General features: G+C 37.2%; 15 protein-coding genes across 23 annotated transcripts in view; 7 read left to right on the top strand and 8 right to left on the bottom strand.

The window, feature by feature from the left end:
• Window positions 1-783: 783 nt before the first annotated feature.
• On the top strand, window positions 784-1,365 carry LOC135470874 (uncharacterized protein K02A2.6-like). Its single transcript, XM_064749923.1, has one exon. It carries the CDS (start codon window positions 784-786, stop codon window positions 1,363-1,365), a length of 582 nt encoding a protein of 193 aa, XP_064605993.1.
• A 91,277-nt stretch (window positions 1,366-92,642) lies between these two features.
• On the top strand, window positions 92,643-103,798 carry LOC135470873 (orexin receptor type 2-like). The gene is made up of 6 exons (XM_064749921.1): window positions 92,643-93,008; window positions 97,646-98,015; window positions 101,639-101,756; window positions 102,439-102,557; window positions 103,260-103,421; window positions 103,785-103,798. Exons 1-6 carry the CDS (start codon window positions 92,643-92,645, stop codon window positions 103,796-103,798), a joined length of 1,149 nt encoding a protein of 382 aa, XP_064605991.1.
• Window positions 103,799-109,239: 5,441 nt separating this feature from the next.
• Window positions 109,240-121,497, bottom strand: LOC135470336 (translation initiation factor eIF2B subunit gamma-like). Of its 3 annotated transcripts, none has more exons than XM_064749206.1 (12): window positions 121,383-121,497; window positions 120,115-120,288; window positions 119,586-119,743; window positions 118,721-118,889; window positions 118,213-118,318; window positions 117,784-117,873; window positions 117,292-117,440; window positions 116,652-116,842; window positions 116,119-116,202; window positions 114,837-114,985; window positions 113,892-113,995; window positions 109,240-110,208 (listed from the first exon to the last, which is right to left on the bottom strand). In XM_064749206.1, exons 2-12 carry the CDS (start codon window positions 120,260-120,262, stop codon window positions 110,156-110,158), a joined length of 1,401 nt encoding a protein of 466 aa, XP_064605276.1. In that variant the 5' UTR covers window positions 120,263-120,288; window positions 121,383-121,497; the 3' UTR covers window positions 109,240-110,155. The 3 variants fall into 3 exon arrangements, with proteins under 3 accessions (XP_064605276.1, XP_064605279.1, XP_064605278.1); XM_064749208.1 differs by having other exon boundaries at window positions 109,241-110,208; window positions 117,304-117,440; XM_064749209.1 differs by lacking the exon at window positions 121,383-121,497 and having other exon boundaries at window positions 117,304-117,440; window positions 120,115-120,284.
• Window positions 121,498-121,576: 79 nt separating this feature from the next.
• Window positions 121,577-124,291, top strand: LOC135471743 (sterile alpha motif domain-containing protein 15-like). The gene is made up of 4 exons (XM_064751068.1): window positions 121,577-121,955; window positions 122,468-122,566; window positions 123,249-123,336; window positions 123,851-124,291. The coding sequence occupies exons 1-4, from the start codon at window positions 121,797-121,799 to the stop codon at window positions 124,054-124,056; spliced, it is 552 nt and encodes a 183-aa protein (XP_064607138.1). The 5' UTR covers window positions 121,577-121,796; the 3' UTR covers window positions 124,057-124,291.
• A 4,465-nt stretch (window positions 124,292-128,756) lies between these two features.
• Window positions 128,757-137,703, bottom strand: LOC135470541 (coiled-coil domain-containing protein 25-like). Of its 2 annotated transcripts, none has more exons than XM_064749548.1 (9): window positions 137,599-137,703; window positions 136,782-136,829; window positions 136,403-136,442; window positions 136,077-136,128; window positions 134,613-134,688; window positions 133,818-133,921; window positions 132,697-132,899; window positions 130,467-130,512; window positions 128,757-129,943 (listed from the first exon to the last, which is right to left on the bottom strand). In XM_064749548.1, the coding sequence occupies exons 2-9, from the start codon at window positions 136,801-136,803 to the stop codon at window positions 129,911-129,913; spliced, it is 576 nt and encodes a 191-aa protein (XP_064605618.1). In that variant the 5' UTR covers window positions 136,804-136,829; window positions 137,599-137,703; the 3' UTR covers window positions 128,757-129,910. The 2 variants fall into 2 exon arrangements, with proteins under 2 accessions (XP_064605618.1, XP_064605617.1); XM_064749547.1 differs by lacking the exon at window positions 137,599-137,703 and adding an exon at window positions 137,053-137,199.
• Window positions 137,704-144,724: 7,021 nt separating this feature from the next.
• LOC135470872 (pikachurin-like) lies at window positions 144,725-156,175 on the bottom strand (the record flags this gene model as incomplete). Its single annotated transcript, XM_064749920.1, has 12 exons — window positions 144,725-145,442; window positions 146,114-146,217; window positions 146,698-146,928; window positions 147,242-147,320; window positions 147,822-148,002; window positions 148,955-149,183; window positions 150,637-150,874; window positions 152,809-152,934; window positions 154,041-154,233; window positions 154,364-154,508; window positions 155,338-155,539; window positions 156,034-156,175. Coding segments are annotated over 12 exons (2,019 nt in total), but the record flags the coding sequence as incomplete, so codon positions are not given.
• On the bottom strand, window positions 156,040-167,738 carry LOC135469626 (uncharacterized). Its single transcript, XM_064748145.1, has 3 exons — window positions 167,262-167,738; window positions 156,952-157,062; window positions 156,040-156,573 (listed from the first exon to the last, which is right to left on the bottom strand). The coding sequence occupies exons 1-3, from the start codon at window positions 167,386-167,388 to the stop codon at window positions 156,176-156,178; spliced, it is 636 nt and encodes a 211-aa protein (XP_064604215.1). The 5' UTR covers window positions 167,389-167,738; the 3' UTR covers window positions 156,040-156,175.
• Window positions 167,739-169,224: 1,486 nt separating this feature from the next.
• LOC135469625 (putative ferric-chelate reductase 1) lies at window positions 169,225-189,624 on the bottom strand. 3 transcript variants are annotated; one of them, XM_064748141.1, is made up of 15 exons: window positions 189,549-189,624; window positions 181,830-182,077; window positions 181,013-181,173; window positions 179,580-179,783; window positions 179,196-179,405; window positions 178,863-178,964; window positions 178,031-178,196; window positions 177,651-177,773; window positions 176,685-176,800; window positions 175,805-175,891; window positions 175,242-175,310; window positions 174,601-174,700; window positions 173,429-173,575; window positions 172,723-172,793; window positions 169,225-172,253 (listed from the first exon to the last, which is right to left on the bottom strand). In XM_064748141.1, exons 2-15 carry the CDS (start codon window positions 182,038-182,040, stop codon window positions 172,161-172,163), a joined length of 1,860 nt encoding a protein of 619 aa, XP_064604211.1. In that variant the 5' UTR covers window positions 182,041-182,077; window positions 189,549-189,624; the 3' UTR covers window positions 169,225-172,160. The 3 variants fall into 3 exon arrangements, with proteins under 3 accessions (XP_064604211.1, XP_064604213.1, XP_064604212.1); XM_064748143.1 differs by lacking the exon at window positions 189,549-189,624 and adding an exon at window positions 185,704-185,778; XM_064748142.1 differs by lacking the exon at window positions 189,549-189,624 and adding an exon at window positions 183,725-183,897.
• A 2,627-nt stretch (window positions 189,625-192,251) lies between these two features.
• LOC135470871 (periostin-like) lies at window positions 192,252-208,028 on the top strand. The gene is given in 17 exon segments (XM_064749919.1): window positions 192,252-192,689; window positions 193,410-193,535; window positions 197,283-197,411; window positions 198,217-198,311; window positions 198,994-199,232; window positions 199,447-199,569; window positions 199,571-199,654; window positions 200,151-200,301; window positions 200,712-200,749; window positions 200,751-200,850; window positions 201,484-201,696; window positions 202,210-202,346; window positions 202,884-203,054; window positions 203,490-203,588; window positions 204,878-205,024; window positions 205,543-205,618; window positions 207,034-208,028. Coding segments are annotated over 17 exon segments (2,487 nt in total). The 5' UTR covers window positions 192,252-192,414; the 3' UTR covers window positions 207,318-208,028.
• A 4,781-nt stretch (window positions 208,029-212,809) lies between these two features.
• On the bottom strand, window positions 212,810-222,477 carry LOC135471118 (uncharacterized). Of its 3 annotated transcripts, none has more exons than XM_064750186.1 (12): window positions 222,113-222,477; window positions 220,824-221,105; window positions 220,444-220,599; window positions 219,686-219,875; window positions 219,202-219,270; window positions 218,226-218,357; window positions 217,291-217,407; window positions 216,226-216,356; window positions 215,812-215,877; window positions 214,949-215,045; window positions 214,583-214,666; window positions 212,810-213,504 (listed from the first exon to the last, which is right to left on the bottom strand). In XM_064750186.1, exons 2-12 carry the CDS (start codon window positions 220,982-220,984, stop codon window positions 213,460-213,462), a joined length of 1,248 nt encoding a protein of 415 aa, XP_064606256.1. In that variant the 5' UTR covers window positions 220,985-221,105; window positions 222,113-222,477; the 3' UTR covers window positions 212,810-213,459. The 3 variants fall into 3 exon arrangements, with proteins under 3 accessions (XP_064606256.1, XP_064606255.1, XP_064606254.1); XM_064750185.1 differs by lacking the exon at window positions 222,113-222,477 and adding an exon at window positions 221,897-222,086 and having other exon boundaries at window positions 220,824-221,065; XM_064750184.1 differs by lacking the exon at window positions 222,113-222,477 and having other exon boundaries at window positions 220,824-222,086.
• A 1,916-nt stretch (window positions 222,478-224,393) lies between these two features.
• Window positions 224,394-231,699, top strand: LOC135469742 (tubulin beta chain-like). Its single transcript, XM_064748322.1, has 4 exons — window positions 224,394-224,580; window positions 228,960-229,068; window positions 229,465-229,820; window positions 230,021-231,699. Exons 1-4 carry the CDS (start codon window positions 224,524-224,526, stop codon window positions 230,843-230,845), a joined length of 1,347 nt encoding a protein of 448 aa, XP_064604392.1. The 5' UTR covers window positions 224,394-224,523; the 3' UTR covers window positions 230,846-231,699.
• A 3,225-nt stretch (window positions 231,700-234,924) lies between these two features.
• Window positions 234,925-242,781, top strand: LOC135471935 (tubulin beta-2B chain-like). 2 transcript variants are annotated; one of them, XM_064751379.1, is made up of 5 exons: window positions 234,925-235,166; window positions 238,264-238,372; window positions 239,231-239,586; window positions 240,248-241,103; window positions 242,646-242,781. In XM_064751379.1, exons 1-4 carry the CDS (start codon window positions 235,110-235,112, stop codon window positions 241,073-241,075), a joined length of 1,350 nt encoding a protein of 449 aa, XP_064607449.1. In that variant the 5' UTR covers window positions 234,925-235,109; the 3' UTR covers window positions 241,076-241,103; window positions 242,646-242,781. The 2 variants fall into 2 exon arrangements, with proteins under 2 accessions (XP_064607449.1, XP_064607448.1); XM_064751378.1 differs by having other exon boundaries at window positions 240,248-242,773.
• Window positions 242,782-243,437: 656 nt separating this feature from the next.
• LOC135471936 (tubulin beta chain-like) lies at window positions 243,438-250,963 on the top strand. Its single transcript, XM_064751380.1, has 4 exons — window positions 243,438-243,714; window positions 248,384-248,492; window positions 248,714-249,069; window positions 249,389-250,963. Exons 1-4 carry the CDS (start codon window positions 243,658-243,660, stop codon window positions 250,205-250,207), a joined length of 1,341 nt encoding a protein of 446 aa, XP_064607450.1. The 5' UTR covers window positions 243,438-243,657; the 3' UTR covers window positions 250,208-250,963.
• Window positions 250,964-269,465: 18,502 nt separating this feature from the next.
• On the bottom strand, window positions 269,466-279,931 carry LOC135470326 (uncharacterized). Its single transcript, XM_064749191.1, has 3 exons — window positions 278,323-279,931; window positions 274,380-274,541; window positions 269,466-272,293 (listed from the first exon to the last, which is right to left on the bottom strand). Exons 1-3 carry the CDS (start codon window positions 279,125-279,127, stop codon window positions 271,701-271,703), a joined length of 1,560 nt encoding a protein of 519 aa, XP_064605261.1. The 5' UTR covers window positions 279,128-279,931; the 3' UTR covers window positions 269,466-271,700.
• A 4,292-nt stretch (window positions 279,932-284,223) lies between these two features.
• The window catches only part of LOC135471198 (F-box/LRR-repeat protein 2-like), a 6,674-nt gene continuing 2,539 nt past the window's right edge, over window positions 284,224-288,358 (bottom strand). Inside the window, exons 4-9 of the mRNA XM_064750310.1 lie at window positions 287,782-288,358; window positions 286,989-287,160; window positions 286,129-286,292; window positions 285,307-285,393; window positions 284,785-284,899; window positions 284,224-284,338 (exon numbers count right to left, since the gene is read on the bottom strand). The exon at window positions 287,782-288,358 is cut by the window's right edge and continues 371 nt beyond it. Of these exons, the coding sequence (XP_064606380.1) occupies window positions 284,231-284,338; window positions 284,785-284,899; window positions 285,307-285,393; window positions 286,129-286,292; window positions 286,989-287,160; window positions 287,782-288,358 (1,223 nt within the window). The 3' untranslated portion in view covers window positions 284,224-284,230. The remainder of the gene's footprint in view (window positions 284,339-284,784; window positions 284,900-285,306; window positions 285,394-286,128; window positions 286,293-286,988; window positions 287,161-287,781) is intronic.

Here is a 288,358-nt window from a genome sequence, read left to right as displayed (position 1 = left end):
GGGTCTGTAACGCTCGTCATTTTCAAACTGTATCTAATACCGCTTAACCTGGGGCTAGAGGCCGTAAAAATAGTCATGCACATTACATCAGCATGATGCCTTTATGAACAGTTGCAATTAAAGCGCGACTGAGATACTTGTTTAATTGTTATTTGACTTGGAACTCATTCACGGACTACGAATTCGAACTTTGATATGGAATTCATGTCTGGATTATTCATTGTCTACCCGGCATCATTGAAAACTGATCACCGCTTCTCTCTTGTGTGTTATAGGCTATATTTCTTATTTGTATAATTTCTTACATACCTTTCTCTTTGGGAGTTGGTGTTAAACGTTGTTTTGGAAATGGATCTTGCGATTATCGACTTGGAACGCCTTTTACGGACTACGAATGGTATATGAATATCGGACTTGACGCTTATATCTAGAATCCATCCTGAAAAGGCCATTGGTGACTGTCCCAAAACGCCTACAGCGCATGCCGTTAGGACTCCAGCAACATGACTATACGATCGTCTATAAGAAAGGCAACGAGATGCACATCGCCGGCACTTTGCCTAGAGCATACCTGCCTACTACTGAAGAGCCTGAAGGATCAGGTGGATGTCATAGCGCTCGCAGACAACTCCCCAACCGAAACTGATCTTGAATCCATCAACATGGTCGAGTATTTACCAATCTCGGAACCTAACATTGCCGAAATTCAGAGAGAGACAAACCTCGATCCGACACTACAGAATTTGAAAACCCTCATTTTAAATGAATGTCCAGACCATAAACATGAAGCTTCCAGTGCAGCTGTATAGGCCCTACTTTGATATCAGAGATGAGCTGTCAGTCCAGGACGAAATCATTTCTCGGAGACCAAGAGTAGTCATTCTTTTTAGCATGCGGAAAGAAACCCTCAACCCGATACATCGTGCTCACACTGGCATTGAGTCGTGTAGGGCACGGGACTGCGCGTATTGGCTTAACATGAACTCTGAAATATCTGATGCCATCTCCAAATGTGAAACTTGTAGCACGTTCCAGAGAAAGCAGACAAAGGAACAACTTATCTCACAGAACATACCGGACAGCCCACGGTCTAAGACTGCTGCCGACCTTCTCACATGTAACCAAAAGGAATACCTGGCTACAGTCGATTATTTCAGCGATTTTTTCGAAGTCGACCAGATTACCGACAAAACTGGAAAGCAGGTCATCACCAAACTGAAAGGACATTTTGGTAGGCATGGAATACCAGATACCATTATCACCGACACTGGTCCTCCATTTAACTCCAAAGACTTTGCCGACTTTGCTTCAAACTATGATTTTCGACATATCACCAGTTCTCCGGGTTACGCCCAGTCAAAATAGCAAAAGGACTGCTCAAGAAAGCTAACTAAGCCAAAATGGATCCATATCTAGCAGTGTTAGATTATCGTAATACTCCAACAGAAGCGACTAATTCCTCTCCAGCTCAACGTCTCTTCAACAGGAGAACGAAAACCCTGCTACCTACATCACGACAGCTTCTACAAACAAAGCTTCCTGAAACGCAACCGAAATTTATCAAGAAATTTACCTCCCGTGCAAGAAGGAGATAAGGTCAGGATACAGCATACAAAGCCTCATGATAAAGTGTGGCAGCCCGCCATTGTGATTAACAGGTGAATGTGCGATCATACCAGGTTACCCGCAACGACGGAACGGTTGCTAGAAGAAATCGACCACACTTGAAAAAATCTGAATCCAACCCGGAAGCTGTGCCAGAAAATGAATCTGCGAGTAAACTTAACACAGACCAAGTTGGAAGTAACTTAAACCGCAGTCAAGGCAATCCGAGATCGTCTGTCCAAACGTCAATCCCATTGACAGTGACCAGAAGTGGACGTGTGTTCAGGACTCCACTACATTTGATTGACTTTATAAAGTGTTCTATAATAACCGAAGGGAAGAGACTTGTGAACCGAACAGCTCTTTATTTCTGTTGAATTCGGACACTAATTACTTTAAACATTTATCTAGTTAGGCTTGACTATCAGTTAACTGCATGTTCAGTAACACAGCGGACTATTGATTGAGACCTGCTACTTCCGGGTAAGATATAATGCATACACCCAAAATAGCATGAATCATAAGTATGAGAGATGAACTTAAGCCAAATGAATACATCATTCCACAGCAGAATCATACCAACTGAACTATACACAAAGGACTAGCGAAACCATATCAGTTTAAACTGGTGAGGAACAGTAGTTCAAACAACAGAAATTTAGTGGACATGTTATAGTAAAGTCCTGGCCTTGTTTGATGTGTTGCTTAAGCGGCTGATAATACAAGTGTTAGTTTTTAGTGATCGCAAATCATCTCATGACTTGTGGGTCGATATGAGTGGGTCGGCATGACATCTCCATGCATCTTTCTTTAAATCAATGCTAATGAAATCTTTGTTAACCGCTGACGCGTTTGAGAAATTCGTTGACAATATGTGGCTAAAATGTTTAAGGCTTAGTCCTTTTGTACTTTAAACCTGATCGAAGGTAGCATAGATTCTTATAAGATAGTCACGTGTCAGCTTAAGTTCATATGAAGACAATGTTGCTTTTTTTCGTGGAATCATCAAAACGGATACAAAAAGATATCGAGCGTATAATGACGTGAAGTCTTCGGTTGAAAAGCTCCAAAATTGTGTTCAATATTTGTGTGGGATGTCATCACATTGCTAAGACTTCCTGGCAAGGGACATCGTTAAGCACAAAGTGACATTGAAAAAGTATTAAAATAGGTTTAAACGGGTAACTCCAGTGCAAGCTACCGTGGATTTTTTCAGCTTTAGTTAGAAGAGGAGTAACAATCTCAATGGAACAAAAAACTTAATACACAAAAGAAGATGTTAGGCCGTCAACATTTTTGCAGACGCCTCATCATCAAGCTCTGATGATGAGGCATTACAGCCTTTTGGTTACCCTTTATGGATGAATTATTACCTGCAATATTCTTTATCTTTTATTTTCTATCCAGTTTCCATACTCAATCATTACCCAAAGAGAACACGACAATTGTAATGGGTCTATCTACTATTTATTTTGAAGGCATATTTTGAAGATGACGCGTGGTAGTACAATTTTGGATTTGACTCAAGACATGCTTTCAAAAAAAAGGAGAAATATGCTCTTTCGAGTATTTCCAATAAGTCTGTGTAATACTGCCTTTTTTCTCTGAATAGGTCTTTGGATCTCCACATACAAAACGTCATGTTCAACGATAGTTCCGCATTAGACATTTCGGCACCAGTGGAGAAAAGTCTTTCTAAGTAACATAAGATTTGAAATTATATATTTATAAATTTATTTATTCGATTGTAGTTTAACGTCATACTTCAGAAGTAGTCACTAGTGACGATCAGTTTTATGGAGAACGAAATCTAGTAACTGACGAACTTTACCACGTGTGACGTGCAGATATGCACATCATCTTGCTGGAAGACTAAGTGGTTTGCAACGAACGTTAGATTGCACAGATTGCCACACAAGCGTCCTCGAGATCTTAATGTGACCAAGACCCCACAACCTGAGAGAGGTGGAATCCACTAATTTCATGTCTACGGCGACTTGACATGGACTCTCTTTAACGTAACTTTATACATATGACAGTAGCTCCCTCATTACATGCAACACCGTTAATGCAGATAAGTCATTGAATATAAAATAATACAGCATAGAGAATAGGACTAAAGCAGCGACAGCAGTGGGATAGTTGGAAATGGTCACACTTCACTTGACCGTGGTCAGCATTATGGTGCGTTCGATAGTCGAATGTTTTTTTTTTATATTCTTATGTGTGTTGTGAAAATTTCTGCGCTCACACTATGTCAGTGCAAACCATGGCCAAACCTTGTTTCCCTTGGTTAATTCCAAATATTCCGATATAGGACATACAGATTTTTGCATCTCTATTCATGTAAAGTAAGATTTCAAGGGCAAGGCATAAAATTAAGTACAATGTCAACCACCGTCATCAAAGCAATGGCACATAGTAATGATTTAATCGTCCACGTTCATCGGGCAACCACCATAATGAAAAAGCCAAGTGCAGAATTGCTGTTCGATAAGTCGTGAGCTTTAAATAGCTATGTCCATACTCGTTAGCAGCATTGGTGACCGACAGCAGAAACACTGCTCACTTTGGAGTTATCACTCATTGAGTAAATCGTGAAAAGATCTGCCGTATAAATTATCGAATAAACCGTCTGTCGCTGCTTTGCGTATTGACAAAACTCTTCAAAGCACTCTGTGCAAATGTCACGAGAAGATCAGCCACTTCACATGTGACAAATTCGTAGGCATAACGTGCGTTGATGGCAAACTATACATTAGCTATTTCAAGACGGCGCACAACGCGTTGAAATAAAATGCGGACAAAGTTTAAGTTGACCACGCCAGAGATTAAAGTAATTAGCACCAGTTGGCAACGGACATGGGAAAAAAGTATTTTGCACTTTCCATTAATAAGGTCATTTACCCTTCGGTAAATACAACTTACAGCCACAACGACTACATTTACACCTCTCTGGTTCACAGGAGGATAGAAACATGTTTCAGAGAAATTTCATAAAATACCTAACAAATCTTGCATAATCGTTTGCTAATAACTTGAAAACGAATCTGTCGTACATTCTGGAAGGGGAAATAGTCTTCTATTTGAACTTTTCATTAGTCTTTGTTACAAACCCCTTAACCGATTCTGTATACTAAAGCTATTTTCAAAATCCATTTATGGAAAACGTGACGTTTGAGCAGTTCGGCTACCCAATATTTATTCTAGACACCCTTTAAACGCAGACTCCATATCATACATAGGACAAAGTTTTATTACAATTTTACATCCTTTCTGAGAATGAGACTGACACAGCTGTTCAAACATTCATAACGGAAACGCAACAGGCTCGACGAAGGCAACGGGTCGATGCTTTTGGAATGTTTCTACAGATATGTGCGTCAGAAACGCATATTAGTTAAACATGGTGGAATATTACACTGATTAAAATATGGTTCCTTTAAAACAAGGCTCCTTTGTCATCCCTTCTTTATTTGATTATTAAAGTAATGGAAATAAGACGACCAGGCGTTTAGAAGAAACGTCATTCTGAATCTAACATATATAACAATGATATTAAATGTCAATACATAGCTCCCGAGTTGTCTGTGCTTATTCATAGCTTTCTAGCCAACTGCCTAAAAATTTGCTCAAACTCCCAACTACCAACTGTATTCTACAGTCATAATATAAATAGTTTGATTGTACTGAATAGCTTTTTTTACTGAATAAGCAAGTGAGATGCGGATAATTAGGCAAGTAAGTTGCCGATAATTATAGAAAGTACAAAAGTGGGCATAATATAATATAGGTCAGTCATAATATGGTACAGTTTAATGGATATGCGGCTTCTGAACACACTCTTCCGAGGAAGGTACAGAGTACAATTCTCTTTGTGTATATATGTATTTACTCCTTTAGCCTGGTACAATGTATAACGGACGATGTCTTGAATAAAAAGGTGCTCAATCATGTAAATATTTGCAATATAGCATTCGTCAACATTCACAATATCGAGAACTCCTTCGCTTCTTATCTTTTCATGACAGGAGTTCCAATGTTATGCAATGATGTTTATACTTTACGTCGAGATGCCCAAGCTCCTAGTGTATGGTACATATTCAAATCCACACATTAAAGAACAAAACTGGTAACTGTTTATAGGCATTCTCTAACCGTTTTATATAGATTTTGTAGGTAATTGTTATCAAGTTTAAAGTGTATATAATTTCTGTTGAGAAGACACCAGTTAAGTGTTGCAGCCAAGAATGTGTTTGATTTGGTCCGTTACCAATGAACTCACCTGTGGTGAACCACATATCATGTGGGAAGACTGCCATGTTTAAACCCGAACTCCACTAAATGGGTTATTGGATTCGAACAGCCGTTATTCAACGATTACTTGTCTTTAACGCGGCATTCCACACAATTGGTTTTCATAAGACAAATTCTTGCGCACGCCAACAGGCCCTAGTCTGAATATTGCGGGGTCCTGACCAATTATTCATATGAGAAAAAAATTCATAGAATATAAGTTCTTTGAAAATTGAATGCTTTAACGAATAGACTGTAAATTGCAGTTGACATTTGTGTAGATTGAAGCTGGGAATCATTACATTATCTTGTCGATTTGTGTGGCGGTCAGGCGCCAACATTCAGCCCGATTAATTGGCAGCGGTTTCTAGCTGCATAAAAACTCTAGGTGGGAACCCTTTGTAGGCAGTGTTTGTGTCAGAGTAAGTCTATTACTGATCTTTTTCAGTTGAATCCAACCAAGAAGAAATAAAAATTGCTTTATTCCATCAAAATTGCTTTATCCAATCGAAAACCGTATCCAGTATAAGATTGAGGACATAAAAATAGGTGTCGGGACGGGACAGTCGTGTACAAATAGTCGGTCATGAAAGGGAAACATCACGTCACCAACCTGAAGACCTGCTGCGTGACCAACAGCAAATATAAGACTTACAGCTTAGAGAGTAAAACCATAGCAATGACGACAGTGCAATTGTGGGCAAATGGCCGCAAATGGTCGGTGAAATCGAGCCTTAGTTAACATCAATTACTGTTTTAAGTTTACAATGAGCATGGTTCTCTTTTGGATGGAGTGTCCAGGGTCTCTGGCATTCTGCTTCATTATTGCCCCGCTTAACCGGGGGCTGGGGGTTGTGTATTCGTCGTGTTGAAATAGATCGCCACGCTGGATATACGAACAGTTGCAATCAAAGCGCAACTGAGATACATATTTTGTTATCGACAACTGATATTCTGGCATGGTGCGCTGTTGATTGCTGATTTCGCTTAGTCGCCTGAAGCTTGTCTGGCGTCTTTCCAACATCATTGAAAACTGTTAACTGCTTCCCTTTCTGCTTCTCTTTTCATGATTCCGTCCTATTTTCGTATTTTATATACTTCCTTAGTTCTTTTGAGGCTTGTGTTTTACGTCGTTTTTGGGAATCGCGACTATTGACCTAGAACGTCGTTATTGGTTGACGGCTGGAATGTCTGTTTCGACGCATTGATTCATATGAATGCTTAAGCAGTGGGAACTGACACCATGGCTTAAGCAGAAATCAATAAGTGATGTTGATTGTAATTTATTAGACGTCACTGGGTATAGAAAAACTCGAAATTCTGTGTTGAAATCATAACATCACACAGCAAACATCACACATGACACATATGTATTTGCGAAAACGAAGACATCCGGACCGAATGCACGAAACAAGTTTTGACACAATTCATTACTTTCCCTTGCGAAAGTACAATACTTATCAGTATACCGCCACCAGTTATCCGGACAAAACGAAGGTGAACATTGAAACAGATTGCAAATGAAACTTTTGCCCATATTTACTAGTAATGGTGTCGTAGTTATTACCTACAACAAAAAGAAAAATAAAAGCTTACAGCTTTGGATCGAGTGTCCTAACTCATTCTGACGCTGAATGAATCATCTGTCTAACACATGAGCAGTGCACTCGGCGATTTACATTCAGGATGGGTAATGATAAAAAAAAACACTCCATGGAATAAAGCTTAAATATAAGCGGTAACTTCATGAAGTAAGTGTACACACAGACACCATAAATCAAGCATGATACCAAGACAAAACGCGAGAGTATCGGAGAGTGATTTAGCATAGCATCACACTTTTATATATTTATTTATGTTCTTATTTATTTGATTAGTGTTTTACGTCGTAGTCAAGAATATTTCACTTATTCGACGGCGACCAGCATTATGATGGGAGGAAACCGAGCAGAAGGGAAACCCACGACCATCCGCTGCTTGCTGGCAGACATTCCCACATACGGTCGGAGAGGAAGACAGCATGAGCTTAACTTGAAGTCATAGCGACCGTGTTGGTGGAAGACTTCAGGGTTATTGCTCAACGCTGGCGTGCTAACCCCCTCAGCAAATCGTAAAATGTTGTTTTAGACAGGTTAATTTTCAGAAATTTAAAGGGTGTACGCATGTTAATAGTTGGGAATAGAACTGTGATAAGCGAACAGGGAACTATAGTCTCAGTATTAAGCATGTGTTAGAGCAGTGTTTGAAAGCTGTGAATTTGTTTTTCATGAATACTTTTCTCAGTCTATCTAAACATGATTAATAATACAAATACTTATATTACAGACATATATAAGTTCAGATGTATGAAACAAAGGCTATCGTTGTTTCAGCGGTAAGTCTTGTTTATTAATGATTAGCGTACTGATGACATTTATTCTTAGTCGCGACGAAGAGGCGTTTAGCCATAATCACTCATTCATGTATTCTATGTAGCATACCTATAATCTATAATTAACACAAGCACTGATAATTCGTACATCTGTTCTATACTTTGTACTATTCAATCTTGTTTATTGCGGATATATGATCTTATCTTTTCAGTGAAACCATCTCCGACTCCAAACGAACATACAACGTAACCTCGAAGGACTGTTATGAACAGCTTTCTTGTAAATTCACGCTTGACTAGAATGAATCTGAACATACAATCACGCAGCAGGCTATGCACTGTGCTCCTGTATATTGCACGTTTGTAGTTAGACCTCTCACCACTCGCTAGAATGGTACTGTTATGTAACACCAAACAGGGTGTCCGCTGGTGAAGGCCCAGCGTATGCATTAATAAACTAACGGTAAAATCCACTAGGTTGCCTACGAAGCAAGACTTACATGCACAGTACAATCGTAGAGCTGTTGTACGAAAACAGTTGGCGAATCTATGGTGTGCCAATCACAGATAAAGGGTGAGTACATATTTCAAGTGTGAAGCTCTTTTACAAATATATAGTGCTTGCATGTCATAATTTACACGCTCATTTAGAATTTAACTATATTTGTCTTGTACGTTTTGGATTTTTAATGGGACGAAAGCCCTTTTTTTGAAAAAAAGGATCGAGTACATATGGAATAGACAGGCTTTCTTTGCCTTTCTTTTTTCTTGACGGCGGTAAAGATAGAATGTAGACGCATCTTTAATCGTAAAGGTACATTGCCATAAATAACGTCTGACGCGGTAATTTGCTTTCGTCCGGTTCTCACAGATGGTGTTTGTGAAATTCTAAATGTTTTACACTGATTTACCTCCACTGCATCCGATACTCTTCTGCTTCATATCTATTCCCAATACTTCGCGTCTCATAATATGTAGGAAATCACAATAAACTCACTTTTAACAGAATGTGTTATTGTTCCTATCCGTGCGTTGAAGTCTTGCCATCGAAACAGGGATCTCTCTGTCGCGCATCGTTAAAATAAAAGCTAATCCATTGGTGTATAATATACATACAGGTTATATTTTTCCCGAATAGTCATCAAATGTCAAGTTCAAACTGTTCCTCATGTCACATGTTTTCTCCTCAGACTAGGATATGTTTATTGTTGGATATATGAGTTATTTTTTATCAATTACTGAACCACTTTGTATGTAACAGAACTTTTCGCGAGAAATAAGATAAGATTCGTTCACTCATTTTGTGAGACAAGGCTTTCAAATACCTCTCCTGTAGGGGACACATGAACGCAAAACTTCACAGAGAGAGTATAGAGAACTGTACTCATTGTAAGATGTAGGAAAGGGTGAGGGCGTTTGCAGGAATAACTTTTGACGATGATTGAAATCGTCAAACAACACACGCTGAACAACGAGATATGTACACATACATCAAAACTTAAACTCCTCTCGGAATGTTGGGGAGACATTCATTTAGTAAATCACGATAATAAACACACGCGCAGGGTATCAACAATGGAATATCCTTCGTGTCATTGTGCGTTACATTGTAACTTTGTAAATTACATTTATGCAAAACTTGAGCTCATTACATGAAAAGTTTTTGGAGATACTAACTTTAACATTTACCATAACACTTAATGAACCAGGACTTGGTACATTTAGCATTAGGTTAGGGTTGAAATTTGTTAAGAAAATATAATAATCTTGGATTATGCAATTGCTCTTTGAATCTTCATTTCTCTGAAGCATTTTTGGAAATTGTTGCTTCTTAGGTAAGATTAGATGACCATGCAGTACATGTGGTGAACTACTCCTTTTAACTTTATTACTTGTTTCGCGCCGAACAACCCCATATATATGCTATATATGTTTGAAATTACAAACTTCCAGGAAAAAATAATTACTGTGAGAGGCATTCAATAAATATTACATATTGTTATTGCCAATGAGAATGGAAATGCCCCAACAAGCATTAAATTCATCGTTTGAGAACTGAGAACTTGAAGTCTGGTCATAGATTGGAACTTTGGCGTTGTCCGTTCTTGGTTCATATTTATGCCGCAGTATATTTACTTCTGTATAGATATATTCCGTCTCTAAATTGGCATTGTACTGATCGGAATTAAGGTTTTAAACTCAACTACCTCTGCGGGAAAACAGCTAGGCAGATGAGGATGAACTATGGCAGTAAATCTATTGTTTTAGTGGATTGAAAGTAATTAATGCGTTTATCAGAAGCCCTTCAGGTAATACATTGTTTAAACGGGTTATAATCTTTGTAACTGGGACAAGTAGCTAAATCTGGACATTAATCTTTTTATCTGTTATATAGATCGAATTTTACCATTCGTATTCCAGTATTCCACCCATGGACCATAAAGGGACGCTTCCAGTCAAGTATCGCAAAACACATTTTCAAAAAAAATCCATACACAAGTGCCCCATGGAATATGTTAGAAATAATATACAAATAGCAGATAAACCTGATAAGATGTAGGAGAGAAGTAATCAGGAGAGTCCAATGATTCAGGTCATACCACTCTCAGGGCACGATCTACGTTCCCGCTGTACTTTGTACAGTCAAGCTTATTAAAAAGATCGTTGAAAAGTTAGAGTACCATACATTCAGTTCTGTATTCCAATGAATAAGGCTAAGGCTTGTGCTATTTTCCAAGTTACCTCATCTTTGTATCGCTCTTCCCTAATCAGGCTAATCGCGTGCCTACAGAATTTTATCGGTTGAATTAGCCTTTCTGAGGAAATATATATATATATCCAAGTAGCGGCTTTGATTCCAAACGAAGCACATACAGGAATGCTACTTATACTACTGTTGTGCCATTTACATGAACTCGCATCTATGTTGCATTTATATTTGTTTATATTCATAGATATACAAGAAACAAGGCACGTTTCATTCAAACTACTCTATTCACATTTATAAAATCTGTGTGAAAAAAAAAAAAATGCACACCAGCGTGACGTGATTGTATTCACAGTTTAATTTATTCATCCTTTTTCTTCTCTTCTTCGAGTTTACACACACTCCCGCTTTTCTCCATTCGCCACTCTTTCTCTCATAATCATTTAAGGGATTGTGGTTACATCCTGTTGTTAGATACCGTATCATTTGGTGCATTGTGATGTTATGCTTTGTAACGAAGAAGGCACGGTACTTGAGCTGTACTTTTATCTTCGACAAGGCCCTCAGTTTTATTCCCGGGGTTTCCTTTTTACTTTTTTTTTTCATAACGCCCAGACGTAATCCTCACTTGAGGAGATAGGCGTATTCTATGATTGGCGGTCAAGTAGGCGCAACATTTAAGAGCTCTCACTAGGATCTCTGATGCCTTTAGAGTCACGACCGCGGTCGTTGCCCAAGGGCTGTACAACTGAGGAAACATGGCTTATCGACCCGTACCGATATGGATCCGCTGGGGCTGCTTACATCACCGACGAGTGAGGAATGTCATGATAAGCAGGCCATGTTAGGAAATGTGCTCCACGATCGATAGGGACGGATACGTAGAAAATGGAACACGGCAAAAGTCGGATAATGGTCATTACGGAGGAGTTTGTTTTCTTCCGCCGTCTGAGGTCGACCAGTTACCAACATGTCTCCTTCACATATTATAGTAGTCCTACATGTAGAAATATGCCTTATTACTCTGCCGTGAATACCAGGAATATTACCTTCAAGCGATGCAATAAACTCAACCATCATGTGCTATCAGTATTTTCAGAGATATTTTGGCCATACACATGTAAACCAAAAGCATAAAACTGCTATTTATTGTATGAAATATTTCCTTCAAGCTTATAAATAGATTAGGTGTGTTACATCTTTCTGTCAACAGAATTCAAGTAAACTGCACATACTGTATTGTAGTTCTATTGGTCTAGTTGTGTCTTTGATTGACTACTAGGCCGCCAAGATATGGTTCGAGTACCATCATTGTGGTGCCATGCCATAGTCATACCTTTGCTCGTCTTACTCAATAACCTTAAATTAAGCACGGAATAACTGAACCAAGATGAAACTTATCTGTGTTCAAAGTAATTCCTGCATCGAGATTCATCAGACATTCCGAATATGGATGTAATGTCGTTCATACTGAGGAGCCACGTCATAACATCGAATCATCGAATAGCTTGACACTTTGCAAAACGTTGTAAATAATAGTCGACACACAGTAGACTGTTTCGAGGATGATCGATTTCTCTGGCATGAAATGTCCTATTTCTAAATGTCACCACATACGTAGGGAGGTTTCTGTTTACGAGGTGGTGGGTGCCTACTAACCGTCTAGAAATATTATGCCATCCACGTTGTGTTGATACCTGACGACGTATTACATGTGAATACGGTTGTAAAAACATATTTCGTGATTATAATCATAATTAAATTCATGATTTACAACCACCTAGCAGGTATCAAAGTCGTTTAATACTCTGCTAACGTCGGTTTTTTTCTCGTTCTGCAAAGCCGTGTGGCTGTCCAGAAATAAAATATTGCAATCGTTGACACCACAGAATTTTGTCATGGCACGTCGCAGATGGTTTCATAGGCAGGTGGATACACACGACAGGGCTATTTTCCTTTATAAAGAAAATAGCACCCAAGGCCATCAAAGATGATTAAGCTTTCGCCAAATTGATGCGGTATGGTTTCAATTTAGCATGACCTGTAAGCAGCCGAGATAAATGTCGACAAGTCTATACACATTAAGCTTCTGGGATACACAACGAGTTGAGACAAACCATTTTGCAATGGTGCCAACTGCACATCGATCACACAAATTCTTTCTATCCTTGACTTCTTTCTTACAATTGTAGCATTTTAAGCTGTAGTCTTAAATCATTGATTCAATTTATAAGGGGTTTACTGTCTACCATAAGCAGCCATGATGCATGGTTTCTTACATGTGAAGACGTTTTATAGTTATGTATAATACATACAAAATGTGTAATTAAATTCTTGGGCAGCTAATTATAAACCTAAAACCAACAACTGTTTAGTCAGTACTGCACTAACCTAGTTCCAGTTTGGTTTGTTTAGGTCATTGGCACAGTAAACTCCAAATCTTCAGTTAGGTTTCCAGTTAGAATGAAATTATAGATCTCGTATATTGTAAGACACATACATATCAAAGATTATATCTTTGAGAGTAAAACCAGAGAAGGTCGATAAGCGATAGTTCTTTATGTAAAAGCTTAACTAGCAGCAATTAAGCAAATGTAATGCTTTAGAATCCGATAATTACTCAGAATACCATCACATCTATTAAACAATAATATGAAAACAATGCAACTTGGCCAGACCTCGGGGATGCTTGTCCATCAGCAGAATCCCGGTTTACGCAGGAATGCAATTAAAAACAACTACAGCATATAGAGTAAAACCAGAACAGCGGCTAAAGTGAGGAAATAGATACACATAACCGATGAAATCTGACCTCTTGTCAATTTACCTCAGTTCTTTGTACTTCTTTATCAAAATCGTACATGCGTCTTAAACCGTTTCAACAATTCGGTCTTTCATTGCACTAAGCACTTCTGCTTAATAACATCACTCACAGACTGACCAGCCTGAGCAAATTGGGGGAAATCAGACAGTGCTAGCTCTACTACCCAATTTTAGCCACTCCATTATCTACCCATCGACATCATTCCCTTACACCAATTTGACAATCAGTATATAAAGTGAAACGCTTCCAACAGAAGTGGGCCAATGTCAAGAGCTGATCCACCAAATATTTCATACACTTCATTGAATTGCTTTTACCAATAACTTCTTTCTCAGAGCATACACCGCAAAGCAAGGACGACACCTAAACGTGGAGGTAATATAATTTGAAAGTTGCACGACAGAAACATAGAATGATGAATTTCATAGGAAACCCCCTTTTTAACAACATGTAAGACTCTGTCATTCAATTCACCATATACAGAAACTAGTTTTGTGACCTATGCTTTCCAATACATTAAATATCATCCACAAGGTTTTTATACTTGGTTCACTTCGTTTGACCCTTTAAGGGACAATTGCAGCCGGATTTGCTCTAATAAGAGTTGATCAATATTTTTATTCAATACGACCGACATTGTTCCAGGACGTAAGCTCCAATAATCATCTTAGGCAGAAATAGATTTAGCTGATAATTTCCTACATGACATATTCACATAGAAATCGGATAGAATTATGAACATTGCAATTTACTGAACAATTGCTTGATGAAGTTTAATTTTGGAGAATACTATTACATATACAGCTGAAAGGGGAGTCTACGGTGACAATGTTTATTGATGTGCAGAGTAAAACGCCAGATTTTCAGTAGTTTAAAGTGGTCGCCTCTAAGTAACAGAAGGGTATGTTTGTGCTGGTTTGACTGTAGTTTTTGTAGGGGAGATTTATCGGCTACCTACTCTTGTTCCCTTTCTTGTTCATTGTACACAATTTGTTACCAGTTTAAGAACACAAAATAAAGTGGTGATAGTTTGGACGAATAATACATTTGTATCTCATGCTGTATCTTAAAAAATCTTCACTTTTCAGTCACTGAATTAAATGGTCGAATGTTTGGAATGGGTTGTATGGTTGAATTTATGAATTATATTGAAATATATGACGTCACACCGACTTTTCTCTTGCCCTAGTTTTTCAGATTCGCTGTTTTCTGCACATGGGTAAAGTTCACAAGCATTTTCTTCAGACCTGAACATAAGTGTGGCGAATGGCGACATATCTTGCACCATATTGCTGGTCGCACTATATTTTATAAGTGAAATATTCTTGAGTACGGCTTAAAACACCAATCAGATTAATTAATAAACAAACATATCTTGCTTTATGTTCAGCCCATGGTACAGTTCATACATTCAACTGACCAGGGTTACACTGAAGATAATCCCAGACGGAGTTTGAATTGTCTCTCAAATGATGCTTATTTCATTCGTTTTTTTCTTTCCCTTTAAATAGCAGAAACCAGATGCCTACAAAAGTCTTAATTAGTGATTTCTGCGGCTCAGTGAGGAAAATGATTGCTAATTCCCAAGTGTCACCCAGTTACGATAAAAGAAGGCATTAAACATCCAGTCTGGCTATTGTGTTTTGCAACAACGTTGAATGTCAGCTTAAATGCTTGTAATAGATATGGAAATCATATCATTGATAAAATGACAATCTGCCTATCACGTCTGTCTTATAACTTATTACACACATGCCATGGTTTACTTCTGTTCTTCAAAACGTCCTCAGATGTCAGTCCAAAGCGATAATATACTGGGTTCCCAATTATTGAAGACGACGTGTGATTTCAGGCCGAATTAATACCTTTCTCAGCTACGATCTAAAGGCTAGCAGATCTTTAATAAACACTCGTCTTCCTTAGACGTATATTCCGTATATAAATAGTGTATATTACTTTTCCTGATTTTACATCTCTTATACATTTGGATAGGCAAAAGTTGTCTGCATAGATTCTTGCTTTCATTATCGATTCTAAGCACGTTAATAGGCATGGGCGGCGAGGCACAGTGACAGACTAACCCTCGATGAATAACGAGACTGACGGTCTTCTGCATGGTGCTGAAAAGGCACAGGCTTAGACTTCCACGGATCTTTTCACCATTTTCTGTCAAATTCGGAAAACTAGCTTTCTTCAGAGGATCAGAATCAAAGCTAAAATTTATTGCCCTTCTCGATAAATGAGATAACAAAGGGCAGGTGGAAATAGCAACGAGAGCGTGGCAAGATTTTGCCCGAACTCAGCGTACGTGTTATCACTCACGTAATTATAACTCGGAGGCCAGATAAAAACCCCAGATACCTGTCTGTCGACAGTCGAAGGACGCCCTCAAACGACACAGAAGGAAAGGGTAGTTTCGAATGTCACACAGCATACAATGTACAGCCAGTGTTGCAATAAAAAATGTTTCTGAAATCAAAGTTAAGCTGTCTTTCCTTACAGATGGTTCCACGTTCAAGAACACTTCAGTAGAGGCGTTGGTTGGCATTTGTTTTTCTGTTACTGTAGGCGTGAGGTTGATGACGGCGTTGAGTGGCCTTTAGTTTGAAAATGAAAACACGTTAAAGCTGTACTAACTGGTGAATAGCGTTAGTCGTTGTTTACTCACCTATGTGTTTTCAAGGCGCATTGTATTGATGTGTCTTGTGACCATGTGTTAGGGCTATCATTCAAGTCGCTCTACCTTAATTTAACTAGTAACAGCTGTCAGGTAATTTCTTCCTCTTTGCGTAAGAAATGCATCAGTTTCAGATATGTTCCTGTTACATATCGAAAACAAACTTGAGGCGCATAAAAGATTCTGTGGACTAACGATAATCAGGCAACAGCTGATGATTTTCTTATGACAATGTGATCTGTTCTGAACTTACACATGAAAGCTTCACGGAAGACACAGTGTATGCAGACAGAGCAGCTGTATAACTTGCATTCTCACAAATGTGGACATTTGTGACACATGCAGCTGTTTCGAACTCGGAAATGTTGGGGACATTTTATTGGGAATCTTTATTAGATGCCATATTAAATCGATTACGTGAAACATAATCGCTTAGAAAACACGCTTAGAAAAACCAAAGTAGATTCATTTTATAACGTAGAGTAATGGTCATCCAGACAGAAAAACAAGTGGGCTGGGTTAGCTACCTAAAATAAGAAAGGACCTAAAATTCGTTTATAAACATTAGAACAGAGCATTCCAGAAGATAGTTTCAAAACTCAAAGGACTACAACTAAATCTGTTGGTTCAAAATATTCGACCATCAAAATTGTCTACTTTGATCGATTTTATGTTAATATTAATATTGCTCTTGTCAATTTTGGTTAACCACACGTAAAAGACAATTCTATTTTGTAGACATGTGTTTGTAGCGGATAACTTATGAAACAAGACGGTCAAAAGCCCTAATTACTTTGTGAACCGTATTTGTCTATCCAAAGATACAGATACAGACAGTTACCTTTATTGGGCCACATACGGGACATTTATATAGATTTGACTATTCTTTAGGTGTAACTGCAAAATCTGCTGGTGACTAGACCAGTTTACATACAGTCTATCTGTGTTGTTTTGTAAGAAGATGCGCACAGATCCACGCGCTCTTTTCTCCCATACACGACATAAACACGTTCCCGCGCTTATAGGAGAGGGTTATTTCCGTAACGGGAGACAAATCTATCAGAGGGAATAACTTAAAATAGACGGTGTTCAGAGTAGATAAAATCAACTCACGTCTCAGTTTTCTCATTTTCAAAAGCTGTAGGTCATCACTACCACCTTGTCGGGTAAATATGACCATACAATATCTTCCCTTTTCGCCTAAAGTTAATTTTCTCTACCCCAAATTGCTACATACCTTTATCTTGCTACATATCTTACATATGGCCATTGTCTTAAACCGCCTTATTTTCCAAGCGGATCTTGGTTCCTTTGCGACAAGCGGTCGACGACACTTGTGTTAGCTGTACGTCCATGTGGTGTCTAACGTTCTTTAAGCACCAGTTGTCTTTCACCACTACGGCGAGCTTGTCTGCACGTTGCACGTGTGAAAATTCATCGGTAACTTCAAAACTCAGGTTGCCTCCATCGATGGTGATAAAGAATGATTAAAAAAGAAAGAAATAAAGTCTGCCGTTCAACTAATTTCTGTTTTACGTCTTTGATTTAAAAGTAGGACCTCTAGAATTTCTTCATAGATACATGATGATATTTTACGCTCTTCGGTGTCACTTTGCTATTACATTTTAACACTACGCACCAGGTGATAATCGTCCATAGATAGCGTGTAAGACGTTCAGCACTGCTCCACAATATATGCGCACTTATAACTATAATGTATGTTAACAAATTTGTACCTGGCATAGATAAATATCTGTTAGTTATAATCCCGGCCCGGTCACAACACTTTTCGAAAATCAGTGATATGCCGATATAGAAGTAGTGTAAAAGTCTTTAGCGTATAGAGTCACTTTCCCGCTCACTTTGGCGCAAGACATATAATTTCTCAAACAGTTAACCTAATATGTGTCCGTTCGTGAATATTGAACAACTTTATGTATACATGTATACTGAGGCAACAAGTAACGATGACGGAGTTCTAGCTATTATTGGAATATGGTATTATGTATTTATCATTTTCCTAGGACCATATGCATATGATTTATTAGCACCTCTGGTGTTTCTCAGGCCCATACATTAGCCAACTGAACGCTGTGATATGTCATCGCTTCAGGTTTCGATGACGTCACTTTTACTTGCATTTTTTTGGCTTGCCTAATTTTTCTTCTCGCCTTGAAGAATGGTGTTCTTCCTATCATTACGGGATCATTTGTAAAGGACCTCACTTCCGGTTTTGATGATACTATCTACAGTCTTTTAAAATATTTATATTCAAGCGTATTTACAGTTCTTTCATCAATCTGAAACAATTTTCTTTCCTTCAACCACAGTGGTTTTGCTGCCATTTCATTGGCCCATCAATATGCGCCCACAGATAAAAAAACTGTCTGCCCTGTGTTTTCTATCAGCTGTAGTCTTACAAAAAAAACTACAGCAGAGAGAGTAAAACTCAGAGCTGAGATGACAGTGTGATATTAGACCTAAATGGTCCGGAACTACTTAAAATGCTTTGTCATCACATTTAATGTACAATAACATTACAATTTCCAAAAAATTAAATTCAAACTTCACAGCAGACTAATTAACGTATCTATTGAGTGTAGACGACAGAGGGGTCGCAGCTCGTCCGAATTTATAAGCTAGTGCCATACACTGCACATTACTGGAACATGAATCCCGACCCGGTTGCACGAGAGAAGGGAAACTCTAAATAATTAGATTGCTGGCTTTTATAATAAATATTATATTACACAACTAAGTTTGAATATCATTAATATCGTTCTCAGAGATTATCACTTCCATCTGTCAGTCTATTCAAGAAAATTCCTCCGTTCCCATTGCTTGTGGGCATTCGTGGCAATAAGCACTCGACGGTGCTGGTATCACGCTTTGCACAGTCCAAGGTTAGTTGACGACCACATGTCTTTCACAAATATGTTGTGCATATCTGCATAACACATGTGAGAAAGTAAAAGGCCGACAGTTTGCCCGTTTCCTTCATCCATAAAACCCAATAATGTAATGGTCACCGCTTTTATTCACAAAAAGACTACAAATTAAGTCTTTGTGAGTAATAGTAGCACGGAGAGTAGAGAAATCCCGAGTCGATGTCCTTACACATGTTTACAAGCTAACAGCTTAAGCTTTTATATTTCGGGCAATTTTTTTTTATATTCATGCGTTTGTATGAAATGAATCTTTATTCGAGTACGTCTTCCCTTATGTCATTTACAGCTACCGAAGGTACTATTATTATAGTGAGTGAGTGAGTGCTTGGGGTTTAACGTCGTACTCAACAATTTTTCAGTCATATGACGACGAAGGAATCATTAGGGTGCACGTACGTGTAATGTAATGTGACAGATTTCCACCGCTCTTTTATTTAGTGCTGCTTCACTGAGACGACTTACCGAAGGCAAGTAAGCCTCCCCACCCGAACCATTATACTGATACGGGTCAACCAGTCGTTGCACTATCCCCTTCATGCTGAAGCGAGGAAGTTACAACTTCGTCTTTTAAAGTCTTAGGTGTGACTCGATCAAGGAGTGATCCTGGATCTACCGGGCCCGAAGCGGACGCTCTACCAACTGCGCTATCCGGGCCGGTACTATAATTATAAGATGTAATATAAGCATTACTAATTCTTCCATCCTTAGATCAGGTTTATAGAGTAAAATTCAGCTGAAGTTACCTCTTGAAAAAAAGCCTGGATGAAATGAATATTTAAAGAAGTGAACATTAAATATATAACTATATACACATATACTAGAAGAAATTTTAGAATGCGTTTTTAAACTATCCGAATAGCTTTTAAATGACCGGCGTTTTCCTGTATCAGCGCAAAGGGTTTAACATTCGATCCTTGCAGCACAAAGAAAAATGAAGAAAAATTTTGCCTCCACCATACCAGCTTTGATGATTAAAACCTTCTACACTCCAGCGAAACCATAACGTTCATAAAATGACGAGCTGTAACAGCGAGTAAATCATGATCCACTTCGATTCTTCTACACTTCTATAGACGTCTATCCAAACTGATAGCAGCTGACATGCTGTGAAGCTTGTTGCTTATTTTTTTATTACAGGCCTATCATGATTTAGTTCGACTTTACTACACACCTATGGACGTCAGTCCAAACTGATAGTATGCATTGTTATTTTAGACAGTGTGTGACTTTAGGTCGAATTTATTCCATACCGATTCCGCAATTTGATAGAACATTGACCGACATTTAATTAATGCCATTTTCCTTAAGATGTACATCGTATAATTATAGTTGTAGTTATCAGTTTGCCTGATTTTATATCTTTCATCCATCTGGACGGACAAATATTGCATAGATGCGCGCTCTCTTTATCAGTGACTACCATGTAAATAAACATCGAGCGCGAAACGCAGTGAAAGACACACTTGTACGGGAGTTTTTACGTGCTAATTTTCTGTACAAATTTGAAGAGAATTACGCTTCAGATCATCAAGATAATAACGAGCAGGTAGAAATAAGACTGAGCGCGTGACTCGTCCAGAAAAATTTAGAATTAGTTTATGACCAAGTAAGCTTTTGTGGGTTTATAAGACTACGATCATATCCATTAGGTAACAGCAAGAACATTGCTCTTGTACAAGGATTTCCTTGTTAAATCGGCTTATCGCTCCTGTGTTGTATACCCCCCGACAAGAGCCTTGCCCTTGTTCTTGCTTCCCTTGGTCAAGGTAAAGAACATTTCTTTGATGAATCTGAAGGCAATGCTCAAGAGGTTTGCCTCCCTGCAAGCTTGTACGCCAAATTGCCGACCAGAATGTTAAACTAGATGTAGTCAAAGAAACAGTGTGAATGCGTTTAAGCGACCGTGCAACTAGAAACTGGTGTATTTGATAATGCTTATGTCAGAAGGATACGTTTGAATTACTTAGATACGAGAGATTGAGTTTAGAACATATCGATGAACTGTATTTAACTCTATAACTTACGTTCATTTCAGCTTGTTGGATATCGGGTAAAGCAAACACAATACTATAAGTTATGCGTGTTGAGATGAGTAAAATGGGATTTAATTTCTGGGTGTGAAATATTGAACTTTCGTCGCGGTTAGAATTTTACCCAGGGCATTATTGCCCATATACATTTCTCTACACGCGTTTGCATCCGATGAAAGCAGTTAAAGAAACTGGAAACTTCAGCGTTCTGGGTGGTGGGCAATATGGTTATACGCCACGTTTTTAAATCTCACCCCCTTTCTCAGGAGAATGGAGATTATCTCTACCGTTCCGTCACACCGATATACCACAACTTCCTGGATTGCAAAAATAAATTCCCCATACCAAACTCTTTATGAAGACATTGCAAAAGATAGTCATTTTGGAAAAACTATTGATGTGCTGTTGTCAAAAATTCTCTACTTTTTATTGCTAATCCTGAGAGACCAGATTGATAAAATTTCAACACTAGTTGATACAAACGGGCACTACTACATTATACATTAATGTCAAAGGTAAGAAAACATCATTCAGTCCACTATTGTCATTCATCGGATGTTTCGTTAGTCATCGAGTTACTATAATAACTCGAACTTCTGGTTAGTAATACTAGTATCTACGTGAAATTCGAGGAAGAAATATGTACAGGTATTTCATTGGGTACAAATGATGTCTTTTGGCTGACCTATACTTGTTCTAGTATAAATATATGCAGAAATTATTAAAAAGGAATCTTACTCAGTATAATTCTCTGGAACGTCCTGTTTGCTTGAAAACTCATACACCGATGTCTATGCCACCTAGGTTGTAAAGACTGGAGTAATTTAGTTCCAGTATAAATTTACGGGCCCTGATAGATCGTCCGCTTCGGGAGGCCATACATCCAGACTCAATCCTGGGTCAGGTCACACCTAAGTTGTAACTTCCTCGCTTTGCGTTAAGGGGATCATACATCGACTGACTGACCCTTATCAGCATAATGGCTCGGGCGGGGCAGCTTACTTGCCTACAGTAAATCGTCTCAGTGAAGCAGCACTAGATAAAAGAGCGGTGTAAAATCCGTCCTGCGCCATATGACTGAAAAATTAAGTACAACGTTAAACCCCAAGCACTCACTCACTCACCAATATAAATTTGATGTCATAATATATGGTTATTACATGTCGTGTCCACACTTGCTATCTAATAATAAAAGAGAAACCCATATTATTTCCGTGGAAGATTTATTTGATGTATTTGTCTACGGTGACAACACAAAGCCAGTGACAAACGGTTGGATTTCCATTAGACTATATATTTTGAAGGCATCGTGACAGACGTCGACTGATTATCGTCAACAAGATCCTACCAACAACAAAAAGATCCAAATTCCTTGTCAAAGACCTGGTTCGAATCCGCACCTCGTGTGTACTAGCGATAGAAAGACAAGCGTCTTAGTCACTCAGCCTCGACACGCTCACCAGTAAGTATTACATCATCGTGTTAAATACATACATGTAAAGGGAAAAGGGGAAACTGTGAAGTCGAGCAATTACAAAGAAAGTGACAATCATCCCGACCAACGTTGGACATACATTTTAAATCACAGAAGCTAATGGTACACCTACAGGTTGCAATAATAGGAAAAAAGATCTTGGGCTTTAATGGCGAGGCCCAGCTTTATTAAATACACCGTCACCAGACAAATTACCTATTAGACTAACAGTTTGGTCGCCTTGACGGACAAAGTGTGGCTAAGTATAGTCTTTATCGATGTTTCTCCAGACAAGCCAAGAAAGAACAACTGACCTTTTGGCTTCAAGTTAGTTTGCAGTCTCTTGTAAGGTTGTGTTGCCGGACTGGAGCAATTAGAATAGCCAGGCAAATTTTGATAAATAGTTTCCTCACAGATGTTACTGGCCACAAATAGTCTACCCTCCTGCAATTAGCACCCACCTAGTTTTCGTGGATAATAACACGAAATCTTTTCAGCACAGCAGGAGTCACATATAACCGGAGCAATTCGCAACCTCCTTTTGGCTGATGTTTGTATCACCGATGAAGAGTTTTCCCAGTATCGGTTGATAACTGGCCGTCTAATGGGCCACCGAGGAGCAACTAACACACATGTACATATTCAAACTATGTTACAAGATAAACACAAAGTTTTGCTATTTTAACAAAGGTAATTTCCACCACACGCTTTGTTTTTTCATCATAAGCTAATATGAAAAAGCATAAATCAGGCTGCAGTATCCAGCTGCTTCTGAAAATACTGTCCATCAGGAGGTGCATCCTCAGTTTCTCTAACCAAATTTCCTCATACCATATATCACTGCCATTATTACCTCTTTTGATCAAATTTCATGTAAACATCATTTGAGTCATTTCGTGCAGAAATCAAAATAAAAATTTCATAATCAGGAAAAAGTACCGACGGATATGTCATCATTTGAATTTTGATTTGAAGTCGTTGTACATTTCCTGTCACGCCGCCTTCACGAGAACACGGGTAGTTTCAGTTTTGAAATTTATTATCCTTACTTCTATAGCAATATACCGAAAGGCATGTTTTGCCTTATAGAAATTGTAAGATCTTGTGTTTTCACGATTTACACAAACGTCAAGTTATTACTATATATCTTGTAAATAAATATGGACGAAGTGGTCGAAGTACCGGGCGTATTTATTCTGCCTAACCTGAGCTAACGGCTATAAATTAATCGTGGTAAACTAGATTTGTAAATGAACAATTGCAAACAAAGCGCAACTGAGATTGATGTTTTGATTGACAACAACTTATGAACTATCATGGATCCCCGTGAATAATGGTTAAATGTATTCACTTATACCATTCTTTGTGCTTTTTATCGTCATTGAAACCTGCTGATTGACTCTCTTTGTATGAATCCGCAGTGATTTCCTACTTTACAAACTCTCTTAGTTCTTTGATGGATTGTGATGAACGTTGTGTTGGAAACTGGTCTTGCGATTATTCACCAGGAAAGTACACTATGATTGACGGCTGGTTCGGGAATGCCTGTTTCGACATCTATATTACAGCATAAACAGAACACCTGAAAGGTTACTATTGTAGACACAAGATATATAGTTCTTTTTAGTCTCCATACCGTGGAAGTACACTTTACTTCTCTCGATGTTCTGGTTAAAAGGCAAATTATATTACGTGAGTATTCTTGACAAATCCAAGATCTAAAATAAATATATAAAACCAGCAAGGACGATAATGACAAGGAGTTTATGTGATAGATCTAGGACTTCTGTTGTTTGCAACGCCGTGAATCTTTGCCTGAATTAATCGAACTCTGTTTCAACAATGTAAGCGTTTGGCACAGTCTTCAGGACTTCTGTTAACACAAAACCGAATAGATTATCGATAATTTCCTTTGTGATTAGGAACGTCTGACTTATTTCCTTGGTTGGCCTTGTTGGATAGATAACATAACCCCTGAAGTTAGGTTGGCCTTCTCAGCAGTTGGCCTTCTCAGCACTAGGATTTCTTTGGAGTGTTCATGTCGATACTTCAAGTATAATATTCAACAAACTCACCGGCACGATGTCAAATAGGAATAGTTATGTTTTTGTAAAGATCGCTGTAACTTTTCATGTAAATTTTCTATAACATCCAAACCATCTGGGAGCCGGGAAACTTTTATCCATTCATGCCAACATTACACGTACATAACAGCTAAGATGTAATTTTCGTCGCTCTTAAGTTTATAAAAATGATCCCTCAGTAAAACTCAGAAGCACCAGAGAGACGCAGTACTGCATCCTGAAATTCCCCATTCGATTATTTTCGCCTAAGAGTAAACTTTTGTCGATATTTGGGCGATTCTAACTATTGTGATAGTTTAAAAGACAATCAAAGCCAGGACTCCGCCTTTAGAAATACTTCGGCTTATTTTGATGGAATGATATTTTTCGATAATGAACCAGTCTTCCCTGAAAACCTCAAGACTTAATTTTGGGATTTAAGATGTTTTAGCCAGAGGATTTGTGCGTAACCGATGTTACCGGCAAATAACAAAGGCATTCCGTAGATGATCGGACTAAGTTATATTGGAATTCTGACCAACCTAAGGATTGCCTGTTGCAGGTGATTAAACTTAGAGCCATCCTGTATGATAAATAAAACCTATTGAATAAATTCATGGCTCGCATTCTTAGAATAGTTAAATTTTGCTACTTTTTCCTGCGTTCATTTTAAGTAAAGCGAGTTGCACCAGCCTGTGAAAAAATACGACATTATGACAAAAAAATAAAAGAAGTACCTTTCAATTTTAGGCAACATGGCTGGAAAATTGTGAATGCTTCAAAACCTCTTTGCACTTAGACTATGGAAACAATCTCCTTTTATTCCACGATGGCTACCGAGGATTGATAGAAGATTACTCAGAATCCTTGTTCTTATGATATAATTTTATAAAGAACAAAATACCATGAACGCACATTTGCCAAAGGATATTCATGCTGTCGGAACATCGCAATGCAACGACTACACGATATAAAAAGATTATACACCATGGAGTGTAATCCCAGCGACGACAGTGTGTTATTTGGCAAAGGGTCACACGTAACTAGTAAATTACGGCCTCTTGCTAATACGGCCCTGAATTATGGTGGAATTCTAACTGTTTAATAGTAGCAAATTACACGAACAAAATTAGGTATAAAAACATGCAGTGATGTTAGTTGCAATAAAGTGGACATCACTGGTTTGAAATTTACTAAAATGCAATATTGTCATTATATTTAATATAAAACACATAAAAGCAAGTGATAGCATCAGTATTAATTGTTTTCATCATTCCTGTTTCTCTTTGTGTGATCGACATGTGTTGGAGATTATAGTAATACAAGTCACTGCGGACAATCGTGGTTCAATAATTCACGTTCTAAACATTTAATATTGACTATGATTCACAATTGCAAAATCACCTAAATGAGACATGTCTAATGCTGAGTATTGTTGAATGGAGTTATGTGAAATTGTGCTGAACACTGCTGAGGAAATTTATTTAGGTCTTCCATATCCGGGCCTGATGTTTAAAGCCCGACAATTGGTATAAAATGCAGGTTTGGGGTAAGAAAGAAAGTCATTGCTGTAATGAACCATTCGGTTGGTTGTCATAAAGCATTAATTGAAAATGATTACAGCTTTATTTTCAGGCATATGTATTTGCATTATACAGCACAAGCCTTCATGTTTTAAGATAATGCAGCACAAACATTCATGTTTTAAGAGCACCAATTGATGTTGACATTTTAGGTGTCGTACATCAAGGCATTATGTCAAACATTACCCCACTGAATTGTGCTCTATTAAATGTCATGGCTGTAAATGAATGATACATTTGATATTTTCTGAAAAACAAATAGTTATTACCTTTGACATCTGTTCAATCATAAACTCGTCTTCATAGAAACGCATATACTGACTTATCTTATAATATCATACTTATGTTTATTTCCAGATTATGCTAAGATAGGTTATCATTGAGTGATCCCGTGGCACCACAGCTCGATCCGAATGAAGTCAAAAATAATTAGTGAACTGTTTATATGAAGAATATAGCGTTTCATTTTGTGAGTACATTCGCCGGTTGAAGTCAAGCTGCTGGGTATTGGCACTCAAGCCACGAACTAGACGCCTTGAAAGATTCGTTCGCTTCAGAGTCGCACAGTAGGTCTCCTGGAAGAAACAAGGACAATGCCACTAAGCTGCTAATAATCGAGCACGGTGTGACCAAGGTTTGTTATAAGAACATAAATCGTCAGGAAAATCCGAAACGGATCACCTGGGGTGTTTTAATCAACACGTACCTGATGGCAGCATAACGGTACTGCTGTGCTTTGTATAGGCTTACTGCTAGTGTTATCACTTCCCTAGGCGTTGAGAAATTACTTTGCTGTTAAGGGCCTGGTGGTGCTACTGTTCATAGTAAAGGCAAAAACACGTCACAAATACTCCCAAATATGAATACATCTTGGAGAATCTATGTACTTCCAGCATGCAAAACAAATATGAACCATGCTTTGAGTCGCCATGTAAGTTTAATTAACAACTGCCTGTAACAGCATGGCTGCTCAAATAAGAAAGAAATGGTTTGTTTGACCTGTGTTTGTATAGGTCAAAAAGGAGACTTTGTAATTAGGCAGGAAATGTATTCATCAAAATATCTGATGCTAAACAGTTGCGACTTTAATGCTTTAACGACAAGGGTCTTACCCCAATGTTTGTTTTAAAACTGATGTACGTCCGACATAGAATTCATCGCAATTATAGAATCAAATTTACGCTTTTAAAACTTAACGAAGTGCACGTCAAATGTTTCTTCCAATGCCTCTATGCGGACATTCCAGTTCAGTTAATACATACGCAAATAATGCAGAGATTTAGATCCACATATTCGCGTTATCGGGTTAAAGCGATAGCGAAACGCATAATAAACGACGTAACAATTTGCCTCAAGACATGAGAAATTTTATATCATGTTTCCTAGTTTATACATGTATATGAACATCTCCAACAAAATCACGTTACATGCAACATTCGAGTTTTTGCCGGCTATTAGCTTGACATCGGCTATCCGTACATCTGCTTATGATCTAGAGATTTTCAGTGCTTACGAAAGACGTAATGCCAATCACATTGTACCATTGTTTACAAAAATCAAGCGATAAGAATAAGGCTATTTTTATAGTGCTTTAGCGGGCCTATGTTTGAATTAACAGCCTGAATGTTGAAGTTAAGTTAGCGCCTCACGGGGAGTAATTCACTTTGCTGTACAGACAGGAAAGAAAACTACAGTTATTCGGGGAGTACTTTTGTCTGTGAACTGGCCATGGGCATGTCCGTTTGTCTCAAGTGCATTTATGTTCTGGTTTGCATTTTCTCTACATGTATAATATATCTCCTCAACACCGGAGTGACGTCAATTTCGGTGAATAGTATAGAAATTGTAATTATCACATAACTCTGGTTCAAGGATACGAGAGACATCCTACAATTATGCGACGCCAAGGGACGTCAGTCCATTGTAACGTTACTGAACGTTACTTACGTTACACCGTTCAGATCGCATGTAATGTACAAGGGTCATTTTCCTCGACCTTCACAAGGAGATATATAGCTATCCTCTAAGAATTATAGTTCTTTAATGCGACGTCAGTAGTGGAGGAAAATCTCCGTGCAAAGTATTTGTTGCTGTATATGATAGATTTTCGGCGCAGTCATATAGGTTACATTGATAAGACACTAAGGTATCAGGTATAAGGCAATTGTTGAATGCCTTGCTTATACCAACCAAAGGAAGCACATGCTCAAACATATAATCAGTATTATATACGTTCTTGCTGCTTGCATAAATCTATTTATAATGAGTTAAGTTGATTGGCAACATGTTAAAAACGTATATATTACCCTGGTGGTTAACTAGGTAACGATCGCTTGGTGCAAAAGGCCCCTGGACACCATCCTTCTATGTTCTTGTTAAGTTACTATAAGTATATTAGCATATTTGCATATTATTTTCATTTGGGTCTACTGAAATTTGAGCTGATGAAAAAAAAAATGAATGTTAACGTTTGTTCACATTTTCAGATTCCTCAAGTTAGCCCAGTTGTAACCTTTTCTGATATGTTTGTATAAAACTCTGTACAATCCTAAAGTAATGTCAGCCTGTTCATTAATGTCATGTCAGCCTGACCATATTTGATTTGAATATGGTTTCCATTAAATTATTCTGTAAAGTGATGTATGTTATGTTCATCTTGTGGATTAATTTACACTCCCCCCCCCCCATGTCCATGCATCTCCCCCCCCCCCCTCACCAAACTACTGTGCCGATTTTGATGAAACTTACCATGCATCTACATAATAGGCACATGATCTAAACTTGTGCATGTTCCAGTTTCATTTCTGTCTAGTAATTATTTTGACAGTTACCCTCATAAATTACTCAATCTATTTCGATGAAAGAGCAAGCATCTTCCTCAACATCTACACTTATGCATGCTTTAATTTAATTACAATAGGATAATCATATTCATAGTTACTCCAGTTCAGGTACTTTGATAATAATGAAGTTTCATGTATATTTTGATGATTTTTTGATTTTGTCCATGCAACCCCTGCTAAAGTATTGCACCAATTTCCCTAAAACTTTGTGTATATCTGTTACACCGTGTAAACGTTTACATGCTTGATTATAATGACAGTCTGATTATTCTTTTTATTTTCATTCTTCATTTTCCCATATTCTTGGAAATGTTGGGAAAGGGAGTATTTCGGACATCTGGATTCTAGTTTATGTACACATGTTTGTTTTACTGTTGAAGAGCCCCCATTGTGGCCATTGGGCTGTGCGAAATGCTCGAGAAATAAATCGGGAATGGAATTAATTTAAAATGGTCCATCTTTGATCTCAAGCAGTATCTTAAAGTTTGTGTCAATATTTTTCATCGAAAAATATTTAAGATCGCGAAACTCACTTAAAGCAAACCGTTCTATGTAATTTGCTAATGCTCCTTGTTGCTTATCTGCAAAATGCATCGTTTTCATTTTATCCTCGGATATCCGCCATTATGAAGAAATAAAATGATAACTATAAAAACTGGAAAGATACGACCTGTACCAAATTGCTGCCCATCCCTGTAAGGGACGTAACAGCTATACTTACGATTGTTATTATTAAGTTTCCTTGTATGAAAACTTGACAGTTTGTGTTCTTATTTTTACTGTTAGACATACTTGTATATAACATGCTTAAATATAACTGCTTGGATTCAGAATCGTCATTTAATGCGTTTCAGAAATACTAGAGAAAAACTGCCTCCAAACAACATTCCTCTGTCCTTTTAAACCATATCCCACGCATCAAAAGTTTCCATATTTGAAGGCGTTCTACTATACAGCTTGATCAAGGTAACTTGGCTTTAACATGCGTCTTTTCAAATTTACTGAATAGTCCTTAAAGGTTATTTTCGTAGTGTGTGTAAAAGATATCATTAATAAAGTCTGTATATGTAAAGCCACTTTCAGACAGTAAAATATCACCAAAAGTTTAGTTTTCTGTGTAAATAGATATTTCTCCTGTGAAAAAAGCAACAGAAAGATGGGCGCACCAAAACGGAAATTACGTGTGTGGACTCAACAATGGATCTTTTCCTGAATACGTGAAATATTTTCGACTCAAAACGGCTTCCATGTATATCTGAGATGAAGGAGTGACGTAGAAAACTTGTCATCTGTAGTCATAGGTTTCGACACATAGATTTTAATTGACTTTAAACAGAAAAATCCGTTATGTGATAATATGTGTGGCTATGGTTGTCTTAGACCAGCATAACTTTAAAATGTGTTTGCATAGATAGCCAAAGCAAAAACTACAAACATCACTCCTGCAAACAACAAATTAATCCAGTATAATAAAAAAGCATGGTATTAACAATGCGACAGGTACATGGGAGAGAAGATATGGTTACAATGACAGCATTAGGGTGTGTCATGAGTTTCTGCTGTGCTCAGAACATAATGACTGAAGTGAAATTGTTCACAGAACAAAAGTAAAACATTATTTAATAATTTCAGGACACCGAACATTATTGTGTGAGTTCAAAGGGCACTGGTGATAGTGATAAGGTTTCAACGTGAAACTCATGAAAAAGGAATTTTTTAATTTGGATAATGATACCGAAGTTTTCAGGCATAAAAGCTAGTAACTATAGGCATGTTATAACATAAACCTCTGGCGGGATTTAGCTGGGAATGTCAAAAAAGCCCTTCCCCTCTTCGACAAGGCTAGCAGATGGCTGCCATTTTTATATGTGTATATGTCAAGCAAAAGCACTACACTTTTACAGCACGGATGTTTTAATAAAAAAAAACATTTAAAATATGTGATTCATGAAGAACAAAAACAGGTATATAACAACACTTACTATGCTCAACATTAAATGTCTCCATACAAACCTATATAAGCGCAAAACATTCTGAAGAAAACAGAACATAGCTTAAATAAAATATAGACGTGCGTTCAGAAATTTCCAAGAAAATTCTCATGAGCGGCGACGTTCATCGAAATTATGGCAGGTAAAATTAGAAATCCCCGTATGATATCAGTGAGTTTGCCCCAAACAGAGTATTGGGACGCATAGGTATTGGGTTACGGATGAAAGCTCTTGAAGTCAGTGCGTGTGGTGTAAATATACAGCACTGTACTTCTCGGGAATATTTACCCTATTATGGAAAAAATACTAATGACAAATACATTTCACTGGTAAACAATTCAGAAATTTAGGAAGATTTTTTGTTATTGATTGTTGTTGCAGCTGTAACATTTCGCGTTAGTTTTAAGAGATGTATGTAATAACAGGCAGAAGAAAAAAAAACGATCACGAGATTTCACAGGTCTCAAACAACACTTTGTCTCGTATCTACACATTTATGTAGCCTTTCCAGACGGTGTCTGATATATAAGTTGAAAGATGTCACTTCTGTTCATTCCATGTGTTCGATAGATAGGCCCTTCTTTCTGTTTTTCCCTTCTTTGACAGCGTGGGTCGAACGAACGTAATTAAAGAGTTCCCATACCCAATACTTTCTATTAAGATACAACGATTTTCTCCAAAAAGCGAATAGATTTCGTGTTTGATTTGCCGGAGTGTCTGTAAAACGAACAATGACTGGTTGCCTCAGATTGATTTTAGAGTCAGTTTAGTTTGTCCAGTTTGCTCCGGAGTTGACATATAATGGTGTACTAGACATCCCATAGGCTTGGCGAACAATAAGAGTTAATGAACCAAGTTTCTCTTTTTCAACAAACCTATAATTCATACGCACGTATGTACACACACACACATATATGATCGCTTCGGTCACCTAATGCTCAGAGCGTCCACCTCGAAGTCGAGAGACTTGGAATCAAACCCAGGTCAGGTCATACCAAAACTTTACAAATGGTACTTGTTACTGACTGACCATTCCACAGACATTCATACATTTATTCATTCTTGTGTATGTTGTTCAGCAAAAATGCCATAATAGGAATAACAGGTCGGCGCAGCCTATTATTCAACCACAATATCAGTCTTTTAGAGCGGTTCGTGGCCAAGTGGATAACCTACATCCTACAAACATATTTTACACGCAAATTCTACCAGTTGGGGTTAACGCTGGCGCCACTCGAAATATTTTAATTAATTAAAACAGACACTGAAGGAAAAACATCGATCCAATTATGGACAGTTCTACTAGGTAAATATGATCGCTTTTTCTTTAACTTTTTCACATGTAACAGTCCATGGTAGAAATTGTTCAAAAAAGAGGCTAACTTTGATATATCTATGTTTTATCTCACCCTTTGGAATTGTATTTAGACAACGAACTTTATAAAACTGTCCACAGAGTTTGCGTTGCTACGATTAATAATGATCAGTATGAGGTCTACTGTTAATATTATATTTATGTTTCTGGTCCCAAATTAATCACATACCAAGAAAATCTGTTATATGTGCATCAAATGGTATGGGTTATATGCATATCTTCAGTTCGAGTCTGATCGGAACCCGGTAGGAAACTGATTACTAGTTAGCTATATCCTTTTGGAGTCTGAGATTAACACATGCATAAACAAATTTCTAGTCAGGTCTCTTGGGTCACTAATATTCGCGCGGCTTGCCCAGGGATCTTCTAAGTTTCCCCCACCTCGACGCCATCGAGATAGTGAAATAAGCTTGAATCTACACTGCAAAACACTAACTAAATAAATAAATAAAAATTCGCATGGCATGTGAAAAACCCACACTAGACGTGGTTTTTCTACCAAATGTGGACAGAGTGTCCAGGATCTGTGGCTCTCTGTTTCACCAATGTGTCTAATTCAGCTTAACCCGGGGCTGTAGGGCTGTACATTCATCTTGTTGAATTAGATCGCCACGTTAGATATCTGAACAGTTCCTATCAAAGCGCAACTGATATACATATTTCCATCATCAACTAGGAAAAAAACTGGCATGGTATACTATATACTGGTTTCATGCACTCGTCTCTTTGGTGGTTTGTGTTGAAGGTTTTGGAATTTGGCGTTGTGATCGGTGGCATTTAGCTGTACATAGTGTTGTTTCTTGTAAGCTTTCATGAATTTCGCCGAGGACAACTTACGTTTCAGCAACATGGTATGTTACACATGGAAAAGTTCGACAGTATAACTTATCACAGTTCGGTGTTTTGTCCCATGCACTCTAGTTTTCTCCAACCATACCATACTGGCTGCCTAAACCGGGTCAGGACATACCAAAGACTTGGTAAATGACACCTGATGCGCCGCTTTGCGATCAGCACTGAGAGGTTAGAGCAAAGGAAACAGGACTGACTCTTAAATCACAATCTGTTCGGTTAAGGTCTGTAACGCTCGTCATTTTCGAACTGTATCTAATACCGCTTAACCTGGGGCTAGGGCAGTAAAGGCAGCCATGCTTATTACATAGGCATGATGCCTTTATTGAACAGTTTCAATCAAAGCGCGACTGAGATACCTTGTGCAATTGTAATTTGACCTGGAACTTATTCATGGACTACGAATTCGAACTTTAAAATGGAATTCATGCCTGGAATATTAACTGTCTGCCCGGCATCATTGAAAACTGATGACCGCTTCTCTCTTGTGTGTTATCGGCTATATTTCCTATTTGTATAATTTCTTACATACCTTTGTCTTTGGGAGCTAGCGTTAAACGTTTGTTTTTGAAATGAATCTTGCGATTATTGACTTGGAACGGACCACGAGCGGTATACGAATGTCGGACATGACGCTTATATTAAACAACAATCAAGCAAGTAAACCAATCAATGGCAATATTCGGGTACTTTTCCGTGCTTTATACACCCATAACCCATAGTATTTCAATGAACTACATGATCACCATGCATCAAATGTTGAAATCTTTTCTGAGTAGATTTACGATTGTGGCTTAAATTGTCGCTCAGGCAGTTTTTATTTATGCTCTAAAGGTTAGGGTACACACCTCAAGGTTCCACGTGGCTCTGCTATTTGCCCAAAGGATTTACAACGATCAGCATGCAACAAAGCCGTTTGCTGGGAATGTGGATACATCCTGCATTTAATATCTGATTTACTTTGAGCAAAAGATGCCATCTCGATGTACATGATAATGCAAGTCTCAACAATTTGTCTGCTGCATAAAGTTATTAGTGTACATTCCACTGAACCTTAACAAGTCAACGAGAGGTTCGGCTAAAACGGACTCTGTGCTTTCATGTATATGGATGGAGTTTTCTAACCGCCCTGTTGCCAAAGTTATTCTAAACGTCTCCCAGTCGTTATAATGGGCTGTATTAAATGAATCAGTGTCCAGACGAATCGAATCGTCTCAGTTTGTCTAAACATATTATTTGGCCTGGTCAGTCACAGTGCCGTCGGTCAATCATTTTCAGTAGGCCAAACCAAACAGACACCCATGCCAAAAAAATGTATCTTTACGAAAAGTCACAGTGGTATCAGACTGGATATGGAAATCCGGTTTTCTGCGCAACAATGCCACGCTAAGGTTTACTGTATATTCCTGATGGATACTTAGTGTCAAAATACTTCCACGTTTCATTGAGTTGACTTTCATTTGTGAGCACTACAAACCCAGTCAGTAAACCCACAATGTAGTCGTAATCTTCGCTGACTGGTTCACTGTATGAAGGTATGGAATTTCAATAAATCATAAATAAAATAGGCTTAAAAGAGGATACCTTGTCTGTTGATTGGCTTCAAGGAAAACACTAATGATGAACAGATAAAATAATGTAAACGTTATTTTGGATATGTAAGTATTATTAACATTTAGAACTTATAATAGCTTCAAGATACTGTGAAATACGAAATGTAATAATGCCCTATTACTTGAAGACTCTATCCTCTGTCTTTCGCCAGCATTGGGCCAGAGTCGAACAGGTTTCATAAATATTGTGTTCAATGCACTCAACATCATATCCTCCATCCTGTGGGCGTCATGTGTTTTTTTTTCACTCCCTTCACCTCTGTATTGGTAGCAAATTACCATTGAATGCATTTAAACTCACGAATGTACTTGTCAATGGCTTCTATAGAATGGAATACAGCCAATGAATCCTTGTCAAGGCTGTCCATTTGATGTCATTTTAACCCAAATCGATCAAGGAGCTCGACCATGGCTTAGTTGTACCTGTTCTGGGAACAAGCTGTGTGGCTTCACCTTTGCGCTGAAGAATTTCAAATTGACCCGTGTCATGTGCCTTTGTTCCAAGTTTGATTGGAGCGCGGTGTACCTCTAAACAACTTTATCAAATTCGCGCCATATTAATGCTTTTCCCACAATGCTACGGACGTGATTTCTGCCGGGCAGCTTTTTCTTCGAGCCGCCGCAGGGAACATCGCCTCAACCGGCTGGCAATACCCTCAATTGTCAGTAGATTGCGGCGAGAGATATTGCCGTGGCACTGTAAAATTTAATAAAAGCTCACCAATATATTCAATCTGACACAAGGGATGAAGTTGACAGATCCCGGGATTGATTCCTTGCTGGAAGGGCTTGCACACGTGACTTGACCGTTATCTCATAAAAAGCGTCCGCAGGGGGTATCCGGCCAGCCTAAATTATGGCAACCATCTACCTGCCATAGATATATAGATAACCGATGATGCTTGCTAATGCTTCAATAGACGCACCAGAACGTCATATTACCAAGCTTGAATAGCTGGGCTTAAGCGCTGTACATGCACAGAGCTGACAGTTCTTCTGATACATCAGTTCTCCCGTTAAATTTAAGCAGCCTTAGGGCAAAAGAGGAATATCGATATATAAATATTTATTAATGTACCAGGAAGAACTGACAAAGGAGAAAGATGCCCTTTTTATGTTATGCGATTGTCAAATATTATAACTCCAGGGATTTGCAGAACTCATCAAATGAGTTAGATATAATAGCATCATCGTTCAGTCAACATTATAATTAGTGTGATTGTTAAGTTTGGATAGAACATCTTTTAATATTGCCCTATATGTTGTCTTATTAGTCCGACAATAAAAATTCTTTCCAGTCATTACCAGTCAACCGTTTAGAAGATACTATATCTTCTATTAATAACGAACTATCATTAAGGCTTTTAAGCAGGGTTTCTTAAGATGTAGTTCTGGGCATGAGGCTATATTTTACTGACATAATAAGGATTTATTGCTGAGTTGTGTCAGATATAAACAAGTCGGTGCAACAGGCTGAAACAATTGAGTTCATATAAGCTGATAAACTTGCCTTTCAAAAATGTTCTTGGAAGTTTAATCTATTCAATCAGATATTCATAATTTAGTTATATCACTGAATGCAGATGGAAAAAAATCTTTTTCCACTTTGGTGTTATTTTTTGTCAGAAACACATCTGCTTATACAGCTAAAGTGATATACTTTGAAATGTGTCATGGCTAGTGATCCCAAAAATGAATTAATACCTTTGTGTGGAATCTCAGAAGCTATCAACAGTTTTTAACAGAGAGCGGAACTTACTTCAAAGTTCGACCTCCTTTGTGATTGTTAACTACATTATGGCCGATCATATTATGACAGACATTAGAATACCTGCTGACCGAAGGTTTCAGTGACATTTAGTACCGTTGATAACATTATATGGAAACGCGCCACCACCCTTTTGACTAGGTGATACGTGCGGTATTTTAAGTTTATCTGTGTAATATCGTCAAAAGCTCTGGTAAGTGTACACCATAACGGTGAGCCCATTTTGGAATGACCCTGCACGTGTAAGTGCAAGTATAACAGCTGAAGTACAGGAGAACCCCGAGTAACAAATCTGTTTCCAGCCTAACACGATTTTACCCATAACTTATTGTCCTATTCCTGACCTCAGATTCGAAGTTCGAAGCTAAAATTATGGTATGCCTAAGTGGGATATATGGGCCTGGGGCAGATTGCACAAAATTATTACTGACAAATCAAAATTTGAAACATAATTTCAAAGCTTATTTTCATGGGTTCCCTTAAATTAAAATTTCATTCACCACTTAAATATGACTATGACATAAATGTACCAAAAGTTCATCCTCAAGTTTTCAATTTTCACTTAGTCCGAAATGGATTTGAGGATTCGGCCCGTGAATGTTGCGCTCAAGTGCTAATTCTTACGTTCAGAAACCGACTTTTAGCCCGAATATTCTCCAGGGCAAAATAAATCTTCTGAGATTCTTGTGCCAGTATTGTTTGTATACATACGGGATTGCTATCCGGACATACTATCGGGTATTTACAAAAATATCCAATCGAAATGGAAGTATTGGCCTCCTCTATATTACTAAAGGTGTGATTTGGGCGTTGGTACGTTTTTGAAAGAAATCCAAATGCGTCGCGGCAAATTAGTGTGAACACACGGAGTATTAACTAATATTTGATGTTGAAACTCGATACTCGTTATAAGTTTCTATCTTGAAGCTATCTATGCCAAAATGTCTATCTATGTCTGACTCCAGTCTGGCACATATTCTACAAATTTTTAAACTCTTGGAATTTTATATGTGATCTTTATTGAGCTGGGTAAGTTTGGTTATTCTACTTATCTGAAATAAGAAGAAATCTGTCAATCGTGTTTTTGGACAGAGGCGGTGGTCATACTTCAAAGACACTCTTTGTGAGATAATTGCGTGTGACTTTATTCTTCTGGGGAGTCCCCAAAAGCGTGGACGAAACATGATCTACTTGAGTTATTTATGGTTCATGTTATGTACGTTAAAGGGAGCTGGTTGTATGGTTTCCTTTGTCCGACTTCTAAAGGATCAAAACGGTTTCTGATTACCCGGATTGCATTAAACAAACAAACCTTGATCATAATGATGAGCGTGTCGTGAATATCGGCTAGCAGCTCAGACTCCCCAAAGATGGTAAGCGCCAGAAATGAATTAGCTAAAATAAGAAGAATCTAGACATTGGAAAAAAACATTATTCAGTATAAACATTTAATTACATTGAATATGTTTTTCACTTCGAGATGATATTATTAAGGCTTTGACCTATGGAGATATGAACAAACAGTATTACGAGACGTCGTTGTGCGTTGCCTTATACATATGTATGTGTCTTGGGTATCAGGTCTTCATGATTACAGAAGACAACTCAAAACACCACGGCCATTTACTTTCCCCGAAAATAAATCATAATTTACTGTCTACATTTTAAGGTTTAGAAAGAATATTTTGATGAAAAACAGTCTTAGACTGCCTATTACATATATATGTAGATTCCATCAGGTGGTGAGTCAACTCATATCATTTAGGTACTGTTCTGGTGCAAGGACTAGATTGCTTCTGATTTACAGCCCAATTAATGTGTATTAATCCCCCGTGGTTCCTATGAGAATTGCTCTGTACGGATACACATTAATGCTATCAGGCAACAATACTGTCTAATCTTACTGAGCGAGAAGTCGAAGCGCAACGTAAAGCACCAAGGGAAATTACATTTTAAAACTTGGGAGTACAGTTATATGTAGAGTTGCAAGACAGTTGTAATCAGGTGGATACCTTCATGATCGATAAATAAATGGAGTACCTGAGCTATATGGATCTTTTTGTGTAACACTGGATGCTTCTTTTATTTTGAGTGCAGCTCTACTGTTTCTGTTATAAAACATCATCTCACTGATATTGTTATCACATCGTGTTGTTCCATGTCCCTTGCGTTAACCCGCGTTGCGTTCTCTATTTCATCACCACTCCACATCAGAGACTGTTAATGCATCGATACGACCCCTTATGATATGAGATTTTTTTGCAGTTCAAAAGTAAAGTTATATTTATAACCATTACTGGACTGTAAAATATTTAAAGCGATGTACATTGATACATTGCACTTATAAAGACGCTGCCTTAATGATATTTTTAAACGTTTCTTTAACGTGTCTAGCGTCATACCTTTATCTGTGTAACTGGTGTATTCGCATAAAACATCGGATACGACATAACACACTCGACACTCTTAAGTGACGTTGCAACATACAGTCGATGTAATGGTTAAATCATTACCATTGTATCAAAGGTAGCCTGCGAACAAATCTCTAGTGGCCGTGGGAATTAAACTAGGGAGAGGCTTTCGAAAAAGATTGTCTTAATGTTTAAAGTAAATGCCATCAATGTAGTATAGAACGTTATAAAATGGTATTTTTTGCCCTTATTGTTTCAAACTTTCTCCAAGTATATTTTCACCAAACAACTCATTCAGGGCCATCTGAGAATTGATTATTGGTGTTGTGAATGTTGCGTATACACTCTCCTCAAGATGTGTCACATCACGATGTTTTGAGTGGGCTTCGCACTCTTTAGTGAAGTGCTTGTGGCAAAAGAAAAAATATCAACCTGCTGGCATGGACATAAAAGAAAGATAAAACACTTTCTGACACTTATCTTTAGTTTCAGACATCACCTTAATGGTAAAAAGTGAAGACAGCCTTAGGTGGAGCATGATCTATGACAAATTGTAATGGACTAGTAAAAAGTGGCGTCTGTCGTGAGCACTGTGTCCATGACAGAAGCTGCATGTTGGTCGAGGATCTGTAACAAATCTCTAAATAATTAAGGTGTTTGTAGGTTTCTGACTGGATGTTGAGGGTAAAAAGGTAACCAACGCCCGGTAAAAATGTTTATCCCTACAGACCAGCGAATTTCGCACAGATGTAAAGTACTGTAGAGTGCCACTATTGATAAGAATTGTACTTGAAGTTAATACTGGGACAGGTCAAGACTACCGCTGCGGTATGGCGGCTCACGTTGCATATATTATTCCAATTTATTATCACTCAACAGGAGTTAACTAACTCGGTTTCTTTAATAAGACAGTGTTGCACTTTATTGTGTTTTTGCTTTTTTTGGATCAACGTAATTTTTCTATGCTATTACAGATTGACCATATGAGATTCTACCAATATAAGGACCAAGCTTAGGCCAGTGTGCTTTGTTTATGGCTTGGTTTCACAGGCTTCACTGCGCACCGCCAAGGTCATCGGCTGATTCAAGTAAAGGACCGGAAAAAAAGCGGATAATGGGACATTAAGATGACCCATAATCGGTCAAATGGAGTCAAGATGGAGCTCATTTATTAAATGTTACACAACATTTGCTGTCTAGGTTAGTTGTATTTGGAATTTCTCTGTTCCGCACTACATAGTTTTTATCTTTCGAATCACGCATGGAGAAAATATCGTTATTCATCGCACGCATGTAGCTAGTGTCACTGGTGACGCCGGTATAAAGGTGAATTGTTCGTGTTATATCAAGAGTGAACAAATACACAGAGGAACAGTAACGTTTAAAGATCCCTGGAGCCAAGCACTAAAATGTAACATTAATGTCCGCAAAAACATTTGTTCCTTCTCCATTGTGTGTAAATAATTGTTTCCACATGTGATAAGAATGTTTGAACACAAATTTTACGGGCTCAAGCACCATTCCTCGAGCGTTTTGGTCCCTGATAACATGAACCTGTTCTTGATTTTGGTAATCGCAGCGATCAGATTATGTGGCAAATGTGTAGTCTTTCGTCACGAAATCATAAGTTTGTGACATATCACAAATCAGATTACACAGGCTTGTCGTTTTCTCTAACATCATGAACTTGGCAAAGCCTACTCTTTTTACAAATAAAACTTTAAATACTTTCCGCTGTGTACGTTCGATCTCCCGGATCTACGCATCGAAACAGACATTCGTATGCCAGCCGTCAACCAATAAGGAAGGTTCCAGGTCAATAACTGCAAGGCCAATTCCCAAAACGACGTATAACACAAATCACCCAAGAACTAAGAAGCTATATAAAGTACGAAAACAGGACGGAATCATGCAAAGAGAAGCAGCCAACACTTTTCAACGATGTTGGATAGACACAAGGTATGTTCAAGGCGACTAAGTGAATTCAGTATTCAAAATCGTGTACCATACTAGAACATGTTATGGAAAACAAAATACCTATTTCAATTGCGCTTTGATTGCAACTGTTCATATATCCAGCGTAGCTATCTAATTCAACACGATGAATATCTTGCAGGACACTTCGGTACATATCTGTCCAAGTAAGGATAATTTACAATATCAAAATTGAAGCTACCCTCTTATCGTGAAGTCTGCGAGGGAGGAAACCGTTTTGATTTTTGTACAAAAATAGGTCCAGATAAGATGTACCACCTGTACCATGTTGAAAATAAATAAAGCAACGTTTTTTAAACGAAAGACGACAATGTCTTACTTAACTCTGTCCGAATAATATTTAAAGCATGGTGGTGTCACTAGATGAATGAGTAGATTTATTTTAAAGGCAGTTGGCTGTTGATACATGAAGAGAACCTTTACTGAAGTAACTAAAGCCCATTTTGCGGGAGGGCATTTTCCAGTGGGTAATTTTGTGATTCAGTGGAAAACTTTGAAGTATTAAAACTTAACATGAAAACTCTTGAAATGAGAAATATATTTTTGGAAAGATTTCTATGACTTCCTGTCTGATCTACTTGGACAGATGCCCTTCCACATGTGTGTCAAGGCCGTTTGATTTCACTCGTTGGCGAATTTCTGTTTAACCTCAGTCGTACCCGGGATCACAGATACCCGAAAAGCGTGCCCTTTAGAATTCCTTGGGGTGTTCGTCCTTGGCCTATTACCCTCATTAAGTTAGTCTGCTAACTCCGTGGTTGACAGTGCCAAAAACAGCCCAAATGAAACATGGAATGAAACTAATTTGTCCAGATGATGAAGACATGTTTCCGGGGCCCTGAAGTGGAAGAGTTCGTCCACCAACAGTTGCCTCATCTACTCCAGGCCTTCGCCTCTATTCAAGTGCTCATCAACCGACAGGGAAACCCCCAAGGAGGAGCGGATAGCTCAAGCTTCTGATTAAAGAGCCACGTAACAGCTATCGACTGCTCTACATTTTTTCTCTTTATTCCTATAAACGCTTCAAGCAGCGATCATCCATCCACTGTACTGAAGTCAATTGTGATACTTAATCTTGAACAATATGTTGTGGTTGATGGGGAGGGTATACTTTGTCAGAGTTAGAAGGAGAAGTAACGTGTAGTTTTACGATTTGTTCAGTTTTAAATTATTACATTAGAACTGTTTCAATATGGTCCTTAACAAACGATGCTCAAAATATTGTCTTTGCAATATTTGTGAGATTGGTCACTTTTGAGACAATCAACCCATGACCTTTGAGGTCGCAGGTTCGAATCCCCATGTAGTTGGGTTTGGGTCAGCTTTTATTAAGGATGTTTGTGAGATATTTACCCCAAACACTCCTATTCCTTTCACCCATAACCTGACCGCCGTGGTACAAAAGAAAAGCTCTTGCGTCCAGCGTATCTCTTTACGTGATAACAGTGAATGGCAACAAGTTTTCCCACTCTCTCCTGTAAATGAGTGTCGTATGAATTCTCATGTTGTCTTAGTACGTATATAGGATTTGTAACTTATTCACACATTACCCAGATATCATGGTGTCAGGAATGTCAGATGTATGCGTGGCCACAGCTTTATCGCGACTATTGGCATGTAATGGAATATATCTTCCATTGCTAACACCTGATACTCTATGTTGCCTATTAACACATTTATATTTTGCTTACCAAAGTAACATGTGAACACGCCAGTTTGAATGTGATAATGCCATACCTTTGAAATCGATCGAAGGAGACCACTTTAAGTAAACCAGTGGAATATCGGAAAAAGGTTGATGTTATAAATGTCATAGTATTCAGGAATTTGGACCAAGTCTAAATAAGTCACTGATACTTTCAAAAGCCATGTGGTTAAATCTGAAAGCTGCTCATTTGTCTTTTGGCTTGTAAGGTTACAGAAGCCTATCGGTTATTTTATGGCATACGAGTGTGTACTGAAAATGGTGCAAACAATGAACAATGGATGTTGTTCTTCACAAAAGATTACCTTTCACTGCTGTACGATGCCAGTACTTACACACATGCGTTTTATACAGCTTCATAGAATCGTACAGATAACTAGATTGTGGAAAATGTTGTTTGGCTTCCTTCCATTAGAGACAATCAGATGAAAAGATGCAACAGACTGTAGCAAGGAAAACAAATTGAGTTACTCTCAATCGTCGTCTGGGAAAGTTTCTATAGAACATACAGTCAGTTAGGCCATGTGCGAAATGTGCATGGCGACTTTTATATACCACAAGAGCTATCAAATGAATATTATAGCAAAATTGTATGGAATAAATCTTTGATACAACCTGGTAACCCTTTCAGTACTGGGTTCCATTTATTTAATTCCAGGTCCGCGTCATGTCTCGATCATGTCTGAAGTATCATCTGCGATATTTTTGTTAAACCAAGCCTTTAACTTGATTATTGGGACTGAGAGGCCAAAGCCATGGCGAAACATTTATTTTCTGAAAAATATCTCTTCCTACAGATCAAAAAAAATCAATGTTCAAAGACAGCAGCTAAATGAAAACCACAAAGCTCGGTGCCATACATTTAAATGCTATCTTATTAACATTATGGTTTTCTTAAATTCCAGTGAAGCTTTCTTGGGGTTTGCCTATTAACTCCATAATGTCAGTTTTGAATATGTTAAGGTTACAACAGGTCCTCCTGAATATGGCATCCACACCACGTAATTATCCTATCTATGAGACAGACATTCGTATGCCAGCCATCAACCAAAATAGACGTTTCAGGTCAGTTATCGCAAAAATTGTGTGTCAGAATATCATACCCACAGGATTTTTCGTAATGCCGCTGACACCCAACAACAGCTACACTCCAACATTAGGCTGGAAGAACTGAACTGACAAGAACTTACAAAGTCTTAATTCATAGGTTGCTTGTTGAATAACAGAGTGCAACAGCAGTTTATCCGGGAAATATGGTGTCAATACGGTGATCAGGGTGTAACTACACATGATCAAGGATGGTCAAGGTTCGATTCGGATCTGCGTTTGAATATTTGACTTAAGTCTTATAACGCTTGATTAATACGGGCCTAGGTGTCGAATCTGTGGGGGCATCCGAGGCTATGTGTAATCACACCGTGCTAGACAATGAGACAAGATAGCACGCGATGCTTATGATCCGAATTCAATGTTAACAAACATTTTCCTATAATTGTGGACAAATATTAGCTCAAGTAGGTTTATCTATGGTCGTTTAAGTCCAGCTTGAAAGCCGTTGTAATACCTACTTTGTGGCCCATATCATACATTGGGATAGATTTATCTTGCCTTTTCTTCTGGGATACGCACAAACCATAATAACAGGTTTCAGATACACTGAGAAGTGTTTGTGGAAATGGCCCTGTTAACAGTCCTTTCATTTAGCACAGTAAAGGTCCTCTGTTAGTCTTGCTTGAAAGGAGGATATGATGAAGAGGTATATTCAAAATATAACAATTATAAATGTGAAAACATCGTTTTAACTTATGTTATACAAAACTTCATGTAATGCAACATACGAATAATAAATACATACAAAGATATGAATAGTTACGAGTTTCGTTTCGGACATTATAAACTTAAGACGATGTAGAACAAATAATATTCAGCATCGTGTAATGGTATGGTTGTAAATGGTAGCAGTTATATCGCAAAAAGAGAATATCTGCTCGGCCATTTTCTTCATGAGGCTCATGAAATTGAAACCCTAAAATCGGTTGGGTGGTCAGAGCAGTCAATCGTTACACAATAGTCTCATATGCCTTGGGACTAATCCTATTCCTTCGTGCCATTTAGCAATCTCCACTATCCTAGAAAGAGGATACAGCTATTGCTGCAGTTCCAAGCCAGAGGATTTCGTTGTGGTTCACTGCACGTCTGCTGGGTTATGGTTTGCAACCCACATACCACCATTTAAAGAGCATATTTGGTTTGGGGCAATGTTTTTTTACAAGTGGAGATGGCCAGTGATTAACTCTCCTCATCGCAAAACAACAGCCGCTGACTAATGTTAAAATTTACATTTGTGTACTACTGCTTCAGCACGCAAGTTTATGTAGAGTATTTAATGGTCCTTTTCTGGGATATGAAAAATGATCCAAAAATGCGATGTAAAGTAGTGAAAGAACATTGTCCATGCAGTAGCTAATTAAAACAACACTGCAGAGATGTAATGTTTTCGTTGTCTATAATTAAAGAAAGACTTACTAAATGAGAGCAAAGATATGAAAAGGAAATTCTGAACGCTCGGACCTTGGTAACTGGTCATAAAAAGTGATGACAAAAATGTCGTTAACATACAAGAAATAATATACAACCAAGAAGCAGCGTAGCAGGTAATGCGGTTCTTCAAACATAACTGGTAAACTAGATGCCTAACCATTTAAAATTACGACTGTTTCCTAGATGTCCACATCACATGGAATATATTAAATAGTGCGAAACATGTAGCTCTGAATACACCCTGGTTTGAACAGAATGAAGTAAAACAATTGTTTTGTTCAGGAAAACGCTTAGTCGTAATGTAAACTAAAGTGTTTGTTGTGGGGTAACTTGAACAGAAACAAGACTTAATTCCACAAATAACTTCCCGTTTCAGGACAATTAACACCAGCTCAAGTCGCATTTTAGGTAAATAAAAGACAATAAAAATATAGTTGTCACCCTTTGATATGACAATTCACAAAATTATCTAAAAGTAGCTTAATTTTTAAAATATTTTTAATGCAGAGCATTAATTCAAATTAGTCACACAATTCAAATTTCAAGCTGACGGCCAGTTCACTTTTTCATGTTGGAATACAAATATAAGTATGTTCAGTGAAGCACCATGTTGATGAAATAAACAGGAAGTATACTCTCCCAAAAAAGAAACGCAACATCCCCCCCAAAAGATCAATCATAAATTCTTCAAAAAATTGGCGTGATTGAGACATGACAACTTGATCATATTATAATGTAAATGTACGATAATTGAATTTAAACACCAGATAGTGTCTGTTGGTCACACGTGACTTAAGGGTCGGCCTTTGTGTAACGCTGCGCGAGGGATTCGTAGAGAAAAACTTAGGACAGTTGCACCTGCGAATCATGCCGTATTTTTAAGCGGATTTAATGGGTATAAAAGACACATAACCGTTCCGTTGAATTCAGTCACTAAGTTGCTTCTCCAACCTGCCAAGATATGCCAAGACTAGACACCGCTACCCGGAACATCGTCATTGGTCGACTCCTCGCCGGTGAATCACAGAATGCAGTCGCTAGACTTTATCATGTTCACCGGAGCACGATTTCCCGGCTCTGGTAACGGTACCAGCAATCCGGTTCAACAGCTGACCGTCAACGTTATGGCCGACCTAGGGTCACAACAGCAGCCCAAGACCGTTACATCCGGTTACTTCATCTCAGAAACCGAACCGTAACAGCAACAGAAACAGCATCAAATGTCCCAGGTCTCCGACGAATATCGGCACAGACAGTCAGGAACCATCTCCGTGAAAACGGCTTACGTCCCAGACGTCCTTACTTTGGCGTAGTACTGAGACAACAGCATCGACGCGCAAGGGTACGATGGTGCAACAGATTAAGGGACTGGAATCTGCGAAATTGGAGGCGAGTCTGGTTCAGCGATGAATCCAGATTCATGCTGGAGAAAAGAGATGGCCGTACACGCGTCTACAGACGCCGAAAGGAGAGGTTCGCAAGGAATTGCGTCCTTGAAGTCGACAATTTCGGTGGAGGAAGTGTGATGGTGTGGGGTGCCATATCATACGCCCGAAAATCTCAACTGGTGCACATCCCAGGCAACCTTAACGCCGCTCGATACAGAGATGAGGTTTTGACGTCACACATGCTGCCCATAATGGACCTTCGTAGGGAAGTTTTTCAGCACGACAACGCTCGGCCGCATACAGCTCGTGCTACGGTTGACTTTCTGGAGAACCAGAACGTAGCAGTGCTGCCCTGGCCGTCCAAATCACCAGATTTGAACCCAATAGAACATTTGTGGGATGACTTGGGAAAACGCTTGCGCAGTCGTCATCCAGCGCCCCAAACTCAGCAAGAAGTGCTGCAGGTTCTTGACCAAGAATGGAGAAGAATTCCGCAAAACCGTATTTGCCGATTGATCATGTCTATGCCGAGACGGATTCGCGCTGTGTTACGGGTTAATGGTGGGCATAGCAGATATTGACTTTGCAGTGACGCCATCTGAGTGCTATGGACTTTAATGTGATAAATTTTGACATTGTAATTAATTTCAGTGTGATGTGATGCTTATTTTTGTATTTAAGATGATGTTGAAAAATTCATATTTGATAAAACGAATCGGATGTTGCGTTTCTTTTTTGGGAGAGTATACTTAAATCACAATTCAGGCCGCCAACCAGTAAATCATTACCTAAAGTCAAATTTTCAAGACCTGTTTCATTAATAAAGTTAGTATCCCAATGTCTCACACAAATATAAACGCAAAATTGAAGATAGTCACCTTCAAGTACAAGTAGTCAACACTGAGTTTCCTGTGATGTGGAGAGTATCAGCGCCATGTCCGACATTCGTATACCATTCGTAGTCCGTAAAAGGCGTTTCAAGTCGATAATCGATAATTTCCAAAACAAGGTTTAACACTAGCTCCCACAGACAAAGGTATGTAAGAAATTATACAAATTGGAAATGAAGCCGGTCTCACACAAGAGAGAAGGTCATCAGTTTTCAATGATGCCGGGCAGACTGTTGATATTCCAGGCATGAATTCCATTTTCAAGTTCAAATTCGTAGTCCATGAATGAGTTCCAGGTCAAATAACTATTAAACAATTATCTCAGTCGCGCTTTGATTGCAACTGTTCATAAAGGCATTATACAGATGTAATAAGCATGGCTGCCTTTACTGCCCCTAGCCCAATGTTAAGCGGTATTAGATATAGTTCGAAAATGACGAGCGTTACAGACCTTATCTGAACAGTTTGTGATTCTAAAGTAACTGACGATTACGTCTTTCTCGTTAATATGTAAGGATATCATGCTGGGCCTGTATAAAAGCTGTCTACAAGATAGACGGTTAGATATGTACATAAGGATAACAGCGCCATCTATGTGGCTGATCACAATGCAGATCGCCAGAGATTCTGAACGCTCTGTCAACACCTGCCAACGAGAGTGTTATACTCATTGTAAAATTTGAGAAACTTAGAAAGAAGGCGTTTGATGGAGTATCCTTGACAAACTAGTTTTGGAACTAACAACTTGCGACGCAGATTAAAGTCATCACAATTTACACAAAATCTGACAAATGCCACAAGGCGAGATATGTATACACCATATGCAAGGTATATTTCACATAGATGTTATTAATGAGAAATTCAAGTAATTCAATAAATAATGTAACATCCCATGAGTGGTAACCTTATAAATAGTAGAAAAAGAAAGCCTCATTGCTTCTGACGTTAATGTAACGGTGACCTGTTTTAGCAAATACCGAGACAATTGACGACGATATTCTTTCAATAAGATCTTTGTGAGGAATTGTAGTATAGAGAGTAGAGAAATCCCATGTGGATACGTCTTTGTACGGCATCTGCATCTGAGCATCAAGTTCCTCTGTAAGACATTTGGAGTTGTTAAGAATCCACACCTGAATTTCTTGTTATGGCACAACAATACTTATTCCAAAATGACTTTACTTCTTGTAACGCTCTCGTAAGTAGGGTTGATTAGAGTTTTCTTGAACCTGCAATAAATTGAGCCTTGTATGGGGATTTATGCATTTTTAGGAACCCAGTAAAGTTGTTATATTTCTTTATAAGGGTAGGTATATTTAGGCGCTTTTCTTTAAGAAAGGTTTTGTGTTTATTAAATAGTTCCTCCAGAGTACATGTAGTAGCAGAATACGTGGATGCTGTTGTAGATGTACATAGCTCTTGAACAAGAATTTGATAATAATATTTCTTGCAAATAAAGATGACACTATTAGGAGTCTTGTCTGCTACAGTGATGACAAATTTACTATGAAGGTCAGTGAGTGTTTCCTGCAGGGAAAGAGGGATCCTTCAGAACCTGTTTAACTTTAGGTTAAGCATCAATGTCTATACGGTGTATAGCTAAACTAACCTTCTTTTTGACAAGCCAATCGTTAAATACCGATGAATCCACTTTCCCCCGTTTTGACCATTTTTTAACATATTCCTCAAGCGCAGAGAATATATTTTTTGTCAGATGGAATGTTGACATTTCTCTTTTCTCTATACTTAAGACCTCTCACAAACAAATTCCTTAGATTATGATTCTTAATAATATTAAGGTCACAAGCAGGACAATACTTTATCTTCAGAAAGAGTCGATCGTGCTGAGTTTCAATTGTAGTTACAGGGCGATGCAATCGAAAATAGGATATGCCTTGACATGGACGTACAAGGTGAGGTGGAACATTAAAATTGTGTATGTTATTGGATGCGTCTTGGACCACCTGGTTTAGCAAATTCAATGGCTCTACTGTGCGTAGAGCATGCATGCTATTGGTGTCATACGACAATCCTACTAAATAGCTAACTGTAACGTGTTTGTGAATCATGTTTCTATCGAACTTCCTCCTACCATGACTGCAAGGTCTACGTTTATAGTATTTGAATAAATTTGTTATGATGGAGTGATGTGGTTGGCTGGATGGTACATTGCCGTTTCCCATAACGATGCCAATCTCTAGCATCCAGAAAAGCTCACGGTCACGGATTTTACGTTCAAATTCGATATATGTTTCATTTGCTGATGGATAAACCGATTCTATTCTTTGAATGCTGAAATGGTCCCTGTCATGGTCGGAGGCAGAGAAATGTTTGCCTATTAGCAATTGTTTCTTGCGCACGGAGTTACGGTGACTAATCATCCGTAGATATAGTTTCTGGGTGGTCTTCCCTACATACTGCTGACCAAACTTCTTGCATGTTACCAAGTAAATACAGTTGGAGGCTATACAACTTAAGTTATCGTAGGAATTAACAGAATAGCATTTACCAGTCAGTGAAGAAATAAAAGTGGCGGATATATCAAATGATGGACATTTAAGACTATTGGTATGTCCACCTTTGGAAATAGTTAAATGTTTGCTGTGGGAATTCGGTGTCAAACAATCGTTCAGTTGGACAGAACAGGGTTTGGTGGAAATACCATGTTTAATGTTCTCAAATATATCCAATATTTGGATGGAAATGGCTCTTAGTGCATTCATTGACCCGCCCTGGGAACATGCAACACTATCCCCAGCGTTAGTCGCATACATTTTGTTGTAATTCATAGTACTTTCTTAGTTAGGCATCTATTGCAACTGTTTATGTAAACATAGCGGATATATTAAAACTGCACAATGTTTATACAGCCCCTAGACCCGGTTTACGCAGAACTGGATAAGTATATTTACAATGCAAAGTGCCACATATCGTCCACGTAATGATTATAGTTAGTAATTAATGACTAGTTTGTCTGACTAAATTTAAGAAACTGTGAATGGAAACGTTTGATAGTAAAGCATTTACATAGAGGTTTCAGCAGCAATGTTTTATAGCGTGGATTGATATAGTCGACATCAGTACACGCTCAAGGATATGATCTGTTTACACCATACGCAGAACTTTCTGAGATATTGACATCCATAAATGGGCAGTAAACAATGTCGAAATTAAAGTTATCTCTCTGGTCATTCAGTTAACTCTGCATAGAGTCTTATTCATATGTGAATAGATAAAGGTCTAAGTAAATAAATAAATAAATAGGAGAGCGTTGCTAGTTTTCGTTGGGATTATCATATGCTGTTCATGTGCCAGGAATTGAAGTCGCTCTTTAAATGGTGCAGCATCACAAGAATGGTAATCTGAATTGGGTTTCGAAGTAAAAATACATTGTGAGCTCTGACATATATAAAATGGTGTCCTTTTTGAAAACACCAAAACAATCCGCTTACTAAGGTCCTGTATTAAATCTTCATAAATGATTGTATTGTAGAGTCGAGAAGTCCGATGTGGATACAGGTTTATACTGCATTGGATCTTTCAAATAAAGTCCTTCGGTCATTATCTTCGAATTGTTTATTATGCACATGCATTTTGTGTCCGAATTTTTTCGGATAACGAAACGATGCTAACAATGTTTTAACGTCCAGTAGGGTTTTTTCCTAACAACGTATAAAGGCGGTTGGTGGTGCATTGTCTGGATCCAGCTATAAATGTGGTCTTATATGACGTTTTGTGCGTATAGGGTATCCAGCATATTTTTGGCTAATCTTCACCGTGTCACAAATACTCCTTGTGAAGCACGTGGTGAAGCACGTGTTATCAAATCTGTTCCCATCTGTGCATATGATTATTGCTTTGTCAACTGGGTGACATGGAGCCCTAGAACGTCTTGCATTTTTGTTCGAACTGGGGAAAAAGGAAAAGGTGGATGGTTTCTCTCTCCTTCTTTTACTAGGTCTAGCCAGTCACGGAGAACAGATGTTCCAGTTTTTTCTCGTGTAGCCGAATTCACAACGCATTTATCAAACTGAGTCCAGTATTATATACGTCCGTAGTCCCTAGCGTAATTAGATACAACTATGACACAGAGCGCCGGAGATCAAAGTCCTGGACGCTCTGTCCATATTTGTCAACACACTGAAGAATTTAAGAAAGTGAAGGCGTTCGACTTAGTATTGTTAAAACACTGTTTTCTTTTTAACAAATGCCGTAGAATTAAATCACACCTTACGCATGATGTAACAAATTTCACTTTGCGAGAAATGTATTTGCCCTATGCAGCACCTTTTTGGTATGTTAATATCCAGAATTATCCCTATTGTTATAAATGCGGTATGAGAGGAGATATTGGCCATCCTTGAGCAGATTTAAGCTCAAACAAGATGTACCGTCAGGACTGTCCTCCGTCTACTTTAAATGCAACGAAGGTGCAAACAAGATGACGTCTCATTATGTTGTCTTTTGTTTTAAAATATGCATGTAACAGAGAAAGTTTTCAACCTTCTAATGCCAAGTGCGTTTCTTACAAAGTTTAAATTCGAATTATTACCACCAAGCACTATGGTTTAAGCAGAAATAGGTTATAAAAATGCAGTGATGTTCAGGGTGAGTAGTTAAATGCCACTCGACTAGAAACACTCAAAATGCTGTGTTGTCATCACATGTAACATGCAATGACATTAAAACAATGCAAAGGCACTAGGCCTCGGAATGATTATTCCACCAGCAAAATTCTGGTTTATGTAAGAATACCATATAATAAAAAAACTTAAAGCATAGAGTAAAACCAGAGCAGCGACTAAAGAGTGATGATTGGCAAATGGTGAAATGACCTCTAGTCAGTTTACATCAGTTCAGGTTACAGTATGTGTATCAATGTTTGTTGGTGTCATCTACTTCCGCTATGGTTCGATGGTGTTTACCACAGGTAACTTAAAGAATGATCTATGAAATCTTAAAGATAAACAAAACATTTAACAATATTTTACTCCTCTTCTTTTAGAAAGCAGGGAACTGTGAAAAAATCCATATCAGGAAAGAAGTATCTGTACCTTTGGGACCTTAAGTGCCCTTTGCCTTCCCTTTTGCCAGGAGGTGGCACTTTCTGGCCAGAAATTAAGAGAAAAGTGCGGTTTATGTTGGTAGTGGCTGATTAAACTATCTAGTAATTAATTAAACTATTGACCTGTGTAGTGATTGAAGAGATGTACAGTTTGAAACAGATGTACACTGTGGATTTGTGGTAACTGTGATGATTCTTGAAAGTGGAAACGTAAAAAAAATCTTCAATTTCAATTCACCATACCGTGTCTAACAAATTGAAATAAATGTAATGGGTCATGTACATTTTTACAAATCACTGACACGTGTAATTAAAGAACGTGTCACAAAATCCATGGATCATATATTTTGTTATAAAATTTAACTTGTTTACAACTAAATTCCCGCAATTTTCTCGAGGATATTTTGCTGCATATAGAGTCATAGGTTCAAATCCCAAAGAATTCTATTCTTAAATATGCTTTTATTATCTTCGTTTTTTCAATAAACACCACAAAGAGGAAGGTCTGCATTTATCGATTTCTCGTGGCCTCATAACAGTGACAGCACTGCACTTATGATTTCGCCATATTTCGTATAAATGTGGCTCACTCCTTCTTCAATAAGACGAAAAGTCTGCACTGCATGATAATGTAAATAAATGGTACGATAAACACTAGGAACCTCTACTTCGTTCCCAGATTCTAGAAAAGCATTACTGAAGATAGGAAAACTAAGATTTCGGTAAATAATATCTACAAATATATGTATCTTAGCAAACTATATTATTAGGCATTGACATTTTCGAGGCAGGACCTAAGTCTTCGGCTGATATTGAACTCCCTGCTTTATCCCAACGTAAGAAAGTTGATTGTAACAAACTGTATCACTGTACCGGCCATTAGTAAAGGGAGCTTAAAAGCCATTGTATACAGCGTAATTATAAGTTTTGAAGGGTGTTCACATCATATCCTACTGAAGAAAGCTGGTAATAATCTTTGAAACCATATAGTTGTTTTATTTCAGAATGAAGATGATTCAAATATAACAATTTTAACCTCAAGAAACTATTTCGAAAACAGAATATAAATCTTGCCCCTAGGAAAGTGAATTTTAAATTTGCCCAATGCAACCAATAAAACAACTTTGAAAAGTCACTTTGATCTGATCATCGGAAACGTCACACTATTTCTGTATAATTTTATACCTAGATACAGCAATGATCTTATTAAACATAAGATATCGCAACTATGCTTGTTAGCAACTATGCTTTGTGTGCGTGCCCAGCATTAGAATTGAAAGGCGTCTAATATTTTCCCATTGCCAAATCCATTCTCAAACATTTCCAGCTGAAAGAAAGAGATTATGTATACTAAAACGGTTAACAAGAAACTGAAACATTTTAACTGTCATCCTCTCAAGAAGGGTTTTAATTTCTTAGACACGCAATCACTTCTATAAATTTGGAAATGTAATTCTATTCTTTGTAAAGATTATATGTTATCGAGTACTGCACAGCCAGATCACAAAATGAGCACTTCAGTTACTACCACGCATGGTTGTCATCATTGCGAAACGCTGATAGGTCTAGAATTTGTGTACTGTGATTGGGTGTGACGTTATATGTGTGGTCGTTGCCACGGCGCTATAAATACGCAGCACTATAGATACGGTAACACTGGAGCTATCCGCTTACAAGGAAACTAGACCAGAATATTAAATCCAATCAACATTAAAGGCCATGTTAAGGCCATGCCATTGTGATATGACATAGTTTGGTAATTAATTCGTTCATCAATACCGTCGTTTGTCTGGAACGTGTTACCTAGTTAGGCTTGCTGTTCGACAGATGATTTCCTCAGAAACACTACACTACTTTTTTGGTAATCGGAGAGTATCCCCATAAAAAACTCCTTTCATCAGTCCCGTTAACATGGGTTATATGTGAAAATGTATATAAAAAAGGAAAGGAAAGGAAGTTGTGGCAATAATGGTGAGAGGTGACATTAGTCTTTCCGAGGAGCAGTGTTAATGGTGGGAAATAAAACAGATATGTGGAAGACAGATACCCCTTTGGTACTTAACAACTCAAATCATTTGTAAAATAAGAGACAAAGATAAAATTCTTACTATCAGTTGTTCCTACGAGCTACTTGACGTAGAAGGAGCTACATGTACAGACACGAGGACCTGAGGTTTAGCAGTTTGTGAGTACACAAGTCTGGAACCTATCATGGCCAAGTGGATGAAAACTAGGCTAACGATAGAAAATATAAACAGTCTGTGCGTTTAAAGTGGTACGAGTACAAGAGGTATAAGCAAGTGTGCACCACGTTTTGGAAGACACGTGGGAATATGTATAAAGCAACTCTGAACAAACAAGCTTTTTACATACATCGATCAGTTTGGTACTTAATCCAAAAAGTCTTTACTTTTGAACATTGTAAGTGTAATTTGTTTCCAGCCAGTGTTGCTAGTCGGGAACATTAATAGAGAACGCTGCATGGCATAATGCCGGCACACTACCCAGCCAGCTAGTCTCTGTCTAGCCTTCATTAGGAACTAGGTACCCGTCAGGTCTCATCTAGTCTATAATCTTCAGCTCTAATGGCATATTAAACAGGAGCCTATATATACGCCGATGACCGAACCTTGCAACCCCTTGTGTATTACCCTAGTGAAGCATCATGCTCTTTATGCTAGATTTAAAATAACGTGACCCATGCATACTAACAAGGTTAGGAACGGTATACTCTCAAGAATCAAACCCGCGTGGTTACAGGTTAGACTCTCACACTTTACCATGTGAAACAGGTTCTTTTTTCATGATATCCCTGTAACATACATTGCGAGAGAGAATATCAGTGAGTGATGCCTATTACCTTTAGATGAGTTTTCACAGGTCTGTCTGCGACTATGTAATTGTTATTCTCTAATATTCCACCCGAGCATGTACATTTACACACCATCCCTTTGTCTAGACTAACCAGTTTAAAATGGGGTATCAGAAAATGATATATGTGAGACATCCCCGCGAATGGGTCAGAGGTTTTAATAATGTCCGTAAAACAACGTTTTATCCGTAGGACATATTCCAAATTCTTAATAGTTAATAGGTTGAGCTTTTGAAACATTACTGATTGTATACTCAAATGAGCCCGAGTGAAATTAAATCTACGTGCTTATTTGGGTATCTCTGGATCATCTGTAGTTTGGACAACAATTTTTAGCAGACGCAACTCAGTTCATATTATTCCGTAAATCTTACACAAAATTGTCATACTGCAGTAGCGTTCCTAAACCTATTATTTTCGTTTAGCCTAGTATAATATGTTTTCATGAAGAAAGACTTTCCATTGCCTTAAGTGTCTAGGATTTAGATACTGATTTATAGTGGTTGACACAATTTCTCAACGTTTAGTGATGCACCCTTTGATGGCAAATTATGTAGACCTCAATGTTTTGTGTGTTTTTAGTTCAACGTTTTGGTTAAAAATGAACATTTTTACCTTCACTGTGAGATTTATCACCACGCCTTATCAAACTGTATAATGTTATTTTTTTAGTATTCAAATTAAAAGTGGAAATATTCCAGGAAAAAGAGATTTTGTACACATGTCAGCAATAGATGATTACCTGTAACTTATTGTGGAGAGAACAGAATTTTGGCAGAATAAATGAAAGAAATTTATCTTGTATACAATAAAGTATGGTGCACTATAAAACATGCCTGAATGGCCTCCCAATCATTATGCCCCTAAGCAAATAGAGTGTTATGGAAAAATATGTAAACCAAGATTGGTTTGTGACAAGTCGGTCCCGGCGTCGATCCAATTTCTTGACGTAGATCTGTTTATTCAGCTTAAGGACATGACTGGCTTCTCAAGAAATCTATTTTCTTTGACCTTTTATATCATGTTCCATAATTTCAACCACACTGGCTTAACTCTAATCTGGAAAATGTAGTCCAACCTTTAGAAAATACTTCACCAGTATAAAAAATATGCACAGTGTAGATCTTCGGTTTCCTCAAAGTAAATTACTAATAATTTTTGTTTACGTATCATTACGGGAGAATGTACGTAACTGTGTTATAACAAGTAAATATCCTTGGTCTAAAATTTAACTTAATCTTAATAAAGGAAACTTAATCTTAATAAAGGAAATCCTCTTTTTTCGACCATATCTGAAGAATAAATATTTATACAGGTCATTTAATAACGTTAAACAAAATTGGTGCCATGTGGGAGTTAAAGACAAGTTTGGAGAGTTCAGAGGAAATCGCCTTGAGTCCAGAGGAATACCTTTCCAGATACACAACAAACTTGAGTAGTCAAGGGCTAGAGATCTAAACTGCTTGGACAACTAAACACATTTCCATCAGTGTAAAAAAAATTAAATTTGCTATTTGCTTTTGATACATGTGGATATCTGGAAATTTCTCAAGCATATGGGTAAAATAAATCCCCGGCAGTTCGGTTAAAAATCGGCTGACACTGTTTTGTGCTCTTGAGCAATTACACATTTTAGATTGGTGTGTTTCCATGGTTTATAGTCGCCGGACATGCTCGGTTTCTGCAGATGTACCTTTCGCACCATCGATGGGTTTTGCTGGGGTGATACGTCAGGAGTGATGCAATATGAGATTGTATGGGCCAGACGGCAATATGTTGGGTTCGTCTGCTAATTTACCACCGGGGTGAAGAGAACGACCATATCGTAAAGGGGGGTAATTGTGCAAGGTGATGGCACAATCATCTGGGAGACGAAGCTTAGTGGGGATGTATGTTTATTTATACAATCAAGTGATATGTAACATATGCATCTTCAATCGCTTTCCATGTAGGCGGTATGGCTGGTTCCAGTGCATGATGCCCTATATTATTATATCCCTCCAGGGACTTATTATCTCCGAGACACGAGCTTGCTATTGCCCATTTCATGTTTGGGTAAAAGATAATTTACATCATGAGGCCTGGCGGACCAAAGTGTTCGAAGGGTGGGCCGTTGGGAAATAATACTCGCACAGACAATGTCATTATCTTTATATGCACAAATTAGTGAATGGAATTTAAATCTAAAAATAACACCGGGCACTTTTTATATATACTATCAAATTGGAAGAGATTTCGTTACCCTCAGGCGGAGAGAAGCATTTGACAGGCGTTTCTATTTTCATTTTTTTTCTTGTCGTCCTTTTGAATGTGACATGAGGGTCGTCGACGGTAAACTGTGGATCGTGAATCTGACACCATATATGATAGCCGATGCGGAAAGACAGTATGCACTCAAATCATATCCCTCATCACCATTTCATCAGCACAGGAACATTTCGTGAGAGATCAAATAATTGATTCAAATACAAACAGGATTGTGACGCACGGCTCAATTCTATATTGAAGATTTAAACTACATTACAATCTAAAAGAAAGAACAAAGAATTATTAGACACAGGTCGCTTTTTCTGGAATCCGATTAAAAAAGAACACAAAACAAATCGAAGTCAGACCATCAAAAACACAACGTGAAGCCGTAGTTGTTCACATGATATTGCATCAGTCTAACCATTAGACCGTTCTCTTCGAATACGGAAGAGTTGAGATCAAAACCGGGATACCAAAGACTTTAAAATGATATTTGTTGTTTCCTCGCTGGGCACTGAGCTCTGAGAGGCTAGAACAGAACAGGGCAGGTCGGCCCAGTGTCAGTATAATGTGACTGCATCTGTCATGATGCTAAACTTCAGTCGCAACACCTTAGCGACAAGGACCCACTCTGCTACAAGACACAGTATATGTACACCCATCTAATGACTCCTCATTAACATATGACTGAAAAATTAAGTCCGACGTAAAACCTCAAACATACGTACATTCACATGATATCGCGAAATACGGGCTTTCCTTTAACAAAGCCGTACAAACTTGACTTATCATTTTGTTCTTCCCTGTAGTATGTCTCACTTTCTGGTGTATGTGTCTCACATCTTACAAATGTTGAACGTGCAGTTGGCATGCTCAAGGCGTGTTGCACGTGCCACGATATGCAGTAGACGGACAATTCACAACCTGAGGATACGTCTGCATCAAATGGGCACAACATCTGATAGCCCAATGTCAGGAGGGTCACGTGTGAAGACACATGCCGAGGACAATAAAATTCGGTTACGTCATTTACGTCATCGTTTTACGACCGCAACATCAACCAGTAACGCAATGTTTAGAGGGTGGCTTTACTGATCAGGCCGTACCATCTTTGTGCCAGACGTTCTTGTGTTGGATCGATTCTGACAAAGGTAAATCGTAATGAACGACTACACTAAACACAATTTCACATGTCTTGAATCCAGAGAAAATAAAATAAATATGTGCTTAACGGGTGTTGGTGTGGCGTGGCTATCGAGATCACCTGACATAGAACACAGATGCTCTTGGAAGAAGTGAGATGTCAACCCGAGAATGTTCAGCAGCTGGTCGACATGTTGGTACAGCAATATCAGAGGTTGCCTAATGCTGTGTTATCAGGTGTCAGTCAATAAGACGACGTTGTGTTGTTGATGTGAATGCGTGGCGGTAACGTACACGGTACTTTAATACAGATTTCTAGTCCATGTGAAATCAAAAAAATACCCCATCATTCAACTGTTGACATTGGGGGTTGCACCTTAATGACTAATCCTGTCTTAGTGTACGCTCGTTACATCCGTAAACCAGATTTTTCACAATAAAGACACTTTGTCCTATGATGGTATGTTTGTAATATGTAAAGTTTCTATTTCTTTTTATTCGGTACATTACCATAATACTCGTTTTTCAGAAAGGTTTCCTTAATGGGGCAGAGGTCAGAGGCTTCCTAGCTTTACAAAAGCTTGATATCATGCATGTATAGCTCAGATCCATTTCTCTGATACATTTCATCGTGTTTCAAGACAATAATAATGTGTATGTCTTGTGTATGCTATTAAGAATTATTAATATGTATTCATTCCATCAGAAGTCACCAGAAGGAATAAGTAATAATTTATGATCTTGAACTGAGTAACTTTTAAATGAATGCGCATGCGCAGTTCTTCTAAATCATCTAAGCTGCGGTTGAAATACAAAGGACGACATAAAAGCACAAATCTGAAATCAAAATAGGATTTATCTGAAGACAGCTGACTGCAGAGTGGTTACTAAACCAGTCAGTTAATCGACATTCGATCGTTCAAATCGTTGTATAATTTGTCAACTAAAAGTGCATGTTTCTTCCATTTCACTCGTTTTCCCTGACCAGATGACCATACTTCCGCACGTTTCTATGGAAAGGCAAACAGATGTTTAGTTCCAAAAAAAGTCCTACACAGCAGTTTCTGGCCTTCAAAATGTATCATCTGTCTAAATTTATGTGGCGTTTAGAACTCATTAAGCGTCACATCGGGTTGGTTAGGTGTTTTCGGCAAAGAATCTGTCGATTTGCTAATGACTTCCAAGATGATGGAAGTGAAGACAAAACCTTAGGGGGGGAGGCAACATTTCACTGTAGCACCAGAACAAGAAACGACGGGAACCACCTCATGGTAGCATTTTAAAGTTGTCAAGAAGATCCCCGATCTCATTTATTAGAAGAACCCCGCGGATTTTGATTTGATTGATGTCTCTCGGCCTTACTGACTCAGAAAAGATGGATTCAAGATGGTAATTGAAGCGAGTGATGCTGACCGGCTTCAGAGTCTGATACACAGCTCTTGGAATCGAAGGATTCCTACAGAAGATTCCGGGGCACGGGAATATCAAACAAACTTTATCGTGACGGATTGGTACATACATGCTTCTGGAACTCTATATACACATATACATTTTATCTTGTCCAGTACTATGTTGCTGAGGCCGAAGTTTCCTTCTGTAGGTCTCCAACTGGCACAGAGTCAGATTGTGGTCATCTTAGGTAATATCACAAACATACATGAAGCGTTATATTTAATATTCTTTAGAATGGGCTGGTTGGACCCTGATCCAGTATCTATATGGATTCTAGACCTTCTAAATACTGAACGATTTGAACGAAACCATTTTTACAGCTGTTTAGCTAATATACACAAAAAGCAGACAACCCCACATAGACATGAGCTGGAACATATACATTGTGTAATATATACATATCATTTCCAATGAAATTTTAAGGAATTTAAATCCTTACATGTAACTGAATAGTTAAATAAAGGTCTGCATTCATTTTATAAAATTGTTGAAATAGGTGTAGGCGATTTGAAAATTTGATAATCCGCATCGTACGGTTCTGCTGTTTAACAAGCGAAAGAAAAGTGCCTGGCAGAGGATCACGTTATTAAAACATGGATAGATTAGAGCATAACTTTCTTTTTGCTTAATTTTTGGGAAAAAACTTTGAAGGAAACAAGTGCATGTGTCTACCAGAACACAGATTAGAAGCCGGTTGATTCTATACGAGTGACAGGATGAATAATTAATGGATACAATAGATGAGTATGTTTGTGCGTTCTTCTGGCAAAGACTTGCAAAGAATACATACTTTGTGTTCTTAAAGAAACCTGTAGACTATGTGCTATGATAATGTTGTACTAGTTCTGCTAATCTGTTGTGCTGATGAATTGATGCACGTTCGGAATGAAGATGAATAGAAACATTACTATCGCAATAATGTCACTGACCACGCCAAGCTTCTGATGTAGACTAATCACTGGAATGATATATATGCACCATATCTTATCAGAGTAATAAACGTTGAGCACGGTGTTAAAGTAGTATTAAAGAATACCGGCATTCCCGAGCGTTTATCGCTTGCCCTCAGACGATAACATCAACGGTTTCGCCACCGTCTCCTTCCGAAGGCCAGTGGCAGTTGTTCCCAGATAACGGTGTATCTCAAGGGGGTTAACGACCATTCAACCTTCTACAACGGTAGAGCACCACCAACCTTATTCCTGCACCACTGCATGATACCTGTGTTTCCGTATGGTTCATTAAAACTGCAACATATTCAATTCGAAGTGAATATATCCATGCTATTCCTTCAGTATTCAATTTCCTGTACGATGGATGATTCGGGAATATTAATTGCTTAGAATTATCTTTGGTTGGATTTTGGATAAACAAAAACATAACGGTCAGCAGTTTAACTTATCGGCATGCTATTTCATGAGCGTCTTTTTGTAAAGGCTATAATAATTTCCGCGTCATCGGTTTTTCTTAGGGCATAAATACTGGTATATCCTAACTGAATTTACAGATGCACAGACAGCAAATCCTAACAGGCAAATTTATTTGTTCGGAAGGTTTCCTTGAATAATTTTACACTTTTACACAATATGAAACCCTATGTATAAGTAAGCCGTCCATTCAAGAATATACATGCTATATACTACTTGTGTTGAGCGCTTATTTGTTTGTGTGCATGTGCCACCGTTTAATTTTAAGTTGGGCCATTCCTTAATGTGGGTAACTACATGTATTTGAATGTTGACGGCACAGTGAGGTAGGAGGTCTACGCCATACCTACAACAACGCCAAGTATGCAGTGAAAGGCTGTTTCGATTGAATGAAATTGCCCAACGTGGCCCTATGTCTGTAACCTCGTGGAACATAGCCAATTCAGACCTGGCTGACACCATATGTAAGTCCGTCCTGACTATACGTGAATATATGTTTCATTTACACGACAATGAGCGTACTGTAGGAAGTTAGCGTTTCGCTGTCTACTTTTCGAACACACGAAACATTGATGTCTCCCTGAGATAGACCTACAGTGTCTTGTGTGTTTTTATCTTCCCACACACACAAAAGATAAGGGATCGGAAGTTCTTACATCTGCCCTACAGACCACCCTGCACAGGAGAGACCCCAGATAAATGCCTCAGGCTGCACATATAAATGTGTGTCCAAATTGTCGTCGCCAAGAGAGTCATTTTGTTTTTATTCTGGGGACAGATTTGAGTTAATTCTAACTTTAAGAAACTGAAAACCACTAGTTACTTGGCAACATCAATTGTTAAATGGGTGCATGCAAAACATGCACAGCAACCAATACGATGTTTTGAAAAATACAGTTTACGTTATAAATGAACGCTATCAGTGATGGCACATTCATCAATTTCGCAATAAAACAGTTGTTGCAAAGGCGGATCACACAATCACTTAATGATATAAACTTCCTCAATACCAAACCAATTTCATCAGCATTCTTGGCTGCTACAACATTAACTGTAAAACACTGATTCCAATCTATAAGCCGAGATACTTCGTCCTAACATGCCTTATTTCATGTTCATTGTACCGGGCTAATCACTTATGTAACGTTTGCTGGAGAAAGGGCGTTTCCAGCTAAATTCAGGAGCTAGAAAACTGTAGGCAACCTTCCATGTCGTTGCCAAGTCTAACGTGCACCGCCAGCTATATGTTCAGCCGGCTGTCTTTTCATCCAGTCTTAGTAAATTCTAAGGTATATGTTAAAAAAACATGTGATTGCCATATTGACATCGAATCGCTTGGCCAGTCAATGGTCAAGTCTCATGATTCGTCCATCTTTTAGCGTAAAGAAACTATGAAATGTCGAAGCGACCACAGCACAAACCGATTTGATTTTATGTATAAATAAATATTTTCTGGTGTTGTGGTTACTTGATTCATTTGCAATACAAGGTCAGTAACGTTCGTATTGTTTGCGTGACTGTCGTTTAATGCCATATTTATATTTGGGCACCATATTTTTGGAAGACAGGTGTTCCTCAATGAACGTTAGACTGGGTGGTTGGCGTCACAGTTATGTAGTGAGAACGGGTGAATCCCTGTGCAAGGCCGAATTTGATCTCGCACCACGTGTTTCTTAGTTATTGAAAGGTAAATGGTCGTATTGTAAGAACAAGAGACAATTTACTATCATTTTGCAGGTAGATGAAGTACGTTAATGAGCATGCGAACAGTTGTAAAAACGGTACGATCTCATCTACTGCTGAAATAAATATGTTGGTGGATGCTTGCCACTAAATTGTACGCACCTTGACTGATGCTAGCGCATTAGAATATTGACGTTGCCCCCTTTTTACTACGTACATAGACAGTGATTAGAGAACCATTCTTTTCAGCTCAGTGGTGGTGGGTATCCGGTCTTAGTAGGGAGCAAAATACACAGTCCTTCTTGACATGTGAATGTAGGAATTGCCTACATTGGTATTAAGTTGTCTTAAATGTATCCCTAATGTGGAGGCGAAAGTTAACTCAAATATTAACTACAGCAACATCTAAGTTGTACAACCAAAGCTCCAGTCATCGTTGGAGACCAGGAGAATGACTAGAGAAATATTCGCATAAAGGAATTGTAGTCGGACATTTGTCAGCCACATTATAAAGGTCACTTATGAAAGGATTTAGATGGTGGGTGGAGCACATTTAGGTGCTACGTAGGGAGGAAGATTAAAATCCAGGGAGTTCATGGAATGTATATTTTATACGTCACAAGATTAAATTCATACAAAAAGCACCCCGCATGCTCTTGAACATCAAGATCAATCCAAAGCGGTGGATTGCACACATAAATCTTACGGAAGGGATACAACCAATGTCACAACATAATGATGACATCCAAGCGACTTTTTAATGAGATCATTGTTAACTAGATATGATTCTGTGTGGATTAGATTGAATCGTGGTATCATAAAAGAGCGATTATGAAGTTACCCGACTGATTATTATCTGTTTTACTGTAAGTCTTCTATTATATTACCCGTATCGCCAGCTTACTTACAGATCAAAGCCATTTCTATTTGGTGTTCAGTTTTTTCGATTCACCATTATTTTGTTGGCCGGGTTAGGAGTTCGCAGTGTAACTGATTGCCTCATGTATGAATACGTGGAATTTCACAGATCAGTTTTAATGATGACAAGGAGGTTTTTTGATGGCCACCTGAGTTTGTGGTACTTATCAAATAGGCTCATGACATTGCAATTTGCCTGCTTGGCATTTTGTAACGTCAAGATGCCAACACATTTAAACAGGCTCTGTCTGCATGACTCGTAAAGCGACCACGATTATATGTGTAACTCGCACTCGCCTTGACATGAGCGTTTGCTTGCACCAGGTGCAATTGCCTTGTAAAACGGATCCCGGAGGCATACGTGTCAGAGGACACACAGTGAATCAATCCTGCGCTGAATTTAACCCTTTTTTGTAGGTCTTTTAAGGTCGTTTCTTGTTAAGTAAGACCTTGGCCTGAACAATACTTAGTGCTTAGAAATGTTAGAGTCAATGGAGCTATTTATTATAAGAGATAAGGGATTATTATGGGTTTCAAGTAGTGATAAAAATCTAGTGAAAGTTTAATCTTCATTAAATCTAAGCTGAATGAACCTGGAGGTAACAAGTTGAACGAGGTGAAGCTCCATGGCTTCTATATTGGTTCCAGGTACAAGGCGCTGAACGGAAGATAGCCCTGAGAAAAGATCCCGCCTAGAAGAACGAAACCATCCGGCTATCTGTTCCATACGTGAGAGTTACTATTTAATTGGACCAGGCGTAGGTTGTCTTCGTAGTTGATATATGTCAGTACTTCATCGCGGCTTCGTGGAAATCTGGATTTAGACGAGCGCACAGCAGGTCTTCAGTGAGGTCCGCGTCTTGGCGCAACTCTGAACAGTAGCCAAACCGAAGAGGAGACCAAGAAGCAATCTGAGCGAATCGATTGAAAAAGCAAAGCCTTGCCCAGTATAACTCAAGTGAGAGCGAGGAGTCACCGGGACTAGACGTGTGACCAGTGCGAGGGACTTATCACTACTGCATTTATTTAACGGATTCCGGAAGCACGTTCGACAGCCAGGTAAGTTGATTTAGTTTTTATCCTAGGCACAGAAGGTAACGACATAAGATCATTTTTAGTTATTTTGGACAACTTTTGCATGAAATATTCTCGACGTAATTAAGGTAAGGAATTTGTTAGAGTTCTTTGTTATACTTCTTACCGCTGGCACGTTGGTATCTCGATTAAAAGATGGTCATCCACGAAAATATCAGAGGTTTAACAAATATCTTCAAACCTCAAATTCTCAGATTTTCTATATAAAATTTATTACATTGTAGCATGTTAGACTGCGGCTTTTTTATTCAAGTTGATCAACCTTTGTTTATGATAAATTTATCTCTAGTTGTCATTTTTCACATATTCATTGAATATTAACTAATGTATACAAAAACTGGCATTGGCTGATGAATGGTATGTTGCGCGTAATGTGGCGGTTGTGGGAATGACTTTACCAAGAGCACAGTAGCACTGTCTTTATCTCCTAATTACGCTGCAAACGATGGAATTTTCAAAGATTTGTGGAAACCAAGTATCAGGGGACCATATCACCTTGGCGTCACAAAGCTAACACTTGTGAATTTGTGATAGGTTTGTAATCCTTGCCCTTTGTAACCTAATGTATCAATCGGCAAAAGTCAAAGCGTCTCATATGCAAACAGAGGTTTTAAAGTTCTGTCCTAAATTGATATTTGATTAAGATAAAGTTTTCGATAATACTGTTAGCTTGCTGCTTATCACTGCGATGCTCGGTTATTGAAGTAGTTGTAGTCTTGTATGCAGCGTTCTTAACACATACTACTGTGTAGTGTTCGTTTCTCACCAAAAATGGCTAAAAATATGATAATTGTATGCGCCATACAACAATCCTTATCAACCAGATTTACACAGCAGAGAAGAAGTGGGCCAGACCAATCAGGCAGTTTTATTTATTTATTTATTTATTTACTTCATCGGTGTACTCAAGAATATTTCACTTATACGGCGGCGGCCAGCATTATGGTGGGAGATGCAGGCATTTTTATTATAGAGAATAAATGTTAATTGTTAGATATATATCCATTATTTTCTGCATGAAAGATATATTTGTTGAGTTGAAAATGCTGTCTGTATGGTTTCTTGATAATTTTTTATTGTGAAAAGCGGTAACCTAAAAAAGTCCCTGACAGTAACGACACTCAATGGGGCTGTACAAACGATAATAAGTGGATGAAGTTTAATTTTGAAAGATGGCTAAATCTGGCTTTGAAATGCATGCTCCATAGAACTAGCGCACTGTTTTTATGTCATACCATCGTTATCATATGATAAGAAGGTAAGGGAAGATGAACAACATAAGCCTTCTTCTTAGGGGCATAGCGAGGCTAAGGATTTGTGGCCTGATTGTTAGAGTATCACACGTTATGTATATGCGGCATGCAACTAAACAAAACATTTAGCTGCGACACATTAAAGATGTGTGTGCATATATGACTATGACGTTTCTTAACAATCCATCAGTGCTCTTCTATCTGCAGAAGACATTCACTTGGAAAACACCTTCTGGCCATATTTGAGGTCATAGCCAACCATCATTTTAAATTAAAAGTTATGATTTCCATTACCAGTTTGAAATTAAAGTCACGCCAGTGTTCGTGCATTTGGGAAAAGGCTATGGCGAATAGCCAACAAACGGTCCACAAGAGCAGATGAGCCGTACTCATCTTTGAAATCTACGAAAATGTAATAGCAGCACATGGGAGGTTTAACTATAGTGTTTTTTTTTTATCTTTTCATCTGACGCATATCAGCAGAAAAATAAAACAAAACCATAAAACATGCTCGTTTTCAGAAAGTGAGAATGACATTGTCTGGTGTTAGCATTTTTTAGCTTTTGTGGTTGTGTTGAACGTTGGAAAGTGGTCTTGCGATTATTATCCCAGATCATCTTTATGGTTTATGTCTGGCTTACGAATGCCCTTTTCAACGCTTAGATTAAGTAGCGTTTTTCCTCACCATATTCACATTTTGTTTTCGCATTAGTATTACTCTATGTAATACCATCAGTGGTTGGGATATAAACAATGACACTGGCTTTAGTAATTGTTGTAGTTGTAACAGTGTAAATGCATAGTTATCCAACATGACGATGAAAGTATCTACTACGATCGTTTAACTTGTTGAGGACTCTCTAACTAGAACAAGTCATTGAAATATTTCTATTGCACACAACTAACCTTAATATATGATTTCATCAAAGGCTTCTTTGATGTTGGCACTCTATGCTGATTCTTGTTTCTTTGTATGTTGAAGTACTTTGCTTTTTCCGGGAAGTCCAGTTGATCATCCTTTGATCAGCAAAAGATGTGATCTCGTGTTCCTCATGGTCATTGTAAAAACCTAGACAGATCAATGCACTTAATGAATCTGATAAAAGTTGACACTTTCAATAAGTGCTTAAAGCCAAGTTTGACAGGCATGGATGTGACTTCCCACTTACATAGATAATTTAAGAGAAGAGATATTACAGCAGAAAATATCGGTATCATACAAATCCATTCATGGATTTCTGCCTTTGTCATATTACATTTCATCAATTACTTGATCAGAATTCCAATACCCTCTCTCATCAAGCAATTCAGGAAATCAGCTAATTAGCCTAACATTTCGTGACTCACTCCAAACGCAGTGCTTTTCGTTTAGATCAGTCTGCATTCAAACTATCAGTCCCATTAAGCCAGAAAGTCATAGAAATGCCAGACAGGTGTAAACGATTATGCTAACATTAGTTGGACAGATTTCACGCAGGATGAGCAACAACAAAGTGTTTTGTCCATGTTAGATTTCTATTGAAAGAAACTGAAAGAGATTGGAAGAAATTGTGCTTTTGAACAATTTCCGGATGGTTCAGATTGGTGTGTGATTGCGTTGTGAGAAAGCGACGATAAGATTAAGTGGTCAAAGATTTGAATACTTTGTGTATTTGATGTCAGTTCAGTTTCTATTCTTATCGTAAAACCTAGACATTGTCTACAACTTAATTTTTTTCCATTTACACTTAAATTAAGTGGAAGGTTTTGTTCAGTTTTAATTTTGTGTTAATACTGCAACAAATGATATTGTTTCAAGCTTCATTTACCACAGATACACCCACAGATCAATTTGTGGTGGCGTGTGACAAACGCCTTGTTTTCAGGAGTATTTCTGCATTGCGTTGTATATCCTACAGACAACAGAAAAAGAGACCTTAACCACTCTGACAGAATATTTACGTTCTTTTTTGGTCGTCTAATCATAAACGTCATCGCCTACTACCATTCTTTCCATGTGTGTCTTAATCGACCCTTCCGACCTTGAACACATAATACAGGGTTTAAAATAACATGTACATCCGTTACTAAAACCACATAACACTAGTTCCCTTACTTGTATCCTTGAAGATTGACTTCGCTAATTTATTGCCTTCAGTCTTAATCTTCGCTTAAAAAAGCAGATTGCTGTGTTCATCTGGCTGCTGTTGAATAGAAGACTAAATGCTTTTTCTATAGCCCCACACTATCCACGCAACGTTCATTCAGTAAGAAAGCCTAACACGTTGCACCAGTTTTCACGGTTTACGCCACATTTTTACATCCCTCTTAAACCTTGTAACGAAATCGGTATTTGTCTCGCAGTAGACACTGCTGTGAAATTAAATCTTCATTTTTGGTTTTTACATCCAATTAAACGCAGGCTGCTGACGTTTTAATACATGCGTAACATGAAACTCGTGGTAGTTTATTGACGTTTCTGTCACACTCCCCTTTTGGTGTAAAGGGAATTTATTATCAATCGGCCACAAAATCCCCAATTTATGAACCATTGTCCGAAGCAGTTTATTGCAGCAAAGAATGGCACAAAAACTTTGCCACGAAAGTGGCCAAGATATGAACTGTTAGATTCGGTTAAGGTTATGGTAAAATGGTGAAAAAAGTGAGCAAACTTGTTCGCAAGAACTGTCAAGTTATCTTGTAGAAACATATCCCTGTCTCCAAAGATGACTAGGGGCTGCTAACAGTCAGTTTTAATGATGAATAAATATTGAAAACGTAACCATCGATTTAGAATAATTTCTTAAGGTGTCAGTTACACATTAATCATTAGTAAGAAAGGGTGGCTGTCCTCTACATAACAACTCAACGTAATAAAGAATAATGTTTCAGCATTAATTTGACCACCGAATATGCCTTCAAAATCAACTGCTTCTAATCCTTTATACATGTAGATTTACACAAGGTGGCTATAAACATTTAAGATTCTTCAGTAGTTCAAAAAACGTCTGACATGCTGCTAGTGAGATAATTAAAGCTGCCTGCGAAGTATCTTTGCCAAGGAATGCAGTAAAGGTGTTTTCAGGGGAAGAGCGTTCGTGTGCTGGGAAACCTATAAAGGTCGAGAGAGGAAAAAAACAGTCGTGCCTCTGCTAATTCAGTTGAGTGATTTTTTCACGGCGAAGTGGATAGGCTGATATTGTGACGGTCCTACGGATGTATAATGGCAGTACTACTCATACATGTATAGGTTATTAGAAAGAACATGACATGCATGTCATGAACATGGGTGCTACAGTAAGTTAGCAAACACTAGGAGACTAGAACAATGAGCATTTGAACGTTGGTTCTTTTAATGTTAATCTTAAATAGTGTTATTCTTAAATCTCAATTTAAAAAAAACACATTAGGTCGCCCGGGAACTTCATTTTTGATGGCCAGCTGCATTCGATTTCTTTTCCGAGTTCAAAGGCATGATTGAAAGTGCCATTCGATATTATCCAACTTGTCACCTTTTAATTCAAAATCTGTCCACATGTTTCCGTGCACACTTAAGTGAAATCCAGCAAAGCCAATTTCAGTCTCCCGATAGGAATTTCCATTCTTATTGATACCAAGGCGGTGCGACACCAAGTTGCGTAAGAACATTAGCCGCTATCAAGAACGCCTGGATAAACCTTTCGCTGTAAGCCGTTGCCCGTTAATTGTTGTGGAGCTATTGATTGCCATACACGCTAATAAATGTGAACAACATCAATACAGAAAGAGAATCAACGATACAAGTGTGGCTTCTGCCCACTCCTCAGAGTTAAAAGGCCCCAATGGTCCTTTCCATACAGCCAGGGTTTTATAATAACTAAAATAAACTTTGGTTCAGTCACTGGATTTATCGCTCTTGTGTTTAAAGTTACATGTAGTATCGTTGACATAGATTCCGAGTTCCATTCCAACTGTTCATGTAAAGAAGCAACCCTCACGTCCCCACCCCCTCACCAGCAACCTAGACACAGTGGATGTTGTCAACAGGCCATTGAACGAATGTCTCATTGGTCGATGACTGGAAACATTGTGGATGTCAAGATGACCTCCCTCACTGAGATCTACAGCCATCATCGTTAACTCAAGAGACAAGAATCATTTTTATTTTCAACAGTAGGAATGAATCTCGTTTCAGGAGAATTTTAAATTATCTGTGTTCTCGATATTAGGCCAGAATTGGGCAATAAATTGATACAGTGTTGAAGTTGGTAGGAGGTAATCAAGAATAAAACTTCCATCGTCGTGGATTTGATGATATTTGCTGCATGTGACATCGTTATTTTTGTCAAAAACTATGCTTTGTTGTCTGGTTGAGTATACGGGTTTCTTTATGACTGATTTATGTTGTGTTAATTTCCTTTTGCCTTCATGGAAGTGAAGGTTTTGTGCGTGCTTTCAATCGGTTTTGACTCGTCATGTGTTGGTTACAATTCCGTCTCTCGTAATTGTATTATGAATTTGTCTAGTTGGTTTGACAAATAGTTTGTTGGATGATTGCCACATGGATTTGTCCAGTTTGGAATTAAAGATTTGATGAAATTTGTTTCAAATTCAAATCATTCATCTAATTTTTATACAGACATTCCCTGAAGTATAAAAAGGACTTCTGGATTCTTTCATATATCGGTGTGCGTAAGCTTTACCCGGGGCTAGGAGAATGTATATTCATCGAATTAGACCGTCACGTTGGATATGTAAACAATTGCAATCAAAGCGCAGCTGAGATACATATTTTGTTATCGATGACGTATATTCTAGCATGGTACACGATTTGAATACTGATTTCACTCAGTCGCCTAGGACATAACTTGGAACGTCCTTAATGGTTGACAGCTGGTATACGAATGTTTCGACGTGTCAGTTGTTGTGAATGATGATGGTAAATATACCAGTCCGTTGTGCGGGCGATTTTATGTTGTATTTATTCATTTGCTAGCATGTTGATGGCAGATCATCGCGTCAGCACGAACTCGACTTCAGCCGGATTGGGGAGGGGCTTCTGAGTCAGCAAGCTCAACAATCGGCTAAGGAGACCCTGTTATATCTAATTATTTTTCCACACCAGCCCGTGGAAAGTTATTGACGAACTTTTCCACTTTCGACGTACAAATAGGTATACAATATTGGTGGAAAGCAATTGGCCTTCAACGAACACAGGACTTCCTGACCCGATGTTTATAAGTTTATTTTCACCAAATTCCAGTAGGTGGACTGTTTTAATCCACGTTAATACAACATGAACTTATCTTACGTGCGATTTCGGTCTTTTCAGAAGACGTTACATGAATATTATCATTTAGGCTAGGTTATCCGTTATTCAGTATAGATTTTAGTTCACTCACATGTATTATGTAAGTGGAGTTAAGAGACGGTTTCAGACTTGGTATAATCCAGTGATATCCAGTGAAATAGTTTTAGCTTCACATTACTCCAGAGTAATTAAACATTGAGGACCGTGCTGAAGTGTTTCTAAAGACTTCAAGACTTCTACTTCGTATACGTCCTAGGATGTAAAGTCTAAAACTTTCATAGTGATCGATTACCAGAAGACTGAATGTACTTTCGATCCATCGCTATTTTATGTGTTTCTGTGTTATAGATGTGCTTTTTTATGTTAATTGTTTCAAAGAATAGTTAAGAGTTTCGTGCCATTGATATGGGGTGTCAACTACTGTTTTGGGGTGTGAAGGTTTATTAATAGGGTACTTTTGTTCTTCACGGAAGATTAAATTTCTCACATACTGGTTGTTTTTATTAACACGAAACTCGGGAGAAGGCATTTTCAAAAAAGTGGTAATATTGAAATACATAAGAAACTGTGTTTAGGAAGAAACTCAAATCGTGCATACTGTGCATTGTTGCCTTCCCCACTGAAGGACTTAATTTCAATACACACCAGCCATTTTACACATCTTTATCTCATGAATAAAACATATCACCGGCCACTGGAGTGTGAGGCAATGTTCAAAGGTTTAAGCTCAAGCTAGTGTCATTGCCTGCTAACGCTATATATTTGTAATATTTAAAGAGTTAGCTTCCCCGAGGTTGTTGTTCATTTAGGGCAGGTAATCAGGTCTTGATTTGGGCACTGAGTAATACACATTTTTTTTAAATAAGAATTGTCACAGTGGTTGTTTTAAATACATCTGTCACAAGGCTTACCCTAAATAGCGTAGCTTGGTTCCAAGACGATGTTAAAATGTATCATTTAATCAGGTGACTTTTGAACGGTGGCGGACCTACATACTTTTCAACCTACATGGACGAAAACTAGCTTGGCCTATTTAGATAAACACTAACGAAGCAAAAAGAGACTCAGGTAAGGGAAACTTACGGATCTAGCGTTTTCATAACTTGATGTGAATTTAATGTCAGTAAATGGCTGCTCATTTTAGATTGCTGGTTTAAGATGTGTGTATACGGAGGGTTGAAATAACTACACCGTGACTGGTATCAGTGACGAATAGCCCATGGTATCACACACCTATTCATTTCCAGGACACCGTTCAAATAACCTAGTGTGTTTTGCTTGGAACTAATTCCTGGTTTAGTTGATACAATGACTGTTTTCCAGACGCAAGGTGTAATATTATTCCGGCTGTTTCCAGTTGAATGTGAAAACTACACAATATCTTCGATCTTTTGACCACCAAACATTCAAACTTTCACTGCTGACCACATATATTCCGACTTCATAATCTCCCTTGAGTTGTATTCTTCAAAATTCAGGACAAATGGTTTGATAGAAACGTTGCGAGCACCATTAGACTGTTTACACAAAGACCTTGTGCCTGCGTGACTGCGAATAAATACTTTTGCTCCAAGACAGCAGTTGTAAATATCGCGGTCCAATAGTTTTTGCAGCCAAGACGACATGTTATGAGCTAACATGACGTTCCTCATTGAAATCTCACCTGCTCCATATTAACTGAATACATTTTATTGATCACTGTCCTGACAAAATGCTTGAAGCTTTACACTGGTAGAGGTTTGTTTCCTTCTGGGTTGACTATGAATGAAGGAAGCTCTCAGTACGTATATACATGTACGTCCTATGATTTTCCCCACAACCAATCAACTTCATAGTTGTCGCGTGTATTTCTGAGGGCGCAACGAAATATAGCGTCGAATGTAAAAAAATGCGCATTAAAATTAGGCAATGATTACTACACACGAGATGTGTGCATTGTAGAGATATATGGCATATATATATATATATATATCGAAACAGACATTCGTATAGCAGCCGTCAACCAATAAGGACGTTCCACGTCAATAATTGCATGTCCAATTCCCTAAACGACCTTTAACACAAACCACCAAAGAACTAAACATATATATAAAATAAGAAATTACGCCGGAATCATTCAAAGAGTTGCAGTCAACGGTTTTCAATGATGTTTGAAAGGCGCAAGGTATGTTCTTGGCGACTGAGTGAAATCAGTATTGATATCGTGTACCATGCTAGTGAATAATTTGTCGACAATGAAATATGTATCTCAGTTATAGTTTGATTGCAACAGTTCACATATCCAATGTGGGGATGTAATTTAACACGATGAATATCTTGCCCCTAGCCCCGGCTTCAGTGGAATTAAACACAATCATAAAGCAGGCTTCCAGAGATTTTGGACGCTCTGTCCATATTTACATACACGAGAATTATGCTCATTGTAAAACTTACGAAACTTGACCCACTAGTTCTTTCAGTATTAGCTTGTGACTTTGATTCAGATCGTCACACAACACACAGGATCTAACATGCTACAAGGCGAAATATGTACACGCCATTACATGTACCTTTCGGTATATCGCTGATATAATTTACAATGTCAAAAATGAAACTATACCTCACGTCGTTAAGTGTGTAAGAGAGGAAACAGTTTTGGTGCGTAAATATATTTCACAGGCTTTGCTATATATGGATTGTTTAAAGCTAGCATATAGTCAATATACTGTTTATTGAATGAGAAAGGTCGGGCCTGGTGAGGATTACCCCTTAACAGTTCCTGCATATAGTCGTCTTCTCTATGAAGACAGGTATAGATAGGCCAAGAGGGGCACAGTTTGTAACCATTGGGATATCTATCCACTATGCTTTCCACGAATTTCACATAGATGTTATTAATGGGAAATTCAAGCAACTCGATGAACGTGAAAACATTCCATGAATGGTAACCTCTGTATGTATTTGACCATGTCATAGCGTTAAGTTAAGTTAAAATGCAGATGAGTATACTAAACCACGTTGCATATTAGAGGTCAGTATTGCACATTTACAGTATAGCGCAGCAGAACTCAATACATTTCTGTTATGTGTAAAAATTCAAGTTTTACTTTGACGGTTACGTTTCACCAACATCTCAACAGATCTAGTAATTGACATGGTGTCTAAATACTGTCTTCCTGCAGGAAAATGCAATTGCTGTCTAAAGAAAATCATATGCATTCCATCGTTATTGTGAAAATTATATTTGCAAAGAAGTTTGTTAAGCATCCTGTATACAATGAAAGCCTCCAATCCGACATTCGTACGCACCTTGCAAGCTGATAAAAGGACTTTATTTATTTTACTGGATCAGGTTGACAGACATGACTACTAGTTCATTATTATGCTGGTCAAGCTGAGATTCCGCAAATAACTCAGTAGCACGAACTTAATCAATATATTTATCCATTCGCTTATCCAGCGCTTCTTAACTAACGATCCTTATATCTGGTAAGCTCCCCAGCATTGATTACAAGCGTTTCTTAATAAAGGTCTTGACTAACGGCAGTGTGTGGGAAACCCTCGCTGAAGATGACTTAGAAGGGTGTTTTCATCGACCTGCTCTATTATGCGCTCGTTTCCCATTTGGTCGAGCATTCTGCAGGCGTGGTTGATGGTCTTAAGCTCCTCGTACTGTTACCTTCCCGACCCCAGGGTGAAGACCCAAACGGAGCGGGTATTCCTGTGGAGTGATTAAACGGCAACAAGGGAGCTTAACTAGCCGACCGACACATTATCCCCTTACCGTATGAAAGAGGACATAATGCCGCTTTACTCCGCACGCAATTTTCGCCATTGCAACTTCCTGCTTTAAAATCAACCCTCGGGCTTGGCAACCATAGGCTAGCCCAAATCGAAATGTGTTAGTGTGAGCATTAATTGGCGCTTTATGTCACATTCATAGGATGGTTGCTATAAAGATCACAGACGCAAATTCTTCTTTTATGTCTGCAAAGCTGCATATGGCGGTTTCCAATAAAATCAATGCAACGTCGTCTGAGGTGGTCGTTGTTCCCATATTCCACTTTCCATTTTTGGGACCTAGATAAATTTCTGGTTCATTAACAGTGAATTACTCTATCATCATTGACTTCGTAAGCGCATTTTCAACCCCCACAATTACACCATTCTTACCGTTATAAGTGCTAACTGGATGTACCTATGAAGACACATCACTTGTGGTGTGATAATATTAAAGTAAGTTACCGGTTACCTGAATTATAAATTAAAGAAAAAGGAATTAAAGTGGGAATGAAAGTTTGCAAAGTGACGCGGTTTCTCCTTGCTCTTCATTACATAGTCCTACTATGCTTAGTATATTTACTTATGGACACTTTCGTTTTTACTGTTTATTAATACATATTACATACTTAAAATACTGCATATTTTTTTCGTGTGTACAAAATGACTCGTCTTGTAGGTTCATACAGGAAGAATAGAGTACCATGCAATGTAACAAAATATTAGAAGGTAAAAACATGAAGTTCGAGATTTTCTCCACTTATATCTGACCATATACATATCAATTATCGTCGATACTTTCCTTTATTGCTGCAATTCTCCTTTGGGCTTAAAATATATATATATATATATATATATATATATATATATATATATATATATATATATATATATATATATATATATATATATATATATATATATATATAAACCTGCGTTTATAAAAATCTATTCATATATTAGTATGATCGATTGATTAACCGAACGAAACTCCTTGCAGTCAATCATACCTGGAGACTTCATAAGGTCTTTTGATTCAGTTTTGTGTGTTAGCCGAACCTATGTATTCAAAGCCAGAGACCTAAATATTAAGAGTCCCTCTTAAGTAAGTTAAATGTCACAGGATGACGCTTTTTGAAACTTATAAGTTCACCTAGAAGCAAAACATACTGAAAGCTCCAGAACTCCCGCTATGAAGAGACTTTAGAGCAATTTTATTGCTATACGGGGTTTCCAAGTATTGTCTGGCTTTTCTAATAGTCCTTGGCGGATAGAGAGACAATCTGTTGTCTGTGTTGCTTTTCCTACTGACATGTCCATAAAAGAGTGATCGAACACATTGAGAAACAGTCACATGCAGATGAAGCAGTAACTAGAAATGCGCCTGGAACGATAGGTCCAGAAATTAACAGGGCAGGGTCGCTGACTCAGAACTGCTTGTCCGAACAATGGACAATTCTGACACATCCAATGCCCCGCTTCCCCTTCTCGTTACAACGCTACTTTGTGAAGTCCTAACGTTGCGAGTGAACATTGAGAGTAAGTAGGTAATGTGTGAGACATGTAGGTTCCTTTCCACTAAGCATACATATACCGCGTCACGCGCATGTAGTAACCATGGCAATCAGTAATATAGGTATTATTCTTGCATGATAATTAGGCCTGCATGTAATGTGCAGGACACTTCGTACGTTGAATGTCTTAACAAAGAGAGCTGCGTAATACTGTTCAAGCGGATGCCTTTGATTGACAGGTCGAGAATGTCTCCTAAGGGAATTACTGGGTCGTTCAATTTGTTTGTTCATTTACTCACCTGCTTACCTATTAGTTCTCTCATTTATTTGCTCTGGCCCTAGCTCATTTGTTACTCCACCGTTTGTTCTCTAATGGATTCTCGTTTTTTTTTTATTCTGCCCGAGTAAATTCTCGCCTCATAAAAAGGAATGATTGTTGAGCAGTATACCTCTTAGTGAAACCATTAAGTGTCGGCATCTTTCCACTTGAATACAGTCCTGCCAGGACGATTATCCTTTTGCTGCCTGACACCAAATCGTAATGTTACTGCACCAAATACAACTGTTCTGTTTCAACAGTGGCCCTGTCACGACTATCACTTCCAAGCCCTCTACCAAACCAAAGAGCAAACACACACATGCATTTCATGCGCGTTATTTTCGCTGGTTGTTGCGATTCCTGTCGAATAAGCGGCTTATAGAGGGCCCAAGGGGTTATAGGCATAAAATTGCATTGCTGGAGGTATGATATCCAGCACTGACAAGCTCGCTTTGAAGAACACAAGGTTTGTTATACACTGAATGTCGCGCTCTGCTGGATAACTGACAGCTTCACTACCCCCCTCGCTTTCTGTTGCCGTAACGCAGTCCTTAGATAACCCTGATCCGGTTGGGTAATCGTCTTGTCAAAGTTTTTATACGCCATTTATCCTGGTAAATTGGTGAATTACGTTTCTATCTATAAATCTGTAAACTCTTGTCAGTGGACGGATTGCAATTATTACCGTTATTTTCACTGATGGTTGTATAAAATTTGGCATAGAGAAGACATAGAACGGAAAGAGGAGGATACTTGATTAGATGATTGGATAATTGACTAGGTAGCTCCATTGGGTAGGTTTTTGGTGTATTTGTTTCAGTGCTGTCTTAAAGAATGAGAACTTCGTGAATTCAGTCCTGCGACATATACACTTTTAACGAATAAATTCCTGTGGACTTTTCCCAATAATCTTTGTTTTTCGTACATAAAATTTAAAGTCTGAATGGTTTCGTTATTGTATTAAACCCGTGATTTGCATGCTCACCATTGTGTAACCTTTCCCATTTTTGGACTGCATGGCACTATATATAACTAACAGATTCATCCAACTCTTTTTAATTTTTGTTGATCAAAATAGTAATCTATCGACTGTTGCTTCCAACTGTTGTTCGAAAGAGATATATTTTCAATCCCGTGGCAAGTCGGTTTCAATACCGACATGATTATGACCAGCCCCAATGGAGCATCAATGAAGGAGACATGACACATGACGCTCAACAAATTACAGCATGTAGGACATCAAGCAGCACTTGACCCATATCCTTATAATTCTGGTGTTACTTTCGCAACACTTCGTACGTAAGAATTCTTTTAACCTTTTTTTCGTACATGACGATTGTCATAAGTCGATGATGAAAAGTTACGAAAAGTGATTTGCAAATTTGCGAGCAGGCCGATCCGACCTAGGATATAGCTCCCTCCCCACTCACCTGCGCTCCCCCGGTAAGACGCTAACACTTCGTCCGTCGCAATTACCGCCCCAACACCAGGGCAAAGAAAACCACATTTCTGTTTAGTACAGCATGTATCCCAATAAATATATACTTTTCACGAAAGTACTAGGTTAGCTCGCGTAATGATATATCGGTTTCATTTTATTCTTTATTAAATGTGACGACAACACAACATTTGAGCCATGGAGTTATGGGTAACGTGCAATCAATTATTTAAGCATTTACATGTAACAGTTAGCATAAAAATCAGGGAAATAAACTGACATGAAGCCTATGACCGTGAAACTATCACACTGTCGAGCCTCTGGTTTTCCGCTCAGTGCTGTAGTCTTCTATACACGTTTTATTATCAACATCTACATTGGGTCGACAGTCTATCATGAAGGACTGGCATGTTTGTAACGTCGAATTAGGTGAGGGAACCTATGGCAAATATGGTAATTAGAAACTATCAACGGAATACAAGTACATCCTGACACCAGTCTTCTTTGTATTGTAGTCTGATGTCAGTCTCGACCTATGGACAAGCCGATAATGAATATCTCCGCACCAGGGTTATACATATTTCAAAGTCTGGCAGAGATAGTTAGCTAATGCGACTTTCCCCCTGCTGTCTCTAATGTTGCTGCCTCTGAAGCATCGAAGGGCGCCTGAGTCATTCGTTGGCTGTGCCCAGACATCTTGAAAAACGCACGCATCCTAGCCACATCCTTTACAGCTCACAATAGGTGACTGACCTATTTTTACCATTGCGCCTGCATGGTGGTGAGGTTTCAAAAAACAGTTTTTCTCGGTGACAAACTGCCATTTATTGGACACAATCAAAAATATCTATCTGAAGTTTTGTTGTTGGCTTCGTAAGAGAGAACCCGAGCTCATGTATACACTTATATCATTGCATGCGATAGTGCTTTGCCTCAGTGTGGAATTTGTACATTCTCTGGCTACCAGTCCGCAATGTCAATAACCCAGTTTTTCAAATCTGGAGTAAAAGTCAGTGAGTCTTCTCAGTATGAGCAATATAAATCCCAGCCCATCTAACAAATCTTGGGTTCCAAACAACATTTGATTCTAACAGAGGTAATGACAAAATATCGCATTAGTAACGTATCTGTGATTTCCAAACAACTGTGATGACACAACGAAAGTGGCAAGTGTTTCTGACTTTATTTATTTTAATATTGATATAAATATTAGAATTTTACTTTCTTTTTCATGTTTAAGTGGACTAATGAAATACAGAATTTGTCCGATTTATATTTAGGTGATTGCTACAGGTTTTTAAATCTTAAACGAAGGTGCCGAGAGGAGTCGGGGCGCCAAATCCTTTCAACTAACCCAGAAAAATGTGCATTTTGTTTTCTGTTTATGCAACCCTTTGGTATATAGGCAGCATTCAAGCTCTTAGTAGCCTTAGTATCGATTCTCAACTAACGACGTCGTGTGGGCGAAAGTTGAAAACAGACTATCAAAGACAGCGTGATTTCCTCTATCAAGTATCCCTTAAAATCTCGCCTCGGGGTTCAAGATCTTACGACATTTTTTGAAGGATTTCACTTAAGATGTTTTACTTTACAGTGAATGGCAGAAGAATTTTGTTTTACCACTCTAATGGTGTTTAATGTACTTCGACGTCATTTTCTTTCTGTTGGATGTTTTCTTTTCAAGACATTTAACTAAATGTGAATAACAGCAGTAGCGCAACTACTTGCGACCTTTATTAACCAAAATGGGTGTGAAAATACAGTGCTTACGACGTCTGCCATGGTCCACATCCTGGCAAAACCCAAAGCAAACTTAACCACACTGTAAATTATATTATTTTCTTCATCTTCAAAAGATTTGTGTGTGTGTTTCCAAATAGATTGGAATTCCATGAAGTTGTAAGAAAATACAGATTTAATTTATATTTGTGTATAATTCTTTTTGTTAGAAAAGTAGTAGGATCTCTGTCGTTAATATCTGAAAAGTGCTATACCATTCATAAACTCTGTTTTCACAGAAATACATTGGTACTCAGGAGACAAGTTTGTATATATGCGGCAACCAAACCAGGCGCCTGAGATACTACACTGTCCCCGTAAATTCTCACCCATTAGTGTATGTGTTTTGGACGTGGTACAAATTGGGGGCATATGATCTTCGTCAGTGTGAGTGATAATCGGGCTTCCCCTGAAGCAAACACAAACACTGTGCAGCAGATAACGCTGTAGGTTTTACACAAAAGCAAGGTTCAACCACTTCGCTACAGGACGTTTGTATCTAGCGGGAAAGAATACGCAAGACTTCGTACTGGGAGGATCAGTTATAAATATAATGTTCTGGATGCAACATTGAAATAAACCGCAACGTGTTCTTTTGTTGAGTATTTCTTGCAGTAAATTTATAATCTTTGTTAGACATCCATAACATCCAATGTTAGACTATACATAAACCGTTCGACTATTTTGTTCTTTACCAAATAAACAGTAGCGATTCTATCAGCGGAGACGTTTAGAAAGGTTACATTTCATAATGGGCGTTTATATACATCAAATAAAAATATGTATCAATGTACACAAGAACGGTAGTGCTATCAAGAGATGGCCGAAATGCATTTTTATGTCTAAACAAACGCCTAGGAAATTTATTTTTTACCTGTATTATACATACAATAGCCATGTACATAGTTCTGAATCGTTAAATGGGCAACATTGGATATTCCAACAATTCTAGTCCTATATCGCTATGTCCTATACTTCACCAAAGAGAGAATGAAAGGTTTCTTGTTGTGAGAATGGGATAGGAAATTTTACGCCCGGTGCAAAGTAAACAGAGCATAAAGAAAGTGATGAGAACCGTGGTTTCTGGTTACCTGAAATCTCATGAGGCTTCCCTTAGCCAATCAGACAATACAGATCACTGGTTGGGGATTCCCCTCAATAATGCTGTGTAATCATATTCTATTATAGAGATGATCATGATGCTGGATCGGTTTTGCTTACTGAAGATTAAGTGATTGGTAAAAGCTTGTAGATTTATGAATTAACGACAGATTACACAGTTCATCAACTTTTATTGCTTGGACGCAGTTGGATGAGTTATCCTTGATAAGTATCGCGCCACACTGATTGATACTAATTGCTAGTAATCATTGCAATTACGTCTGACTGACTCAGTCATAGTCAATAAACACATGCATTTATGTTTACGGTGTCCTTAAAGATGTAAACATTGACGAAATTGTTGAAATGGCATCTTGGTAATTCGTGCTATTTCTTTTATTTACTTTTTGTACGTACTGTTATGTATTATCGGAATCATTCAGATTTATATGTACATAGGTACGGTTTAAGGTTGTGGAATGCTTCTGATATATATCTCCATTGCCTGAGTTTGAGTTTATAGCACATTCGGATTTATGTCTCCCTAAGCCCCTAGGTCCTGTTTTATCTTGTGGCACCATTGGAATTTACATCTTCGGTGACTTGTTTAAGGTTGTCAAACAATTCGGACATGCAGTTCGCTAAATCCTGTTTTGTCTCATGGAACTGTTCGGATTTATATCTCTGTTGATACTGTTTGAGGTTATAGGTCATTAGGATTTATACATCGGTAGATCCTGTTTTATCTTGTGCAACCATTCGGATTTATGTTTCAGTAGGCACCGTCTAAGATCCGAACTCTTCAGATTTATATATTCTAGGCAGGGTCCTCAGTGGGTCAGTTGGTTAGCCCGCTAGCGCAATGTAATAACCCAGGAGCCTCTCACCAATGCAGTTGCTGTGAGCGGAGGTCCAACTCATGCTGGCTTCCTTTCCGGCCGTGAGTGGGAAGGTCTTCTAGCAACCTGCGCATGGTCGTGGGTTTCCCCTGGGCTCTGCCCGGTTTCCTCCCACGGTAACGCTGGCCGCAGTCGTATTAGTAAAATATTCTTGAGCACTGCATACAACACCAATCAAATGATCAAATATCAAATAGTAAATATTCCTAGGTTCTGTTTTAACTTGTGGAGTCATTTGGATTTATATCTTCTATTCCGTTCGAGGTTATGGAACCATTCGGATTTATATCTCCCTGTGTCCGATGTTGTTTAACCAGTCGGATTTATGTCTCCATAAGTTCTGTTTATGGATATGCCGGAACCAGTCGGATTTATATCCCTAGTTTGAGAATGTGGAGTTATTCAGATTTAGGTCTCACAAGGTTTATGAATTGGCCCACAAAACTCTACTTCTGAAGTATAGTTTTCAGAGAGAGACAGAGTGTTTCTGCTATTTAGTTCCTACTGAAATGTACCACATGTTACTTATCCAGTTCACCTCCTTAAAGGCGGAGTCATGCGTAAATAGGTTAAACTAATTACCAGCAATGGCTTCATTCAGAAACTAATTACTCAGCCTTGATTCAGGTAAAGTGCGATCTGAAGACATTTTGTCGGATTTTTATAGCAGTACTTTATTAATTAGATTGTTTTCTATCCTTGTTTGTTCAAATGAAACATTTAATATCTTTGATCCGGTTAACTCGATTTCCTCTTTCTATAATACAATACCATCATTCTACTACTGTTACCTATAAAACTTGAATGTCAACACTACATATGGAACAAATTATGGGTTATGCGAGGGACACTTGGGGGCAGTTTTTTGATGTGCCTATGTAGTGAGGTATGACCACCCTGTGAGTTTGACACGGGTAATTGGACAGGCGTGCGCGGGCTTGACACTGCACAAGACAACTTAATTGAACCCAACAGCGCCGGCAGACTACAGGACTAGGCAAGACCTCTTGAACTCTAGATGCCTAATATACACTTGCTCAGGATACATTTGGCTCTTATATGCGGAAGATGTACTCTCTGGTAAATTGGATGTGATCGAATCATTAGAAAACAGAATATTCTGTAATCACACAGACTGTTGACATTGAAATGATTCTACCGTTTAAGAGACAATAGAGCGTAACAGCCGCTTTTGTTCCAAGACTCTGAACTTAAAGGAAAATCTTATTTAGCTTTTTTATTTTATTGCAGCTTTTTGTATATGGTGGCAGACACGTACTCCAAACCGGTAAATCATTGCCTATTTGTCTGCAATTTTAGGATGTAGCTGTATAGTGTAATGCCATTATTTATGCTATTAAACTTCAATGAGTGGAACATTCAAGGTGATAAATGCATTCTCTGATCTCGTTAGGATATACCAGCATCCTTTAATGAAGATTATCAATACAACTAATCTTGTCAACCACTCCAAATCTGCTTTAATTTTGGCAGCCCACTTAATATGTAGCTCTTTGGCGTGCAGTGAACAGATTTTGCCACTTCAGGGGAAAGACAGTCAGGCACCGCGTGTAGTGCTCGGGGAAAAATCCACGCCGTTAACTGAATGAATATGCGGAAAGCATACATTCTCCGATTAAGGTTGATTTGAATGTCCAATATATTTAAATAAAAGAAGTACCGGAAAATGAAAATTGTTCAACGCACAATATATTTGTAAGGTAGTTTCGGGGGTGAAGTGGTCGTGATTGCTATCCCTCAGGCATCTTTGCTAGTAATAAATAAGATTGTGAGTTCGAATCCAGCTATTACTGGAGGTTTACCAGCTACCTGACGATACTATCAGTACTGCTATGTCCAGTTAATGCTGTGTCAGGTGGTTCGTCCTCTGATAAACAATATAGCCTTCATACCGTGATGTATACGTTTGGAAAACAGAAAACACCAGCCTTTTTTAAAGTGACAGATCGATGACTGACTTACTATATATTTGTCCATGCCTCGTCGACTTTGCGGTCTTCGGTACATGTGGATATCGCTTTTGCTAAGGCCCATTAGAGTTTGCTTACAAACGTTTTCAAGCTCGTACACCTAAGGCACAGCGCTCTAAAAATACACCCATACAGAAACACTCTATCGGTGAGAAAGTTCTGTGTGAAGAAAATAACGTCTTATAACTAACGCATGGTCCTTTGCCTGCCTGTAGTCCTCGGAGGACTATGGCTTTCTTAAACTGTTTTTAAAGTTTGCTTGCTCACTCGTAATATGTCGTGTAAACCACAGGTATGTATTAATGTGAAAGGTGTAGACCGTTATGACCAAATAAATTGAAAGTCAAACTAATAATAGAAGTGGTTGTTACGCGAGGTGTGTTAAAAAACGGTTGATGATTTGTTTGTGTTGAGTGGAAATCGATTTCAATGAACCTTCAGTGAGGGATTCAAACTGCAGAGGCAATGGCAAATTTCCCCGTGGCATTTGATGCGTTGACTTCCACTTTGAAATCTATTCCACGATAAATGATTATAAACAGCTGGCGTTGAGCGCCTTACAGACTGTAAAATGTCATTTCCCCCACACTGTACAGGGAATGTTAACAACGCATGTGTCACTATAAACTAAATTTAACTGATACGTTTTACCGAGTGTACAATGCGTACAATGCCCGCATGTTTAAAATACAATGTACCCACGTTTCTGGTATAGTGACGACAGAGTTGTTGTTGAGGGCTACGCTAGCGCTTTGACTTTCTGTTAAACAAATAAGCCATCGAACAGGTTTGTTTCTTGAGTTTTTCATCTGGTGAGGTCAAGTAATGCCAAAAATGCCTTTGGGGAGGAAAAGAGATGGGAAAGGCAGGCGGAACAGTATCCTTTCTGCCCCGACGATTTTTCACAAACGAGGCGTGTTGTGTAAACCAGTACCACGTACGCTTGCCAGAGAGGGTGCAGGTTTTCTGCCTAATGGGTAGCTTAGGGGTTCTTTTCCAGCCCCTGAGCAGATGGTAGGACGGGCACCCACAACTGAATATACAAACAAATGTTCATAATTCTGCACGCAATTCCCTGGCATGCTATTAGCCCGGCTCCGCCTTTCTGGAGGAAATTCCCTGCCGTCAGTTGCTGATGTACGACACTAGTTTTCACTTGGCCCTCGCCATGACAGTGGTGAGCAAGGTATAGTGAGTGTATTTTGGGAAATATTTACGTAATTTAAGACAGCTAATTGGGCAGCACATAAGCTTCGTCACACATCGGTAAACATTTGGCAAACTATGGGTGTAGTCCACATTGCAAATTGTTTAAAAAATACACGTAGAAAGGTTCTTTACACCAGGTAAAATGTAAACCACGTGTGTTAGCAGAAGATCTTGGATAGTGCTATAGGCCATGATTAGTCTCATATCTCTCCGTCCCTAGCTGGATGAGTTGCAACCCTGATTGGAACTTGCCAACAGCCTGAACTCTAGGCTGATAAGATGAAAATGGCTTAATGTGTTGAGCTTTGGAACCTTACATTATTCTCGCTCAGCGTAAAAGAACTTTTGTGGCATTGTCACTTTTTTTCTTGTTGGCGGCCCTTTAAAAGGTAAGTGTATAGCTTTTCTGTGTCAAAAACCATAGTGTGAAATGCTCGCATGATATGTAAATCATAATATCCAAAATGATCCAAAATGACAACGACATGTTCAAAGCTGCAGTCAAAACATGCCGAAAATTGAAAAAGACTCACTGGTTATATTTTATTCTGCTACATCTCCAAATCAGAGACCTTTACACCTATCCTAATATATTAGCCAAATCAACGTTTAACGTGTATTGATTCGACAGCAAATCCTGTTCTATGAACGAAACTAAACAACAAAGCTTTACTTACATGAAATAAATGTGACACGTCATGTAGATGTGGAGGTTATTGTGATCACGTATTTCATTTTTCTTTTACTGTACAGAATAGGCCCTATGCCTGAAACTAGTGTTTACAGCAGGGCTGGTGAAGACAAGTTGAAATACAGTCTATTTGTCTAAAGGCTCATTAGCCAAATTAAAATTCTTATGTTTAAGCTATCACTGATCACGGTCTATATTTAGGAGTCTTGGATTTGAGGTAAACTATGCTTATACGGTGTCCTTAACAAGTTAGTAATCAGTTAGTAGTAAGTCACTAAGTTACTGGACTGCTCACGCAAGGATTACAGTAGGGTAAACCAGAGTAGCAACGACAATGTAATAGATACCAAATGGCCACATGCAGTCAGTGGAATTCGGCCTCTTATCACTTTTTACGTGAGTTGAGGTTTTATTAAAACTGTTCCTGTAAATGCTTAAAAAGGAGCAAATGAAACACCGCTAGCACCATGGTTTAAGAAGAATTTAGGTGCTTTACGGGAAATTAACGTGTAATCATTTATCTGTTGCCAGGTTTGGCTGACTATCAGTATTGCTCAAGTAATTAAATATAATTATACGAGTATGAGAGGATAGATTTCACAATGGCTCGTCGTGATACATCTGCCATTCTGCTACTTATCAGACTTGTTACAAAACATTTGTGAGAATGGCCACCTTGTGTGCTTTATGCAATAGACATGATATGTACAGGCTCTGTTAGGCTATGAAGGCGAATTATATACTTAGTTCATATATTGTAGCTGAGAGAATACACTAAATACTGGCAGTTCTTCATACAGCACCAACCATAAAGACATTAAATATACGAGTAATGGTAATAATTTCATTCCATTCTTGATGCCCTCGTATTGAATACGTGGGGACAATTGATTTTTTTTCACCAAACCAACTCATTATAACTAGCAACTCAACGAACTTTGATTGGCCTCAGAGGTGGTAGAATTTTCGAAAACGTATCCCAAGGCACCTCCGCTTAGACTGATTCTGGTAAAAAACTGTTCTCCTGGGAATGCCTTGTTCTGTGATAATAAAAAGGGTCTTGACTTTCCTTTGTTATTTTCATTTTAGTTTGTGGGCGAAAATATTGATTTTTCTTTGACTTTGGTTTAAAAAATTCGAAAAGATTCATTTTGATACTCTATATGAAGTGCACCAATTCAAAGCTCACTTCTAATATTTCAAAACAGCGTGATGAGATGATATCTTCAGACCATTTGTTGTGTTCATGATATAAATCATGAAGAAAGTTGCGTTAATGACCATATTCATGGAAAGGGAAGTTATGTTTGATGTTTTTTCATCTCGAAAGTAATGTATTTACATAAGTTTTTTATTTCACTTAGTTAACGAAATTCCCCATCTTGATGTTATACGAATATGAGACAATTCAACTTCAAACGAATAGTGCAGTTGTGCTATCCCAAGAATAGAATAGCCTTTCCGGACGAAATGACGGAAGAAGTCTGCTACAAAGGACAACGAATTAAGGTTACGAAAAATCTGACTTGCTGACATAGCTAAACTTCTGTTAGATTGATTAAATGTCTTATGCCTTTAAGGAATACCGGACGTCACGTCGAGCAAAGCTGTATTTCAGACACACTTTTTCCTTAACTGTTCAATGACCGACTGCATCTAGAATCACATGTAGGTATTCTAGTGTATAACTTTGTATAAGTCGATGTTATCTTCCTACTATGGTACACTTATTATGTATATTGCTTATTGGTATGTACATTGATTGAAGCGGGACAAACTTTTCACTTTTTTTCCATGTGCAGACCTCCCATATCACAAATTTTCAGCCGGATTGTAAAACAAAATGAATCAAATATTCAAACACTGTCGTGGTGCACAATGAGACGAAAATGCATGGCATGCGAATTTGTAAAATGTGTCACAAACCCCAACAAACTCTTATGAAAGTGATATCAGATAGAATTTGCATTCAAATTCTGCGCGATACTACTGTTGACATTACAGATATCAAATGTCAGATACAGTGTCAAAATAAGGAGAAAGAATTCTCCGTTGGAGCATTAAGTGTGTTTCAAAGTACAATGCACAAGCTTCTAATATATGTAGGCCAACTACATTCGTCGGATTTAGTACTTCGGTTCACCTGAATTTAAGTGGGCTTTGAACACCAAACAGTTGATGTAATTAACTGGCCTGAAGTTACTTACAACATATGTTTCTCAGTATGTATTTTACAAGGACATAATAACAACTTCCAGTCACCAACGCACATTCCAGTTTGGGGAATCTGAGGCTAACGCATTATCATATGTATTGGCCCGTGCAGTTTATTTCGTCCTCAGGCGACACTCAGCATGATTCAATTAGTAGTGATTTGTATCGCCCCTGACCATCACGCCCTGATTTTCTGTATTTGGCATGAAAGGGGCCGTCTTCTGTACGTGATGGGGCAATGTTCGGCGTAATAAAAGACCAACCATCAATTTGTATGATGGATGTCACCCGGGGTTCAGTTCCGATGAATGCAGGGAGGCAAAATAGCAAATGGAGACTATTCTGGGATTCCGTCGCGGAATTAATGGTCACGGTCAGACATCGAAAAGTCACGTGATTTTATCTTTCAGTCTTAATCAAAATTGCTTTATTAAGTATGATATTAAGTTTACTAGGAATAATTAACTCTGGTACCGAGCTTCGAATAGAGGTCACCCCCTTCAGCGATCTGCTGTAAGCAATCAGTAGTAACGAGACCTAATTTCATTGAATTTTCTGTGAAAACTGAAGATTGATTGTCACTAACACAGCGGCTCTATTAACCTTATGTAGCGTATTGTTGCACGATCAGTGTTAATACAATTAACATGATAATGTCTTTAATTATGATACTGTTACTTCCTGGTTCACATACATTCTGTTTATTAGGAGTACTTGCCTGGAAGTTACATTTACCTGAAGGCAAATGTACAACGAAAAATGCTGTGTGAAGCACATATGTTCTTTCACGTGTAGCAATGAATTATACATTTCACCTTGTGTTGAACGTCTTCACCAGTGATACGTTAATTTTATGACCACTATCAGATTTATAAGTAAAGCAACCGAAAAGAACCAGGAGGGGCATTACTGCACCCCACTAAGTAATTAGCAAACTTCTTGACTTAAACCACCGTGGAACAAGCAAGAGTTAGAACACGCGGTCTCATTTGTCATGGGCTATTCATTTTCCGGGATGTCATCATATGTCTCGTCGAGCTAGAGTACATTAAGTGTCACTATGAAACTTTAACTCTCATACTTGTCTTATTCTTGTGTATCTACTATCACTGACAATATGATTATATATGATAGTTTCTAGAGAAATTTTCTTTAAAAAGGGAGGCCAATTTGCCATCATCTGCTATCACCAGGTATAATTAAGATCCGTGAACTTACAGCATGAACATCGTTCAGAGGAAGTGGTAAGACATTTGAGAGGTAATCTTATCAATCAAATACGGTATTAACTCCAATTCTCTTGGGAATAAAATAGGTTTCTTAAAAAATCTGAATTATGCAACATTCTGACAATGAAGTGTGTTATTTTAGATCGCCCGTGTATTTAAAAGGAGAAGACCCGTTTTGTATTTGTCTGTTGTTGTTAAAAGTGTTGCAAGAAAATGTTGCAGCTGAGTACATCTTAGACCAGACTGATGAGCGTTGATGATATGAATTTACACATACCCTTTATAACTGTCCACTTTGGGTTTTTCTTTTCTTTTCATTCCTTTTTTTTATACGCTGAGTTGAGTTATTTGTCCCCTTGTGCCGTTGTCAAGGTAACCACATACCTATAATCAACATCCATGAAGGTGCCCCTCATCAGTTTTATACATTTCAAACACATGCATTTGTTGGGACGTGTGTCGTGTTTATTTGAACTCTGGTTCCCTTTTTCTTCCGGCTTATAAAAAGATTTTTTCTCTGCTCTGTGAAGCTTTCAGCCAACATTTTTTTCTGGCCTAACTTCAGTGCAACTATATATATATATATATATATATATATATATATATATATATATATATATATATATATATATATATATATATTCAGTGCACGAACATTCAGACACAGTTGGGCTGCCGTAGTAAAACCAATGAGTTGAGGCACCGTCCACATGATTAACAAATACCTTTGTTCACTTTTTCATGACACTGCTAAACCATTGTTTGATTAATCCTATAGTGTCATGCATATACATGTTACCATCTTTCAAAAGTCAACCACAATGGAGCTTGGCCACCTTGGTAATTTGCGTCCATGCACATGTTATTCTTGTCTGTAACATAAAAGAGCATAAAACGCTAACATTTGTGTATCTTTATCATTTTTCATTTTATGGACCCAGATTTTATTTTTACTCCTATTGCTGTTCAACTGACAGATGTTTAAAATAGTATATTTCCTGGGGTTCTTTAATCTTAAAGACTTAAGAATAAACAGCTTATAACATTTGTCAAGACATTGAATATGTCCAAGTGTTGATTATTATGATTAAACCTCCTTCTTTCTGTATTTCCAGTCCATCCAGTCAACAAGAAGAGGTTGGTTGTGGCTGTGGCACGAGACAGGCAATCATCGACGTAAGGAATCCGGCACCTTTAAGAATACCCTACTTCACAACCAGCTAATAGCTGGTGCTGTTTGTCTTCGCTGTTGGACCCAGTAAATAATGCTACTAGTTGGCATGGGTAATATAAATCTAACGGAATTTAGCTGTTTTGGAACGGCAGCATAAAGAATCCCAAGTCATTTACAGTAGCGAGATAGACCAACCGTTGACTTCACTCAGCGAGACTGTTATTGATTTTTTTTTAAAAACAGAAGAAAAGGACACAAGGAAACAATAAGCAATCATTTGACAAGAGGTTCAGAGACATGTTGCTTAGCCACTGAAGACACAGAGTTACGTTGTTCTACTGCAGCGAATACCCATACTGCCGACAATTCTTTGGTCACGGCTCAAATCATTACATGAAGCTGTGATGATCTGATGAGCTTACGATCACCTCTAGAGTATTTAATTATTACTACTGGGATAAATCCCGTCTGAAACTATTCCAAGTAGAGTTGTTTATATACCCACACAGGTATCCAGTTATAGCCATTCTCATACCAAGGGGAACATTTCTGTAATGTACGATTAGCAGAGCATTTACGTAATGAGATTCTCCTAAACTGCACACATTTTCTTGAAAGTCAGAAAGCGGATCTATTGTTTATATATGTGGCATTTTAATCTCTGCTGATGTTATATGTAGAAGACAGACAGCAACCCCGGCTGCGAAATCCAGACTATATTCATACTGTCTGGTAGAGATACTGTCACTTTCTTGAGTAAAATCACAGTGTTTGGACATCAGCGATCTCTTTTCCTAATACCAGATATTGGAGCCATGTGGAATTTTGAACAATAACCCTGTCCTGAAATGGTTAAACGTGATTGAACTCTGATTTCGTATGACACACTTCATCTAACCCAAAACGTGGAAGTCGGCTGAATTGTTTCCTTCTACTGTATATTTCAAGATGGGTCTCATGAAAGGCAACAAAACTGGAAACGGATATGCAAACGTTACATGTGACTATGATGTATGTCCAATTGAAGACTACGTGAATGAGATTGAGGATTATGTAAAACCTGAACTGTTTGAATGGTTTGTCATCGTTTTGTTTGCTGTTGTTTTCATTGTTGGCATCGTTGGGAACTTTTTAGTGTGTTTTGCTGTCTGGCGAAACTCTACAATGCGGAATTTTACAAACTACTTTATTGTTAACTTGGCCGTTGCTGATTTTCTCGTTGTGGTTTTGGTGTTACCCCCTACTCTGGTTCATGACGTCATGGAGTCCTGGTTCATCGGAAGAGAGATGTGCAAAGTTCTACAGTTTCTGCAGGTAAGACTTTGCTTATATATTTTTTTTAAATTTCTAATCGTTTTTTTTTTGTAAGAATTAGTCAAAAGTTTGTATACAGTTCAGTTTATGCTTAAAAATATAGCAGCTGTGACGGATTTGTCTAAAGAACAGACTACTTAGAAGTTTTTATTTTTAACTCCTAATGGTCAAAAATAATAGTTCAAATCAACTAACTGTTGGATAAAGTAAAAGTTGGCTTTCTTGAATGGACCCAAGGTTTTACTGCCGAATAAACGCATACGTTTGAAGAGAGACAAAATGAGCCTATAGCGGTTTTAATTGGATGTTATACCACCTGCTCGTGCTTGATCTAAAAAACTTCCACCTTAAATTCACTAAATGTCATTGGGTAGGTTGAAAAGTCACTTCGTGAATACCCGAACCAATTTGTGTACGTCTTTTTGTGAGAAGATCCACAGGGAAGATTGTAACTTTTTAAGTATGGTCTTATCCTTTAAACTAAGCAACTGCTACAGAAAAAAAGACAATCAGATGAAAATTAAACTCAAGATATGGAACGATTTTGCAGTATACAAAACTGGTGGCACAGACTAAATGGACAGACGGGTATCAGTGTATGGTGGAATGTATTATGTTGATAAATAGTGATAATATAGGATTCAGTGAGGCTTTTGAATTTTTTTTTTAGCAGACTACTTTTGGTTCAGTGGATTCTCATCATATTCAGGCAGAGTGTAATCCTAGTCCAAAGGTTAAGGTCACTGGAGAACATCCACAAAATGTTCCAAATCCTTGATTATATTTGTATATGCACCTATGCTTGGTCTGACCAAATTTATTTCCGAACTTAGCCCCCATATTGTTACCCGTTATTAACTTCATGTTAATAGGAATATGAGGTGTCTTGGTTCTTTGGAGTTGAAGTTTACAAAGGCTAATTCTGTATCATTTAGGAAGTTATCCCTGGCAGAGTAAATGAAAACGCCTAGCCTTTGATTACTTGTTCGAGACCATTGCGTAAGGTTATCTGATCCATCTTTGACTGGCTTTGCCCAGGGTATATGTCAGACATTTCTCACATAAAGCAGAATTTGCGAGAGGAGGTTTCGTCCTGACTAAATAACTTTGTGTAAAACAAAATTTGGTTTTCCATTTGACAATTAAATGTCCGGAATGACATTTATTTCACGTCTTTGACAGGGTATAAAGGACATGAACACATATCGATGTTTTATCCAGTTTTCACCTGATGGCATGTGGTAACAATAAATTACTTCATTGGCGAGAAGCCTTGCTAAGGACACATGCCGTTGTCTTATTGGTCGCCTTGGGTTTTAACAGTTTCAGTACCACAATGTGGCATATATTCCTTGCATACTTTGATAATGATATTTTTTCTTGATTCTGCTATATGGCAAGTCGGTGTGAAGATATAACTGTGTCTACACATGCAAAAAGCGTTATGAGAAAATAGTTTCTTAGGCCCAGTTTGGCTAATCCAGTTAATTTAGGCCTACTTAAAGGTAAACACAATACATCCCAAAGCATGAAAAAAAAATAAACTGATTAATCACAAAAAAAATAAATTGAGCCTGTTTTCACCCCACCAAAAGACACGTCCCTCAGTAGAAATGAAATGATTTGTTACATTTTTTTGTAATATTATGGTAATATGCCTATTTTGTTCTGCAGGTAATTATGTTTACGGTGGCGACAATACCATTATTGGCCGTGTATTTATTTAAAACGAGAAATTATTATTTTTTTGGAAAAGGTCGTGCTATTCTTCGGTCAGTAATAACTACAAAAAATTCATTGGAAAGACTTTCTTTTATTATGAAGAAATTCTCAGATTTAAGTGACGCGGGTAGAGTAATAACCTGCCAAGAAATCCAACTTTTAATTTATTGGGCATGCCGAGACGAATGCTTAGAGTTACTTGCGAAATGAAAACTGGATACGATGAGCATCGATTGAGCCGACAACACCTATTGTTTAGCTCAGACCATATACAACAAGGCAACCATTCGCTTCAAAGAACCATGCGCTTACACAGAACCGTTTTCCTTTTCATTAAGGGATGTAGACACTTGATATGAAACTCTTACATGAAATACTTAACGTTCGTTCTGTTTTAATATATTTGTATCACATATTTAGATCAGGGCTGAGGCGGCATTTTTCCATGCGATAAAAGGCCATCTTCCTCTGGTCCTCTTCTGAGTTCAATCTATATTGCATAAAAAGCATAGGAATGTTTGAAAGATGGAGAATCGTTTAAGATGGAAACACTTAACATTATCGAAAGCTCTTTCGCAACGTTGAGGAACATGCCGTGATATCTCGCTTCTTGTCATAGTGATATAAGATGCTCTTTAATACCTGATTGGAAATTTCTCCCATCAGCGATCACAGTAGTTCCCCCATATTTTGAGACCTTTGAAAAGAAAGACATTAAAATAATAACGTGTTCGAGAAGTTCAACCTGAGACCTAAAATTACTCTATCCAGAACTGCACTTCAGTGCCAGTAGCACATGCAATTTTAAGTTGTCGAACAATACATAGACCTAAAATTACTCTACCCAGAACTGCACTTCAGTGCCAGTAGCATATGCAATTTTAAGTAGTCGAACAATCCACTTGCATGGGCACACAAATTGTATAATTACTTCCTTTTGCAGATGATTGATCAGATCCGGTATTTTAATGCAAGGTCATGCACCCTTTATTGGTGATTGGCGAATATTTTAGCGTATACCATGCAATGAAGCATTTATTAAATCATGTAAATGCATCAGGAGTTATTCGATACAGATCGTGTCCAGTTGCCTGTACTTGGACAGTTGTACACTGCTAACACATGCCAGTGAGGCAGCTTGCGGCGAAAATCAACAATCTCTAAGTGAACATCAGTATGTCATTTCATAGCTTGCATGTAACTAAATCATCAAATAATCCATCGACGAATCAATAGATTGCTCTTGTTTCACAATATCTTCTGCAACCTTTAGATATAGAAGTTTCAAAAAAATCAGGCGCTCAGCCAAGAAATACTCGACTTCTTCTGTCTTACCAGTTCTACTAAAGAGCTATAACAACAATGAAGGCTTCCTTAGCTAGTGACCACAGTAACCTTGAACCATTGTGATGCACGTGCAGTTCTCTTCACACTTTTTATGATGTCAAAAAAATTATCATTTATCTATATCAACCTTTTCGTGTTTGACGTTTATTGGCTGTACTGTAAATTCACTTGGCGCCTCGATTTATCTCGTCAGGCATGTTATTTCCACAATATGTACCAAGTTAAGTGGTTCTTATCATTGCCATCAGCATTGCAAGAAAATTGGGTTCTGCCGGAACATAGGAAAGTGGAACGCGTGGCTAGACTTTTCCTTTTTCTACATTGCCATTCAGCGTTTTGAAAATTATAGATTCGCGTCCAGAATCGGCAAAACTGAAGCCATAATTTAGGCGTCTTATTCTTGATGACAAGACCACGCATTGATATGCCGAAGGTTTTCGAAAGATCCTTCCAGTGGAGGCTCATCGGTTTGAATAATTATCTTGATGGCACATAAACTACCAGGGGATCAAATGTTGACAGTCTTTGATCCTAACCTGTTTTGATCTTTTGCCGCAGGCTATCGCTCAGTAAATGAAGTTTTTGAAAGAAAAGGTTGGCCCTAATGTACAGAATTTCCCCAAACTAAGGCATGCTGATCCACATTTAGCGACCGTCGCACTTCTCACTTCCTAATACGATAACTGGTTATGCGATCAATAAGAGCATCTACTGGTAACCCTCAGAGGCAAATATGCGACAGTCGTCCATTGCCTGATATCAAAGCAGAGAATTCTAGTCCGAATATTATCCATTTGTAAATAGTCGGGTTTGGCTAAAATTATGGAATCTTTTCTTTACCGTTGTTACTTAGTATATTGATACCCCTTATCAGATGATCTCTTTTGTTATTAGTTCGTGTATTCATAGCTTTGTAGATTCGTATGTGTGAATGCGACTTGCCAATGTAAATCGCAAACTCGAATGTTAATCGCAAATCAATTAATTTTGCAAATATTTCGACACGGTCAACCGGCTTACTGACTAATCTGACAAGTTGCAGATGTGCCCTCAGTTAGCCTAAGTGCATCATTGATCGTTTAGGCCTAACTATTTTAGAACCTTGGATCAACGACAGTTGCGTACGCAGTTGTCGACTGTATGTAATTATACGCTGATCATTGTCCAGGAGAATGTACTTATAGAACTTTAAACCAATGACATGGATTTCCCATTTATACCCACCACCGTATATGTTTAAAACTACCACATTCATGCAAGAAGCACGTTGCACTTTGCTCAAAGCAATTTCGAGTCTTGTGAATGCAGTATGCGACAAAAATATCCATATTAAATATAAACAGTGACAAAAACTTTTTTCTAGCCTCTCGATGATGAATTAGAGAGTTCGAGCGCCTAGGAAATATAGTCCTGTGTGAATTCCCAAACCATGCACTGTCCAGTTCCTTATTACAATTACTGCGGTCAACACATTGCATATGGAATGATTAACGACATAAAACTGGACACCACTAAAGTACATGGGAACGAAAAATAAAAACTTTAATATGTGCCACCTTGAATTACAGGTTGTTTCCGTGTCAGTCTCCGTTCTTACTCTCAGTGCTATATCCGTGGAGAGATGGTATGCAATCTGTCTACCACTGAAGTTTAAAACAACAGCCAATCGGACCAGAAACATGATCATCATCATTTGGATCATCTCTATCATCATCGCCATCCCGGAAGCAGTATTCATGGACACCCATCGAACCGTTCCTGCGAACGTATCAGACCTGTTGATCATCTGTAGACCAACGGACCCAGATAAACAACAACATTACCAGCTATTTGTGATGATCGGCCTGTACTTTATTCCAGGAGGATTGTTAGCTGTGGCGTACATCCACATCGTCATTGTGCTATGGCGCAACCAAATTCCTGGAGCTGTAGAATGTAGTAAGTGTGACATGTTTTTTTCATGCAAGTGCAAGTGATCTGCCCCATTAATGTTAGTATTGGTATTTATTTTGTAAGAAAAGCCCGCTTAGTGTTTGACTGGCGTAATGACTCAGGACCCGGGATCACAAAACGATCTTAGATTTAAGTAAAAAATTCAAGTCACTTAAAAATTGTTATTTTGGATGTAACGTAGTGGAAATTTTACTTGACAACGTAAATCCTGAGTAAGTTATCGCACAACGAATTTCAGGTAAAACAACGGAAAGGAACATACCAAATTTAAATTATATTAAAATTTCTAAGATCGTTTCGTGATCCCGGGGCCAGGGGCCTCTCACCAATGCGATCGGTGTGAGTTCAAATCCAGCTTATGCTGGCTCCTCTCCAGTTGTACGTGAAAACGTCTGCTAACAGCCTACAGAAGCTCCTGAGATTCCCCAGGGCTCCGTTTGGTTCCCTCCCACCCATATTGCTGACCGCCGTCGTATAATTGAAGTTTCATTGAGTATGGGATAAAACACTAATCAGATAAATAAACAAACAAAAAGCTTGACCTTAATAAAGATTTATATGACAAGCTTAACTATATACAATAGATCTCACAAGGCGAAAACAGCCCTTGGCATGTCATGTCACTGTTCCAAAGTAGCTCCCGCGGTTCCTTTACAATCCGAGGAACTGTTTCATGCAGCCATTGTAGATTTAAGTCAAAACTTTAACCTTCTGAACAAAACAACAGATTTAATGGAGGATGCTCTAACTTGACAGAAATTGTACAGCACAGAATTAGCTGTCAAAATTCTATCAGTTTGAATATTTAAGAATAATTTTGATCACAATTTACGGCAAAGCCCGAAATCGCTGTGTTAAATTTACTCTAAGAGGGTTTGGCAGGTATGTGGAGAGGTGAAATTGCTGGCCATGTTTGAATTCAGTACCTAGACCCTTGTTACCTCCCCGCTCTGACAACACAGGGACTAGTACTGACAACCTCCATTGCTCAAATTGCAGCTGTTTCATTGACTGAGATATTCTTTAGGCAGTGGCGCTACATTTTATACTGCTAGGAATCTTTTGAGAACTCTCCTATCAAAAGCATTACTGTACTTTGACATCAAATGTGCTGTAAGGGTGCGTGTCGTTTTCGCAGTGAGGGAATCCCTTGTAGGTCTGACACATGCGACGAATATGTAGGCCTATGTGAACATAATGAGCATCACAACCATAACAACCCCACGAAATGTAATTGAAGCCATTTAATGCAGCAGTGTTATCCAAGCACACTTTCAAATAATAAGCCCCATTTGGGTTGAAGGAAATTAAATTCTACGTTTCTTACTTTAGGATTTAGTGGTTCTGTGCTTTAGCATTGCACAGATTTGCACAGACTTATTTTAGATTACAGATATTAGATCATGGGATGAAGAATCTATAACGATTATACTGATAGCTGTACGCTGTTCGGCCATATGTCACTGACGGATTCCCCAAAGCCTTGGTCCATAAATAGCTGACCAGTTAGCGAAAAAATGCGTGACGATTTAAAGAGTGATTTGCCAATAGACATTCAGAAAGCTAATTCGGAAGCAATGGTTGTGATGTCTACTTGACCGTACATGCCATTTGGGTCAATCGTCTGGACTACTTTGAAAGTAGTTAAAATGATTTCAGCGCTATCATCTACCATTTGACGTATTGCATCACTGTCTATTAACTCTATACAGCTACAAACCGTAATTCTGTCCATCCAAGATCAACATGAAAAATACATTACCTAAAGAGAACTGTAACGTTCGAAATAAAACATCACATTGTGGATTTTTTTACACCTTACCCTTAAAAGTGCCTTTCTGCGATCTGTTAAAATCCATGTAGGTGTGAGATGCAAGGTCTGTAAAGATATAATGAGTGCAAAAAACGGACATCAACCTATTTATTTTTCAAAGTTTGTGGGAAAAAAACGGCTACACCGTATTGGGGTTTAACCTCGTAGTTAACAAGGTCTCAGTCATATGACGATGAAAACAGCACTTGGAATTAATAATGCCAGTTACCTTGTAGTATTGGAAACAGATATGCTGTTGTGTTTTCTCATTTCCTCAAGCAGACAAAACACAAAGTGACATGAAAATGGTTGGGGCTCAACTTTAAGCTGATGAATTTGTAAGATTTTGAAAAGGACGGCGGCGCAAAAACGGGAGGCGAAAAATAGCCGTGAGTGATGGAACTAGATTGAGAAAAAAGGGTGGTGTAATACGGCATCAGACGCCAGCTGTGCTGATTCTATACTTTAGAAAATATTCTCACAGTTGTCAAAGAGAAAACTGTAGTGGGCTGGTAAACCCGTGCCCTTGAGGAGAATATGTTTGGACTATGGCTGTTAATATTTCGCACCGGTTAGTTGTAGGCGGCACAGAGGTCAGATAGACATGCATGTGTTGATTTTACCCCAAGTTATATATATATATATATATATATATATATATATATATATATTATATATATATATATATATATATATATATATATATATATATATATATATATATATATGTGTGTGTGTGTGTGTGTGCGCGTGTGTGTGTGTGTGTGTGTGTATACATTCATTGAAATAGCAGTATAAAAGAAATAATACATGTAGATATACCAATTTTGTTGGAATGGTTTTGCATACGCCGATTGCATGTCATGAATATACTGGCGTGAAAAGACTAACAGAATCAATCGCTTCCAATACAAGTTCGACTGTTTTACAATAAGTGCAACTCGGATATTTGTTGATGAGTCTTCAGGATCTCCGGAGGTCTAGACGCTAATAACCATCGATGCTTTCAAACTTACTCGTAATTAAATATAGAATTTGTGTTAGATCTTGAATGTTAGGCATCTATGCTTTGTAACATGACTTGTATTTTTTTGCCAGGAACATTGGTAGCTCTTTATTTGAGCATGCGGTGTATTTGGTTGTTCATCCTTTCAGCCGACAGCTCACCGCTCCAAATAGGTCCACTTAGGTATATACGTGTATACTTCAAAGAATACAGTGTTGATTGACTTAGCTGTCGCTCTACAAGCACTTGACGTAACGAGATCGCTTGTTCGAATTCGGCCCTGGTTTACGCGTCATGCTTTGGGTATACACACAGGTTTGTTTTATAGCGCACCAAACGAGTTAAAGTTAAGATGCACTCCACCTGGCTTTGCTGCCTCGATTACTTGGGCTTAACGTCATACTACAGAATTTTTTTACTAATACGACGACAGTCGTAAAGATGAAAAACATCTTGGCTCCTGACTCGATCTAGCAAGAGCAGGATTCGAAACTATGACCTCATGGGCCAAGGAGATCAGCCTTTACTGCTTTGAATGGAACCTGTGAAGACATAAACATATGCGGAGATGCCATAATATATTCCTAATGATTTTGTTGCATCAGATCCAGTTTGAGGTCGTTTGAGGTAACAACTGATCACCTGTGTGATGACGATCACATTTATGGGTACAGGATGTTTCAGAGGCTTCTTACAGAATTATATGGAAAGTAATGGTGAGCGAATTTCTATAATTTTAGAGCAATCCATATTTGAATATGGTATTCTAACCTATGCTAATTTGTTCAGGCTCGCAACCAATGGATCAGAAGATTCAGTCTAGACGCAGGGCAGCGAAGATGCTAATCGCCGTTGTGGTGTGTTTCTTCGTCTGTTATTTCCCTGTCCATCTCTTGAATATACTGCGGTAAGAGAGTCTTTATACTTTAAAATATAATTGCTCATGTTCCTTTTATACATTTAATCATGTATTGTCCAATTTCATGTCAATTTGTGTGACAACATAAACGTTTTTCATTTTAACTACATGTATATAAACTTTCCCATACAAAAGACCGTACTAAACCAAATATCCCTGCATATACGTGGTGTAAATCACAGTTGGTTTTGTCACATCATCTGCGTTATGTAAGGACACAGTCACACTTGTTCATATCAGGAGCTAGTGCCTTTCTTTTTACTCCTTCAAATAATACCGTAATACATCTAAGTTTTTGGGACATCTCGCCTGTTCTTTTTAGCCAGTACAAATGTAATTTTAATGTATCTAAATCTTATGTATTCGTATGCCATAAGGTATAGGACTAATGTCTTGTCTTGAGATGATCAGTTCAAGTATAATAATAAGAAATGTATCTGTGTAAGTTGTAAGACACTTCATGACTTCAGCTTCGAATGTGTGTATGAGACAATGGGGTCAAAGATCTCTAGGTTTGAAACATGATTTCAGTCAAATGATAACTGCTACATGTAAGGCGAATTGTAGAGATGGCTGTAGGCGGGAGGTGTACCCCTACACCACCTTAGGTAATAAAGTTATCCTCTTACACAAACGTTCTAATCCTCTCCATTTTGGCTTTCTTTTACAGATATACTCAACAGCTTCATTCTTTATCCCCTACCTTAACTAGGGTTTTGGCCTTAGGTTCGCATTTCCTCTGCTACTTTAACAGTGCGTTGAACCCTGTCATTTACAACTTCATGAGTGGTAAGTTTTGTTTCGTTTTTTTTTTTTTTTGACTGTACCGTGTGTACCTTCTACATCAGCAGGTATATGCCACTGCATCTTGTTGCAAAAGTTATCGTTGTCTGAGAAGATTAGGTTATAGTTTTTCCGTCCTTCTATCCTTAACACATCCCTGAACCTTTGTCTATTATTATAAATGAAAACTACTCCACTTTACATTGCCGTGATTCAAAAGCTACATCCACAAATGTACATGTGCGTTGTTGTAAAACTATAGCTCTATAGATCAACCCTCACCAGTGGCCAGTTTCTAATTACCAGGAGGCAACAGGAGTTGTGAGTTCATTTCCTGGCGTGATATGTAGATTCCTTTTTCTCGTTCCAAGTTCGTACAGCAATGGTATGGCTATTCACACACTCTCACATTCGTCAAAGATCACTTATGGCTTGCAAACCTGTGTTCCGCATGCGATAAAGCTCGTCAGTAACTTGTGATCCATGGATTCATGGTTATCCCGCGCACTCTGGTTTCTTCCACTGCTCAAGGCCAACCTACAGGTGAAACATTCTTGAATACGGTGTTGAACAAGAAACTGGATCCAGTAATTATTCACTAGCTGAATTCCTTTACATCCATTTATGTTAAATTTGTAAACAGTTTACTATTTGTTGCTGAAAATAACACCAGTAATTGAGCCACTTTTCTTTCTGTTCACAATTTAGGAAAATTTCGCAAGGAATTTCGGGATGCCTGTTCTTGTTGTCTTTCGCGGGGCAGACCACCTAAATCACCATGCGAGAGTTACCGGTATTCCTATAGTAATGCAAACAACACCAGAACAGAGCAGTTTTCACTAACGACCATGTCGCCTAAACACCATTCTGGTAAGCGTTGCAATGGTGACAACCATGGAAGAAATGTTTACAGCTAAATGCCAGAACAAGTGAGAGGGATGTCGTCTCTGGTTTGGCCGCGTCACAAATAAGCTTTTTGCGATCCCATCAGTGATTGCCTTTGGTGAGAAGAGCACAGTGCCATCTGCTAGATATCATTGCTTACTGCGTCGTTGATAAAAACACGTATATCTGAGCGCACATGTCCCTAAACAAAAAGAACAAATGTGTAAAGTCGTGGAAATAGCAGGATTTCAACAACATTGATGTCATGGGCGTCGTCTTGCTTTTGTGCTCACATTATATCAGTAGACCCGAAGTAAATAGTGGGAATCTGTTTTGTTGCCCTTTCAGAGAGGTCTGCCTGATCATTTACCATCAGTATTGGCACGGACATCATACGGGGTGGAAAGCCTTAAGACAGACGACTTACCAATAACTGTCCTTCATCCTACAGCTTACAAAAACGAGTGAAATATAACGCAGATGTTTGAAGTGGTCATAACGTGTACGGAAGTGAGGCTGTTTTTAAGACTCCAAGTGCTGAATCATATACTTGAACTTAAATAACAACTTAAATTGTGATACAAGGAGCAACACGGACTGTACATGATTTGTGAAATAGAAAAGGGAAACATGAATATCGTTACACTGTGTGGTAGGAGATATACATTTCAGAAGTGAATGCTTACCACAAATTCATCTACAAGGCGATGTACCCTGCCCATGTGATACAGTGTCAGTGTATAAAAAAGTCCCAATCAATCTAATGCACCTTTCATGTTTGTAACACGACAATTACATAGGTGTATAATTAATTTTAAATGTTGTAAGGAAAATACCATGTATTGACAGTTGCGTTATATTTTCGACAAAAACAAGTCGCTAATTAACAGCAGGAAAATGTATGTGGTATTTATAGTACTGTATAAGAACTTCCATATGTGATAATGTGCACATGTGTGTGTTTTGTACAGTTTTCAGCAATATTGTACGATTGTATGTATTATTCTGTCCAGTATATATACAAAATCTATTTGGTCGATAAACTTGTAAAGCCTCGTCCACCGCCATAAATGTGTAAGATTATCTGTAAATAGAAATGATCACACTAATCTTACGAAATTGTCTAACACAGCGGAGAGAGCCAACAGAATATCAATGACGGGGGAACTCTGAGAGTTAGCCTTGTCATTCAACATTTTCTTATTGTTCAGACAGTGCACTTGCTAATTACTTTTTGGGCTCCTTTTATCTTAAACAACTACTATTGTATACGCATGTGTCTGTATATATCTGTTTAATCCAATTATTTATTTGTTCTGGAATTTATAGAAGGCTTGGTATGGTATCCACGGTTCCAGTCTGCAGTTGAATGTAGGTCTACTAAATTTTATCCTGTTATACGAGTCCATGGTTTTTTGTTAAGAAATATTTCTTCACACTTGGACAGCATTTGCATTGGGGACAGCATTCATTAAAAACTTTGAAATCGATCTGTGTATTAAAACAAAATTGACCCAGTCATGTTTTATGCGGTTCTTAAAAACGCCATAGTATTATGATGGATCACAGCGGATTGTTAATGGCCACACATGTCTACTCACACAAGGAAATTTGTCAGATTACTATGTTGATTTCTATAGAAAGCTTCCACTTTACCACTGCATGAATTCCCTTAAACACCCCTCCCTAATGACAAGTCAGAGCTACAGCTCCGACATATAGGCCTGTCCATCAAACCTGGCATCCTCACAAATCCCACCAGCTCGAGCATTGCATATCCAGTCCGCTTGCGTTAAGCTTACGTATAAGGCTTACGGATAGCATTAGGCTTATGGGGTAGAGTAACACACATGACCTGTTTAACACCACAGTAGTTAAGTTGACCTTAAGGTAAAGGCTTACGTCCTATACTTTAACCTACAACTCGTTATATACCTTTGTAACTAAACCGATTTTCGCATTCTTTCGATGGCTTGTTATCTCCAAGTCGACAAATCTGCCTAATAGCAATTTTGTCATCATACATGTTGCACGAATTCGACCTAGTAATCTCGGCTTAAAGAGATTCTTGAACCACTTGGGAGTTTTTCATTATTCTCCGCCTCTTGTACAGTCTTGACGGTGAGGAAAATATATTCACCGTCGCTTTGTAATATAAACTTTCTGAAATAACGCCATAAAAGTGGTTTTCTGGGAGAACGGTGTGGATTTTTGTTTCCAAGAAAGCTAATTACAGCGATTCTTTCACGTTGCGGCTTTCTTGGAAACGGGAACAAGCTTTCTCAGAATGGTCAGAAGCCTTTCGGGGCATTTACAACTGATATAGCTTGTGCACAACACAAGACGTGGTATTCTCGAGTTTGAACAATGGGAAATCATTAACGCACATCAAAACGAATGGTCCACACTATTCGCTATACCGACTTAACACATCGAGTAGTTGCTATTCAACTCCTGACCAAAACTTTGTGCTTTGTAGTGCAATCAGTTGCAATTAGCACCTTTACAACTACATCTCTAATGTAGTATGCTTTCCATATCTCAAGTGGAAGAAAGGAAACGTCTTCACAGACAGCACCAAGCCATTGCAAGACAGTTGACAGTTTTATCTTTGATGGCTGTCGAACCGGTGGCTCTGCCGACCCCCCCCCCCCCTCCCCTTCATCAGCCAACGATATTGACTGACTGCTCTCTCCAAATCTGACGAAAGTTCATCGGCGAACCTACATGAATGCTAAATTTCTCCGCAACAATAAAATGACAGAGCATATATGATATGCAAGTGAGGTTATGAGAGTATGAATGCCTTTTTAAAGGCCAATATCTAGTGTTAACTTCGTGAACTACCTCATTGAAGGGTATCAATGCCCGGTTGACATTTTCCACAAACTGTCTACCACAGGAATTACCAATGTAATACTCAGAATATATCAAGATTCTACAGTTATTACATCAGTTGCAATTCTCTCTTATTATACTCCAAGACAATGGAATGGTCTAGAATATGCTGCTTTTTAGATTATCCACTTGATGACAAACTAAGAAAACAGCACGTCATTTGTATAGGGCACTCTACCTACATTGTGGAAATTTCCGGCAATATCAGTGTCAGATTATTCATCCAAATTTTCTGTGGTGGTGTTCAGCGGGATGAACTAAGATATTCTTAAAAAACACATTGGGTGCCGGGCAAGATAATTGTACATGATAATTTAGGCATATACCGTGCATGTAAAGGAGATTCTATCAGGTGTATTTCGGACTTTTCATTGTTAAATACATAGGCCCTACCAAGATATGGCTGAATACAAATTTGGATATATCCCGACATCAGGAGACCCTTAAAACAAAAAGTGTATCCGTTCGTCCTTGCTTTCGATCAGTAACTTTACTACTGCCGGCACAAATAATTCCTCGCCATGTCTATAGTTACATGCGTGCGAGTGTTTAAACAATGGCCGAAACTGCCTGGAAATTGAACAATAAAACTCTCAGATGTGTCATCGGTTTTTAACTTTCCTATATAATTTATTTGATTTATTTATTCGAATGTGTTTTACGCAGTTCTCAAGAATTTTTCATTTGTTGCATAGTCTATCGTTTATTTATTTCCTTTGTTCAACCTTATAGAGTAAACTGTTCGCTCTATTACGCGACTTTGTTATTACGCGACTTCATCGAGTGAATATGCAAGACTTCAGCTTGGGAATTTGGCGGTTTGCAAACCATTCATTTGCACGTGGGCCACATGGCTACCAGACCAACATACTCACTTCTTGCCAAGGAGGGAATTGTTCTATTATCTACAGGATCAGACATTCTTGCCAGAAAGCCAAAAAGACATCGAAAAATGGCCATGCACTGCTGCACTTCTTCACTGCTGGCCTCGATACAGGTAACATCAGCACCAAGTGTAGTAGGCGTTGTCCCTAGCTTATTACGAGTTGAAAGTTGTACAAAAAAGGTCGATTCCTTTCTTGGTCGCTGGAGCACTTGTCAGAAGTTCACTGTGAACAGGAGATCCTACAATGAATTGTTGTCACTCTACTATGTGACAGCAAGCTAAATTTTACATAAGCCGAACTGTAGATATTCCCCTCCGTTCACTGTTCTCGGAGCCTATATATGTGCGTGTGTGCGTTTTGTTCTTCAGTAAACTTACAGGTAGTACTTTATTATCTGAAGCTGCAACTAATGTACATGTTTGGCGAGTGTCTACTGGCGGCCTGTGTTATCCGTGACTTCAAAAATAAAATGACCGCTATCTTACACATATATATTGAATCTGTAATCTTAAATATCTAGGTGTGGTCTGTAGGTCAGACTGACTTGAACATTTTGGTGTTTGCCTTTACATAAAATTTTCATATGATCATTTATGGGTGTAATAAAATGCCCAATACTACATGTATACCACTTCAGATTTTTAGGCCTGGAAACGGCGTGTTTGTACCAGGAACTAGGAACAGCCTGTTTATAGGTCTATCTCCACGCTTTGTTGTGTTTATTGACTTGTTTATGACTTACATGTGTTAACAAGCGCCTGGTATACGGGCACGGTGGTAATGCTGTGTGTAAATCCTTCATCAGCATGATACAATGCGGTGAGCATATACTGGATGAAAATGGTTTAATTGTCACCCGCGTAGGCCTAAGCACACTGCATGTAGCACATGCGTTTATTCTGTGTACATGTATCACCTGTCCAGTATGTAATAAGATCTTGTTTGAGGTTCGGTGATATATTTGTTTCATTTTGTGTAATAAACTGCAATATAACACGTTGAAGACACGAGTTCCGCTTGGTATTCACTGAATCCAGGTCTTGGCATACACCGCATTGTGACCGTCCATATGCTACACTGATAGGATCGTTTTCAAATTAGGTTTGTTTCAGAGTGCGCTCGTGTTTATTAGCATATAAACATGAGAAAGCCTTACAGGACTATTTCCCTTCTGTTGTGACGATTGAGTTTTATGGGTGGGGGGAAATCACTTTGACTAACAAAGAAGTTGTACCTAACCTTAAAAGAACTGGATTCGAACACACGCTTTTGTGTTTATTAGCTTATAAACATGAGAAAGCCTCACATGAGTATTTCACTTCTTCTATAGCGAGAGAGTTTTATGGGTGGAGGAAAATTCGATTTGCCTAACAAAGCTTTTGAGAAATATCCGACCTGACGAGAGCTGGATTCGAACAAAAACTTTCATTAATCAAGCGCAAGGCCAACGAGAGCATGACCTGTCAGAGTCTGAAAACAGAATGTAAATCACTGCAAAATTCTAGAATAAGCCTAGCCTACACCTGTTCCGGAAGCTCTTTTGATGTCACCGTGTCGTAAAACCCCCAATTGTAACGACCAGAACATACTAATATGTCTGCAAACATCCCCCTATCTTCATTGGAGAGGCAACAAGACCAGAATTTTTCTGGCGACCTAAGATTGTACCTCTGTTTTCACTCCTACAGAGCTTACCTGGACATATTTCGATAATGATCTAAATCTACAAGATGCCAGGCTCGATTTCTCAGAAATATGCATACTGGACTAAGCTAGTTTTCTTAAGAAACGTATTGTATTTGGCAAACAAAAACGTCCAGAACGAAGCAATCTTTTAAATCCCTCAAAATGAACTGATTTTAGATGGGAATTCATTTTAAAACCTGAGTACCCGAGTATTAATTTATTTATTTATTTATTTGATTGGTGTTTTACACCGTACTCAAGAATATTTCACTTATACGACGGCGGCCAGCATTATGGTGGGTGGAAACCGGGCACAACCAGGGGGAACCCAGGACCCTCCGCAGGTTGTTAGAAGACCGTCCCACGTACGGCCGCGTGTTAATGAGAACATCAACCAATGGATCTTCTATATGTTTTAAAGTAAAACAGTCACAACATAATATCACACGATCACATGGAAATAATGGTGTTTATATAATATGAATGCTGTTTTAAAATATAAATACAACACAGGTATGCGAGGAAACTATGGTATTTCTGAAATGTAAGAATTTCTCAATTTATTTTAAATGACAATCTGAAAAATCAAAACATATTCTCCACCTCACCTAATGCCTAAGGTAAAATCGCCTAACAGTTTGATTCTGAGATTTTTTGATTGACTTGACTAAGTTGTTATGTGTTTTTTTTTTCCTAACGCCATCCTCATTTGCAGAAGCAAATGTTCACACGTGGTGCTTTTCACACGTGTTAACTTCAGATGTTCCTCATTAAGGACACCTGCATGTTGCACCTTTTCCGTTCAGCACTAATGAACCTGTAAATCAACACCAACATTAATGCACCTTATGTTTGTTGACACAAAGCATATCTATGCCATTACAACCAGAGCAAAAAAAGAAATATAATGGACCAGGCTTAGAATTTTTCTAAATTTTGTTTTCCAACTTAATGTTGGTAAAATACACTATTTCCACAAAGTAATAAGTAAAAAATGACAGTGGTAAAAACATGCCAGTGTAAGAATTGAAGTGGATTGTAACATAATTTATTGTCTGCTCCTTCAGAATTACTTCACATTTGCTTTTACTGTTTACTGACAAATGCATTACAGAAAAATTTATAAGTTAGTTTTATATATGTAAAGTTGATAAATTGTCCACATTTGCAGATCATTAAGGACTAAGTCATTATGCAATCCTCAGTTGATAAAACTTTTCCAGTTTTGAATAAGGTTTTTTTTTGTAATCAAATCTCCATCATTTTATCCAGGTCAACAATTGCCTCATTTGTGAACTTCCCTGTAAAAAAAAAAAAAAAAACAGAAAACACAAATCAAATCATATTTCGACAGACTATGACACAAACTGAGCTGATTATAATTTTACATTTATATGTTATGTATTCAACTACTTTATAATAATTTCAAATTTAAAATGATTTTTTATCATACTTTGATTTTATAAACTGGTTGCATTTCTGAGTCATTGTCAAAACATTATCTGAATACGGGAATTTTGAGTTTCGACATTGCCACATAATTGTGACATCTTTTTGTGCCACAATGTCAGTGAACAAATTAGTGCATGGACAAGGGCAGGTATATGCTGTATTGAAAATTATCCACTAAAGACAACTTTAATATACTGAATTACAAAAAATCTGCTGAACAAATAAAACTAAAACTGCATTCAGTTATACCGCTTCCAAGCAGTCTGTGCTTTTAGATTGATTTAAAGTCAACTTTCTAAAACTGTCCTCTTTGAACACAGACGGTTCAAATCTAATAGTTCTATGCTCTTCTGAAAAGACCACATGTTTGTTCAATACGAGCCAAAAAATAGACGTAATCCATACGAGACAACAAACTCTTCGAAGGGAATTGTATGTACCTTGTGGAAACCAGATCTCGTATTTTCATGAAAACAAAACTATTTCAGCAATACCCGAATCACAATCTCCCACAAATGAACCACAATGTCCACATTTAAATCCAAAATGAATTTGGTAACTATGGCAAGGAGTAGACTGGATCTGAACCCTAGGCTGCTAGGACTGATTGTCTGGTGCCTAATGATTTCATGGTAATTGAAAAAAAAAAGAGAGAAGAAAGACTAGATTTGAACCTATGACTGCTAGGGCAATGTTCACTGAAGCTATGGTGAAAGACAGTGAAAAGAAAAAACAAAAAAACATTGCTCTCAAATAGCAGTGGTGAGCCACACGTATAGAGAGATTGTTCATTTGATTTACTGGTCCTGTCACCAGACAGAATTAGAATACAAGCTCTATAGCCAGAACTCTTCAGGGAATGGGTTTCATGCAGTCTGGCACGAAGTTAATTGAATGGGAGGTCTTATCAATGTGTGTATGTCCACTGAGGGGTTTTATGTCATACTTCATATTTTTGATGGTTTTTTGGTCATAACCTGAAAACTATATCAAGCACAAAAAAATTCTTACAGATTTGTAATCCGAACACCAAGCAGTACTATACAGTGGGTTTATTCATCATTTTGAGCAGTTTTTAGACTTGAACTATTTTTAAGCTAATTTCACTGGTCAGTTACAGCACAACTTACATAGCAAACAAAAAGTTTTTGTGCAATATAGGTCCGGCAATCCACCTAAAACTTGCTAGTGAAATTTCAAGTTTTTAATGCAATTTAATGGCCAAACTATCACTCAAAGAACTGCCGTCCTCCATTCAAAAATAAAGATCTGTAGCTGATCTATCTACCATCCAATTTTCAGCTTCATTGCTATTAAGGTGTCATGTGACATTTGAAAAAAGACAATAAAATGAGCTTTAATTGCAGTTTAAAGAAAAACTATACATTGTAAGGAAAAAATATAAGTATGGTTGTCTTTAGCAGGCCAAACTACATCCAACTGCTATCTTTTTTTTTCAAAATTCCGCGTCACAGGTCATCACATGACTAAAACAACATTTCTCAACCGATAAAATTTTCAATCCTGATACCTCCAGTAGTCTTGTACATGCATATCAATTTTCAATGCAATCTGATCAACGGTTCTGGAGAGGAATTTTTTTTTTAGATTTCCATGCTGATCCAATTAGTGGAAAAGTGGGTCACTGGTGTGTAAAGTTTTATACACCAGCAGGTAGCCCAAGCGATTTGGTAATGAACATTTGTAGAAAGATAACAGCTGTGACGCACAGTTTTCTCGCAAAATGAAAAAAACAGTTGTCAGAGAAGAAGAAAAATAATCTGAGCAAGAACAATTGTCTTCCAAGCAAAGCTTATATGCCTAATTAAAGCTGTTATGTTCCTCACAGCGATACCAGTGGCCAAGCATCAAGGCCCAATTGAATGTCAAATAAGCAAACATTATGAGAGTAATGCACTGAACTAATTTGCTCATGTATAGTAATACAAAGTTACCTCCACAGTCTATCTTAAATGCACATCTATATTTTGCAGTAAGGTGGTGTCATTTAAATATTTCTAGTTAGAAAATTATAGATCGTAGCTGAAATCTGTTGGCATGCTCCAGAAACTACATGCCTTGGGCTATAATTTGGTGCAAATCTCAGATTTGTAGCTTTCGTAGTTCTCGAGTTGCAGGTCATTGAAATTACGTGAAAGAAAAACGTTTTTCACAATACCTCTAAAAATTACATAGTGGTCAAAATCCGAAAGCAAATTCCAAATCAGCATTGGCAAATACACCAGAATACATGAAAACATTAGACCTTTTTTATGACATCATAAGTTTGACCAATAGCAAGCTTCAAAACTTTTTAATAGATGTCTAAGATTTCTTCAAACTTGTTCTAACTGGGATCACTCTACAAGTATATCAAATTTCAAAAGATGCGTTTGTTGCTGTTGAAAGGTTTTGATCAAAATCCAAGATGGCCACCACGTCACCTGACCAAAGTTAACCAAATTTGCCTCATAACCTTGTTCTTAAAATCCCCAAATTTCAGCAACATCCAACAGAAACCTTTCTGTTTACAAAAGCCTTCAAAATTCTTTCAACAAATGGAAGAAAAATAATTAAAATCTGAATGATTTCAATTACTTTATGTACTGGTATATACTCATTAGCCCTCCAGTCTCAGAAAATGAGAACACCCAAGCACATTGGGAGGTCACCATGATGTAACGCCGAATATCGAAACTCTTGTATTCTAAGCTTTCACACTGCTGCCTCTCTAGGCACTAAAAAGATTAAACTTTAGACATTCACTTTAAACTAAACCATATATAAACGGACCAAATCCATAGTGTCTATTCATCAAGCACATGCAAACTCAAAGAGACATAAAAGAAAAATAGATTAACTCCTGCACATTTTACTGTATACTACCAGAAATTGGACATTGGTTAACATATAAAGTTCTCTACATGTCAACCAAAACAAGACTTGTATCCATGTCTGTAACGAGGAACATACATGAAGAGTATGCTGAATACTTCAGTGTATTAAAGATGACTTGTATTACTTCAAATGCTTTATACTTTTCCATTCAAAAATTGTATCTGTATACAAACTGATCCATTTATTTAGAACTGATTTGTGGGTGGGTGAATGATAGCCATCATTATGGTACAAAAAGATAAACCTTGATGCATATGAGATTGGATAAGTTTGACTGCAACCAATGCATTATTCCTAAAATATGTCAGTAACGACATAAATGGAAAACTTATAGCACCTATACTGATGACTCTCTTTACTTTACAAAGTTCAGTGACACTGTGAAATGTGAAAGAAAATAAAATAACTGGTCCAAGGGAGACTACTGAAAAGAATACATCTTTAAGGGACAACACCTCCTCACCTTCATCTTGCTGGACCTTCATTAAGTGACCCTTAACAAATAAAGATATCATCAAAGTAACTGGAGAATTCTAATGTTTGTATGGTTCTAGTATAAAACTGCTTTCCTCAACAGACTCAGCAACGTTGGTGTATGTACTACAATACCTTCAGATGTATAGTAAGAACTCACCCATTGCCATAATTGTTTGCCCGTTATCTAGCACACAGTCCTTAAGTTCACATCTCTCATTTATATGTGAATTTGCTCCAATAACACAACCAGTAATCACCGAACTGAAAATGAAGTCAGGATGTTATGGTGAGGGTATTCATATGCATGTGTATATATATATATATATATATATATATATATATACATACAGGAAGTATATTTATCCATTTATTTAGTTTCTCTTTAATACCATACTTCAGATATTTTGACTTATATGATGTCAGTCAATTTTATCAGTGGAAGAAATCAGAATCTGGCATAAACGATCAACCTTTGGCAAGTTACTGATGAAATTTCTCACATGCAACATACAAATACGCACCCCATGATATTGGTGGACGACAACTGGTCTTCAACAAGTGACAGACTACATGAATGGTCACATGAGTATCTTTGGCCGCTTATTATTTATCACCAAGGGGACAATAACAGTCAAAGCCAGGGAATATACATATTCACTTTCTAAGGCTGGGTTTAAACCAGCACCTCTGATGTTCTTGTAACTGAATGCAAGCATCTTAAACACTGCCACATCCGCCTCCATACATACATAAAAATGAAAATTGATGTCCATCACTTTTCCATTAGTCCTTTGTGCTATATTATATTAACCAATTACTCCCTACTTTCGAAGTTAAAGTGGGACAACACATCATCAGTAAATTGAGAGAAAGCACAATTTTATCAGGCCATGCTTAAGAGTATTTCACATACATGATGGTGGTCAGGTGTATGATCGGTTAAAACCAAGTTCCTAACAAACCTCCTGGCTTCATTTTTATGGTTTCATGACATATGTACATGTAGGCCTACTTATTTATTTTTCACTTACTCGTATACTACAACAAGACCAAAAAAGTAATTTGAAGCAAACTTTTACAGGAAAAAATGATACCAACTCACCCTTCTTTCACAGTCACGTGACCCATAATGACCGAGTTTGTTACCTTCACTCTGTCCCCAATAGAGCAATGTCGCCCAATCACGGATCGCTTGATTGAAACTTTTTCCCCTACACTGACTCCTTCTCCAACAACACTGTCACTTCCAATCTTCAATGACAATATTCAACAACACTGTTTACACAATGTTCATACCCCCCCCCCCCCCCCACCACCACCATCCCTTCACAAATTTTCAACAATACTACCCAACAATGTAGTTTACACAACGACCACAACACTGTCACTTCAAGGCTTCAACAATAATATCCAACAACATTGCTTACATAATGTTCACAACTCTGTCACTTCAAATCTTCAACAACAATATCCAACAGCAATGTTTACATAGATAATGATGAAATATTTTTAATGCTAAAAGCACAGGGAAATGCATTGCTCTTTTTTTGGAACACAAGCTAACTGAGGCTTCCACTCTTGTGAAAATCCAAAATATAAAGCAAAAGACATTAGTGCAAACATCTTGTTACTTGTATGTATGATTACTTCTGCAGTCACATTACATTTTCCATAAAATCTAAATAGACAAAATGAAAATACAAGTACTGTATAGTAAGAATGAAGTCATACAATGTCCAGTTTACCAGTGTCTAAATGCAGTGTTCAAAGTTCAGCAATACTGCTGTTTGTTTGAAGTACCACTCAGTGTAGGACACTGAATGTGACTTACAAATCACCATGTTTGACATTCTTTCACTGAATACAGTTCACTGCACCAGTTCTTGAACTGTGAAGGGTCAGTATCATAAAACACATGCTTTACAATTTCATCTAATTCCAAACTCTTCACCACTCCAAGCATTATAAAGACTACAAAACACAGACAGCATCAACAAATGTATACTTCAAAAATAAGTGCATACACCATCTCATAACTTTTCGAATGTTTCCTAAAATACAGTTGAAAGGTAAACCATATGGGCCAAAATATATTGACTGTATATTTGTCAGATAAGTTACAAAACAAAAAACTCCAGGCTTTTGAAACTTAAAATTTTTCATTTTCTTGTACATACTCATGCATCCATGAAGCTTTATGTAGGTGTCATCACAGAGTATGTGCTTGGAGTAACTTTACACATGCCATGTCTTTTACATCATAGAATTTCCAAAGACAGCTGTATGTTGTAAAGAATCTGAGGGCAACAAAACTGGACCTCTCCCAAAATGCATAACACAATCCCCACGACAAAACCTTGATGGGACAAGCCAAAAAAACTCACCTGAGATTTTTCTTTGGTTACAACAGACGGGTGAATCAAACTAATGTCTTTTGTAGGAAACAAAGTCGGCAATTGGCGAGAGATCTAAAATATATGAAAAACTATAAACATTTAAAACCCGTCAGAAGTCAGACAGCAAAATATTATACATGGAGAAGGTCTGATCCCTTCGATAGTAAGATGAACAATGATCCAAGTCTTTTGGACTGACTTGGTGAGTGTTACATTACATAACATGGTGTAACAAGATGTTTTCTTCAGTGCAGTGTGAGGGAAATTTAAATGTAAAGTAAAATAAAACATTTCTGTGATTTAGATGAAATGTTTGTGTTATCATAAAAAAGACTGTTTTACCAAGCTTCAACCACTGCCTGTGCTTCTATCATTGAACCAAAGGGAAATTCAAACCGACTGTGACCTCTTGTAGATTTCCACAACATTCTACATTATTTATGTCTTGGAAAATAAAAAGTCTCTTCAAAATTTTATATAAGAATGACTGCCTTTTGACCAGTAAATACTGCTTGACTTACCTGTCTGTTTGCCTCACAATACGTTCCCAAGGTATTTGCCCTCACACAAAATCCACCATCTTGGATATATGCATAGCACCGAATCTTGTCTCCGTGATAGCAGTCAGCCATATCTCCACTATGGTCAATCCAAGGGGAGAACTCCTTGGCTAGCTTTTCCATGTCATCTTCTTTAATAAAACTGTATATGTCTGTAACAAAATATGCCATTAATTCATACATCACTCATTCCTGAATCCACTCATCATACTTCTCTGAAACCATTATATGTCACACTCTATTAAATTCTTACACCTACATCATCTTTGTTATTCCATGCATCATCACATTTATATATTTCTACAAATTTTTACCTTATACAATCACGATTTTAATTATATTTTCCAAAAAACATACAGGTTTTGATATATTTTCAACCACGTCTACCTAGACTTATTTAAGAAATTCTGCAAAGCCTACCATCTACAGGAATAAATGTTTGCGACAAACTTTTCCATTGGTAAGTGATGAGGTCAAGAAACTGTACATGCTAGTGTCTTTATGCCTGTTATATGTTTATATTAAAACCTGTAACTGATAAGGATTTCAATTAAAAAATGTTGGGTAAAATATATATATGTTTGAATTTACCAGTCATTACCTTTGAATTTACCTGTTCTTATTGTTTTGTCAGGAGAAAACACTGACTGGTTAACTGAAGTTGGATCCTGGTCTAATGACATTTGAGCCTTTGAAAACTGCTTTTTCACAAGATGAGGAATAAGTTCTCCTTTCACTGTGGAAATGTTCCTAAGAAAACACAAACAAATAATAATTGTGTTTTGTAACAAAGATGACTAGCATACATACATGTGTATAGTTACTAGGCAGAAGCTGACAATCAAACTTTTCAAAAAGTTTGAATTCAGAATGACAAATTGTTTTGTGAAGTCTGTAAAGAATGGACTGATAAACTGACAGACAGGGTGTAAATCCATCACCTTCTTAACTATGAGCGACTCACAAATATATGCCTAAAAGTAATTCTGGAAATGATCTCCTTTTTTGCCTATCCCTTTATTATATTCATCTCCACAAAGCAAAAGTGACCTATCACATTTTATTATCATAATTATTTCAATGGGCTACTTACTTTTGTTCCTCAAGGTAATCCAGCACCCAACGCTTCATCATATACATATGGCAATCCACCAAATTTGACTTGACACAAAAGTGAGGATGCCTGTATTAAGGATAAACACAATTATATGTGAGGTTAAACAAGTCTGACCACAGGATAAATACTGGAATGGGCTACTAGAATGAAATGTATTCAGATATTTTCCAGCCATGACTTGGTGATATCACAGTCTGCCTAGTAATAAGACACTAGATATATAACAAATTTACCATCCACAAAGTGGGCCAGAGAGAAGGCAGAACATGCAATTACTGACATCATTGTAGTAATGCCAAAAGAAAAGAATGTTAAATTTCCTCACACATGAAAGTAGTGTTACCTTTTGTTTGTGTTTCAATGTAGCAGAATGCTAGACTAAGTTTCATCAACTTATCTACATACCTTTTGAGCATTGTTCTTCTAAACTTGATTATTTCATCTAAATCTGCTTCACACGACAGAAATAACATCCGGTTCTCTTTCCCTTCCAATCCAAAGAAATCTCTCTCTGAAATAAAAAGAACAGATATTTAACACATTGATACACTTACCTACATATCTGTTAAAAAATACTAATAGAAAATCAAAACTAGCTTAAATCCACTTCACATATACATAAATGTACTTCACACATTATTTATGAACTAATACGATTCAGCTTTAACACTGCAATTATGAATACATATAAATGTATTTCATTTACACATGATTTATAAAGTTACGTGTGTATAAAGGAATGAATAATTTAATGGAGGCAATGAGTTAAATGACAAACACTGGAAGCTCACAATCTTGTTACTATGAATAGACATGGTTAATCCATTTTAAATACATGACAGAAAGTTAAGAGATGTCCGTCTTAATTGTAATATTACAGAATTGTAATAAGATTCCATTCTTTAGCGTCTACCTTCTGTTTTCCTCTTTGTTTTGACTCCTGGAGCTGGAATATCAGCAAATTGTTGAGGGACTGTTGATAGTAAAGTTGTGACAGTTGCATCATATGTCCGGTGAACATCAGCCAAAGTATGAAGGGGGAGGTTGGTTATAAGGTCACAGCTCAGAACAAGCAAGTCAGTCTGCGAAAAATGCAAAATGCACATGCTTCACACATTTGGTCAAGTCTGCTTTACACTGTATCAAAAGTATATAAATAGAGAGAAGTAAGCCACTGTGTTATAGCAGTTTGCATGTCTGTACTCCCTCCAACCTGGCTGACTGCTGCAGAGATATTCCTAAAATTAGACATAACAATTCTGAGGAACTATAGGAAATATCTCCCTGTGTTGTTGTTAATATCATGCTATGAAGGTCAACCTCAACTCACTCAATTACCACTGGTACTGGGATAATGTTGGTTACTAAGTATTAGCATTTCTTGCATAATGTAACATCAGACAAAACTGAAGTGAAAACAACAGAACAATTTTGTTTCTGTTCAATCCTCCAAAGCTTCCAATACAGGCATTGATAACTTACTAACTTTGCATAAAATAATCCGGATTACTTTTATTGCAATCCTTATCCTACAACCCACTATATTTTTTTCAGTAACTTCTTTGGAACTAAATATCTCCCTCTCTCTACTTTTATTTGATTGTTGCTGAATGCTATACTCAAGAATTTTTCACTTAAATATCTACAATTGCAGTCACATTTCTTCGTATCTTGAAAGCTGGCCAACCATTTTGAATATCGCTACTACATGTATATTCTGAGAGTTATCTGAGAAAGAAAAAAATGAAAAATCCACTTTCTCTTCAAAAATGACTTACTTTTACTTTCTCTCTAATATGACGAAGTGAGTCTGCGGTGCCCCAGTTACTGTTGTCTGGGATTGGGACATACTCTAACCGAAGTCTTAGGTCTCCTGCATCAGAAACTGCTCTCTGAATCTCTGCCAGCTGAGATTCTAGTACAATGATAAGAGCCTCTGGAAAGATTAAACACAAAAGGATTAGTGAGAAATATGACTGTTGACAACGTTTTTTACTCTATCAGATGTGTTTATATTTTGATTTGATTTGATTTAATTTGCTTGTTGCATAACAACAATGAAAAGAATTTTTTATTTTCTACAAAGGCAGAGAGCTTTATAATGTGTACATGTAGTAGTGTCCTAGGCATACCACCCACCTTTGGCAATTTACTTATGAACTTCAATTGCATACCATATCTGGTGGAAGAAAAATGGTGTTCAGTAAAAGGAACAAAGCCACACAAACAATGAGAGTGGTGGAATCTTTATCTGACCACAGTGTAATTCCATACATCAACCTTTAATACAAAAACCTTCCAATCTACCTTCAAACCCAGCCCTTTCCAACATACTGATAGGATAACAGATAACTGGACGATTTCCAACAGGAAGAAGGGCCTTTGGGCACTTTGTTGTCAGATCTGTCATCCGGGATCCACGGCCAGCAGCCATTATAATGGGTTGAAATTCCATGCTGTTTTCTTGTTTTAAACTAGATCCTATTGCAAAAAAAAAAAAAACAATTGCTACTAACCTTTCATTTGATAAAATTCTGAGCAGAAAAAATGGATTCTGAGAAGAAAAAATAAACCTTCCTGTCAAAAAGCTTCCAATAAAGCTCACCTAATAATGAAATCATGGCATGAGAGATGTGATTGTCCAAGCTTAACTTACCCAACAATATCCAGCTAGTGTTTCATATACATGTTCATGGACTACAATTCTTGCCTTAAACTGTATACAGTTTGGCAACCAAACACAATTTTCCTGTCCAATGGCTGATGATTACCATGCAAAATATTGGAGCGAAGATGCTGTCAAATAGGGCTAGGTTATGACATAGTACAATTTAATTTTACTCAACAAGAGAAGCTGTTTACGTTCAACACTCTGCATTAATCAAATAAAATTACATTGGTTAGGCCTAATGATCATCCTGTCGGTATCTCAAGTTACAAAATTAATGAAAGCTTGCTACAGTTTACTCTCACTTAATTACTTAGACCTAAATTATTGAATATTACAGCCAGGAAAAAGGACAGTGAGCAAGTAAATGACTATTCATTCTTTCCCTATAAGGTTGCTTCAGGTACTACCCACTACCCAGGCACAACTTCTATTGTCATATTTCAATTTATAGCACGTATAAACTCAAACATAGAAGAGCACGCTTTTCGAAATACAGTTTGAACAGTTTAGAATAATTCGGAAATTCTCTGCTAACAGCACCCAGTGTAATTTAATAGCAGCACTTTAACCGAAAATCCGGCCTTAAAAGATCATTAAGATGGCTTATGATACGTGAAGTTCACAGCCGAGCTACACGTTATCAAGTAATTGGTGCAGATTTTAAAAATCGGACCTCGTAATTCAAATAGCAGATGCAGTTAAAATGCAAAGAAAATAAAAGGCATCAACATGGGTGTAACTTTTATCATTTATCCAGTTGTGTTCGTCGTAACCAGTGCAGACACCGACCGAGTAGGCCTATTTCAGATCTCAGTTACGTCAATAACACGCTCGGTCTTGTAAGGACACATGAGTAACTAAACTAAAGAAAGCACTCAAGAAAAGCATAAACTCCATCACTCACCTCTTTCGCTATGTCAATACCGCAAATCGCATTTCACTTTGAGAATGAAGAACAAAAAATCTGTGACAGTTAGGACCAGTAGAAAATGATGCAAACATGTGCGTTGTCGTTGTTGTTGACTTGAGTAACATATGTACCTCCATCCTAAAAGAGTTCCATTAACAACCGCTAAGCATCGCGCGTTGCATCATCACTAGTGAAGAAAAGAAAGTTGCTTTTTACTCCAAAACGTCTTTAGATGTAAAGTACTGTTGGTTTGAAAAGTTAATTCGAGGTATCACTTTAGTCTTGAAGCAGTTAAAGGATATTTCTGTGTCATCCATTCATGTTTTCAATGAAAACATTTGCTACTTGTTGATTACGACAAACAATTTAAAACTGTGGAACACCCAGAAGTTTCAACAACTGATTGAGATGAGCAAGATGAGTCCGAAGAAGACATCAACAAATATTTCGCTAACGCCAGATGCAGAGGTAGCAGACAGAATGGATTGTCGGCTGCCCCGTGCACTTTACTGGTCGACAAATCAAGTGGCTAACTGGATCGCCAAAATAGGTTTTCCGTTTTATAAAGTAGGCATAACTAGCTTGAGCTTATTATGTTATGATAAAATAGCCAGGCTTTAGGAGAAAATTCTATATCATTTGATTATATATGTGTATATCTGGTGTGGTGTTTTATAATATAACATGTTAATTATTTTGTCAGTATTTTCAAATCAAACTCATATGTCAAGGCAAACTCATATATTGGTCTAAGGGCCCTAGGTCTTTCTAGTCCCTTGGTTACAGTAGGCCTACTAGACAGATCTGTTCGTGCCTAGAGTTCACATTAAGAATATTGTCTCTTTGTATTAAATAATTTATCTGTGGGAAGAAAGCTTTGCTAAGCCGCAAAGTTCATCGTTCATTTCCAAAACCGTTCACGGAGAATGTACATAAAAGGCAGAGTTCATGAAGAGATACAATATTAAATATAAAAATATATATATATTTTTTGGCATAACTTTCATTTCCCTTAAAACCATGATTTTTATTTTAGATTTTATTTTCAGGTGTCGTTAAGTGTTTTTCTTCCATTTCAGAACTGTTTCACAGATAATTATATTACTGGAAGACGTCTTATAAAACTCGATGCATCTTCGTTGCCACGAATAGGAATCTGTGATTTTGATCACATCAAGGTAATGAATAGTTTGAGATGAGTCAGTGAGACCTAGTTGGGACTATTATATATCATAAACAGGAGGCCTCCGTGACCGAGAGGGTTAGCACGCCAGGGGGGCGCATGTAATGACCCATGCAGGAGCCTCTCACCAATGCGGTCGCTGTGAGTTCAAGTCCAGCTCATTCTGGCTTCCTCTCCGGCCGTACGTGGGAAGGTCTTACAGCAACCCGTGGGTGGTTGTGGGCTTCCCCTGGTCTCTGCCTGGTTTTCTTCCACCAATATGTTGGCCGCCGCTTGAGTTCGGCGTAAAACACCAATCAGATAAATAAATAAATATCATATACATGTATAATTGATTAAATAACTTTACCTTTAAAACTTTTAAGAATTTAAGCGACGAATGTATGAAACGTTCAATTTTCCTTCGTCGCAGTAGTCTTGTTTTTAATAGAAAGTTTAAAATTGATGATTTTAGGCTGTATTGGTATACTATAATCACCACACACATCAGGAAAGGATATGTGTGCATGTCTAAATATATTCAGTGGTATATATTTCAGTATACAGACGTGCTAACCTACATGTAAAACAAAGAGTTTTAAACTTTAATTTACGTGATCATTATATAAGTATACAAATGGGTAAGGTATTTTTGTTTGAATATATGTTTTTTTCTTTGACACATGTACTGTTTGAAGTTTATCTCAAAAAGCATCAGGGCGTTGCTGAAAATTGAGGAAATACCATGGGACCATCACATGTCGCTTCAACCCCGGAGCGATGTTGGTAAGTGGAATGACTGTATGATAGGATATTTACAACCAACGAGTTAGACGCAACATGTAACATTTCCGAGCTGGTCCGATATCATAGATATACAGTTTATTATGATGTTTGTAGCACCAAGTTTTAGTTTTCTATACAGATGCATCGTAGGTGTCAAACACACATTCGTGTATCAGTCCTCAACCAAATGAACGTTTCGGGTAAGTAATGGAAAGATCAGTGTTTAAAACAATGCTCAATACAAATCACCAAAAAACTAGAACGTAGATATAAAGTAAGAAGTTAAGACGGATGACATCGAAAATTGTAGTTTACATATGTTCCTATACTTTCCAAACAAATATTCAGACGTTTGCTAAAGTGTATACTAGTATGTGACCCGTCTAACTCACCAAATTACAATTGTGGTGATCATATTTATGTACGCCCATATATGTATATACAAAGGTATTATTAAATATATATCCATAGAGCATGTGTTCACTTCATTTTTTTCAATTTTCTCACTGTGCAGGGATGTATCTAGAGACCAAGTGTTTTAATGGAAAATATCGGGATCAATTGACCTACGAATCTTTCCTTAGCGACAGCGAAGACAAGAAATGGAAACCACCTTTAACGAACTTTGGTATTCTAACCCCGTCGTCGAATCATGAATTAGGCTGGCATGGTAGAATGAAACACAACTACAGAAAAATAGTTGTTCACAATGACAAGTGACGACAGACGTTCAAGCTGGAAGCTTTTGAAATCAGGTGGTGATAATGGGGATGGACTTCAGTTTTTGATACCACGAAGCTCTCTGTGAAAGTTTGTTGACACGTAATCAGTGGGACGATGCCGACTAAACTAGGGCCTTTTCCTATTCAGTTTCAGCTTGAAACAGCTAGAGGAGACACATGCAAGGTCAAACAATTGGTGCTTCTCGTATAATGCATTAAAAAAAATTGCGATGTATACCTTATTGTGAATTAAAGTAATTATCTGTAAAATATGATTTCTTGAACCAAATTTTGTCTTGAAAGAATGTTTTAGTCTTTGATATAATTTTTTCCCATGGACAAGAAATTTTCTTGCACAGAAAAAAATTTGTCTCTAATGAGGTTGCATTATTTATGTGTTAGTGAAAAGATATTCATTTTTGATTCAAATATACTTGTTTAGCAGGTAATGTACATGTTTGTGTGTTTGAAGGTGGGGGGGGGGGGGAGTGGACTTTATATATATAGACATACATATGACGTCTCAGACGATCTTGTAAACTCATTAATTACACAAGTATTTGACCTATCACGACCAAACTCCGTTTTCAACATACATGTAATCCCATCATTTCACGACTGCATCTCAATTTGGAAATCCTGAGTGATTTTTTTCCTTTTCGTAGTTTTGACACGGTGTCAAGTAAGAATTAAAACACGCAATATTCATAAATTTGTATATGACTACATGTTACTCCATGTAGCAGGCCTATTGTAAAACCAATTTATGTATTTAGTTGATCGGTACATTATTCGGTACTCAAGAATACTTCACTTGTACGACGGCGGTCAGCATTATGTTGCAGAGGATACTGAAATATTTTAATACCAACATCATGGGGGCCCTAACTTCCGAAAGAGCTCATAATGTTACGCCGGCCTAATCACCCTGAGGTCACATACTGACGACTGCTTTAAGAAACCGCCTCCAGGCCCCAGGATCACGAAGCGATCTTAGACATAGGTCAAAATTTCAATTCACTTCAAAACTACTACTTCATACGTAACAAGGTTAAAATACTGCCTGACAACGTAAATTCTGGGTAAGTTATTGTAAAATAAATTTCAGGTAAAATAATGGAAAAGAATGGAAAGGCTAAGCTTAACGATTAAAATTTTGACTTAAGTCTAAGATCGCTTCGTGAACCTGGGGTCTGGAAAGGAAGTCATGGTGAAAAAATTCGAGTGAAATGGTGTTGAGACGACTGTGAGCGATATGAATTATCGCTCACAGTCGTTTGAATCTTTATTGCGTTGTTGTCATTGTCAACCATTGAAAATGGCTTATACAAGTCCAAGGTGTGCAAATAAATTTTATAAACAGCACATGAATGCGTCATCCACATGGGAGAAGGTCTGGGGGTTGTCAATAACACCTGAGTGGTATGAATTCAGTTGCGTATGTTTTAAATGCCATAACACTAACCAATAACAGTGAAACAATACATAGTACAGATGTAGGAAATATCTTTTTCATCAGCAAGCTCCAAACCTTGTCCATTTATGATTTGTCCATCTATACATGTTTATAGAAACGGGACTTGAGAGAGTAGGGTGAGCCGCTTCTGCTGGTGCTGATGTTCGTGAAGACGCGGCATCTGGTCGTCATACAGGCCTACTGTTGGTAGAATCTCCTCTCTAAATCTTTCATATTTTCTACTTGACTACTTCAACATGACCATGTTGGGTAGTAGAAGTAAAGATGACCACCTGTATACGTCAATAGGTCCATGCAGGAAGAGATGTTGTGGCGTTCGCAGCCGACAACATCACCCTTATACGCAATTATTCAATCTGTTCATTGTATTTATGGCCTCCTCATCTACTCAATGTCTTCTGTACGGCTGCTGTTGTGTAATATTCGATAGGCCTACCTTTAGTTGGAAGTTACAAGTACAATGATCTATCAGTCGTACATCTTAATACATGCAGACTCAAGCACAAGTTAGGCTTAGTTTTTGCTCATCTGTGCGACTTTGATGTTATAACTTTGACAAAGACCCATCTCACTTCTCATATCCCAAGTAGTTCCCTCTTAATGCCTGGATTTCACGCGCCTCTTAGATATGATCGTGTCCAAGCTTGGAGTGGAGTATGTGTCTATGTGTCGGAAAGGATATCTTTTTCTAGGAGCATAAAGACTTGGAAATGATCTGGTTAGAATTGCGTGGCGTGATCTATAGACCTCTAGAAACAGAAGTTGGTATACGTGTTAAAAATCTAGAAACTGTCATTGACACTTTCCATAATCACAACATAATACTGACGGGCAACCTAAATGAAAATCTGTCGACTCCAGCTAATAAACATTTGTCGACTATTATCACTACCTTTGGTATGACTTGGTTAATAGATGAACCCAAGAGGCCTTTTTCTAACACGCTGCTACATCCGATTATATGCAACAAGCATGGATTGGTAATAAATTTTGGGACCATGTCAAACTTTTGTAGTGATCACTGTCCTGTCTTTGTCTGTTTGAGATCTACAATCCCGAAGATGCAAAAATACAAACGATTAATTTGGCAATATAATGCAGCAAATCCTAATGACGAGCCATGTATGTCAACAGCAATTAAGACAGAAATTAAACATAAAAATAAACTTTACAAAAAATCTCGCAAATTTGCATTTGAACTCAATGTTACTGCTTACAAAACACAATGAAATCACGTTAATTCACTTATTAGAAATGCCAAGAAATCTCACGAAGACAAATTAAATGAGAAAATAGAAACCGTAAATGTTGGAAGCAAGTTTTGATGGAAACTCTGCAAATCTGAAAGAATAGTAACTCCAATGTAAGTCCAGTTCCTCCTCTCTTAACAGACAAAGACACTTACGAATATGATAATGCAAATAAAGAAAGCTGAACGAATTCTTTTCTAGTGTCTGCTCCTTGACTGACACAAATGTAGCATGCCCCAATGTTGCACCTAAGACTAACGCAGAATTACAGGGTATCCCTGTTGAATCCAGTGGCGTACTTGAGGTGCTTGAGTCAGTCGACCCAAGCAAAGCTACTGGACCAGATGTCATCAGTCCCAAAATGCTTTTTGAAGATAAGTACGAGATTTCTCCAATTTTGACATTATTCAATCTGTCTTTAACCTCAGTAAAGTATCCTCCTTATTGGAAAATTGCCAAAGTTACCTCTATATTTAAAGACCAATTTCTTTGCTTAGCTGCATCGACAAAATCTTCGAACGCATTGTCTTTCGGAAAGTATTTAACCACATGCGTCCCAAATATCTCCGAACCAGTATGGTTTTTTACTATCAAAGTCAACAACCGTGCAATTCGCTGACCTCTATTTTCATATCGTTAAAGCCCTGGATGACGGCAAGGAACAAGTTTTTGATCGAGTTTGTCACAAAGGCATACTAGCTAAATCGAAGTCACTCAAAATAAAAGGCGGCATGCTTGACTGGTTTGAGGATTATTTAAAACATTGGACAGTGTTAGTGAAGGCCAAGTAAGCACCATTAAAAACATCCAAAAGGACGAGCTATGCGTCATCGCTAGTTAAAATAAAAGTGCTGTCTCTATGAAGACTCAGGTTTCATACAATTGCGTAAAAAAACATCAATCTGGAGCGGAGATTTGAGGTCTGGCCAATATATTGTTTGCCACACCCCATGTAAAGAAGTGCATATACAACATTTTTTACAGTTCAGCACGTCAAGTTTTACATTAAACAAAGAATCTTCTCTCAAATTGAAAGCCTGATCCTTCTAACATGTGTATGCATGCTTATATTCCCACAGGTCGAATACAAAGCAAATATTTCTTCGATTTATAGACACTGATTAACAGCTTTATATATGTACGACTTTGTTCCCAGCAACAGTTTATCCATGTATTGTCATGTAACTAAACCACTGCCTGTTGTGACATGTACGTAACATATATCCTATATAAAGAACTCTGTGGACATTCATATTCATATTCCTTGAAAATAACATGAAGTTTGAAACTGCTGTTAGAATATAACAATGTAGAAAGTTGAGATGGCGTTTTATATTTCTCTCTCTCTCTATATATATATATATGTATATACATATATGGATGTGGATGTACATTTATTGTTCCGTAAATAATGATTATCTACATATCTTTGTTAACATAATGGTAAACTTCAAACTAGAATAGGAAAGGTAACTGTAGTTATAACTTATGGTCTGATGGTCGTGCTTTGAACTTCAAATGAACAGGGGCCGATTCCACAAAGCCATTTCTGACTTAAATCAATTTAAAATCTTTCCAAAAGGCTTAGTTTTTGGTAGTGACCGTTGAAACCCAAGTCAGAAATATCTTTGTGGAATCGATCCCGGTATTCTGTCATGAATAAAAGTTACAAGTGAGCAGTATGTTTTCAGGACACTGAGCAGTTACAACTAAAGGGGAACAGTGCCTATAATCCAAAGGTATTATTCGGCACCCCTAGGTACATTCTGTGACAGGCAGCGAGCGGTGCTGTACTGAAGGGAAGGTGTGAGCGTAGGCAAAATGGAAATAAACGGGACTACATAAGCCACGACAGAACATTATGTGGCTTCTGCGTGCCGTGGAGATCATTTTGACAAGACGTCTTAAATCCAATTTCTTGCGCACGGTTTTGCCCATAAGTCACTGTGGTGTACGTAACAAGTTATGAAAAAAGTTTTGAGACAGTCAGTGCAGTATGAGATTTTGGAGAAAAGAAAAGTGACAACATCCATAACTTGAATAAAGAGACGTTTATTTTCTTGTTGATGTTTCCCCATACTCAAGACCTTTAAACATGTATAAATGTACATCACGTAAATTCGACTACGCCTGTTGGTGTGTTCTTGTCCAGCTCTTGCAAGACTAGTGCTTCACAAGTGAAGCTCTTGTATTATACCCCGTAATTGTATTCCTTAGTACAATTATTGTGATTGCAACAGAAATCACATGATTTACAATAACAAAGAAATACTGATACTTCAAGCTATGTTAGAATAACTTTCAACTCCATCGTCATGTAAATCTAAAACAGATTTTTGGGTGATTGCAAGAACTTACACAAGTACACACGCACATCTCTCTGCATGCTTTGCCATTATTAGTAACATTTATGACTAACAGCATATCCAGGGACATTCCCACCTCACGCTAGACACACGTGGTTCACCCTCTGTGATCTGTGAATCATTCCCTGGGATATGAGAATATGTCAAGGTGTTCATTCACAATGATGATTTCAAGCAAACAAACTTCATTTAAGAATGCAACGCACATGTATATCTCACTGATTCTCCAAGATTATCGATTATCAACGAATAGTATTACGACTTCCAAACCGGTTCTGTGCATGTTTCCAGCCATACTTCTCATACAAAAAATGTATGCCAAAAAAAAACTGCGGAATGAGAGAATGTCCCATGGACAGTAATATTAGTTTACATACCAGATGGCCTGAAGTTACATATATGTAACACATAAGAGAATATGGCAATATCACAGAACAAAAGCCATTCAGAAAAATTAAAATAAAAAATACATAAATGTTATACTGACTTGCCCATGCTCTTTTACCTTCTGGTTCTATACCCAAAATGATGCACACCTTTCCAGCACTAACACGCAACAGCACAGAAAAGAGATGAATACACTGTATAATACCATTTCCGATTCACTTTATTGCTGTTCAAGCAGAAAAGCATTATGAATACTTGAGAATGAGGTCTTTGTCATTTTCTATTTTTTTATGATTACTAGAGCAATCTGACAGATATAGTATGGCATCCATGCATCTTATTGGGATTTTCTTCTCCTTTAGATTGTTTCCTTTACATGAAGTCATCAGAATCATTCCCATCATCCTGTAAAACATGACAAACAAGTATAAATGAGTTCAATGTATGGTGATGACGAATGAGGCCCATTAAACATGACCAATCCAATGCTCTAAGTGTAATATACATGTACGTTGTGAATGCTGTTTCACATCTTTCTAAAGAGTTTTGTGCTCATATGGACAGTTTTTTTTTTACACTTACCTAACGACAGTAAGTTTATAGGTGGAGAAAATCAGAGTAGAGTGTACTTGGGTAAACTACCAAGTTACTAAGGAAATAGGGCTAGAAACATATCACTATTCAAACAGTATCTTGTATCTTGTATTTAGAAAGTCTTTGGTATTAATTGTTGTTCTACATGTATGTCATCCATATTATGCAATTATTAATATGGTCAAACTATAGGCCACATATGCCTGTGGGATGAAGTTTCTCATGAATCTGAGTTTCCATCAAGATTTACATGCATGTTATGTAGGAAATGCAAGCATTCCACATCCAACTATCCTCTCCTTTCAGATACAATGCAAACATCAAAACACCTTACCACATTGGTCTGCATATTTTCTTCTTTCATTAATGATGAGTATGATCTTAAAATGAAAAACAAACAAAACAAATATAAAAATTTGAGTATACTTTGGGAAATAAACAAATCAACCAGAACAATTTGCTGTTTCACCATCTATATATTCTGATACACTCCAAGAAATCTGGAAATATGAAAATTTAATTAAAACAAGAATAGCACAAATTGGCTATTTTTGATAACGCCCCTGTTTTATTATTAAAGATAAAAGTCATGATTTTTTACTGCACTCATTTATTAGCTACATGCAATTACCTATAAGTATGCTACTAGATCTGACTTTAGTTAAGATCGGCATTGCCTGTGATTTTTTGTTCCTCCCTGTCCCTATCAATTGATAAAATCACAGTAATTAATGCCATGCACATGGAAGTTCCTCTCAGTCAATACATAAGGGATATTGCCTCAACTTGAGGTGTTTGATTCACAGATATACACCTGGTAAAGCAGTTACATAACAGATCAAAATGATTTAGCAACGAGGTCTGTTATGTTACCACTTACCAAGTGTATAGCCGAGATCAAACTACAAATGCAAATATATGTAGGTGATAGCCTACTTACATCATGACGCTACTATTCACCTGTGAGTGCTTCATTTTACACATTGTCTTCTTTCAAGGGACAATTCTTAGTATGTGCTTTACCTCAAGAAACAATCTGAATTTCTTGAATAGAAGTATTATTTAGTAGAAGGCAGTTTGCCTTTGCCAGACAGGTACAGTAATGGTGCATGTAATACAGCACCAAATTTAAAACTTTTGCTTGGGCTACATAAATTGACACCACTTTTTGTACTGACAAGCAGTCTCAAAAAATCATGGCATGTGAAGCTACCCGTTTAGCTCAGACCCAATGACAAATGCAAGCATGACTACATGGTATTCATGCATGTGTGACATTTGTCAGGATATGTGAAAATATGTAACTGACCCTTTGTGCCTATTTTATGCACAGCTCAACAACCGTCCCATTAAATCCCTCTCTGTACAACAACTTTTAACCTGGAATTCTTACTAGGCTGTGACTCAAGCAATACACCATGTTAGAGAAGCAGGACACATAATGTTGCACCAGTCCTACCCACACTCATATGGCTTACAAGCAAACACTGTCTATGTAACATCAACGGAAACAGGGGTTTATCAGGTTATAGAAATAGCTCACATCTGATTGGTTAAAACTTTTTAAAAAATGGCAGTGCTTCAAATTTTTCAATATGCATGATTTTGCTTACTTGTATTCTGAACTGTATCTCTGAACTGTGTCCCAAAAAATAAAAAAGGTATGTTTTTTAAGATATGTGGAATACTTTATCGTTGCACTGCCACCTATACATTCAGTTTAGCATTGTCTTTTCTTTTAAGACTCAAAAGATGCTCTTTGTATCCCTTTAAAACAGCCTACAGATATTTTTGGAATTTTCTGGAAACAGGAGTGTCAATCAATAATTACTGTTTATGGCAATAACATGTTCTTAGCTGTTTAGCTGCATAAAATATGATGTTTTCAAAAAATGTAATAGGGCTCTTAAGACACATATAGACAGTTCTCACTGATAATTTATACATACATGTATAAGATAAAGAAAGAGATTACATGTAAGTTGTGTATATTGGCTGACTATTTCGAGCCTTTCACTGTACATGTATTTTTATTTATTTGATTGGTGTTCCACGCCATACACAAGAATATTTCACTTATACAATGGCTGCCAGCATTAGGGTGGGAGGAAACCAGGCAGATCCCGGGGGGAAACACACAACCAACCGCAGGTTGCTGCAAGACCTTCCCACGTATGGCCGGAGAGGAAGCCAGCATGAACTGGACTTGAACTCACAGCGACTGCATTGGTGTGAGGCTTCAGGGTCATTATGCTGTGCTAGCATGCCTGTACATGTAGTGTTGTTTCATATGAACAAATACATAGCAGAATAGAAATTTGACATCAGAAAATGCTTAAAATATGTTGATTCTATGTCCTAAGTTACTGGGTTTTATGCCAATTTCAAGAGCCTTTAAGGCAAGAAAGGTTCACATTTCTCTTCTATATTGCTAACATAGTTGTACTTGGTTTGGCAGTACATATCACTAGGCACTGAATCCTAGTTATATTAAGCGGGTGGGTAACTTCCTTATACACAATAGCAACAGTATGTAAAAAAAAACATAAGTTAACATAATTTACCTTAATTCTGCCTGTTCTTTACGTCTTCTTTCCTCCTCCTTTTCTTTCAACTTTAATTCTTGTTGAATTTTCCTCTGTGCCTCTCTCTCTTTATGATCTCTTTCTTCTCTCTCTGCTCTAAAGTCAGGATGCTTTTCTTCTTTTGTCTTGTTCAGTCTATTCACTATTTCGTTAATTCTTTTTTCAACTCTGACAGATCTTACCTGAAAGTAAATACCTCAACATATCTCTTTGTCTAAAATGTATTCAAACTGATTACAATGCACCCCAAAGACTTCTTAATTTCCACATTGTTTCCACAGGCAAAGGTGTTTATGTTCATGTATAATATTATCCTAAATATTAGTGTGTATTCCAGTCTCTAGTGTACAAAGTGAATAAATGATCAGAATATCCTAAATGACCTAAAATTTCATCCATGACTATGCTCTTCAAGTTTCCAGATTCTGAGAGTTTTACTGATTTTAGAAAGCTGTTCTCAGGTTTGTTTGGAGTGAGTGAGTGAGAGCTTGGGGTTTAACTTCGTACTCAACAATTTTGAGTACATATGACGATGAAGGAATCCTTAGGGTGCATGTACGTGTAATGTGTCTCCTTGTTGCAGGGCGGATTTCCACCGCTCTTTTATTTAGTGCTGCTTCACTGAGATGACTTACCGAAGGCAAGTAAGCCGCCCCACCCGAGCCATTATACTGATACGGGTCAACCAGTAGTTGTACTATCCACTTCATGCTGAACGCCAAGCAAGGAAGTTACAACTTCCTCTTTTAAAGTCTTAGGTGTGACTCGATCCAGGATTGATCCTGGATCTACCGGTCGGTTTGTTAGGAAGGTACATGGATGTCCTACTAAGAAAATGTAAATTTCAGCACCAAAAGTAATATTTTATGACATTTATTTGTCTCCAGAGATACACTTTGTGGGTCAAAATTTTAGGTCATTTAAGGTAGATGGTAATGTTTAAGAAATCTTTTTAGTGTCAAAGACTTTAAAAATGCAATAAATGTATACTCCTCACCCTCCAATTCAAGAGAAATGTAAACTGGACACTTCCTGAATAACACTTAAATACATTTAAACATCACAGGATTTGAAATTAACGTACAATTACTAATACTCACATCTTTCTGTTTGTAAAATCCAACCTGCCCTACATCCATTCCAGCTGTCTTTTTTAAATTAGAGGACATAGTGTATACCACATCTATATTATTCATCTTATTACCTGTAGGAGACATCATACATAATTCAATTACTTTCTGGATAACTCATAATAAATATTAGATCCCTTATGATCAACAGGTAGCAGTACTGCACTACGCTCATTAGTAAAATGTGGATAAACAGTACTGCAAGAGCTATGTACAAGCAATGTACTACAATGTACAATATACCAATTTACACATGCACACATTAAAGGCTGACAGATCATCACATGTACACAATGTGAAGTTCAATAATCAATGTGAAGTTCAGTAATAAATATGAAGCCTTTGACTATATGATTACCACTTTAATTAATCCTTTAGTATATGAAGTTAATTGTCTGATTTATTCATTGACTGACTGGTCAGTTGATTGATGATTAGTGCTGCATGCAAGGATTTTCCACTTACATGACAGTGGTCAAGTTTATAGCTGTCTGCAGAGTGGTGGAAACAGAAGTGCATGGAGGAAACCACTGCTGTTCCTTCTCCAGGTACCAACAAACATTCACGCTTAAAGTAGGCCTGCAAATATTTGTATGGTAGCACTTACCATTCAACCCAATATGGTATTGTCAATACGTTTTCATAACATTTCAGAAGTGCTGATTTTCCTCAGCCATATTGTGTTATTTTATTAGATGAGCTTTTTATATCAGCAAGTTTAAAGACTGATCATTTCAATTTTCATCATGCTGACCTCTTTCTCACCTTGTATACTGTTTGCTTTGACTAGCTGAGCACAATCATCTATCACAGTTTGAGGGACATCATCTAATGTTTCTCCCTGAACAAAAAGGTACAAAAACATACGTTATGTAAATTCAAGCTAAATTATCAGACCCATCTTGCTTGTGGTGTTAAAATATTATTTATTACCTCATAGCAACCTGCACAATTAGCCTTTTACCTTATTGATAAAGGGTTGATAAACAATGCACCATGAGCAACTCCAGTTGTACAAGCCAACTATATCAGTGTTCATACAGCCATAGGGTTGTAAAATTCCATCATAATCCAGGATTTTACAGTCTTTCATTGCTAAACTTGCAGGATGTTGAACGGTTAAATTCAAGTTGACGATTAGGCGTTTTGTGGGCATGTTAGTGGAAGGTAATGGAACAATCGTTCGAATGGTTGTGTATGGTTTCCCTACGCTTTCAACATTTATATTTGAGTCATATCATTTTATTTGCTTAGTCTTTAATGTCACTCTCAATAAACCGTATCACCATGATTCCTGTAAGTTGTATCACACCTGCTATTTAAATGGTAAGCATGGCATAATATAACAACATACAGACTTAGTTCCATTTCTACTGAATGCAACAACCAAACAAGTAACATTAATAAATGTACTAGTATTAAATAAAGTCCTTGGTACATCAGGTGTAAATGAAGGACAGAAAATATATTTGTTTCATTCTTCATTCACTTAATGTAAGTTGGCAGTACAATGTATGATATATTAATTCATGGATAATAAAGCTTAGGGCATATCTAAAGCATTTAAACAATAAGTATGAATGACAAGACATGGAAAATGTTGTATGTGCCCCAAAAATGAACTTTACATCACATTATCATCCTAACTTCCACACAAACCTCATTAACACCTTTCTGAGATCAATATAATTTTCTGAATCAGGCAAAATGGAACAAAATTTTATGCCAAATACAGTATTTCATAATATCTAAGATTTTAAGGCAGTTTACAGGTTTTGATTTTGTTAAGCCCTGTAAGCCTGAATGACAATCAAATTGCATCGTTAGAAAGGTATTTATTTCAATTAAGATGAAATTCTTAAATATACATGTATGTATAATAATGTACATAATGTTTTGCTCCTGAAAATCAATGGGTATGCAATGCTCAATTTATCACAGACTGCCTCTGTTACCAATACTAAATCTCCTAAGACAGCAAGAATCAAGGTTTTAAAATATATTTTCTTTCACAGTGCCTGACATGATGCCTGACATTATTCAGTTCTAAAACATGAGGAAGATATATGCAAATTTCTGGCTTCAATCAAATGGTGCTTGACTGTTGTTTTGTGCCTGACAACATCTTTGACAAGCAAATCATATTCAGACTTTTTCATTTATAGAAGCAAACTCAATATACAATGTACTTGATGTTTTGTTCAATCATGATCGCCATAGGGTACTTACCTTGTGTAGTCTTATATATACATGGGCTGAAGAAACTTTATCTACATGAAACCTAAAGAAAAAATGAAGAAAAAAGGAACATTCATTATGTTCTTTACAGTGATATTTAACTACCATTGCAGCAGCATAAAACTGCTAAATCCTACAAACCTTTTATAATGTATACATACACACCGTTATCTGAAATATTTAAAGTACTTCATGGTTACACTGAACCGAAATTACATGCTCAGATATTATAATTAAGGGATACTAACCATAATTGTGTGAATCGCACATTATAGTTAAATAATTAACAGAAATCGGACAACTGAATAATAGCTTACCATACATCTTCTGGAAATGCCCAGCGTATCAAGTCTTCATCTGGGCAAAGGCAGAAGTTTCAAAGATTTATTAATATATTTAATTTATGTTATGGGAAGTCACCATCAAGCCACAATTTTTTCATTGGCATTGTTTAACTTAAATACATTAAAAGTGAGCTTCTTGTAAATTATAATTAAGAGAATATAAAACTGTAAATTTAATCCCCAAGACAAACTGAAGAAAATAAACCTAAAATGCTACACTGACTATTAGGCTGAGAATCATTTGGATATGCCATAAATATTGCTGCTTGAACTCCAGTCACAGACCCCAACATTTGCTATAATAGCTTTAAGTTCTAGTACTTCTTTACAAATGTAGCTCAAACTCACTTACTTTCGTGTTTATCTTCCCCCATAAAAAGTGTGTATGGTGGCGTAACAACTGGAACAAAATAAATCATAGCCAAAAATACAAAAGTGGCAGCTTCAGACCATCGACAACAATCGGTATAACAACACATTTAAAATTCAAACTCAATTTATTTGTAAAGGTATGCCGTGTGGTCAGAGTCAAAGACAACACAGAAATACCGTTAGCACAAAAAAAAAACACTGACATTTGCAACAACAACCTTAGTGGTTTAACTGCTCCAGCTCTTGCTTACCATTACTTGTGAAGTAAAACACCATTTTGTGTTTGATTTTCAATGAATCGTTTTCAACTTCTCGTCTGTCACCGCAGCACCCTCTAGTAGACTAAAATAAATTCAAACGGTTTTAACTGTCCAAGACTGGCCTAAACCATAACAAACCCTTATTTTACACACGTGTATTTCATGAAGAGCGATTGGATAAGGGGGTTAACTCTTGTGGACTCTCGATTCATAATATCTCTCATGTCTTCAGGACTGAAAACGAAAGATCCTCTTTTGAAATAAAGGATCGTCATCCAGAAGTGGAATAAACCCTACACACTGTCAGGTATTTAAGAAATTTTCAATTCTGTGCATACATTACTTTATTTCCTATCTTGACTTCTGTTTGCTCGTGCATGGTTTCAGAATTTGAAGTTATAGGGGTCTAGCCTACAAAATAAATGAACCTGTGACATATTAGCCCAAAGCGAAAGTGGACGTTTCTAACGTAACGCCCAGCTTCGGTATAAACTTCCACGCGGACAATTTCACTAAAAAAATCGACTCGAACCCTACCTTATATTTGCTATCCGTCCATGCCCTAAAACGCCCGAAATGCATTATGTCAAAGTCTGCACTGGTAAACCATCTTTCAACAGTAATGGAGCCGTTTAAACTTTCGAATCGGACAACTCAAGTCAACGTCTGCCATGTTTGGAATTTTTTTTTCTTTCATCTTCGCGCAGAGTGATGGGCCGTGAAAAATTTATCCTACCCAACATTCTGTTTACAGGGCATGCAATTCGTAAAAAGAAGTGTTGGGTGGGATAAAATTTTCGCGGTCCTTCACTCTGTCCGAAGTTTAAAACCACTGGATTACTGTTGAAAGATGGTTTACCAATGCTGGCTTTGACATAGTACATTTTGAGCGTTTCAGGGAATCAGTTGATAATTTTAGTGAAATTGTCCGCGTGGAAGTCTATATAAGCGAAGCTGGGCGTTACGGTAGGAACGTTCAGCTCAGCTTTGGACCAGTGACATATATACGCCTTTATCATAACATCAGTTGTGCGCTCGACACATACAAAATATGACACTATGCCTTAGAATTTTTAATATACGTGGTCACTTCATAATTCCATTTGTGATCCGTCATCTAACATCCGATTTAGGTCATGGAGATTTCACGTAGGCCCTAGGCCCTGTTGGCAAAGAGCGAACGATGGTCTCCAAATCTCCCTCTCGGGCTAGCCTATATAGTTTCGTACGGTTTCGTTTTGTTTACACCTGAATATAATAGGAGAAATCTCACTATAGATATTTGGGGCCACTCTCTCGTTTGTGAACACACAGGAATTGCAGAAGTCTTGGAATTGCAGAAGCTTAAACGGGTAGGCTAAACTTAAATAGTCTAGTCTGGTCGTTTAAAGCACGCCTAGGCCTATCATGATCAGATCTGAACTTTTGACAAATTTTATTTCCATTACAAGGTGTATCTAGGCCTACATGTAGGCCTAGGTAATGAGAATAAATCTGTGAAGGAAAATGCCATTTGTTTGTAATAAAAAGAAAAGTTCTCGGCGAGCCTAAAGCTTACCTGATAGTATCAGGGTAATAAATTTTCGCAGAGGTGTATTATCCATGTGTGAATGTGGTTGTATTAAAATATGGGCACCTCGTTTAATGTAATGCTAAAGACCGGCTTATGTCTGGTCTACTCAAAGTGTGATGTACGTGTATATTGCATAATAGAAGCAGAAAGCACTAGGTGAATATTACCCACAATCTAACAATTATTACAGTATGGGTAGCACTTGTTATACCGGTACCCATTACATTTAGTTATTACTAAAACCCAGCTCCAGTATATGTATGTAATAATGTTAGGCTACATAAAACAGCACATCCATATTATTGTAATAATTATTACATTAAGGAATTTTATTGGACTTTGAGCATCTATAGGTACTTACCCTACTTACTGAAGAGAGACGCACACGTAAGTTTCAAAAGCGGGATCTTAATTTTTCAGGTTAGGCAAGATGTCGGGAAAGTAAGAGCAGTGGAAAGAGTATTTCCGCGTAATTCTTCAACCGTTTCGCATGTTTACAAGCATACTCTGAAGGCATTATTCTGTGTTGATTGATAAAATTATATTCTTTGTGAAGCCCTGAAACTGGCAAATCCAACCAATGTCTTGTCTCAAAAATCATATTCAGTATGTGCATAAATTGCCCTCAAAGTTGCTCTTTCATATGCGAAAAGGTTCGGGAATTAGAGTAGATGCATGATATACAGCGAATGAAAATGCGCATTCGGGTTCGTATTAAACAAGCGTATTAACCTGAAAATTGGTCAGCAAAGAATCGATTGATTAACATCAGAAGGTACATTCTTCTGTCTTTGAGCTTACCTGATTGCCTAAAAACCCTGACGGGTTGCTTAATTCAAAGCCCCTAATCTGAGAATGTTATTTTACTATATAGGTTTCCGAAATCTGCAGGTTTAACGAATGGAATGAATGAATGATTATGCCGTTTAACGAATGGATGATTGTGGTATATATAGGTTTATGTGCATTGGCAACGTTACATGTGTTGCAGTGGCGAGAGCCTTTTACTACAGCGCTAGAGGAAGCGATTGACATTTCATTTAAAATATTGGATTTGTATTGGCCGTTTAGTTAATATATGAAACATTTTAAATATCGTGAGAAAAAGAGAGATTTTATTACCTAATTTAGCATCCCCACTGAGACCCATCCCTCTGCTGATCCATCACTCGATCCTTAGCTCTATGCATCGATCCGATGCCACATCGCCAAAATGGCACTTTATTTAGTATTGATTGCTGCATGGTATTTTAAATATACATTAAATATAGACCTGTGAAGACACGGTTATGATTGCTGCTTGGTAATGCACATATAGCCTACTTGCAAATAGGTGCTGAAAAATTTTGGGTGTAGAAAGAGTAGCCTCGTCCACTTAATTCTGTATAGTTTAATTGCTCTCTGAGAACTATAAGAGCTATAATAGGAAGGTGGCGTTCATAAAATTTCATATGGTATAAGAAAGGCCAAACAGCAGATTGCTGTTTACTCGTGCCGGTAATTTGTAGGCCTATATTTTGAAACATATTACAGAGTTGACGATGTTCTCACTTCACGGCTAGTCGTGCAAACCCCAGGTATATATGTATATATATATATATATATATATATATATATATATATATATACTTGGTATGTACATTTACAATAATCAAGTGCTGTGGGCGACTCCACATTAATAAGCCACTCCAGACATAAAAACTGTTTTAAGTCAAAATCTAAAATCTCAAGGCCACATACCTTGCTTACAGTTTTTGATTCTTGGTCACTGGCTCCTGTTTTAAACTTGTTCTCGCCACGACTGAAAAATTGCTGATGTGGCGTTAAGCATTCATAGTCATTCATTCATTCATTCTAAGTTCTTGAAAGCAAAAATTGGTATCATGTCTCATAAGATAATATTTATGAGGTGGTCAAAATATTAATTTCTATATAGGACCAAAAAATAAGCTCTAAAATCATCTTCCCATTTATGATTTTAAAGTACGCGGGGATGACTTTATAAAATCGACCGCTATTACAGTTTTGGAGTAGAAAAAAAGTTATTGTTGACAAGCTGTTGTATGGGAGATGTACATGATTTCCATCATAACAATTGGTGATTAAAGTTAACGGCCAGTACCAAGAAAAACAAACTATGCTCGTAGTCAAGAATCTTGAAATCGTGAAAATGTTATTTCTCTACCTTCGTATGCTACAGAGAAATAAAACATTTCTACAGCTGACCAAAATTCAGTTTCATAAGTGCTGGCAGAAAATATTGCTATATTTAGAAATATTGCTACAATGCCATATAATTAGCACTGCTTATCCAGAACATTCCGAGTAGCTATGGCGATAGAATCCGTTTTCATGGAGATCAAGATAGATCAAGAAGTTGTCTTCGTTGAGAGAAGCACACATCAACCTGCAGGCTTCCGAAGAACATCTGCCACCACTAGCGAGTTTTCCTTTCTTTATATTTTTTGGTTGAAGGAAATGGGGGACTCCAGTGTCACTTACCATTAACGGCAAGTTGCTTACTACTTTCTCATATATGTGGCGTTCAAACATTCACACCATCTTTGTGGAAGACAAATGGTCTTCAACGGACATTATACTACGCAAACATGAGCGTCGTCGAACGTTTATATCGACATGCACCAACGCCGCACAACAAATGAGAGCCGGAAATCTATAAATTCTTTGTCCGCGGCCTGGTTTGAACCCGCACCTCGTGTTTCATTTATATATTTACCATTATATTGACGAAATCTTTGCACTTAAATCCGTAAAAAGTTACGGATTGTCTCATATTATTCCCAACACGTGATTGGACTCGATGAATTGCACGTGCACCAACATAACTGAGCAGCCACGCACACATTATGACGGCACAAGATTTAGCTTACTAGTATTTTTCTCTCAACATAAACCTTCTTTCTGCTAATAAAGAATGCAACATGGTTAAGTACTGCGATTTCAATTGCTTAATTTGGTGCCACAATTTGCATGAGAAAAAGCACCACCTGGAGTAGGCTTTAATTATAATACATAGGAACAAAATACCTCAAGCATTAAAATGACTTCACTTTATTTGACGTATCAGACGTAGAACGTTTTAGAACGTAAAGAAAAGCGTAAAACAAACAACACACGTCAACATAACTTTGTGACCAATCCTGATTAAATTCACCACTACATGGAGGCTGTGTGAAGGAATATTAGGATAAAACAACGACAATTGTGCAAATGAAAATTCTGCACACAATTCCAAGGAGACAATAGCAGGGTACATGATTACATTGTTTGACAGATTGACATAATATGTATCCATGCAGGGCGTGATTAGTTTACCACCATCTTGTAGGCCTAAGTGTTTATATGAGAGAAATAAAACTAGCTTCACTCATTTTTAATGCTAAACTTAATAGTGCACATCATTTTTCGCTAACATGCATATGCTAATGTTCTCCATTATGCATAAATCGGTAAACCACCTACCACACCTGACAACCTGCTTAGTGCATTCAAGACTAAACACTGCAGTCAGTGAATCAGGAACTAGGTCTTGCTCGACCACAAAAGCCAATCACTGATTTGGAGCAGCACAGGAATTGATAACTCTTGCAAAATTAGGTTTGTTATGTTCAAACAGTGCAAATGAAATACATGTTTCAACTAAACTGATTTTTTAAAAATTGCCACTTCATATACCTTACATAAGATATATATAAACAAGATCAGGGCATGAATCAGTGATTACACATTAATATAGTGTAACAGCTATAGTAAAATTAACTCATTTTTTTAACGTCTTTCAGTTTTTCTTTCTTATGTTGTCTATATAACGCCATACATGGCAAGCCAGAAAACTAATTAACAGATTTTTTCATTCATAGAAAATTACAAAATAATGTCCAAAACAGAAATAACATAGTTTACAGTCATCACCGTTCTCTCCTATTCACTGTACAAATGTTTAGAGTTGCAATAACAAATAATACAAATAAATTTTCTTCTATAACAACACAAAAGATTCAAACACAATGCATTGAAGGAAGCTATTTCTCATTATACTATTATACATGTACAACATCATCTGTCCATAATTCAAAATCTTCTCCTAAATCAAATCAGGATTGAACAACTTGTTGTCCAGATATGACAAACTATTGTGACAATAATACAAAGTGATGAATAGTATGTGCATATATTTTGCATTACAGTATGACTATAAATAATCACAAATTATCAGAAAGAAAAGAATTTTAAGTATAATGTCTGAATATAATGTAGTCTTAAGTTTCCAGTCAAAACATAAACCAAAGCTATACACTTTAGCCCTTATTTATCTTGCTACATACATCAGTACTTTTCTACTTTTTTAGTTAAAAAAGTAAATTAAAAAAACATCAAGAAAGCAAGACACCCAGAATCAGCATTCTAAAACTGTTGACAATATGCTGATATCAATTAATTAATTAGGTATATCAAATTTGCAAATGATCTTTCATTTAAGGAAGCAATGAAAATCCAAATCCTGAAGAAGAAGAAAAAACTATCCACTTGAAATATATTTCACCATCAGTTATACATACTGTATATCACTGACACACCACTGTGTAAAGTTAACTTGTATCAAACATGTTCCTTGACAAAGTACCACCAGAATCCAGTGCTTTCCTAACTAAACTGCATGTAACTGCACAATTCTACAAATCATTTACTTTTGTCTTAACACAAACCTGGAGCACTGTAGTCCATATGAATATTACTATCTTAATTTGCATGTGAGGAAAGAGCATGAAAAGTAAATAAATATTTCCAATAAAAACATGTCATACAGAACATGGAAGACAAAAATGCAATCTTGCTTAAAACGACGTCATCTTCTTGCTCTTACAAAAGGGTCGAGGGATGGATAGGTTCTCTTGCAATAGAGATTACTACGTGTGTCAAGTTTTATATGTTTGATGTTTTACTCCTGAATATTTCACTATATTCAATTTTAGACATATTGGAGAGAAAAACGTAGCGCAAAACACCAACAGAAATAGTAAATAAAAACCTGTCAAAATAATTAGGTCATGCAATAAAATGGATGGAATATTTTACAATACAAATTAATCTAAAGACTGAATAACTGGATTATAAGAAATAGAACAGTAGCTATAGAAAACACATACAATATTATGTATACATTTGGGAAATGATTTTGATTGATTCATGCAAAACAATATTTTTGCTCTATGACTAGAAAATACCAGCTCAAGATGCTTGGATTTTTATTTTGATCAAAAAAAGACATTTGACTGACACAGTTAACCAACATATATGTCTAACACTATGATAGGGAATATAATGATTCAAACCAAAACTATTCAATTTTGTTTTATGCTAATGAATACATACCACAAACATTAATATACTGTTACAAGACAGCCCACAAAAACAATGATTAACCAGTTAAGACCCTTAACATCTACATGTACATGTATACACGACCTTCATAGCATTTATTATACACTGAGTGACATTTATGCCAGGCATTACACCATCAACCTGACATATTCCCAGAAAATAATACAGTTATGACAAACTGCTTACAATTTACCACCAACATGTCCTCTAGTTGCACAAGAATAATACTTCAAAACATGACATCCATCATCTTTTGCCGGATATTAAATACAATACTGAATAAATATACAAGTAACTATTCCACACACAGTCCACACAGTCAGTGATTTACATGCGCATGTATGCATGTATATACATACATACACACAGCATTTACATATGTCATGTTAACTGGGATTTGTGTAGAAAAGATATATAGTATAAATTAAGCAGAACACTTTCCTTCTTGTATGCACAGAATGGAATGGTCAAGGGAATTTCATGAATGTACGAGAACCAAAGAAAGAATAGGAATGCAAATCTACTTACAAACTAGCAATAGCAAAACACAAAAACAGTGTATAAACATCAGTCAAATGAAAGCTAATATCTATGTGTGTGTGTGTGTGTGTGTATATATATATATATTTATATATATATATATATATATATATATATATATATCTATGTGTCACAGATTATGCACATGTGTATTGAAGACCATATTAAATTGGTTGAAAGCTGAAGCTAACTGTATCTCTCTTTATGTACATTCTAATGAGATTATCATAGTGTCCAGTGCAACAATGCAGTAGAAGTACAGTCTTCACAGCAATCTAAACCACTAATCAGCATATGACTTCATCAAAGTTGAGATCTTGGGAAAAAACAACAAGGGGTAAAAATTCCAACAGTGTAGAAAATAGTCTATGTATATCTTTACAACAGCATGCTGGACTTAATAAGTTCTTGTGTACATGTAAGTTTAGTTGTATCAACAGTGACAATGTCAACAGACAATCTGGTAACAATCTTGACAGTGACTCAAAAATGGGATGACGCATTTAATAACGAAAATTCAAAGGACAGAGTTGTTCTCGTATAACAGAGTTATTTCCCTTGTAAGATACAGCTTGCCTTTTTTCAAACAGAAACATTGTCAGCTGTAAGAGATATTCAGAGTTATTGCCCCTTTGTGCAGTAGTTGTAGATGCATGTAGATTTGCCTACGTATGACAAGACTGCGAGCAGAAAACATGATTTTAACAGACAAAATTTCAACCACACTGGGATACATTACTCCCACTGTCTGTCTGACCAATCAGATTGACTTCATAGTCTGTTGCCAAAATAAGCTTGTAAATACATCCGGTAAATCCAGTGGTAAATCGCCGACGAGTTCGATGGGCAACATCTTGCATGCCACCTAAAATGGATCAAATGAAGTCATTATTTTAGATTTAGGTCTGAACAAATTTGTTTCCTAATATTTCCATAATTTTGTAATATTTTAGAGATGCCTTGCTAATTGTTACACATATGTAGGCCTATATAATACACAAGCCAAAGAAGCTCTCTATTTGCTGATATATTAAAAGACATGTCTACAGTTTAGTGAAGTTTATAAGAAAATGATGCACTGGGCACAGGATTCTCTAAAGATATATGTACCATACACATGTACAGAAAATGGGTTTCTTGAGTTGTAAGTTAAATGCATGAAGAGGTAAGAGCACCTTACGAAACAGTCCACATTAGAGTATGATAAGTATAAGCTCCTCATGGTAGATTACATACATGCATGTAATGCTGCAATTGCCTTGTAAAACTGAACCCTGTTTCTCCAATCATTTAAAGTTTGTGGTAGGACGATTCCAGCTACATCACAATTTATACCACAAGATTGTAGTTATACAAAACAGGATGAACCAAAATCAATTCTCCTTTTCTTGGTGACTGTAAATGCAAATGTAGCATGGATTACACTAGTGTTCTTTTTTTGTCAATTCAAAGCCCTATTAACATTACAACAAAATGAAACTCCAGATCATAGAACATGACCACTAGCACAAGGGGAAGGGACTGGGAAATACTCACCTATATAAAGTTCACTGTTTGTGTTCAAGTACTTGTACTTTCCAGGTGAGGACCCCTCATAAATTTCTGTACCATCAATGCTAAGGTAAGCATCTTGTCCAACCCTACAGTCAACACAAAGATTAAACCATCCATAAACATTACTGGTCACGAAATGAGAAAAGGCTTGCCCAGTATGAAAAATATAGCATTACATGTAGATACAAACACTTCATTTAATAAATGTTTACCTTATGACCCTAGGCTAGTAGTCTTAGTAAATTGACTAAGGTTTATGCATATAAACTAAATGTCACGACAGAATTTAAAGTGCACGTACATGTACATGTATATTACATGCAGCTGTATACAAAGTGAATCTGGAATAGACTATGGCTTGAAACAGTCTTAACTCATTATTATGCAGTAATAGCTTCTAGGATATGGCTCTATGTCATTTAGAGTACATGTATGCAGTGTTGTTAAGTAATTAGTGACTTAGGCGTTTGAAGTCACCTTGAACTGTTTTTTGTGCATGAATGTACATGGCATACTGTAGGGTAGGATAACAATTGAACATATCACTACCAGTAGGTAACTCTCACCTCCGAGCATGTATGACATGAACATTTCCGTCCGTCAGTTGACTGGTGTTGTGTTGTATCACTGCCTCACCGCTGCCCAGATTGAATCGGAACTGTAAGACGCCTTCATTAAAACCTAGTGCAAGGAAGTCACTACTGGGTGTGGCAGGTTCCTGTCCACTCCAAAACAAGAGTCCATTCTGGTCTGATGTCTGAATGTGCATCTGTATGTCTATCTTTTTACCAGCCACTCTGATAAAATATATGAAAGAACAAACTTCAGATAAGCCAGAAAATAATTTTAAAGGTACATGTATGTGTACACAGACATGCTGGCCTAATGCTTTTGGAAAAGAGAACATTTCTTTAACTTTGAACCAGCCATATGATCACTTGCCTCAAATTCCTTGTATTACTAATTGTGACTACTACAACATTTTTGCAAGAAAAAATTGAATTAAAAATTAAGACCTTAAATAAAAGAAGGTGCAAACAATTTTGTTCCACCCATTCAACCAATGTACATGTATCATCATGAACAAAAAACAACAATCTTGTTTCTTACCGCTTAATGATATTAGGGTTGACAAATTTGAGGTAGCTTGATCTTTGAAACTTTGGCACAGTGATCTGTTTTCCCACGACTGAAACATTAAAAGGTTACAAAGTATAGTATAGCACAACATTGCAAAAATTTTAACTGTTACATGAGTTCAAATAAAAACTTTTGTTACTGCAAGGGAGTTGTGAAATGTAACTGTCAAATGGTGACTGAAACTTTGCCATAATGCCATAATCCTTCCATACATACGTGAAAAGCTTACTTGTGTTTATATGCCTTACAACATTTCATAAAATACATATATGAAATCACATTTCATGAATCTATTAACATTCAAAATTCAGTAACCTGTCTAAGCTGACATTTGTCAGACTCCCGTTAGAAATAAATTCTAACGAAAGCAATTTGTTTTTGTACGGCCTCGGCTAGGTGTAAGGTGTTAGGTGTAACCCTGAAAAGGCAGTTTATTATTCAATCAAAGAAACCTTCTCTTTCTGCTTATCCCTTTGTAATTCTGGGAGTAGAGGGAGGATTTATCTAAACCAGTTGGTTAGTTATAAAATCTGCAATAAAACAAACATACTTTCTTCACAGTTGGTATTGGTGTAGCCAAGGGGACAGTTGCAGCTGTAGAGGTCCTGGATAGGCTCACACAGCCCTCCATTCATGCAAGGTTGGCCAACACATGGATGCTGACAATTGTCAATGTTCACACCATCTTGAGCCTCTTCTGTTAGCTTCAATGGTTTCCCGTTAATGACAACCTGAAACATTGTCAGACACATGTGTCACAGATGTACTGATTTGAGTGATTTATCAAGTCATCATCAAGTCACAAAACTCAAGATGATGGCCTGTGATGATGGTATATGAAGTACACCATCCAACATTTTTCCAAGGGAAATAAATCTTGTAGCTAAGGAACATCAGAACTACCCCGTATCCAAAAATGAAAAAGAGTTCGTGTTTTCGTACATAAATTTAGTGAACCTGATTTCCACACTGTTCTCTGGGTTAGTTTACTTCCTTTTGGAGAGTGTAATCAGATCCATATTGCAATATGTATTCCAATATTTAAATACAAGAACATCCCAACTCCAAAGAATGCCATTTAGGACACCTCCGTGCAATGATAATAACTTAAGCTTACACCCAAACATCAACCTAAATTTTATTCAGAGCCACTCAAATTACAGTTTTTCATAACCTTCTTCATAAACACCAAAGGAAAAAGGAAGGTAGAATATTAGACCTGAAAGTTATACAGATGTCCTGATTACAATGTGCCAATAGCATAGTCATGATAGTCCAAGATTTGTACACTTTAAAGATTTCCAATTTCAGCTGGATTTTTCAATCTTATCCAGGCCCAAAATTCACATTTCCCAGGCTACTTGAAATAGTTGTTCTACAGTTTATACAAGCTCAAATCAATATAAAAATTTCAAGCAATGTCAGAGAAAACACAATTGTGTTCAGAAGAATGTAGTTTGTTTTGTGGTTCAGTTCATAGTACATGTGCCAAGATGGCCCTCAATTTCAAGGATTTCCCATGCTTGACTACAAACTAACATGGTTTTCCAGACTTTTTGAGGCCTGGAAATGCTACTTTCAATTTACAGGCTTTTGAAAGTTTTTCATGGAAAGTTTTTCAAACCAACCCTGATATGCATCTACATGTACATGTATATTAAAGCTACACCATGTTATACATACCTTTTGTATACAACCCCTAAAACCATCAGAAATGTTCACATGTTTTGACAAATGGTCAAAATTTTTGTGGCCACCCACAAAGAGCTCTAGAAGAAGAGTAAGTTGTGTGTAAGCCCCTTTTGACAGAGCTTCCACCTTTTCCTGGTCATCCACCTCAAGCACTCCATCCATCCCGGTTCGGTACACTTTGACAACATGCCATTCGTTCAAGCTCACTGGTTCATGACTCCTGAAACGACAGCAAACATGCATATAAGCAATAAAATAATTCTTTAATGTGTCATTTAACAATCAAGTAAATAAAATTAAATTTTTGTGACATACTTTCTAATCCACTTCTGGAAAGGAAATGTTAGTGCCTACATATATATCACACACATGATAAGCTGAATATAACATGTCCATAGTGTAGACATTCTTATTTCTGTAGGAGTTTAGCCCCTGGCAATGGGGATTGCGGGTTTAAAAACAAAAGATAACAAATAAGATAACCTTAGTTATTTTGGAAGAGGGATGAAAACAGATCTACACAAAAATTTTGTTCTCACAAGCTTGGTAACACCATAAATCAACTTTTAATCTGAAATTTTTACTAGGTCATGGGATATCCCATGTTAGGGAAACTGGAAAGTCAAAACTGCTTTACTTGTATGGCTAAAAAGCAAAAACAGTGTCCCCTTGATGTCAGCTGAAACAGTTGTGTTCTAGGAATATAGAAAAAACTTGACCAGTTAAAATTGATAATATGATATCACTTTTGATTTCCTTAATGCGAGCAATTTTGATCACTTTGAAGGCAATGTCTTGGTTACCCAACGTCACAAAAAAAGGGTTAACTTTATAAATTTTATGTGGGATGCTTTATCAATGCACATAGACATTTGCTTGAGTGTTGTCTTTCAAGTTCAACTCTCAAATTTTTGGCTGTGAATGGGAGACAAGAGGTACCTGATGAAGCTAGGTTTAATAGTTCCAAATAGATGTACATGTATATACCTGACTGCACTGACACTAAGATGGATTATTCCACATGTGACACAGATGTACAAACTTTCATGCCATACTGGTGAAAGACAGGTGGTCTTTACAAATTTACAAACAAATAGCCTTACAAATGTAACAAGTCATTCAGAGAATACCAGTAGCTTGTCTGATTGAGGAGTTTGTAAAACTACATAATGTTCAAGTCATGTGCTAGATTCAAATACCTCTAAACCAAAAAAAAAAGAAGAATGATTGATACAGGAAAGACCAAAATTATCTTATTGTCACAATTATGACTCTTTATCATATGTGTCTGGATTGGGGAGCAGTTACATCACATGTTATGGAGTTGTAAATCATTGTGGTGTAAAAGACACTGTGGGGAGTTAGTGCACAACTTTACCATAGATGTCTGATGTGCAAAACTGTATTTGGCAATGCATATACAATGGGAGGCAATTGCAACTCTGTGGATAGCTGAGAACAATGTTTAGCTATGATGTAAAAGACATAATGGATCTTTGATATCCAAACTGCTCCCGATGATTGGCCATCTGTGTACTGTTGTTGGCCAAAAACTTTAACCAAACTGGACACCGCCACCAACAGCATCTGATCCCCTTCGAGCTTAAAATGTATAAACATTTACATGCGAATATACATGTAGAGGCAATGCGTTCAAACAATTTTGAATTTACCGCAGTACAGCTGGTCCTGTTCCTAGGTCAAAGGAGAATTCCACATGGCCTTCTCGCATCAACAGAGCAATGAAGTCACCCTTACGATCTGTTGTGTACCCATTGTACAGTATGAGACCATTGAGATATTTCGGCTTTAGAATGATTTCTATCTCAGTGTAGGTCAACGTGGTCCTGTGTAACCCTTCATACTGAATGTAAGAGTGTCCATCAAAGGAAGGAATGTGGACATCAACCCCTGAAAGGACAGACAACAGCAACATTATAACACAACAGAAACAAGACTGCAGTTGTAAAGCTGAAAAGAGATAGTTTGAAGACCTGGTCATTCCCAAATACACCTTGAATCTAAAGTAGTTTGACTGTGACGATTAACTTAGTACATGTACATGTTGTTTTAATTTCAGACATGATCTTTCTTTAATCCTTGAAACTTAAGAGGCAAACTGGAGTAATAATCTGAATGGCCCCTGAAGATTAAAAAAAAAAAAAGGTGAACTCATTATAGACCCAAACAAATATTGAATGTGACTATCTATATACCATTAATACACATACATGTAGGATGGATAAGGGCAATTCAGTTACCATGGAAACCACTGAAAGGCTTGATAAATGCCCATCACTGTACCTTTGTAAACTCAAACTTAAAACAGCACATACACAGGTGTTGGCTTGGCATGAAGCCATACCTATTTACATGTATTTTAGTAGGTATAGGGAAATTTTTCCACTGGGGCTGTGTTCCATTTGCTTCCTGATGGCCAGTGAAGGAGTCAGTGGCCATTGACATGCCATTAAAATGACCACTGGAGTAGACAAGTGGCACCACTACTGCCACCAAGTCTGACAATGAAAGGTTGGTAGAGCAGGTGGTGAGTGCTGTAGCCCGACATGAGACTTCTGGCTTATAGAAAAGTGGGACATCAAACTGTCACCAGAGGTGGTCAGATTGTCAAAAGGAATGTACCCCAGATACCATGTCAACTGCAAAAAATGGGCCAATGGAAGGTGCGAAACATCATCACTTTTGTATCACTCTACCCAAAATTAAAAGTGCACATGCAAAACACTTGGAGTTCAAGTCCTAAACCAAGGTCAGGTATACCTATCTAGTATGTAGTGTAAATGTGAGGTACAACACATCATCACCTCTGTAACTATGTATCCACCAGAAATTAGAGCTGCACATGCAAAAAATTACAGAATAACCAAGATATGAAATCATGTATTATAACAGACATGGGGAAATGGTAACAAACACAGCCCAATACTTCTGAATGTTCCAATTAACATCATATGGATCTTGTCCACATGAACAAGACAAACACTCAACCTTTTTCCTTCTGTTTTTGTCATAGGTGAGCAGTGTGAACAAAGACACTTTTAAAATCATAGGTTATCTGGGCAAGTATCAGCTTTTGTCCTCAAGTAAAAATGTCTTGAATGTGCAGTGTGAATTGACTCGCTTATTTGTTTAAGATTTATTGGCTTTAGGGATCAACTTGGCGTGTGACTACTGAATAACATCAGGAAATCCACAGACTTGAACAGCAAACAAATTGTCTCCACATGATCGAATTTCCCACCAAACTCTTTGACATCTACTCAAAGACAGTTTTTTTTTTCTCCACCTTACTATCAGAGCCAATCAATAGAAACATGGATGAAAGTCTTAGCCTTGTTAAAATCTGCGCAGTTCATTATTTTATTATAGAGAAAACACAGAGGTACACTTCAATGTTTGCAAATGCACATGCGATTTTTTTCAATTATCACATAAGCTTGTTCAGTAATTCAAATTCAGTTTGGCATACCAAGAGGATGTAATGCAACTATGTATTTAAATGTGAGTGTTTTTTTAGAATAAAAGCAAGGGAAAATAAATTGCTCACATTGGGATATGAACATACAGAGCTGATTAGTCAAATCAAATCAGTCCAATTCTTGGGAGTCTCGTGAAGGTACGTGTCAAAAGCTCCTTGTAATACGATTTAACAATCATAGAATTTATACCAAAAATGTGTACTATGAAAATTAATTCACTAAACACACAAGTACAAAATTCTACACAGTCTGTCAAATAGGCATAACGCATATAAAATACCAGGGATACTTGTTGACCTATTTTTCATTCATTTGTTAATAAGACTTCAACATGAGATCACTTACTGGATTGGCAGAGTGTACCCGCTGTCCCCATGGGACAGAGGCAGACGTGCTTGTCAGCTGACCTAGCCATACACTGCCCTCCATTTTCACACTGAATCTCGCCACACACGTTAATACTGCATTCATCTAGATTAGAGAAACAAAATCAAATAACCTCAGAAGATACATACATGTAGGTATACAATATTCAATTAGAGTACAGAAATACATGGAAAGTACTTTATTCATAGAAGTTGTCAGAACAATTAACGGTTCCCATCTTGCATGTCTTACAAACACTTACACTTACTACTTTATTAGTGAGACAGGAGATATATGTACATACTTTAGTCATTTTAGTCCCTATCTGCATAATTCTGAAACACCCCAGCTCTCTGGCAGTACTCAATCAATAACAACTACAAACCACACTCAAAATTTAGACTTGGTGTGTGAAACAAAAGGACATTTATCGTACATCTAATAACTTTTGGTAAATTGTTGGAACAGATACTTTAAACAAATCACTCAATGTTTCTTTGGCGACAATTACGCGTACCACTAAATTTTTAGGCTACTAATACATGTATAGAGCCTTCCTTAGCAACTTCTGAGGTTTAAAATTTCACTATAACCACAGACCCTGCATCACTGCACTCCTTTTAAGTACATCCTAATCTAAATGTCCCCGAACTTCCTGACTTACAGCTAGAGAAGAGACACACAGCTGCACCACATAATGGATACTGGTTTTACTTCTATTTTTGTCAACCATCATCATACTTTGAACAAACAGTTACACAGTTACAAATACATGTATGACATCATACTTCTCAAAGCACATGACCCCTGTAGTTCTACTACATCGCTGCCACCAGAAGCAAACCACAGACAGAAATCTTCAGCATACACCATAGTTAATGAGATAATACTGATAAGGCAGGAAGTGGTGTCAGGAAAAAAGAACACCCTTAATCAGCATTTAAATCTTTAGCTCAGGATCTGAAAAGTGAGTGTTTCCTTTTCTCAAAGCAGTCAAAGGGTGAACCCAATAAACACTTAAGACACAAACAAATAAACAAGCACTGAGCAGTGTGCATTGAGGTTGAGTTTCTTAGCAATGAGGAAAAATTAACTAAATGTAATTCGCATTTATTGACGAATGATGTGCAGCTGAGGTTTATCAAAAATGAGTCAACAAATTTGATCATGTATTTGTTATGTTTTGTACAGTCTGACAAAATATAACTTACCAATATTCAGACCATGAATTGCATCCCCAACCTTTCCAGCACGTCTCATGTCATATTTGTAGCTGTTCACCCACAATTCCTCAACACAGCCAGTAAATGGATGATGGGTACCCACACGGCCTGACACCTTCTGCATCTCCTTATACCCCCCTAAATACAGGTCCTCTCTTAGGGTAATGCGAGTGTAGTTACCCTGCAGGATAGCATCAGAATAGAAATGTCACTGTCAACTTTCATTCGCACACTTTCAGAAATGGGTTAAAACTGTAAAAATTTTAGGACCTGGGTCTGGCATATTTATTCCATATCAATCATGCACATACCTGCCCTGCTCCTTCTATTGGCATCTCTTCATTTAATTTCAACCATCCATGGTTATCCACTCTCTGAGCCCAAACATAATTCCACTCTCCAAGGGTGACATTGCTAACACTGTTGAAGACAGCCATACCTGTGCCACAGTCAAACCTAAAACCAGATATCAACAGCTCATTAAAAACAGGTTTTATTTTTGATTCAGATTTTTACGTTACTGTCTAACGATTGCGTGAATAAAATTCAATTCTGTCGGAAAGGAATGGTAAAAAATATTTCCTAATTGTCCAAATATTGCAGCTAGCTGTATATGAAAATGATCTTCAAGCGTCTGTTTTCATGACAGTTGGAAGGGGGTATTCCAGGTGAATAATGCTAGTGGCAGATTTATTTCTTGGTAATATGTTGCATGTAATAATATAAACATACTTTTCTGAGGGCCTTAGCTCTTTTTTATAGCTCTTCTGCCATGATACTGCCTATCCTAAATCGTCAACACATATGACCAGTAAAGCAAAACTCTGAATAAACACGAAGACGAAACATACTAGGAAACATATTAAAGCTCATAATCCACTAATCAAGTTGGGGCACATGGAATCTTCTAAGAAATCATAAAATAACCTATTCAAATAACAATTCCCTAATATCATGAATATATCAAAATATAGACTGCGTACATGGTCGAATTTGTTGAGGGTTTAGGGGATGTGATATTGCCCCAATACAACTTGTCATAAAGCTATAATCATCCATTTAGTCATCCATTGATTAACATCTCTCCATAGTCATTATAGGTGCTCTTTCGATGCATGTATGTTGTTCCCAGGCTTCCAGGAACATGACTGACTGCAATATTAAGTGTTTTTCCGATAACGTCATCAGGGAGAGGTTTATATGGTTGGAGAACAACTTACTCAGCAGCTACACTGTATGCTGTCTATGCATATTGTTATAATGTACCATGTAGTTATGCCAGTACCTGAAATTGATGTGACCATTTATCAAAGCAATGGAGAAAAAGTCCCCAGATGCATCCTCCTTCTCTGATGAGAACAGCAGGAGGCCATCAGTGTCGTCCGGTTTAAACTGGATAGTAATAGTGAACCCCTTGTAGGCATTACGTAGAACAGGAAAGGTCAAATACCCGTCTCCTTTAAACTTAGGATAACGGATCTCCACATCTGAAATAATTGATGCAGTTATATGTAGAACTATACTGAGTTTTCAAACATTATTTATGGAATATGCCTGTGGCTTGGTATAAATGTACTATCGGCATTAGATGGGTTGATATCTATTTGCATTCCACTTGCACATAATACTGAATGCGGTCCGTCAGAATCTCTGGCTACAAGACAAATATTCAAAATACCCAAAGCATTTACAAGACATACAAACTTTCTAGGACAGGTAAATATACTTAAGCAGCATCTGGTAATTTAGCCTTTCATTAACCCATCTTTGTTTATTTTCTACTTGCTTGGAGTGGTTTATTATGCAAATACTGTATTTAACCTAAAAACTGACTTACAAAGCCCAGTTTTAGCACCAAAAAAAACCTTAAAATTCAGTAAGATATCCTAAAACCTTGCAAACAAATCTCAAAATACCTTTCTAATCAGAATGAGGTAAAACGAGTATCTAAGTCTAGATAGCAATGTTTACAGTAACTCACCTTTTCCACACCTTTTCCCCCGGGTTCCAAGAGGACAGTTACAGCGAGGTAGTCCAGAACTGGGATCCACAGAGCAGTAGCCACCATTCCTGCATGTGAACCCACGACACCTCCTTTGGTGGCAACTGGACTTTGATGTTTGCTAATTTGGGATGAACTTTTTCCAGGGCAACTTCGTTGTCATTGCGAACATGCAGTTTAGACTCTTGGTGAGTTTGGCTAATTTCCACTGGACCAGACATTCCACTGCGCAAATTGTATGCTGGATTTTAACACCATACGAAGTCTGATTTTGAGGACTTCCATCTCTGTAAGTGGTCACATTTTTAAACACTGTACTGTTGACAGGTTTGTCAGAAGACAAATTGGTGGAGGATTTTAAAGAAGGCTTTGCTGAGATTTCATCACTGAGGACTTGATCGGCTATCATGTCTGCCAGAAGTCCACCCTCTATGTACACTTCATCTCTCTGAGGTAAAACATTTTTGTCAGTGGTGGGCAATGGTGTCCTCGTACTTTTAGATTCAAGATTGGGTACATCTGCAAACACCATTTTGCAAAAGTTGATGACAAGGAAGACAAATTAGCTATTGTGCCTGTGTAAGGAATTGTAGCATGACATGATATTAAAATAGTTCAGTAAACGTCAGGCAAATCTCTGGATTATACACACAGACATTTTCCAATTTAGAGCAATTAAATTAGTAATGTGAATATTTTCATAAAGAAAGAAATTTAAAGTTAACATTATATCAGTAAGGAAAAAAAGACAATTATACAGTGTGGATATACGATCTATGAATAGAAATCTGGAAAACCTAACTGCTGAGTCCTGTAACAATGTACAATAACATTATTTATATTTCACTGTAACATGCTGTCTGAAAGACAACAAAACATTCACATTCAATGTCTTACCATGGCAGGAAAATCCGTTTGATTTCAGAATTTTCCCTTCTGGACACCTGCACACATATCCACCATTCCAGGGGATACACTTATATTCACATATATGTTCCTCACAGCCACCTGAATTCAAAAAAAAAAAAAAAAGACCAGCAAATTCATTCAATGCATACAGCTTCTTTACCGTCACCTTATTTACAATGTGTATAATAACATATATCTACCATGTATACAAGATGATAAGTGCTATAGTACATATACTCGTAATAATTCCTGAGAACCCATGGATGACACTATGAACCACATGTAGGAAAAAGCCATTAATAACCTTGAAGGGAAACGATTATTTAATACAAATGTGCATGTGGCTCAGGGCTGAACTAACACTGACACCAAAATTTCATAAAGATGGTCTTAGCTACATGTAATTAATTTAATTCAAATTAGCCAACTGTAAAGTATAAATAGGCTTAACTACAGAGATCAGAGAATGACTGAAGAGATTTGATTTTTGCCAACTTGTGAACAGTGAAAACGCTTGCTTGAACAAAACTTGATTTGAGTGGTAATTCTACTGTCTATGCCCACCCTCTACATGCATATAAATGTTACATGTATGTACATGCTAAATGTTCAAGTGTAAAGCTTCGATTTCATTTTTTTTCTTTTTTTTTTACTCTCAAGAATTAAGGTGAAGGTTGCATACTTCATCCTCTGCTGTCTACCACATGAATAATAAAATGGGGTTGTGCTAATCGATATTGCCCTTATCTTTCTGTCTTCAACCCAATTTCTGCACTATTTTAGGCTGGTTGGTCCTGTATTACCTATGGGGATTCTAAGGGAGTGTAATTATTTCACAAAACCCTGACTGTCTATCACTGCCTTCTGTGGAAGTACAGCTTGCTTTCAAGGAAAATCTGATTGCTTCTTATTTCACAAAAAATTATTACCAAAAATACAGTATATGTGGATCTCTTTAGTGGATTGTGGATATAAGCTGAATTTCTTATATTTAAGCATTTAATATATAAAATGAATGCTTAACAGTTCCTTGAAAGTGTCATGGGATTATATGTTTGCATGAGTGGCAAATGTCTTGATCGCAATTCACATCTGACATTGACTCTCAGAGGGCATGGAAATAGACATCTGAGAGAGCTGTATATCTAATACTGTGCTAGATTGAGCTCTAACTTATTTGATCTCATATCAGATTCCTTTCTCTCTAAGAATCAATAAACACAGGACCATCATCATCAAATATTTGAGGATTTCCAACATTGGGTTTCCCCAAGAGAAGTCATATACTTTCAGAGAAATATTGGAATGCCAGAGGCAGCCAAAAGTGTCTCCTGCTAGGAAATATTGATTTCCTCTGGCCCCGAGTCGTCATGTTCCAGCATTCCGCCAGCACATCAAACTCACGCCCCAGCGAAATAATTCAATTAGGAATGGGCCACACCGGGTATGTGGGGAAACAATAAGTCAAATATTGCAGAACAGATCTGGCACCTTAATCGTGGCAAAATGTCGACATGTCTCATTCCAGCACCAAACACACACACACAAAAATCAAGTCATGCAGGCTCATGGAAACTTTTGGAAACTAACTATACAAAGTAACTTTGACAGCTTAAATCATGCTAATCATTATAAATCATACCTACATTATCGTGGCAATATATCAGGCATGGAGTTGTTTGAGTTCCAGAAAAACGTTTTAAACCCTCCAAAATGTTAGGCGCCCAAACTATAATCATGCAGTATCAAAAGTAACAAATATGTTAATCACAATTATGTGTTTTTTACCAATAAAAAATTTGGTTTTCACACACTTTTTCTCTATTTACACAAATTTCAAAGAGCTCTTAGAGCATACTTTGATTTGCATTTTATAAAGCTACAGTTCTTTAAGTTAGGGATGAAAAATTATGTTCTACATTTGGACCAGATTACTAATTTGTAGTACTTATGTATACAGTATATGCTTCTCTCTTTAACATCACTTAATTTATGGCTCTTATCTATACTTATCTCTGCAGTTCTATCCCATAGAGTTTGCAACAATATAACAGTATGTAATCATTTCTTTTCATACAGTTAATCTTTTCAAACATGTTTAGAACAATTAGTGTTTGACACTAAGTTTATTTATTTATTTGATTGGTGTTTTAAGCTGTACTCAAAAATATTTCACTTATACAACGGTAGCCAGCATTATTGTGGGAGGAAACCAGGCAGAGCCTTGTGGAAACCCACGACCATCCGGAGGTTACTGACAGACCTTCCCACGGAGGTTGCTGACAGACCTTCCCACGTACTGTTTGACACTAAGTGTAGTTACATAAAGTATCATTACAAAGTATCAATCTGGTTATACACTTAGCTAACACTTCAGACCATACAGAGATTTGAAAGTCTTTATTTGAGCCTAATAGGACAGCACTGAATTACCTCCCTTGAGGTCACTCTCCCATTTAAAGGGAACATTTGTAGGAGTAAGCTGTGGTTTGGTGGGACCTCAAAAAATGACTAATGGTTAGTATTGAATTGAAGTGGCATAAGTTAGTTGAAGACCCAGCTTTAAGACATCTTTTACTTTTATAAACCTGTTTGGAAATCCAGGACACACATTATGTACTTTTTCAATCCATTCGGAGGTAATTCAAAAATTCTAACCCTAATTAAATACAAAAGACAGCTTAATTGGTGAACTCTGTCAAATGTTATACAATCTACCTTAAAAAACATCCTTTCATTTGAGATCTCTCTACATTTCTGCAACTCTCAAGGACTGATATCATGCTTTTATACACTCTGTTGTCTAGAAAATATTTGTGACTGTCATGATATAACCTACATTATTAAGTGCATTCTGTAAAACGGACTGGAAGATAGAGACCATGTGATCTTCTTAGAAACAAACAGCTTTCAAATTTTTCAGCTTTCCAAGCAGTCTGAGTACTTCTGCAGAGTTTTCGTGATGTTATTTTGTACAACTAGGCCTTGCCGGTCACTGGTGAGGTGGCAAAAAAAGTGACCTTTTCCCTAATGCTTTTACACTGGGCAGCCATTCTGTTTTCGACATAAAGGGGTGGTCACATGACCTCCAACATCTGACCCCTTTAACAGAATGTTTTCATAGCTACCCTTCTAAGTAATGAAATTTTAAATGTTTTATGGTATTTTATGTCCTTTAAAGGGAATCATGCCATGTCAAAATCCATTGGTGTCATTGGTACTGTATATGTGTTCTATTTTGCCAGCTAGGTGATCCAAGCGGGTATGTTTGGCCAAAATGCAAAACCATTTGCCAGTATGCCAGTATTCATATTTTTTTTTTCACATTCCTGGTATGAAAATCTGTAGTTAAATGTACGCTATAAATATTCAATCTCTTTGAACTCTGAAACACATTTTTCAGTGGAGTTTATGTGTCCAATAATTATGACAATGATGCTAATCATTATTTGGTTTTCACTAAATATGCACGCTTTGCATAACTGCACAAATTAATTCACTACACTCTATAGTTCTCAAAGATTATTTCCAAATGCTTGTCGCAGAGACCCTTGAAAAGGATGAAGACTTAGCCTACATACACTTTGCATTTTCACTGAAGTAGCACTTGTACATTTTTTGTTAACACAATACATACTGGTAGATAAGACACTGCCATACAGATGATCAATGCACTACCAATTACCAGTTTAATTTCACTTTATTTATCTTCCTGACACTTATACACTTATACATGTAGTCCACAGATCTGGCACAATGAGCAGTTGGGGAAGGGGGCTGGACAGGGTTGGAGTGGATGATGGGATTTATTCCGGAGGTGTTCCCTCATAACTCCATTACAACATTAAACCTAGAGGACTATAGACCCACATCCACTTGCAGTGCTTAGAGCTTTCAGTTACATGTATCATGCCTGATAGCAACAATTTCCAGGCCTGTATTCACACAGGCCTATGTATAAAACAAATAGCAAGGCCACCTACCACAAAAAAATGTCTAGGCAGATATACTGTAAGAGTGTTATGCAAGGTACATACGCTGAAGATATATATGTATGTATATACAAGATAGGTCACCATGACTCCACCAACTCTCATACATGTATGCAAGCTTACACAGTGAAGCCTTAGGACATAAACAAATTATGTTGTACGCGCTTGCATGTACTATGCTTGCTGATAAAAACATGTCACCTTTGTGTTTAGGAGCCTAACAAAAGCTTAGAAGAATTCACATCTGGGTAAACAAATTACTGGGGCTGGATATTTAGTCAATGTTTGTACATATATATAAACAAGAAAACTGCTTAGGTTTTCTTCATAAATATACTGTAAAAAACGTAGGAAGTTAGTTTTAAAACTAGGAGTGGATGAATTGTATTTTTCATTCTACTATCCTGTCTCAATTCTAAATGCATATGACATTGTACAATATACATCAGGGCCTGATCCTGGGAATTTTTAAACCTCTTAAAAGGGCTTGTTGGGTCAAAAGTATGGAATATCAAATGAGAAATTATCATATTTTTGTGTTATCTGCATACATACAAATGGAAAAACTAACATCTTTGTGAATCCAATCTACAAGATCATCAAGATCAAGTGTTACATACCTGTACAGACAGTCTCATATTATATACATGTACTATCAAATGTTTGAAAAAGTTTTAGATATAAACATGTGACAGTTTGCTAATGATATCACAATGCAGAAAATGGTTTACAAATGCTACCTCAAACCACATCTTTAGAGTTAAAGCAGTTTCAGTTACATCTTTTACATTACGAATTAACAAAGAATGAAATGGAATTACCCAAATACATACAGGATGAAATACATATATGTAGGCTCAACACAAGAATACAAAGCAAACATGGAAACACGAAAGGAGAAATTAGTGTATGTATGTACATGCCTCCAGTGTACTCAGGATAAACTGTACACAAACACAATGTGGTGCACATGTTCTTTACTGTACATGCCTTGATGTACATTTAGAATGCTTAGCTGAATGAATGCAGCCTTCAACCATACTACACTGTACACTGGAGCAGCCTGGGCGCAGGTTAAGTATGACGAAGTATGCATGTGTCGTTCATTTTTATGTACCTTAAATGCATATGTTTACAAGTTGTATTTTGAGTGATGTTCCTAAGAAATATATCCCCCCCCCCAATGTGATAAGTAACATCATCATCAAGTTTTTAGGAATCAACACAGTTCATAAGCAGAGCCATGCAGGCTTCTTTAACTTCTTTAAGTTCCCAGGTGAAAATGTATCATATGGATTTTACACACACTTGATAAGTATGGAAGAATATAACCCAGATATAAGAACAATTGTTTGCGATGAAACATTCTGGGAGAAAGCTATAACTTGAATACATGTAGTTTACCAGACAGCGAGTCATTCACATAAATGCAACATTTGCAACATTACTCATGACTGATGGCAATAGTTGTCTAGTTTTCCCTGGTAATGCAAGGCGCGCGCACACACACCAGTTCGCCAACATTTTCTGGCAGAAAAACAGAGCCCCGACAAAAACCAGCCTGTGTGTGCTGAAATAAACTGCCCATTTTTGTTCAGCGATCTAGTCCGCAAAGATCAAGATTGTTTTGATATTTCCTGACATAAAACTGCCAAAAAAGAAATTTCGGCCAGAAGGTTCAGCCTACATGCACATGAAGGCTACAGACTATACTTTTTCTTAAGAACACGTAACAATTAGAACAATCAGTTTTTCTAACAATAAACATGGGATTCACATTCTTTGTTACATACCAGGTATTGGTACATGTATGTGTATTACAGGAGCTATCAGTGCAGTAATTGCACATGTAGTTTATGTATTTGAAATCACACAGAGACAATTGTGTACATGTATGCATTATAATATGCCTTGGATTTATCTTTTGTAATCCCATTATACACCTATCATTATTTTGTTCACGCAGTCGACATTGGGAAGGTTTTCATATTTTTTGATGTCAGAAAAATGAAATGTTTTCCTTACAAATAACACCTGCCAGGTGAGGCTGAATCTTCCTAATAGTTAGGAAAACAAATTGGGGGTGGAAAGAACGTTGCTCGGGTTCGCTAAATGGGAAATACGAACTTATGTTATAGAATGTATTTTTCATAAAGATCAGGAAAAAGAAAGAAGTCTGCTCCATACTCAGAAGCATTCTTCGGACTCTGTTCATAGAGGTCAAAAACTAGCATGGTTGTTGGCCATGGTTTATATAGTTCACCTGTAGAAATTTTGCAGTCAGAATACATATTTGTTCATCAATTAAAACGTTCAAAGTTTGGTTCTATTAAATCTATTGGTAGACATACCCAAAGCCCATTTAACATAATCTGTAGACTGGGCGATCTTGTTGCCTAAACCTTGTGAAAGCAGCATCATGACGTTTGATTATATGTTTACTGTCAGTCTTCAATTTATCCCTGAAGTACACATGTACATACACACCACATACATTAGTATCAATATAGCTCAAAACGGTCTTTACAACTCCATCTGGCAGGATCAAATATCCCACAGTAAAGTTATTATTCTGAACGAGGTCACCAGGTGTCTTCCTCAAATTCTATTGATTACCTCCACACACCTGATTAATCTCGTTAATTTCAGGTGAAAGTCAGGTTTCAGAGTAATCTACATCTGCCGATGCACATGTAATCACTGGTATCAACTCCTCTGGAGTGTAGTGCAGACCTCATGCATGGTGTGAACATGGTGGGAAATCCAATCATGCATGTCATCCAATCAACCACCCCCCTCCCCCTCCAAACCCTCCTTCCACACCCACATATATGTATGATAAACCAACAGGAAAATTAACACATTTATTCTTAAGCAACATGGTCCCACATGTTATCATACATATTGTATTGGTCTTTTATGTAGGGATCAAAGCATTCACACTTTAAGCATGAATATACCACCTTGTGTCTAAACATTTTAATGTGCATGTCAAGCTTTACACGCCAGGTGGTCAAAGTGAAACCCTGAAGTCAAACAGCAAACAATTTTAAGTACCACAACATTATACATGTACTGCATTTAACTTAATTTCAAGATAAAAATAAAGGCCTCAAAATATTACACTTCGTGCTGAAACCAGAAGTTTATTCTAGTAGGATATCATCCTACTTTACCAAATTGCCTCCAAACACATAAATTTTCTAAGATCAACAAAACTCAAAATGAGTAACTTAGTCATGGTCTAACTTGTCAAACACATCTATTTATTTACATGCATGTCCTAAATCATTTGCACAGACATGCAAATGGCTGTAATGCTACATACCCACAACCATTGCATACTTAACAATTTCACACTATTGATTTTCCACACCTATATGTATTTCTAAAAAGCTACAATGTTCATGTATATAGATTAATTTGTTTACCTCAGACTGACATCGACAATACATGTATTTCCACCTTATTCATTGTAAAATGAAAATGGCACACATATATACATATATTACACAAATGTGAGGTTATGTGCACATTTACTGTGCAGGTATCTCATTAGTCCCACATCAAGTATATATAAACTTTGAGGAACAGACAAAAATCAGCTAAAATATTTATACATACAGGTCTTCCTTTTAAGTTAAACATTAGAAAAAATTATGAGAATGCTGCATGACAACAATCCAATTTTTTTCTTATTGCTTACAGAAGTTAAAAGTGTTTAAATTAGCAAGTAAATAAAAATTTACTTCACTCATTGCAAAGATGGTAATTCACAGAGTTCACAGTTGTTTACAAAACAAATGACGTCCTATCGTGTTAGCATCAAGGTCAAGGAGAGAAAGTTTCTTCCCCTGGTCTTTATGGTCAACAATGTTTAATTGAAAACTGAGTGTTAATGTGTTAAGTTTTGATGCTTTTTGTAGGAACAGGTACTGAATACAGAGCGTATGAAGGTTCCTTGACTGGGACTTTTTGGGGTTTTTTTTTGTACTGAAAAAGCACCAAGCTAACAATATGCTACTCCACCAGCTTCAGGTATACATGCATATATGTGAAAGCACCACACAAGGTCAACTCCCCTGAACGCGGGAAACCTGTATAAGCTTTATGGAGAACCACCTGTATGTAGAGGTAGTTTGTCAAAATATTTACTCTCCATGAGTGTTTCAAATAAACTTTGAGAAGACCCTTTTCCCCATCCAAAATCTAGGTACGAACACAACTGTGTGTGCCTTCATAAATGTCAAGAGTGCAATGGACTGGAGTCGGGACATGCCCTTGGCTTTTTCTGTCACAGCAATCCTGCACTAACAATATGGATTACTTAATATGTTGAATATGTATTTGTACCACCATGAACAGTCAGTCATATATTAATAGATTCACAGAACATTGAGTTGTGAAAGATATTACTGTATCTGTTCAACTTTTTTGCATGTTTGCAAGGTGTTTCTTCAGGCATATTCTGAAGTCTCTATAGGCTGATAAAATTATAACTTTTTGTGAAGCCCTGAAATTGGCCAATGCACACAATGTAGTTTTGTCTCCAAAATAAAATCATAAATGTGCATAAATTGCACTAAAAGTTGCAGTTTAATATGCAAAAAGGTTGAGGAATTTGGGTATTTATGATACATCACTAACTGCAGCAAATACAAAAGACAGAAATACAATTTTATGGCTATACTCTTTTGATCTATCCAGGGAAAACATGTCAAATAGTGACTTACTGTATAACAGGAACATGTGCATGTGTTGTATGGTTAAGGGTTTCACACCTCTTGGTGTTTGTTGTGCAAACTGATACCCCTGAACCTTGTTTCGTACTGAGTCAAATCTTGAGAATGCGTCTATTCTACCCCAATAATTTAAGAAAACGTGGGAAAAACTGCATATTTCATTCAGCCATTCTGTTTTACTCCCTTCACAGAGCTCATGCATTTTAGACCAATCAACGGCAAGCTTAGGCCATGACAGTTGACCAAGATGTCAAAGCTGCGTATGTATGACATCGTGTCTTATTCTTGCAACATGTAGAAATGTAAAAGTTTACTATACATATATGTATGTATACTAAGATGTCACACCGCTGAGCTCAACTTGGAACATCTTGAAACAAATATTTGTTTTTCAACGTCATGGCGTCTGGTTGTAAAATATAAAAAATGTGAAAACAAAAGCGACATCTACAAACCGTGCGAAGTAACACAATCGCTGTTGTTTCAAAGGTCATCTCTATTTAATGTGTATATTTGCACACAACTAACAGCGGTGTAGAATTTTGAGTCCATATCTACATCATGTCAGAAGTAAATATAATACAGGCTACGCAACATGCATGCAAAATGAAGGTACATGTACATGTATAGCACAGATATACATATATGTACAGTAACAGGTTACCATTTTTGTCCTATAATCACAGCAATGCTTAAAAATCATTAACAATTTAATCCATCAAAAATGCATGAAAAGAATTATATGAAGAGACAAATAACAACTAACGTCACTTATTGCTACAAATGAAAAGTATACATATCAGATTATTGAACAAGGTGCATGTCATACTAATTTTGCACACTCAGATCTCTGGGGAAGTTATTCTCCCCTGTTCTTACATGATGAATAACGTTTTGATTTCATCTCTCAATTAGCTACATGCTGCAACCACTAAACAGCATGGTGCATTCATACTTTTTCCCCAAAAAAGATAAAAAGGGGCTATGTGTCATTTAAATGTTCACCTTGTTTCTAAATTATTCCTGGCAGAAGGGCAGCTAGCTTGGCTGCACACATTACAAGGATTCTTACAGCTTAGCATGGAAGCTCTCTGTATGGGCATACTCATGACTAAATTTGTGTAAAAAAACACAAAAACAAAAAAGAAAGAAAGAAAGAAAGAAAAAAACAAAGAAAAGTAACCCTTTGCACATATGCATGCATACATGATTATACCATTTACCTGTCCTCATAATAGTCATAATGCTCTAGGTCTCCACTAGGCAATATCAAGAACGTAATATGACAATTTTACAAACTTTGATATACATGCAGGTGTTGTATGTAGTGTGGTAGCTGTACTACTACATGGTACATGTAAACATTAATTTATGTTCTTTTGATACCTCATATACAATCTGTAAAACATATAATGAATATACATGTATCTGGGTATATATATATACCGGTATATATATATATATATATATATATATATATATATTAAAGCTGCATTCATATGCATCAATAACAAAGGATAAAGCTTCAGAGCCTCTTCTGAGCCAGAGAAAATACAATACTTACCATTAAAAAATGCGACCATATTTCGTTGAGGATAGTCATCTAATACTGCTGACCAAACTAGGGATGTAGGGATAAGCAAGATCAACCTCAACAGCAACCAGCTGATGTCACCGGATTTCAACACCATGTTGACTATGTGTGGGAAGAAAAAACGAACACACAACACCGATTGTAGCCTTTCTCTACAAGTCAAGAGCCATCAAATTAGCTATGTCCAGCGACAGGGCGAGTGGAAGTACAAAGATCGCTCTAGCTCTCCTTCATAAGATGCTGTCCATATTCGCTTTGCACACATTCGCTAGTGCTTGACACATTTTCCCTTTCTTTCTGTCGACAAGGTATCGGGGATCAAAGCAGGTATTCTGCATTGCAAGATTTCATAAACACGCCACAAAATGTATATCACGGAACAACATAATTTACACACTGCTCAGTTAAATTTCTGTCTCCGGTCAACAATGTCACAGGGATAGTACAGCAGCCATGCGTCCGTCACTGCAGATTGGGAGATATCTCTGGATCATGCTCATTATCAGCTTCAGGGGGTATAGCCTGCATCACCCCCTCGGGAAAAGGCCTCCACACTCAAGTGCTTGATTTTTACTTCCGTTGTTACTTCGGGAATAATAAAAGTTGTATATTGACTTGAGAAATGAATGTAGTTTGCCACTGGCACTTAACAATGTTGACAAAATCACCCGTGCACGCCCTCCACCTCATTTTCGAATGGGTCTGTCGGACAGTCCAGCAAATGACATTTGTTTCAAGGGAGATAATCTCACTTCAGATAACAAAAATGAGTAGTGACTTCCAGTAAAATAAGAGGAGTACTTACACACACAAAATTGAAGCTATATAAATGTGTCATGTGAATCATCTAGAATCTCAAAAATAGGTAAAGATCTCTAGAATATAGGGTTTTATTTGCAGTCTGAAAATTAGACACAATTATCTTATACTTATTCTTAAAGATATATCCAGTGGCTCTATTTGTGGGCATTTTATTAGTTCTAAACAATGAGTTTCATTCTGTATACGACCACAAATTTGCCAAAGTTGTCTACTTATGCCTACTACCCTAATTCCTCAACATTCTGCACAAGAAAGAGTAACTTTCAGTGCAATTTATTTAAACTTTTAATTTGATATTAAATACAAAACTACATTGGTTAGATTTGCCAATATGAAGGCTGCACAAAAAGTATAATTTTATCTACACAGAATCATGCTTTTAGAATATGTTTGAATAAACACTCTGCAAACACGTGAGAATGATGAAGAATTACAGTATGTGATAATTTATAAACAAAATTTAAACACAAACTTCAATATAATTTAGTAAAATTTTTATTGAAATATCTAGGGCCTGATTCTTACTGGTTACAGAGTAATGTCTATGGGTAAAATATAGTGAAAATCCCAAAGCTGTATTCTGGCAGTAATTGTTTGCACAGTTCAAATAAGCTGCAGCAAGGCACAACTCATATAAAGGTGTACCTTTCCTTGTATCGTATATTAGGTACATGTAAAATATACAAGAAAAGTTGAGTCTAAAGTTGGTCCTCCAAAACTGTTTTAAAGGAGTTATTTAAGAAAACATCATACACTTTGAACCATGCTTGTTCAATGACAAGTGAGATACTATTGGAAAGAAAAAATATCTATAGGTATGGTATATTGGTACCTAAAATGTAAAAGTTCATTTTCTTGTAATGATCGAAAGTGCAAATTTATATCCAACTGTGTCATCCAACATTAACATAGCAAATCACAAGGCTCTAAAACCTCACAAAGATTTAGTATAGGCCCAGATTGTACCATTATACATTACCGAATACACCTGCATTGTTCATAAACTTGCTCAGTCACCAAAAAAGTTCACCGAAGTTGTTAAAATATATCTCCATAATACACAGATCTCCAAGCATACATGTAGATGCATTACTGGCAATTCAGGATCTGACTCTGCTGAATACATGCATGATGCACACATGTTCAGCACATGGCCTCTGCTGCCACATTCACTAATGCTTAAATGCTACAGGGAACATTTCCAGTCCACATGTGAAGAAAATCGCAATACTCAGTACAGAAGATGTAATACAGAGCAATGTGGAGTACGCCCCACAACAGAAACAGATCTGATCTATATGGTCTTCATGGTTCCACATACATGAATTTACAGGACACTAAATACATTTACCTGCTGCATAAATAACTTGACATCAATCTGAATTTTCCACATGTACAGAAAAAAAAATGACCAATGTATTACTAGTAAGTATCTGTTGTTAACTTCACCATACTCCTCACATGTAATGAGCATGTAGACTGACAAAATTCTAGGGGCCCATGATCAACTCTGCAAAAGGAAAGACTATAGCACTTGTTTAGATGCGATGGTATTTGCATGTTTTTAATTTAAGCTGAAATATTAATAGTAAAAATTAATAGAGATTCTTGAACTAGATAACACAACACATAAATACATTACACTATACATGTATAAAAAGTAGCACATACGCACAACCACGCCAATATAAAACAGTATATTATAAAACTGGTATATACAATACAAAAGAGACAGAACAGTAAATTACTAGATACTGTACATCACAATATACAAGGGCACACCTGAAAAATTGGTACCTCCACACACATAATTGTATGTATATTAAAGCACTGTAAATTTTGTTCTCATCAGTACTCAAATATTTCCTAATGATTCTATGCCTAAAAATGCAGAACATACCACACCTTAACAAAATGACATGAACTGAGATTAACTGTGCTGTAAACACAGAAAATCTTAAGTGCTCAATGAATTAAGTAATGTAAATTTCACCTACAATAGCCTGTAAGGTGAATACAAAAAATCCCCCAGATCATACAAGTATGGCAAAAAGTCATATCTAAAGTGATTTTCTTTGTCTCTGAGCATTGCAATATCCACTTAGTTGTTACTTAAATGGAATAACAACTCCGCTATGACTTAAGGGTCTACTTGGGTCAGCAATCTGAAACGAAGTCTGCATAACGATGGCAAATGCCAGTCCTGACTCGAATGCTTAGCCAGACATTAACATTCTAATACATAGTTAGGAAAGGCCAGTCACACTCTACCAATATAAATTTGTCGCACTTGCAAAAAGTTTCCAAATAACACATTTACCATGGCAAGAATGAAGATAAGTCTGTCTGTATTACCATAAAGCTGTCAACTATAGCATCTGTAATATTTGGGCATAAAAATTATGTGGCAAGATTTACATCCAAGCTTACTGGTATCACCGATTTACAATATGTGCTGTTAGCTGAAAATGACTCCTTTCTTTGAAAAACCTATCATGGCTATCTGGGAGAAAAGGTTACATGCACCTGTATGTGTCACCACGGATGCTTATGTATAAGTCATATAATGTGACTTGAAATAACATGCAAGTATATCCAACAAGTATATCTAAAATGAAGGGTTACATTTGATTGCTAAAACATCAGCATCAAGACACACTAAAAAAAACATGTGTGATCACTTATTCCCATGCACTTATAACAGAGAGGTGCTTTCAAGTTATATTCACAAAATTGGCAGATAGTTTCCCATGCTGGCTTGTTCATAAATTTATGTTATTCATGCAATTATTCATTGCCAAAAAAGTTCTGGTAAAACAGTGAATATACCAGTAATTATATAGTCATCTACTGGTATTGTTGTTCAAACAAAACTAAAATGTTAACTTGTGCCCAGAAGCACATGGAAAGAAAACAGAGATGTTATTTATATGCAGAAATGAAGGGCACTCATTTTTTAAATAAACAATTTTGTTAGAAAAAAGAGGTGCTGTTATTTCCTATGGCTTTGCCGTAAAACAGAGATAAATGTTGAATTCATACATATGAGGTACTTTTACTCAAATGAACAATTTCATCACAATGCAAGTACACTCAATGAACACGTGAATTCATCAGCAACAAAGTCAGGGTGAAAAATACATGTCAATGACATAATTGACTGTCTGCTCAGAATAGGGTGTAACAGTCGGCGTAAAATGGTTATATATTTCAATTTTTCACTCATGTTAATTATCACATGGCCCATTATGCAACATCTTCAAAATCTTCATAGCCTTTCGATCCACCAAGAAAAAAAAAAGTCCCTGTACATAATGATATATTTCACTTACATATAAAGAGGGTTATCAGATGCGAATGGAAAATGCTACAGAACATATACAATACCTATAGTACCTTACCATATACATGCATTTTTGAAAGAACATAGCTACATGTATAAAGCAACGTATACTGTTGTCACAAACTGAAACAGCATGCAAGGCAAATTTAAAACAGTTCAGGTTTTTTGGGGTTTTAAGAATTTGTTGCCTGAAACAAGTCACAATGATGTATAAGGGCAAAGTCATCAAAAACTCTCCTCTGACAAAATCCTGTTTCTTCCTAGATATCTTCCATCATCACTTTTTCATACTCTGGAATCCTTTTATCTTCGGCCATATTGTTAACAGTTGAGCTGAACTGAGGCCAGATTTCAGCTGCTGGACACCACTAATTAGTTTGCATAGATTTTCTTTGATAGCCTTCTGCCACAATCTTATTTGCAAAGAAATTTTCATACTGTAACAACTTTTTTTTTAGTTTGTTTAATTTTTTTTTCCAGTTCACTTTTCTCATGCAGTTACCTAGTCCACCAGCTAGGGGCGATATCTCCTTAAATGTCAAAATTTTTGTTCACATTCACAGTTCTCTCCCTGTAACACCTTGGACACTAAAGTATTTTCTGGAACATAGAGTATTTCCTCAGATAATCTCCATCTGAACACAATGGCAGATATTGTAGCCTTCTGACAGGGTAACTGTCTAACAGACAGACAGGCCGACAGATCAGCACACAGCCACAATAATGATCATCACCAACACCACAATGGTCGTCACCACAACATGGGTAATCAGCATGTTCTTCTTGAAACGATGGCCCTGCAGAAAAAGAGTAATCTTATTACACGCATTCCTCATTTTACCAAGTCTTAAGCTAGCCTAGTGAAACATAAGCATAATCGCAGATTTTCATGTTATCAAAATATTGCTGGGTTTTATCTTTATAATGGTGCAAATTTTGTAACTACACAGTAATTTCATTTCTAACTATTCCACCCTTGCCTCCCCTACCCACCCCACACACAAGTTTTTTCCTTTCCCTACAAATACATGACTCCAGGCAAATGGCTATCATACAAAAATTTAAGGATTCATATTAATATTAAATTTGTTGTATTTATTACATATGCTATAGAAAATAGCATAATTACACCATTACTTCAATTTGCTTTGAATTATTGGATTTGAACTACAAGAATTAACTACGGAATAGGTGTTTTGTAAAAACAGCAAGACATGATAGTGTGTTGTCCACCTAATCACTTTAAGGCCTTTTTAGAAAACTTACTACTGGATCTGGTTCCGGATGGTAAACTTTGGGATTTTCCTTTTTGGCATATTGCCATTTTCTGCGTCTCTCTGAGGTAAGGAAACAAACAGCAAATTTGTTATAATTAGACCTCAAACCTGTCAGATTGATTCCAGAAAATTCATAGAATAACAAATTGTGGATCCCCCTGTAGGGCCAATGGTGGGTACAAAAGAACCCCATCTTTTAAAGGCTTAAGTCAATTGGGTAACAATCAAAAAAAAAAAATTAATTGGTAGTTACATAATCATTTCATGTTTAAAAGCTCAAAGTCACGCAGTTTTTGTTTAGATATATCATTAATGCCTGTTAATGGATGGATAGACAGTCACTAATGATGAGTGTATCAAAACATTTCTTAAAATTACATGATATAGAATAAAGGTCTTTGTATTGAAAGCTACATAATAATCAGGGTAAATCTACACCAGTCTGAGGTTAGCCGGTGGCTTACATTACCACTTAGATCATACCAATTTATATTTTTGTATTACATGCAGAATGAATCTTTTGTTGAAAGTCAGAGAAGGGTATAAAAATAAAACTGGAAAAAATCATCTAATTTATCGGTGAATGTGGACTGTTCCACAAATCTGGCTGTGTTTGTTTGATCACAAAATCTTGGAAAAGCATCAAAAACATCTGCAAAATTTAACTGGTGTTGCCTTAATAAATAAAAATATACCTTTGTTCTTCTTGTAAGTACAGCACTGGTGAACCTCCAATGTCACCTCAACAATTAGGTGAAAGATGACATAGAAGAGCAAGATCCATGTTGCCCACCAAGGCACATTGGGCTTACCAAAGTCCATGCCAATGAAGATGTTTGGAACTGTGAACAAGACACACACACAGTGTAAAACAAACCAAGATATCTGATTGTTGTTCACCGCTGTATTAAAATCCCTTTGCATTTTCATCTACAAACCTTTAGCTCTGATATCAATCAGTCTTGTTCCCAGTTTCACTTTCGCACTTACAGCCATAATGGCTAACTCTACAGACTTGAAACTCATTTGCTGTCCTCATCATGCCAAAGCTAAACATCATGAAAAATCATGAAACAGATGTTTTGTCATAATACCTAAAACCATCACCATATTATCCTTGTACACTACAGTGGTGTAATCATCACATTCTACAAGTTCATCTTTTTCTGAAGGATGTACAGAGTAACTGACATGAGCAACAGGAGTCAAGTTTGCAAAGATCCTGTCTGAGTGGATGCAACAGTTACATGAATGTTTATTGTAACCATATCATCATTATTATTCATAAATAAGATTATATGAGGTCAGACTTTCTTAAACATCACAGGAAACCGGTTTCAATAATGTGTAGCTGTGCAAGTGAATGGGTTGAGTAGCCATGATTGTGTGAGTATAGATCTGTAATTCTGAAAGCTAATCTGGGAAGAATAAAAAAGGGGCAAATTCCACACAACCATTTCTGATTCAAGTCAAGATTTAAAACCACTGCTTGGTAGTCTGCTTGAAGCAATCTGTTTTTTGAGGTCATTCCGAAAAAGTCAGCAAGGCAATACATTGAGCAAGAGTGGTTCTGTTTCCAGTTATCAAATACTTTCTAGCACACCACATGTACATGTAAATATTAAGAGGAGTATCAACTTAAAATAATACCATGCTTAGGTACAACAAATATATACATGCATGTATATACATATACCTATCTAATAACCTACAACAGGTGTTGTTATTGAATATGGCTTAAGGCTACATTTACAATATTGGCAACCTTTCATGGTGTCGATAAGTGTGGAAAAATTGCATGAGTAATGTAAGTGCAAATTTTTTATCATCATTTGTCTACATCATCTTAACTCTTTGTTAAACTTACTGGCAAGCACATTAGCTATGGTACCAAAGGCCCAGTGGAACCAGTTGAAGACAGGGCGCCACTTGCTTGTGTCAGAGGGTCTGAGCAGAGCTAGGATAGGCTGAAAACAAAAAAAAATGTATATTAACTGTGTGGAAAAAGAATAAAAAGCTTACAAAAATCTGCGAGTGGCTGTGTCACGTAAGTGCACGTGACTTCCATGGGCACCAATACTGTGGGTATAATGTCACCATGGGAATTATGTGAACCATGCACTTTGTGAACGCGACCCTGGACAAGTATGCCTATGAATTTACTGGAGAGTATCTACTATTGCATACTTTTTATGACACCAACATATATATTATTCAGATTTATATTACAAACATTGTCATTTCATTTCAAGCAAAGGTCATACGTGTAAGTGTACGAAGGTGCAGAAGTTCCATTCACCTAAGCCATATTATTTACAGCATGGGTGAATAGTCAGTACTTGGGTGTTTATAGTACTTTTTCATTTATTAAAGTACAATTAGACCTACGTGTATTTTCATGTTAGAATGGATCACGAAGGTCCACCAGGTACATTAAAAACAAGCACAGCAGAATAATCTTAACTGGTCTAATATGTCATTTAAAATTATAAATGCCTTTTCACTTACATTGATGACAACACAGACAAAGATAATGATGCCAAGGATTGGGTGGGCCTTCTGTGGTAGATCTGGGGCCTGAAAAAAATCACATGTAATGTAATGCATCACATCAAGGCAACATAATGAAACTACTCACAGACTTATGGTGTAATACCACTATACAAACACATAGTACAAAGAATGCCCTTTAGCCTTAAATCATCTATTATCCAAATCAATACATTTTGGCAAATGTCACAGGAGAAATGTATAATGCATGTTTATTAAATTCAAAACTTATATTTTATGTTTTAAATAATATGATTATTGTTTGATTCCTTATCCTTAACCTCTCAGTGCTGCAGCAAGCCAGGCAGCAACAAGTACCATTTTTAAAAAGTCTATGGTGTGACTCGACTCGAGTTTGATCACAAGTCTCCTGACTTCAAGCAGAGGCTATGACCATTAGGTCATCAAACTAGTCCAATTTCCTCTAAGAAATTATTTTATTTCCTGCTGGTGCTAAATCTATCCTGCAAGAAGGTGATTTTCCCAGGAAAAAAAAAAAAAAAAAAACAGAATACACTTACTTGACTGTACCCTCCTGCTTCAATGAAGATAAGGATGAAAGCTATGATGACAGCTATAAAGAGAGCAGACATCAGACTCCTGTGCACCTGCAAGTAGAGATGTATCATTATTAGTATACGGGTTATTTGTGAACTTTAAAAGTCAAACCCCACAGCACTATTAATAAATCACTTGTGTCAGAAGTTCTGTGACAAAATAAACTGTGTCACACAGCTCTTACGTTTGTCACTACTAGTTAAACAACAATCAAATAAATAAAATAAATCAATAAATACAAAGCAATTTTTCTAAAAATATTCTTCGCCTGCAGTGTTGGCAAATAAGCACAAGACAGACACACAAAAAAAAGAGGTATATTTAAAAATCCCACCCTGAGAAAAAAAAATGGTATGAGAAATTCTAAAAATTAAAAAAAACATTCACGTTAAAAATGCAGTGGAAAGATCACTTGATCTGCCAAAGTCATGAAAAAACTAGCCTGCTGCACAGGTTGAATGCGCCAGGGTTAGAAGGACTGGTGAACATCAGCTCAAGATGTGATACCTGATTTATGCTAGACTTATAAATAAACTAAGGTAATATTCGAAGTAACAGATGCCATCTTTCTTGTTCTCTAGATCACTTTCTTTAAATGCTGGTGGTCACTCATATGACTGGGTGGTTGAATTGGCTCACTGATTATAATACAAAACTCACTAAGACAAAGTGTAGTCTGGCAATACACATTCAATCCAATTCTAACTACAACAAGAAATGGGTGTCCATTAACAATATTATTGAAGAAAATGTTATCCTTTTAGTAGGTTTCAGGAAAACACTGTAATGGCAAGCATACTTAACAACAAAAATAAATTCAGAAAACAAAATCCAACAACTTACCACAAGCCAGTATCTGTCACCATAGAAACGATCATTGGGCCACATAAACTTATAATATTTCACCATAACGAGGGCAATTGTAGCACAGAACATAAATGCAAAGATCATCAGGCAAGCTGAAATTAGAAAACGATAACATCTACATAAGAAGCAGAACCTGGGGCATCAAATACTACTCACAAACAATGTATAATTATAACTGAATGAATAGAGATATCGGCATTTATTTATTTTATTTTAATGAATGGTTTCATATAGAGAAGAATACTGACCAGTAGTGGCATTAAAGGTTTTACACAAGAAATTTTATGCTCCGATCTGCAAAATTACTCTCCAAGATGTCCCAAGTCTGTCAACACAAACTGAAGTCTGCCACATCAGAAAGTTTAGACTTTTGCAACAAAATTGGGTGGCTGCATCGGTAAAAGAACATTTCATGTCATAATCCTGTCCACATCCTTCTTCTTGACTGTACAAACTGTTAGTGTTCTATTTTTAATTTGTTACATGTATCAATTTCTATGAATTCATTTTATATTTTGACATTGTTGCAGTGAGCATTTCCAATCACACAATGACATCCAAGATCCTAAATTCTTGCATGTACCGGTTTGACCTGATAAGCTTTAAATTTTACATTTGTGTTCTAATTATGATGATTATCTGGATCTTTAGTCCCGTTTAATGGAGAAAAACATATTGATCCAATAAGAAAATGTTAGAATATTGGGACCTGGCAAATGCTTGATAACCAGAATAATTTGTACCAGCTATTCTAATTAGACCCATGAAATTATCTGCATCTTATGAAGAAAACTGATGTCCAGTTCTAATAAATATAACTCAGAATGGGATGTCTGCATACAAGTTGTAGGAGCAATCCATTTTATATCAATATCATTATCTTTGTCAAACCATGTTGTGGACATTCTAGTTTTGTCAGTACAAAGTTTTAATTCAACTTACCATGGGCCTTCACCAGAGGGAACTTCGCTCTACCATTGAAGTTGTCCAATGATCGCAGGCTGACCTTTCTTGGTGAAGAAATGGGGAAGGTATTCACACTTAAACCATGGCGGAAAATTTTGCCTGCACAAAAAAAATCATCACTTTTAATTGCCAATAATTTAATGGTAAGATAGAATATCACATTTTCATAACAAAATTCTAACTTGCATACCCATCTATTTGCATCGCAAACATAAGACCACTATATAGTTAAAATGTAACATGTCACCATGGATTTGCAATAATGTTAAGTAATAAGTCATTCTCTATTTTCCTAGGATGAAGGCTCTTAAAATCGTACATGGACGTATACTGGCTGGACTTTGATCATACAATACCTTCATGAGCATGTCCACGTGCCATTAATATGTGCCAGTCATTGGACATCAGTGGCACAACTCGACTGTCTCCATCTCGGTTGCTTGAGTAAATCCTTCGTGAGAAGCGACACCTCAGCATACCATTGTAGTATGAACCTTCTTGAAATGGTATGTCCCAGTTGCGCTGTAAACAAAAGCATAATAAATAACAATGAGCTGAAAGATCCATAAACAAAAAACAACATAATATTAGTGACCAGAAGAGACCAGAAAATGTCCCTAAACCATGCAGTTTGTATGTAACCATGCTAACAAACATGGTACAAAATAAACAAACATCAAAACAGCATGAACAATTATCACATCAGCTTAGCACGTGCCACAATAACCATGACCTTTCTATGTCTATGTTGATATTACCACTGGAGCACTTGCATAAACTTTGTACAGTAAAAATTCTCCTCATCTAAGAAATAAATTTTATTATATACTATAGTATTGAACATAAAGTTAACACTTCAAAGATTATCTTCTGATTTATGGTTTTGACACCTGGAAATGTATAAGTGAATATATTCAACATTGGTTCCTTAGGAGAACAGAATGTAAAAGAACCTGTTGATCTTATTTTAAGTTCTGAACCGTAAAGGTAAAAGAATCAGAATGATATCAAGACAGGATATCACACTGACAATAAAAACTAACTTTAAATCACATGTACAAGTAAATAAATGAATTCTCCAATTATTGGTATTCTCCTGAAATCATTACCCTTATACATGTTTCTGAAGTACATGAAGTACCAACACTTGAAGTTAGTCTTTGTGGTATTAATTATGTTAGAGCTTACATTTGTTAATCGTTCGTTATGTTTCCCTTCATTGTAGGACAAAAACACCTCCACTTTGCCTGTTTTGGAATCATGAACACATTCCATGACTGAATCAGATCCCTGAAAAAAAGCAAGTTTTAACACGAAATGTCAAATAACAAGTTTATAGGTAACTATAACACAGGTAAAACCTTTGAATATATCAAATGTTTGTTAAACAAGCTGAAATTCCCTCACCTAATTTTGAAATTATAATAAAACATGTTCATAACATACCAATAATGCATTGAAATTACCTTTCATAACCTTTCACATACATGTATTAAAAGTAGTCATTATTCCATGCTTTACCATTCGGATGTCCTCAGACAGGCCAACAGCAAGCCAGCGATCATCAAAGCCATCATGTCTGGTGCTCATTTCAAATACAACCACACTTCCACTCTCCCTCCAGGTGACAAGGTAGTCACAATATGGTTCCCAGCACCAGTCCGGCTCACGGTAACATCCCTTCTTTTCGCCACACTCTGCAGTGTTGATCGGAGCAATAGGTGGAGGCCGCTGCAATGAACAGAAAACAGCACTGTTACAAGAGTCATTTGCACAGCTACATTTCCAATTCAAATCAGCTTTTGAACAATTTCAGAAACAAGCACTGGAAATGTTTCATGGTTATTAGTTCGTGAAGTGGGTGTCGAATAAGAATTAGCCCAAAACCAAGAATTCAAACAGTACCCTGGGTGGAGGAAGTCCATATGGCAGGGGAGGCGCAAGGGGGTCACGAATCATCCCAGACCTCTCCCTCAGCCAGAATGTGGATCCATCTTCATCTACAAAGGTGGCAAGAAACTCTAGGTGACCCTGGCTTCGGTCAGGTGCTGTCCACTGAAGGCTGACCCCGTCTCTGGGAAATGTGCTTGGCAGACTGACTAGTCCACTCTGTAAGGAAAGAGGGTCAGAAGACAAAATATCAGAATAGAGAACAGAGACATATACTGAATATGAACATTTACTGATTTTCTTCTTTCACTATACATGTAACTGAAGTCAGATCTTGCAGCAGCTCCCATGTACATGGGAGTCTGTCAAACTGAATTCTTGCTTCCATTTTTGAAAGTCAAGTCAGCTATTTCACATGAAAATGAAATTCTGATTCGTACTACATGTATAAAGGTCGGGCCTCTCCATGTAGTGAGGCAGGCTGGAGATTGGCATTACTTCAGATGCATCGACATGTCAGTACAGGGATTGACTACTACATATAAACTTTAAAGGAAAAGATCTCTAAAAACGAAGTAGGCATCACTAAATAGACCACTTAAAACTAAGCACAAATATACTTTCACTTATCTTTTTAGATTGTTGTGAAACAGATAAAAGCAATCAAACATTTGAATTCTAAGGTAGGCTTTATGGACCATACTATCAGAGTTTAGAAGCTCTGATGTAACAGAAGTTTTTCCAACTCTAATCACAAAACTGGAAGTTGGAATAACCCTTTTTACCCATGAGTAAAACATCACTGAAATAATGTTCTTGAAAGTTTGTTTCTGCTGGTGAACATCACGAAAAAAAAAGGTGATGTGACGTCAGAGTTCCTACATACCATCAGTATGGCTTATAAAGCCCACCATAGTATTCAAATATATGAATGCCATTCAACACTCTTAAAAAAATCTGAAAAAATATATGGAAGTATTTTTACTCAGAGCATTAAGTTATCCCTATGATGAACCTTACTTTATATTTCAGCTTTCTTTTACTTTAATGAGACTGAATGAACATGTATATGTACTCCTTCATTAAATTAATTTGTATTAGGAGAAACAACACACCTTGCATGTGTAATATATAGAAGTGTTTCACAAATTACATCCCTGATGGTGTGATTTACAAGTATATAAACAAATGTTCTTTTAAACATGAAGATCCAATATACAATACATGAACTTGTACATAGAAGACTTCCGTGAACATCCCACTTTTTGGTAAATTGTGAGTAAAACCGAGAATGCATAAGAACTTATAAATACATGTATACATGGGCCAACCATTTTTTTTTGGTACATTAAAAAAGAAAGAAAAAACTAAACAAAATAAAGAAGTTTATGTATACGTATGAATGAAAATGAATGTAATTTACATCAGCGTATAATGAATTTACTTACCCCAAAAATGTTACCGGCAAATCTGCAATTTCGTTCAGTGATTTCATCTGGGAAGCTGTTCCAGTAACCAATGGGCTCATCTGTATTTGCTGTCTTGTCAAGACGTCGTGCTTGGATAGCAAATGCACCCAGCCTCCTTCCTGGAACTGCAGTCAAATTTACTACAAGAAAGAAAATATTTGTTGACATGTTATTTAGGTATTTTTAAATGCACATGTAATATAACAGGACGAACTTTTGGCTGGCATTATATGAAGTGTTGTAAAAGTTGAGTCAAGTCAAGGTTATTGGCAGAAAGACATCAGGCTCCAAGATAACAAAGAAAACAGACTTGGTCTTGACTTAAATATGAACTCAATTGCTACTCAATTGCTAAAAATCACTCAGTTTTAAAATAAAGGTTTCTAACTTTACGGATAATTTTTGTATGATAAAAGGACTAGGAAATTAAATTTAAGACAGCTTTATGATCCTGGGGCCAAATTTCCAGGAAGGTTAATCTCCATGTAGATATTGATATTCACATGCATTTATCTTACACTTATACGATTACACTTACACAATTACACAACACATCACGGCAGAATGTAGACTCTGATACTCAAGACACATTATCATTAAAAACAAATCTGAACATACTGAAGTACTAACTCTCCTCCATTTGACTTACTTTATTCTAGTAGACAAACTGGCAGATAGATACCTTATATATGACAATACATGGGCAATCAGTGTATTGAGTCACCTGATATTGACTTTTATTACCGGTAATCAAAGTTGTCGTCAATGTATGCTGTACTTTATGTTTAACACTTACCATATATGACATCTTTGGGCTCATATGAGCTAATCTTCACCACATCAATCTTAAAGGGTGAGGGCAAAACTTCTGGACGTCCTGGAACCTTCTCCTTATCAGGTCTCATGGTAGCACAGTTGAATGAGAGCCCTTGAGGAGGAACAACACCCTGAATTGGGGTGAGGTTGCCCACAAGGAGCATAGCAAACACCACCCCAACACCAAACATAGCTGGGGATTTGTCGACCAATTACACCTCACCAAATCTGCAACAAGCAATCATAAAATTCAATTAAAGTGGAGCAGATGTATATATATCTACCCATAGCACATATAAAACATTTGTACATCATAAGATTTTAATGAGTTCTAGGTCTACAAAATACATGTACAATATCAAAGTACATGACAAAGTCATGACACTGAAAAAGTGTCAAAGTGTATACATATGAATGAACGAAGTGAAGATACAAAAAATGGCCCAAAATCCTGCGTGTGCAACATATTTACTAATTAATATCATATACTGCACTACATGTATGCATGCACACTATCACATGTACAGTGCATGAGCTTCAGCATTAACCTTAAAAATTCAAAATCTACAACAGTATGGTGGGTATATATGCACGCATTTGAGCTCAGGTGTCACAAGTCACACATGTGTCTTTGGGGCTGACTTGTGGGTGAGCATATGTCACCAGCCAATACTGCAACTGACCAATGAAAAATAGCTTCAGATCAATATCATAACCTAAATTATAAATAGTCAGTTTTGAGTTTAAACGCTTTTATCGCTAAAGGTAAAAATAGCTCATTTGTATCATGTGATGTGTCAAAAATGTTCGGCAACTTTTGTTGATGTTACTTTCTGCACTTCAGTTTTCTCTGTTTGTCTACTCTAAAGAACTTTTTGTGAAGCATGCCAATGTTATATGACATGTAATTAAAAATACTTGCCTAACCCTGTCTCACAGGTCACATGGTATAGTAGGGCTTTTTTCACCTTCAGCGATAAAAGAGTGCCATCTCCACTATTGTCAAAAACTGTTACCAAAAACTTGACTAATTAAAAATAAAAATCTACCATGGCTCTCTATTCAGGCAGCTATGTTTCTGTTCATTTACTTTAAACATGTATTGTGATGAGCTAGCTCAAGAAACACATGTACATATCCATATGTAATTGTTGGTGTATAGACTTGTATGACTATCAAAAAAGAGCTATAAGATCATAAATGGTCTAAAACAATACAAACTCACAGGTAACTGCATTAACTGTTTACCCAACAGACAACTACACTGTCACAATACAAAACACACACACACACATCTGCGTCGTCGCTACATTTATTAACAAGACAGAACCAGCATAATTCATGTCTCCTTCCATATTTTTTTGAAGATGTGGTTAGGCACATCACATCTGAGCTCAGTATGGCTGGCTATAGACAACCAAGCATCAATTTTTAATAATTTTGTATTCTACAATATAGTTTTGTTACCTGGCAGCATTCTTACAGGTTATACAAATTTCTTGTCTTTTCACTCAGTTAACTTATAATATGTGAGAATTAAAAATATATATTCTCTGAACTAATACTGTGGTTAAATATACTTTATGCTATCCATGTACACATGAAGTTGTTACTATGTAAGCAAGAGCAGCATTGCAGAGTCTTGATTTTATTAAATATCTTCAGCATCCAGGAAATTTACTTAGACTTGGTCCCTAAGTTGCCAAATTCCATGCTTAGCTTCAAACGCAAGACATGCAAAATGATTTTTCCTGTTCACCTGTCCAAGATAACTGACATCTACACTTGCTTAATACAAGAAGATAACTTTTGCATTACTGATATTACTGATAGGGCATTAATGCGACAAATTTAAGTCTTTCCAAGCAAACTTACATGAATGGTAACCTTTTCACACCAACTAATACATGTACATGTACTAGGTCTCTTATGTACACATACACGAGCCCTTCAATGAACACACTCCATCCTGCCTATTCCACTGTATGAGGTTTATCCATACACCCTGTTGAGCATAGGTGAATATGTATTCTGGGCTTACTTTGTTCACTAGTGATTCAGCCCACTGGGTTGAACATGTGGGAACACCACCACAGTGCATACACATATACTTAGCATCTATATGAACTCAGTGGAAGTACAGTCAATGTAAGCCAGCCTTGGCTCAAGTTTCGGTCCCAGCCAAATATGGCTTAAGGTAATGATGTCATCAGTATGTGTGTGTGTGTGTGCGTGGAGATTTAAGTCTAACCTATTTCTGTAACAGTCAGTTTCTGACCATCCTTCAGAACACTCACTGCACCTTATCCACTGAACAGAAACTGGGTGTATATGTTATATACATGCACATGTGTACACTCAGGTCATACCTGAGAGTATACAACAGTAAATGTGGGAAGGCCAACCCTTTTTCTCATCTATTATTCCTGAAGATCCGTCAGAGGGTACATTGTAGGCCTACACATATGACAACACTCTAAAGCTACATGTTTTTTATAAAGTTATTGCTTAAAAACAAATAAAATTAAAATTTAGTCATAACTTGAGGATGTCGGTTTGCTTTTATCCTTTCTACGTAAAAACCCTCTTCATTCTGAGTTAAATTATGCTTTTTGCACATCCCTTAAAGTTGATATGCCTAATTTTTAATTTTAAATGTGCATCAAATACCTTTACTGATTCTCATATTAAATTATCTTTCACATGAACGAATATATAAAACAAGGGTCAAACTACATGTATAATGGTGGCATACAAACTATATATATATACAAACATTATACATCTGACTTAAATTCCCTGGCACTGATGTACATGTAATTATGTTTCAGTAATTTGCTCAAGTAATTTTCTTGTCTAAATTAAAATGCTACAAGAGTTATTTAAATAGAAGAAAATATGACTTTACTTCTATACATGTACTTTATCTAGGTGCTTTTTCTGGTACAACAGTGATAGCATGAAGCTTTGAGCAATGCATGAAGGATAATGTACTATTGCATACATGTAATTGCACATGTATAGTATACCATTCCATAACAAGTTTTCTACTTCCAGAATGTAGTCATGAATATTCCATAAACAGTTTAAGCCTCAATATTTCATGCAATAATCAACCTCCTTCCCCTTCTTTCCAAACCAAAATTCAATACATGTAATACATTAATGTATGTAAGAAGCAACATTTATTCAATGCAAAACAAGTCTCAAAAGTATAAAGGAAAAAATTTCACACATCCAAATTGAGTGTTTATGCACATACACTTTATATTGGTCTGTTGGTACAAGTACATGATTATGCTTTACATGGGCATTAAAAACATCTCTATAAATTACATGAATGATAGAGACACTCTCCCCCTTACCCACTTATGCACAAATCTACATGTATTACTACATGTGCAGATAACTATATATATATTAAAGTTAAATTCAGTATAGTGGGGTGTCTTAAAAATGTATGGAGCAGACTTGAATAATGTGCAGACATCTGTAAATACTGTTCTTATATGTACATGTATATTTGTTTAAATAATACAAATATCAATGTTGAACTTCTTTCCCCTGTGGATTTTCATGAATGAAAGTCATATTTTATCATTATATAAGTATATATAAAGCATCTTAGAATGTTTTGACTTGTTCCTCAAAATGCTTTTATAAAAATCTCTTGCATCGACTCTCTCTCAATAAACAATAACTGAAAATCACATGTTCAAATATTGTACATGCAAGTACGAGCACGATGTTGTTGTAAAATTACTACACATAAATGTAGATCAGTATATCAAGAACTATTACACATGAATACATGTCTAATCACAATCTAATCCAATCCTAGGAAGAGTACTTACATGTACGACGTATGTTGAGTAATAATTTCTTCGTAAATAAAGGCTGCATCTACAGCATAGACAGGTGAATGTAATTTGTACCAGTTTTGCTCATCTAGTAAGGGGCAACAAGGAGGGGATAGGCTATGTACAACCAAATTTTGCACACCTGTTTCTTTGAATCCCCTACTTTGCACTCATTAAAGCTCAAATCAATAAACATGAACCTGTGCTAAAAGTGCACAAAACAATGAGTATATTTAACAAGATAGTTTCAACACAGTTTGACTGAACACATATGTATTAATTTAATATTTCAGTTAACATATGTAACACCCTCATCAAGACCCTCCTATTTAGGATGGGTCAACCCTAGTTTATGTATGAACAACTTCATACCCCAGCAGTAAACCTTCAACAGTAACCAGTTAAGGACAGCTAAGGGCCGTGGGTGTAGAAAATGTCACTGGTTAAAGAAAGAGTTGTTTGACTGGTCAGGCCTGAATATCAAGACAACTTTACCAATGCTGTTTTACAGTGTTGACTATAGCATGTTCAAATAACACACATTCATCTTTTGCAGTTTAACATATGCAGTTTATTATACATGTACCTGTATCCATTTAGCATGTTCAACAACAATACACACATACAGCTCTACACAAATGCAAGGTAATGGGGTTAAAAGTCTCTTGTAAATAAGATCTAACCATTTACATGATGTAGTTTGGGAATAGAAATTCTCCCGGAAATGTCTACAATTGTAGTGTATGTGCTGTATATATTATATGATAAATAAAGCACACACAAATTATTTGCAACAAATGCAATTATTTCCTTTGTAATATAAATACACTGTACAACTACATCATACATGTAGTTCTTTTCAGATACAGGTAACAGAATTACAACCAACTGTTCAAATTCAGTTTATGTGGTAAATAGCTTCAAACAGAGGGAACATCTAATTCACCATCAAGACATTTTCAACAGATATTTTTCAACTAAAAATTATATTTTAAATCTATACTTATTATAAATAAACTATATATCCTAAATTAAACATTCCTTTGTCTTTAAAATATTTTCAATTCAGAACCTATAGTTTTTTCATTACCAATAGCATTACATCTCTATGACTTCTTTTCAATGGAAAACACAGGTACGATACCTAGAAGTCATAGCTTTATAATCAATCACTTATATTTTCAGAATCTTCAACTCACCCCCCACCCCCCGTGTTCTTAGACCTGTAGGCCAGGTATCACATTTAAGCAAAATCCATGACGTTTTTCCAAATTGCACAGGACTTAATTAGACACGCAGACAAAGGTGTAAGAGCCACATGTACCTGATCACATGCCAGCAGACTTGTACATGGAAGTCTAATTAAAAGCAGTCATCCTTTCCACTAACCTGACTTTGGTATTTTGGAACTGCAGTATTTAGATTTCAGAAAAAATATCTATTAATTAACTCATTTGGATCTCAAAATAACATCCTCAGAGTCATGAATCAATTTCATCTTTTAGCATTTACACTGCTAAAGATTTAGCAAACTCCCTTTTTGATTTTTTTGGGAAAAATTATAATCAGAAGTCAGAAGATGAGAATTTAATATGTGTACATGTATTATAACTATGGAATCAAACAGGAAAGAAATTAAATGTCCAGGCAATCGATTTCAAAAGATAAAACAATCATACTTGATGCCAATAGGTAAAGTTTCATTCGATACTTTTTGGAATTTTGCTTATTTGAGTTCTTCTTCAGGACACAGATAAGACAATGTACAGGGCTTGGGAGATGATCTAGTTGAAAAGCTTGGGTGCCCTTACAATCATTTTATATTTACATGTAGATCCCAAACATATGATCTGCACAATCTTTCAAATTAGGCCCTGGGGCATATAGTTAACCTAATGACTTTAGGATTTTCAAAAAATTGTTGTCAGCAAGCTGCTTTTGTTATTTCACATAACTGTGAAAGTTTGTGAAACTAATTTAGTAAGTATTTTTAACAAGAATCTGCACAAGTGACAAGTGAAACCTTGTATCGAAAATAGACTATTCTCTTTGTTTGAGTGTCTCCATGTCAATAGAAGTGCCTGTCATTCATGTTTGAAAAAGTGGAATGTTTCTTGTGACGTTGTTGATGGTGAGATGAATTAACCAAGGCCACTCTGATGCAACAATGACAACATCCCAAAATCCAAAGGGAAAAAAACATTGCTGTTTGATCAAATCATAGATTGTCCACTTTATTTCTGATATAACACAAGATAACAATCACATGTACATAATGTATTTCACCTAAGTTTGGTATGCAACAGAGCACTCTCAGAAACACCTTAAAGTGATTCTTTTGATGCCAATACTTAAGCTTTTCTGATAAGAAACCAATCAAACAACAAAACCCATAAGGTGGTCAAATCGATCAGAATCAATCAAAATGTGCCACTTGAAAAATCATAAACTGAATCATAGCTGAAATACAGTAACACACTCGTTACCAGGATAACTTTCGGTTTAGATTAAAAAGTTTTGTAGTTCACAAAGGCAGGTTCCTCATATAAACCCCAAATAAACATTGACACCAGAAAGAAACAACTAACACATGTTGCATGAACATGCCTTACCCTCTGATTAGACAAATTATAAGGAGATTCTGTTACCAAAGCTTGCGTCATAACATGTACAGGAGATTTGTATGTGGTCTTAAGCTATGATTACTTTTATGTATTATAACTTCATAAGTATGATAAGAGATGAGATGTCTGTTGTTATTTCTAAATTTTCAGCATAATCACATTCACAGCAGACACTATCAGAAAATGTGGCAGTATACCACTTCATGTAGTTTAGAGCCATAACTTTAGCCAGTGGAGTAGGGCCTGTACTATGTTATGTATACACATGTTATATTATATCCTCCTCTAGATCCTACTCAAATGGCTACAGTTATGCCATCAAAAAGTATACACACTTGTAGTGGGCAAGTGAAACTAAATCATAGGTTTAGCCAGGGTATGTTTTGATTTGAGATTCTCTCTTCTTTAACATGAAATTAACATGGGCAAAATAGAGAAAATTCAAAAAGAAGAAAAAGCAAATGAGACATTCCATCTAATTTCAAAGTCTGGCTACTGTATTTCACCTGAAGTTTAGCATGTTAAAATGCACTTTCAAAACCACATGAATGCCTCAAATGATACTTTTTATGCTTTTACTAAGTTTGTCTGAAAAAAAACTTTTAAGTGACACTGTAAGATAGATAAATCAATTAGAATCAAGCAAAACTGTGTCCGCAAAATAGAGGATATTGCACATTGAGTATCAAATATCATAAATATTTTCTGATCAAGAGTTGAAAATGATAACCCATGAGACGCAAAGTATTGAGCGGGCTATCATTCCACTTTTTATATTTTATAGTTTCTCCCATTTCTGGGAGAAATATCAAAATGTAATATCAATAAGTAATAACAAAAGTGATAATTAACTGAGAGTAAATATCACTTTTATCTGTGAAGGAAATTCTAACATATCACCTTCATATAAATAATAAAGTATTCTAGGAGTGAAAGAAGCCCAAATACACTGAGATTGTTCCCGTTTAATAACCGTTATTGTATACATGGAATGTCACCATATTATTCCAGTTAACAACTTGTCTATATATGTACGTAGGCCCTATACTTCGTGTGTTTCATGGGCCCTACGGGCTGAGAAAGACTGGAAACAAAACTGTGCCGGCCGCATAAAAATTTCTCATCCAATCATCCAATCCACAAAAAGGTAGATAGAGATGGAAGACAATGTCATAGTTACCGAAATAAAACAAAATAAGATCATTGCATACTTACAGAATTAGCCGACACCCAAAGGATGCAAATTCTTTCTGGCTTTTTCCACTAGCCCACAAAACTCCTGAAAGTTTTGGAAGGTAAACTTGACATGTGCCCCAGAGCGCACCAAGCGGCAACTTCGCTAAACAGGGAAGATAACTCTAATCACAAATTTGTTAACCGTGACTATGGCTTTCAATATAATTCCTTGCTACTTGAAAAAGCAACGAAGCATGTATTTTATTTTAAATTCCAAGTGCTAGCATGTATCTAATAAATATTTTACGTCTGACCTAGAAATACAGTGCATTTTCTTTGGAAAAACTTCAAGATTTTCGACAAATCTTTGACAGAGGGAATGTAAGGTCTGTTACTCGAACAGATTGAGTGGGTTATTGATAGTCAGTTGACTCCACTGATCGAGACCACAAACTATTTATTATTTTTACTTATTCATTTTTTTTGGCACTGTGACCCGAATGTCACAAAAATCTTACATTAATATGTATGCACAGTCCTTAAAAGGTAACAAAATATCAAAAATATGCCATATCAGATGAATGAGTGTGAAAACTTATTTGGAAATATGATCTTCAAGATTGTTTTCGATATTTTCTTTCAGGAGAAAAGATTATTTGAAAATATTTTTGTATTTTTGATATTTTGGAACCACCTCTAGGTGTTTATCTTATTTGCACAGTAAGGTTCTAAAAAAGGATGTGATGCATGTCTAATAAATTTATTTGCATGCAAACTGGTTTTTTTTTATATTAAAACACATTCATTTAATCTGAATTATGACAATATTTATTAATGCATTAAATATAAATATGAGCACAATCCAGGTTGAACACATTTGTTGGGTGCAAAGAAAAATTCCAGTGAAAATATATTTATTAAACATGTGTTGTATCCTCATTTATAACATTATTACACAACAGGTGGTCCCAAATACCCACTACACACATATTATTTTCAAGTGTTTAAAAAGATAAATGGGAAAAAATATTGAAGATCACATTTGCAAATGACTTTTCACTCTCCTTCATCTGAACTTTAAAAGTTTAATTTAGCTTCCATTTAGGCCTATAACAACTTTTTTCCGTGAGAAAACAGTACTTGACGTTTAGCTCAATTATGGTTTCTTCGAAGTCGACTTTACCTTGTATGATAGTATTCGATATATAAAGACGTACAGAGAGTAAAGAAAACAAAGAGGAAAGTCATTTGAGAGTAGTTAGTGTAATGCTCTCTTTGACGGTCCATGAAAAGATCAAAGCGCCCACATAATCATCCCAAGAAAAAGCCGACACGAACTATACATCTGAGAGAAATCCAACACTGGGGAAATCTGATTAGTCAAAAATAAGACATCAGCTGTGGCATGGTATATATGAAATTCCCTACATAAAATGAATCTAGTATCCGGACCATCAAATCCTCTCCGAAATCGATAGTCAGTGATATTATTTCTCATGATAAACGAAGTACATACATAAGACACTATCTATAGATGGGCATACAATATACCGCCACCATATACATGAACTATTCATGGGGCAAAGAACATCAATCAAGCTAACAAAATAAATTCAGAACTGATACCACTGGAGAGTACTACTTATGTACATAACGGTCACTAATAAAATTAATTTCTTTTATTTACGATTTCTTCAGACTTCATCTGTAACGCGACTCGACAATGAAGTTCTACACACCATGTTTGAATTGAAGTACGGAAAGCACGATAAAATCTGAAAATCAAAAGTAATGTGTGAGAATGTGAACGTACAAACACATATAATACATAATCACATGTGTCATGTAAATAAAGAACTCAACAAATTGTCAGAACCAATTAAAATTCATGTGTAAAATACTAAAGAAGTTAAACAGCTTTGAGCTTAAATATGTATATCTGTCATTGTACTCTACTGGAATGAATGGAGGCAACCGTGTCTCCATCAAACAATATACATGCATGTGTATGGTGAACATCTTTTATTGAGTATTATCGAAACGGCTACTTGGAAAAACGAAGCCACCACTTTGAATTTCTCTGCCCTCAAATGTTTGCCTGCATATGTTTGGAAAGCGATCCATTCCAGTCATAACTGAATGTATATATAGCTTTTGAATGACTTTTGTTATCAGGTTCCATTCACATTTCCAGAATTCAGGAAAGTCGTAATATGCGAGGGTCATAAATTGTGTATGCACTCATTTTTTTTTTTTATTCGAGTTGTCTCCTATGACAAGTCGATTAACAAATCGTACCGATTGAGTGAGAGAATATTTAATCGCGTGAACAATGTAACGGATTGCGCTTATTGTACATGGCAAGACATTGACTTATGTCTGTGATTTTTTTAAACATTCACCAATATTTAAGTTCATGTGATTTTAGCGGTTCATGTTTTATGTAAGGCAACATCATTCAGTATGGAATATTGCTGAACCTCGGCTGTACATTTTATTTTTTTTTCAGTTCAGATATATTATAGTGTTTTATTTAGAAAGATGCAGTTAGGGTTAGCCAGACCTATGATTTGGGGCTTGTCAAGAGATATGCAGCAAAGGGCACATATAGGACTATGACCACATAAAGCGCTTATCTGTGTAAACAAGTTTGCCTGGTTTCCGGGAATTCAGACTAGGGAGTTCTGACTAACCCTCAGACATCCGGACGCAGTGCCCGGTCGATGTAGGATAAATAGGGCTAAATCGAGACCAATCTACACACTGACAAAAGGCCTAGAGACACTGTAAGTCTGGAGATCTGAGAGCGTTCAATGCCGGAGTTTTGAACAAGCCGAATATTCGGTTTTCAATAGTTGGCATAGATTGTTTTAAATCCACCCTTCCTTGTCATTGGTAGAGAACGATGAAGCCGTTTGTGCTAGCATTGTGTGTTTCCCTTCTTGTCGTCACGTTGGCATGTTTAGTGGATGGCATTAGGCCAGTTCTTCGCCGTCGCCACCACGTTGATAAATGGACTAGAGGGCGACAGGCTAAGGGTGACAGGCACCATCGAAATAATCGCAAAAACCTGGACCAGCCGAAATGGAAAGAGTCAGAAAAGCACGAAAAGCACACTAAGAAGGGTGGCAATGAAGATCGAGTAAACTCCCGAGGAAGCGGAGGATGGTTTCAAAGTTGGTAAGTAAATAAATCTTAATTTGTTCCAAAAACACTGAAGGTGCTACATAGCATACCATAAGACGACTTCAGTGGGCTGTGACAGTTGAACTAAACTACATTAAGTTAAATCAACTCAACACCAGAGTGACTCAAGTGAATAAATTAAGTTTACATAAGGGTGGATAATCAAAACTAACTTGTAAATTGTCAGCCTATAAATTACGTTATGTCGTTTACGATATGGTTTTTTATGACTCTAAGGATAACATTATACATATGTTACACACAGTAATGCAGTTGAAATAGTATAGAGAGATTAACGTTTTCTTATGTGCAGCAAATAGTATATAACACGTTAATCGCTTGAGGAGTTTTTACATATTTTAATAAAGCTAAATCGTGTTTTTCAAGGACTTTTCAGAAAATTAACATTTGGATATTATTATCCGTGTAACTATATACATGGAGATGAAAATATGAGTTTGTAAATTATTTTTGCTGTTTATTTGACTGGTATTAAACACTGGGGTAAGAGTTTTTTTTATCAAACTTTCTTGGCCATGTTTATTGGTTGGGGAAACCAAAACAAACAGCTTCCCTTCACCATGCAGTTAATTACAAGTGACTAAATCAGCAACACAACTACATTTGCAAAACAGGTAAAGTCAATAACCTGTAAAATTCCTGTTTTGTCTCATTTCAAAAATGCTCTGATTCTGTACCTGTTTGTTTTCGCAGGCATCATCGCCACCACAGGCCTCATCGGTTTGAGATAGGAATCGGCCATTCACCAGAGAATTCCTGGTTTAACTTTGACTTTGACTTTGGCCGTCTGTTCAATGAAGAAATGGAATGGTGGAAAGGGTAAATATTGCGAGACTTATAACAGTTACTGAGATTTGTCCCGATGTAATTTCGAAGTCGAAGCCATTTCCTATTTCTCTCTCTCTCTCTCTCTCTCTCTCTCTCTCTCTCTCTCTCTCTCTCTATATATATATATATATATATATATATATATATATATATATATATATATATATATATATGGCACTGACATAGGATTCACCTCGAGTAGCCATGTTGTAGAAGTCCTTATGAACTTGCATGGCCAATCACCAGCGCTGAAAACGTGACGTGATAATTAGCTGTCACGTCAAATAAAACCTATCAGCTCTCGATTGTCAGGGTGGTTTCTTATAGCGGATAGAGAGATATCGATGCAATAAATTGGATTTTTGCGGTTAGTTTAAATATTAACCTGATGCATTTTGAACCACACATTTATGCGCAGAGACTGAGAACGGCTGCCCCTGTCACAATGCGTACATTTTGGGCAGAACACAGCTGACACTCTTTAGTTGAGTATCGGGAGTACTGAGACGTTTTTGTTTGCATTTTCTCATTGTCACATTGTTTAATAGCCATGGTATGGGAGAGCTCCTAGGTTTTTTGACGTCACTCTAGATAGCTATAACATGGCAAAATGACGTAACCAAATGAGTAGCTGGGTACTGACGGTTGTTTTTACTTTGTTGATAAGCGGTGTAGGATTTTTAAAATATTTTTAGAACATTTCTGGAATACTACGTTATTAAGCTGACTAAATGTTCACTTTAAGCTCTGCAACTTACTCAATATATTTGATATTACACATTTGAACGTAAATGCCAGTATAAAAACAAGGCATGATACAAAAGAAAACTTATCAAAGAGCAAATGAAAGTCTCCTTATGCACAGGGCTTCACATAACACAAATTATATTGCTCTTAAATATCACATTTTCTTTTACACGTGCAAGTAAACAGGCTATATTTTGTAGCATGTGTTTCTCTATTTTTGTATATACTTGAAATGGACTATGCAACATGTTCCGGACATCGGAAGCTGTTAAACCAATCTGTAGTGCTTGTTTACGCCTCGTGACAATGTCACATATTGCTAACATCCGCAAATTCCAGGTGCTCTGTTAAACTTTGGTCGATTGTCGAACATCATGAGCTCTCAGTTGCGGAATTTACCATCACATCACTTCCGTAAACATGTTAGTGTAGGTTGTCTCCAGACCGCAACACTGGATATTGTTAAATGGGACATACATGCAATTTTGTTACTTAACACTGGCTCAGTGTATATGTGGTGTATACTGGAACTCTGGGAGTAGATCTTGAGCCGTTGGCAAGGGTCAATTTATATGTCGTATTCGTGGGAGACAAGTGATCTAAAACGACCATATTAGGTACCAGGATCACAAAGCTGTTTTAGACTTATGTCAGACTGAGTATTAACTTGTTTTTAACAAACAGTTTACTGCCTTGAAATTGTAACTCACTTTAAGGGTTTTTAGGTTAATACAAAGAGTTATCTTAGACCTTCAAAATAAAAATGAAAATTAGCATTTAAGTTTAAATCTAAGATCAGGAATAATACCACAAGCTCAGTCTAAATCTAGGACAGCTTTATGATCCTGTGACCAGACCTCGGGATCACGAAGCAATCTGAGAATTAAGTCAAAATTAGTATGTCAGACCTATAGGTTGATTGGTTGATGTTTAACACTCTACTCAATAATTGTTCACATATTCAATGATTCAGTGCCAGAGTGGGGCCTCCGTGGCGGAGGTGGTTATCGTGCTAGTGCGACGCATTGACCCAGGAGCCTCTCACCAGTGCGGTCGCTGTGAGTTCAATTCCAACTCATGCTAGCTTCCTCTCCGCTCGTAAGTGGGAAGGTCTTCCAGCAACCTGCGGATAGTCGTGGCTTTCCCCCGGGCTCTGACCAGTTTCCTCCCACCGTAATGTTGGCCGCCGTCGTAAAAGTGAAGTATTCTTGACCACGGCGTAAAGCATCAATCAAATAAATAAATAATGAAATCAATACCAGAGTGTGTTCTGTCAGAGGCTGCTGTGGAACCAACACCTCGTCTTTCCTACATTCCACTACATTGTGTAGGAGTGGGAGACACTATATTGTGGTAAACATTGGATATCCACATAATTTTGTGTACCAGCTGTACACAAGTTATGTAATTTGTTATGTAATAAGTACGCTTGAAATGAGGTTTATATATGTCACAATTATTTGAGCTTCACTTGAGAATTGTAACTGGAACAAAGCTCGTGGGTTGGCACTTCCGTTCTCGAGTGGTCATCTTGCTAGTGGAACACTATTAGGGTCCAGCTCATGCAGGTTTCCTCTCCAGTTGTACATATGAAGATCTATGAGCAACCTGCGGATAGTCGTGGGTTTTCCCCCGGGCTCTATTCGCCTTTTACCTCATCATAATGCTGGCCGTTGTCGTATAAGTGAAACGCGATAAATACACTGAAATAACAGATATTTAACATTTAAACATCTCGTTGCAACAGATAACAAACGTGCTTAATGTTTAATTGTAACATGTTTAATAATTAAATACTTAAACATGTTTATTCAACAACTGATAATTGACCGCTTTATAATGTTGATCATATACAATGAAAACTTCAAATCACTACATTTAAGATATAAACCCATTCAATTTACCACATAAATTATTGTATTTATACTATCATTGTGAGTATTTATAAAATACTGCATGTATTTATAAAAAAATTAATATATTTATGAAACATACGCGTGTATTTGAAATATAAACACACCTGAACATGTTAAAAGTAAGCATTCATTATGCTCGTGTTACAGTTCAAAATAGTTTATGAATTTCCTAAAATGTATAATAGGGGTCAAATTATAGCTCTTTGAAACTCATTTTAAAGCTCTAAATAGTATAGGTACGAGTCCAATATGTACTGAAAGGCATTAATTTGTTAAGCACGTATATTATCTGTTGCAGAGATAAATGAGTTTAAATCATAAACATTTGTTTTTTCAGTGTATTTGAATGAATAAATAAACTTGGGTATGCGAAGTTCAAATTTTAGCCTTATTCAGGTAAAAGAAAACAAAAAAAAAATGAAAAGCTGTGACTTGTCACGCAATATTCTCTAACAAGAAGTAAAGTTTGCCCTTTAAAAGTGGTAGAATCCTCTAATGTACTGTCCACTTCTGAACCTTTCTTCCTCGGAAATTAGTCCTTCGCCCACCTTGACATTAAACCATTTAGTTTATCGCCGAAATCGCTGACTGATGTGTGCTGCTGGCATGCAACCTTTCCTGTCTGGCAGTCGGGTGTTGCCAACGGTCAATTCTTTTCGATTATTTCGAATTTGTACTTGACGTACCTGGCATTAGGGGTGATATGCTCGCCTCTGAGCTCGGTGCAGTGTTGTGTAATTTTGCGTTTATAACACAAATGCATATTCGCATTATAGGATTGAGTATACATCGTAATATATCAACTGAATAAATCAAATAATTTACCTTATACACTGATACAGTTTAGTTGTTTTCAATGAAAAATACAGGAAACATAAGAGCTTAAAATTCGTCTTAAATTGAACTACTTTACAATTTCTGAAATCTTAATCACGTTATTTATTTGGTTATAAAAATATTTTCTTTTATTCTGATTAAATCTGAGAAGGAGCTACACAAATTAGGGAAGTTTGTGAGTGTTCTTAAATAAGATGTACTACTACAATATATGAACAATATTAATCCATTTTCACAGACCTCATGTATGCACAGATCGATTTCAACGCGAGACCAATGAAACCGGGGAGGGCGAGATTCGACGACATAGCAGTGTCCACAGCAAGATTTGTGATCAGACGGATACCACTTATAAATGTGTGACAACGTAAGTTGCCTTTTATACCAGCAGCTTAAAGAATGGAATAACAACAATATACCTTGTATATACGTTTTCGTTCTTTCGTTATTGACCATCAAGGTAGATAACACAGACGAACGGTGTCTGCTACACGAAGTGGTCTCCTGACCATTTCTGTTCTCCCAGACATATTATATATCGCCCCAGAAAGTCATATTTATTGATCCATTCTTCATGTGCACGGTTTAAGACTACATTTTCCAGAACTACTAAGTCAGTTTTAAGTTCATTAAGACCAAAAAAGGCCCCATGCTCTTCTACACTGGTGGATTATAATGGCATATGGCTTTTCTGGCCCAACATGGTATACATTTAGGTATTGACGCACATTTGCTGGAGAAAACACCAAAAGAAAGAAAAACAATTTATCAGTTAAAAGTTGCCACATTTTAAGACCGTCGGTGTTTGAGCCCACGGCGACCATTTAAGCTAACTGTTTCTTAACCATCCACTCTTTGGCTGGTGACGTTATAGGACCTACGATAGCTATTCTCAAATCTTAATTCTGGTAGTTCAAGATCACAGATAATGTTAATAATCAAACTTTCTGGTTAAAATGAAAAATGGATGTTTGGTGTGGTTTCTGTTTCCATTGTTCCGAACAATTCATGTTTAAAGACTAAGAACGCAGCTGCCTGACGTTGCTTTCCAATAACAATCGACATCTACATATCATCGTTTCATCAAGATCTATGCTATTTTATATTGTTGGATTTCTTCAAACTTATATCGTTGGGTAAGTATTCCGCTGATTTATATCCCTTCTTTACAGCATTGATATATTTGGCAAACGGCAAGAGTATACTGAAATTAAAGAGTGTTGCCATGGATACACTAGAGAATCCGGGGAACGAGGCTGCACGAAGCGTAAGTTGTTCATGCAAGTAATCGTGTCTTCAGTCTTAACAATGATTGTATCACAAGGTACTTCCATGACCATTTCTTTTCGTTACACGTATTCATGACACGATTTCCAGACGACCAATTACAACCCTGCTATATCAAAATACCCAGCGTGTAGAATCTATAAATGGCACAGACTATCTTCGCGTGACTTTTTCCTTTACAGGCAGCTCAGGGCATAGGCCAATTTATTTGGCGCCTTCTGTGTATTAAAAGTTTTACGGAGATTTTGTTAGTCCAAACAGACATACCGATACCCTATATTGTAAATTCATATCGGTGAGAAGTAATGCCAAACATGTATAGAATTAATGTCAGAATGATATATCATATAAGGAAGCATATGATACTTTATGGTTTATATATACGGTATGGATGTTCGAACGAGATAACATAACGCTGTTTAACACACAGTTTTGTTCGATAAATGACAATACAGTTATATACCTTTAGATGCGGTAAATATTGTGCAGATGTACATTAACAAAAAATCTGTAAAATTTGCATTTTAAATATATCTGTTTTTGGTTAGATGCTTGGATTTAAATGGACTTTATTTCGTGGATCAGTAAATGATATCCGAGTGCAGGCCAGTTTTCGGATAATTATATCTTTGTTAAATCCGTGATTTAACCATTTCTTTTAGGACTTGATTTGAAAAATTTGGTGACAACGGCCGAGAATCTGGATCTGGTGGAATTCCTTAGAGCTGTTGACAGTGTTGGTATGCGACCAGAACTTAAACATGGTAATTTCACCATCTTTGCCCCGGTTAACCAAGCTTTCCTCAGCGAGCCCAACTTACCCCAGAGCTTCCCACTCCCCGAGGACCAGGTTAGTTTCTCTAACAATTCATGGTCATTAGTTAATAATTCTACCAAATTGGCTATATTAAGTGGATGAGACAGTGGACATTCGAGTACCAGGCTGGCTTATAGCTATAATATTTTATTTTGAATCAAAAGCTTTAACACTAGAACACCATTATAAAATTGTTTTTAATATTTTCTGTCAAGTTTGTTATTCAGTTTCTTACTAACAAATCCGCTAAAATAAGTTAATTCTTTTGCACCTTGTTAATGTCAATGTATGACTGAAGGCTTATCAGGACCTGCCGGAATCTAACCTGGTGCTGGTGTCCCGACCCCTAACCGACATGCTGGTCAATGACATGAAGCAGCTTTTGCTAGGCCACGTGGTGGTGGGTAGCGTCAAGACCAGCCCAGATGAAGGACGAGCAAACACTGCCCACCGGAAGCCCCGTGAAGTCCACAGTTCGAATTAATTTCTACGAGTACCCCCATAAAGTGAGTTCAGATGATAATGATTTGCATACAGCTATAGGTGTAAACATAGATATCTACTGAGTTAGAACTCCATGTGATATCAAGATGATAATTTATTCGATTTGGTAAATTATGCATACATTTCTAATGAAGAACACCGAAACTGCACGCGACAGTGATGATGTCATCATATTCGATATATGATAGTAATTTTGAGAACTAAATATTTCTAGACTCACCATCTGGGTTTGCCGGATTTTTTTTCCAATTCGTTTTCATTCAACCATAAATCTCACCACATTTATATTAAAGTTATATTAAAGTTAAATATTATTAAACTATGAAAACTTAAAGAGTTTTTGTTTATGAAATGAAATGAAAGATAATTAGGAATAATGTTTCATTCCAAGAGTGTTGAATAAGATAAAGCATATTTTTCAGAACGCATTTATGACATGGTGGATGTCAGATTTCAAATGACAAAACATTTTATACTTTGTAGCAACCTCTGTTGTAGTTAATCACTGCCAACTGTGCGCGGCTACTGAAGACGGATGTTCTTGCAACGAACGGAGTAATTCACACTGTTGAACGAGTTCTCTCCCCTGTAACAAACAGTTTGATCGGAATTATTAGTAAGAACCCCGAACTCAGCACTCTGAAGACACGTAAGTATATTTAACTTATGGCGTAGAGAACGTACTCAGGGCCCTTTCAATCATTTTAATTGTTAATGCATGCAAATATAATAATAAAGAAACATACAATATAATTCTTTATTATAGACTCGCCTTGTGTACATTCGTGAAACGAGAACATTTTTATATTAATTTTTATAAGCTTATATTTGTACATCCTTTAGGCATTAGAGCTATGACTTAACCCCTTCTGCAGGGTGTAAAACTCATGTCGTTTGGCCTGTCTAAATGTGGATTAGTAACAGTGCATGGATTCTCTACAGTGGATGGAACTATAATAGCCCACATCGATCAGACAATCAGTATTGAGTGACAAAATGATTAATCTCAATCTTAGAAAATGTTTCCTGACCGACAGTTTTGTTACTTACTACTACCAGTTCTCAGTAAAGGTGACCTGGTGCAGATGTTACGTGAAGTATGGTCATTACACTCTGTTTGCTCCGACCAATTCAGCCTTTGACAAACTGCCAATGGAACTACAGGAGAAACTGTACAAGGGTGACGCATGTTTGAAGAGTGAGTCTCTCCCTCTTTTTTTTTTTTAGTTAATAAGCAGAAAGGTTGTAGCTGGGATTAACATTAAGTCTATCTAATGACAGGTTTTAGCGCCCCTAATTCTCATTGGGGTAACTTGGCCTGTGGAAACCGGTACTCATCATTTTCTTGTACTGTAGGAAAATTTCAATGACTACCACCATGCATCTTTCGTCATTAAGACATTGGTTACATTACCATAACGACGGTGGTGTACATACTGTGAAATTAAATGTTAATAGAAGGTATTACGCGAAAAAAGTGTGTGATGGATGAGGAAATTTTTCATTCGATTAAAGGAGATTTCACTTTTCACGCATCAGGATTTATAGAAATGTTAAAGTTTGCTTATACAGAGTAGAAGTACTTCCTTCATAATTAATGAATTTTTAAGGCATCTGTATTAGCTTACAAGCGACTCACGCATGTATAAGGGTAATTAATCCAATGTGGTAAATGTGATCAAGACCAGCTATATCATACAACTTGCAACACAATCCGTTGACGACGTAGGTTATTCTGTATGTAGACGACGATGTTAGAATCATTGTTACTAAGCATCTTTCACCTACTCGGCATATATCGTTTACTATGTGTTTCATTTTATGCGTTTAGATATTTTGCTGCACCATCTGCTACCAAGGGTGATCTGCTCGGCTGTCATCGATGAGAGGGTTCGGACGGCCAATATGCTGGATAAGTACATGGGGCTTACCCGTGACGACAACGACAAGATCTTCGCGGAAGGAGTCCAAGTCACCGGCACAGACTTGATGGCCACTAATGGTGTGCTGCATCTTGTGGATGAAGTAATCATTCCTGATGATGGTAAGTAATGTATGTGCTGCAGATCCGCAAATTCGTAGATGAACGTCTAGATGACAGGTTTTCTAACCCTAAATGTTTAATTATATAGACGTGTATATTTGTTCAAGTAATCAGAAGCCATTGAAAAGATATACAGGGGCATGCGTTAAACATCATTCTAGAAAAGCACTTTTTTAGGAATAATTTATAGGGAACAGTAGCTCTTGACTCTCACATACTATTTGTCATCAAATTGTCACCAGCGGAAAATTGTTATTGCGGATGTATGCATGTGAATTTGGACTAGGAACTTGAGGATGAACGTTTCAAACAAATATTGATATTTATCAACAGAATTAACAATTTGACCGGTTTTAGCGTGCGAGAAAATTTAATTCTAGTAATGATGGTCGAATTATTGAATTTCATGAATTGAGAGATAAGAAGGGTAAAGCTTTTCTGTACATCAATAAAATCGGACCATTCAGTGAACAGTATTTTTTGAGGGTAACAACATCTATTTTATTATTTCAGCTTTAAGCATCCTGGAAGTTGCTGAGAAAAATGGAGCCAAGAAAGTTGTGGAATTTATACAGCGTGCAAAGATTGCTGACAAACTAAACAACTTGGAAAATCTGACGATGTTTGCCCCAAATGATAAAGCATTCGATGTAAGAAACCGACATTTCTTTACATATATTTAAATTCCGCAGTTGACTATGCTTGCATGGACGTGCAAAAGAAAAGAAGATATACTTGCATTACCCATGTATTGAAAAACGTACATATTATTAAAATACCCTGAAAGCGAATATGAAAAATGATGGTTTCGCGATAAATGTTATAAAATTCCAACCGTGAGAAAATAATGGGAGTAGCTGTTAGTTTTTTGACTTAAGGCAGAAATTCGATCTCCTTGGGTTTAATCGAAACCGTTCTGTCCAAATGCTCTAAAAGGAAACAGTCAATTTGTACTGTTGTCCAGAAAATTGAACATTGGCGGTGATGGAAATCAAACACGATATCAGCCATAACCGTGTAAAATACAAAGCTTTCACATTTACATAGAACAACAGACTGACTGACTATTTCGTCTGTTATATAATGAAACACTTTTTACTTTACCATGTTGTTACAATTCGTTCACGTCTTTTTTAATCTGTATAATGAATATTCTTAGTCAATATCTGAAATTTGATCTTTACCAGAACCTTGACGAAAGAGTGTTAGAGGCAGTCGAGATGGATCCACAACTCATGGAGCAACTGTTAACATTCCATGTGGCCGAAAATAAGTTACCTATTACAAGACTGCACAATGATGACAGTTTGTCTACCTTGCACACAAGTCATAATCTTAGAGTCAACGAATATTCCACGGTAAGTAAATAAGTCACGGAATAGTGTGAAGCTACTTAAACGTCCAGTCCATTTGTTAACAAGGTTATCTTTTTCGTAGTCTATACTATATACCGATACCGACTATGGATTAAATTATGAAAATACATGAAATATGTATAATAAATCTGTTTTGGACAATCACCATCAAGTCTCATTAAAGACACCTGGTCATGTTAACTGCTACACTGTGTAGGCTTTTATGCCCCTGTTATAAAAAGAAGAATTTATGTAGATAATACAAAGAATGGCAAAACGTATAGTATGGCAATATGCAAGATTATTCTCACTTTTCAGGAATTAATGTAATTGTAACCACAGATTCACTCTACTAATTTAAACCCATGTAACACGTAAGTACTGACATCTCCAAGTTTTGTTGATCTTTATAATAAATGGCATTACCATTTGTTACAGTTTCCATTCGGGAACCAGTGGGTGAAGACTGTTCAGTGTGCTGCCATATCGAAGCACAACTTAAAAGCTTGCAATGGAATTGTTCATATTATTGATCAGGTAATATTCGCTATTTACAGGTGTGATATAGCGCTTTTATAATATTTTTGGAGTTTGGAGTTTACTTTCTTGAATGTCTCTGGAAGTTTTTATTTAAAACTATCCTGACAACTGTTTAAGACACCTATTGCAAAGGAGAGTTGTCCGCCGTTGTATACTTTTGTCTATTATTCATCTCACCGATATAAGCTTGATTTCGATTCCAACCACATTTGGCGTTGACATTCAGCATTAGGTGAAATAACAGTTATTAGGATCACTACCCTCTGCACCTGATCTACAAACAGATTTGGACCAGGGCCCTTGTGTGCGTGGCATCGGTCCTACGTCGGTCAACTGATGTCAGCGTAAAATCGCCCAAATCATTCATCCGATATTAACAAACCTGAGAGAGATTTGGACTAAGGTCCATTGTGTGGCATGATTCCAAAGCAATCATCCAATATTAATAAAACCGAGAGATTTGGACTAAGGTCCTTATTTAAGCCATTGTTTGTGATTCCAAAGCAGTCATCCAATATTAATAAAACTGAGTGAGATTTGGATTAAGATCCTTGTTTAAGCCATTGTGTGGCATGATTCCAAAGCAATCATCCAATATTATCAAAATTGAGCACAGATGTGCATTTTAAATGGCTTATCTACATATTACGTTCTAAAACTTGCCACACATTTGATAACTATGAAAATGAATGGCTATAGTTAGGACTTAATTGTCTTCATTATGACTTTAACATCTACTGACAGATTTTGGAAACACTTAATTTATGCTCTGTCCATGATGTTCACCCACCTGACCAGATGTTTGTGGAACTAAACTGGCCTATGGTCGGTTTTGAAAAGTCAAAGATTATAAATGGGTCATATCTACCTGCCTGTTCAAAATGTGTTAAACCGGTTGTGCAATTTTAGACCATGTCAAACCATGTGCACCCTACAGCACCTGCATATTCAAGAGCTCAGTCCGTGTTTATCCGTGTGGTGGAGACTGAAATACCAAAAAAAAGTAGAAACTAGCACGGTATACATGAGATACTGATTTAATTCATTCGCCTCGGACATTCATACTTTCTCTCCATCTTCAGTGAAAACTGTTGACTTCTCTTCGCGTGAAACCGTCTTAATTTCGTATTTTATTATATTTTTTAGTTCTTTGGTGGTTTATTGAACGTTGCTTTCGAATTGGCCTTGCGATTATTGACATCCATTTTGGTTAACGTCTCGTATACGAATGTTAGTTTTGACACATGGATTACCTGTTCTTTCACGTTTATGCGCCTTGCTAACAGGTGATGAGACCACCAGAAGGAACTGTTCTAGATGTCATTAAACAGAATCGGGAATTTTCAACTCTGCATGACCTATTGGAGAAGGCAGGATTGGCGGAGATGCTCGAGGGTGAAGGTCCATTTACTGTGCTGGCACCGACTAATCTCGTACGTTTAGACATTTCCAAAGTTTTAACATTTAAAGTTTTTTACTATAGGTTTTCAGGTTTGAAGTTTTATTTTTAATTTAACGCATAAGGAAGGAAACCAGCATTCTTCAGTCTTTTTATTCATTTAATAATTTAAAATATTTGCTAAATTATTTTTCTGAAAACTTGTGCACTGCAGAACGCTAGGTGCCAGCATGACAAACCCATGCAAATGATGACTTTAAAGTTTCAAGACTGAAGAAAGAGGATGGTTGTAATCAACAAGCAGCAGTGAAAGTTTGTTTGAGGACATAAATCAATTCCAAGTCAACAAAATAAGTAACATTTTATTTTCAAATGTATAACAGTTTATTCTGTCCTAAATAGGCTATATTTTAGATCCCCCGGGCTAATTAGAGTTGCACCTAGGTTGAAAACTGAATATTGTTTTCTTCTCAAACATCTATCATCAGTTGAATTTCCTAAAAAGTCTCCTTTTGGTACATAAAAACTTGATAGATATTTGTTTTGTTTCAGGCACTTGAGGACATTGGCGATGTACAGAAAGACACGAAAAGGCTGAAAGCTGTTTTGAAGAATCACATCATTAGAGGTAAGAAGGCCTGTTATTTTCTGATCCGGAGCGTGCTCACTAGTTTATTCAAACATAGGGCCTGGTACAATACTCATGTTAGCATGATAGCTCATTGTATTGAGTGGCCTCTCCCCACTGCTGTGATTTGAAATACAGCTGGCTGCCTCTCTGGTCGAATGTGTGAAGGTCTGGCAGAAACCTTTTGATAGTCGTGGGTCTTTTTCAGGCTGAAACCCATGATTCCTCACACGTCAATCAAATAAATAAATAAATAAATAATCATCTGCTTTTCCTCTGCGATATACGCCATGGTTTGCCTTCAAGCTCTAAGTTTGTCTCTATACATTATGCAGGAATCGTTTTAATCTTCAGTCATAATACTGCACGATCGCAATTCGTTAACAGTACAAGCGAGCCTTACAAATGAAGCGAACAAAGAAAACTGTAAAGCATATGCCATCTTAAATATATTATGCTCGGTATTTATACTTTGGCCCATCCGTTCTTCCTAGCCACAGTATGACTAAAATACTGCCAGTGTGGATTTAAACCCCAATAGTTCGTCCATTCATCCATTCATTCATTCATCGGTTCTCAGTAATTCTGATAACGTTATTGCAAAGTGTAAGAATTTTGTATAGGCTGTACTTCGTCAATGATCAGATTGTATAGCATCAAGTATGACCTCTTGCCTTGTATGAAATAGAAGCCGAGGCTTTTTGGGGGATTACGGCGTAAAATGCCGGCCAAATCAATAAATAAATAAACAAATATTGCTACCAGAGGACATGCATTTAGAAGACGTTGATAGGTCCAAGTATATTCGAGCATAAAAGTGCCATGAAAGTAATTCACTTTATCTCAGTATCCTATATTTTGTGAAATTAGATACTAGTCTTAGCTGATTATAGAATTTTATGACTCGGTTTGTAAAATTTTATTTTTCGATTGTGGTCGGAGAAAGAAATTTTCTATTCAGCACACAAAGCCCCAATAACAGCTCTTCAAATTTAGATACCTAGTAACAATATTATCATGGATTGTAATGTTCGAAATGTCCATATGTGAATTCGTATAACTGATACAATAATGTCCCACGGGTATATTACATTATATGAAGACCCGAATTAACGTAATTTAAAGGTCGTTCAAGTTTGGCTGTTTTTCTTGAAAAGTATGCAACAATACAAACACATTTTCCATGCATACTATCATACAGATGGTTTCAGAAGTCAACTGGATGTGTGTGTATATTGAATTTCACGTTACTGTTGAGAAAAAAATACACTTACATGATAGACCTTGATACCGTACAGCATCAGCAGCATTTGTACTTCTTATACATTATTATAGAAAGAGTTGTTTTTCGACATGCAAAATATATCATTAAAAATTGTTGTTTCTATCATGGTATCACATCATTTGTTATTCAGATACAGTTTGTTGTTCGGGAATTTTCGGCGGCCAGTGGTTCCTTCGTCAGCAGCTCCGAACTTCGTCGGGAGAAACCTTTCCAATGGATCGCAGTCGAGATAATGGTCCAAAGATTGGGAACGCTTTTATAAAGTCTTGTGACCTGATGGCGACTAATGGCGTTGTTCAAACAATGGATCGGGTTCTAGTCAAAAGACATCAAGTCGATGCTAACTGGCGAGAAAGAGAAGATTCATTCAAAAGCCTCACGGACTGGGGCGACTTTTTCAGAAAATTTCTTTAAATAGTTTGAAAATGAATTACCACAAGTAAAGACATTAAAACTGAAAAAAAAATACTGCATGGACTTTAGAGATAAGATAGATGTTTATCGTTAATTGTTTTAAATATCGCTATGATCTTGAGGGTTCATTGATCTTTAATATTATAGTCATCACATATAATATTTTTGCTTTCACTTTAGGAATGTCTCATTGTTTTTTGTTTTTTTTTTGTATTTGAGTAACGTTTTATTAACCGTTTGTACAGAAATATTTTGAAAGGTTCTTATTACAATGTGTTCAACCTTATATTCTACAACTTTATTACTTAGTTTGGCCTCTTACCTTTCACTTTCTATACTTTTCATTACTTTCAAATATCACACTAAATCTGCTTGGCTCATCATACATATTCCTTAATTCGTATCGTAATACTAATTGTAGGCATGGTTTAGAAGGGCTTCATGAATTAATTTCTTATAGAGTGTAATTTAAATATAACATAATAACAATATATAAAAACGTATATGTTCTTACGCTATAACATATGGCAATTATACATGCTTTTTATCATACAGTTATAATGTGTAATGCAGCATGCAATGTATAATGAGGAGGATAGGTAAATATGTATTCCTGAATTATACTCCTAGGCCGATGAAATAGTGTTTTTGTTTTCCCTCGAAAGAGAATGTACTTTGGATCCATTAAACTTATAAGCAGCATTTACCGTACTTAGGTTTGGTGTTTCTTGCAGAAGAAAAACTTCAGATAAGGGTTATAATTCGTAGGATGTCTCATGGAGTTGCTTGAATTTCCCGTAAATAATTTAAATCTATTTGTGATATTCTGGGAAGCCATATACCGATAGTTTATATGTCTTCCGATGGGTGCAAATCATGCACCGCACTCTTTGCCTGACATGCAAATCCGTACCTGTTCTCGTAAGGAATACGACTACGTACAGAAGTTATTAAAGAGTAATCTTTCTTATACTCGATTTTTCTCATTCACTGTACACAGCATACTGATGCTCTAATGTAGCTTTGAACAACCCGTAAAGGTTGTTCGAGCAATATATTCACCTTCATTGAATTGTAGATATTGTCCAGGTGGTACGTCTTAGTCTTAGATTTGTATCCTGTCACGGTTTCATGTCAGATCTCGCCTTACAGTTTAGGTAAAATCTGTGCGATGTGTGATGAATACAGTCAATGCCACATGTGATTACTACAAAACCTCTAGTGGGCCAAGAAAATTCCGTCAAACGAATTACCAGTAAGTTTCTTAAATTAGCAGGGAGTGTAATTCTCATGTAAATAAGTCGGAATTTCCAGAATCTCTCGCTCTGCTTCATAATTGTGTCATTCGGCTTAACATAGGACTTGGACTTGAAAATGCATCGTTTTGATAAGATCGCCATGTTGGATATATGGACCTTATATGAACACTAGCCATCAAAAGGCGACTGGAATACTGTGTTTGATTAATTGCAACCTGCCACATGTAACTAGTATTACGCCCCTAGAACATTCCCGTCATCATTAACTGAAATCTGTTTACTACTTCTTTTTACATCACTTCTCCTCAGTTTATTACTTCATATATTTTCTAAATTTTTAGTGGTCTTTGTAGAATTGGTTTTTTGATTATTGATTGGAAACAATGGTCATCATGTTTGACAGTTGGTACATACTTGATTGCTTGATTAAGCTTTATTAAAAACATTTACATTGGGGGTAGTTACTGGCAAAATGTTTTAATATTCAGTGCTTCAAACCAAAATATTAATGTTCTATTTTTAATAATGAATGGGTGCATGAATGAAGACCACTTCATACTGCAACCATATCGTTACGGATTTAGACGTCGAAACAGGCATTCGTATATACCAGTCGTCCTATCGAAATGGACACTCCAAGGTAATAATCCCAAGACCAATTTCTGAAACAACATTTAACCACAAATAAACAAAGAAAATATATAAAGAAATAAATTAGGACGGATCCATGTAAGATGTCGTTAAGCCAAATGTGTATCTCAACTGCACTTTGATTGCAACAGTTCTTATATCCAAAGTGCAGATCGCATTCAACACGATTAATATATAGACCCTAAGCTCCGGGTTATGCGGAATTAGCGGCGCTATTGTAAATGTTTGCTATGTATGCCAATAAGTAATCGAGAATATTCGTGTGATTGTTTGCACAGTAGACGTTCTTTGAAGACCAGTTGTCTTTCATCAATATGGCGTGTATATATCTCTTCGCAACATGTGGGAAAAAGAGAATCTGTTGTTACCAGTTTATATAAAAATTGGATGACATAAGCGATGGACTGTAGTGACTGTACACAGTCTTGTCAGTATGTAATGCGTATCATATTTTTATGAAAAGACCGTAATGTTTGTGGCGCAATGTGGCTCGCCAATGAACACATGCAGATTTTTGTATCCTAATCAAAGGGAAGAAGTTTGGAAGACGATCAAGGAGTCTGGTGGAATCATGTACCCGAGTTTAAAAGATGGTGCTGAAAAAAGGCACAACCTGATAAATGGAAGGCTAAAAGGTATATCTTTCGCAGCTAATGTTGACAACGCCCCGGAACAACCTCCACTTTCATCACCTTTCGGACCTACGCGTTTTAGGTGCCTCTGGGCGTCATACTGGATAATATAAGGGCGTATAATATGTATTTTTCGGATTTTTCTTCTAGCACGTCTGGACAGCATTATGTAATTATAGCCCTGTGCCAGAAAACTTCGAAAGCTGACAATTTTTGCAGTCAACCTCTTCCGTTTCCCGCCCGGCAATCCAATCTTTTATATTTCACCCTCTGGGGACAAAATGAGCGTTGAAGTCTGGGTGCAGACACTAAGTAGATAAATATGAACAGTGTAGGAGAGCTACTATGTACACACTGAGTGATGGACCTTCGACACGCGCTGTGGTCTCCATGGCTACAGGTTGAAAATTTTTCAATGTTTAATAACATCAACACGCCATATTTCAGATGAGGACCAAATTTTAGCTGTATGTTCATGAATATTCTATATTTCGTCAAATACCGTTGGTCAGTCCAATGTTGCATGACGCTCACCGAACTTTGACCACCGTCTACTTCACCGTCCCATTTTCAAATCTGCATATACCAGATCTAAAAGTTAATGTCCAGAAGGAACATGGGCGAAAGTTCAAGCAAAACTTTTTATCCAGACTCACAGGAAAAACGACAGCTTGTAATATGTAAGCGTGTGCCTCAAGTTAAAGAAAAAAAATGTTTTTTCATCTCTGCTATAGCTTGAATGTAGGCGAAATAGCCTGAATGTGTCCCATGTATCGAGACCTGGTAAGTAAGAGTGATATTTATGTAAAAAGATGTTTCAGCTTATATAATTATTTAAGAACACACATCGGTGAACTAAAAGGGTGCCGTAGAGAAGTTGCCGCCTGTGTATGGACAAACTGCATGGGTCCTCCCTGTTAGATGGTTAATTGCGAGTAAAATTTGACGAGTTGCGATTTGAACCATGTACCACATTTTGTGCGAGACTTCATTTATGCCTCTGCATGTCAGCACCCTCCAGACGCCATGAATCATATGTGAATGTGTGGATTATAGAGTTACCTCATGGAGTATGTTGAGACGATGCCAATATTCCTTGGAACTGGAAATTTACAAAGGAGATATGCGAATTGCCAGTATATATCAACTGATCTATTTTATACAGCTGAGAGCACAGTCAAGCGTGGTCAAGCGATATGCCTGAATATAGGAGATGTAGGTGTAATAAGGTAATGGTACGGGTCAGGTAAGGGTTGTTAACAAGATGGTGTAATATGTTCAAGCAAGTCTGAGCTGTTTTGTGTAAGTTGTTTTCACGGCAAACATGCATAGACTTTATTCACCATGATGTAGCTATTAAAGAGAGTGGAATTTGTTTCGATACACCCGAGTTATTACCAGTGTCACTACATTATGTATTTTTAGTAATGTGTTAAATTAATTTAGCTCGCATGTGACTTATATCCTGTTACTAACGCGCTCTGTTAATAAGTATAACGGGTATATAAGTTATAAAGGTTTATTAAAGCCTCTTGTAGATCGATATTGCTGATACCTTGCCGAACTTTCCATCTGGACATACGTACAGTTTACATCTTCGCATTTGGTTAAGTCCACTATCAACATCACACCACGGAGGGTCTCCGTGGTGGTTAGCATGTCAGCGCTCGGCAATGAAACTCTCACAAATACGTTCGCCGTCCGCGGGAAGGTCTTGGAGCAACCTGCGGAGAGCCGTGAATTTACTCCGAGCTCTGACCGTTTTCCTTCAACCATAATGCTGGTCACCGTTGTTTAAGTGAAATATTCTGCGTACGGCGTAAAACACAAGTCAGCTAAATAAACATCAATCAGCAGACGGTGAGTTCTTGCCCGCAGTCATGTTTAAAGGACTGAAGTAGATTGTGTCATACTGTAAAACCCTATTTATTACAAATGAAGGAGTCTAAAGACTATAAATCTCATGTTAGACTCACATTTGTGTCGGGCTACGCCTTCACCATAAAATAATAACTTCGTCCACCTCAATGAGTGCATGGAAACTGCCGCTGGACATATATCGGTACATTCTCATGTAGGACCAGTACATTATCACCTTTGTTAGCATGAATATGAGCGGTATAGCAAATCAATGTATGCAGGCCTAGATACTACACATACCTGTGTGTGTTAAACTCAGTATTATACAAATGTATCTTTTGTACAGAAAAAAAAATAGATTGAGTGGGGTTCTTTTTTTCGCGCAATGGCGATTCTGGTTCAAGGTCAAAGCATTCTACTGTCCTGTGACAGTGCACGAGTATATATGTTGCCTGGTTGCGCAGATACGTGGACATAAATGGACAGGAAAAGTACAGCAGACTACACAGCTTTGGCAGCAATTTTTTTTTAAGAAATTTTCACCATGACTGCTTTAAGCTCACTTCATTCACTTGAATGGCCGGAAAACTACTTGAGTCTGCGAGAGCATACTCCAAAATTTTATGGACAACGCCTTTGATGTTCATCTTACATTTGGTGAAGAATATCTCGTTTTATAGTTCTGAAGACACCGTGTGGACTGCCAAGTTCACTGCCAAGCATAGAGACATAACTAAATGCTATACGTTAGACAACATGCGTAAATCAGTCAATACTACAATTACACTATTCATCTGGGTTCTGTAACTGTACAACTTACACAAAACACTTTAAACTAACCTGGTAAAACCTGGGAAAGGTTATGGCGAGTCAACTAATTGTCAGTTCACTTATATAGGCAATTGTCTTTCACTTATATTATTGTGTGCAAGTCTGAACGGTACTCATTGGTTATGGATCTCTTTATATCTCCAGCTTTAAACGTTTAATGATTATCCTCCCTCTAATCTAATGGGCGTCAAGAATGCCAACAATTCAATAAAAATCCAAGAAAGGCTTCAAACATATAGAACAACAGAACAAATGACCTAGATGGATTTTATTCATGTGTGTATGTATATATGACATTCATAAAATATATAAAATTGGTAAGATTACATCCTATCAAATATGATTTATATGTCAAGCATGTCATTTTGTTGTACCAATAGAAAAGCCCTGGTGCATGCAGATCACGCCTTGAGGCTCCAAAATGTTGCCATTGTAATCCTTTAAAAAACACCTTTTCTGTTGTAATAAATACACCAGGCTATCAGTAAATCAAGATGATTCAGATATGTACTATGTGGCCATTTAAAACCAACAATAGTTTTCTAGTTTGTTACAGTGTTACACAATGCAGTGGTCAGATTAGTGGTTACTGTGTAAAGCCTGGGGAAACATCGCACCTGGCTAGATATCCAGCAAATCTCTGACATAGTCAGTTTGCAGCTGGATTTGAACCCTCAAACTCACGGTTAAGGTACAGTGAACTTCAGAAAAAGTGCTCAAATTTCTCTGTCACTCAAGACTGCAGATGACCAAAAAGTCATCGTTCATATCCTGTCATCAATACAGTTTTCCTGGAATGGACATTGCAAATTCCAAGGTTGGCATGCAGTTTAGACTTGTCGATAGTCTGCAGTAATATGACGCTCACCAAGCAAAGACAAATGCAGATTTAGACATCACCAAGTTAATTTAAGACAGATCTCGAGACAGCTCCATGTATGCCAATCTAAGCAACTGAAAAATAAAAATGAGAAATTTCCAGCACTAGGTGAAAAAACATCACACCTCAAAAGCTCAAACTTCTTCAAAGAATAACTTCTTGAACTTTATCTTGAGACATATCCTTTCCAGTTGTACATACAGACATTAAAAATGGTCTAAAAATGTATCCTTGTTTCAAGAATAATTGAAACAACCTATCAAGGTCATATCATCTGCATCTGCCTTAATTAAAGGAGAAGAAAACATAAAAATGATGCCAAAATCAGAAGAAAGAGCCTCAAAACTTATTTGCAAATATGATCTTTAATATTTTGGGGGGATTTTTTTTCAAGAGAAAAGGGTATTTGAAAATATTTTTGTATGGTGGGTATTTGGGACCAACTTTTGGTATTTATCGTTGTTGCATAATAATGTTCTAAATAAGGATGTGATGCTTCTCTAATAAATTTATTTAAATGTAAATTGGAAACATACACATTAAATCTAAATTATGATAATATTTATGAACATATTAAAACTATAAATATGATCCAAATTGAGGTTTAATACATTTGTTAGCTGACTAAAAAGTTAGACTATAAATACCAAAAGGTGGTCCCAAATATCCACCATACAAATATTATTTTCAATTGTCTTTTTCTCCTTGAGAAAAAATCTGAAAAAATATTGAAGACCACATTTACGAATAAATTTTCGTACTATTTTATCTGAACTTCAAGTCATTTTTATATTTTCTCCATCTTTAACACATCACCTTCACTGCCACCACTGCCTGCACGGACACCAACACCTTTCCTACCATTAGTGCCTGTCCTCACACCAACAACAGCTTTGAGGTGACACCTTCCATGCCACCAACACCTGCCTTTATAATACATCACCCTTCCAGGCAATGGTGCCTGACCTGATGCCAACACTTGCCTGGAGATCTTTCCTGACCCGGACACCAATTTTGAAGTATTGGTTGCATTTGTATGGATTACAACTCAGTGTGTGTATAGGTATCAAACATATAACTGTGTACATGCAATAAGCTTACTGAACTTTAAATTGGATGATACTTGAATAACAATCACCATATTACACTTACCTGATCTGTATCTCTGACCTTCTTGTAGTCAGTTTTACTCTCATGTTTTGTCTTTTGTGAAGACTTCATCTCCCAATCATTTACCTAGAGAAATATACAATACTGTACTACATGTCAAAAGTTTAACCAATTTTCCTCCTCAATTCTCTACATTAAAGCAATCAATTAGCCAACTAGCTTCCCGCTGCCTGCAAAACATTGTGGAAAAATCAAGATATATATACAACATTTTTTTTTTATGGATTTCCAAGGGTTACTTGTGACCATTTGCAACACATGCATATATGCTCATATCCATACATGTAAGTCTTGTCATTGTACAATAACCTACATTATGACTTCATATAACAATAGTTTAATATCTACCTGTTGCCACGGTTTTGCTTCAGGTGTCTTCAGGAGAACTTGCACATTATTGGCATCAAATCTTGCCAACTGTGAGGAAGACAAACCTTCTAAATGCCTGTATGAAAATACAATACATATCTTTGAAGTTAATTATGAAACTAATATCAGTGCACACAAACCAGCGAACTTATATATTATTATTTATGTCTAGTCACAACAGTCCCAATAATAACAGCTACATCATACCTTCCTTATCTACAGAATAGTGATATAATGAATGGTTGAAGTTCTTGCCATGAGGAACCACAAGTCATTCTATCTGCCCGTTTTGTAGGTTACTAAATGAGCACATCCATATCAATACATAAAGGACGTTACAAGTCCTTACAAGATTATTACACTCTTCAGTAAAAAGTCAATAACTGAATGCGAAACATTACCATGTCTGACGATGAAATGGAGACAGTGGAGTTTCCTGCACGTTAAACCCTGCAGCCTTTTTACACACTTCAATCAAACTCTGCAGCCTTTTTACACACTTCAATCAATCTGCTCCTTACCTAAAATTTTGCTTAGCCTAGGACATCTTTTTCTCTTACAAGAGCCATGAGCATCAATTCTGCATCACATTAGGCCTCAGGCCAAGAACTTCTCAGCCTCCCTGCCTTACGTCAGGAGACTGTCGTCACACAGCAGAACAACATGCCAGGTCATCTACTACATTCATTAACATGACATAACTTTCGAAAAGGCAAACAATAAACAGAAATCCATCGCAATCTTTCATCAAGTTCCTATGCATCATACTCTATAAATATAGAATATATGTGCATGTTACTAAACTGTAGCAATAAACGCATTATACACTGTAATATACTTACATTAAACACAAGTCAAGGTCTGATCTTAACTTCTTTTCAAATTCCTGAAAATTGTCCTGCAGGGATCTGCAAAGTCAAAATATTATAAAAGGACACCAATTAACCCTTCAAGGGTACATGTAGTCTAATGAGCAACATAGGGGCAGCTATAATTACCATGAAAACTCATTTATTTAACATATTTAACTGGTATTGCAAAGGGCATTTAAGATTATCTCCCTTATATTACACACCACAGGTTAATGGACGTCAGAAAAAAATCTGGAAACATGTTCATGAACAAATCATTGCATACTCCCAGGAAAATACTTTTCACAATGCTATGTCACCACTTGTTTTACTATAAGATTCCAAGTACCTTTTACCAAGGGAGATAATATTTATATCACAATTGTTATAAAGTAAACTGCTCACACTATTCGTCCTTGCAGAAAATGTATGTTCTCCTCCATCTTTGAGCGTTCACATTTTAAATGCTCCTCGTAAACTTTTTTAGTCATGTCACGAATACTTAAAATATTATCAGTCAAGTGCAGGTTGTCTTGCTGCAATACAAACAAACAGAGGATAATTTGTGCTGTTTCTGGTACATAAATGATATCAAAAGTCCATTAACTAGAAGTATGCAACTTCCCTATAGCTAGTCTCCATAGCACAGTACACGTTACTGTAGAAGCTGAAGCCACTTGGTGGAGAAACATGCCAACTTCTTGGGTGGAAATTGTGAACTGCATTATGGGAAATCTAATGTAAGCCGTTGCTACAAGAACTGCCCTTACATTGAAACCGAAACTCTGTATTTAAAAACTCCGATTTCGCTGATCATCTATTTTAACACAACCGCGTTTGGAACCCATCATGCATCAGCCATTTCTCACCTGTTGCACAACAGAGATAAAGAAAAATACATGAATGCTCAGATATGTCACATAACGCATTAAAAGAAAAGTGTAAAGTGCTGTGGAGACTAGCTGTAGGGAAGTTGAATACTTCTAGGTAATAGACTTCTACCTACTGATATAAACCTTACCAGAATTTACTGAATTATTCATAGACTACAGTAACTTTAAGTTAATAGTGAATGATGTAAAGCTCATCTTAAATGCATTACACACTCCAATAGATAGATGTACTTGTAATGTATTCTGTATAGATCTATATTATATTTGCTCAATCCAAATGAAACTCGATCTGATCACGTGGAAATTGTACATTCATGTATTTCTATTTTTGGCAAGTTTTAAAACATGTAGTCTCAAGAAAATGACATTTAACAATTTGAGTTCCATACATAAAAAACAAAAAACATAAAAAAGGTGTATTCTTTCCACAGATATGGCTGGAAATGTCCATGTACATAAGCTTGACATGCTTTGTTTAACAAGTAGTTTTTGATTGTCTATAATCTTGCATCTTTTCAGATATCTAATGCTGTTGTACAAGATACATTATAGTGAACAAAAATTATTCTTAGCTTACTTGGGTGGAAGCTCTTTCTGTGGACGTTGGTCTGATTGGTACATTATCCAGACTGACAACATTAGTCTTTTGTAAAAGCTCTGAATGATAATTTGGAGATCGGTCAATGGGATTACCCTGTTAAACAGATAATGAAAAAACAGACTTTGGCAGTATCATTAAAACAGCCAACAATGATAAAATACAAATTATTAAACTGCCTCCAGATTTGAATCTGGATAGCAAGAGTCTACAGAACCTTTTGTTATATGATTTCCAAGAATACTAGTAAACAGTACATTATAACAATTATGATAATGACGATGAAGAAAAACACCAAATCTCACAACATGTAAAGTAGAATTGAGTATCTAATACTGGATTCTCAAACGCTATACATGTAAGTTTTGGTTAATAGCGCATTTGTCAGGAGCACACTTGCACAGCTGAGGTGTATCAGGTTACCCAAGAACTCTCCCAACGTTATACATAACATTTGATCACCACCATATATAATAATATATATATATATTATATATAATATATAAGATATAATAGGAGTTATAACAGGACTCATCATTTCATCCTTTATAGCTCAAGGTGTTTATTGCTGAAAACTTATACAAACATGCAAAATTTTTTAATGACAAGAGTTTAATAAATAAGTTTTAAGTATTATCACTCCTTTGACATGTTCATACTTAAGCTGGTTTAAGTGCAAAGATGGCTTGGAGCCAGTTTGATTCAGCCTTGTGAAGGCAAGGCAGGGAATTTAATCTGATTTATTTGCCCTTAATTGTTAGAGACAAGGCTTAAAGGTAGTTTCAGGACTGTCTGTTTATAATCGTCATGTAAATAAGTCGATCCTGTTTCAGTTTGTTTTATCACTGATCGTTGATCAGTATCATAAATAACAGGTGCTATGTCCAAACATTTAGTAACAATATCAATTTTACCTCAAGATTCAATATCCTTAGCTTCTTCAGTCGTCCAAGGACATCAGTGACAGAATGGAGAGTCAGGATGCGATTGTTAGCAGCATTCAGCGTCGACAGGTGGAGACATCCACATAGGGGAATCAAGTCTGGCTACAAAGATTAAGGGCGGTTACTCATATAAGCATGTATCAATGTAGCCTACTCAAAGCTGGACACCTTTAGTTACATGGACGCTGCATATAGTTTTATATAAGTACATGTAGGAGAAATTTAAATATAAGCTTACATTTTATATGGAATAGTAAGTGAGTGAATAATGACTGGCTTATCTGTCTTTTGTATAGATGCCTAATCTGAGTGCTTTAAGAGCTACTTCAGTGTAGAGACCTATAAGTCTTAAAAGCAGGGTTAATTGATATGGAGTCTAACTTGTTCTAAATTGTAAAAACATTGCACTGTATTAAAACCACTATTGTAAGTTTCTGAAAATAATGCAGAAACTCTTTCATTTCCAATATCGGCTGGTTTAACCCACTGCTAATGTATATAGCCACAAGTGGCATTATTCTTTCAAATGCACATGACGTCATTCCAGTAACTATATCTATTCTTGTATGTAAAATCTTTTTATTAAAAATTACTGTCCATATGAAACAGTTTCCTTACTCTCAGAGAGTATTTGTTTGAAAAGTGTTTATACTTTTAGATTAAAAGCAATCTGTACAATCTAAGTTTAATCAGTGCATGCATGGTCACATCATACAGATGATGACCTTTGACTGGAGTCAAGTTTGTTAACATTCAGGCTGTCGTTATCACTCCTGTTGGCCATCGTCATGCTGCAATGACTGAACACAATTAACAATTTTAAATAATCGTCTAAGGGTCAAGACTGCATATTAAAAATTCCATGTTCATCGACAAAGATTTTGATCCAATTCTGGTCATGTGTATGTACATGCCTTGTTCATATCATGACATTTAAGTTACTTACCACTTTATTATTCTGAATGTACAGCTCATGGAGTCTTCCCAAAGACTGAACACCGTCCAAGGATTTCAGCTAAAGACATGAATATATTAACAATAAATGTCAGAAACGACATTGAAAAGATTGTTATTGTTGGTATAATGTAATGAATATGCCAAGAGACAAGATGTGGGCTTCTGCACGGATTAATCTTATTGCACTAGAAGTATGAGTGAAACACTCTTAAGAGTAAATGTATTAGACAGCCCCAGCAATGCTGGCCACCAGCATTCTTGAGTATGACATAAAAAAAATCAAATTAAAAATGAGCATACACTGCACAAAAGGTTGAAGAATTAGGGTACATGTACTGCAAACATTTTAAACCATTTTTGATTCATGAAGTACATTAAAATAAGTGAAACAGGTTACATGATATCTTTTGAAACAACTGAAGATAATATGTTGGTTTAGGTTTGTTTTAGGGTCCCAACAGCTTCTGTTTCACCTGATTGTTGTTGAAATGCAGCACTTTTAAATTAACCAGTCTAGGTAACCCTGTGATGTCCTCCAGCTTATTCATGCTTAGGTTGAGTTCCACCAGGGAAGGGCATGATGGCATCAGGTCAATACGAGTTATCTCATTGTGAGAAAGGTTCAAGGTATGTAAATGTTTCAACTGCTCAATCCCAGTGACACTTGAAAATCAGAATTGAAAAAAAACAGAACTTTTTACTTATTTTCTTTTTTAACCAGAGTCAAGAACATATATATTCATTAAAGAATTATGAAATTATTTAATAATTCTAAACAGACTGATATCCATATTTTGACAGTGATTCTTGTATTTGAAACCTTTGAAATGGGGTTAATAGCATGACTAGAAAAGAGAGAAAGAATCTACTGTTTAGATTCCTTATGTCTTTATTTTAAGTAAGCTTTAACTTTTTCTGATCTTTGCTGTTAAAGAAAACTGTTATGTTCTTTCTAAATATATTGTACTAAATACTTGTTACGTAGGTATAAAACATAGAAAGTTGTGATCTTGAAAAGCAAATAGGTTAATAAGTAAAGAAGTACATACATGTATGTGTTTCAAATTGGTAAAGGAATTTAATCATTATTACCATTACGAATAGTCACATGTAAGACACAGCTTAGGGTGGCATTTCAATAGAACCAGTATCTATTAAGCTTTTGAAAGTGATATTTGTTCACATAAACATAAACTCACAAGTTAAAATGATAGATATTTCAAATGCTCACCTTGAGATTCTATTCAAGGATGCATCTAGGGCTCTCAGGTTGCTTAATGGTGCCAGGGAATCATACTCAAGGGAAGACAACTCATTCAGGGATAAATCAAGAACACATACTCTTGATGGCATCTCCACAACATCCTTGAACCTATCTGATCTTGAACTAAACATTTACACAAAATCGTTTAAAAAAATTAATACTCTTGTGACATATGTTAGCACACATATCCTGTGAACAGAAATCCATGATGTAAAGTGAAAAATGATGAAAAGTACATATTTACGTTGAGTAAAGAAATATTTACAACCATTTCAATCATACAGTAATAGTATCTGACTTCCTGTACATGTAAATTATTAGCCTATTAATTTATACAAATTACATACCTGTCAGAGCCCCAAACAAAACCATACACGACTGATCGCAGATGGCACATTTTGAGGTCGAGTTTGAAGTACTGGCTTTTGTCCACATCCCAGTCCTGTGGTGTAGTGGATAGCTTTGATATCTTTGTCTCAACGAATTCCCTGCTCAGAGCATGCGTCATGTTGGCCCTCAGCAGTTTTGGGTTGTCTTCACACTACAGAGCAAGTGACACCCTTATTCTATGCTTGGTCCCCTGCTACACCTTCAGTATATGAAATAAGGGTGAAAGCTGAAAACAAATTCTGACACAAAGAATTATAACATCAATTTTTCTAAAATTTTCATTGAAGTAAACAGTCTAAAATATGACAAGGAGTTATTTAATTGTCACCTTTTAGCACAACTGACACAAGATCCAAATAAATAAATCTTGACATATGAAAAAACAACAAGTTTACAGGGCACGGTATTAATGAGAAAGAAACTTTCCAGGTTAAGTTTCATAAATGTAAAAGTGGATCGATTTAACAAAGCAAAGAAACCTAAAATGTATTTAATCAACATGAAAGGTCAATATAAAACACATATTGTGCGTTAGTACTTTCATTTCTCTTCTTTCAAACTTTTATTTTTATCACAATTTCTATCAAAATTGTATCAAAACATCTTTAAATAATGTCAACAGATTGGTCACTTTTTAAATAAGCCATGACAAATATTATAGAAAAACGTACAATGATACGTTCTAATTTAATTTTAATACGACAATATGCACTGTTAACAGGCTTATATTTTATCTTACCGGTATATTATTTATTTTATATTTTATCTTCATTTTTTTTTTTATGTTCATATGTAGGGCCTCATCATAAGTCTCGATCAAATACATTAACAAGCTATACTATCAAGATTTAAAATAACCAATATCCTCATTTTGAAACAATGCAGTGTAAACTAAAAAAATTAAAACACCAAATCAACAACAACAACACATTAACTTACTAGTAATTTTTTGAAGTTACCTATACGACACACACTGTAATATGTAGGCCCTATGTAGCATGTAATAATAACAGAGATGACAATGACTCACGGGCTGCATGCTTATTTCATTTCGCTTTGAGCTCTTCGATAAATGGGAGGAAAGAAGAAAAATGTCAAAGGAGTAACACAGACCTCAGGGGAACAACATACTTCCAGGCTTATGTGTGATATGGCAACTGGAGTAAACAACGTAGGCCTACACATCATTCGCGCCACCACATAAGTCACACACAAACGGGTGACTACAAAACTTAAACCTACTTACTGTACGGAAAGTTTTTAAGGCGTTCGACTTCAACATAACTTTTCTTTTCGTGTGGCAAACCAGATCCGTCAGTGCATATTTTACCTCCATGGTCAGAGCACTATATCATACATACAAGCCGTAATATCTTTTTCATAGAAACACTCCCTCGCCCATGCGTCAACATTTGTATACATGCATAGAAACAGAAACTAGCCGTCGACCAAAGTTCCGGGTCAATAATCGTAACGAAGTTTAACGCAAACCAGCAAGGAATTATAGAAGTAACGGTACATAAAGTAGGTGTGACATAGGAAAGAGATTTCAGAAGTTTCTGACAATTGAGTATAAAACCAGACAGCAGCTAGAATAAAAACACAACCCACACAAATATAGCCTACCGGTATACATGTAATTTGACATCTGAATTTTTCAAGAGCCATGAACAAAGAAATTGGGCTTGTGTTAAAGGTGACTGCTAGGCATATCTGCAGAAGTTAGTCTATACCGAAGGACAGTTCTAAGACTACTTCACGGTTGGGGGATAACTGAAAAATAAAACAAACTGAATTCCCGCAACTTCATTATTGATCTTAACCTTTTTAAGCTAAAAATGGAATTGGTCGTATGTAGGGGGATTGTTCCATAATTTTTTATGTCAAGTTGTATTATGCTTTATAATGGCCAAATACTTTATGTCACTGAAACTATCTGGACATTGCGATCCTTTCTATGTTGGCCTACTCTGTGTTTTATGGGGAAACGTGGGCTTGAGGCTTTTAGTCCATATTTAAACTTTTTGCTATTTTAACATTCTGACATCATTGTAACACTGAGATCAGCTCTATCGAGTTGGCGTTCGGAAGTCTGCGGCGACTGGCTTCTTTCAGAGGCATTTAGGAATTGGTTTGATAGGGCCTAACGATGTAAGAACCTACATCGAAACGTCACCAACACAATAAATCCAGGAATTGTTATCCATAACTAATGCCTCTGTCAATCTGCGGCGACTGTCTGCTTTGAATTTTTCCTATCTTGACAGAAAAGGGTTTTACTGTAATGAAATAAACTATGCGATGCGCTGGTTAATGTTGTTGATGTTCACGTTCTGCATGGAATAATTTCGGGTCAATTACCAAACTTAACGTGCCTTAGAATATTTTTAAGCACGTATGATGGTTATGACTTTAGAGGAAAATTTTTTAACAAATTTGTTGAACTTGGGTTTGAGGTGTGGAGACTGCATTGTTCACGAATCAGTAATCATGAACTGGCCAGCATACAAAGGTACAAGAGCGCGGAGAACAAGATCCGTATGATAGTTGCCTGGTAAGAATCAAACTGATTGTTTAAATGTTTGGGCTTATTAATATGTATATTTATATGAACCATATCAAACCGGTAAATTACAAGAACCTTCTGCATGCATGTGTTCCGAAGAAAGGACAGGACATCTGCAAGAGGAATGTAGAACAATTGTTTAAAAACTTCCTGTATTCAGATTACGATGCCATCAAAATGTAACTTATCCAAGCGACTGGTCCGAGAATATACGATTTTGCATTTACGTCTGCATGCTGCCTGACTGATCATGTATTGTATGGTACTTTTCCAATAATGTACGTATTTAGATATACTTAGCTTCTTTGTAATGGTATCTGATACATGTTTGGCGGGTAATGTACTGCATAGTATTATTCACCCATTCTTCGCGCAGATTATTCCCATTATTGGAATGTTGACATTCAATAATACACATAAAACTGTGACCTAAGCATCTGCAATAAATTACACGTGTTAGGTCTGAAATGTGAAATGTGACATTATTTATTTATTTCATTATTTCCTTGGTGTTTTACGCCGTACTCAAGAATATTTCACTTATACAACGGCGGAAAACATTAATGTAGGAGGAAACCGGAGGAAACACAGGACCATTCGCAGGTTGCTGACAGACATTCCCACGTACAACCGGAGAGGCAGTCAGCAGAGCTGGACTTGAACTCCCAGCGAACGCATCAAATTGGTGAGAGGCTCCTGGGTCATTGGGCCGCGCTTGCTAGGTAACCACCTCCGCCACAAAGGCGTACTCAGAGATATATGAATTACAAACAATATGTATATCATACATCAGTACACATAACTCGGTCATTGGATGTGACAGCCGAGAGCTATCGATGGTTGCCGAAAACAGCCGAGTGGTCCTGATGCGGAAGACATGTGAGCAAACTGCTGTGTAAGTCTGTAGGTCATTTGTGGTTGAGAGCAACAGCATCAAGCCTAACGGTAAATATAACACGTCTAACCGGTCTATCAAGCCGGCACGTAACTTACTGAGCCACTGAGACGATCCGCCATTGAAAGGATTCTACACATCCATCTCCACCTTTTACATCGTCAGGTTTTTAGTGACGGAAAGGAAGCGTGTCAAAATGAGAGAAATTGTCCATATCCAGGCCGGTCAGTGCGGCAATCAGATTGGATCCAAGGTGAGTAAGTGGTCAGAAATGATAAAAAAGAAATGATGTATCTTTACATTCACCGATCCTTGAAACAATACATCACTTCAGTGTTATATTATATACGACCGGTTTAATTGAGAACTATGCCCGAGACACATATGCATGCAATATGGTGTGGCTGCATTTCGCTGGATTTGGTGCTTTCATATCGTGTATGCCATGCATATGGTTTTGAAATCACACTTGTTCTCTTTAGTTTATTTAAAACTCTGTCAGACTGAAAATCACATATTTTATATACACAAAGTTAGCTTGAACTTCTGTTATATGAATTAGATACAAAACTGGTAATGGTTTCGAACTTTTACACCTGGTTGTTGTATAATTGTTGAAAATGACCGTAGTGTCAAGGCTCATCGTACATCATGTTGACGTATACCCACAAATATGTATATAGAACGTGGATGTTGCGTGCTTATCTTTTACACACAGTCAGTGGGGCATGCTGCAGTCTTTTAATATATACCGAACCGTACAGATACATGTTCACAGGTAGTACTTTGCTGACTGGACTGATGCAAGACCGGAATGTGTAGGATGTCTGCGTGTGCATGTGTATGGGTCTTTTATTATATTTTATACAGGTCTATGTAAAAGTCACGTACAAGGGTTAATCCTCATGACTTATATCGGCAGCTTGTGCATATTTCTATCGAAATGAAATCCTCTAGATGAGACATATGCACACGTGTATATATAGCTTGTGTGCGAGACGTGTGCGTGAACATGCACTTGTAACCGTTACTACTTTAATCGTATAGATATGCAGACTTCGTACTTTAAACACAAAGTCCAAATTTCTGGAGAGCTTGTTTTGGATGCTTTGTTTATATATGGGGGAATATATTAAGTTGTAAGGTAATTCATATGTGACGCCTAGGTTATATAAATCTATATCTCACAATATCGCTTTTGCATTTCAATCCACTGTAGTTATCTAACATGAGATTTTGAGATGGCTTGTGCTTCCATAATAATGCACTTTCAAGCAAAAGAAAAAAGTGATAAAACAGAAAATGGTGGCCTATGAGAAACATTACACTTTCAGCTCCACCCATGTTTGTACAAACATATGTCCTTCGCGATGGTGCATACCATGAAAGACTTTCGACATTACACACACTAGCGATGTGGGACGAAATATAGTGAAGTGTCAATAAAATCCCCCCACCAAGACATATTCCCCTGCTGGGGCCTGTCTTATAAAGTATTCGCATCATGCGACTGGCGTGACGTCCATGATAACGTACAGTGAAGAGATACGTCACCGAGGTAAATGCGTTCGACGTAGCGTTGCGACAGCTTTGTAAGACGGACTCCTGTACGTTAAAGTACATGTATATATCCCATGCAGCCTGGAGAAAGTGTTGTCAGGCTGTACTATATTATACATGTGTATGTTTATATATACATCAGTATCCATACAATGGTAATATGATGCACGCATATTAACATGTTACAATCTGATTTTCACATATTGTGTGTTTGCATATACTCATCTCCTGCAATTAAGCATACAAATCAGAACGCACAGACCGGTTGATTAAGCAGACAGTAATACCTCGATCCCAACACCCCACATATACAGGTCATTGTTGGATTGAGTAGTGCACGAAAAGGTTGTATATGCATTACATAGATATGTCCCAATATAGATTTGTATATTTTATAGCACCATCGATCACTCCTATATAATATATCCAGCGTTGATTCTGTCTTTATCATAGCCTTTTTGTCCCCACTGTGAATTGCATGACATCAAATGGCATTACAGGCTATTGATACATTGTTAGGGTGTATTTGGGGCCTTCTGGGCAGCTGGATACAGGATAGAAAGAGAGGGTTTTACGGGCTACATTTAGGCGGTTTGAGATCGATAGCAACAAGGCCAGCTCAACCTTAAACCAGTCTACAAGGCGGTTGCCACGGAAACGAAATGTTTTATCTTTATATGTGACGTTGTGTCTGGCGTTGGTTTCCAATGGTCAGCAGAATTTCGACCGTCTTTGGAGGTTCCTTTTCGTTCATGTCCCGTGTCAGACAAAACGAATACTGTTTCGAGCTCACTGGAAAATTATTGGTTCTAATTTGAACTCAGGCAGGAAGGCCTATATTATATTTATGCTCGACTTCAAATTTACTCAAAAGTGTATGGTAGGTGTGCGTGTACATCCGCCCTGCAAACAGTCCCGATGTTGCAAGGGCACATTTGATCGGTCGGCGCATATAGTTTAGCTTATTTGCCCTTTTATATTGTTTGGTACATATAGGTACAGATGACCTATCTATCTATTTATCTATCTATCTATATCTATATATATATATATATATCTATATATATATATATATATATATATATATATATATATATATATATATATATATATATATATATATATGCATTTTCACATCTGTCAGTGTGTATTGAAGATCTGTCATTTTACTTCTTTCATTTAATCGCATTATTTATCAGACTACTTGAATTTCCTGTCAGCACGCATCATATTTAAACTACACCGTAGTGACTGATGTATTATTTCATGTAGACTGTGTGACATCATATTTAATGCGACAAACTTTTTACATTTGCTGGATTTGCTGTATTTCCGCCCTGATCAAAGTCTATCATATAAGGCAAAGTATACTCACGCCATCCTCATTTGCAAATACTAAACAACAAACTCTCGTCAGTATAGTTTTTCTACGCACCCTATACCGTGAACCATAGGTTAGATGTTTATCAATTATAACGTGTACTTTACAGGCAATCTGATCTCATTAAGTGATGCATCTATGTCGATTATTCTCTCCCTTTACATTAGGTAAGATTGTTGCGATTATACACCAACTGAAATAGGAATAATTGTTCTTCACTGGGCCATTTACAGTTCTAAATGTCAATGGACAGTGTGCATGTACTTCTAACTCAGGACCAAGTTATGTATATACCCAGTATTAACATCATTGCAGGCCTATCCCGATTTCCAGTTGCAAACATAAAGGTCGACAATAGATAACTGTCTTATTGTCAATCACACATGTGTAAATATTTAATCCGCTAATTGACGTCAATGTGATACTATTGAGCGCTTCAGTATGTCCTTGTTCATACATCTCAGACGCAGTTGGGTATTATTTGTCACAAGGCGTTATTTTCATGGGAGGAATCCAGCTGTAGTCATATAAGATTAGAAATGTATAGTATACCAGATTTTTTCAACGTTAACATAGAATCAGCATCCTGATCTCTCTTTCCCTTTATTTTAAATTTCATCATTTGATGTGTTTGTTGATGTTGTTTCAAGACTTGAAGAATTATTCACTTATGTGATGGCGGACAGTTTATGTGTGGAGGAAATCGAATTGACCGGGATAAACAGTCAACGTTTGGCATGTTACTGATGAACGTGGCATCAGTGGCAAACTTGCACGCCATATTGGAGGAATACAGGTGGCCTTCGAGGAAATTAGGACAGCGCAATCGGGCACACGAGCCTAAACTTCAATGCGACATCGTCTGGAATTTCTTGTTTGACAACATCCGAAGATGTTATAACATATTCACCTGTTTACTCTGCAAACCACCTTGACAGAAGAGTTAATTAATTGGCTATGTCTTTTTGTAGCGCGACGCTGTGGTAGACCGACATATATGAAATGATAGGCATCCCACCAAAAATACATTATGACGCACCACTTTCTGGTGGTTTTCTACTGATGTCCATAACCACGTGTACTATAATATAAGGTAACTAAACATGTTGTCACAATTCTTCAAAAGTATACCGAATGTATACCTGGTAAAGTACATGATTCTCAAGATTTTTTGGAAGACAACGGTTGCCTTTCAGATTTATGCCTTTCAGTCCTTGCCAGTTTCCCCAACGTGTAGACATGATAAAGACAGTCTAGTAAGCCATGTACAAAACAAGTGGATAAATATCAGATGTCAAAATGTCATGTCTGATTGCTACGCCATCGCCTTTGACAACATGCATGTACCCAACTACACGACTTGCATGCAGATCCATGAAGTAGACAGACTTTGAGATCTGTATCACTACCTGACCTCTCTACAACTTCATTTAGATGAAAAACCAGTGAATTGAACCAATCGTTCACCATTCTTACCTTCTGTGTGGACAGTTATTTAAAAGTGTATTAAGGCTAAAGTCTGATAGTAACGTCCACCTGAACTTATGTTCCATTTTATTGTGTATAAGGGTGAGCGACTGGTATTCATATTTAAACTTCAAGAATTTCAAGCCTCTAAAATGCTAAATATGCCTTTAGTGATTCTGGTAGGTAAGTTGGATGCCAGTAATATTACCATATTCTGCTTTCAGTTCTGGGAAGTCATATCCGACGAACACGGCCTTGACCCTACCGGTGCTTACCATGGCGACTCGAAACTGCAGTTGGAGAGAATGGACGTCTACTACAACGAAGCTTCTGGTAAGCAAGCAGAAACAGGCGATTTATCATGAAAAGAAGTGTGAAATTTTTTATTCAAGCTCATGGCATTTTAGGTAAGGTGTTGCCAATATCCTTGGTTTAGCCCATGTTATTCTTTTAGTCACCATGTATCAAGAAGCCATCAGGAAATGTTCTTTTACTTTTCTGATTGCGGTTGGTTATAGGTAAAAATGTTGGTACCTGGGCAATTCAATTCGTTATACACATACCTCTCAGAACGAATTTTAAGGCTGATACCGGTACCTGAATTTCAGTACATTTTTCAATTTATGCCGGTCGTATCATTAGTTGCAACAATTCCTCAATTATAGGATATTTCCAGTGTTCAGTATGGTTGTATCCTTATTCACTAAATCAACGAAAATAACGTTTCAGGTAACAGATACGTACCCAGAGCCATCTTGGTCGATCTGGAACCCGGTACCATGGATTCAGTCAGATCAGGACCCTACGGTCAACTCTTCAGACCCGACAACTTTGTATTTGGCCAATCAGGAGCCGGGAATAACTGGGCGAAAGGTCATTACACGGAGGGTGCAGAGCTAGTGGACAATGTGCTTGATGTTGTGCGGAGAGAATGCGAAAAGTGTGACTGTCTGCAAGGTTTCCAATTGACCCATTCTTTAGGTGGGGGTACAGGGTCTGGCATGGGCACGCTGTTGATCAGTAAGATCCGAGAAGAATACCCAGACAGGATCATGAACAGCTTCTCCGTGATGCCATCTCCAAAGGTATACTTTCGTCAAATAAAAGTTACACTGGAATGCTAAATGTACAAATTTGCAGCTTCTAATAGACACCTAACTTAACTTAGTGTTTGACATGCAGTTGTGATACATTGTTCCTAAACAGATTTGTTGAGGTAATGTTTTTATATTGATTAAAGTACTCTTCAAACATGCGTTGTATACAATGTTTTTGTGTTCTGTAGGTGTCGGATACAGTCGTAGAACCCTACAACGCCGTCCTGTCAGTTCACCAGCTAGTCGAAAATACGGACGAGTCCTTCTGTATTGACAATGAGGCACTTTACGACATTTGCTTCCGCACCTTGAAGCTGAGTACTCCTACATACGGGGACTTGAACCACCTTGTGTCCATTACCATGTCCGGTGTCACCACATGTCTTCGCTTTCCGGGTCAGTTGAATGCAGACTTGAGAAAGTTGGCTGTAAACATGGTGCCCTTCCCACGTTTGCACTTTTTCATCTCCGGGTTTGCGCCTCTGACCTCCAGAGGCAGCATGCAGTACCGAGCCCTAACCGTACCAGAGCTCACCCAGCAGATGTTCGATTCCCGAAACATGATGGCCGCCTGTGACCCTCTTCATGGACGCTACCTCACCGTGGCCGCCATGTTCCGCGGAAGAGTATCCATGAAAGAAGTTGACGAACAGATGATGAACGTTCAAAACAAGAACAGCAGTTACTTTGTAGAATGGATCCCCAACAACGTTAAGACAGCTGTTTGCGATATTCCTCCAAGAGGGTTGAAACTGGCGGCAACATTCGTTGGAAACAACACAGCAATCCAGGAGCTATTTAAGCGAATCTCTGAGCAGTTCACAGCCATGTTCCGGCGTAAAGCTTTCCTCCATTGGTACACCGGTGAGGGTATGGATGAGATGGAGTTCACTGAGGCCGAGTCCAACATGAACGACTTGGTGTCTGAGTACCAGCAGTACCAAGATGCCACGGCCGACGAAGAGTACGACGACGAAGAAGACGAGGACGAAATCACAGGAGAAGCTGATTAAATCCTTACGCTAAACATGTCGTGTCCCTTAAAATCAGCTATGATTAACTCTTCTCTGCTTATATACAAACTTTGTAGTGTATATTTCGGGACGTATGTACGCATTAGGCTTGGGTATTGCCAAGGACCTTCTTATCATCTCCAAAGAGCTGGAAGTGACATTCTGCTTTGCTTGTACCCTCTACGCTCTATTCTTTTATATTGTAGTATTTTATGTTCATCTCGGGAAGATGCAGATGTTGTTGAATGCTCCAGGCCTAATCAAATAACTCCAATTATTCGTCCTTGTGGTTTGTTTCTGCCGCCTTCCACGATCTGTTTAAAAGAAGAACCTTCTCAAAAATCTACATACTTGATATACTAAATGGTGTGTTTTAGTTTAAAACTGTGTCAATATTGCGAATTAAAAATCATGGATTTTAGAAAGTACACGAGAGATTCTAAAGAACATAGGGCCTAATGTTTTATACCTTATACATCGCCGTGTACCTATGTATGTTAACGTTTTCTATATACACTGTAGATGAAATGCTTTATATGGTTTCTACATTCCGCATCCAAGGTGATATGCTGTGGTGCTCATGACTATATATAAAGGGGGATATTTGGGCATTGTTTTATTTACAATCCAAAAACTGTTACTTAATTTAACAGTATTTATGGGACCATGGCATTTTTACAGATAACATGCGTGTTTATTTCTATATTTTATTATAATGTCTACGACTCTCCAACGTGTTTGTTCAGGAATGCAAAAATTTGTGTCTGAGATGACAATGCTGCTGTTGTTGTTGAACAAATGCCGTCATGATTAACCTGTTGCTTCATCTGTTTTGTTGAATAAAGCTGATACTGCAAAGCTACACAGGTATTTAAACTCTCTTATGCGATTTGGGAAAGTTTCTCATGCGATGCATCGCTTTGAAGAACACGAGTTTTGTATTTAATGACTTGTTAATTTTAGAAACGGGTTTTGATAAAATTCAAATTGCTGGTGGAAAAATTCATACATACATACATACATACATACATACATACATACATACATACATACATACAAACGTACAGTAGTTTACGTGACGACTCCATTCCATGGAATGATTTGCGCCAAGGTAATAGGATCTGTTTCAGGGCTTTAGGATGCTATAATCAACCGTAGTCAATCCACAGAGAACTGTTGCCACAATGCTGTAGCCTAAAATCTGTGGACCCTACATAAATAAATAATTCCCCACAGCTTTAAAACTAAGCTTGCATTGTTCGGTGGACAAAGCACACTCCTCAGCAATTCCAGTGTCTACAAGGTCAGAAAAGAAGATTTGTCTCTGAGCAGTGTACTGCGGACACACGAGTAAAACATGATGGATGGCCTGACAAACATTACACAGATCTGAATCTCGATAAATAATAAACGAAGTCTAAGGAAATGTCTGTAATGCAGAGCGGGAGTGCAGGTATACCAACAGTTACTCACCTTACATTTTCCACTTAATTTTACAGATTTGATGTTCATGGGTCTGATAACAAGATTTCCTGAGTTAGATAAATGCAAGTCACAGTCTGTGAGCGTAAAATCCTGGAGTTTAGCAATCAACACACTTGGCTTCATCCACAGATTGAAAGGAAAGACTACTAATGCACTCTTTCATGTTTTATTAGTAACTCTTGAACAGGATAATTTTATATTATCTACACTCAATACCACATTGATATAGGACCTAGCGATGTTGACATTTCCTCGAAATCAAATTTGTAACTTTGCATCAAATATGATAGGCTCTGCTCTGTGCATGTATGTCATTTACACCTGAAGTTAAAACCTCCAAAAAGCGTAAAGCATAAACGTTACATGTTTGTGTTCTAATGAAAAGAAGCTGTAAAGCATACCTGGTTCCTAACTAGCAACTAGGGAAACGAAAATCTCAAAAATAAAAAATCTTTAAACGAAAAGAACAACAAATCATTTGCCTCTCTTCCATTTATGGCAGAGACATCAATGGCCACAACAACTGTGTTCTGACGAACTTGGTAACTGTACAAATAATTTTTTAAGCTGGAACTTACGAAACCATGCATGGGGGACGTCATGTTTGAGAAACTGGAAATATTATGTTGTGTCACCAATACTCTGGGTCATAAGGCTGAGTCCACGGAAATAGTTGCATTCACAGGCTTAAGGACTAACTCGCGCCGGATTGGTTAAAACTATAACATTGCGCGGCTTTCGAAATTCTCAATTTGCCCGATTTTGCGTACTGTGATTGCAATATCTCCTTAATGAAACACCACAAAAGTCAAAAGGGTTTGCTATTTAAACTTTTTGTGCTATTATTTAATGTTGCATATACATGTATATATTTGGTCTAGTGTTGTCTTTTCTTTTAAACTTCCGAAGTATTTATTGATAGCAGTGAACTTAAAGAAACCGAACAATGTGATCTGTTCTTAAGTCGCTTGAGCTACAGAGCGGTGTGTTGCCCCATCTCTTCCAAACATAAAAACCAATTCAACTCTTTCTTGTACTGTTAGTTTATTAGCAATAATTAACTCTGAAAGAGAGAACAAAATTTAAAATCAGTATTAAATCTGAAACACAGAAAAAAAATGAAAATCAGGATGGTGCACGACTTCTAGGACACGCTGTTTATACCTAACCACCGTTGTACAAACAAACTACTCCTGACACACAAACGAATAATTCTGACAAACGAGTCATGAATTGTTCACAGAACTTACGTTTACAATTACAATTTTGTGTACATGACTTTGGACTAAATATATACTTTATATTGCAAATACGAATGAAAACTGACAATGAACTCTGAACCTTGTCATATAATGTGGTTTAATAGAGTTTTTGTGTATGGATAAACTCATTTATAGAGGAGAGATATTCTCTGATTCATTTGAATGCTTTTGATAGGGACTTTCCTGTTTGCATCTGATCGGAGTTACTGATTATGTGCTTTGTTGGGTATACAGATAAATTTGACGCTCTGCTGAAAACATCCAATCCGCTCACTGTCTAAGATAAAACGCTTACTCGCTGCGATCTTCAGATCCCAGGTCAGTGAGGCCGCGGCCTCAAATCCTTCTGTCGCCACTTGAACTATACGACATTAAGTAAAAAAGATTGCAAGGTATTTAGCAAAGGGCACTGATTTACCACGGCCGTTCCAAATTCCTCCACCTAAATAATAAATAAATATATAAAAGTTCTGCGTGTTTAATTATAATAGACACGTTATGAAAGAATAAATATCATCATGGACAGAATCCTAGCTGTATAGGTATCATTGCTCTGTTTGGATGTAACTTTGGTTATGTAACCCTCTTTATCATTTGATTCGCAAATTTTACATTAGGACAGATGCTTTACTTAGCCATGTTAATGAAAATGAATTTCGAAATTCTACCTCGTCATTTGTACCAAACGTTATGCAGAAATAAGCTCTTATTGAGTTAACTTCTGTCCTTCATAAGAAATTAAATCTTAGTAAAACTGGGACTATATATTCCATGCTGTCGATGCTAGTCTCATTATATTAATAATTTCTGACTTGGGTGATATTAATTACCGATGACTATTCATTAATTGTTTAACTGATATGTTGATATAGCAATGGGGCATAGCGAGGGGTGAGGGCGTAGATTTTTTTGACCAACACTGACTTAAGAAAAACACATTGTCAATAAGCTGTTTACCTCCCATTAGTCCAATGTACAGACAAATTGGACGGCATAAAACAATGGCGTCTACCAATTAAGAGTATGCGTTTTGGATGCAGTAGAAAAAACAGTCAAACATTAATGGATTTGTTTTAATCTGCCACCAGATGCATGCAATGTGCAGTCTAACACGACATACAGCTTATGAATTGTCAAAACGATTAAATATGGTACTTCAATATAGGCATGTATTTTGTCACTTGGTTAAACGGTCACGTGACAGGAAGGCACGCTGACATCAATCTTTGCTTGCCAGCCGAGAGTCTGGCGATACGTCATCCGGACTTTGACAGTTGGCGTAAATGGGTTAGGATGACATGTAGATAGGATATCGCCGCCGTCCTTCATTGACTTCAGCCCGGTAAACACGTCCGACCAGTTGCCGGCCCTCGCCCTTCACCGCTTCACCTGGCGTCTCTGACATACCTGAGCAAAGAGTTACTGCCTCCTCCTTCCCCTGTACATCTCTGAAGCTCTTTGGACTGGTGTCTTCACATTTCCAACCGCGGATACTGAGAATACCCTTAAACTTCGACATGAGAGAAATTGTTCACATCCAGGCCGGCCAGTGCGGTAATCAGATCGGATCTAAGGTAGGATAAGGTCAATTTCGATAATGCAATTTATCAAGTGCTATGCACTAATTTAACCTTCAAATTATCTTACAACTCAGGGCTGTATTTAACTACATGAAGAAACAACAGGTATAATGTTAACAAAATTACAAACCTGGGTTAAACTTACTGCTTGATTTAGTTTTGCTTTCATAATATCACTGAATACCTTTCCGAGTGACGGTTGAGCTTAACTGGCCTTTTTTTAATGCTTCACAACTTTTGGAGAATTTGGGAAAGAATTGTTGATGTTAGAGGTCATGTCCTTATGCGTTGAAACGTTTGTCTAGTTGTTACATTCGGAGCGACGTGGAGTTTTTTTTTTGTCATGGATAAATGGACCAGAGATATGCCCCATGACGTAACTTTTCATGCTGCAAAGTGCCATATAGGATTTTTACACCATATGAATGCGTCCTTGCAGAATTCACCCTTAAAAATCATCCTTCACATGTTTTTGATTTAGTTAGCATGTTTTATGGACTTATACGCCGTTAACCGTGATAAGTGAACTATCTGCTAGGCAAGCAAACATGCAATATTATAGATACATATCTGATATGTAAAACTACAGAATTCAGCTGCATGTAAGCTTCGTGCATACCGTCAGTTCACACGCAATGTTGATGTGTAACTGTTGGTGAATGTTGATTTAGGCCAACTATCCTGTAATAAAGCCAAAACGGGTTCACATACCATACAAATGCAGGGGCTTGACAAGGGTGTTAAGTATTGTATTTCCACTTTGTTGTTACATGTAACATCTGTATTGTCTAAACTATGGTGTTGTTATGGTTTATGTATCGAATTATGCAGAATGAGTCATGCTTATCCTCATTATTGGCCTTTGGACAACGTGTACGAATGTGGATGCGATACTTGCCATGGGTATAGCATATATATAGCGTTTATTTGCTTTGCAGGCTAGAAAAGATAATGCTGGTTAAACATGCAAAGTTATGTAAGCTATGAACTAAACAGGAGGTTAATTTAAACGTTACATTAAGTGGTCCTCAGTCGGTGGGCATTAAGCAATATATACATGTATCGATATGCCTGTATTTAATATAATTACACCCTACCTATAACCCAAGTGCAGAGGTATACTTGGCAAACCATATACCATCCTACCTATCATGTTCTCACGTACAGTATTTGGGTACGTAATGCATTCACAGGTGAAAATAGTGACCCGCTTTACAGAGCAAGTTTATCTCACTGACAGAGGATACAATCAAGGAGCGGAGAGAGACATTCCTCCCAACAACTGTATTGTTATGCGGGATAAGATACTCTCTCTTTAGCCATACACATACATGTAACTGAAAGCAGTGCATGGTGGTAAAATATCCACTGAGTGTAAACTGGTCTGAAACCAAAACTTGTGAATAGTGACAGCGTATTATTACACCTGGCCATGGTGTAAGGTATCACATACAGGACTGTAATAGAATATCAGCATGCGTGGATTGAAATGAGAAAGCTAGATTATTCACACCCCTACTTCTACTAAATACATATACATCATATTTGTTACCAATTGCTACATATCCATGGTTAAATCACTGAGCAACTCACAATTTTAGACAAATGCTATATAATTTCAGGTAAATCGCTACATAGTATTTTATATTATGGAAAGAGAATACATACTCGATCGAATGAAAAACTACAGTGTAAAAGCGTAACTCTACCAGTGTAAAAGTTACGAAAAACGATAGCTGTAGGCATGTAAGTATGTCACTGAAAACAAAACGTACTAAGACAAGTGGGTGGGCGTAATACTAGTCTTCTTCACGCATGAAATGTAGTTCTATGCTAAAAAGATGACATGCAAACCTGATTGCAAAAACACGTATGAAAGATGAACCAGTGTTACAGTGAGAACTGAAAGAGAAAAACAACAAAGGCGAAGCGGCGATGGAAGTCACTAGAATAAATACGTATTTTTAGTAGTCTTTCATTTCTAAAGGTTAACCTGCTGGTTAGTCTCCAGTGTTGAGACTGGTCTGGTTCTTAATGGCAAGTCGTGTGCGTTTGTCTCAATACACACGAACTGAGGCTCGCTCTCAATTTCCAACCCGCCTCTCTTTACTGCAAACTCGTTTTATCTCTCGCTTGCCTTTTTATCCACCTGGCCTAATTTACCTGGCTGCTTAAAGGATGTGTCACTTGAGTGTTACACACCTGGTGAATCATGCTAAGAAGCTGCTGAGTGGGACTTGTCGGATGAGATCCCAGTCTGCTAAACTAGCCAGAAATACACGAACCTTACAATAACCCTGTACACATCGCAAACAGCAAAACACCGGCAAATTCAAATTAGACTGGTCTTAGTTTTATTTGCCGCAAAATTACCGGAGGAATTAGTGCAATCTGGCGTATCCGAGCTTAGTGGAGTCTTCTTTAGCTATATAAATTATAATGTATATTTCTTTATTTACATATTACATTATATACACATACATATACTTAGTTAACTATTTCCTAAAGTCGTAACGAAAAAAATGCTGGGGCATCCGAGACAGCGGGCACGTGATAAGAGCACTGGTCAGATGGACACGTTTGACGATTTTCATAGATACTGAATTGATTAGTTAACCTAACAAGCAAAAAGAAAAAAGAATTATCCAGCAAATCTGTCCGTGAATAAATGCAGCCGTTATGTATGTATCGTCTGATGAAGTCACCAAATTTAAATCCTTTGTCTTTTCGTCATCTAAAGCTCAGCACTGGAAAACAGAATTAAATAGCAATGCATGTAGAATACTTTAAAGATTTAAATATAACTCATTCGGTCTCTTATGTTCATTAAAGTGTAAGGAGCATAGTGTTAAAGGTTTAGGCTTTATAAAAAAATAATGAAGAACATCAATACGTGAAAGACAGCTAGCCTGAGGAGAAATTTTAACTATGTTTGTCCTTGACATTAACACTAAATGGACAATGGTGCTGTTTATAGCCTCCGAACTCTCATACAAATAGATAACATAGATTTAACAATGGGTGGTGTGTCTCACAGATTTCATGGGGGGTATGCATCCTCAGTTTTAGCGAGTTTCTTTTTCTTCTTCAGTTCTGGGAAGTGATATCGGATGAACACGGCCTTGACCCCACAGGGATATACCGGGGTGACTCCGATCTTCAGCTGGAACGGTTGAACGTCTACTACAATGAAGCAACAGGTAAATTAGCTGAGACACCGCTCTCTAACAAAGCATTCATTATGGGGCCCACAATTCAGCGAAATCACTCTTGCTAAAGCGGTAAGGTGAGCAAAGTGGAGATAAAATAAAACAATTTAATCAGTGCCTCATTTTCAAGGTTGAATGAAACATTGCATACATGCATAACGTAGAATATGGCAATGATTCTCTTACAAAATGCGACATGTATAACATATTGCTGACCTGAGAGATTTTTGTTGATACGTTGCCTATAATATCATTGCAAGAAGACAAAATCTATCATTTATATTATGTTAGGATAAAATGACGTGAAATACAATCAAAACAAAACGGATTACATTGTGTATAAATGTGTTTTGATGTAACTTAGCTTTAACTATACGCGTGCTAGAATTTTTTGGTACATACAGTCAGTCTTTCGAAATCATCTTGCTGCTCTAAAGCATAAATAAATAGGGCTCCGTAGCTCTAAACATTCCAAGGATGCTTGACCCAGATTTGTAAGCCTAGCTGAAACATGGCAGAGTACAATCTTGTTTTACATCATGAAATGCAACTTCGCACAAGTTATGCCTTGCTTTGCTTGGCTTGCTTATCTGCTTTCTATCAGACCATTTTGTCATCAAGGTTAAATTATGTCATGAAAAAGTGCAAACATAACTGAAAAGGATATTACAAAAGCGTTAAGTACTCCAGTTTTGATATCTATAGATCAAATCTATAATAATTGGTACAAAATCCATGAATCTGAATATCCAGGTCTTTATGTGAAAATGATATTGTAATGCTTCTACTTCAGTTTTTAAATCAGTGGCTTCACCTTATTTTACTGCCATATATTCATTGCCTTAACAGGTGGTAAATATGTCCCGAGGTGCATTCTGGTCGATCTGGAGCCCGGTACCATGGACGCGGTCAAATGTGGTCCATACGGCTCCCTCTTTAGGCCTGACAACTTCGTCTTTGGTCAAACAGGGGCAGGTAACAACTGGGCAAAGGGTCATTACACAGAGGGGGCCGAGTTAGTGGACTCTATTCTAGACGTTATCCGCAAGGAGGGAGAGAACTGTGATTGCCTGCAAGGATTCCAGCTGGCCCATTCTCTGGGAGGCGGAACTGGATCGGGACTAGGAACCCTTCTTATAAGTAAAGTGCGAGAAGAGTACCCCGACCGGATTATGAATACTTTCTCAGTAATGCCTTCTCCTAAGGTAATAGAACAGCTTCAACTGCCTTGCTATGTTATCCAGTACTGACTGTTAAACAAAAGGCTCTTGTTTCGAAAATATATTGGCACCGGTACAAAATATATGTACACACATAATGTTATATTTATGTATGTATGCTTTGAGTTTAACGTCGTACTTAATAATTTTTCAGTCATATGATGACGAGTTATTACGTTTGTGTACATATACATATTATTCTTGTGGTAGGGGGTTTCCATACCGCCAAAGACACCAGACATGACATCCCACCCAGTCAGATTATACTGACACCGGGCCAAACAGTCATGTTTCCTTCCTTTAACCTCTCAGTGCTGAGAGACAAGCTAGGTAGCAACAAGTACCACTTTTAAAATCTTTGAGTTGACCCGAGACGGGTTCGATCCCGGGGCCTCCCGACTTCGAGGCGGAGGCTAATATATCACCGAAGCGACCAGCGTTATGATCGGAGAAACATTGCAGAGCCCGGGGAAATCCCACGACCATTCGCAGCTTGCTGGAAGACCCACCTTTCTTGTAGACTGACATGGGAGATAATAATAAACGTGGAACACAATGCATGACAGTCCAATAATTTAACAAATTTTGTAATTTACACACAGCAGCAAATGTATAATCTGCCTGTTTGCATTTTCTATATTTGCAGGTGTCTGATACAGTTGTCGAGCCCTACAACGCAGTTTTATCAGTTCATCAGTTAGTGGAGAACACAGACGAAACCTTCTGCATTGACAACGAGGCTCTGTACGATATCTGTTTTCGGACACTGAAATTGAAAACACCAACTTATGGCGACTTGAATCATCTTGTTTCCATAGCAATGTCGGGAATGACCACTTGTCTACGATTTCCAGGCCAACTGAACGCAGATTTGCGAAAGTTGGCCGTAAATATGGTACCGTTTCCTCGACTACACTTCTTCATGACAGGGTTTGCTCCCTTGACGTCAAGAGGCAGCGTCCAATACCGAGCACTGACTGTACCTGAACTCACCCAGCAGATGTTTGAATCGCGAAACATGATGGCCGCCTGCGATCCTCTTCATGGCCGTTATCTTACAGTCGCTGCCATTTTCCGTGGCCGCGTCTCCATGAAAGAAGTTGACGAACAAATCTTGAACGTACAAAACAAAAACAGCAGTTACTTTGTGGAATGGATTCCGAATAATGTAAAAACAGCCGTCTGTGACATCCCACCGAAGGGACTCAAAATGTCTGCCACGTTCTTGGGCAATAACACTGCTATTCAGGAACTGTTCAAAAGAGTCTCCGAGCAGTTCACAGCCATGTTTCGGCGTAAAGCTTTCCTCCATTGGTACACCGGTGAGGGTATGGACGAGATGGAGTTTACTGAAGCCGAGTCCAACATGAACGACTTGGTGTCAGAATACCAGCAGTACCAAGACGCAACCGCGGACGATGATGCCTACTTAGATGAAGACGACGAAGAAGAGGGCGAAGAGGAAGCACCTTAAGATATTTTTAATAAAAGGAAACAAAATGGTATTCCCAAACAGTAACTCTTATATATATTTCATTGATACGACAATTGGGGATATTTATTTTCTAGTAAACTCATTATCTGTAAAGACAAGCCAACACTGAGATACGCCTCAAATTGACTAAACACCGTCAATTTGTCAATTTGTACAATGTGTAAGCTGTAAAGAAAAAACGTAAATGACCAGCAAATCAGGACTTTATGTGATGACACAATCTACACCGTGATCCGAGACCAGACATCTGATATTGACTTCCTGGAGGATGCGTAGTCTGTCAAACATGGTGGTGAAATTTTACCGCAAAAAGCATTGGCTATTATGCTACCAACATATTTCAATGTTAATTTGCTAGCCATTCATTTCTTTGTCGTACCAAGCTGTGTTAATTTATATTTCACGCCGAAACTTACTGTGAGTAATTTTGAGAGTGTACTGGTTGAAAATTTTTCTACATTAAGTTCAATACGAAGAAACGACATTGAAGTTCTCACGCACATTGTTAAGTGTCTATTAAGGAGATGAGCCCAACTTCGATGCGCATCAGTTACGCTGCTTTTAGTTACTATGTTATAATGTATGCAAAATATTGTTCACATCAGACCAGCTTCAGGTCAAACATTTGCAGATTTCATGTTATTATTTTGTGTTCTGCACTAATTAGGTTGAGGGCAGATGCACCATGCGTTAAGTTTATGAAAGTTCCTAGTGCACTGAAGATAAACGTTCATGACAGTTGTGTTTTGATGACCCTCTGATGTTATAAATATCTCTAAATAGCAACTCAGTGTCCAAATATACAATGTCACTATGAACACTGGTTATTGTTCAGGCTTCATTTTTGAGAAATAACCGTCTCACAGAGTGGGGATGGACAATGCGCATTGATACGTTTGGGTATGTTAAATGCTATTAAAGACAAAAACCGTATGTAACGCTTTATCATCTATCCGTATCCCCAATTTTTGTGTTCTCAAAGGAGCTCTAAGCATATACTTCACCTAATATTTTCAAACCTAAATTTAAATTTTATGGTATTTAATAGTTTTTTGATATCAAAAGATAGTTATATGGCAAAATACTATACTCAGATTCAATGTGAGTGAGAACATGAGTTACAGAAGTTAATTGTTAGCAAGATTTGCTCTTTGTGATTTGATTAAGAACCGGCATTTTAGCATAATCTTTTTGCTTGTTGACTGTTGATCTTTAGAAACCTCATTTTGGCATAGTTTGGTTGCATGTTGACGGTAAATTAGTGAAATATAATGATATTTGCTTTGAACAACAATAATGAAGATAATTTACCAGCTTAAACCTTTGAAAAGGTCATGCGTTTGTTAACTGGACTAAAAACTCACCAAAAAGAGGTTATGTAGCAAATTTAATGTTCTCTATTCATTTTCGTTTTCACTCCGACAGATGACGGGTTTCCTGTGTAAATATATCTTAACATTGTCGTCTCAGAGAAAAACTGTTTAATATCTAAAAGATAGGAACAAAAAAAAGTAGCAGAGCAATCGTTTAAAGGCAGTTCGTTTTGTAGGGTGTCTGTTGGCGTCTGAAGATCAGGGGAAGTAACTGCATACATTTATGAACTCTGGATATGAGTTTCCCAGTATTACTGTAATATTAACAATACCAACAACAAATTCGCTAAAATTTATGTGAAGACGTAGCTGATAATGAAATATACCCGGTAGATATTGATCTGTTGATTTGTTTTTAATTATGGGAAAATGTGGGCAAAGTAATGATGTAGGAGTGTATATGATTTCATATATTACAAGTGAGCCTCTAAGAATGTAATGTAAATTCATATCATTTTTTGAAAAATGCTTTGTCTACCCAGCATCTAATGATGGCTAATCACTACAAAGATAGTTGTCTGAAAGCCAATGAAACAAAACAGATGACGGATTGAGTGTTTAATTCATTCTTACATAGGTATACACTATGTCCCCAGTGAATGCCTCAATCTAACAGACTGCGTGGTATATATTTTACGGTACTGCATTTCTAACCAGATTCTTTTTTTTTTTGGATAAAAGCATGTGTATCCGTTCAATTTTCCATGACGGCGGGATGACTTGTCACTCCGAAAGACTCTAATCGCCATGGCGGTAGAGCTAAGCCTGGGTTTGTTTCGCGTTCCGTTTATCACATTCGCTATCAACATCCCAGTACTAGCCGGCGATGACTCAGTGAATCCATGCATTATCAGAGAACATAACATAGTGCGAGAGTGATCTCAGCGGAGGGATGATTATGCCCAGACTCCGGGTGAGTGAGGCGTCCCTGTCGGCGAACTGAATCAGCGCTCAATGTGGTTTTAGTGGAAACATCTGCATAAACGAACGGAGGGTGCATGGTACACTGAACTGGTACAGTATATATTCAGCGACCATACAGCCGAAAGAGTTCAGCTAACCGACAAACCCAACGGCCCAGGAAATAATTGGCTGCAGTAAAAACAGCAGCAGCTTCCAGCCTCTTCCGTCGGATCTGTGTCAGGGACATCGCGTACAACCGAGAAGGCGTTTAAAGGGTTGAGCATAATGAGAGAAATTGTCCATATCCAAGCTGGCCAGTGTGGCAATCAGATCGGCTCCAAGGTGGGTACAGTGTGTGTGTTTCACAGTAAAATCTCACTGTTTTGGGTAACGGAGAGTCCCGTTATATGATTAGAGTGTAAAATATACCCATCACTTTGACTTTAAATTCTATGATAGGTACTGTTAAGACCCAAACAGATGTGCGCATCCGATCTAAATATAGATGCCGCTTCCCTGATGCTTATTCTAGCTCAGCAATCCTTGTAGTTCTCTACGTAGACAGAAATCGGTGGCTGTAAGTAGATCAAATACACCTCAGATGTATTGCTAGTGTAGCCTGCTCTACCAGGGTAATGTAAGCCTATATCCACTCTGAAAACCATTCTGAACTGTTTGGTATGTATTTTAAGTTTGTTTCTGGATGAAAGTTTAACTGTAGGCCCACGTACATTCATTACAAAGACTATCAAATTCTCTACGGCGTGCAGTTCACTTTTGATGTATAGATTTAATTTGTTTTCACACCTTCAACCTATAAATTGAAGCAAGTCTATAATAAATGTAAAAAAAATACTGGTTGAAACTATTTTGAATGTTATGAGACGTTTCATGAGATGTCTTTCAGGTTGGTTACTTTTTCTTAATCAGTTTGAGTGTCTTAATTTATATTAAACTGTATCTCTGTTGAATAGGAGCACAATAATGAAGCAACTCTCTAGATGAACCTCAATCCTCTTTAATGAAACCAGTGTGAATGTGGGCGACATGGTCGACATATCACTCGTCGTTTGAATATCACTCGTAGTCCAAGAAAGGGCGCTACTAATCGACACTTTCCCAAACAATCTAAAACATCAGATCCCAAACGAATATCAGACTTAGGAAAGCAGTCGTCAGTTTTAAGTGATGTAGCGAAGACATTCAATGCTTTATGGGCTTTGTAGTATATTTTGCAGAATATACAATTATAGGTATTTCAGTCGCGCACTGATTGCAGCTGTTAATGAAATCGCCATATTTATGTAATAAACAAGAATGTTTATACAACACATAGCCTTGAGTTAAACTTAACGTTCATATATATTCATATATTGAAGCGAATGGATATTTCCAAAGTGAGTGCGAAACCGATTCTTAAAACATTCAATCATTTCTTGAAGTATTATGATTTGCCACTATACAATGATATACTTTTATGTATGCGAGGATACACATGATGAAAAACGCATGAGTTATAGCCCTGCATGTAACACTGATAAATATGATGAATGTCTGCAAACCTTGTCCAGCTAAAAAGCCTGACAAACATGAAACCAAGATGCATGTTTTATAAGATAAGAAAATTCTTACAAAGATAACGTGTATAAAAAGAGTTTCTTACTGCACACGACTTGAAATTCGCTGTGAACAACTGATGCAGCATGCTTACTGGCAGTAAGATTTTTTTTAAGAATGCATTTTTTTATAAAACGTTTACAGCAGCATTATTTCCATCTGTCCAAACATAATCCACCTAGCCCAAATTGCCAGATGCCTACTCGTGTAACGTTAACGTGTGTAGTGTTTTGTATAGAGCCTAACTGCCACTCCGCCTCCTGTTCATAGGCCTCTTATCGCCTGCTGGTAGTGTAAATTGGTTGTCTGACATTTTAAACAGTATGTGCACTCTGCAATTGTTAAGGGTTGAAAACTTTCATTTGGTTAGTCTACTCTGGCTAGGCAATCAGCACCGTTAATACTTTTTCAAGGCAAGACGGTTAATACATGGCGACTGTCAAACAGCATAGGCCTCAAAACACACATTCGTATACCAAACGTCAACAAAAATGGACGTTCCAAGCCAATAATCACAAGACCAATTTCCACAGAAAAACAAGGAAGTATACAAAGTACGAAATTAAGACGGATTTATACAAAGAAGCAGTCAGCAGTTTCTAATGTTGAAAATATAGATGCCGATTGTTGGCTTTGTTTTGTTAAATATGTTTTATTGCCTACAGTATTTGGTGTGCAATATCAACAAATCTTCCTCTATCCTAGTTATTACCAGACCTGCTGTAACAGCTGGGACAATACCTTGGTGCTTAGACAAGCCTGGCATCTCGGCGTGTTTCGACGAGATCCATGGTTACATTCCAGACAATTAATGCAGTGAGCAGTCAGTCCCAATCAGGCATCCATGGATGCATCTGTCCAGAACGTCCCACACATTCTCTCCCTGTTTTTCCAGAAATGAAATATCATGTTGTTACAATCTGTGTGGATGCTCGTGCATTGTATAGCTGTATCCACAACATCGTGGATGTGCCGTTATCATCGAGTATGACACAGAAAAAAAAACAGTACTCATCCTTTCATTCAGTCACATAATTTTGACGGCTGGCCCCTTTGTCATTCATTGCTTTAACCTAATACGGAGCTATTACACAGAGGAGTTCTGACGACTCTTTCCCGGAAACGTCCTAGAAATCAATAACGTCTTTGCATAATAATTATCCACACCACTGCAAATGCCAAGCAAGACTCCAAGCAATTGCCTTAATGTATTAATACCATACATTATACGCGTTTTATTGTGTATGTTCCGTTGGCCTGTACTTCGGGTCGCACAGGAAACGATCAAGTGTAATAATATGCTTTGCTATCGAAATGTGACAGGGCATGCTTAAACTCTGAAGACTCCTGCATGCATTGACCTAGAATTTTCAAAGCACTATCATATAGCGTAAGCGACACTCTCATGCTGTGTATTTAAGACTTGGGTTCAACCCGTTCGAGAGTTTAAGGCATTTACCCGTGAGCATTTGGCTTAGTTTCTGTGTAAAAATCTCCACCTAATGAATTTTGTGAACAGAAATTGATGTCAGCTTCCTAAATTTCTCATGAAGGTGCTTTGAGATATTCTCTTGTTTTTGCTAAATAGCTCAAAAAAATACTGTTTTTTTAAAGGAATCATAAATTTTAAATTTAAGCTACATTTCAGTAGATGTACAAGTAGATTTATTTCAGATTCTACATCCGGTATATGTATCATTCAGTGTAATATTATCAGTTACAATAAGCTATAGGTAGAGCCGAAAAATGTTTGTAAATCTATAAGACACATGCATTTTAGTTATGAATATTGTTAAGTGAATACGTAAATATACATGAATTACAGTCTGGATTTGACTACACCCAACAGCATCAGTGTCATGGTGAATACAGTCACCGGCAACATGAGTCATTGTCATGGATATGTTAATGTCGCAGAGAAGTTGTAACACAGCGGCCTTTAGCATCGTAGGACTAGGCAAATATCGATTGTCCATATATTTCACACCGCCGTAAGCCTCTCCCGTGACTCCTTACGCCCTTTAGAGGAATCAGTCACTTTCACTGTCAGAAATTAGAATTAGACTATTGGTAACCATTATAAGTAAGCCAACTGTTTGTCGCCACTTATACAGATTTTTGGACTCCGCTACAAGACTATATACCTGTTTTTTTTTTCTCCAAGTTTCTAATGATTTGAGTTTTGTGTCGAATTTGTTTCCGAGACGGTGAGCAGTTTCACAACAAATACGCTTTCTGTATATGATACAAACTTAACACAGAAAACGGAAAGGTATGGAAACTGTGGGAATGATGGCATTACGGTAAGATGTTTCCTTAATCCTTATATTGCAATACTTAAAATGCTGGGTTTGGGGTTAGGGGGTGCTGGGAAAGCCACCTGTAACTGAGAGCAATTTTCTTTACTGATACACACACTATTTGTAAAGCCTGTTTGTAACAAAGTATCAATATTGTAGGGCTTGGGACCTATCAGCGGCCCACTACTCCTTATTGGAGTTGACTTTTACAACAGCTAATAATTTACTTTTATTGCCAACCTTCGGCCTTTTTGTTAACGATATTTTATATTTCGAGTTCTTAGTACTGAAAACCATGCAAAAGCTTTTTTAGAAAAAATATCTTATTACTAAGAGCAGGCGGTGAAAACAAGGGAGTTACTACTTATACAGTTCTTTGCACTACTTATTTTATACTTTTTAAGTATTCCTAGCATTCATATTTCATTCATTTCATTGCTGTTTTACGCCATGCTAAAGAATAGTTAACTTATACGACGGCGGCCAGCGTTATATGATTTGGGGAAATACGGCCAATCCCGGGGAAACCCATGATCGGCAGGTTGCATTCATATTTTGGACAAATTTATTTTTAATAATAGCAAGTATCCAAATCAACACCAACACCTCAAGACGCAATGAATGTTGTAGGCGTATGAATAGGCAGTTTTCAAGTTACGTCATTACAACGGAATCACGTCCCAGTGCAAAATGGTGTCGCCACTTTGTGGCACAGTAGGGCGCACTTGCCTATTTTGCATGATGACAGTGAACATCATTACTTTTGCGACATTGGGAACCCAAACCCTCCCAAGAACATAATTCGAAAATCAATCTAATTCTTTTAAACTAATATTCTATATTCTTTACACCACCCCCACGTTAAAATGGGCAGATTGACTCTACTTTGCCGTAAAGGGTCGCAATGAATATTGTCGTGACGTCGTATCTCAAAACCTGCGTATTAAATCAGTATCCAGAATGGTGTACCAAGCTAGTCTGGAAGTTGTCAATAATCAGCTATGTACAAGCTTCGTTGCGTTTGGATTCTAACTGTTCATGTATTAAATGTGGTGATATTCATATCAATGGATGTTGCATCTCTGTCTTTCCAGTTTTGGGAGGTGATATCTGATGAGCACGGAATTGACCCTACCGGGGTGTATCATGGGGACAACGACATACAGCTGGAGAGAATCAATGTCTACTTTAATGAAGCCACGGGTATGGTTGGAATGCAAACGAAATTCCAAGTGTCTTCCAACAATAATTTACTAGACATGTGAAAGACATCAGATTTATATAATACTAACACTTATCCAAGCGAATAACATGTACAATATTAAAATCTGTTCCGTTTACTATATATCCCGATTAAACGCCAACAAGGAAAAACGAAAGCTTGGCTTTTCTCTTTGTGCTTTAAGAGTTATTATATGTTTTAGGGGGAAAGTATGTACCAAGAGCGGTTTTGTTGGACTTGGAGCCCGGAACCATGGATTCAGTGCGGTCCGGACCTTTTGGCACGTTGTTCCGACCAGACAACTTTGTCTTCGGCCAATCTGGAGCGGGGAACAACTGGGCCAAAGGTCATTACACCGAAGGGGCTGAACTAGTCGACACAGTACTAGATGTTGTCAGGAAAGAGAGTGAAAACTGTGACTGTCTGCAAGGTTTCCAGCTGACCCATTCCTTAGGCGGGGGTACAGGGTCTGGCATGGGCACACTGTTGATCAGTAAGATCCGAGAAGAATACCCAGACAGGATCATGACAACATTCTCAGTCATGCCATCTCCCAAGGTATTTCCATGAGTAGAAATTTTGCCGAATTTACAACTGAAATTTTGTTATGTCCTTCTTTCATGATTGACATGTACATACCAAATTGTAACCTTTTGATTACTGTTTGTGTAAATGTGAGACAACAGTACTATAAAATCTTAAATAAGGTATTGAATCGGGAAACCGTGGACTTGTATACACATATTTCTCTTAAACAAACTTACACATTCAGATAAAATTCTGAAATAGTTCAGACTTTTCTGGTTTTGTCACTTGACATCATCCTGACGACATCTCAATTAATTATTAAGTCAAGTATTTCTTGGACATGTTGAAGGTATCTGATACAGTGGTTGAGCCTTATAATGCTACCCTGTCTGTACATCAACTCGTTGAGAACACTGATGAGACGTTCTGCATTGACAACGAGGCCCTGTACGACATCTGCTTTCGCACGCTCAAGTTGACTACTCCGACCTACGGAGACTTGAACCATCTGGTCTCGGCTACAATGTCCGGTGTGACCACCTGTCTGCGATTCCCCGGCCAACTCAACGCTGACCTTCGTAAACTGGCTGTCAACATGGTACCCTTCCCCCGTCTCCACTTTTTCATGCCCGGATTTGCCCCTCTCACCTCACGTGGAAGCCAGCAGTACCGAGCCCTAACGGTGCCAGAACTCACCCAGCAGATGTTCGATTCCAAAAACATGATGGCTGCCTGCGATCCTCGCCACGGCCGTTACCTGACTGTGGCAGCCATGTTTCGTGGTCGTATGTCCATGAAAGAAGTCGACGAGCAGATGCTAAACGTACAGAACAAGAACAGCAGCTACTTTGTCGAATGGATTCCCAACAACGTCAAGACGGCTGTGTGCGATGTACCACCAAGAGGATTGAAAATGTCTGCAACTTTTGTAGGAAACAGCACGGCAATCCAAGAGCTGTTCAAGAGAATCTCAGAGCAATTCACAGCCATGTTCCGTCGTAAGGCTTTCCTCCATTGGTACACTGGCGAAGGTATGGACGAGATGGAGTTTACTGAGGCCGAATCCAACATGAACGACTTGGTGTCTGAGTACCAACAGTACCAAGACGCCACGGCTGACGACGAATATGACGATGAGGAGGCAGAAGAAGGCGAGGAAACTGTGTAGACGTCGTGTGATGGTATCATCCTGAAACTCTATCATTCTGCTTTACTGGTCAATATCGTAGGCTATATAACATTTGTGACTCGTTACAAACCTATTTTCGGGTATAGAGATGAACTGTATTTGTCCATCTCTCGCACTTGTTTTCCATGCCCGAAAAAATTTAATTATCTATGACTTGCCTTATACGTCTTTGCCTAAACGTCAAATAGATGTCAGATGATATAATATAAAGATTTTCAAATGGAGAACAGAAAAAATTGAAAGAAATTCTATTCAAGAAGAAGGTAGGCGTCGATATATTTTCTTTTGCAATGATGTTAATATTTGCAAGACTGTTTGCTAGATACTTAGTTGACAAGGAGTTTTCTCACAAAGAGATAGCCTTTATATCGAGGCCAGGATAGCGTGTCTAATTTTCTAAATCCAACAAGGCTTTTCAACTGGACAGTCGTAATGAAAAGGAACAGTGCTTTAATCATTGTCAGAAATGGCGCTCTCTAGTTGGAAATTAGGTACGAAAACAGGCTTTAAATATATAAAGATATACATATATGCGATTCAAACAGTTATTGTGGAGAATTTTTGTCTTCCATCTTCATATACATGTACGTGTAGTCTTGCTTTGGAATTTATAAATTTTGTCTCTTGTGGTGCTTGCAACAATCTTAAGATATATATTACATTATGTATACATGGTATGGCGGTAACGTGGTACAAAGAAATAAAGCAAGGCTCAAAATTCAATAAATGTTAAAATGTGTTGTTTCTTCTCATCTCTTAAGCCAGAAGTATCCTGTATCAGAGCCTGGGTATAGGCGGCCGAAAGTGGTAACGTACATAGGCCAACATTATTTTACAACAGCTTGCAAGCATACATCAAACTCCTTGGACAAACCTCTACACCTACATGAAATGAAACTAAAAGTATAGTTTAAATCACATTAGGCCTACTGTGGACAATCACACGGCAAAAATACAGGTTACATGTCTTGTGTTAATCGGCTTACGTGTCTGTTGTACATGAAAATGTACTGAAAAGTTTAGAAAGAGAGAAGATTAAGGGGAAACAACTCTCAGAACTCTGTTCTATCAAAACATGTCATTACCGCTGAAATGTAGATCCGCGTCATGGCGAGATGGTTACATATGAATTGCAAGACACCCAATGTGTCTAAAATAAGAAATTTTAGAGATTCCAGTGCCTTTAGTGTTCTCATCCAGGGTTTGCAGTGACGCGACCCAAAGTACCATTTAGGAGGCATATATGCTCATTGATTATTTGTCTCCCAGCATTATGGAGCATGTGTTGAAATTGCTCTGCGTGTAAACAATGTGCATCACTTATGGGAAAGTTACTTTTCAAAAGTTTGTGGTTCACTACGGACATTTCTCTTTTATTCACTCATGAAACTTACAGTCTTATAAGTTAAATAGCCTTTTGTTATAAAACTCTATGAGAGGTAAACTGAATACGACCGTCTATATGTTACAATTTGCCAAGTATCACATTGTTCTTGCTTTTCTTGTTTTACTCTGCTTGCTGTTGTGTGTTATACAGGTGCTCTACGTAAACCTCTCAGTCGTGAATGAAACATAATTCCCAGCATAATACAGCTCAGGATATCTAAACCTGTATAACCTGGATAATAATTGTCAGTTTATGCCACAAATTAGTCATAGATATTGGTAACCTGTTTGATAGCAAGAACAAATTGTCACACAAAGTATGAGTGAAATATCAAGGTGATTGAACAAAATAGCACATGATAGCAGAGCAGTCATCTATTAACTAGATTCTTTTTGGCAGGGGTTCTTTGTTACTTTCTGCTCTATTCTGAATCATGTCTGCCACGTTTATACTTTTTTCACTTAACTGATTTAGCGCCAAGACTTAGTATTGCGATCGGAAATCAAATTATGAAAAGAATTGTGTGTTTTTTTAAAATATCATCCTTGTGTGCTAATTTTGACATTCTCTATGTCGGCTTCAGCATTAATAATTTGCTATATTCATAATATGTATATATAATACATAAAGGATCAAAACACTATTTATACATGAAATTAACTGTTATAATGCTTTGACCAGCAACCTGCGGATTGTGTCGGGTTTGATCTAGTCTGTGCTCGGTTTCCTTCCATCATGTGGTTGGTCGCCGTCGCATAAATGAAATATTCTTGGATGTGGCGTAAAATACCAATCAAACATATAAATCAGTTTATTCAATCCTTCGAGATTCTTTGTGAGTGTAGTGTAACATTATTACATTATTGGTAGCAAATGGTACCCATAGTGTAATAACATGACGGGTAGACCTGACATATGCATGTTTCAGAGCATTGCGTCGAGGTGCCCATAAGGTAACAAACCTGTAGTCACATGGCTTGTGCATGGCCAATGATGACGACCATACTCGTGTTTTTTATTTTCTTCTTTGTTCTTTCACCTGACCTTATCAGACAGTGGTGTTGGTTAGCCTGTTTGGACTTTGGACTTCTTGTTTAAGATTGAGCAATCCCCAAATTCGTATATATATATTATTAACAGACCAGGGATAGCCCCCCCTCCCCCACCTCCCTCGCCCCCGATATATACAGTAAGGTGTGTCGTATAATTCGTGTGTATAGATAGATGGGTAGAGGGCGGGAAACTGCCCATACTGTGAAGAGGAAAATGTGCAAGCATTAGACAAATCCCGTAACACAGATCCGCAGGCGACTGATTCGAGCACGAGACCAATCAGGAGTATGTGATCTACATCAACGAGCTACGCCTTAGATCACTAAGCCATCGAGGACCCGGTTTACGTCTAATTATACCTATACCAATCTGGGAACATCACACATTTGCACATTACCTTGTGCAAATACTAACTCATCTCTAAACAGGGCAATGTTTACATAAACATATCACTGTAGAAGTAAATAAATTCTTATTAAGCAATGGGCACAAAATGGGCAATAACATAGTGTAAACCAGCAAAATGATTATACTTTGGGTAACACTTACTACTCTACATGACCACCATTGGCCGCATATAATTATCTGCAAGAGTTACATGCCTTACTCTTTGCTGCTGTAAGATGGATCTAAGCACTTGGTGATATAGGCCACATATATGTCTTAGTGATCTGAATCCCCTCTGTTGCATTATTGAAATGAGGAACGCAGCTTCAGTTTAAGCACAGCTTTTAACATTTGGGCATCTCTTATTACCCAAAAGTAAAGTTTCCATAAATAATGTTGAAAGTTAAAGACTAATCAAATAAATAAAATAAAGCTTTTCCCTGCATCGAATAGAACACAAGACACAAAACTTTCCAAGAACACAGTAACAGTATTATTACACTTAGAGATGAAAGATAATTAAGATGATTATGACCTGCCATTATCATCAGGGAATACATCAATATCTATTGAATAGGGCTAGACACCCTATTAAAGTTGTGATTTGTGTCTCACTCAAGGCAGTATCGAAAATTTTCACTTTAAGTGCCGGAAATTCACTAGAAAAATGATTATCGTTTCGTAAGTTTCATTGCGATAGTTTCTATTAATTATTTATATCCACATTTTAATAATGACAAAATCACATAATCACATATCACCTTTGTCTGTATGATATCTCTCTATATTTGCTGACTATATCAAGCCTGCATGTTTTCTTTTTTCAATGTTATCAATTTCTTTCGATATGGACTTTGGATGTTGTCATTCTCTATGGATGCAGATTTTGGATGTTATCATTCACTTTGGATGCAGACTTTGGATGTTATTATTATCTTTGGATGCAGACTTTGGATGTTGTCTTTCCCTTTGGATGCAGATTTTGGATGTTATTATTATCTTTGGATGCAGACTTTGGATGTTGTCTTTCCCTTTGGATGCAGACTTTGGATGTTATTATTATCTTTGGATGCAAACTTTGGATGTTGTCTTTCCCTTTGGATGCAGACTTTGAATGTTATTATTATCTTTGGATGCAGACTTTGGATGTTGTCTTTCCCTTTGGATGCAGACTTTGGATGTTATCATTCCCTTTGGATACAGCCTTTGGATGTTATCATTATCTTTGGATGCAGGCTTTGGATGTTATCATTATCTTTGAATGCAGACTTTAGGTGTTGTCATTCTCTTTGGATGTAGATTTTAGATGTTGTCATTTTCTTGGGATGTAGGATTTGGAAGTTAACATTTTCTTTGGATGCAAGCTATGAATGCTGTCATTCTCTATGGATGCACACTTTGGATGTTATCATTCTCTATGGATGCACACTTTGAATGCTGTCATTCTCTTTGGATGCACACTTTGGATGTTATCATTCTCTATGGATGCAGAATTTGAATGCTGTCATTCTCTATGGATGCAGGCTTTGGTTATTGTCATTTTCTTTGAATGCAGACTTTAGGTGTTGTCATTCTCTTTGGATGTAGATTTTAGACGTTGTCATTTTCTTGGGATGTAGGATTTGGATGTTATCATTCTCTATGGATGCAGAATTTGAATGCTGTCATTCTCTATGGATGCAGGCTTTGGTTGTTGTCATTCTTCTTGGATGCACACTTTGGATGTTATCATTCTCTATGGATGCACCCTTTGAATGCTGCCATTCTCTATGGATGCAGGCTTTGGTTGTTGTCATTCTCTTTGGATGCACACTTTGGATGTTATCATTCTCTTTGGATGCAGGCTTTCAATGTTGTCATTCTCTATGGATGCAGGCTTTGGTTGTTGTCATTCTCTATGGATGCAGGCTTCTGGTTGTTGTCATTCTCTTTGGATGCACACTTTGAATGTTATCATTCTCTATGGATGCATACTTTGAATGCTGTCATTCTCTATGGATGCAGGCTTTGGTTGTTGTCATTCTCTTTGGATGCACACTTTGGATGTTATCATTCTCTTTGGATGCAGGCTTCTGGTTGTTGTCATTCTCTTTGGATGCACACTTTGAATGTTATCATTCTCTATGGATGCATACTTTGAATGCTGTCATTCTCTATGGATGCAGGCTTTGGTTGTTGTCATTCTCTTTGGATGCACACTTTGGATGTTATCATTCTCTTTGGATGCAGGCTTTCAATGTTGTCATTCTCTTTGGATGCACACTTTGAATGTTATCATTCTCTATGGATGCATACTTTGAATGCTGTCATTCTCTATGGATGCAGGCTTTGGTTGTTGTCATTCTCTTTGGATGCACACTTTGGATGTTATCATTCTCTATGGATGCAGGCTTTGGTTGTTGTCATTCTCTTTGGATGCACACTTTGGATGTTATCATTCTCTTTGGATGCAGGCTTTCAATGTTGTCATTCTCTTTGGATGCAGAATTTGGATATTATCATTCTCTGCGGATACAGACTTTGGATGTTATCATTTCTTTGAGTGCAGGTTTTAGATGTTATCATTTTATTTCTCTACCTTTGGGTGCCTTATATTTTGTTTTTCTTCACTGATCATTCCCAAGTGCCTGTGCTTATCTGAATTTCTTAATAGGCGGCTAACACAAATGAAAACATCACGCCAGGTCTGTAACAGCCAATTGGATATGCAAGACTACATCCTGTCAATTTGCCTTTGTTAGGGTTTTGTTGCAACTATTCACATGCAAGTGCTTAAAAAGTAGCAACTTAAACGCCCTGTAGCATTACGGCTTCAGCAGAATTCGATAAAAGAAAAGGTGCAGTGATATTAATTTTAATTATTACATGTCACTGATCTAGAATGACTCAGAATAATATGTGGTCATCACATTTAATAAACAACAACATGAAAACAAAGCAGAAGGGACCAGGCCTCAGGGATGCTTAATTCACCACCAAAATTGTGTTTTATGCAGGTATATAACAGACACGTGTAACTACACCAGGGATTGTGAAAGGGGGCGGGAGTTGGGGATGTAAAACGGCACTACCGACAAGTAATGGTAAATAAAAGCAATAAAATTCTACCTCTTGTCAGTTTACCTCACAGTTTTATTTAAATTGTTCATGTAAATGCCTAAAAGGAAACAACTTAGAACCTCTAAAGCACCATGGCTTAATCAGAAATAGGTAAAAATGCGCAGTTTATTACACGTCATTGGTGTAAAATTGTTCAGACTGATGTGTTGTCATCATATTTAGTAAACAGTAGCATGAAAAGAGTACTGATATATACCTTAAAGTTGAATTGGACTTTCTTCTCGCTCAGCAAAGCCGACGCAAACTGGCTGCATGTGTACAAGAGAAACCGAGCGGTTACATTGTAATTCTTGTGTGCTACATGGTTCTTTCCACCAAATAGGCAGAATATTAGAGACTCTTTGACTCAGTTAGGAAGACGGACCCAACTGATTTAAAATGTAATATTTTTGAAACGAACTAAAGATCGTTGCCCAGAGAAAAACAGTTATGTTATTCCGTTGAAGAAACATACTCAAATTCCTCAACCTTTTCGCAAATGAAATAGCAACGTTCAGTGTAATTTGTGCACTTTTAGTTTGATTTTACTGAAATCAGCATATAAAACAGTTTTACGTAATTTGAAAGTTTGGAAAGGTCGGTTACTGACGGTGCACATGAGACATGTTTTAAGGATTGTGGAAGGTGTCAAAACAATCCCTACGCATGCCATACCAACCACACGCCTGTTTAATACACAGCCATTAGTTGAACGACATTCGTACTTTAATGAATGAGACAGGTCTCTGTAAACAAAACATGCTCCCACATATACCTCGGCTAAATGTTATTTTAAGCGCGTCAGCTCGAAGTAGGTTATGCACGTCACTTACAACACAGTACAGTAGAGTCTTATATGATCCCATTACATGCAAGTTAGTTTGTTGTCAGTATCAGTTATTGTAATATCCAGATAGAACCACGTAGGTATATAAGAGCATGGCATTGTATAATAGGTGAATACATAGCCGAGGGACAACGTTATTTTGCTTACAGCACTAAAAGACTTCGTTACCATTGAGCTAATTTATTAAATTTAATTGTTTTCGTTATTAATTCATTGAGGCGTATAACCGTTGTGTACCGGTATGGATCAATTCAACATAATAAATTCTCTATAAATTCCGTGATAGATCGATCGGGTCAAAGTAGGCCTGTACTTCGCCAAACCGCTTAGCCAGGAATAATGCGTGTTTTCTTTTAAACATCATATTCACGCAGGCTATAACCCCTGTACAACATATAAGGTTGACGAGATCTTCTTTGAAATAACTAGGCGACATGTTGCTCAGCTCAATTAGTCTATTTGTTTCAGTCTTACACGACATTCTTTCGTGATACTCGCAATACTCGCACTGGCAGCCCTGAACAATGGAGGTGTTACTGCTTTGCCCTTATACCATTACTAACGCCATCTGCCGGTGATAGATGTGCCATGTCGTACTATGCCCTCTTTTAAGTTAAACGCAAGCCCCGTTTTAATGCGTGCTATGTGGGGCATAGCTTGAATTTCTCTAGTTTGCGTGAAAACATGGCGAGGAGGCTATACCTAACAGGTCTGTATAAGAGGCCTGTTGTTCTGTGTCAAATGGATGTCTTCACACAGTGACACTATATATGGTTAGACTTCACCGGGATGAGTTAAGATACTACATGTCTCCTACCTACATAACGAACATTGTAATCTAGTACTCAAGAGTTCCCCGAATGATTTGATTTGTCCTTTTTTCATGAAGTCGAAAAACACCGCCATGATTTCCCCGATTTTTTTACAGAGCATAATTAAATTTTGGATTAAAACTGAACTGAAACTGTTGTTCTTTAAATCAAACGTACAACTTGAAATGAGGATGTTTTTTCGTGACTCGTCTTCATCTCCAGTGGCATATGTCAACCGACACAGTGAAACTTTGTGCGCAAACCATATACTTATGGATGTTGCGCAAGACATCATCTTGTTACTGTTAATTTACCGGCAGGGTTAAAGTTTGTTTTGGGTCTCATGATTAAATACAGTAAGGTTTAGGCTGACATTTGAAGTGACCTTTCACTTGTGGCGAGTAGTGTAACTTAATGCCACTCCAGGTCTCAGTGATGAAAAGGGACGGGGTGTTATAGCCCAAAGCGGAGCAGAAATCAGTAAATACTACTAGCGCCAATAAGGTGAACTGATTACAATTGGTTAAACAAGCTTTGAACTATGATAAAGCGATACCCATACTAATGACTGAGTTGGGATTCAGAGGAAACATGTTGATGGGTTTTAACTAGTTCCAAAGGAAACTTTCGAATGTATGTCTCAAGACGAATTTCTTAAAAGCTACTGGTGATGCTGTAGTGTCATAACATTTCAAAGTGACAAAATTAAGTTTATAAACTGTTTATTATTTTTGTTTCCTTTGTTCTTCTTGTGCCTTGGTGTTTCTCAACGAATACTTAGGTACTGTACAAATTCGAAAACAATGTATTAGAGCACATGATTGATTTGAAATGTTTACATGAGCAATACAGCTAATGGCTCAAGTTTTTATCTTACAGGAATTGTTCCAGGAATCACATTTTTACAAGAACTTTACAATATTTTTGCAGTATTCAGTGGGATAAATAAATACACGAAAATAAATACCTCCATCGAATGCAAATCACTTACTCGAGCTAATACAAACACGAAGGATAAACATACACGTCAGTAGAAAGCGGTTCACCATTTGTCATATTCACTCCAAATGACTCCATTTTCTTTTTCGTCCTTTTTTTTTGTCCGAACACAACAATTTTACGGCAACTGAACAGTTATTCATTAAGCTTTTATGGATATCTGCTGAGGATACCTCTTTCTCGTGAATACAACGCATAATTCTACACATATACGTGTAATTATATGAAAAAAGTCATTTTAAATCTTTATATATCATTGCATTTCCTCAGGGAAAATTAGTTATCTCTCTTTTCAAAAGTAGACATTGTGGAAAATCACCCCTCAAGGGGAAATCTTGAGCTCGTGTCATCTAAAAGAAAACAAACAGAGACGATCTTTTTTTCAAGTTTCTCATTGGACAACACAGATTCGACCCTTCAGGATAACCTGTTTCGAAAGGTATAGAAAAATATCCTGCCTATAACTTTTGTGAATGTCATAACTGACATAACAATATGCATAACGTTTTTACAATATGCATATCTATATGTTTATTTATTTATTTGATTGGTGTTTTACGCCGTACTCAAGATTATTTCACTTATACGACGGTGGCCAGCATCATGGTGGGAGGAAACCGGGCAGTCTGGGGGAATCCCACGGCCATCCGCAGGTTGCTATCTGACCTTCCCACGCACGACCGGAGAGGAATATATCTATATGCGCTCAGTCACACAGTAATAGGCTATATATTAGACTATATATTTATTTTCAGGCTATGAACAGACTACAACGAATGGGATTTGATGTATACATGTATATAGTCAAGGCAAACATAAGAACACAACATTTTGTTGGATAACATACTAATGCAACGTTTTCAACGGCATTTCATGTACAGCTTTGAAAAGTGGTTCGTGCTGCGTCAGCGACTACGTCTTCTCTGTGGTGTTGCACTTGACTTATAGCATACCACGCACCATACATTTTAGTTCATTACTCCATCTCTGAAAAGGCATATTGTAGCGCCGTACATGGGAGTAAGTTGTGTTAAAGAGTAAAAATAATGAAAGTTCCTCATTAATGCTAGACTCTGGACATGGCTTTACGTCTTTTTCCATCGAGTAGAACTGACATTTTGAAACACGTGCATTGATAACACTAGCTGAATTTACAGTTTTGGAGGTGAACAGTCACCCTTTCGTAATCCAAATTCCCAGTGCATGAAGTTATTTTAGTTTTCAACTTTTCATTACTCGCAATTATAATTATGTAACGTTATATTTTATTATTGATAAATCGCGACTTTATAACATATATGTCACTCCTTTATATTTCAACTTATTTATTGGTTTATTTTATTGTATTTAACCATGTACTCAAGGATTTTTGAAAGTCAGTGTTTCTTTGGGTGGAGGAAATTGAGGAGTGTCTCAATGTCTTTTATACTTTAATAACAACATTTACACTCATGTTATCTGTTACTTAACCACTGCTTTTTCCGTGTCACCTGATCTGTTGGCCACGGGATTTGCAATAGCGGAGAGTGTTTTAAATGGTTCAGTAACTAAGGCAAAAAAATATGTTTGTTCCGGTACACTGCCGGCAGCCCCGTTGGGTATTTTTATGGGACAATTAGCAAACGCTGATTTAGACCAATAAGAGGTTTTTGCTACGGGCAAAAGGAAAATGTTTGCAGCCAAAGATGATATGCTATGCAATTGTTCACGCTTGTGCAAATTAACAAACGAAAGTATGCCCATATAACATGATACCTGCTCTATGGCATGTTGCATAACCTAGGTTTTAACTTCTGTCAGTGTTTAAGAAATATTAGTTCTAACTACTTTTCATTTAATACCCATTTTGATACTTAAGGGGTAAGCTCCTGCTTCCCCTACATCAAATCACTCATACGTCACTCTTATTCATCTATCATTGCCCGTATCCATTCATTTACATTGTTTAATGTACATTGTTATATTAAAAAAATAATTCAACCAACCAAACAAATCAATCTCTAGTCTACGTTTTATTAATTCGTTCTCCCAAAGACAAAATAGTTTGTTAAATTACGTTGTAATGTTTTAGAGCATTGCTTGGATGTTAAGTTTTAAAACTCTTTGCAAATATAGCCGCGTACAGCCTATATTTCCGGAGCCAAACTCCGATGTTTTTTTCATCGAGACAGTATTTGGGTGGTTAATGACTTGGCAAGTCAGACTCACATGAATTCACAATTCATTTAATATGCAAATGAGACTGTAATTAAATTTCTTGTTAAACACGGTTGCCTCAGGGTTTTCAGCATGTATCAAGTGGTACGGCCAATAAAAAAGTAACAATTTAAAGCACAATTTGTTTTCTTCGTGGGGAATCGCGAATCTAGACAGAAAGAAACAAAATCAACTGTCACCGAACTGAAAACAATTATGTCAATAAAAATTGCATGCAGCTAATCAGTGTAATCCGTGTAAAGTGGCCTTTTCCTTGATTTTGCTCACAAACCCTTTACCTTAGGTGGAAAAGTCAATATGGATTTTCTGGCGTGATCAAGGCTGCCGGGTTTAACCCTGGGTACCCTCATTCATTGTCAGCCAGTCAGTGTCGATTATGTATCCTTTTCGCGTCCGATGATTTGGTCCTATAAAGTTTGAATGCAGTAAATATTAGCTGAGCAATTCGAGAAGGAAAAACAGTGGAGTGAGAAAAAAGTAGCATAATACATAAATTCACAGGAGTGGCAAAAGAAAGGGACATGTGAAGACTGGTCTATATGGTTGTGCAAAAAGTTCATGCACCTCCAAAAGTTTTAAATGTCATAGTGTAGTTTGTGTTCTATTTCCCATCATCTCGACATTTTTCACCCTTGAAAGGTCAAAATGCCTGGGCATGTTACAATCTATTTTTTACTGATGAAGGAATCTTTAAAATTTCTCTGAATGGAAAAAGTATTAGACATTAAATGTATTAAAAGAGCTTACTGTAATTATGATCAGAATAAGGACAATATGCCTGCTTTGACACCTACCAGCAAAGTTTTGTATCTACTTGTAAAAAATATTCATCCACGTTATCATTAATGAACCAGCTCGACTGCTTTAGAATTTTGAAGGACCATTTTAACTCTTGAGTGGTATGAAGAGCTATTTAATGGCTAAGCTCAATGATACATGTAACCTACATGCTGTGAATTGCTTTGATGATATTTTTTTATTTTTTTCTTCAACTTGTTTCATTCCTATGAAATGGGTGAGGTTGTTGTTGTACACGGACTGATATTCTGTTGTACTAGAATTTGAAATTATTGTCTAATTATTATGCCACATATAACTACCATACAATATACCATATAATATTCCGTAGCCCAGGGTATATTAACCTGGGGGCGATTCCACATAGCCAGTTTTGACTTAAGTCAAAAATTTGAAATACGATTTTAGAGCTTATTGTTGAGCCCTGCAAATTAAAATTTTGACCACCTCATCAATGTTATATTAACACAAACGTGTCAAAATTTCATCTTCCATCCACGAAAACTAAACATTGGGACACACTTTTGAGTTTTGACTAAGGTCAGAGATGTCTTTTTGGAATTGGCCCCTGGTAACTACAAATATATCTAACAACATCAGCTATAGAGCAAAAGTTTTAATGACCATAAATGAGAATATTATCGCGGTATTCAATCTCCCAAAGACCACAGAGGTCTCGGGCTGAAGGTCCGGAGTTTCTCAAAAAGGGAAAGGTGCTTTTATGGCATTAAACTTTAATCAAATAAAACAAACATACAAATATTAAAATAAGCTATGAAAATACGTTACTTTTAGGACAACAGATTTGGGTTAAACAACTTGTGTAAGGTGTAAACCATTGGCATGTGATATTTTTTTAATTCAATTAATGGTGACACCTCTTTGGTGAAATCATGTGATTACCCCTCCAATCGCAGAGCATCATATATATCACATATGTAATATGTACGAACAAATCATGCAGCAGTCACGTGTCTATGTTTATGCATGCAGTCATATACTAAATGAGGTCGTCGTGGTGCTTAGCATGTATTCTCCCAGATTTATCTAAGTAATAGGGCATTTCCATGTTTGTACCGACTAGATTACAAGGTATATCTTTGCAATCGACGGACAAAAAAAGCAAATAAAAACACCTTGATGCAAATTAACTGTTCAAACTTAGACCTGATGCTCTTTTTTCTCTCTCTCTCAAAATCAATGTAACTTTCTAAAGATACCACAACAATGGCTGTATAGTTAAATTACAGGTCTCAGACCGGTTCTGAACAGGAAATGTATATTCGTTTCAGACTCTCTTGTTTTATTATGTCTTCGTGAGTTTACAAGTGAGCGCTATTCTTTTGGGTTAAAATTTGAACGAAACGTGCACTGAGTGGCATTCAACTTACAATAAATAACTCTAAAATAATGCCATTGTTCAAATCACTGACTGTCTCCATGATCGATTTATGGATGAATTGATCAGGATTGCTAACAAGGAGCCGGTAATAAAGTGATAAGCCAAGCAATTCTTATTTCTAATTATATAGAAGATTGCTAATTTACTGATTTCCGTTATACATTGATAATGTATAATGGATATTTATGGATAAGTTAAAGAACATATGGACACATTTGAAATGTCTGCAATATATACTAACTCAAGCCATGCAACGAATACCTATAGACGATGTCACCTATCTCACTGGTGTGATGGATGCATGTACCTCACCTAATAAACATATACCTACCAAAGGTCATACCGCTTCGTAGGAAGAAAGTCACTTGTTCTCCGGAAATTTCGAGGACGAGTTTCTGAAATTGCTTGTCTCCGGAGACGAAAACTCTGTGTCATTTCCCTAAAACGTACTTTGAAATCAGTGCACCGGATGAAATTGGTGCAAGAAACTACCTAAATGCCTTCTGTCAGACTAGACACGATAAGATACATACTGTCATTTCAGTATGTAGTCACATGAAAAAAAGAGTAACCAAATCTTTATATTTATCTGTAGAAAAAATATCATTGGTTGTCTTTATTTCAACTCAAGCTGCAATAAAAGAGCAATAGAGCCACAGACATAATTGTGTTTACTCATTTGCACATAACATTCAATCTTTACAACTACTCTCGATCGTAAAGAGTAGATCTGTGGTCCTCGACATGGGCGAAATCTCATGAAAATACCACGCCGTTAGGTCACTTGTCAAGTCTGAAACCGGTATTATATATTGTTTTTGTATCATTATGGTGTGAGGAATTCGGACGCTATGTACCTGTACTATACAATTAGATACGTGTGTACAGACAGATATAATTCTTTGGCCTCTTGACACCATATACGTAGTAAGTCACATGCCATGGCCTATTCGAGACGGTCCACACCCTGGCATTTCACTCTTCATCAGCAGTGCCTGGTAGGTGACGAAAGAAAATATGAAAAGGTGTAGGGTAAGGAATTACATTGAATGATAGAGAACTATGGTTGGTAATAACAGTCAATTATTGTATGTTAGACAACAGAATAATGGAAACGTCATATGTAAATTCCGAACGTCAACCAATCCCATGTTTGGACTTGTGAAGCCGTGAAGCAGAGTCGTAACATTGATATAATACATTGTCAGATATAAATGAATGAATGTATGTTGGGCTTAACGACATGACGCTCCAACCAGTCACATTACACTGACACCGGGCCAAACAGTCCTGTTTTCTTGGTCTAACCTCTCAGCGCTGAGCACCAAGCGAGACAGCAACAATACCATTTTTAAAGTCTTTGGTATGACCCGACCCGGGTTTGATCCCGGATCTCCCAATTTCGAGGTGAACGCTTGTCACACATGGTTTGATCATATAAAACCACTGTCTCAAATCTTATGTACTGAATTAAATCCAGTAAATATGCAGTAAATATCCTAGGCTAGTTATTAAAAACAAACATATTAACTTGACGGAGACTGTCCGCTCTACTTGTAGAACCAAACACTTAGGTAGTCTTTTGTTTACAAATTTCATATACGAATTCATAATATAGGTGATTGCTTAGATTACCGTTAATAACAGTGGGTCTGTTATAAAGACTCTGTTTCTTTAATAACTGTCGTCAATTCAATGCAACTGCTGTTTAAATGAGAGTTATTGTTCTTTAAATTTGTATCTGATACATAAGATCTTTTCAGTAAAAGCACATTAATCGTCTTAGTTAAAGTATATGTTTAGTACCTATATACAGCTACGAACACAAGAGGCATAGATGTATTTTCAGATATATCACTAAACTGGTAAATCAGGTGTTTGGTGTTGTATTTTAGAATATACTGACCTACTCACAAGGCGGTTTATCATATCGTCCTCAGAATCATTAGTTTGGCCATGCGCGTCACATTGCCCCAAGGGCACGGTCTGACAATGCACAAACCGGCGTAAAGTAAAAAAAAAAACGTTAGAAATCGCTGAATATGTTTTGTCATGTAAACTGTACTGTTCGCTTCAGTAACTGCCCAAAGAAATTCTACACAAGAAATACATCACTATACAAAGATTGTTTATTTGATTCGCTTTTTTTCCCTTTCTAATCTACCTGGACTATGTTTATTGGTTTGTGAGGAATATTGTTCAGTTATGTATGTTGACAAACTTTATAGATATGTTACTCTAAATGTGAAAATTTCAGATCAAAACAGTACCTACAATTGTTTTATGTTTTCATTTTGGTAATCTTTACAGGATGCATCTTTACAAGATGTATATCTGTGGGTAAGCTGGGGATGGTTGTGGGTTGCCCCAGGCTCTGCTCGGTTATCTCTAAACCAACCTAAACTAAACTATAATATTCTCGTTTCTCGACTCATGCGTCTTGTCATTAAACCCTCGGATCAAAAACATTCTAATGTTATCTTTGTGCCGTTCTTGATGAATTGTCCATCTTGAGCGAATTGACATATAACAGGAGAATAACACTCAAAAATTCTAGACTGTAGTCCAGTCCGCATGAGAATAGAGTAAGTCTAGCATATGCAGTTCTTGTCAAACCGCACAAGAATGTAGTATTAATCTCGCATTAATCACGCGGAAAACTTCTACTATTTCACACCGCTTATTCTCTGGTTCGCTATCAGTACGCTTTTCCTGTTTATATTATTGTGTCGAGCGATTATATTGCCATGAAATCTCGTGTTTCAGCACTAAATAAAATGATTGCGCATATTTGTTCGTCAAACGTGAGAAAGTTCGCCAAAAGTCGGCGGTTTACAACTGACACTGTGTTTCATCGAGCAATAAAACTGGCCGACATCGTGTAAGCGAAGAATTTTGGAGTGTAAATAAATAAAAAGTGTTTAACATCTAATAATAGTTGTACATTATTATGCATGTCACTTAGTAATTGAAAAAAAAATGCAAGAAAAATGCAGCAACATAAAACGTCATGCATACACTACATGTATATTTAAAAAAAATACCTTCACTTCGTTTCAAAAATATTTTTGAAAGTAGGAATGAAATGCATTTAAATATATTAAACGCGAGTTTAATGGGATTGAATTTGAATTCTAACGTGGGTAATGTGGCGTAATAACATATATTAAATGCATGATAAGCATCACAAAATGAAGGCATTTTAAATGATTTAGTGGTTATGATGTTATGTCCTCTAAGGGTCGCATGAATTGTATCAGCTAAGGACGTGGATAGCTAGAATTTTGCTAGTCCAGTTGTTCAATACGCTCTTGGAAGATTGAAATCTATTCTTTAAATACGATGTATGGGGGTGGGGTTATTAAATGTTATGCTGCTTATGTCGAGAATTTTACCAGTTTGAATGTGATCGATCTCATTAGTCTCAGCTGACTAGTTGAAATTGTTTCAATTTTTGTATGTATCATTCATCACACTGAGGGGATATTACTGCAACATGCGCTCAAGGAAAATAATATGTACAGTATCATATTACCCCTGCTTACTTCGGGCTATACGGTTCTATAGTGTGAATATCCGAGGTTCGTTTATTTACTGGAAACTGTGATAGATGGAATATAACCAGTGATTATTGATGGACACGTGGACGGTTTGTGTACCTGAAAGTTTATGTACCTTCCCCTAAACTTTTCACGCCGGACATGTGGATAGCGTGTTCCACACGGGGGTGGTTTGTTTATCCTGAGCTCAGCTGGACACATTTAATTGATATACCCTCGGACCAACGATTTATTTTTGACACGAGAATGCATTAAATATTATCGGTTAAATCGTTTTACTTACGTTAGACATGCCTTTTCTTCGTTGCGCACGTACATAATTTAAATATCCAAGTTCAGAGGTTTATGCTGGGGACCAGAAATGCACAGACATGAACATTCACAGTATTTTTATAATGGACATGTTGATTGTTTGAATATCCCCGCTTAAAGATACATGTTTGACACGTGGGTGCATGGAATATCTCTTGCTCAAATGTTTATGTTGAACATGAAAATAGTTTGAATATCACCGGCTCCATGGCCAACGTTGAACATGTGGATAGTTTGAATATCTCTTGCTCAAATGTTTATGTTGAACATGTGGATAGTTTGAATATCTCCTGCTCCATGGCCAACGTTGAACATGTGGATAGTTTGAATATCTCCTGCTCCATGGCCAACGTTGAACATGTGGATAGTTTGAATATCTCCTGCTCCATGGCCAACGTTGAACATGTGGATAGCTTGAATATCTCCTGCACCATGGCCAACGTTGAACGTGGATAGTTTGAACATCACTGGCTCCATGGCTAATGTTGAACGTGTGGATAGTTTAAATATCTCCGGTTCCATGGCTTATGCTGGACGTTTATTTTACAATTTGATTTGTGAAAATACATGCAGAAAATAAAGCATGTGTCCTGTTACTGAGAGTACAAGCGGATAATTCTATGGGCCATGCTCAGATGAATATTTTTTTTCGCCTCGGGCTAATCGTGTAGACGGCCTTATTCATGCCACTTAAAACGCAACTAAAAAGCGCTCAGGAGGTCTATTCATGAGAACCATGTGTTTAGTGCGGTGCTTTTTTAAAAATTTGTTTAACTCTCTCCATAAGCAGAGAGAAATTAGTGCACACAGGTTTAGGTGAGTCTTGTATATAGTTATGTTATAAACGAAATTATTATAATACTGTTATGAAATTGAATTGTGTTGTAACATATTTATACGACTGTTTCTACCAGTATCATAATGAAAATGATTTGTGTTGTAATATATTTACGTTTGTAATGAAACTGAGCCCTACAGCCTTCCACCCATAAGGTTTGTCTCGCGGATATATATACGCTGAGACCTTGCACTGGTTGATAATGCAATGTGCGCCGGTGCATATATGTTTGAAGGTCGATATCAAATATGGTATACGTATGAACTATTCGATATAATTGCTAACAGTGTACCGAGAAAAAGCAGCAAAGACATAGCCCTAGTTATGAGAGGACACCAGACTCAATTTCCGCTAAGTTAGTGATTTTTGCCAAGGGCACATCACTTCGTCCGTCAAGCGGCTGTTAATGTGAAGTAGCGCGTGAAACTGTCCCAGAGAACATCTCTCTCTCTCTCTCTCTCTCTCTCTCTCTCTCTCTCTCTCTCTCTATATATATATATATATATATATATATATATATATATATATATATATATATATATAGGGAGAGACACACTCATACATATATATAGGCTTCACACGTGCCTCCATCCATAACAGGAGGAGATTCGACGTAGCATCTATCCATTATATTCACCCACAGGCAAGTCCACTTTACGGGCTATATTGTGTTGCTCTTTAACTATCAATACCACGATCAAGAGCATTCCTAAAAACAGCACACTTGCACTGTATGATACCCATTCATTGCTCCCATTTTACTCCAATGCAGAAGCCTTTGTTTTAAAACCTGGTGAAGCTCATGTTGTATTGTCCGTAAGAACCAGTGATAATATATTATACTCATTATTTTACATGATAAATGATACACGCACAACATTCAAATTCTCTCTTCTACTTTTTCGAAAAACAACCCTCTTATATGGGTGTTACCTCTCTGTGAAAATTTATCAATTAATAACCCTCAAGTAAGTTCCAATGCTTTCCTTGCATTTAAATTCGGAATCGTTTGTCCTAAAGCGATCTTCGTTGTATTCACAAAGATTTTGTCGTGCTTCCTAAACTACATTTTTTATAGGTATAGAATAATATTTTAGCACTGAACTCTGTCGCACAGATTCAGATATCAGCTGCCTGCTAAGCGCCATCTTGGTCAAACGATAAATGAAAACGTTCAGACATGTAAATGCTTCTGACTATCGTACGTACGCGGCAACACTTTTGCTACGATGTGAGCATAATATCAAAAAGGTTTATGCTACGGAAATTTCTTACGGGAACAAATATAAATATAACGATATACAGCATAGAGAATACTTTTCTGTGTAGTCCATCTCACACGACGCACAAATCTCGTGCATAATACGGGTCCTGTAAAGTTAACATTAAGGTCGACATTGAACGAATGATTCGACATTACACGAATGATTCGACATTAAACGAATTTTGTAATTACCAAATATATAGGAACAAATTAATCACTAATGCCTTACATATCGAATTAATCGAACAGTTAACGCCAGTCAAAACAATCATTTAATATGTAATGATCAAATTTATCAGCAGTACAATTAAGAACACTTTTGTAAACATATGTACAAGTCATTGACGTATGCAATCCATGAATTAATATGACCTCTTCAAAAGTGTAGTAATGAAGTAAAATGAACTTGTGAACCTTGCTCAATGCAGGTTCCATTCATCAAGATTTTTTTCAGGTAAACAAGACTATTTTATTAGTTAACTATGCAAACAACTATGACATCATTTATATTTGAATTTGTTTTGTAAGTTAAAATTTTTGTCCCAAGTTCATTTCCATTTTTAAAAGATTCTTGTTTAGGTCATATTTGAACACATTTAATCATGAAGTAGGTAATTTAACTTTCAACTTGTATCATCTCCTTCAGCATATTTTAAACCCTTATTATAGCATACTCAAATCGATGTGACTAATTCTTGAAGCAATAATACGTTACAACTTTTGTTCATGATAATGCATACAATATTGTAAAACAAGAAAAAATCCCCCCAAATCCCATAACAAACAAATATACACATAATGAATCAAGTACTGAATGAGAGCTAAACAGTGTGGGATTCAGTACAAGTATAATGACACAATGGAAAATACACTAAGACGTAACTGCACAATATCCAAGATGTGTGAAAGTTGGGAATGCGAATGACCATTGAAACTGTACATAGTTGACAATAGTATGCAATTTAATCTGCAGACAAATAAAATTTCAACCAGTTTAAATTTCAAACAAAAATGCTTTTTGGCATTACGTTATATTCCATTATAACCGTGACATAAGTTAATGTCAAAGATGAATAATGCCGTAATCAAATAACGTTATAATAGATTTTATTCGTGCATGGTGTTTTCTGTGGAAGTCACACGAAGCACTTTGTGAGTTCTGACAGGCCATGTGAAAGTGGCTAAATCTTTTACGTGACTTCATGTCATCAAAATCTTAATTGTCATATACAAAAACTTTTAAGAGTTTATACGTCGCCTTATGGTTATTGTTCTATGATGAGCAAATTATGTTCCTAAAATTCGTCTACTGGATGGTTGACGTCAACGGAACCCTTTGGCATTTACAGGTATACACACAAGTAATATAAAATAGGTCTGTATATTTTCTTATTGTGTACAGAATATCGCATTTTAAATGCAATACCATACCGAACAAAAACAGGGCGAAACAAGGTAAGATAACATTTCAGGGTATTGTCTTTCTTCTGGGAAACCTTACACGCCCATTTGAGCATCACGTTTATGCAGACAATTAGATGATGCATTTTATCCTTTCCATTTCAGTGTTATTTGCATAAATCAGATATCGTTATATTTATATGGCACTTTCAAAGTTATACTCTAATTCACTTGGTTCTGTATACAGAGACAGAAACTGCAGATTTCAGATTGACAGCTCATGCTGTAATGATCCCTGTTTGATCACAGTTTTAACTGAGCAAACCCGAAAGCAAATAGTCTGCAGTGTCAGGCTTCTCCACAGCGATGGCAAGAATGTAAAACTTGAAAAGTAATAGCTGCAGTACCAACTAATAGTTCGTGTTTTCACCACGCCTTAGGTACTTCAAGCAAAACGTCTTCAAACAAAAAATATCTAGTAGATATAGCAAAACTGTACAACATTCTAAGTTTTAACCGGACGTTTCCAATAAATCTGCAGTACTAACTAATGGTGCGTGTTTTCACCATGCCTTAGGTTCTTCAAACAAAACATCTTCACACAAAACAATGTCGGTAGATTTAGCTAAACTGTACAACATTCTAAGTTTTAGCCAGACGCTTTCCAATAAATTCGCTAAAATGCTGACATAATTTACAAATCATCACACAATTCGACGTAGCTTTTGTCTTGTCCAACTATAACTTTCACATCTTGAAATTTAACGTCTTTAGACATTAGTAGACAAGATTGGTAACTCTTTGTGTAATATGCCATTACGGTTGTAGACCAATGTTTCTTTCCAGCTCCGCGTCAAAAAGTACCTCTTCGTGCTTTGACTGGAAGAAGTAGATCGAACTTTATCTTAACGAGCACTGTGAAATTGGTTGATGAATTAAAATGAACACCATTATAAAAGTTGGTCTGCTCAGAAGAGAATATTCGGATATGTAATCCTCCGATATCACCAGCATCAACTGGAAAGAGATCAAACACGATCGCGCTTGGCTATCGTCCTTGGAATAGTCCCCCATCTGAAGTATATTAACATACTCATCACGAGACACCCTCGAGAATGGAGATAAATTTATCAGCGTTGTTATTCAAAGTTAGCTGTTTCTTGTTTGGGGTCTCTATCGCTGAAGTCACTCTGATTTTGTCTAGTTCATTCACGTTTACGGACACGTGATCATTACACGGGACTTCTTCCATTTCAATGTCTTCTGATATATCGGTGACATCCGTACGTCCACTCTGCCAGCTTTCCTGGGATACGAGAGTTTGTGAAGACGACAGCGCCAGTTGCGGATGCGATGATGTTGATGACGTCTCTTCTTCACAGGAACGTTTCTTTGGAAGTGCCATTTGCAACATCTGCCAGAACTTATTGTGTTCCCTTTCGTCTGAGGCTGAAGGATAAGTAATATAGGTTACAGATGACAGGATATGTTTCAGGGTAGGATCCTCGATGTGTGTATCCGAGATGTCATCGAATATGACTGGTATGATTTTGTGACGTAGCTGCAGCATTTCTTGTAGAGCCTTTTGATATTCGAGACGTGTCCAATTACTTCCAACGTACAACGGACTGAGAATCATAATGGTTCTCCTGCTGTTCTCCACAGCCCACATAATGTTATTGGCGATTGCTGAAAACGAAAAAACAAGAATAATCAGACCGTAAGAGGTGTCATACAGAAACACTTCATATTCTTATTCTTAAGAAGGATCTTTTACTAAGTGTAACCCACTTTAATACAAAAATCCCAAATGGCAATTTCTTTACAAAAGTCGTAGGCTTGCACAGTACTTCATGTCACACGGTTTCAAGAGTTAAAGCCAGATAATAGATCATACATTACTTTCAGCCATGCATTCCCTTGACGCTTCGTGCCAAGTGTCACGCATGTTTTCCATCCGTTTATATATAAGTTTATATTCAATTATTATATTGAGACACTTACGAGGAGAACGAGAATTAACATTAGATGCACAAACTTAATATTGGCTTTTTGTCAAAGCTTCATTTTTAACTACTACAAGCTGTCCTAACTAATATAAGCCGTTTTTCTGATTCGATTTTCAAACAAAAACAATACTCTTCAAGTACAACTCGAGACAAGCTTCTTGTACTAGCACTGAAAGTATTCGATGCTTTTCATTATCATTAAGTTACTGGAATGCACTCTGGGCCCAGGGGTCACGAAGCGAACTTATAGTTAAATCAAAATTTCATTATTCTTGGCATGTCCCTTTGCGTTATTTTTCCTGAAATTTGTGTAATAATAACGGGGCCAGGTATAATGTAACATCTTTTAACAAAAAAGAAGCTATTTATGTGTAGGAATTGTTATATAGGTAGCTCACTTTATATAAGCGTTTAGTCATTATTAAGCTTAATAATAGGTTGATTCGTGATGAATAACCTACAAAGTAAAAACTTATGCCAATGACTACACGTTAAGCCCACAACTTTGAAGTTTATATATATATATCTATCTAAAAAATGTCTACCACAGATATAATCTCAGTCATGATGAATGACGACTACAAGCATATTACAGATAGAAATACAGATACATAAATAACATACAAATGAATGTATCTGCTCAAAGGGTATGGAATCAATCACAAACAGTTTCGAATAAATAACGCCGGACTGTGTCAATACGTAGGTCTAACAAGAATTATATAAGTACATGCATATATACTTAAAAATACATAAAATATCATTTCCAGCTAGCTTATTGTGCTGATTATTTTGTTTTACGAATGACTGATTTCAGCCCTCAGCATTGCAATTATATGGCTTGATCGTGTTTCACTGAAATGAAAAAGGTACATAACATACGCATTCTCCATAACTGGCCTACATTGACATGCTGCAACCCGGATGTCCTCATATGTAATACATGAGTGGTGTATAACGTACATGTACACATATGCACACAGTATATACTTGTGGTTTATTATCTGAAGCAAAAACACATTTGCGTGTAGATGATGACTAAACACAATCCAAATGGGTAAAGCTATAGGATAAGCCAGGTATTTTAACTAGACTGGCGCGGTGTGCTGGTGGTTGCTCTGGCGTGACTCAGAACTGAAAAGAATAAACTTAACCATCAACAGATGAAAACAAAGGTGTTCATAGTCAATATTAGAACTATAGTATATATAAAATACCCCTTATGTACTTCTTGACGTCGACTAATTACACAGAAATATAGCTAAAGAATACACATGTTTAATGCGTCTATATGAGAGTGGAGCACTTGGATAAGTGTAGATTATACCTCTGCCATCTATTTTACAAAGCATATATACAGCCTAGATTGCATGGCAACATAATGGTTACGGCTGACTGATTGCCAAGGCGGTTAAGTACTTGTGATACTATTTAGGCTTTTGTGAAAATGATCTCCGATAAAAAAAAGTCAGTCATCAGTTACGATCCTTTTCTCGTCATACAACATATATAAATAACAAATATATGAATAATTCCAGCAATGACAGGTGTATCCGACAAATGGCTTGTAAAATGTAGACAAAAGTAGTGACAAAAGGAATATTCAAAAATGAATTGTTAATCAGTTGCCTTTCTATGTATAAATCGTAAATCTGAAAAAATGTGTCGGAATCATCTTGGAAACAATGTTATTACTCTGCTGATATCAAACCCGTCTTACTGTACGTTGACTTCAATCATGAGAGCATATCTTATTTTTTACTTACTGTCTCCGGGTGGAAAGTCTCGGTAGTGGACGCACACCTTATATTGATATTCTTTTTCCAACATGGGTTGTAACACGCGGACAACGAATTTCTCATCCTCGCTTTGAGTATAGTCTGCTTTGTTGGACCGAAATGAGATAAATGCATCGAACAGCTTTCCATCTGAAAAAAGCAAGAGTACATTTTACAAGTTAAGTTTAAGAAATGTAAACATAATATAAACATTACAGGGTGCTAATTCCATACCTATCATCATTCTCTGTTCTATGGCAAAATAATTTGAAGTATCTGTCAAATTGTTACTGCGATTATTAATGGATGTCATAGAGTAATGTCTGGCGGACTTATACTGATTAAAGATACAGATTTTTACCAGGAAAAGTGTAACTGAAGACACAGCTGATTACTAGACCCAGTGTGACTAAAGACACAGGTGGTTACTTGACACAGCGTGACTGAAGACACAGACCATTACTAAGCACAGTGTGACTAAAGACACAGGTGATTACTTGACAAAGTATGGCTGGACCCACAGGTCATTACTAGACAGTGTGACTGAAGACGCAGGTGATTTCTAGGCACAGTATGACTGAAAACACAGGTGATATCTAGACATGGCGTGACTGAAGACACAGGTGATTACTTGACACAGTATGACTGACGACACAGGTGACTACAAGACAGTATGACTGAAGATACAGGTGATTACTTGAGAGTATGACTGAAGATTCAGGTGATTACTAGACAGTGTGACTGAAGACACAAGTGATTACTAGACAATGTGACTGACGACACAGGTGATTACTTGACACAGTATGACTGAAGGCACAGGTGATTACTAGACAGTGTGACTGAAGACACAAGTGATTACTAGACAGTGTGACTGAAGACGCAGGTGATTTCTAGACAGTGTGCCAAACCTAGTGTGACTGAAGACACAGGTGATTACTTGACACAGTGTGACTGAAGACACAGGTGATTACTAGACACTGTATGACTGACGACACAGGTGATTACAAAACAGTGAGATTGCAGACGCAGTGTGATCATTACTAGACACAGGTCACTGTCAAACCCAGTGTGACTGAAAACACTGGTCACTGCCAAACTCAGTGTGACTGAAATTACAGGTTACTGCCAAACCCAGTGTGACTGAAGACACAGGTCACTGCCAATCCCATTGTGACTGAAAACACAGGTTACTGCCAAACCCAGTGTGACTGAAGACACAGATCACTGCCAGTCCCAATATGACTGAATACACAGGTTACTGACAAACCCAGTGTGACTGAAAAGACAGGTCACTGCCAATCCCAATGTGACTGAAAACACAGGTTACTGCCAAACCCAGTGTGACTGAAGACAGAGGCCACTGCCAATCCCAATGTGACTGAAAACACAGGTTACTGACAAACCCAGTGTGACTGAAGACACAGGCCACTGCCAAACCCAGTGTGACTGCAGACACAGGTCACTGCCAATCCCTTAGTGACTGAGGACTTAGGTTACTGCCAAACCAAATGTGACTGAAGACACAGGTCATTGCCAATCCCAATGTGACTGAAAACACAGGTCACTGCCAAACCCAGTGTGACTGAGGACACAGGTTACTGACAAACCCAGTGTGACTGAAAAGACAGGTCACTGCCAATCCCAATGTGACTGAAAACACAGGTTATTGCCAAACCCAGTGTGACTGAAGACACAGGTTACTGCCAATCCCAAAATGACTGAATACACAGGTTACTGCCAAACCCAGTGTGAATGAAGACACATGTGTTTACTAGGCACAGCGTGACTGAAGACACAGATCATCACTGACAGATCACTGCCAAGCCCAGAGTGACCGACCGTTGGGTCGAAGCAGACATTCGTATACCAGCCGTCAACGATAAAAGACGTTCCAGGTCAATAATTGCAATACTTTACAAAAACGACGTATAACACAAACCACCAAAAAACTAAGACAGTACCCGTGTATAAAGTTGTAAAAATAGGAAGGAATCACGCAAAGAGAAGCAGTCTACAGTTTTCAATGATGTTGTTAAGACGCAAGGTATGTTCTAATCAGTAGTGAAATCACTATTCAAATCGTGTACCATGCTAGAATATCAGTTGAAGACACAGGCCATTACTAGGCACAGTGTGACTGAAGACACAGGTCATCACTAGGCACAGTATGACTGAAGATAAAGGTCATTACTAGGCACAGCCTGACTGAAAACATAGGTCACTGTCAGACACAGTGTGACTGAAGACACAAGTTACTGCCAAACCCATTGTGACTGAAGACACAGGTCATTATTAGGCACAGTATGACTGAAGACAAATGTCACCGTCAGACCCAGTGTGACTGAAGACACAGGTAACTGCCAATCCCAGTGTGACTGAAGACACAGGTCATCACTAGGCACAGTATGACTGAAGACAAATGTCACTGTCAGACCCAGTGTGACTGAAGACACAGGTCATTACTAGGCACCATGTGACTGAAGACACAGGTCACTGTCAGACCCAGTGTGATTGAAGACACATGTAACTGCCAATCCCAGTGTAACTGAAGACACATGAGGCTAGGCACAGTATGGCTGAAGACACAGATGATTACTATCCACGGTGTGACTTAAGACACAGGTCATTACTAGGCACAGTATGACTGAAGACACAGGTTACTGCCAAATCCAGTGTGACTGAAGACACAGGTCATTACTAGGCACAGTTTGACTGAAGACACAGGTTACTGCCAAATCCAGTGTGACTGAAGACACAGGTCATTACTAGGCACAGTTTGACTGAAGACGCAGGTTACTGTCAGACCCAGTGCGACTGAAGACACAGGTCATTACTAGGCACAGTTTGACTGAAGTGTGACTTAATAAACAGTGTGACTTAAGACACAGATCATTACTAGGCACAGTATGACTGAAGGCACAGGTCATTACTAGGCACAGTTTAACTGAAGACGCAGGTCACTGTCAGACCCAGTGTGACTGAAGACACAGGTCATTACTAGGTACAGTGTGACTCAAAGCACAGGTCAGTGTTAGGCACAGTGTGACAGAAGACACAGATCACTATCAGACCCCGTGTAATTGAAGACAAAGGTAACTGCCAGACCCAGTCTAATTCAAGACACTGGGCATATTTAACGATGAATATAATTTCATAAAATAAAATATTTGCAACGACGCATTTTAAGTAAGAAACTTTTTACTGCCTACCACTTGGGATGATCAGTTTCGATACTTGTCGAATGGCAATTCCTTGTGGTACTATTACGTTGTTTAAATCCCAACACAGACAATGAACTGATTCTTTACTCGTCTCCCTGATCCACACATGTATATACATAACAATGGTTACTGATGAACACATCTTACTGATAACGCAGTGTAGACTATGATCTCTGTGGTTAATGTCTCGACACTTTGGATAAAGACTTGCCCATAGTATGGCGTTTTAATTACGCACGTTCTCTTTACTTCTTGATTGAAATGTTTATGTTTTGACTACGTAATATCGTGTTGCTCATTCGCTGAAATACACAACCCACCTTGTATTATAATTGCTGACTTAAGTCACTTTAAGTGGCAATCTTTGGCAAGTAAAGGCACAAATAACTGTCATTTCTTGTGATGCCAACCTCCCTTCCTCTAAACCCACCAACTTACGCTTTTACAGATATAACACGTTGAACATGAAATGTAACGTTTTAAGGGAGAAATGAAACCAAAATGAATTTCTCAATACGAAAGAAGTATTTGGATAAACAAATAAAAACCATTGTGATAACATGACTGAACATTGAAGACTTGCATCTCAACCACTGAAGATCTGCACTCATGCACAAAAGCACAGGCGTGCGAAATTGATTGTACAATTTAAAGAACAGTTACAAACATTATATTAATACATGGCCGAATGCGTCTATATGTATACTCACCGTGATCTTCATAAGGTTGGAAGAAGTGGAACATTTTTGTGACCAGGAGAGATCTCCATCTCAGCTTCTGCACGATGAAAATTACCAGCACACAGAAAATTAGGGCTGCAAAGGCGATAAGCACTGGTATGTACCAGATCTCTGGTTTGTCTGGTTCTTTCACTTGCACCTTCATCTCACACTCCTGCCCGGTATAGTTTCGCAGACACTGACATTTTTCACTGTCTTCATGAAAAATGCAACTCCCGTTGTTCTGACATTTCTTTGTACATTTCCAGTGGCATAAAGACCCTTTAAATTCTTTTGGACACTGGCAAGCTAATATATCCGTCTGGTTTTCACGTTTCTTTCTAAGGCAACGGCCCCCGTTCTTGCAAAAAAAATTTCTTTCACAATAGGCGGGGTCAGATTTCCAATCAGGAGCAGTTGTTGTAAATGGACTACTGACATTATTGCTCTCGTTAAAGGGAACCGAAGAATTCGCAGAAATGTTTTCTTGGGTATTTGAAAACGGTGTTTTAGCAACAGGTTTCTGTGGCTTGCATATGTACTTGCATGTTTTATTTGAGTTCTGATCTGTGTTAGTTTCTACACTGATACATTTTTTACCAATAATAGCGCATGGGTTACGAGGCAATGAACATGTAATACGGTATAAGTTGCAAATATCGTGTCCTCTCGTCATTGAGGGCGTTTGCTGATGTGTCAGAGAAACCAACGTCAACAGCAACAACAAAAACACGCTGGTACATCGCGTACTGTTCTCTCTCAGTGCGTACATCATGTATCTACTACACTGACACATGAACAGGAGGAATACTGTAGGAGCCTGATCAATCTACTGGAAGATTTATAAATATGTCAGTCATCGTGATCCTCATGTCCATAGTCCTTCGTTAACATGTAATGGCAATACGCAACACAATATTTCTTTTCTTTCTCTGTTCCCTTTTCAAATAACAATTGTTCATTACTGTGCATCAACTCAGTTGTCATACTTCACAGGACTGGCGCAATGCGAACATTTTCTCTGTGTTCACTTTTTAGAGGTGGCATTTACCGTTTGCTAGCATACTTTCTGACTGTCTTCAGGTTATACACCGGTATATACATATATTATTTTCTCAAGGAGAGTCAGCTGGTATATCCCTCCTCTGTTGTTACATTACTGAGTCCTCCGTAATGTAATGAAATAGTTTTTAAAGGTTCCGACGACTTTACGACGGCACTTTCTCTGAAAGTTTGAAGCGATGTTACGCTTGCTTGATGTAACAACTTGCTATCGCTGATCTCAGTCGTTCTCACTTGCCCTTGTATTTCTCTCCATCCCAGTGAATGTGTACTATAGGTAAATCCTGTTACAGGGCCGCCCTTGTTATTGACTACACGACAGACAGTCACGACATACTATGGAGCTGGCTTTTCGTAAGCACTGTTAACCATGTAACAAAACTAGAATGTCCTTTGTTAACTAAGTATCCTCTGTTTCTGTATCTATTACCAGTACTTGGTGCCGTACGTAATACATCATCACATCAGAATCTCCTGTATGACCTCTGTAGAAATCCAGTTAGCAAAAGCACTATGCCCAAAAGGGCATCATATTAACCGTATATATCTCCTCGTGCAATTAAAGCTACTTTCTATGTCTTAAAACACTTAAGAGTCACGGTTGAAAAACTAGGTCGTGAAGGATGGGTTCACTCGTGTGACGTATCTCCGTATGCCCCGCCTTTCGTACCTTTGAGTGACAGCTTGAGCTCAGTGCGCCTGTCCCGAAAATGTATTGATCTACCACCTGTCAGTTTCAGGTGTTTGCTATTATCTGATAATACCCAAGATGTTAATTTTATAACGAAGATATGTTACACGACGCATTCCACTGAAATCACTTATTTCAAGCAATAGAAGGAAAATACTGGAGCACTTATGCTGTGTCTTTGACGGAAAACTGGACACAGTACCCGAATTGTTAAAATTTTCTTGTTTGAACGGCACTAATTATACTAATAGGTTCATTTTCAGATTAGTAATGTATGTTCCTGTGTGCAGGTTACATATATTTCATTCCAGTGCCACTGAAAAACTGTTTCATTCATTATGTATTAATTCAGATATTTTATTAGTCTTTAACACCGTACACTAAGGAATTTTTCACTAAAATATAACGGCTGTCATACATACAAGGGTGGAGGAAACGGGAATGCTCAAATCACACCACCAACATTCGCCAGGTACCTGACAAACTCCCTGAATTAAGTTGCATTTGAAACAACGAGAGCTGGATTCGAAAACGTGACTTCATTAGTGGTTTTAATCAATAAGTCTTTCTGAAAGTGTTTGCATGAATGGAACTGTTGTCGGTTTTGTCAGCTGTATGTTGTTAAATTAATTCCAATAGTTCCAATCGCGAAGAATTTTAATATTAATGTAAAAGGGATTAGGAAATCACAGAACAAAATCAAAACAAAGCAATCCATCCTTCCAGAAGCATCTTGCAATGGTCGTACCCAGGGCATTCCGGTTTTCTCCATCCATACCACCGTTTGTCATCGTGTAACATTTCTTCAGTACGGCGGTAAACAATAATCAAATAAATAAACAGGTCCACAACCAAACTCAACACACTTTTTGTATGTGAAAAGTAGTTCAGAAATAAAGGCCAATTTTCACATCTAAAACAGTAAAAAAAAATAGGGAACTATACAATGTATCTGTACATGTATTTTGATGTTGAATTGTGAGACACAATAAATTAAAAATATAAAAATGCTTGCTTTGACGTTTAGTGTTGCTTTTATTGCTAATACTGGCACAGCACATAGTGTAACAGACAGCGAGCTTTTCTGCCAACATATATCAAAAATGTTGCCTCACTGGAACAAGATGTGGCAGATACCCGATATGCTTTTTCCGCATATTGACACCAATGCTTGGCATATGCTCTTCAAGTTTATCCGCAGAGCCGACACCTGCAAAAAAGCACATAATTTTCTGCAAAATCACCTGTTTTCCATAACGAAATACTAAACTTGTTAAAGAGAACCTGAGCTCTGTCCAGTAATATCTCTATCGCACTTCTGGTGTTGTGTGACGTCACATCTGCTGTTTTTTGTTTTCTTGCCTCTGACCTGGTAACATACTAGTACGTCAAGAATTTTTAAGTTTTGGCAGTCAGTTTTATGGAGGAGAAAACCAGAGTACCCGTAATTAACGTGTGGCATACACCACATCAATGACATAATGTCCTGAGACCATTAAATGCATGGTACCGGTAATCCAGAAAAGCAGGGGAATTCTTATATTCTAAGAGCTAAATATCACGATTTTTAAATTGATGGAATTCTCGTATGAGGCAGATGTTTTATGAAGTCAGTCATGGCATCCATCTATAAATATTTTGTTGATTGTGTCAGCATATACAAAATGGCCTCATTAAGGCATTCGCTATAAAGGTCTTGTAAAAGAAGAGGCAAATTCTCATCACATCAGAGATCATATAACAAAACTATACCAAAATCATGAATTATACTAATTCATATTGCAGATATCTAAAAACTCTATAAACAAATTTCCACTCCTATCTCAATCCTCACTCATTATCACATGTAGGCCTAAATGTTACCTGTCCTCACAAACTTGACATTAAATGCCCCACGGAGTTATTGGCCCTGAAAGTAAGCAACTTATTTCGCGCCGCGCTCAAATGTTATGGTACTATTTACACAATTAACACAGGGTAGATATAGCTGATATCCATTTTTGCACATGGATGACATTTGCCTGTCTACGTGTAGAAGGAAACCTCATTCAATTTAAGTGAAGTATCATAGAAAGGTCTTTTATTTAAGCCGAAAAAAATCATAGGTAAGGAGTTCAATCCGACATAAAGGTGATACTGTTGATGTTACATAAATTCCCAAAATCATAACTAATGCTGGTATCCGATAATCTGACGTTTTGAACTATGACGAAACTGTGTATGTGGAAATCCATGCTTCAAATCACACATTCTTTTACCATTCAGGCGTCCTATAACGATTTTATAAGCGCCAAGAGCTCGATATTATCTAATTCTGTGGCACATCGTCCACGTTATATGCGACATGTACTTCAACTGTCCTATACAGACGTAACTATATAGAATTTAATATAATAACGGTGGCTCCATAAGCTGCTACAGGTTAAATAACTTACATGCACCAGTACAGAGATGTTTGAGTAAACCATGTAGCCTATAATACATGCAGTGACGCAATTTGAGAACAGTTTTTGCCCATGTTATATACATTTTTATGTTTTTAAAACGGAGTGAAAATGGTTTGGTAAAGTGATCATACTTCATACTTCTTCGCCGCATTAGGCTGAACTGCAAACAAATGGTAAAAAAATTAACAAAAAATACAACTATATCTTCACTTCTCCATCGGAAATTATCATTTCCATCAATAGGTCTAATATCATTAGACATGTTTAAATGTTATTACACTCTTCTGGGGACCTGATGAACGTATGGTAGGAGGTACAACCGGGCAGTGCCCCGGAGAAACCCATGACCATCCGCAGGTTGCTGCGAAACCTTCCCATGTACGGCCGGAGAGGACGCTAGCATGAGAAATATGAAAGATAATGTAAAAGATAATGGTTTGTTTATAAAACCAACCAAAACATACGCCAAATGAAAAGGTTTAGTGACCTCACACTCCCGCGTTTTTACTTTTTTCTTTTACTTTATCAAAGTGTGTCTTAAATTGCTGCAATGTCCACCATCTGCTTAGGCTTGTCAGCTGGTGATGACTGGTGACGAATCTGACATGAGAAGTCACCATTACTGCAACAATATCCAGTTCGCCTGGATAACAGTATATAGATATTTTTGATACTCAAAGTCATTGGTGCCGGGTGGTCACATACATGCCAACGCGGCAAGACAGGTTTTAAATTGGGATTTTTTATTTATTTTATTTCCTCATTATATTAAATTGTTTATTTTAAGCATAATTTTTACATGGCAAAAGTAAAGGTAAATTCGCGAGAAAACCGGAATGCTAATGTAGGTTAAATCTCCGATGATCTTAGACTAGCTACTGTCTTACTTTCCCACATGTGACGAATAAGAACGTACACTGTACTGAAGGCCCCTCGAACCCTGAGAACTGGAAAATACATATCCAAGACTGTAACGTGTTTGATTGTATCTGTTGGGTTGTCGTTTTGGAATTACAGCATATTTTGTTTTTGTAATGTCCTGACTTTGATGTTTGAGTGGTGGTCCGTTTTGGATTGATCCAGTATTGGCATCATTTTTACATAGTTTTTCTCTATGTACCGAGGGTCACTGTACCTTTATCTGAATTACTTTAGCACGTTGTAAACCGAACCATCTCATGGTAGAGTTTTTTCTTTGATCAGATATTTAAAATCCACTTCTTTGATTAATCTACTTTAAAATCTCATATTTGACAGCTGTTTGTATTTAGTGTGACATGACCGTAAAACAAACAAGTGCCCTTCACCAGGTATCTCACAAATCTAGTCACTGAAGCAATAACTGAACCAATCTGGGCTGGATTTGAGCATACATGTTCATTGGTGAAGAGCTGACTGATTGCAAATGGAGTAGAAAGCAATACTTTGCGGACATCTATTCTCTGGTCCAGAAAATAGTGCACAAAAAATAGAAAACATGAGGTAGCAGATCAAGAGCATATTTTGAGTCATGAATTATTTTGCCACTTTTCACCTAATACAGAATAGCCAACTAAGTTCTTCTGGGATGAACAGTTACAATTTTGGTGTGAATCTTACACCAAAAGAAAATGTCCTTCTTGATCTTCACAATGATTTGTCTTGTCCAGTGAGGAGCATACATGTAGATCACAGCATACTGGATAGGAGAGACTTTCCTCTATAAATCAGTACACCGAGTGAAGTAGCGACAAATTTGTCCAAAAAAATTCAGCACTGTGAGATCTTTCTTACACTTCACAAGTGTTAAAATCATCTCGTCTTCAATCTAAAACAGGCACAACAAATTCAGTTATTATTTATGACAATACATACATCCAACTACACACATACATGTACATCTTTGATTGACTGAATTGTTTGTTCATTCACAGTGAATGTTGAGGCAAACTGTAAGTTCTTGGCTGCAATCACTATAAATTTTTCCTTCTTCTCTGATCTCAAGACGTTTTCAGCAGGGATACTTAAACTGCACACAATCAGAGGAAAGCACAGGCTTAGCTCTAGGCCAAGCTACTCACTCACATTTTCAGGATAATACAGAGCTGTGGAAAACATGAACAATCACAAGTGCAGTTAAATTCTAAGCATGGATAGACAGGAGAGCAATTGTTTCACAATATGTGCCTTTAGATAGGGAATTCTCAACAGCCACTGAAAACACATTTACTTTTTACAGAATAACTTGTGAGCCACAAACTATAAATGACTAACCCCATGGCATTTCTGAAGATCCAACATCTTCAAATAGGGTAACTCATCTTGAATCCTATCCAGCCATTCACCCCGAAGAGTAACCACCCCAGTAAGAATAAGGCTTTGGAGCTTCCTACAAGAAGCATACACCAAATGGGTATTAAAACAGCACTTGGTAGTTTCATGGCTAAGTGAACGCAACATTTATAGTTGCAGCACCACCAGTAATATGTATCTCTTACCATAATTTTGTCATTCAATACAATAGTTATACTTTTTAAAGCAACATTTTTAGTAGAATCCCTGCTACATTTATGTATAAAATCAAAAACTCAAGGATACTAACTGAACTACAGGTCACTTTGACTCAATAAAATATGCCTATTGGCATGTGGTGTTCAGCAAAAATGAGAATCTTACCTATAACCAGTAATATTTTGTGATCACATAGTGCATTTAGAAATTTTTAAAAAATCTGTGTATAATACGGATATAAATATTCAAATACAGCACATCCACATTAATATAAGGAAAACTTACCCACAGTGATCAATAATGGATATCAGTCCTCTATCTGTTACATTCCAGCACCAGCAAAGTTGGAGTTCACACAATGTAGACCCGCAGCTGGAAGATCAATGCAAATGCTTTTATCTAATTAATAAATTCAATCATTTATTTCTTATATTGTTATTTAACACTATTACTTCATACGATGACAGTCAGTTTTATGACTTGAGGAAAGTGGCATAATTTATTTATTTATTTTTGACAGTAAAGTAATTCCAATATTTAGGAATCTTCTTCACAAAACTTTTGAAAAGGTGGTAAAGTTTTTCAAATCACCAGATCAGGAAAAAGAGGACATTTCTTAATTGCATTATTTTTGTATTTCGCCTAAACATTTCACCTCTTTGATCTTAGACAATGTTCGATCAACTGACTGTGCATACACTGAATTACGGATGAGAAGTTCAGGCTTTTTAAGAAATTTATCACTGGATGTTAATGGGTCATTAATTTATTTATTTATTTGATTGGTGTTCTATTCCATCAAGAATATTTCACTTTACGATGACGACCAGTGCTTTGGTGGGGGGGGAAAACCAGGCTCAGGGAAACACTTCCTACCTAAAACCGGAGAGGAAGAAGAGACAGTAAAACTTTATAACCAATTGTTTTCTCCCAAAAAGTGTTCTGCCAAGCACTGTGGATTGCCATGTTTGCTCTGCCTCATGAACCATGAAATCATGAAATATTTGGTAGGTGACAGGAAGTCACATACAACTTTGTCCTGTAGTACAAATAAGATTGCCAGTTTGTGCACAATATAGAAAATAAATAGAATGGGAATAATATTACCACTTGGCGAGAGAAAGTACTCCCTCATCATTCAACTCTGTGCATTCTGACAGGTTGAGATGCCGTAAGGCTGACATACTTGGTCCCTGGAAAAATTGCACAAGCCCTTGAGAAGTGAATTCGGCACCATGCTTTAGACGCAGATCTGTCAGGCTGGAGAGTTCCTACAACAAGTTTATAGTTTAATAGACAACATACATTTTGAAGGAGCTGGACTGCAAACAACACACATGCAGTTCCCTCATTGGTTTACAACAACATCTGATTCTGAAACACAAAAAGGGCAAATAATAACCAGTGATAGATTAGTATAAGGTCTAGTTTGTACCAAGCTTTTACATTAGTTTCTACAGCCTAAGTAACTTTTAACCATCTGGCCTAGAGCTGTTCGTTGAGCTAGTTAAGATGTGTGACAAGCATACATCTACACAATGAAAACAGTATCTCCCACAGTATACAGAATGTTCCACACATCGAAGAGTGAAAAAAAGGAAAAGGAGGACATTTCTCAATTGCATTATTTTTGTATTTCACCTAAACATTAAAATTCTTATAATGCAGAGTTATATCTATCAGTATTACAACTAAAATGAGACAAAACTGGTTTAAAGTGAAACCACAATTCAAGCATACCACTACCAGTTTATCATTGTCTTTGAAAGGATTCGATACGATACTAACAGAAAGCTTTTCTAATCACATATAAAAAAAAAAAGTAAAGTTTTCACAGCCTGTGATAGTAAAGATTTCACAAACTGTGATAAGAAAGTTTTCACAAAAAGAGATAAGCTAAAATGGTTCTTCACGCTTGTTTGGCTGCTCATGCAACCATTAATTATTTATTGATGTGAAACAATTACCTGCAGGAAGACAAGGGATGTATCTGTAAGTTCCTCGCTGAAGGACAGTGACAACTGTGTGAGGTGTGAGCATTCTGATACTGACTCTATACTAGAGTCACTCAGCTTCTCACCATCCAGTACCAAACTTGTCAACCAGACAAAATGCAGCTGAACCAACTGTATCACAGATCTGTAAATTAACAACAGCTAGATATCCAATTCTGATACTGTAATATGGTAACATTTTGCAAACTATCAGTACATACGGCCATGTACCAATGTAGGAAAGAATACTTTCAGCAATCCAGGTAAAGTATTTATTTATTTGATTGGTGTTTTATGCCGTGCTCAAGAATATTTCACTACTCTACGCCAGATCCAGGTAAAGTAGATTAAACAAAACACTAAATCCAGTCACCTGGACATATAATAATACATAAAGTGTCTTTAGCAGAGAATGAGGTTAAAATTCAATCAACTTATCTACTAAAACTAAACACCTTTACAGGATACTATAAATAAATGTACAGTGAAACTTTTGTATAGCACAGTAACCTAAATACACTGATTAGCATTCATATTAGCTTTAGATCTTGTAAGCACTAATAGATCACGAGGAAATAATGATTTTGTCAGGAGTTTTTGGCTGTTGCTATATCAAAGTTTCACTGTAATACTTTATAGTAAACGTTCACATGTCGGTATGGCTTAACAATTTAATCAAAGAGAAATTAAATAAAGTGACCCAAGACTGTAATGTACTGTATGAGTTTATGTAACAAGTCTGTGTTTTCACTCTTTGTATACTTACTCGTCAGTAACCCACAATATTCCATCTATATTTAGGGCAGTAATTTTTGTCAAGTTTTGTGCCAGGTGCAGAACATCACTGTCCCTTAATCTAGTGCAGTGGGAGAAGTTGAGCCTACAGAGACATGGTGCTCTGGCTAAAACAGTCACAACATCTCTGTCCACATTCTCACATCCTTCCACATTCACGTACTCCAGCAGCAAACATTTATCTACAAAAGGTTTCAGGTGATCTGCAGTCACTGCCTTGGAGAAACTCAGGTCTAGTTCTTTTAGCAAGGTGCAGAAATCGGTGATGACCATAGTCTCACCGACAGAGAGATTGTCTCGACCCTGCAACACCAACCTGCGGAGACTGGTACATTGTCGTACAACCTTACAAAGATTGACACTACTGATTGATTTAATGTTAAGTTCCTGCCACAGGGCTGGGTCGTGTGAGATGTTATGCCATCTTCGACTCACAGGTGCAACTGACATACTTAGCTCTTGTGGACGAAGATAGGAAAGTATTTTAATCACAATCTCTTGTGGCATCCAACCAATGAAATCACCAACACCATTTTCAGGATCTTCAC

Source organism: Liolophura sinensis, chromosome 7, assembly GCF_032854445.1.
Source record: "Liolophura sinensis isolate JHLJ2023 chromosome 7, CUHK_Ljap_v2, whole genome shotgun sequence".
NCBI lineage: Eukaryota > Metazoa > Mollusca > Polyplacophora > Chitonida > Chitonidae > Liolophura > Liolophura sinensis.
This window is presented reverse-complemented; position numbering and strand designations above follow the sequence as displayed.

Bases quoted from the DNA above. Each gene is read 5' to 3' on its own strand.
- LOC135470874 (XM_064749923.1), top strand. From the start codon at position 784: ATGAAGCTTCCAGTGCAGCTGTATAGGCCCTACTTTGATATCAGAGAT.
- LOC135470873 (XM_064749921.1), top strand. From the start codon at position 92,643: ATGGGTCTCATGAAAGGCAACAAAACTGGAAACGGATATGCAAACGTT. The intron at 101,757-102,438 runs GTAAGAGAGTCT...TTTCTTTTACAG, and splicing joins CATCTCTTGAATATACTGCG to ATATACTCAACAGCTTCATT. The intron at 102,558-103,259 runs GTAAGTTTTGTT...TTCACAATTTAG, and splicing joins CATTTACAACTTCATGAGTG to GAAAATTTCGCAAGGAATTT.
- LOC135470336 (XM_064749206.1), bottom strand. From the start codon at position 120,262: ATGGAATTTCAACCCATTATAATGGCTGCTGGCCGTGGATCCCGGATG. The intron at 119,744-120,114 runs GTAGATTGGAAG...TAATCTTTCCAG, and splicing joins GGAAAGGGCTGGGTTTGAAG to AGGCTCTTATCATTGTACTA. The intron at 114,986-116,118 runs GTGAGTTTTTTT...TTGTCATTGAAG, and splicing joins TAACCAAAGAAAAATCTCAG to ATTGGAAGTGACAGTGTTGT.
- LOC135471743 (XM_064751068.1), top strand. From the start codon at position 121,797: ATGAGCAAGATGAGTCCGAAGAAGACATCAACAAATATTTCGCTAACG. The intron at 121,956-122,467 runs GTAGGCATAACT...CTTCCATTTCAG, and splicing joins TAGGTTTTCCGTTTTATAAA to AACTGTTTCACAGATAATTA. The intron at 122,567-123,248 runs GTAATGAATAGT...TACTGTTTGAAG, and splicing joins GTGATTTTGATCACATCAAG to TTTATCTCAAAAAGCATCAG.
- LOC135470541 (XM_064749547.1), bottom strand. From the start codon at position 137,077: ATGGTGTTTTACTTCACAAGTAATG. The intron at 136,443-136,781 runs GTAAGTGAGTTT...GCCTTTGCCCAG, and splicing joins GGGGGAAGATAAACACGAAA to ATGAAGACTTGATACGCTGG. The intron at 130,513-132,696 runs GTAAATTATGTT...TTTCATTTTAAG, and splicing joins AAAGAACAGGCAGAATTAAG to ATCATACTCATCATTAATGA.
- LOC135469626 (XM_064748145.1), bottom strand. From the start codon at position 167,388: ATGGTGTTGAAATCCGGTGACATCAGCTGGTTGCTGTTGAGGTTGATC. The intron at 157,063-167,261 runs GTAAGTATTGTA...TTTTGAATTCAG, and splicing joins TATGGTCGCATTTTTTAATG to GTGGCTGTGAGGAACATATA. The intron at 156,574-156,951 runs GTAAGACATTGA...TGGTGTTTGCAG, and splicing joins AAACGGATTTTCCTGCCATG to ATGTACCCAATCTTGAATCT.
- LOC135469625 (XM_064748141.1), bottom strand. From the start codon at position 182,040: ATGTTTGGTGTTGGGGTGGTGTTTGCTATGCTCCTTGTGGGCAACCTC. The intron at 181,174-181,829 runs GTAAGTGTTAAA...TCTTTCTTGTAG, and splicing joins GCCCAAAGATGTCATATATG to TAAATTTGACTGCAGTTCCA. The intron at 178,197-178,862 runs GTAAGCTCTAAC...TTTTGTTTACAG, and splicing joins ATAACGAACGATTAACAAAT to CGCAACTGGGACATACCATT.
- LOC135471118 (XM_064750186.1), bottom strand. From the start codon at position 220,984: ATGACGCATGCTCTGAGCAGGGAATTCGTTGAGACAAAGATATCAAAG. The intron at 218,358-219,201 runs GTAAGTAACTTA...TAATCTTTGTAG, and splicing joins ACATTCAGAATAATAAAGTG to CCAGACTTGATTCCCCTATG. The intron at 215,046-215,811 runs GTAAGTATATTA...ATTTTCATACAG, and splicing joins GACCTTGACTTGTGTTTAAT to GCATTTAGAAGGTTTGTCTT.
- LOC135469742 (XM_064748322.1), top strand. From the start codon at position 224,524: ATGAGAGAAATTGTCCATATCCAGGCCGGTCAGTGCGGCAATCAGATT. The intron at 224,581-228,959 runs GTGAGTAAGTGG...TTCTGCTTTCAG, and splicing joins GCAATCAGATTGGATCCAAG to TTCTGGGAAGTCATATCCGA. The intron at 229,069-229,464 runs GTAAGCAAGCAG...ATAACGTTTCAG, and splicing joins CTACTACAACGAAGCTTCTG to GTAACAGATACGTACCCAGA.
- LOC135471935 (XM_064751379.1), top strand. From the start codon at position 235,110: ATGAGAGAAATTGTTCACATCCAGGCCGGCCAGTGCGGTAATCAGATC. The intron at 238,373-239,230 runs GTAAATTAGCTG...TTGCCTTAACAG, and splicing joins CTACTACAATGAAGCAACAG to GTGGTAAATATGTCCCGAGG. The intron at 239,587-240,247 runs GTAATAGAACAG...CTATATTTGCAG, and splicing joins CAGTAATGCCTTCTCCTAAG to GTGTCTGATACAGTTGTCGA.
- LOC135471936 (XM_064751380.1), top strand. From the start codon at position 243,658: ATGAGAGAAATTGTCCATATCCAAGCTGGCCAGTGTGGCAATCAGATC. The intron at 248,493-248,713 runs GTATGGTTGGAA...TATATGTTTTAG, and splicing joins CTACTTTAATGAAGCCACGG to GGGGAAAGTATGTACCAAGA. The intron at 249,070-249,388 runs GTATTTCCATGA...GACATGTTGAAG, and splicing joins CAGTCATGCCATCTCCCAAG to GTATCTGATACAGTGGTTGA.
- LOC135470326 (XM_064749191.1), bottom strand. From the start codon at position 279,127: ATGTGTCAGTGTAGTAGATACATGATGTACGCACTGAGAGAGAACAGT. The intron at 274,542-278,322 runs GTGAGTATACAT...TGCTTTTTTCAG, and splicing joins CCAACCTTATGAAGATCACG to ATGGAAAGCTGTTCGATGCA. The intron at 272,294-274,379 runs GTAAGTAAAAAA...TTTCGTTTTCAG, and splicing joins AGACTTTCCACCCGGAGACA to CAATCGCCAATAACATTATG.